This window comes from Cololabis saira, chromosome 10, assembly GCF_033807715.1.
Source record: "Cololabis saira isolate AMF1-May2022 chromosome 10, fColSai1.1, whole genome shotgun sequence".
In the NCBI taxonomy this organism is placed as follows: domain Eukaryota; kingdom Metazoa; phylum Chordata; class Actinopteri; order Beloniformes; family Belonidae; genus Cololabis; species Cololabis saira.
This window is the reverse complement of record NC_084596.1, coordinates 17,310,865-17,521,113: the sequence shown is the minus strand read 5'-3', so window position 1 is coordinate 17,521,113 and position 210,249 is coordinate 17,310,865. Positions and strand designations below refer to the sequence as shown.

General features: G+C 40.4%; 1 protein-coding gene and 1 non-coding gene across 4 annotated transcripts; one reads left to right on the top strand and one right to left on the bottom strand.

Annotated features, from left to right (window-relative positions):
• Positions 1–6,013: 6,013 nt before the first annotated feature.
• LOC133452497 (contactin-associated protein-like 4) lies at positions 6,014–144,032 on the bottom strand. Of its 3 annotated transcripts, XM_061731842.1 has the most exons (24): positions 143,913–144,032; positions 97,735–97,845; positions 76,546–76,739; positions 71,302–71,449; positions 70,578–70,790; positions 65,099–65,274; positions 64,810–64,956; positions 62,142–62,409; positions 57,198–57,347; positions 56,443–56,614; positions 48,566–48,672; positions 44,996–45,115; positions 43,119–43,319; positions 40,623–40,785; positions 36,150–36,277; positions 35,456–35,626; positions 31,422–31,640; positions 25,242–25,481; positions 22,063–22,287; positions 19,305–19,438; positions 14,979–15,066; positions 8,737–8,955; positions 7,501–7,572; positions 6,014–6,861 (listed from the first exon to the last, which is right to left on the bottom strand). In XM_061731842.1, exons 1-24 carry the CDS (start codon positions 143,995–143,997, stop codon positions 6,665–6,667), a joined length of 3,948 nt encoding a protein of 1,315 aa, XP_061587826.1. In that variant the 5' UTR covers positions 143,998–144,032; the 3' UTR covers positions 6,014–6,664. The 3 variants fall into 3 exon arrangements, with proteins under 3 accessions (XP_061587826.1, XP_061587827.1, XP_061587828.1); XM_061731843.1 differs by lacking the exon at positions 7,501–7,572; XM_061731844.1 differs by lacking the exons at positions 6,014–6,861; positions 7,501–7,572; positions 8,737–8,955; positions 14,979–15,066; positions 19,305–19,438 and adding an exon at positions 20,267–20,370.
• On the top strand, positions 54,076–54,158 carry trnal-uaa (transfer RNA leucine (anticodon UAA)). Its single transcript has one exon. It is a non-coding gene; the product is annotated as a tRNA-Leu (tRNA).
• Positions 144,033–210,249: the final 66,217 nt, after the last annotated feature.

The following is a 210,249-nucleotide window of genomic DNA, read 5'->3' as shown; positions in this document are numbered from 1 at the left end:
CTCACACAAACTCATACTTAGGAGTTTATATTATATATATTTACAAATATTATGGAAGACAACACAAATAAGCAGGCTATTAATTAATGACATCAATAACCATTTACCCGATTTTTGTTATCTGTGACTGTGATTGTGGGAAAGTATGACTATTGCGGAATCCATGAGCGCATTTAAACATGAATCATTAACACAAAATGATGCTAAACAGAACGTGACACGGAATGAGAATATAATTTTTGTCATTGTGTGTACGTTGTCATTTGTAGTAAATGAAACATGAGCATTTAGTCCTTTTTGACATTTACTCGTGAATAAGAGATCTGTGGGTATATGTTGACGAGGGGGTGCTTTTCACGGCAGGGGTGCTGAATACGGCACAACAATCTCTAACTCCAACTCGTCAAATTTCATTTTGCGCTTGCGAATATCCTGCTTTCCATCCAAACTCTCCATGGCGCAAACCGTAAGACACGCAACACCTCATTTAAATACTGCGGTTTGCACCTGTTATCAATTGCGCAAGCATTCTTAGTTGATCACCCGCAAAACACGCAACAACAGCACGTGCAAACTTTTTCAGTGCACACGCAATTTAGTACTCTTTATTTAGGATCTTAGTAAATCAGGCCCTTAGTGTTTCACATACCTGAGGATCAGTGGGAACAAGGTTGCTCTATGTAGCTTTGTCAGCAATTACATCACTCGTACTGGGCAACAGATAATCTTTTCAGAGAACACAGTCATATTGGTAGGTGGCTTTGAAAATGGTGAGGAGGTCAAGAGGGTTAGCAAATCAGGTGTTGACTGCTTGACAGATCTTTACATTGACCAGGAGGTTGTGTGATACCACAAGCAGCTTGTACAGAATTGGAAAGATCACTGCCTTCACAAGACTGAAGACCCATCTGACTGAATTAAAGGAAATGGCCAAGTTTGGACTGTCTGGAAGCCTAGAGGAAGCTTTGCCTTTGGCAAGAAAGTATGCCCTCCTACTGTATGGCCAAAAGAAAAAGGAGAATGGCCGTCCTTGCACCAACCTAGATGAGCTGAGGTACATACTGGCATTTACCTCAGATTCTTCAGCAGCAAATCTACCCACAACAGAAGATGCCTTCCAGCAACATGTATTAAGAGCCTTATATCAAACAGCAGTGTGGCGTAACAGCCACTTGGCCAAGCCTCATCTCTGGAACCCAGTTGGTAGAGAATGGAGGCTCAGACAAGATGGGTCCATTGAACACGTCATGTGCCAGAATGCACCAGCACCTAAAGAGGTTTGAGACATCACCCACCTGTAGTGTAAAGATGGAAACTGCAATAATACCAGCAAATGCCAGTGTCTTTCAGTGGGCTTGACTTGCACTGAGTTTTGCTCTTGCTCTTTCCAAGACTGCCCAAATATGACCCACTTTGTCACTGATGATAATGTGGATGAGTGACAGTGATGGCTACCAATAGCAGCCAATGAAAAACACCAGCCAAAGAGCTGGGGAGTTCAGCGTGAGGAGAGGGCTCATTCCTCCTCAGAGTGTTTTGTTTGATGAACATTTGTTTAATTTTAGATGGTAATTTTATTTGTACTGTGTGAAGTTTAGTTAGTTTTATTAAAATGATCATCAAGGCCAAACTACAATCCTGTCACCTTGTCTCCTGTGTGTTTTATTGCTGAGCCGTAAGCCTTAGCCGGACCCATCCCCCGGTGATGTCACACAGTACAGTACAGTGTAGTACAGTACAGAATATGTTGCATTGCTATTTAATGCAACATATTCCTTTTATTTGGGACAGTTTTATATTTAGTGATTGATGATTATGCATGCTATTTACATATTTGGTATTGCTGGATTCAGCATAACCACATATTCCAACAAGCCATCATATATGACAGTACATGTATCCATAATTAAAGTGTTATCTCAAGTATGGATAAAAAGGTGTCATATGACTGTATAATTAATTTAATGCATCATATATATCCGCAAGTTACCTGCTTAGTTTGCAGCAATATTGAATTGGTCAGCTGTGGAGGCTTGATTATTTCAATCTTTCACTTTCTTTAATTTGGGACACCTCATACATTGATTGATGTACCACATTGCCTATGCATGGTATCTTTACATATTTGGTATCACTGGATTCAGCACAACCCCATCTTTCCAACAAGCCATGATATGTGTTTCTATGACAATTCCTGGCCAGGCAACTAAAAAGTAAATGAGGACATTCTGCATAGATATTCTTTTTTTGCATGTTCGCTTATTTTGGAAAAGTGTTCAAAGGTCTTTATATGTAACACACATCAAGATATTCACATCCAGGTTTTTCTAATAGGTAAAGCAACTTCCTGACCACAATTATGTCAAGTTTCAAAGCTGTCAGAGCTTCTGTTATTAATCTACATGAGTTTATATATCTTAACTCCCATACGGCCAGACTGTATTTTGGTTCTTTTTTAGGTTTGGGGTGCATAACAATATGTATCAATTTAACAATGTTTGCAGTAAAATATTTTAACCTAAGAATCCATTTCATATATGGGACACCTTAGAGATCAGGAAAAACATTGTTAGGTTTTGTTCTACCCCCGGTAGGGGTATCTCGAAAACTAAAGCCCTTTTTGAAAGTTTGTCACTAGCCTATTAGGCTTCCATAGAGATATTGTGGGTCATGAACTTAATTAGGGCCCGAGCACTGACAGTGCGAAGGCCCTATTGTATCTGTAGGAATTTTTTTTTTCTCGTTTTTATTTTTCCGACGAAATGAGGGCCTTTTTGCCCCCCATAAACGTGCCCCAAAAGTCACCAAATTTTGCATGCAAGCCAGGCCTGGCGAAAAATGTGATATTTAATGGTTTGCATTAATGGGCGTGGCCTAATGGCTCAACAGTGCCCCCTAGAAAACTTTGTGCCTCAAGCCCCCAAAATACGGTTTGACGTACATGCACGGAAATCAGTAGAAACCTGTATCATGTCGCAACTTAAAGAAAGGTCTCTTGGTGCCATGGCCGAAACCGGACAGGAAGTCGGCCATTTTGAATTAATGGTGTAATTTTGGCGGTGTGTTATACATCAAAATGTGCGTCTCGATCCTGCGACGATACGCATTACTTTTCTCAGTCAAAAGCGTTACTGTGGCGACGATATACGCCAAAGAGAGCGTCCCCCCTTCATCTGATTGGTCCATATTTGATAGTCCCTACTTTCTGCCATTACTTTTGAATGGTTTGACATAGAGAGTCGTGGGTGGTGTCATCCGCTAAATGTCCAGGCCTGAATACATCTACATGCAAATCATACAAGCGCTTCCACTGCAGCACGCCTGAACGTGAACAAGGGTGCAAGGACCAGTTCATTGCTGCTTGCAGCTTTAATTTATCTTTACGGGCATGCCAAGTAATGGCATGACCATATTGCAATCGTCCAGAATGGCCCAAAGGGCAATGTTGCTAGCATTTTGCTAACAAGCTAAAGTCGCAAAAAGTCAGTACAGCATGACCCTGCTCAGATATGGAAAAAAAAAATCCCCAAAAAATAAAACATGTCCGAAAAAAAAAGGGAAAAACATGAAAATGAAGGCGATATAATGGTATACAGAAAAGGTTTCCCTTTTCTTATTATTATTATTCCGCACGCTTTTTTCAAAACTCGCCTCGCGTTGGACTACAACATATTCAAATTTCAAGCTGTGATTTACATACATTTTAAGTCAAAATGCCTGCCAAATGGCCCCATCCCCAAAGGTTTATCAACAACATTTAACGGTTTATTGACAACCCTAAACTTCTTCTTGGCCATTATTAATCACCCTAAACCACACAATCCCGAAGCAGGGCTGTGGTTTATTAAAGGTATTGTGACATCATTTTTAACATGCTTTTAACACTATTAAAAGTCTTGGCCAACATCCCTCAAATGTGTCTAAAAGAGTGTAAAACTTCAAGAAAAACTTCACTCTAGTACTCTTTTTCCTGGCTTTTTATTACAGTGTTTTTTTGCGCCGTGAAAAATGCTTCCTTTCCCCCCTTTCCTGTCAATCATTGCTCCGCTCCTCCTCCAAACCTCCTCCTCCTCCAGCCATACGCTCACAGCGGCGTCGGAGAGTTAAGCCGGGAGCGACAGGCGAAGCATGCACGGAAAAGCAGCAGGGCGAACCACAGCAAACAATCATAAAAATAAAGGCATGCAAGCAGCACTGTCCCCTTATCTTAAGTCCAGTCAGTGGCCGCGGGTCTTCTTAGCAGTTTTCCTCCGGTGATTAGAACAAAAGACGCTCTAAACAGCTCCGTGTTAAGCCTCATTTATGGTTCCGCGTTAAATCGAGGCAGAGCCTACGCCGTAGGGTTCAGCGTACGGTGCGCGTCGCCGCGTAACCCTACGCCGTAGGCTCTGCGTCGGTGTAACGCGGAACCATAAATCAGCCTTTATTGTGCGCTGGAGAGGAGAGGAGGCAGGGAGCTGGGTGGAGGGGGCGGTGATTTAGCGGGCCGTTACATAACGGCCCGCCACCAAACCAGGTGCGCCGTTTTTGCACAGTTATGCGGAAAATCCCAGAAAGCACACAATACACTGAATGTTAAAAGTTCGTTGTTTTTTGGGTGTAATTGATGTCAAGACACCCAGCAAAACACAAAAAATCAAGAAAAATGTGTTTTTCATGTCACAATCCCTTTAACAACCCTAAACCACACCCCCTTTGGGGAGCACAGGAATGAATGCAATACAACCATAAACACCTCAAACTGACATAGAACCCCCCCGAACACAACCACTACAGCCCCAAACCAAAGCAGCAAGAGGGGACGAATGGGCGGTAGGGCATGCCCATATCAAAATTTACTGAAATTTTCTAGTTATTATTACACTTTTCTATGTTTAGTGCTGTTGCCTGCTCCAGATTTAGGTACAGAAATAAGTCAAATCTGGCAAGCAGCTGCTTCAATACTTAAAGCTGAAGAAGTCCGTCTATGTTGTTGAGTCAGAGTGCTGCGATGTCTCTAAATAAACTACATCCATGTGTTTTGTAGTTTTACGTCTTTGGGAAAGACATGAAGATTTACTGAATCGGATTTGATGCTTTCTCAGCCGTAAAGAGAACATCTCAGGTCTGCCATCTTTGCAAAACAGTGTAAAACTCACCCCATCACTTCTCCTCCTTCTAACTTCTTGTTTTAGCTTGCTTGCATGAGCAATTAAGTTGTAAAATCCCAACCAACCAATGGACTGTACAGATTCTTCCAGTCGTCTACACAGAACACAAGGGCTGTCTGACCTCACTCTTCGGAGACTCTGCAGATTTAATCAAAGCAGGAATCCAGAGTTGTAGCCTTCATGGCTGATTTTTGTACTTATGAGGGAAGAAATTTAAGATGAAATCACAGACCGTGAAAGTGTTTAAAGGTTATACCGTCTGTAGTAGCAGAAATAATTCAGCCCATTTGTGGATTCAGATTGTTTACCTTCTGCAAAGACATACCAAAGATCTCTTTTCTGTTGCATTCCTAATGAAGAAGTATCCTGAGTAACATTTTACTGCCTCTAACCGTGTGCGGTACCCGAGTCACCCAGCCGTGCAGTCAGAACGGCAAATCTTATTTACACATCCAGCAGTTATGGTGCGGCATTATCATTCTCCTGGTGTCGTGTTTGCGTTCCCCTGGCGGCGGTAAAACCGCTATCACGCCTTGTTCAGCCCTGGTTTTGGTCTCAACCAACTCCTGAGGGAAATATCTGGTTCTTAAGCTGCTAAATGCTCAACTCAGCCCACCAGCAGCATGTCGATACTGCTCGCCATCTGATGTGCTCAGTGGGCTTCTTGTCTAAACAGAAATGCCAGCAAGTACCAAGAAGACTATGAAAGTGGAGAGCGTGTAAAACAATACAGCTGCGCATCTCACCGCGAAATGATGAGCTTCAGCTTGCAACAACACTTTTTCAAAAGATCTTTGTCCTTTTTTCTTTTCTTTTACAATGTAATTTAATACAATTATTATTGACATTATCATTTATAGCTTTAAAACATAATAAATTCATTCTCAGAATCATTTTGTAATGACTTTATGATGGAAGAAAATACCTCGACAGAAAACACTTGTGCAAATGGAACCCAACTGAGGGAAGTGGATAGAAAGGTTAAAAAAAGAGAGAGAGAGAGAAATAAACCTCACAGTTAAAGAGAAAATACCTATCGATGGTTTGGAAAATCTTGAAAAACGTGGTAAAAACCTCCCAAAGGAATACAATAACATCCTGTCGGGCTGTAAATGATGCTTCACTTTTCCTCTGCCCACACACAACAAGACTTTCCAAAGCTCTATCGCTTTCTATAAAACATTACAGTGTGACAAAGAGACTTTTTGTAAAGACACAAATCCAACATTTGAATTTCTGAATATTCACAGTTGCTGAAACACGAGTATCATCACTTTGAAGTTCAACACCGTTGCTTGTTCGTATCAGTATATTCACAATTTACAGTAAAGCAACAAAAACACAACGTCATGTGAATTGTTCCTCTTTGCGTTCAACTTGTTGTCGAGCCGCTTCAGCTAAAGAAGCGTCTGAATGGCCAACTAAGCGCTCTGCAAAGGTCCCGAGGGCTGGACTCCCAGCTGCACCCTCGGGCTCAAAAACATCTGCAGCACATCGACTCATCAGGCTCCCTGTTAGATGAAATACTCCTTCGTGTTTTCCGTGGGGGGATTCTGGGAGTCGGCCTGGTCGTTGAAAGGAAAATCTGGGCTGTCCTCCCGTTTGACTCCCTTCCCTTCCTGGTTTTGATACGTGTCTTTCCTCCGGTAGAGGAATCTGGCGGTGATGGCCAGGCCGGTCACCATCACAAAGATGACAACTGCGATGACGCCTGAAACACAGAGGGATCTCATGGGTGGATTTCATTCCCTAAAGTTGTCATTGTCTTGCTAATCCAACTCTGAAAAATATTGAGCATCACGTGAAATCTTTCGGATGAATCAGGTTCATCTGTTCTGTTTTCACACGTTTGGGAATACTGCAGCCATTTTCATGTAATTGAATTTTAAAATTCCACCTGATATCAATTTGTGATGATAATGGTTTAAATAAATAAATAAGTTTCTATCAGCAAATCATTCCAGTAAAAGTTTAATTAGGTGAGCTGCCCCTTTGTGTCCTGGAAAGTTTAATGGACAGTTTTAAATGACTTTTCTGTGGATTTTACCTTTTTCTATCTACACGATTATAGATTGAACCTTTTCAGTCTCCGCTTTGAATCAATTTGTGCTGGCAGAGCAACAAAGTTTAATTAGTTTTAAATGAACTCCTGCCTCTCACATAACTCCTGTAATGTTTGGAGTTCCATTCCGGCCTGAAACTTTGTTCAACCTGCTTTCTTTAAACAACATGAAGTGTTTTGCTGTGGCTGATGAAATGTTATGTGGTTGATTTGACAGGAAAAACACAGGACTGCCCCTCCCCAAAGAAGGTGAAACATGTTCAGCATTAAAACAAAACAGTTCAGTACCTCCAATCAGCGCAGAGTCGGTCCTGATGGCATTGACTAAAGGTTGACCTGAACCCACAGAACCAGACTGGTCTACAGCGGAGAGAAAGAGAAAGGCGGTGGAGGAGGAGACGAGGAGCACAAGAGAAATTGGAAAGACCAACACAAAAAAGCAAGACAGAAAAAGAGAATGAGATAAATAGTAGATACAAGGAACCAAACAAGAGGAATACATTGGATAATAGAATCAGAAAGATGTAAATCATCCAGAATATCAGAAGTCTACATCAGCGACCCAAGTGGCAGGAATCACGCTTCACAGAAAATTATCAGAACCAGTTCAGAGGAAGAAAATCACAGCGTGATCTCCTGTTCGTTCCTCATTAACGGAACGATCCTAATTACACTGGTCATGTTCTACATCCCGCATGATTGATGAGCCTCTCCAAAACGCAGCATCATCAAGTTTTGACACTAAGAAAGAAACCCAACAGGAGATGCATGCAGCTATAATTAAAGAATAACTAATTAAAGAAAAACAAGCATGCACGCTCAAGGTCACATCAAGTTAGAGAGACCGGTCCACATATGGGGGGAAACGTGCAAACTGCAAAAGACCACCAGCCGGGATTCAGTTCGGATCTTTGCTGCGGCCACACCACCATGCAGCCGCAGACAGGCACATGAGGTGAAAACATTAAGTTGTTTAATGACTTTGAAAACCTTATTTTCCCCCATATTTCCTCCCCAACAACCTGCAGGCTAGAAAATATGCTCCAGAACGTATCACTCTTGTCTCGATGTTCTTGGCTTACATTTTCAACCAACAACTCCACTGTAGTTTAATTAGAAGTGAAAACGATGGTACGTCTGAATGTGCGGAGCAGTTCTCCACTGTTCTGTTTTGTGGCAGCGCTCGTCGTGCTACATATTGAAAAAGGCCCTCAGGCTTGACAAGTTTAAGCGATGAAGCGTAAAAGAATGACATTTAGCTTCATTTCTGTTGTGTTGCTGCAAGCTCCACAGACTGGGGCTTCATCTTTAATACTTGACTGTATTTTTACGAAGTCTGTCATTCTGAGCTTAGCTAAAGAAAGGGAGGGAAATGGGAAACATGTTAGTAGGCTGGGAATTGGTCCTTTTTTTCTTCTTTTACAAAATCTGGCCTTAGTTTACTATTTGTGTGTGTGTGATATCCAATATCTAAAGCATGACAACAAACCAGAGGCTCCTCAGAGCTGAGCGATGGTTACGGACCTGACAGGAGGTGTGTGTTCTCGGCTTCGTAGGGATTGCCTGAAGCGGCAGAACCGCAGTTTGACCGGGTCAAAGGTCCAGTGATGATGACGGGGCTGGTGTCCGGATGGAGCAGAGCCGCTTTCAGAGGGCTGATGGAGTTGAACTGAACCACTGACAGACAGCCGGCGAAACCGAGAGACGCTAACCTGGCCAGGTGTGGATCCAAGTCATCAGACTCTGAAAGACAAAACGAAACTGCTTTACTGATGTGAACATCAATAACGTTCCACATATGAAAGAATAACCTTTTATAAATACTATCTATACTTTCATTATATTCAAAAGGCCTTTTTCCACCTCGAGTTTCATCTCAGGATGTTTGGAAAAAGTAAGAAAATCACCAACTTGGTCATATTTATTGCTCTAGATTGACTTTAAAGTGGTTGCTTTAGATATGTTGTTGCCATATCTAAAGCATCATTACTAATTTACTTTCACACGCTACTGATATGAATACAATTTTTGTAGAAACTGAGAGCCACCATTTGTCGTTTTGACCGTTCTTACTTTAAAACCACTCTATGTAGCAACACTGTCTCTGACCACATGAGGGCAGCATATTGCCTGTGGCAGATCTAAATGTGATCAGAAGGGGTTTTACTACATAGGAAAACTCTTACCTTGTGACATAATAAGGCCCATTTATGCTTCTCTGTTGAATTGACAATGATGCAACTTTGGCAAAAAAAAGCATTTGCTATTCCAGGTCGATTAGCTCCAACTCCTTTGGTCATTGTGACCAGGTAACTGTGCAACGCTGTGACCTTGACACAGAACCTGAAGATGGCGATGGAGAACCATAAATCATGTTTTATCCCTATTGGTCTTTTGAAACGGTGTCTTGGGGAAAACTTGGGGACTCAAAAGGACATGTGGGTGTTCAGATCATCATACACTCCTTTCTGTTAATCTGATGGCACCTCTGACTTTGGCTGCTGTGACAGCCGTTTCACCTTGTTACACTGAATTAACTTTAAAGTAAGAGTATATATAAGGTTGGCTATCAGGTGATATTCTGTCTTAATTTGCAGTTCAAGGTGATAAAAATATTCCATTTGTTTTTGACCAGGGCTTTTCATTGTCCTTTAATGTTTGCACAACTCATTACTCCCCTAACCTAATACATGTACTTGGATTCTTTTGTCACCCGTCCCTGGGAGAGCAATGGTGACCATACATTAACTTAAAGCACCCACAGACATCAAATTTACTACCTTTGCATACTGTAGTGCTATTTATCTGTAGTAGTTTGGGGTATTTTATTAATAGTAACGGCGGGACTAAAAGTGACACCGTGATTTCAAGATCCATGATGTTCAACATCGTTCATTCATAAAAAAATCCCAAACTGACAAGCATCCATGACAGCAAAATGACTCAGTAACTCTGCTTTCACACTGCATCTATCACTCCACAAGACATATGTGCTCTCTGCTCCTAAATCTATTCATTTTATTGACTTGAATCCCTTCATCATTCATCAGCACTTCTTCACGGCAGCGTAAACAGCAGCTGTGAAAGCGACATTACCGCCTGAAGCAGCTGCATCAGTGTCTCAGCAGATGACTGAGAGGTGACTGGTTTTACCGGGACACATCTGCATGTTGATGGGAGCAGCAGGAGACATTACCGCAGCCAGTAAACTCCTCTCAGCGGATGCTCTCCTCACTACATCACCCCTCTCTCCCCCTCTGAGTCTCTGTATTCCTTCTGGGTCCATTAGTTAGACTGATGGATGATGAGGCTAGGAGGAAGTGACAGAAAATCCACTTTACTGCTGCTTTTCTGATCCTGATCTGGCTCTCTGCCTCCTCTGGTTTGACATGGTGGACGGCAGGCCACATGTTGACATGACAGGGTTGAAACACTCCATTGAACTGTTACGGTGTACTGGAGCTTTAAGCCAGAGGGACATGAAATGTAGATCTGACTTAACTCGGGGGTAGTAGCTATAATTCCCCTTTAAAATGAACTGACAATGGAAATTTGAAGGGCATTAAATATATAATAAATACACACAATGATACATTGCATTAATTTCGTTTACTCAACATTGATAGGAGTTTTACACTCAAAGTGAAAGAACATGACCAGGATATAAAAACACACAATAGCTCTCTGTTTTTTTACTGACATACAGCATATAAGTAGATGACACATATTTTCCTCTTAAGAGCCAAGTGATTCTCTTAAAACTAACGGCACGGCCGTGAGCCGTGACTGTACCCTGTGGCTTTTCAGTCCCTTGTGTTGTCCAAAGCTAATATCTCAGACCCTCTTTGACGGAGCCTCGTAGGGAGAACATGAATAAATCATGACACAGCCAATTACTGTCGTCTCCCCAACACTTTTACAAGTCCCAGTCCAGAGATGAGCGTTTAAATGGATGAAGCGTGGCGCCAGAATACTGGACTTTTTTTCTATCTCTTTGGAAAGTCGACTCTTCATTATATGCTTTTTTGCTTTTCTTTTTTTTTTAAGCAGAGGTGATGTGGTCAAAAAGCATGAGATACCAGTGGCAGCTAATCTAAAAACAACATGAATCCTAAATTTCAGTCAGGCAGATAGTTTTAGCAAATAGCACAGATTTGTTTTTACTTAGTAAGGATGAGAAAATCCAGTGATGAATAAGATGCACAACTCAAATCCACCAACTGCATGTTTAATACAATTTCATATATTCAAACTACAGAATTAAAACATTTGAAATCATGAGATTGATTTTGGCGGGAATATATACACTATGCTAACATTCAGTCCAAACTGGCATGGGTGTTTGGTTGGAACAACAGTTGTCTGTATATTACGTGACTGGCAAATCTCTGCTGCGTTGCAAAGTGGTTGTCTGAAAACTTCAGAGCAGTGCCCTCTGTCACGTGAATGAAATGCTACGAATACACAAAATCCACATCTATTTGCAGTTTAACACCTCCGGGTGAGATTTGACGGCTTACAGGTTGTTGTTGGCATACAGGAACATGCCAACAATGAAGTTCCTTCGTCTTGTGTCTGTTGACGCCTTCACCTTGGTTGTTGAGCTTTTCACTGGTTTCTCACAAGGTATTCAAACTAGTTTTAAAACCCCACTCAGCAAGTATTTTACTGTTTTAGATGGTGAATTTATGACCTTGTCTCTCTAGGAATGTATGTGGTACCCTGAAGTTTCAAAGTAGAAATCATCATCCTGATTTTGCTCAATTCATAACTTGTGACAACAGAAAAGAACCTTATGAACATGCTAACAAAGTGTGTGTGTGTCTTTTTTTTCACTTCCTGAAAGAAGTCTTGGAAACTGTATCAGGAAAGACTTCAACACCGAGCACACGGGAATATACTGACAGACAACATAACATTGTGAAAGGTGCTATTCAAGAAAGGAGAAGGGCCACCATCGTGTGGCAGCACCAATCAACTATTAAAGCATCATTAAGTTCTGTGCAACCATTAAAATGTTTGTTTAACGCACCATTTGCCTGAAGTACTGCCCCAGTCACATTCTCCACCTGTCACTACTGTTACCCAGAGTTAAATCTGTGTATTCAGGGTGCTTTGCATTGGAGGGAACAACCTGCTCCTCATCCTTTCCACCAGACCAGAGTTTTACCTGGAAAAAAAAAGCCAAGCAAAATTCTTAGCTTCCACTTTATGGGGACTGTAAATGAGGGCATATAGCAGCCTTATAGCAATTTAAAAGGTTCCAATTGCTGCAACCGTGCTGTTTGTGATGCATGAGCAATAAAGCACAACAATTTGATCTTGCAGCAGATGTAAGTTTTCCTACACCATGCCCTCTTGACTTTCTCACAAACTTTATTAGGACCTGAGACACATTCTGTCAAAGAGGACTAAAATTACAGACAGTGCAGTAAAGAAAGACAGACAAACACAGGTATAGTGGTGGATGTTGTGTTTGTGTTATTGATAACACTGTTGTTCTTATGTAATCATGTATGTATGTTGTTGTCCTAGAGCTGTCTGTTTTTTAGAGATGTTTGTTTTTTGGTGAGCCAAAGACAATTTTCCACCCCTGGTGGACAATAAAGATGTATTCTATTCTATTCTATTCTATAATGCATTGGTGTTTGTGTTGTGTGGTGTGGTGTAGATGAGTGAGTATGATTTTTTGTGGTTATGTTGGCTGTAATCCCCTGATTTGTGCATGAGCTGAAACAGTCATAAAGCAATAATGCTGACCTCCAACACTAATTCAGCAACAACTCGTGGTCGCAACCAAAACTTTGGGCTGAATCACAGTTGGTACTGGTGTGTTGGGTCAGTGTCAGCACAGTAAAAGCCCTTTTTATTGGATGGATTTGCAGAATTGGATTATATAATGGGGCAAATTTTAGCAGTGAACAGAAATATCAACATGCCTGCTTCAACCTCTCTCTGCACCAAACAAATGTGAGTTGAACACGTCGGCAGTGATCCCCCGTGGTCTCAGAATCCTAAACCTTAACCAAGCATCATGGAGTTTTTATTTCATTTGTTAAGCACTTTTAAAACAACCACACTTGACCAAAGTGCTGTACAGAAGAATAAATAATAACATCATAGATAAAAGACCAGACAGCTCAAAAAGATATAAAATGTTAAATAAAATAAGGTAATAAGCATAAAATGAGTAAAAGTAACATTCATACAATCAAAGCAATAAAATGGGATAAAATAATATAATAAAGAATAAAAGGAGGTCAAGGAGGGATTTAAAAACAGACAGAGAGGAGGCCTGTCCGATGCACTGAGGCAGGTCATCCCAGAACTAAAGCCATTTCCCTTGTAGTTTAGACTGAACGATTCTGACAGCCGAGGGGAAACATTAACACCTGAATATTTAATATTACTGGAATTGAGCGGTAGAAAGTTACTTTGAAGCGCAGAATCCCAAGCATTTTCTGAAAGCAGTAGTATAGTTTATTTTGGTCAATTAATATTATAGTTAGAAATTTTTGAAAGAAACTAATGATATCAAAAGTCTGCTGTATAGATTTGTACAGATCTTTTAGATATAGCTGTACATCATCTGCATAAAAAATAATTTTGTTAGGACCTAGTGTCTTGAATTCCTTTAATGTGGGGGTTTTGTCGTACTGCAGCTGCAAGGGGTTCAATAAAAATAGCAACCAGTGAAGGACAGACTGAGCATCCTTGTCTGATTCCCCGATTAAATATTAAACTTTGTGATGAAATCCCTTTAGTGATTACTGTGGAGAAGTTTACAGTGTTTTAATCCAGTGAAAACCAAAGATGTGTAGTGTACTGAACCAAAATGTTTTTTCTGCATCTAATACTACTATTAAATACTACCACTAGATTCTATTATTGATTTAGTTTGTTTTTGTTGAGCGATATGAATTGAGATGAATAGCCTGCAGGTGCTATCTGTTATATTTCTGTTTTTAATTAAGCTTGTTTGATCTGCATGGATGAATATTGGAGCTACAGTTTTTTTATTCTTGTGGGCAGGGCTTTAGGGATTATTTTCAAGTCAGTATTGATTAATGAAAATGGTCGATAGCCTGCACGCAGGAGATGGATCCTCATTTGGATTTAGAATAACTGTCATAACTGCGGTATTGTGGAGGATTTGTAGAGGTGGTATGAATTTCAGCTACGACTTTGTAGAAAAGTGGTAATAATATTTGTCAAAAATAATTTATAAGATTCTGGTGGAAATCCATCTGGACCCAGTGATTTATTATTAGGCATTTTCTCCAGAGCTTCATGAAGTTCTTTGAGGGTGAGGGGGCTGTCTAACATCTTTGGTTGATTTTTGGATAGTTTTGGAAGTTCGAAATCTGGAAAAAACATCTTTTTTGCTGACTTCTTTGGGTTATGGTCTTGCCTGTATAGCAGACTGTAAATACAGTAATAAATAAATGGATGAAATAGTTGGGTTTTTTTTTTGGTTGTAATGCTGCAAATGATTTGCTTAGAATTTCGGCTTGACAGATGTAGAGGAGTCCAGCCTGCTGAGGTTGATGAGGAAGCAGCTGTGGGTCTGTCAACATCAGCATCAGGTCTGCAGGTTTCCACTCTGAAACTCTGTTTCCGCATTTTTCTGCTTATATCTTGGCTTTTCCGTGGACTCCCTAACATAAAGTAATACATAATTTTTCATTGCTGTACTAAGAGCTTCAGCAGTGTCAAAGGAGTGTGAGTCTGAGTGCTCTCGAATTATAAAAGATCCCATCACTTACCATACACTCTGCCCAACACCAGCGATTTGATGGAATTAAACTCAACATCAGATGTCAGACTGAAGTCTTCTCTGGCGTTTTCATCAACCTGAAAAAGAGAAGCTATATTTCACGAGTTCTGACTGTTCCTTTTTTTCAGTTGTATTTTTCAGCGTCAAAAACTCATTGCTCAAAACTCATCAACTCATTGCATTTAGAGCAAAAAATAGTTGATCGATTTCAAACTTTTCCCTCCAGTGGTCATTTTGCCAGCTCAGTGGGAGAAACAGACTTGTAAAGAAAAACATTCAGTCATGCGAGGTGAAATTCTCCACTGGAGATCATCCTAATGAGGGTTGCTCCACAGAGGGTCTCCCCATGTGGCTGTGAAGGAGGATGCTGGTCTGAGCCAAAACTGTTGGTGTCTGGATAAATGTCCCAATTGATAGGCTAATTAAAACTAAAGCTTGTTTTACCTTTAAGTCTGTTTTCACTTCATAAATGTTGGTTAGTTTATTCACTTGATTTGACACAACATTTATTTAGTAGGGTCAAACTAGTTTTGTCTGAAGTGGTATAAATATATAATGTGGCTTTAAAGCTTTTGGGCTAGCTGAAAGGTGTATTTCAACCTTTCAAAGATTATAAACAAACGTGAATAGCTGCAGTTGATGCATGTTGCTATCAAGCTGTATCTTGTGTTCATCCAGTATTTACACTTCTTTCCAAAAAGTTGAAATAAAACATTTTTATACAACATTCTTCTAATTAAATTATTGTAAATGGAGTGAAGACTAAAAAAAGGCTATTTCTGAAAACAAAATGATTCAAGTTTTATAAAGAACAGTGTAGATTTTATGCAAATTGGAGACATGTTTGTGTGGGTGAAAATCAAAAACAGAGGATGTTAAATTTCTTTCATGCTGATTCTAATCACAAATCAAATCATAAAAGAGTTAAATTTCAACGTAAAGTAAAAGGAGAATGGACTTCTTCTCTTGACTTTTGATGATGATTTTTGTCTGACCTCACAGCCAAAAAGCAAATGGTTGTCAAATTCCCCCCCAAAATGTCCTGGTCAGGTAGATAAAAAGCCCACCGTGAATCATATTACCTCAGTAATTTACAAGGTGTGAATGTCCAAAAAACTGCGTAAAAGCCTGAAACTACTCAGCAGGCAGCTATAACTGCAGAACATTTTAGATGAGAGCTGAAATGTCTTTAAGAACCATAAAAAGAATATCCAGAGCCCTCTATTCAAGCGTTTTACGATTGCCGTGACCTGGATGACAGATTCTCCACTGACAGTGTTTGCAAAGCTGGTCAGATGATCTACGTTAAAACCAGCTCAGAGCAGATTGCCACTGGCAGCTTGTTTGGTTTGTTTAGGTATCAGTTTTTTGGGAAAGAGATGCAACATTGCATATTTACCTGCAATCATTTCACCAACCAAAGACTTTTATACATTAAAAAAAGAAAGAAATATAAAAAAAAAGACTAAATACATTTCCTGACATCTGAAAGAAAAGTCTGTGACATTTGTTGGTTTAAATAACAAAGACATACAGTCCCACATGTTAGTTCTGTTCATTACATCCACATTTTTTCTAAAAGGTGTCATAGCTTTGAGCTAAACTATTATAAAGCAGCATTGTCTGAAGTTGGAATGAGATGAACAAGGTGAAGCTTCTCCTCAGAGCTGGGTCTGATGTCACAGAGGCCCACAAAAGTCCACAGGTCACTGAATAATTCATATTCAGAAATAATATTTTCAGACTCAAGCTGACTCAAGCTGAAAGGGCTGTTATGCTGGAGGTTTTAATTTGTTAGAAACTCAACTACAAGCTGTCAAGTGCTGAATAATTAATTATTTTTCATTAATGTCCTTAAAAGAGTGCATGGTTGTCTGTATATGTGGCCCTGCAATAAACTGGCGACCTGTCCAGGGTGTAATGAGCTGGGATCGGCTCCAGCAGACCCCCGTGACCCTGACCAGGATTAAGCGGATATAGAAAATGGATGGATGTACTTTTAAATAAAGTAGTTGCAAAAATGCGATTTAATCATTTGTGCAGGAGAGAGAGCTAATTTTGAGTTAACATAACAATGACCTCCATGTAAAATTTGCATAACTTTAATTTATCGCTATATATCATATTCACGAAAGCAGATGTAGTTAAAGTGCTGGAGTCTGAACAGAATAGTTTTAAAGTCTGCGGGCAACAGTGGAAATAAGGTCATCTTTTGTTGTTTTTTTTGTTTCCAGTCCCTGATTAAGTCTGATATGCTGTTTTTATTCAAACTAGTGCTGCCAGTAAACCTAGAAGATCTTAATACCTTTCTGACAACAGCAATGAAAGAGAGCACACAGCATACTAGTACTTGAGAGTGGCCGAGGCTTCAGAGGGTCATCTTTTATCTGGACATTTAAAAAGGTGTGACACCGTCCACGTATGACACCAGTGTTGACCTCCTTGTGCATCCTGATAACGATGTGATGATTCACAGAGATGAAAACAGGCACAATGAAACGCCCCTCATATTTGCCTGCAGCTTTAACACAGCAAATCAAGACGAGGTCACCTTGTATTTCATCTCAGTGTCTATAATTAAACTGGCTCCTGTCCTGCTTAGAAGAACGCACATATACTTTCAGGCTGATGTTAACAAGGTAAGAGATTTGGTGGATCAAGAGAAGATTAAGGTGCCTCGTATTTCTTCTGATGTGTGGTTTGTTCCAGCCCGCTCTTCTAACCCGTTTTAACCAAAACAATAGTTCTGAGTTTAATCTGCTGTCAGTTCCACACTGATTTAGCTTCTGAACCTTAAAAGAACAACTTTGGTTTTTAGCAGGTAAACATTTGATGGATAAGACTTTTCTTTAACTCTTTTAATTTGGATCTCTGTTTTGAATTATATTGGAAATGCTTTATTATTACAAATATAAAGTGTTCATTCTTGAGAAATTATTGAGAAATATAAAATATGTAAGCAGAGAGCAAACTGAAATTTGGATGTGTAGAGTATTGAAATCAGTAGAGACCATCATGAGTTTATCGGTGTGTTTGTAGCCTGCAGCAGCTGAGCTGTTGAAGTCACATGTAGCATCGTAGGTGTCACAGGTGACCTCCAAACTCAAAGCTGGTAGCTCAATATCCAGGGTTCAGAGACCCTCCTACACAGCAACATGTCCAGGATTACAGAAACCAGTACAATGTTTGTAGTCGAGATTGTGTCTCACTACTGCATTCCTGACATTCTCCTTATCAGTTCTCCAACTATATCCATTATATTTGCTAGTAATCTCACAATAAACATGATGCTTACATTTAAAGTGGCTTCTCCTTGCTGCACATCCTCAAAAAACTATCTTTAACTTGTGGGTTTCAGATTTGATCTTGGGCATAACTGGCTTTGGAAAGCTCAATCAGCTGCTGCCACATACATTAAATAAAAGGTTGTAATGGCTACTCATAATTAAGGATGTTAAAGAGCCCAAATGACCAGCAGGAAATGCTTAGGCAGCCCCAAATCATGGTTTTGATGGAAAAATCTTGCATGTGTTTTTATTTATTTGCTTTTTTAGATTATCTTGGACACCTGTTGAGAGAAACAGTGAAAGGAAATAATTTCTCTGCTTGCACCATATTGTTGGCACCGTGAGCCTGGCATGAGACGTTCTAACACCTCCAGTTTTGTGGTCACAAACACCTGTTGCATGCACAGCAGGAGGGACTTGAATGTGTGGCATTTACAATTGCTTTTACAGACATTTCACAGACATTCATCAGAGTTTGTGCCAGATGGAACTCTGACATTAAGTTGCAGAAGTGATTTGCTTGTTTTGCCTTCCTTTTTTTCTCTTTCATAGAGGTGGACGTTCACAGATTAAGTATAAGCAGCCTTCTCAGAGTAGTTGCTGTAGCTATTATTATGAAGGAGCTGACTCTTAGCAGCAAAGCAGCAAAATATCTTGAACATGAGAGCATGTCGAGTGGCCTTCAGTGTGCAGAAAGCCTTTGACACTTTTTCCGACTGGCGCATCGTTAAAGAAATCGTCTGCGTGATCTTGAAGGCCATTTAAAGGGATGCAAATAAAAGACCTTTATCACCGAAATAAGTCTTGTGGAATCAATAAAATGATTTGTCACCGCTTTTCTTAATACTTTCTACTCATTTCTTTCACACAAAGAAACACCACTTTTTCCACAAATCCAATATGCTTCTGTATTGGTTCATAATACACGTCTCTCTAATGTGATCCAGGCCAGTTTGTCTATTTATTTATGTCTTTGTGGGAAAAGCTACATGTCCAGGGTGATGCTGGATACTTGCATGTTTTCTTACCTGCACAGACACCACGTGTGCGTGTCTCCTGACGGTAACCGAGTGCAGCTGTCCGTTGGCGAGGCCCCGCGCGCTGCTTCGCAGCACTTCAGCATCTCCACCCTGCTCCAGTTTATATCTCACCTCCAGCTTTTCTACACAGACACAAAGTCGTTTTTCTTTTTCAAACGTTCAATTCATTAAAATGTCTCCTTTTTTCTATAATCTCTATTTCTGGTCCATTTTTCACCCTAATGAATCAGAACGATGTATCAGAGTTAATAATCTCTTTCAAGATAAGAGGATTAAAAAGGTAATTCTCCATCAATAACAATCTAATCTATTTTCCTATTATTAGGAACATTAAGTAGAGTTTCAAGGAAAAAATCAGTTTTACAAGTTTTAAAGAGAATAAACACATTGTCCTTCGCACACATTCATGTTTATATCATCATAATTAATCCTGTTAGGAATATTTTATTACTATAATTTGGTGTGATCTTTCTCTTAATTACAAAAGTTGTTTTTGCTGAAGAGAAGTTTATCAAATTAGCAGCTAATTTTGCTTATATAGACAAATTATTGAGAACAAAACTTATTCTTAGGAGTTTAAAACGCAGCACACGATCAAGGGCAAAAGAAATGGGTGAAACAAGAAAAAGACCTCAGGGAATTAAATGGACACTTGATTTTAAGAGAGTTGAGCGGATGGCTCCTGCTCTGCCTGAGACCTGAATACTCGGCTTTCCATTAACTTTCATTGTGTCATTAAAAGCAGAAAAAAGAAAATCGATTTACAGCTAATCTAGCAGCAAACTTTGTGGGATTCCAGGATGCTGAAAATGTGTGTTAATTTACTGCTTTTACAAGCCACAATATATAACGATTGCAGAAAACAGGTTTCAGTCGTCTTGTTCAACAGTGCACTGCACCGCCCCTTCTTAGCAGCCCGACGGAGGCAGCCATCACGTCTCACTGATGAGGCCAAATCGGCTGGCAAAGCTGCACAGATTAAAACGCTATAGTGGCTGATGAGATGAATCCAGTAAGAGAGAAGATGCGACAGATCCTGGCACATCCGTTACGGCTGCAGGCCGGAGACCGAGGGAGAAGAGAGAGTTTTCAAGATGACATGACAGGAAATGGAAGTGAGGATGAGAGGAGGTGAAGAGGTGGGATGAGAAGCTGAGAGGAAACAAAATGAGAGCCAAGTGATCATAAAAAGTTGCTGAAGGAAGAGACCAGAAAGTGAGACTAAAGTCAGGTAACCTGGACACTTTCCAATCAAACTCTTTCAAAATAGAGTTCACAGCGTTAAACCCATTTCTTGTGAACTGTTTCCATGGACATGATCATGGGAAGGGTAATCCATTAAACTAGATTAATATATTTTACTGAGAGCATTAAACTGAAATAACATTTTAATAAAGATCAGAATTATTCGGTGTCTGACATTTGATTATCAATAGTGTTGTCATGTGACTTAGAAGAGACATAAATTATCCCTCCGAATGTCCATGTAATCTTCATTTTACATGACCCCACGCCCCTGAACGGCCACATAGCATCAAATTGTCATGCACTTCCTCTTGGACAAAGGACCAGCACAAGAATCATCCTTGCAAACTTCAGGGGATTGTTTTTGACATATCACTATCTTGCTTTAGAAAGTCTTGCACTTTTGATGCAGTGAAGCAACATCCAGCAGCTGTGGACACAGTGAACGGCTTGTAAATAGTGGGACAACCTTCCCACTTCAGATGAGCTATTTTCTGTTCGAGTCCCAGGCTGATTTTTCTCTCTCTTTTTTCACCATGATACAATCACTTAATAAACAGAATTTAACAAACATCTCTATAAATCAACACTAAAGCAACAAAAGCCCTGTTCATTGAAAGTGAAAGTTCAAATGTTAATTACTTGGTGACATTACTAAGGTGATATTTGAAAGGAAAAATCAATTAGGAGTTAATCATTTTGACCACCTCAATTTTTAGTACATTTTTTAAAGATATAATTATTTTACATTGAAAAAGGAACCTAATCGGGGCTTTAACACTGAAGAATGTTGCTACTTTACCTGTCATGTGATCATCGGCCAGTATTTTGGGGAAAGTTTCTTGGGGGCTAAAGATTTTGTCGTTAACTGTGCAAGGCTGTGATGATTGATTTGTATTTTATTTTGTTAATCTATGTCATACAAAATATTATGTATGGAAAAAGACTATTATGGTTATCGGTTTTCAACTACTAAATGTTACATACACAAATAAAATAATTAATTACAAAAAAAAAACAAGCAGCGGCAGGCATTTGATAAGCCTGGAAATAAAGGAATTATTTAGTTTCTGTCGTGTTTAGATTTTGATATAGTGAACTATTCATTATACATAATTTCTATGTCCTTAGTGTGATAAAGGAAAACTAAGTATACCATGTTAAAAGCTATATTATAAACACATTGATGTGATTTAAAGCTGCTAGGATCCAGGGGGTGGGTGGGTAATTTCTGGGGTTATGATTTTATTTTCATTTATTTATTTATTTATTTTTGCTCTTAATTTATGTGTTAATTTTGCATTGTTATACTTAATAATATGGTCATTACTTTTTTTTTTTTTTTGTATTTGTTTTTTTTGTTGTTACATTTATCTATTCATTTTTTGTTGTTATGTATTGGTGTTTTTTTTGCACCATGTTGTTTTTTCAGAAAAAGGAAAAAAAAAGAAATAAAAATTTGATCACAAAAAAAACTGTGCAAGGCTGGCGTGGTCCTCACCGTGCTTGTTGATGAGCAGGGCCAGGTACTCTCTGGAGAGGGAGCTGACGGAGAGCAGCAGAGCCGGACTCTGGTTGGTCCTGAAGCTCAGGGAGACGTTCTCTCCTCTCAGCGTTGCGTCAGAGTAGATGGACGAGGGCAGAGCGCTGCCGTTCCTGCTCTGCTCTGACGGCTCCCTGAAGGTGTAGCTGACGGAGGTTTCTGGCCTGAAGCTGGCCGACACCTCTGGAAGACGACCAAAGCAACACGCTTGAGAATTAGACTCTTCTGGAGACTACTGTAACAATACTTGAAGTGGCTTTTCCTTTGTCTGCAAAGCAACAAGTTACGGCATGCAGTGTTGGGATAGTGGATACGGTCCCAGATCACATATACGTAGGGTTGCCACCCGTCCCGTAAAATACGGAATTGTCCTTTATTTGAGAAAAAAATGTTGCGTCCCGTATTGAACTAATACGGGACACGATTTGTACCGTATTTTCCTTAACTTTTACACCATATTCTAGTTGAATTATTGAAATAAATTAACTTTTACACCATATTCTAGTTGAATTATTGAAATAAATTAACCTTTACACCATATTCTAGTTGAATTATTGAAATAAGTTAACTTTTACACCATATTCTATTTGAATTATTGAAATAAATTAACCTTTACACCATATTCTAGTTGAATTATTGAAATAAATTAACTTTTACACCATATTCTAGTTGAATTATTGAAATAAGTTAACTTTTACACCATATTCTAGTTGAATTATTGAAATAAATGAACTTTTACACCATATTCTATTTGAATTATTGAAATAAATTAACCTTTACAACATATTCTAGTTGAATTATTGAAATAAATTAACTTTTACACCATATTCTAGTTGAATTATTGAAATAAATTAACTTTTACACCATATTCTTCACCTGTAGGCTATATTACATCTGGGCTGATATGGACATACGTAGCATAGGAGGATATTTCAGTTGCTAGTATGGTTGTCTGTCTGTACAGTCATGCAAGTTCAATGCTATTAAAGCACTTTAAACTTTAAATCAAAGTATTTTGTTTTTTCATATAAAATAAACACATTTTTATTCAGTTTAGAAGTTTTGGGGATTTTTTTTTGGCTCCTGCACTGCTGAAATCAGGGCGTCCCTTATTTCTATTTCTGAAAGGTGGCAACCCTACATATACGCATCAGGTCAAAGACCGTGATGGTCCTGAGATGGGGAACAGAACAAAACTTTAGAAAAAAAAGAAACAAAACCCAGCAACAAAACTCACCTCATAAAATGTATATTTCCTGTTGTTATATTTGTATATTGCAGAGAAATGGACAGTTAAAGCGATTCATCAACAGTGTTTCCATGCTGTTTTTTGACCTTGTTCTATTTCGTTTAGTACAATCCACATAAAAAAACTAAAATATGTAGCTTTCTTTTTTTCCTAAGTGGGACAAAAACAGCAAAAATGCTGCAGATTCTGGTCGATGATTATATAAAAAAAGAGCTACATGGTTTTTTCCACTCAGAAAAATCTGCATCTCTCCGGGGGTCTTAAAAAAAAGAGCCCTGAACAATTCATATGAGGATTTTTCAAGCAGGGCTTTTAATCAGACTGTGTTCATCGCTTTGAAGAGCAAGAAGTGAAATGCAGCAGAACCTTAATCTTTCAGTGATTCATGGGTCTATCAGCAACAACGTTGTTACATAATGATATTGTTTGAGTTTTTATTTCACTGCATGAAATCCACTTAATTCACATTGCAGCGTCTGCTTTTCTTTTTTCTTTTTTTCCTCTGGTACGATTCCTCGTCAGTGTTACCGGGAAGGAAATAATTGTTTTCCTTGCAAAGTGTGATTCACATATATTCAAAGTAACGTTTCACTTTCAATATTGTTTCAAATTGCTCACTTTACTCATCTTAGCTTAGTACGATATTTTCAGCCTCTGAATAACTTTAGATTCATTGTCTTCAAATTACCAGAATACAAAAAAAGAGCAGCGCTAATTATTGTTTAACATATTCCACTGTTTCACTGCAAGCTGAAACAGTTTTTTCACGAAAGCATCAGGGTAATTAAAATTCACTTTCTGTGCGTCTTCCTGCCTTAGATGTAGAAAAGATGAGTGGATGTACAGTAAACAACTGGAGGGATGAGTTCTCAAAACTGCTGAACTGAGAACCCAGACTGAACGTCAATGTCGTGGCATGTTTTTAACGCATCCTGCAGACTCCGAACTCTTCATTGAGTCTTGCCATGTTCTGTAGATTATATAGTTAGACATCTATACTGTGACTGATGTAGGGCTCATACTTGGCCTGAAGGGCCCTGATTGCACATGGCAACATATATAACTGCAGCGTTAAAGCAGAAGGGATATGCGGAGGCATGAAGTGTGCACTGTGCAGGGTGTTACGTGGGCAGATGGATATAGAGACAGGTCAAAGCAGGGGGGACGTCGAGAAGACATATTAATGGCTCACGCTTTGTAAAGTGTATAATAATGTTGCTTTCAAGATGTTAGACAAAAGGTTATGGCATCTTTTGGTCCATGGTGATCAGCGAGAGGGACCGAGAGTGAGAGACGGAGACAGAAAGAGCTGGAGGAGCAGCATCAATGTGTCGCACAAATGGCTCTGAGTATATACTTTCTTCCCTTTCACCACTTCCTATCTCTGAGAGATTTACTTTTCAGCGGTTCCTTCTCTGAAAACACAAAGCTTTCTAGGTTGAACGCGGAGCATAAATTGAGAGAGCTGGAAGCAAGATGAAGCTCCACTTTGAAAAGTTTGAAAAGCAGTAGAAAACAGACGTATTGTATTGATTGATTGATGTACTGTAGCCTATACATTTTTATTGTTCTAAAAAGGTCATTGCACAATTTAATTCACCAAATTTGATAGCCCCGAGTTAAACTTGAAATGTTTTGTTATAGTCCTGGAAATTTTTCTTCCTCAAAAGTGGACCATAGCAAAGAAAGTATTTTCTCAACGTCCACGACGAATATTTTTATCCATCTGATTAACCAATCCCTTGTATCGTATTTAGCTCTATGCATTTAGTGTATCTCATCAATATTTCCCCCGATAGGAGGACCAGATGATGTGTCTACCATACTACTGGTTCTCTTCCCTTGCAGCGTGGAGGCAGCGTGGGATGTGCTGCATCGCTGAGTGCACCTGTGTGGCAGAAGACGCCGGCGTAGGCAGACGGGCTGCAGTCGCAGCGGAAGCCGTTGCTCTTCTCCACGCAGCGGCCGCGGTTGTGGCAGAGCGAGCCGTAGCTGCTGCAGTGACCCGGGCAGCCGGGTTGGACCCCGGGCGTGATCTTCGCCCTCTCCTCCAGGTCCAGAGGGACGCCGTTCATCTGCAGAGAGCGGATGCAGCCCCGGAAGCCCTTCTGCCTGGACGCCGTGCCTCCTGGAAACAAAGAAGATGCTCTCTTAACATTCCTGTGTAAGGATTGTAACACATTTAGCTTTCGGTGTGGTGACACTGAGGCTTTGTTGTTGCAAGGGACCAGGAAGACGTCACATCACGACTGTGTCTGTTGTCTCTGTTATTGCCATGCGGGTTGATGAATCTGCTCTTCTTGCTCTGTGGTTTTCTGTGCATCGTGGATGACAGATCCACATGGTGCCCCGGCTCCCCCAGAAGCTCTAAACTTCCAACAGTCTTAGGAGATAAACAGTAATGAGACTATAATTTATAACCTTCAACAGCTCTCTTCAAGTGTATCCAGCTCCAGACTGGTTTTCTTGGTGTTTGGGAGTCTTGATCAATTATTGCTCAAGTGACTTGTCCCATGTCTCCCTGTGTGAAGCACATTTCCCAGTTCAAATCCCTCCATTACCTTTTGTCAGGTTTATTCTTTTTTTAAACTGACTGCAAATCTGAAGGAGCAGCATTTACAATACAGAACAACATTATAAAAAATGCATTTTGACTTTTTCTCGCACACACACACAACCGTCACGTCTTTGCACGTGTGATGATGACACAGCCAGGGTTCAAAGCTGCAGTCTGTCACATTGACAGGTTGAACTTGACACTGTCTTCACCTTTAAGAGACAACTTCCTGCTGTTCAGGAATATCTTAACTCCATGAAATCACAGATCTGTAACATTCCTCTCTCTCTGCTCTCATAAAAGATGCAAACTACTAAACGACTGAGGAGGAAGGGAAACAGCAACGACTCTCCAAAACAAGAGTCAGGAACAATCCTGGTTTGCCTCTGGCAAACAAAACAAATGGTACCAAACTAAACTTGACCCAGATGTAGCACATTGACACAGGATCAAGTCTAAAATCCACGTTTATTTTCAGACCAAATGGCGATGCTTCTCCATTTTTAGAACTGATCATGTAAGAAAGTGTACACAATTAGATTTTCAAAAGATCCTCAACAAGGGGAAACAAAATTAAAAATAAAATCATGTGGTTAGTTTTACTAGAAGGTGGTTGTGAGGAAGAAGTGACGCATTACAATTACAAACTGCCACAGAAAAGAGTTTAACTAAACCTTTTTTTTTAAGATTTCAAACCACACGAGCAGCAGTTCAGCTTCACTTCAAACAAGGACAACAGTTCTCAGCATCAGTAGAGGAAAGGTACCTGAAGTAGCCTCCTCTGGGGCTGAAGAACATTTAGAAGAAGCATAATGAAGTGTTTATGCAGGTAGGATCAAAGCAAAGATCAAAAAGAGCAGAATGCAGATTATCCCTCTCTGACCGGAGAAGCATCAGTGAAGCCTTCAACATCAGTGAGAATTTCGGCCTCACGTGCAACACTGGCTCTAACAAGGCGATCGCAGTTTCCCTACGCGAGATTGCGATAAAGGCGCGTCCTCTGTATCTGAACCGTGAGACCACAGGGGAGCAAATGGAAAAACAATTAGTGAAATGGAGATCAAAGCACTCATCAAAGGCCCCGCACGTGGCTTCCAATACAAAGAACCTCAACCTGCAGGTTGGGCTAGTAATGAAATGTGAACTGAAAACAAGATGTGCTCCAAGCAAAAAATAAATAAAAAAAATCATAAAATCAAAAGATCATACAGGATCACGCGCTGGACGGAGCCACAGACTTTAAACCAGTTATGTACTTTTGTCCCAGGTAAACCATCATAAAGCAAACATTGCTCTTTGCACAGTTTGGAAGCCTCATGGGGCTCATCAAGTCCTGATTTGTGGCTTGTGTGACAACTGCTAAATAAATGCTAGAAATAAAGACATAAATATTAAAAGCAGCTATTCCATCAAAACACAAAACTGAAGCAGGTTTGCAGCAGCCACATGTACAAACGTGGACCTATCACTGTGTGAAAAGGCTGCTCCTCTCCCTTTCCACTAAGCCCTGTTCTCCACATTATCATGATTTTGTGTGTTATATCATTCAAATGTTTGCATTAATTTGTTGGGTTTTGGATGAGTGAATACATTGGTTGTTTTTGGGGGGGTATCTTAGTTTACAGGTATCTGTTAAAAGGGTTTTCAGTTGTCCTGGCTGGGTTGTTGGGGGCCGATCAGCTGCTCTATCAGGGAGAGTGGAAGCAGGTTTGCATCATTAGGTTTTCTTAGCAGTGAGGACCTGGGCGTGGTGAGGATGTGGGGAGATGAGTAAAACTGTTCAGTTGTAAATGACATTTGGTTGAACTGTGTGTACTTTGGAATCATTTGTGTGCTTATAGTAGATGGCGAATGTCAGCACTAACGTAAGAATCCTGTGTTTATAATTGTGGGGTGTTCGGTGTACTTTGAGAGCCTAATAGCTGGGTAGCTCACCCCCATACTTACCTGAGTAGGTGGTTTGTACCAGTTGGGTAAGGAGGAGCAGGTCAAATTCAGCAAGAGACTAGGTAGCAGCTTGCTGTGAGGCTGCAGGTTTTATTTGTTTGATGTTATGACTGGTTATTTTTGTTTAATTTCCCGTGATTTTCTTTTTTACCTTAATTTTTGCCTTTGTTTCATTCATTTTTTGTTAATAAACATCACTTTTTGAGCACATACTCCAGCCTGCCGACCTGCTTTTTGGCACCATCCCTGTAAAGGTTTCCAGTGCCGAATATCACCTTTAGCCCTCTGTATGGGGTGGCGGCGCTACACACTGGCTGCTCCTAACCCTAACCTACTCACACCAGTAGTCACACAGGTTTAGCAGCCTTTACAGGAACATGGGAATAATTTGAGGTAATTGGAATATTTTGCATTTTTCTAGCAATTCATTTTAAATAAACTGACAATAAACTTAAACTTAGTTGCTAGAAAAATTGCAAAATATGCCAAAGTGGAACCGCAACACTGTGGAAAGCAAACGGTTATTGCAGTATTACATGGTAAGATGTAGATGATCAAAATGAATTACTTTCAAATGAAAGAACAAAAACAAAGTGGATTACAGAAATTAACCAGGTTAAAGTCAAATGCATTAATGTTTCTGAATCTACAATATAAGCTTGTTCTATGTCTCATTATGATTGTTGCATCAGTTATGAAGGTTGTAAAATGTTGAGTAAGATTTGATTAATGTTCGCATGGCATCCTTTTTTATTTGGAAGTAACTCTGTTGATGTTTTCATGTCAGAAATATGGCTCTCATGAAAAAACAAAACAACAATACTTAAGCTATCAATTTAGCCACACTGGCCGAAGGGCTGCGTGAATGACATCAGTCTGCTGGTTGGGCCAACTTATAAACCATATAACTCAAGCGAAGCTGAGGAAGCATCGGCACCACCATTCAAATGCAGGTAGAAAACAGAGATGCATCATAGCAGTTGGTGGTTGATTAGAAGCGAAAGTGGAAATGCACTCGGTTACCTTTTTTGAGTGACAGCTGGCTATGGTTAATGCCTCACTGCCATCACTTTAGCTAATTAGCTCTTAGCACTTTGTGAACTTGACTTTCTGAGCTGTGACTACAGGCCTCGTTCTTCTGTTTGAGCGTGGAGCTGCATCCGCAAGTGACAGGAGAGGAGCAATCAAGGAGCCAGCTGGGCCCAAAGCCCCTGTGGTGCCGGCCCTAGACCTGCCATGTATGAAACTAACATCTGCAGAATAAACCTACGGATTTATGAAGTGACTCAAAAAGTTAAATGCGCAAGATGATTTCTTTTAATTCTTGTTTTGCCAGACCAACGTATCTCAAAAGTTGTTCAGTTCACAATTATATACAATAAGAATAAGTGGCAAATCCTCAGAAGGAGTCAAATGTCTGACACTGTCCATTTATGATATGGATGAAGAAAAAAAAAGAGTGGATACTACTTCAGTAACTCTGCAAATGCAATGTTTTCTGCAGGTAGGACATGAATGAATAAGTATATGATTAACAGATATAATCAATATACGAGTCGGAGGTAACATTGAGCATCTTATCACACCAAACTAAACATATTATACCAGCTTTTCTGTGGAAAAAAAGGTAAATGACAGTGTAAAACTTTCACAAACCCAAGCTGACGCCAGCACAGAAACATTATGCAACAGCTTATCTATCCGAACCAGGCGATACAACAAACAACATGCAACGAATGCAAAAGTCTTTCACTTGAAACTGCTGTGTGGACATTTCCCACCTACAAAAGGCAATAAGAAACCACAAAATAACAATAAACTGGAAAAGGTCTGCGACGCTGGCTTATTAAACATACCGATGTAAAGTGGTGCTCTATTAATCTGGACCATGAATAATTAAAGCTGTTTATGTAATTATGCTGAAGGAATTTAAGGAAGCAAACTGTATGCAGTAATATTGTTTAGTTATTCAAGAGGAACACAAGGATTATAAATCCAGACAAAAGCAAACATGTTAGCTTGTGAATACAACCTGTCTTAATCTGCTTGAAATGTGCTATATAAATGCAGGCTGCTATTATTAATATTATGAATTTGCTGTAGGCAGGATTATGGTTCATGAATAAGATGTAAATTGTTTGCATGAATGCTAAGCTTACACAAACGTCTATTTATACGTATATTATGCAATTTGCATTTATGTGTCAGCCATACAGCCAATGCAATCAAACTCTTTATCCAGATGAGGAATAAGAACGATCTGTTGTGTATTTTAAGTCCGGAACAGCAAAAACGTGAATATGTTACTCAATTGTTCTATAAAATTTCCATTAAAACATGGTGTACCAGACTGATAATTGAGAGATAAAAATATATTATCTCAGGCTGCTGGCTGTGACCTTTCTGCTATCCAGAGTGAATTACAGACTTAACACTGTAAGAAAATCAATATTTATCACAATTTCATTGCTGCTGTCTTGTCCGATTTATGTGTGCTGGTTGGATTTCTTCTAGTTTATGTTTACTGATGCAAAGCAACATGCATAAGATCAAAAGACTGTTAAGACTTGACAATGACTGAATTATTTTTTAAATTTCTTTTACCTACAAATCTACCAATCTACCAACATCTTAGTTCTGATCACTGAAAAGTGAACATAAGACTGGAAATTGGAGAGCCAGAGAGGAACCAAGAGAGGATAGACAGCACTTGAAATCTGTTATTTTGTTTTTATTCTGTTTCTCGTAGACCTTCACAATTATTTCCCTTTTGTTTTATTTTTGGCTTTATATAAAACCAACACAACACAAAACAGACACATTAATTTTGGATTTTATTCTTTTTCACTATCCATATATCTGTGATACGTGTAACTGTTTTCAGTTTTAAACTGAGACTATATTGACTGCAGCGGTGAAATAATCACCACTCGGCTCCAAATACTCACACTTGCATCTGAACAGCAAATAAAATTCACTTTTAACAGCCCGACTCTGATTTCAGTCTGACCTTTGGTGTTTCTCTATAATGAACAATATTCTGGAGCAAAGCTCAACACAGTGAGACCTCACCCTTTAGTCACATGTTCCCTCAATTGCCACGCGCAAAAGAAATGTCTTTTTTTTTTAAGTTCTCAGACATTGAGCTTGTTTCAGTGACAATGACAGCACCGTTTTTTTAATCTCCTTGCCTACAACACAGGTCGTGAGCACTAATCCATAAGTGGAATGCCCACAATTGTGGGAAGTACTGCCTGATTTGCGGAAAGGGCAATACATCTATTCTCTTGGCCTGGGTAAAGAAGTTGCGTGTTTTGTTTGTTTTTGTTTTGTTCCTTCTTTCAATTACCGAGCCTACACAGATGACAGATGCTTTCACAACCAAATCATTTTTGCCAAGAAAAAGAAAAAAATGCTTCCTGAATTGATCACCTACTCCAATATTTCATTTAAGTAGAAGCAGATGTTTTGAAAGAACCTGGAAAGAGGCCTAAGGGGCGGAATCGATGAAACTGCTCAACTCTAGATTGATAAAAATAATTTAAATAAAATTCTGATTCTCACCTATAAAGAGCTGACTGTTGAGCTGCAGGTGAAAGTGGCCTTCAGCAGGAGCCTCCTTTGTGGCAACAGGCAGATCGTCCAGGCGGAGCGAGGCCTCCTTGATGTTCCGCTCAGCTCGGACTCTGTGCCACCGGTTGTCGTTCAAAGGTGCACTTGACTCCACGTGAACCTCCAGTGGGCCGTTACCCACATCGAAGGAGAAAACCACCTGAGTGGAGGCTTGGTGGGAAGAACCAGAGGATGGAAATAGATCATGTAGACAAAGGAGAAGACAACTTACTTTGCATTCTTTATCCAAAATCAAACAATTTTGATGAAAATGAAGTGTTTCTATTATTATAGCATCTTATTTTGCAATTAATTTCCAACAGTATTTTGGACAAAATACTCCATCATTGTTGTGGTTTAAAAGACAAATAATTTTAGTTTTCACTGGTTATTTCCAATCGAAACAGATGCACATTATTATGATTATTATTATTATGATTATTTCACTGAGGTAAACAACACACATTCTCTGCATCTCGATAAGAATTAGACATCTCAGTGATTTTGGTCTAGGAGAATAGTGTTTGTTGCCAGATGCAGCTGGAATAAATCATCACTCATGTCTCCATTCGGCTCCCACACCAATACTGAAATGTGCCAATGCCAGGGATGGGAATAGAAACAAGAGCTTTAACAAACAGACTGGTTTGATTTCAAGTGTATGCAGACAAAATGGGCAGACTGGGGCTCCATGGGATGAAATTTAATTACTCTCTCATGACAAAACAACAAACATTAAAGCCAAAAGTGCTTCTAAATAAGCAGAACATTTCCCACAGGATAAAAAAAAAAAACCCAAAAAACAAAAAAAAAACAAAAATTGAGTCAAAGCGCTGATTACAGGGAAAATTCCAAACAGCCTCTTTCTTTCCAGACTGCTATAATGGTTTTTTTTTCCAGATGACCAAGCTTCTTAAAGTTCACTTTTTCAAGGACCCAAATGCAGCGAAAAAAAAGAAAATTCAAAGCAGTCTGGCAGGTAGCAAAGCTTTAATGTGGAGTTGATTAAATGTCCAGGAAAACATAAAGTCAGCAGAGTGTAACATCCAAGAAAAGAAAGTGAAACAAATAAAAAACAATAACAAGAAAGTAAACTGGCATTGAGAAAGGTTAGAGCTCGTGGGAGCCAAACAGGCAAGCTGGTAAATGAGAGAAGGTGAAACAGACAGGAACTGAAAGGATGAGGAAGCAAACATTCACATGAAAAGTGATGTTTCCCATGTTTTATGAGGACATAAAAATATACATTGGTCCTTAACAGATTAGGTAAATGTTGTAATGGCTATTTCAATGTCCAGAACCTGACTGAAATGCTGTGGCAAGAGCATAAGAGAGCATTTCCTAAACGTGAAGAAATATTGTGTGGAAGGGTGTGCCAAAAATTCCTCCACAATCATGCAAAAGACTGATAACATAATAGAGATGACACCTGCTTCAGGTTATTTTAGCTAAAGGTGATTGTAGAAGTTTTTGAATCATGAGGTGTTTTTGAATTTTTACACACCGCCTCTGCATTTTGGCTTTTTTATTTTTTAGGATGCAAGTCTCAAAATTTGCTGAATTTATTGCAATAATTAACTATAGCTGAGATGACTGTAGCTGTCCTAACTTCCAACTGGTGTAAATAACCCAGGAATAGATGGTGCGTGGAAGAAATTCACTTCCAGGTTTATCTGCAGCACTATACTGGATAATGTGGTTATTTATTGCATATTTGTAGATTTGCTCAAACCTTAAAATATCTGGATATAATTTACTATGTCTGTGGATTTCTTGACTTTTACTAGTTTGCCTGAGTTTTTAATGTATTACTATGATAAACAAGAGTAATTCTTATGTGCAAATACTATCCTACTGCACTGAAAGTGTAGCTGTGTTTGTTTTTGTTTGACATTGTATTTCAAGGCTACAAATGTTGTCACTTTGGAGTATACATTTCTCATATTTTCTACTATTCCTCATGAATCTTTATGAACCCATAAACTAAAGCACTGCATCTGTGAAACCTGGGTGAAGTGAAATTTTGTCGCAGGAAAGCACATCCCGATTCCTGAAGGAAAAGGTGATGCAGTCTGCAAGAAATCTTTCACTTGAGACAACCTGTTCTCCTATGAGAGAGTGTGCTCATGCACCAAGTCAAAACTACAAAGACTTTTCGTGAAAACAACAATGTAATGCCCTGGTGAGGTAGAGTCAGATCCACCCGTTATTGCGTCACAATCTTCAAGAAATCTGAGAGAGCTTGAGCAGCTTAGTGCCGAGGAATCAGGGAAACAGCAGCTTCCAAAATGTGCAGATCGATGACTGATAAAGGTGTATCCAGTAAACAGAAAATCAACTTTTTGATTTTTTTTTTGATGTTATTTTTAGTTTATTTGCACACAGTTTTAAAAAGTACAGATGAACAGTATGTAGAAAAAAAGGAAAATTAATTCAAAAATATTATGTCCCTGTATTGTCAGATGGTCAAACCAGATTCAGCTGAGTTCATTTCTAGTTGTTATGGCTGTAAATATATCAAAACTACTTCTTGTATATATGTATGGTTAAATAAATATTTCACTTTGGTAATGTGCTGTATGTGATCCAGATCACCATCTCAAGTAATTTAAAACCCTTCAAAGATGAAGCCTGAGAAGAATTTGTAATAAAGAACGTATATATATATATATATATATATATATATATATATATATATATATATATATATATATATATACATATATATATATATATATATATATACATATATATATATATACATATATATACATATATATTATCATAAACAGCTGCAGTGCATAAAGGTATGGCAATACAAAGAGACAGAATATGGGGCTAATAGACCTTGCAAATGCAAAAACATACCAAAAAAAAAAAAGAAATACAAATACTATAAATGACAGTTTTTCAGTGCACTTCAGCTTTACTTTTAAGAAAAATCTAATCCTTTCTCTGCAGCACTCATGATTCAGGACCCTGGTCAGCTCCAGATCTAGGTCTCGACCCTCTGTTTCAGCACCATGGACAACTCCATAGTCCTGAATGTCTTTATTTGCTTCCTCCAGGCTGTCTGCTCTGCTCTACTTTTTTTCCCATTAGTGAGGAAAAAATTTAAGAGAGAATGGACAAAGCAAACCACCATCCTTTGTGTTTGGTTCGTTTAAAGTCAGGATGCATTGCACTGGAAGCACAGAATAAGGTTAAAAAAATACCCCAGCCTCTTCCGGTAACTTAATTCTCTAAAATGTATTTTCCAGCTACAATGTTACAGAGCACTCTGAAGCTGATGGAAACGCAGCAGCGGTATACAGAGCTGCTGCAGCCACACAGACAATGATTTCCCAGAGGAGACACAGCATGGGTTACTATTGTTGCTCAAGATTCTCTGCGTGCCCCTTTAAAACACACAGCCAGCATAACTTCCTCCAAAATGCAACACAAAACAACCAACAAAACTAACCTATACTAAAAAGGGACATGAAAATGATATGAAAAGGTTTTAAAATGCAACCACCCGTGACTGATAACAGATTTAAAGTATCCATATAAGCTCGTCAAAATGACAACACTACTGCCCATAATTGTCAGCAGTGTGATATGCTGCAATACTATCATAAGTTTACAGATAAAGGGACTCTTTGTTGGTTAATATAGGTGTAGTCTGAATCTATGGCAGACTATGAACTATGAAATATCCAGTCAGTCTTCAATGACACTCAAAAAACTACATGACCCTGGCTTTTATTGAAAAAGCCGAAATAACTTGCTATTAAAACAATAAATTAGAGTAAAAAGGCTCCAGAGTGTTTATAATAATGATAATAAAAAAATGTAGAGCTCCTGTAATTACAAGTTCCCTTTTTATGGTTTCAATAAGATCACAAATTGGTGTTTTGCAGCCATTGCAGGTCTTTAGGTTAACACTTTATTAGTGGAAGATATTTCAGAATAGTGTTAGCATTAATCCTCCAGGTCCAACTCACAGCTCAGTTCGATGCGGATGAAGTCTTTGATGCCCAGGTTTTCCAGGAACACCCCAGAGGAGGCGGTGGTTTTAAACAGGAAGGAGATGTCGGCGCTCAGCTCGCCGTGGAAGGTTGGGAAGTGGAGGTACGACGTCTCCTTGTCGAAAAACGCTGCATTCCAAAATTTTGCTAAAAACAAAATTAAGGATTTGTTAATTGAGATACTAATTATATTTGAAGAAAAGTGAAAAGCTTTTCTGATTGCAAAATTAAAAATTAAAAAATGTAATTTATGAAACCAAAAGAACTGAGTACATCACAGATGTGCTAGCCTTGTTGCATTCACTCCCAACATATTTTACAGCAGATTCCAAGATCATTCATACTACTTAATACTATTATATATCTTTTTATACTTTATTCTCATCTCACAGTTTTCACACAGCTTTGTTTTTACTTTAATTGTAACAAATGAGCTGTGCCATTTTGTCCTGTGTTTACCCCTGCCTGTTGCCCAAAGAGAGCCGGGATAGGCTCCAGCAGAACTATGTAACCCTGAACAGGAATAGGTAATGGAAGGGTGCCTAAAACAATGTTCCTAATCAAAAAGCAAATACATATAGTTCCAACAGATATTCTTTGCCAAGAAGTGGATGTTTGACAAGACCTGGTAACTGATAACCAGGCAACTGAAACATTCAGAGAAACTTACTGTCTCCATGACATCGGAGTGGTCCCACCCTGTAGGCCGCCTCTGATCCCGGCCTCTGGATGTCCCCCAGCACCATGAGCCGGACTGGGAGGCTGTCCTTATGGGTGAGAACACCTGAGTCTTCAGTCCTGCAGGGTACAAAAAAAGAAATAAAGAAAAAATAAGATGAAAGGGAAGTCAAAGCAAAAAAATGCTCAAGAGAATTTAATTGGCATAATTTAATAAAAAAAACAACAACTGTAAAATTTACTCATCCTACACCTACACTGGTTGTTATGCAGTTTAAAGCTGAAATATTCTGTGGTTATTGTTAAATGCTTATAGCTGATGCAAATATTGCAGTTTGGAGGTGAAATTTCTTGGGTGACTTGTTTGTTTCAAATTAGATTATAACCACACTGCCACTCGAAATTCCTAGCATTTTTTTTCCTTTAAAAGGAGCATGAGGCAGGATTGAGGCAGGATTTATGAAAAAAATTCATATACGTTTTAAGTTTTCCAGTAATAATGTCAGATGAAGCGTTCCAAACCAAAAAGAATGAGCCCTCTAGTGTATCTCTCCGTTGCCTTGAACAGGCTGTGTGCTGCAAAATGTGCTGCAATTCCGGACCGGAATTTCCCGCGCTGTCCTGCGGATGTGACGTCAGATGACGCTGCATGCGCGTTCTCCCCGTTCTCCCGGGCCGTGCCCCCCCCAAAAAAGAAAAAAAAAACACTGACTGCCCATTTACACCCACATTAAGCTTCATGCCTGTTATCCCACTGCCTAGGAAAGTTGAGCATAAAAATACATCCGGGAGTGGAGGCAAGAAGTAAGTTCAGGACCTTGTGAGTCTGATGAAAGCAGAAGTGGCTTTGGTTTGTAAAAATAGTGCAGGTGGTGCGTAAACGGACTGGACTGGTAAATGATTGCAGGAAGTCAGGCATGGTTGGATTGCTTTCAACATGAGTAAAGTTTTTTTTTCCTGTGCTTTAATTTGTCCAAGCTGATATGGTGCTTGCTAAACTGCTTAAGTAACAGTTCAAACGGCGTGTGTAACTCAGTCAGTCATGTGTGATATCCTGGAGTGAGAGGTTCAGGTTGGTATATTTTCTGAATTTTAACTCTAGTTATGGGTTACTGGCATTTATGTCAGACAATTTTATTATGACATGTTTTACCATTTAAAAACAAGGCCACATTGTTTGGGGCCATCAGAGTCTGAAAACATGTTATCTAAGTGTCTCAGTTTGGCAGGGTATTATGACATCACTGACCGAAACTGGACAAGAATGATCCACCTTCATATTTATCTCCACCCAATTTCACATTTTGCTGCATTTACCACTGAAGTGGGAAGCGCAAAGCTGTAACACTGATTTCAGAAAAGGCACTCTGCAGAGAAGGGGGTAGAGTGTAGTTGAGAGGCTAACCCCATCCCTAAAGTATCTCCTATGAACAGAGCCCTACAGACATGGTTTATAAAGGGCTTTCGCACTGTACCCTTGTAGTATTTTAACCAAGACATTTCACCAAAATTTCAATAAAGCCTTAGGGAATTGTGCCATCATCTGAAAAAAATTACAAAAGTAGTTTTATTTATAATTCCTTACTGAGTTTTTACACAACACAGATACTGTTCTACAGAAAAGTCGCCTTTAACAATGTAGTGTACCTGAATGTTTAAATTGTTTTATTTCCTAAAAGAATCTGGAAAAAACAAATGTCCAAATCCCACTGCATCACTGCTGGGGTTCCCCAAGTTCCAGTACTAGGACTCCTTCTCTTTGCGATATACACCTGTCATGGTTAGTCCTCCATACATACCTGCCTTCAGTATTTTCTACTCACTCCATTCACCTGCTCACTCAGCTGCAGCTCTTCAGCAATCAAGCCAGGTTAAAAGCTCCACCCTGTTCCACACTCACTGCCAGATTGTTCTTTGTACTCATGCAAGACTTTCCAGTGTTCACCCTTCGTCTGATCTCACGGTTTCGACCCTGCTTGCTCACGACCTACCTTCCTCCTCTTTGCCCTGGTAAAGGCCTCAGCCCTTCTGTCCTCCACCTCCACTGCTGCAGGGTGTGATTTCTCTCATGGTTTTTGCAGATTATGCAGACGATGCCCAACTGCAACTATCATTACTACCAGATGACCCTACTGTTTCAGCTCAAATCTCAGCTTCCATATGGGTGAAGGAAACGCCACCTTAAACTAAACTTCTCTGAGACAGATATCTCAAACATCCCTGCCCATCTATCCATCCAACACTAGAAAAATAAATAAAAAAAGTCTCTTCAACTATGTACCTAACAATGGCTATAAGAAACCTGGGTATCATGAGTGATGACCAGCTCTTCTCATACCATGTTGCATCTGTCTCTCTTGGTCATGTGGCTTTGCAATACAACACTGGTAAATCAGTTTGTATCTGACTCAGTTTGCTACATAACACCTCATAAAGAGCAGTTATTGTTTGCCTTAAATACAGCAATATTTTTATACCTTCATGTACTGTGAAACCCTGGCAGATGGTGTTCACTTAACCAAAAGAAAACACATGTCACTGCATCACTCACTGAACTGCACTGGCTTCCCACGGCTGCTTGACTCTAAATCAAGTCACTTATGCTGCCTACAGAGTGACAGCTGGGTCTCCAGCTAACTATGTAAACTTTGTCACACAGGGTCATGGTCACATGGCAATGTGAATCCAGACTCTTCCCATTCACTATTCCACAATGGTAAAATTACCTGTAAAATGCTTTCAAAGCAGGCGTTTTCCAGTCTACTTTCAAGAATCACACCTTTCCTGACACCACCACAACCATAACACCCTTAAATCACACTTATGGCGCTTTTACACTAGTACCTACTCAGCGCGTCTCGACTCGCCACGCCCCCGTTTTGCGCTTTTCCACTACGGGTGGAGGCGTGTCGAGTAGATACTTTTTCTGTATCTACTCTGCCGAGGTTCTAAGTGTGCTGAGTCGGCCCTGGATCTGACGTCATCACACTACAGGCCACCGATTGGTCGGGGGGCGGGGCCGTCAGACGTTTGAGTCAGGAAGCGGGAATCAGCGAAAGAGCGGCTTGCGGCTTCCTCATTTTATTCAACAGGCAATGGCAGCGCAAAAGTCTGTTTGGTGATCCAACTCTGAGGTGCAGATGTTCATAAACCTGGTGGCTGAGGAGATAATTTAAAAGGGATCTAGACGGCCGATAAGGAACGACCAGATCTACCAGGAGCTCTGTCACTTCTCAGCCGCTCGTGGCTCCCAGCTGATTTCTCATCAGCGCCGACACAAACAAAATTAAAAAAAAAAAAAAATGTCGCCGCTTGAAGCTTCTTTCACTCTCATTTTTAACTTGATATTGAACACAAGTCACAGACCCAGCAGCACATATATATCATCTCCTCCATGTTCTACATCTTTAGTGTTGTTGTCTTCTCCGTTTAGATCACACAATCAAATACGTCACAGCAGCTTCACTCCAACTCGCCCACTTCTCACCTGGGTGTCTAAAAGGCAAGTGGAGGCCAGACGAGACAAGACGAGGCCTGCCGAGTCGAGTCGCGCTGAGTAGGTACTAGTATAAAAGCACCGTTAGTTTGCATTTCTGTACCTGCTGTGTTTTAATTTTTTTATTGGAAAAGATTTAAGTAGATCTGTAAGTCTGGATCAGAGTGTCTACTAAATGACTAAATGTAAAAAATTCTGAATGTTAGGTTTCATATTTTAGTACATCATTAAATCCTTTTCTTACCTCTTGAAATGGTTTCAGGGCATTAACGGTCCTGTTTAGAACTGGTGTTAACATCTGTCTTGCGTGTTGCGGTCACAAGTGGACGGTTCTCTAAGAGCATCTCTTCACACCTCCAAATGCGTCTCTAGTGACATCTTGTGATCTCACCCCTCTGGCCTATATGCCAATCAGAAAGTACATGATTTCGGCTTGCAAGGACCAAATGTCTTCTTTTTTTACCTGTAGGTAGCGCTGATGCACTAAACCACACCTAGCTGCCCCGGAAAAAAAGACCAGGCCAATCCTGCCTGCTGGAAATTCAAAGGTTTAAAACAAAGGAGCGCAAACAAAAAGAAGTTGTTGTTTTGTAGTTGGTTGTTATGGCTCCTGCTTGTTGTTTCATTATTTAATATGATGCCATTGAATGAGTAAGTTCTTCCACCTATGCAGAATGGGACAGTTATGTAGGCAGTTCTTTAGTGTGCACCAGGATGCATTTCATTTACACTGCTAAATGAAAGAGGTTGCATGTCCCAAACCACCTCCAAACGTGGTTTGAATGATGCGTCCTCGAATACATCCTGAGTGTTTTTAAGCCTGTACTAGGTTTAAGATGTAAAATCTGGTCTAAACAGGGCCGAAAAGCTTATACTCAGGCCTTTAAAATCCATCATGTTCTGACATTTATTTGAAAACCTTCATTTGCCACTTAGTGGTGCAAGGAAAAGGGAAAAAATGGCTGGTACCACTCCATGCGGTCGGCGTCACAGTTGCAGTAGTGCTGTGGATCAACACAGTCGCCCCGCAGACCACAGGCGCACTGCTGGCTGCCGGGGTGAGCTCCTCCCCAGTAGGTCTGGACCCGGCCGGAGCCTGGACCACCGAACCACCAGCTGAACGGAGAGCCCTCTGAACAAAACACACACACACCAAACACACTTTCACTTTAACTTGTTTATATTACTTCACTCTCCAAAACTGGCTGCCTTGTGTCTCACAAAGAGACGAGTCAAAGAATATTTATTACATTTATTTATTATTCCTGGCTGAATGTGACTTTTCTTTCTGCCCCACATTGGTTTTCTGAAAGATTTGTTCTTCAAAATGAGGTTTCAGGAACTGCTGTGGTTACCAGAGCCTTTATTTATTTTCAGTAAATGTGTGTGTTGTGTGTATGAAAGGAGGGTCAAAACAATGTCATGTAAGATTTAACACTTAAATTGTGTCTGTTTAAAATATTAAATAAAATTATGAAATGTTTTCTGCTGGCTTTAACTGTAACAACAAACATTTGGGTCAATGCATGAAAAACAAAAAGTAATTGGAGTTACTTGTCTGGTACAACAGATCAAGACATTTGAACAAATTGCACATAAACAATTAGTCTGTCTCAGTGGTAAACAGAAAATCCTTTGAAGCAGATTAAATCAGTATGCTGTGTAAGTCATTTTGTTTTCACTGCTGGAGCAAGAAAGTGTGGGAATTAAGTGTCTTAGATGTTTTCTCCATCATTTTTGTACAAAACACTTTTAGTTAAAATTTTCATGTAAGAGAAAATAATAATGTTGATGAGGATGATGATGATAATATTAATTAGGGCTTGATTTTTTAAAAATAATCTAATTGCAATTTTTTTCCTCAATATTGCGATTGCGATTTAATATGCGATTATTTTTTCAAGGTCCTGTTCTCATGTATTTTTCAACTACACAAGCAATAAATCAGTCCTTTTTATAATAAACAATGCCAGATTTATTTAAAGCACAGATTACAACAATAAAGAAAACAAATCTGTGGCTTTAGCTCTTTAACACGTCTACACACGTCTGTACACACGAGTGTTATGGGTCATCTCTCTGAACCCAATCGCACGACACCAAACCGGGTTAAACTTTAGCCAAAACGAGGCGTAGTTTAATAGAAAAACACAGAAAAACTCCCACAGGGAGCAAAAAAAAACCTTCCTCACGGGGAACTCAGAATTTCTTCATAAATAACTAAAAAATCACAAAGAGAAAAAAAACCACCAGCAAACTAACAAACAAACTAACAAAGTGAACCAGCAATGAACAACTCGCAGCCCCGCTCTTTAAGTTCTCCTGATGAGCTGTCGGGCTGCAGGTGTGGTTTAAGGCTGATTTATGGTTCCGCGTTACACCAACGCAGAGCCTACGCCGTAAGGTACGCGGTACACGCACCGTACGGCGCGTCGCTGCGTGACCTACGGCGTAGGCTCTGCGTCGATTTAACGCGGAACCATAAATCTGGCTTCACAGCGCGACTCCACTGTCCACCAGCGCGCGCCCCGGCTCGTGCTCGGCGCTGCGCACAGCTCCTCGCCGACTCCGCGGCCATATATTTAATACATTTATAAAGCCCATATATTTATAAAGCCCTGCCTGGCCGAGCCCTAACACTGAGGCCACGGTAAATAGGTTACAGGCGGTTACTTTTTTCCGCTGCCGGCAACGTGACCAGATCACGTGACCAGATCACGTGATTGGTCAAATCGCAGCCTTTGCGATTAGAAAATCTAATTTTATCACATCGCGATATTATCGCAAATGCAATTAATCGTTCAGCCCTAATATTAATAATATCTCGTAGGGGTGGGTTAAAAATATCGATATATCGATATTTTATCGATATGCATGTGTAGGAACGATTATCGATACATAAATCCAAGTATCGATTTAAATTTTTTTTTTTTTTTTTTTTTTTTTTTTTTTTTTAAATCCCGATTTTTTCCCCCATTTTATCACCCAGTGCTCCTACCTAAGTCAGTCCTGGGCATTGCTCCATCTACCAACCCCGGGAGGCCCTGCAATGAGCTCAAGTCTCCTCCTTACTTGAGGAGTGAGCAGGCTGCTTCTTTTCACCAGGCAGGGTGGGGTTTCTCTGGCCGGACGTGGCGCGTGGAAGGATCATGTTATTCCCTTATTGTTACCAGAATATCGATATCGAATCGTATCGTATCGTATCGGAAATCGTATCGTCTGGGACCTAGTGTATCGGAATCGTATCGTATCGGGAGGTCAGTGATGATACCAAGCTCTAATATCTCGTTCTTACCAGATAACCAAAACAATTGCCATAACATTGTTAAATGCAATTTCAAATGAACAACAGCACAAAACCATATCACAATGTTTCATTCTTTATTAAAAAAGAAAAAACAGCAGCCAGGTATTGTCAACAAGTGTGAGCACATCTTTGTTTTTATAAAAAAAAAAAAATCTTACCAGGAGTATTGAGAAGGCGAGACTTCCTGCAGTGGTACGATAGCTCCTGTTCACAGTGCTGCGATTGGCTGATCAGCGCCAACAGCTGCTTTTCTCCGGCGTTGTAGGCGAAGTGGACTGAAAACTGGTCCACGCCAAGAGAAGGTTGAAGTCTGGTCAGCTCTGTGTTGTTGTGCTGGATCACCATCCATGTATTCTGCTCTGTAAACAGATTACAAATATTGGAAAAAATTACAATATTGTCAAGATGCTGATCATAACAGCTGACTTGTCTGCTGGTTTCTGCTAAGAGAGCTCAGAGTCAGTCCTTTAACTTTGAAAAGTTATCTTTGTACGCCTTTAAGTCTGAAATAAATTTGTATCTTCAAAACACCATTCATTCCTTCAAGTGCACTGGAACACAGTCATATATTTTTGAGGATTATAGTCCACTTTAGTTAGCCACTTAACAGTTGCTAATGAACATCAATATCACAAGCAGACTAAAACGAACAGGGACAGACACATAACAGCAAAGTGCGTTTCATGTCCCAGATTTCATGCAAGACTGGCCAAGGCAATAATGCACAAGGCAATTATAATGCACCATTAAGGGGTCTCGTAGGCAAAGGTCTTAAATCAGATGGAGGTTTCAAGAGGAGCTGTTAAAGCTTTGAAAAACCACGAACAACACTGACGACTAAAGATGTAATGATTGGCCGAGGAAACTTGAAAGAGATGGGGGGGGGGGTCCCCCTCAGAAATTGAAAGATGTCCAGCAGTACCATCATCTCAGAAACCAGAAACCACATCCACCAACTGATGGTCAGCAGTGGTCCTAATGGGAGAACAAACAACCCCCCGCTGAGGTGGACACAAGGCCAAGAGACTCAACTATCCACAAAAACATATCTGCGGTGCAGAAAACTAACAGCAGATGCTCTGGACTGATGAGTTAAAATTTGAAAAATTTGGCTGCAGCAAAATGGAGATTGTTTGCCAAAGGGCTCGAGAGCAGTACAATGATGAGTGTCTGCAGGCACCTGTGAGGCATGATGGCAGTTCCTTGCAACTTTAGGTCTGCATTTCTGTAAATAGAATTGTGGCTTCTAAATTAGTGGATTCCTCAGGACTGAGAGATATGGATACTTATCCAGCCTGTAATACAATCAAGGAGGCATCGCAGTTGCTCCAATCTCCACGACCCCAAATATACAAGCAATGTCATCAGGAACTATCTTCAAAAATCAAGCTACACGTGATGGTATGGCCCACATAGAGCTCTGATCTCAACATCATCAACTCTATCTGGCTCTCTGCTCCTTTAAAAGTTGTATATAAGTGTACATAGAATAAGAGCCAAAAGTGTCTGTATGTTGCTAAACTGGTTGCCATAGGTTACCATTGTAGCTACCAAGATATACTAGATTTGAGGAAACACTTATCTACTACAGTTTCCAGAAAAAGGTACGAGAGTAACGTAAATGCCCAAGCAAAGGTTAGAAAAGATTTGAATTTGATGCTTTACAGGTCAACTGTAGAGTTCTGTCCTCCACGTACTTTTGAGCGTTACTGCACTTTATCAACAAACAGAAAAAAGCAACAGCAGAAGAATCAGGGCTATTCATATTTACATATTTACATGACATGAGTGAGTAAGAAGCTGATACAGGCTGACAGAATGATGCATATTATACAGAACACAACGTTCAACATCATCGTGATGAAGCTGAGATAAAGCCCCAGGAAAGAGTGAGGCTTTCTAAAAAGGGTGATGGATGATGAAGTGGATCAGAGTGTGATGAGAGAAGCATCATCATTTGCAATTATGTAAATTTTAACCATCCAAGACACTGAGTGATGACTGGGGGGGGGGGGGGGGGGTGTCTCTGTGTCACCTGTCATGTTGCAGTAGACCAGCTGTGGCCTGATCGGTCCGCTGCCGTCCACATCGATATGAAAATATCCCGACATGTTGCCGTTGTGTTTGTACGCTTCACAGGACTGTTCGTACACAGCTGGGAGGAAAATAATGAGATCAACATCAGCATGCCGCCACGCAGACGCTGTGAGGGGATGAAGATCACACACTGGGGAGGATTATGGGTGCTGCTTCTTATGTATGTATCAGAGCTGAATCAATGTGTCATGATCAGAAAAAACCAAACTGGGATTTTCTGCAGCAGAATCCATTGACAAAAGCCCAACTTAATAGGATGTGACAATAATAACTGATGTGAGTCAATAAATAAGATTTTATCAGGCCTTTATCCCCCCTGCCTCCATAAGTCTGCCTCCCTTCTGCTTGAGCCCATAAACTCAAATTTGTATATTAAAGTTGACACTTTGCAGGGCTGTTTCTTACTGCTCTTTAACTGAGAAAAATGCCTGACATTCATTACAGATCTTAAATGTGATAGCTAAAAGTAGAAAGTATCCACTTTTCAGCCTGAGGGAGTTGTATTATGAAGAATGCACCTCATCATCACCACACTTGTGTTTATTTATTTCACATTTGGGAGTTTAGTTCCAATAATCTCTTTTATATAACTCTTATTCCAACACAAAAGGTTGACGTCTTCGGCAGGCATTTTAGACATTTCACAAAATAATAAAATAATCTAAAATCATCTATTTGTAAGGTGTTTCTGTCTTGGCAAAATGAAAAACTAAGTTTAATCAGAGTTTTCAACTTGCGGCATGTCAGTGGAAAAAAAAACACTTTAATTACTAATCAGTCTGATAAATGCAGTTACGATTGGCAGCCTCAGAATTACAGGTTCTCCTGTATTAACGCTGAAACTGTCACCTACGACAAGCCTTTAAAAGCTGCTTTAAACATAAATGATGGAGAGATGGATGGAAGTAACATTTAATTTAAAGCAGAACAGGACAAATTGTGGCACTTCTGCTTTTATGGAAATCAAATTTTGCATTATTGGCTTTTACCGTTCTTTTATGTTCACATTTTATCCTCCTTTTTGAAACTTTGATTATAGTCCCCTACCTGTCTCTATTTATGTCTCCACTGTATTCTCATAATTAACGTTTCAACTGAACTTTTAACTTAAAAACAAACACCTGAACTTAAAAAAAAAAAATAAACTAAAAGAAGTCCAACCTAAACTATTCAGATGTACATACTGATTATAACTAGGGGTGGGTATTGCCAAGGACCTCACGATACGATACACATCACGATACTTGAGTCACGATACGATATTGCGTTATCCAAATTTATGTATAATTTAATTTATTTACAATATACACAGTTCCCGGAAAATTGTACTGGAAAAGGCATTACACATCTTAAAATCTGAGCTGCACGTATATCAGATTATAGTGATAATTCATGGGACAAACTGAGTCAAAACAATGTAATTCAAATTATCAATACCATTTTATTGTAACTATACAAGCTAAAGTTGGAACATATTTGCTTATTATATGTTTTTCATATTATTTACAAAATATGAAATTAACATTAACAATATTATTTAAGCCCATGTATACAATAAAGTCATACTGGAGTTGACAACCCGTCTGAAACATAATTTATTATTTGGAAAAATGAATAAATAAATAAAAAAAATAGATATTCAAATTATGAATAGCGATATTGAATCGGACGATATTGCGATATATTGCCATAGCGATAATTTTTCCCACCCCTAATTATAACTACTTTTGTATCAACATTAACCTTATCAGCATTGTTGATATGAAAATGACACATTAAAACACATTAAAATGATACGAGTATGACATTTTCATTCTTTAGTTTTCTTTACCGCACTATTCCTGTATATAAACAGTTACTGTCACACTGTACGTAATAATGTAAGACACTCACATAAACTAGGAAAATGAACAATAAGTGCCAAATAAACTTTTATTCTGAGCTAACAATCCAAAACCTAAGGTTCTGCAGTTGCACAGAAATTCCAAAACATGAAAAATTGAGGAGCATTAATAACTAAGAGGAAACTTCGGGTTTAACTCAGGGCTGACTTACTTTATTTCGAGGTCTAGTTTGCCACCATCTCAAATTATACTGGGAACCAACAAGCTCAGGAGCAGGCTCATTTTAGAAATGAAAGTTCAACACAGGTAAGAGCAATGCTGCTTGTCCAATCACTTCCCTCAGAGAACAAAAAAAAGGATGAAGCCATTCTGTTTGACCTTTACTTTAAAAATCAATCGAGAAACATCTCAGACTTGTACACTCTATTGCTCCGAATCTTGTTGCTGCTGACTCAATGGTTAGGAAATTGTGTTTATTTTTTGTCTTTATAATATCTAATTATGTTTCCTCAAACATTGTAGCGGTCTGTGGGATATCATATTCTCCAAACTGCATTCAAGTTGATCTTTGCACTCATTCATAACCACACCCATCTTATAAAATTCTTTAAAACCACCTTGCCAATTGCACATGGTCACGTTTCCAAAATCGACAGGAACCAAACCTGTGGGTTTGGTTACATTTCACAGGAACCCTGTTCTTACACTGGTGTCCACAGAGTGGGTTGCAGCCAGTTTATATGAAGTTAATAGCTAATGCATAGGGATTTGAATAAACGTACACATGACAACAAAGGCCAAAACAAGATCTAGTAAAAAAAAGAAAAAAATACAGGAAAGAAAAAATCCAAAATGAGTTGGAAATAACTCTAACGAGTGAACGAAGGGAATAAAGGATAAGGATGACATAAACGGACAAGGAAATAAACATAAAGGAAGAACCTGACAAAAATGAAAAAGAGGGAAAAACACAAGACTAATAGTGCATTTTAGGCAACTGGGAATTTTCACCTGCAGAAACGACAGCCTTGCATGGACTATGCTGCTAACAACAGCCCCCGTTTCCAACATGACGGAGGTTAGAATCAAAGTACAACAGCATAAAAGTTGGGCTTTTTTTGTTAGGTTTTCTTGCAACAAACATTTCTCCTCTCCAACATCAGCATTCTAGTTAATTTCCCACTGGCCTCTTTTGCTCAGCTGTTTCTGTTGATAAGCATTTGTTGTCAGGTCAAAAGCAACAACGCAAACCTGGAGGCAGTTTGGTTTTTCTTCTTTTTTTGTCACTATGTTTCAAACAGGGGGACGTTGAAATCAATGTGGTTTTGACTTCATACATCGGGGCACACAGGAGAGGTGGCATGAGAACACCAAAGTAAATGGGAACAGGTGGAACTAATCACAGAGGAGGGGTGGAAAGAAAACAAACACATAAAATAGAACAAACTCAAACAGATGGCGAAAGACAGGTCCATGATAGAGGTGGATTACCCAATGATTACTGTTTAAAATCAGCTGGCGGTTGGGAATCTGAGGCTTTTACACACTTACACACACACACAGATCTCTGGTATTATGTGAATTTCTCATGCTAATGTGCAGCAGCTTCATGGTTCTGTGCAGATCATAGACCTAGGCAGATGTTTGTGGGTCATGTGACTCACAGCTGTGGCAGGTCGCTCCGCTGTAGCCGCTGTCAGAGCAGTTGCACTGGAAGACCGTCCAGGACTGACTGCAGAGACCGCCGTGTTCACAGCGGCTGGGAGAACACCTATGAGACAGGGACGAGAGAAAACACCTTAAAGACTCTGATCCTTTTTATTTTCTTTCAGCAACTTCAAGGGCTTGTGTGGGATTTGCTTTAATGTATTATTTTTGCTGTCAAGTAACAAAAAAATGACAACATAAGTAACTGTACATTTCATAGTATAATATAGAGGAAGAGAGAATAGAGGAAGAAGATAAGTAAAAAAAGAAAAAGGTAACTTTGGTTGTTTTTTGCATAGCATTAAGTGTTTTTTCTCAGTATTATTTTTTTGTGGTTTTAATTGAAATAGAATATTATGCATGTGTCTTGTTCATTCACAGCTCAAAGTTAAGTCTGGTCAAATTAAGATCGTTATGTCAAAAGTTAAGATGAAACACTCTTCAAACTTATCCTTGTTGCCAGGAAAAGATGTTCCCAATTAGTGTTTCTGAGGGCTACAACCACACCGTCAGATATTTCACTTTCCTAAGTAATTTAGTTTTTCTCATACACACTCATTATATCTACATGCCTTATTTACCTATTAGCTTCTTTTTTTGCATCAGGGATACATCCGTGAATAAAGTGCAACCTTGCAAGTATAAGTTAGCCATGGGAGGTAAATGTATGGACATACGGCAACTCAAAATCAGGAAGTGTGTGTTTTGATAATAGGTGAACAATGTGTTTACTGAAACCCAATGATGAAGAGCGAACAGATGACTAAACAGAACCACCTGTTCATTGTCTTTTGCATCCAAACTGCTGTTTACTCTCAAGCGAGTAAGGTCACAGAATTGAGCTATTTTATATGTGAAATGTTTGATTTTGAGGTTTTAAGCAGTGACTTCTCTCTAATAAACCTCTCTAATAAGTTGGGCAGTACTTTTTATTTTTTTTACTGTCTGCGTTTAGTGGTGAGGTGTTGTTGATGATAAAATGTTAACAACTGTGGCTATGTTAAATTCTGCATTTGAGTCCATTCACATTCGTTTATCACTTATTTGGTTCAAAAGAGGATGGTCGTCAATCTTTAGCAGGACATTAACAACTCGTAGAAATTGGGTTGGGGTGTGCTGGGGGTTTAGACAGATCTAAAGAAAAATCTTTTAATTTTGTTTGGAATTTACAATCACCGATCAGGGAAACATGTCAGCATCTTGAGTGAAGAAAGTTTGATGTTGATATTTCCAGTAAGTGCATTTCCTCTCAAAGGGAATTCCATCTTAAAGTCCACGGTCTACTGACATAGACATTTTTGAACACGCTTCATACCTGCACGCTGTCCTTTGATGGTGACCACCCACCAAACGTTGTAACGCAAAAATACACAAACCCAATAAAATATGAGCAAACAGAGGAAGTAACAGCGGGGAACTTTGTCCTTGCTCAAACATTCACCCCCACAAGGGGTATATTATATGTACATGCATACACGAAAAAACCCTGTGCATATATTCCAAAAACCCGAAACACTGTGATTGTGGCAAATACTACCAGAGAAATATGCCGTTTCACATACTGATAGAAACACATGAATGATTGGTCTGACTGCAAACAGCCTTATCTAAGAAACACATCTGTCTATAATATTTATTGTAAGCCCTCATGCACCAAGGAAACAACTCCGCATACACTAAATCAGACCCGCAGTGCCTTGTGAGCCAAATGGCCAATTTAGCCAAACAAAAACCGCACTAACCGAGCTCAGTCAACCCTGCACAGAAACCCAATTGTATCCTTAGTTTGTACTAAAATTTTTTAGCCCAACATGTGTGAAACAGAAGCATCCCTCACAGTCTCTGAAGGTCCAGTGAAAGAAGAGAGAAAAGAATAAAAGTAATAACAAAGGAAGAAGCAATAAGCTGAGGGGCAGAAATAAAACATAAATAACAGCAAGAGATAAGATGAACAAAAGGATGACAGAAGATGAAGCAAGGCTGTTGAGAGGACAAGATGATGAAGAAATAAGTTGAGATGAAAAACAAGATAAAGAAGAGGCCAGCTGTGGAGTCAAAAGAAAAGACAAAGGAGAACAGTTTTTTTTAAGACGAAAAAAGAAAAGGACCCGCATACAGTCAGATAAACAATGCAGTAAACAATGTTAGTCATTTCTGTATTCTATATATACATACTGATATGAAAATAACTAAAATGATGACGGCAATAATGTTGATAGAAATGAAAAACATAACCACCCTGATGGGGATCTTTCCATTATTTTTCATATAAGTAGGAGGTATAGGAGTGTAAGAGAGAGTGCTGAGCTGACATCAAGCTCGCTTTGGACCTGCTTTCATTCATGCCATTAATGGAGTGTTTGTGTTGGCAAATAATAGTCTTCGCTATTTGCAGCCATAAAACACAGAAATGCACACAGCCGTACATACAGCGTAGCAATAACCTGCTCTGAAATATGACCACCCCACTGAAGCAGTGTCTGTGAGTCCATTTTCCACCTGACTTTACTGCGTAATCCATCCCACGAGCCCAAAATTCAATCAGCAGGATTACAGTGAGGGAGTACAAGGTGTGTGTATTTGCTGGAAAACAGGTTTTTCTGATTTGTTCCACTGAGATGTCATATCTTTTGAGGAACTGTAGTCTGCTGAATAATCATGCATAAGCAGAGGGACATTTAATTAAAATCATTCAAGCAGTGTCTCCATATTTGGCAAAGATATCTGTTCATCTTTACATTCAATTACTGCCTATGTGGTGTGTGTGTGTGTGTGTGTGTGTGTGTGTGTGTGTGTGTGTGTGTGTGTGTGTGTGTGTGTGTGTGTGTGTGTGTGTGTGTGTGTGTGTGTGTGTGTGTGTGTGTGTGTGTGTGTGTGTGTGTGTGTGTGTGTGTGTAAAAGCCTCAGATTCCCATCCGCCAGCTGATTTAAAATAAGAATCATTGTGTGTGTGTGTGTGTGTGTGTGTGTGTGTGTAGGTGTGTAGGTGTGTAGGTGTGTGTGTGTGTGTGTGTGTGTGTGTGTGTGTGTGTGTGTGTAGGTGTGTGTGTGTGTTCCAGTTGGTCTCCGGAGGCAGGTTTATAATTGCTGTAATTGTCTCATTAATTGTGCTTCTATTTGCAGAGACAAGAAAACAGCAAACATTAGTTCTGCTCCCCCTCCTTCCACCCTCTCCGGAAATTCTGAGCTGTGACAGATTAGACAAAGTATTATACTTTATTATTTTAAAGAGGAGTTACTATATCCTTCAATATTCATTTTCAAGTCAAAATATTGTATAATTAAATAAATACTAATTTGTATCCCTTCATAATAATCTGCGACAATTAATATTTTGTGTTATATTACACATGCATATATTACATCCTCACGTATTACATAATATGCCCGTGAGACAATCCATCACATAATAGCAGGATGTAAGATGTAGGCAGAAGCAAGCAGCTGCAGTAGTGCACAGGAGCATATGTACTGAAAAGTCCCAAAGTCGAGATGGGAGATACTTCCAGCGATGATGAAGAATAAAAGAGCAAAGATCTTGTGGGACTTTCAGATCCAGACTGATAAAGAGGTGACGGCTAACCCGTCAGACACTGATGTGGTCGACAAACTCCAGAAGACAGCAGTAATGACGGATGCAGCAATTCCAAGGAACCACAACATCAAGAACAGGAAACACGAGAAGCTGGAAAAAGAGTTGAAGGAAGAAACAGAAAACATGTGGAAGGTGAAGACTACAGCGGTGGCTGTACTTGGAGCTGTGACCTCCACGCTGGGAGAGGGGTTCCTGGAGATCCTGGGAGCAACATTTAAGATTTCTGTCCTAGGAACAGGACAAATACTGTGTAGAACCCTCAAGCTCTCAGGTCCTCTAGTACATGGATGGATGGATGGATGGATGGATGGATGGATGGATGGTGTGAGGTTAATCAACCTTTGAACTTGTTTTGTCATTGTGAAACTGTCACATGCTTGGCTAACAGAAGCCACATCAGCCACTTCCTGATCTACTCAGGTTTTGGACTGTCCTGGTGACAGGTGACCACTGTAATGTCAGGACTCAATCATACATTATCACTTCCACCCATTCTCCACTACCCATTGTCTACTGTCTATTGTTTACTATGCATTGACCTTATATGATAATTTCCTGTCAAAGTTTCTTAATAAAAGCATCTTCTAGAGGGAGGATCTTGGGGGAAGCTCAGGAGTTCTCAATGAGGGCCATACGTTGCCCTGCACTCCTGTTGCTCTCCCCCTCCTGCAGGACTGCGCTAAAAACCCATTCCAAGGTAGTCTCTGTGTCTTTTCTCGTTATGAATTTATGTAATGTTGATTTGGACCCAACAATGGATGGATGGATAGACAGAGTGGACTGCTGACATGCTGGCAAATGTCTTAACCCTATAAGTTCCTGTGTTTAGTTCCATCTTTTCATCTTCGGTTTTTCAATTCCACTGGTTTCCAGTGTCTGCATCTGCTTTAGAAACTCGCCTTGATTTTTTTTTTTTGATAATTCCTCATTTATACTTCTTTATCAAAGGTACTCTTCATTTCTGTGACCTTTAAATGTATGAAACCGAGTCACAAATTACAATTTATTTTTTTGACATAGCTTCCACTACTCTTTCCCAGGTCTTCATTATGTGACTCTATATTGTCCACATGTTTGTGTAATATTTATATCTTAGTGGAATGATGTAATGTGTATAGTCATACTGTTACATAACATCAAAGATGTTCCCACTGGTTTCCACAGTACGCTCACCACCTGTTTGTTATAAGTAGCAACGTCTCCGTGCTTGCTTATTAATTTTGGTTCAGATTATCGCTCTCTAACATGTTAGTCAGCAACGTTCAACAAATAAATTGCTCTGCCAAGTGAGAAAAATGCATCTATCCATTTTCATCCGCTTATCCGGTACTGGGTCAGCAGCCTGAGCAGAGATGCCCAGACTTCCCTCACCCTAAACACTTGCGATGGGTCAGACGGGTCATTCTACATTATCTCGCGTGGAGGATGCTTCAGCATAACAAAAGATTTTAATCAATGAAATTTCAGCTTTGTGGCTCCAGTTTCGGGAAGGCCCGCCCTTTTGGATTCCAACATGGCCGTGCCTAGTGCACAAAGTACGTAGTGACCAGAGGCGGATCTACAGTTAGGTACATAAATATTTGGACATTGACACAATTTTCAGTATTCCAGCTCTGTACAACACCACAATGGATTTGAAATGAAACAATCAAGATGTGCTCCCCCCCTGGGGCTAAGCCCCGGATCTCCTGACATCCTAGATCCGCCCCTGGTAGTGACTATAAAGTCTGACAAGACTGGTGGGGAAGAACATAATGGGCCCTGACTTGAACCCACTGAGCACATTTAGGATGAACTGGAAGAGATTTTTCTTAATAAAAACCCAGATATCATGCGTAATATCAACTATAGTATTTGTATCAAGCCCTGTACATCAGGATGCCAGAGTGGTTAAGGTGTTGGGCTTAAGATCCAATGGGCGAAAGCCCTCGTGGGTTCGAACCCCACTCCTGGTAGGCAATATAGATATTTTGGAAACTTGAAGACATCTGTTAATATCACTCCCAAGGGAGAAAAGACTCAACAGTTTATGAAAGCTTCAGAGAGAATCATCTCTACATAAGTAAAGATAAAGTGTTCCATCTACTTTTCAACAAATTGTTATAATCTCTGAATTTGGCATGAAAATACTCTGGTTAAGATGGTTAAGGTTTCTCAACGCCCACTTCGGGTAAGACTGTGGGCTTGTGAGTAAAAGTGAAAAAGTTTGTTGACACAGTTGTATCAATTTGTATCCCCCTCTATTCTTTCAAGACACTTTTTATATAACTTCTGCAACACAAAGAGCTTTACAGTTTAACAGAAGCAACATAAAACATTAAAATAATAAAAAAAGAACAACTCACTACATCTCCCACTAAAAGACATCCAAAAAAACATGAAATACATGTCACACACCAACACACGACTACACAAATACAAATAATTTGAAGGAACAGAGCAGATATGGGGAAAACATCTCCCTTAGTCTATAGCAAAGTAAGCAAATAAATAACTAAACAGCTAAGTACTTAACACAGGGTATGAATAAATCAACCAATGAATAAATGATTAAAAATAAGTAATTCAAGAACAATGTCAAAATAAAACTTAAATCCTAAAACTGTTCTTTATAGGCTAATTGGAGCATTTTATTTATTTCTCTCTGATGAGCACAGTTCATCATAACAAGAAGACAGCAGTAACAGCTCATATCAAGAATCCATCAATGGCCAAAAGCAAAAATAGAACCTGTTTGGGTGAAAGCAGATTCAGAATGGTAATGGTTCTCTTTCCTTGCTCTTGTACAGCAGACATGAAAACCCACAATTTGTACATACAAGACAACACAGCACGCAACCAATATGACTGAGAGATTAAAGTGATTTAAACTCACAAACCCTTAAAGATATCCAGATTATTACAATTCAAATAAATGCCATTTATATATATATATATATATATATATATATATATATATATATATATATATATATATATATATATATATACATATACGTAAAAAAATGTTCTCACCGTTTTGTTATTGAGTTGTGACTGTGTCTCGTCAAGCCTTATGTGTATATCTTGTCTTGTCTTTCCCTTGCTCCCTGCTGGTCTGTACTGGTTCCACCCTCCATGTACCAGGCCAGGTTTTTGGGTTTTTCTTGTTTAAGCTCTTGTGTTTTGTTTTTGTCGTTGGTAATTCCTGCTCTGCAGCGTTTTTGTTATTTCAAGTTAATGGATCACGTTTGTTTGGAATTCCTGCCTCCTCGTCTCTCCCGCATTTGGGTCCTACTCATCCACATTATGCCATTTTTTTGCAAAAGGGTCAGAACATACATCAGACATCTCGTTTCAGCAATGACAAATTACAAAGGGAAGCATAATGATTTTAAGGCATAAATGATGATTCATCCTTACAATTCAGATAAAAAGAGCTAATCTTTTACGGACAAAGTATAAATCTGGACACACAGCCTAAATGGCCCTCACAGGAGTTTTAATTTAATCCAAGTGACCAAGGCTATATCTATTTCCTCTCAAGTTCATACATCCTTACAGGTTCAAAGAAGACTAATTGTGGATAATGTATATATTTGACTATCTGTATTTACAAACTACACACCCCACGTTTTATGTCAGCATCTGTTAATCTTGCTCCAATCTTGCTCTGTGTCACAGGCTTTAAAGCTAATAAAATAGCCATAAATTCAGTTCTGATCTTGCCTCCTCATGTTTAGTATACCTTACTGCAAGGTGGACGGTGTGAGGTGCACATGGAAATAACACAAGCTGCTGTAGATTTGAGTCTTTAGTTAGATGGTTTTTGTCGATTATTTGAGTTCATAAGGAATCATGACACACCACTGGTTCCCATGCTGACCAGAAAATGGAACAGCTGGACAATTCAGCCTCACAGAGCACGACTGGAAGCTGTTTCTATAAATTTACACCCTTACATTCTGGCAAGGGCAGATCTGAGAAAACAGCCCCAACATACACTACCATTCAAAAGGTTTTGGGGGGTTTCAGTGAATATGTGCATGTAGACTTGAAGTCTTAACCACCATTGAGTTATAATTTATCCTTTTGTTTGACATCAGTGGTGAACATTTTGGATGATTTTACCTGATCACAGTGCAGTTACCTTTAACTGTGTATCTCCCCCCGCCGACCAATTCATTTGAACGAAAAGAAAAGTGATTCCATATGTTTGACTGGTTGAATATCTCATCAAATGGTTTTTGTTTTACTGACCTGTCGATGATTCCACACATGTCAATCTGGAGGTTGCTGTAACTTCCCAGCTGCTTTTGTTGCACTTTGATCAGGTCTATGTTTTGGCTGTTTAGAGTCAGTAAACGCATGCAACCCTGGAAGACACTAAACGGGTTTCTGCATCCCTGACTGTCGTCTTCAGCAGGACAACCTTAGGGGAAGAGAATCAGAGCCGAGTGTTATCCAATGACTGAAAAAAAATGAAATAAACAACATATAGATCAGATGCAGTAACATTATACAAACAAACAGGTTCAAACAGTGCTGGTTTCATCTTGGAAGTATTAGACTGTAGTAGAGTAGTAGACTTAGCGATATCCAAATATAGAGTGAGGGACAGCAACATCAGGCTGCAGACATTGACTTCTTCTGCAATACTGGTAGATAGTTGCACCGTGCCACCCTGATTTTTGGACTTTTTGGACTAAACATATTCACTAAACTCCTTTTTTTTAAATTCTAAAGAACATTGCATTTTCATTCGTTTTCTCAATGCTGTTTTATGGTTAAAGACAATCTTTGGAGCAATACCACTTGTGACCACAAGGAGCGCTGACAAAAACGCCACTGCCAGTAGTGTGCTAACAAATGGGGATGGTCAGGCCCCACTTGACTTGTAATACCAGTTTGTCCCACTAAATGTGCACTTTATTGTCTTCAGTTAGAGTATACCGTCCCCATATTTTACGACTTTTTTTTTTTGTTAGGAGGGAATTGCCTGGTTATTTTCTTACCACCAAAGAAGAGGTGGCCTTCCACAGCGACATGAAACGATGGGCTGGCCTGAGCACTGCCTCCTTCCTCTTTATCCACAGCAATGGTCAGACGACCTCGTCTGGAGCTCAGTTCAACTGAATGCCACTGACCATCATTGAGAGAGGAACCTGGACACCAGATATACATCACAAACTCTGCTTTACATTTATTCAAGGGTGATAGGGACAAATCAAATGAAATTATAATATATATCTGAGGATCTAATTATTTTTCTTTGTCAGTCATTTTAAACTAAATCTAAACATGGGCAATCCAAGTAGTATGGAGCAAATCGGATATCTTTTAAAGCTGGAGCCACCAACACGTGCATTAAATTGCGATTTGGAAGCAGCTTTAATCAAGTCTTTTTTTTTTCTTTTCCACAGTGTCAACAGCATTTACAGGGACACAATAACAGTACAAATTGATTGCAAAAATAGCAGTAGCAGGCAAGTTTCCCATTTCCTACATCCTGTGTGTGTGATTGACTTGTACCAAATACATGCAGGGTGGTGTCAGCCTTGTGTATCTGTATTTTGTTAGAAGATAAGGGGATAGATCAATATCTCATTATCTCCACCTCCATTTTTTTTTCTTATTGGTAATGCTTTTCTTAAGAACACTGTCATCTTAAAGTAACATCTGCAGCCCAGGTGTAATAGTAGATACACCGCCACAGCTGATGAAGTGAATATTCCAGTTAAATTTGGTCTAAATTTGTCAGAAAGTAAAGTGCTTCTGACCTTGGTAGTTCAAACCTCTGAGTTGCAAAATAAATCTATACAGCTGACCGTTCACTAAACCCCTTTCCAAACTGTGATTGTCCACGTCTACAACTCTCAATATAGTGTGTTGAGCTGTAGTTAGCAAGCTGTAAATCTTAATTGCTCTTTCAAGATCGAATCTGGTATTAACATGCATATTTCATTATGTGATTGCGCAACAGTGAATGCCACCCAGCTTTTTGAGTGATCCTTTGCAATCATATGCCCCCACATTTATGTAAACAAATGCAAATCCTACATCACCATGTAGGACACAAATAGATCAATTTATAGTTCTGCAAAATACTGACGCATATACTGTAACATTAACATGCTTCACATTTGTCTGGGTTGCATTAATATCGGAATACGCTTTCCAAAAATGCCTTTTTATATAATCAATTTGATATGACAGATGGGTAAAAATCAAAAAAAGACACAGGGGCACAGAATTTCTATTTTTCTTCAGCCTTCTTCAGTCTTCAGCTTTTATGCACAATGAGTTTATGTGCAAAACGTTAATGAAAATGCCAGAAAAATGAAGCTAAGAGCTCTGCACACAGGAAAAAGGTGTGTTTTTATGCCTGCAATATATGGTAGTGCATGTGCTGAAATATTTAAGTCACAATAACATATTCCACATTCCACCAGTTTCAGAAATATGTGTAGCTTCGCTCTAAACATTCAGAGTATGTGGTGGTTCCCAAGAAGCACCAAAGGCTTTGTAGCTACTGTATACCGAGCTGTTTGGTTTGATGTCATTAGACTTTCTGTGACTGATACATCAGTGTTATGTTACAAGTATGTTATGAAAATAATAAAGAAGTGTTATATATGATTCACAACATAAAACATTAACATTTCAAATGTTAAAGTTGATGATTTTCCTCTTTTGAGAACAATATTAGGTCATTTTGAAATTGATGGCAGGGACATGTCTAAAAGGTTAGTACTTGGGCAACAAAAGGCTAAAAAGGTACTAAAAGCAGAAACATCTGGAGAAACATCTTGCATCTGCTTAGGTTAACTGGCAACACGTCAGTAACATAATTTGAGGCAGAGCCTTGCAGAAGTAATGACAGGCAGAGATTCACTAATCTGTGAAAAACAGAAACGTCAAACAATTTCAGAATAATGTTTCTCAGCACAAAGTTGTGAAGGCTGTGAATATCACACCATCTATATCTGTAGATAACGTCATAGGAAGAGTCAGATAATCTGGAGGAATCTCTGTGTGCACAGGAAAAGGCTGCTAATCAATATTGAATGCCCTGATACTGAAAATCAATGTTGTTGGGGGTTTTTTTTCAATGTAAAATCAATACTTAGTTTTAATGTAGTGCTGCAAGAAAGTGAAAAGCTCTGTCATAAAGAAGAAAAAACATTTGCAACAAAATGCAACAAAATGCCACACTCTCCTCTGGCCCAAACCTCGTTCAAAATGAACTGAGGCAAGGTAGAAAACTGGCCTGTGGTCAGATGAATCAAAATGTGAAATTCCTCATGGAACCCATAGAGTCTATGCCCTCCAGACTAAAGATTCAGGGACCACCCAGCTTGTTATCAGTGCTCAATTCAGCAGCCTGCATCTCCTGATGGTAAGGGGGTTCATTAGGGCCTATGAAACGGGGCGCCTGCACATCTGAAAAGGAAACATCAATGCTGAAATATAGATACAGGTTTTAAAGCAACACATATTCCCAGCAAGACAATGTCTTTCTTAAAGAAAAAACCTTATAACTTTGAGCAAGATCATAATAAACAACATACTGTAACAAAAACATGGTTTTGTATTAGAGTCCATGAACTAAATTAGTCTGAATGACTGCAGTCCAGACCTTTTACCACCTGGCAACATTTGTTACGGCATGGAGAGAAAAAAAAAATACAACAAAGACCCATGATTGTCGAGCGGTTTGAATTGGAAAACATTTTTGTCCCATTTGTGTCCAATCTCCTCATCTGCCAAATACACGAGGACTGTTATTAAAAGAAGAGTGGATCCTGCAGGACAGCAAACATAACCCATCATTTATTACAGTGTTGCTTGTAAGTCCTCACAATGATGCCGTGTCTGGAGACCATCTCTTGACCCCTTAAAGAGGACCTATTATGGCATCTAATACCTATTTTAAACAGGCCTTGAATGTCTTAAAAACAATCTTTTTGATTGTTTTTGCTAAATAAATTAGAAATTCAGCCTCTGAGCCATGTCTTTATCTTTCCATTCTCTAACCTCATTATCTATGAAGCATTCTGAGTGGGCGGGGCTATGATAATGAGGCACTGTGCTGATTGGCTGTCTGAATGACGCGATACACCGCTATGAAAAAATGGCGGAAGCTCCGGCCTGCAGAGTTAGTTGTGGGCGTGGTTTCACGCATCGGAGGCCAACCTATGTAAAACGCATTTTCGTTACGTAACGACGGGAGCAGAATCTCAACAGCTCGTAGAAGCCACATCACACTAGATGTATCATCCGGGCGGCTGTACAGACACTGCAGAATTTGGTTGCTTTCCTCCTTCTCTGAGTTGGCAGGCTGAGGAGAGACCACTTTATATATATGTTAAAGCAAGAGAAAACGTGTTTTTCATAATAGGTCTCCTTTAAGCTTCAAGTCCTTCATCATCATCACCACCTTGTCATTGTGAATTGTCATCCAGATCTACATCCAATGCATACACTGCCAGATGATCAGGACTGTATTGACATATAGTCCCCATCTATCTGTAGATAAGCTTCATAAATAATGCACCTTGCCAAGACCTAGGTTTGGCTCGCCTCCCAGGCACACTGTAGGTGTTTGCAAGCTCATCGTTTATGAACATACCATTAAAAAAAAAATAGAAAATTCTATAAGAGCAGGTAGTGGAGCATACTTTTAGCTGACTTGTTTGACCTTGGCTGAGTTGTTTAAACACAACTCAAAGGAAGCAGTGCATCAGATGAGCTCTGATTCTTGTTCTCTTACCAGCATCGTTGGTGCAATGGCTGTAGGCGGAGTTCAGTTACCTTTTTTCAACTTCTGGGACTCATTCTTTTTTAAACCATTACAAGGAAATTCCTCTTCTGTAAAACTGTCACTTTACCTACTGAAAATTAATACATTTGAAGGCCAGAACAAATTGGTTATTGATGGAAGATATCAGAAACAACAGTTTATTTTCTACTACAGCCTTTTACACTGTTTGCAGCTCTGCACTGCTTCGTCAAGTATTGAGCCCCCATGGATATTAATCTTTTCTATCTGCTTCCTACTTTTGCATCTCAGCTGCATTTTCCTTGCTGCGTTTATAGCAGCTTCGCCTTGTATTTGTTAAACTGGAAAAGAGCAGATTAATTGTTTAAAGGGGACCTCTTATGGCATCTAATACTTATTTTAAACAGGCCTTGAATGTCTTAAAAACAAGCTTTTGATTGTTTTTGCTAAATAAATTAGAAATTCAGCCTCTGAGCCATGTCTGCAGCTTCCCAGTGTCTAACCTCATTATCTATGCAGCATTCTGAGTGGGCGGGGAGGCTATGATAATGAGGCACTGTGCTGATTGGCTGTACAGACACTGCAGAATTTGGTTGCTTTCCTCCTTCTCTGAGTTGGCAGGCTGAGGGGAGACCACTTTATATATGTTAAAGCAAGAAAATCGTGTTTTTCATAATAGGTCCCCTTTAAGTTGTAAACTGTTGACCCACAATCACATAGGTTGAAATAAAACAGAAAGTAAGGCATATCCTGGCAGTGCATTGATTAGAAGTTTGTTTTTTAGATGAGAAAATAAATTGAGGTAATGGAGATCCACCCAAAAGTTTAAACCATCACCTGTATGCCGTCATATGTAGCATCTTGCTTCTGCTCTGTCTTTGTTTTAAAAGCTACAAACTTTCTGAAACCAGAACGTTTTGAATAGACTGGCCTATAAAAAGTATACTTATCCTGAAATGATCAGATGGTCATTTCATGCTTGTAACTAGCATTTCTTATTGATTAAATTAATAAAGATAAGTTTAGGTTGATTCAGGGAATTCCCGAGAGTTCACTCACATTAGTGTGTGACAAGACAATAAATCAATATCCATGCAAATGTGACCACTAACTGACTTGTTAGAGGTTAGAAGTGGATCAGAAGTTGCAGGGTTATGATAAGCGAGATTGGACTGACCTGCAGCGAGCTCGAGCAGGGCCCTGCCACCTTTATGGATCTGAAGGCGGAGCCTGGCCTCACTCAGGGACAGCCAGACCACACCCTCTTGCTGGGGGAGGTCAAAAGTGAGCAGAAGCCCGGCTTTGTTCCATGTCCTGAACTGAAACACTACAGTCACACCCCCTGAAAATGATGCCATCGCCCCCGGCAACTGGAGGAAGCTTCGGGGTCCGAGGAATGTCGCGGCAATGGAAACTGACTCGGCACAAGAGAAGGTCACATTGCCCTAAGAGAGAAACATGCAGAGTGAAGAGAGATTAAAGAGAGAAAACGTAACACAGAAGATAATTACAGCAAGATAAGACAACAGAGATCATGAATATTAATCAGCTGCAGAAGGCGTGTCGGTGTGACCTCATGTCACAGTGATCTCATCAGCAAGTCTCCTTAAGGAGGACATCGGTATTACCATAATGATAACAGCAAAGCTTGGGATAAGATTAGGAAAGCAAACTGAAAATACCAAGGTCACTTCGCCTGGAGGTAAATGATAAAGAATGAAAATGTAATGAGAGTTTACCACAGTATCACGACTTCTGTGCTACAGTCCATTGTTTTGGGTTGGTGTGGTGACAGTGGGTCCATTCTCTAGCTGCTGCAGTTATATATGATAGTACTGACTCCGCTGGGAATTTCAGTCTGCACAGATGACATCTTAAATCCCTTTGTGGTGCACTTAAAGTCATGTGCAATAATTCATGGAGGAGTAGGCTATGATTTTTTCTTTTATGAATTTAAAAAAGTTACCTTAAGAACTCCAAGCATTAGCATGACAAGCCTGTATCCTCCACATCCTGCATTTTCCTGCATTCTTAAGTTTTTTTTTTTTTTTTTTTTTACATTAATGCATGCTAGCAAAGCCACAAGAGATGCAATCTAGTCTCTGTCGTGAATGAGACCGTGACCTTTTGGCAAAAACCTTCGGAGCTGCAACAAAGTAAAACAACCAGGCCTTAGGCCAAAATGTCCCTTTTCATCTTTGGTGTCTAAACCTATACTGTTATAACAGGGTTTCTATTAGAAGAACAGTTCTGAATAATTCTGAATGTGCTTGCTCCACTGCAGATGTGGAAACATCTGAAATTCATTGAGGAGGAGGAATTAGTAATAACATCCAACAACACTATTTAGCCCTGTCTTGCCTTAATAAACCAGTCCTGGCGACAAAGGTCAAGGTGCACGAGGTCATAGTCCTCATCACATGGTCCAAAAGCTGGAACCACTTCCAAGCCACAACACCTGTCTCTGAAAATGTCTTGGCATTAAGTGGCAAATTGAAAACTCCTGGCACTGAGATGGTCGCACATGCCAACTCCCAAGCATTTACACAATCCTGATGCAGTCCCAGCTGTGCCGGGCAGGATGTTGCTTGCTTTTCAGACCATTGGCTCAAAAAGCAAATCTTGTACGGTGAACTACTCCACATTGGTAGCACTCCCATGGAGGAGAGGAAAATAAATACATTTTAAACACACAAAGCTTTACTTAAGGTCTTGAACATTCACCATGAATTATGGTGGCACAGAGCAAAGTGGTGTTCAAATGTGTGCAGTGGTGTGAGATTCTTTTCAGGGCAACAAGTTTGCTGCAGACAGGATGGGAAAATCCGTGCTACAAGTCCCTGACAGCTGCCACCATCCCATGTCCACACTGCCACAGAACCTTCTGGGCCTGGATCAATCTGACATCCATCCTTGTGTCCGCTAAGCCAGACTTTCCCGACCTTGAGGGGACTTAGGTCAGTGGTTCTCAACCTTGATCCTCAGGAAGCACTGCTCTGCATGTTTTAGATGTCGCTGTGCTCTAACTCACCTAGTTCAAATTAGTGGGATATTAACACATTTGTGTAGACCTTGGTAGGAAGCTGATGGCGATCCAATGCTTTGAATGCATTGTTTGAGTAGAGCAACATCTAAAACATGGAGAACAGCACGTCCTGAGGACAAAGGTTTAAAAACGCTGGACTAGATCAGCCTCGCCGTTGCGACAGACGGACAACAACAAACCAGTCCAGCAGCTAATGAAAATGAAAAATTGGCAGCTGCACTATCTGTCTTACTTACCTACCAAGACTGGATTCCAGTGAAGAGAAAAAGGATATAAGACGCAACATGGGAACCATAGTAACTAATCAAAAAACACAAAACTCACAATACATAAATCTCTCACAAAACTCACAATACATAAATCTCTCACATTAATTATACATTCTGTTTTGTTACATATGCATTGCGCTGAATAATTGTCAAATATTTCATAAAAATGTCACAAAAAGCATAAGAAGAGTTCTGTTTGACTTAACTGCCCTCCTTTTTTGATGTATTATGGTATTATGGATTGTAAGGCGCTTGAGATAAAGCATTAGCTAAATGTGACGTACTGAAAGGAATTACACCAAAGGGCAGAATCTGAGGCAGATTTTGATATCTCCAATCACTGACAGTCTGAGATGAAAACTAAAGAGCCCAAAGCTTAGCTTTTAAACTTTTAAACTTTATTGTAAATACAAAGCTGTTTTTCTTCAAATGAAAGGCATTTGCAAATGTGGATACCTCCTCTTTTAATCCCAAAAATCGTTTGAAATGGCTTCAAAAACACACATGCAAGCGTATGTGAATCGACTTACCACAACAGTGACTTTGTGGTTGTTGTGCTTAGCCACGTCTATCAGGTTGAGGCCGTTGTACAGCAGGTTTTCTACGCAGCCATGGAAGTTCCTCTGAGAGATGAACGGTTTCTGAGAACTGAGACCCTGAACTGTCCCCACACTGAGCTGTATGGAAACAACATACACATGTTTACATGAGGCAGAATAGAAACACAATATCTGCACTTTATCATTCATTCCCTGATGCACTTCTCTTGTTTCCACCAAAGTGCTTTATGCCTTTTGGACTGAGCTTATTTCATCAGACCTGTTTTATGTCCAGATGGCTGAGCTCTGCAGGGATTTGAACCGTCTCCGTGTGCTTGTCCACAGTGAGATTAAGGTGAAAGCCGTAGCGCTCCATTTCCACATAGTGCCAGTGCTGATCGTCTAACAGGCTGCCGAGGGAAACAAGACGTCGGGGTTCAGAGGACGATGTCCTACCTGGAGAACAGTAGGAGAAGGAGACAAAACACTAGTCTGTAGGCGAAAAGTGTAGTTATTTGATCTTGAGCCAAACAAAACTTTCTTAGCTGCTTTGCATAGTTTAATTTTCCCCTATATCCTGCCGGGAGGATCACTGCGCGGTTAGCCTCGCTCGTCTCACTCGGGAGCGAACGCATCTACATACTATCAATGGAAAATATGTGATATCGCTTAATCCGAAAAACTACAGAGGAAAAACAGCGATACATCATTAATGATAGATGAGCATCAGCAGGCCAAAATTAGTTGATACATTTCTGTATGCCCCAAAGAAGTATGAAAGAAACGCAGAGAACACAAAACAATATTGTATTCTCAATAACAATTTTAACTTCAGAAAGAAAAACAAAGTTTGGAGGAAGACTGACAATCGTGTCTTTGATATTTTGTCAGGTCATATAAAGTCTTACTGCAGATTGAAAGAGAAAAACAATTTCACTCAAAGAAAGTTTGGGTGTTTTGTTAGAGGCCGGATGAATTGAAGGAGACAGAGAAATAAATATTAAGAAAAAAATAGCACATATTGAAAGCAAATAAGATTTCTGTTAACGGTTATGTTGCAGCAAATGTTGAGAACAACAAGGAAGCTTTATTATAAAGTGCAAAGTAAAACGATGAAGCAGAAATCAATGCATGAGATCAAGGAGCAAACAAAGAAAATGAATTGATATTAATAAAGAGCTCTCCTTTGTGCCACGCTGATTCCAAGTCCCTCGGTGCCCCTACCCTGTTTTAAACTGAGCTCTCCTGGAGGCCAAAGGATTATTTCTTAGAAGAAACAGCACATGCAAATACAAGTTCAGTTGGTTTTATGGATAGTCTTAAGCGGTGGGGTTTTAACCCACATCAGCGTTTGGCCATTCAAGTCCAACGCCTTAAAAGGAACCCTGCATATTAAGACATGTAGGTCTTAAAAGATAAATGTTGGTATCAATTATAACAATGTGATATAAAAAACCTTTTTGATGTCTTCGTTTTTATAAAATTTGAAAATATAATTTAACATGTAGGTCGCCATTGTTGTAGTGATTCTGGGTAGTGACGTCACACGGTGGCACCTGCTAGCCCCCGTCCACTGTTCTGACACCCAGAAACAGATGAAAACACAGCTAAACAGGTGACGGCGCACCAGAAACACAGATCAAAACACAGCCAAACATTAAAGTGACGGCGCACCTACAAAAAAGTTAAAAAAAAAAAAAAAAAAAGTGCCGCACCATAAAGCATGAACTATAAAAACACCATAAAACTCAGATAGACTAACCGACCACACGTTTAAACCAGCAGATAGCCGATGCTACAATAAAAACCCCAGCCAGATCTGCCGTTATTAAATTAAATAAAGATGTTCTTGCCTATTTGTAGCGAAGTCTGCGCCTCCCGTTTCGTCAAAGTCCCAGGCCAGTCCCCTTAGCCTCTGGTCTGTCATCACCCAGCACCGAGGCCAGTTTTAGGGGGGAGAGGGGTGGGCTATGCCCACTCAAACGTGCATATTGCCCACTGGCGTCTCCATCCCGGCGGCCGCAGCGAGAGCGCAGAGCGGAGAGCGGAGAGCGGGTGGCGGAGCGCTGCGGGCTGTAGAGCCCCGGCTACGCCGTCTACGCCGTAGGCTACGCAGGCTACGGCGTAGGCTACGCAGGCTACGGCGTAGGCTACGCCGTCTACGCCGTAGGCTACGCCGTCTACGCAGGAGCCTAATGCACTGGTAAGATGCGCACGACTTTTATCATTTTTGCAGATCTCCCGTGCATCACAGAACCTTGATCCAGTTTGCCTGAACCGAGGCGTCTTATGGGCTCCCTCGTCAGCCTCCACGGCCGGGAGATGCTGCTCATCTATGTTTTAGATACCTGTCCCAGTTAAACTAACGGGGCTCATCTTCCCAGAGCCACCGTTGTACGTCATCGCCCCCAGAATGCATTACGCAGGTAAAACATGGCGCCTCCCACAGGTCAAAATATGTGATAAACATTGTAGATTTTTAAAGCAATTAGATTATTTTATGTGTTTCTAACAACATATTTTAGTATAAGAGAACAATTGTGGCTAATTAGGGACTACATGTCTTAATATGCAGGGTTCCTTTTAATAACTCGTTGCTGTATAAAAATGTACCTACGTTTTCAAAAAACATTGAATTTCTTCGTACATGACGTGCTACAAATAAACTTGCCTTGCCTTACTGAGAGACGTAATAATATGATAAAGGTATATAGTGACATTTCAACTGCAAATTTATGTAAATCTGAACCCAAAATCTGAGAACAAAAAAACAGAATTTGTAACCGTGAAAGAAAAATCTATTGTTTTTTTTTATAAAAGGTTTTATATATCAAACTCTAAAATTGAACAACATGCCAACCTAAAAAAAACAGAACAGAAATTCACACCACGAAAATCCATTAGTCTTTTTATAAAGCGGTGGTGATGCACTTCTATTACTTTTCTCTTGGGTGAGTGTTACTTTGCTGTGTTCAGGATGTCTTAGAGACCACTTAGTTTTTTTTGTAATCACTGGCAACTAACAGCTCAGAATTTTGGATCTGAGAAATGCTAATTTCCTGGTCTGTAACTTGAGTACGGTTTCAGCATAATAACTGTATCTTAATGTGACATTAACGTTGGGTTTCGCCCATTTGTGAGGTACACTGAATTCAGCAATGCTGTACAGGAAGAGAGGAGGGCTTTGAAACATTATCATTTACCAACAATGTTCATTGAAAATCTAAACACAGCAAAAAAATAAAAACACCTGTTTGTTTGAGGAAGTTCGACCATCGCAGAAAACTGAGTCACACTTCTTGTGTGTGTGAGAGTTGTAATCTGAGCTTCTGTGTTTTATGTTGAGGCAGCTGATCTGATGACCTGTGAATGTTACCTCCACTGCACTACACATTTCATCTACTTATAAAGGCTCCAACTTTGACTTAAATAATGCCTTAGTTTGTTTTTCCCCAATAATATTGTTAACATAATATTGTACAGTTGCTGGTTTAAGAATGTACATATGTGATCTGGAGTATTTCCAACTAAAACTGAAGGATAGGGAGGGGGTTTAATATTTGTCTTTATGTTTTATAGCGAAGGATACAAATATGAGGAGAACTCAAAGAATACATTAACAACATGTGGAGATTCAGTGAAAAAAGTTAAAAAGTTAAATAATGGGATTAAAAGTCACACTTCACTTTGTTCTTGGGGAATTTTCAAGATTCAGGTTTTTTTTTCTTATTACTTTAGCTCAACTTTGCCTTATTTCACGTTTTATTTTGAGTATCTGCCTTCCATTTCATTTCACCTTCTCACTCATCTTCTACTGATTGCGTCCACCTCCAGGACTGAGTGTACATGTCGCTCCTTCCAGTCGTTTAGCCATTTATTTATCAGCACATCCTGTTACCAGATTATTTATTTCTCGCTTTCGCACATTACTATTATAATTTTTCACTTTCTCCCATCCTGATGTTTTGCATTTTCCGTTCTTTCCCTGCAGTTCTGACAAAATTATATTTGACAGTAAAACCATCATGTTAAGATGAGTGATAGAACTGTTCCAGTCTTTTAAAGCTTTTAAAGAGAGGGTATTTAAACTCAACATGACTAAGTGACAAGAACAAATACTACAAACAATGTATTGCTAAATGTTTTACACCCAGAAATCTAGTAAAAGGAATGAAATGTTGTAAAGCAGTTGAAAGGAGACTAGTGATGACCGTAAAGAGCTTCCCTTGGCTTTTAAGGTAACTTTTTTCTTTTTCCTTTCACTCTCTTAATACTCCCATGTTCCCTCAACAAACAGGGAAAGTTAGAAACAGGCTAGCAAACATACTCTTCCAAGTCAGGGTTGGTGAAGACTGCAAACAGAGAGGTAGACAGAAGGAAAAAGGAGAACAAGAAGAAATGAAGGAAGGAGTATTCTCAGAGGTGGAGAAAGAAGGCAAAGATGGATGGGTGGATGAAATTCATCTATGGTCAGAGGGGCTTCCTCGTGTCGAGTTTGCCAGATGGCTCAGTATGGAAACCTGACATCCCCTGGTTTAACCCCATTTACCCACACAAACACAGCATGGATCTCGCGCTGCTGCCCAGCCCTAACACATGCTACAGCAAATGGGTGCCATCCATCATGGCCGTAAGTGGAATAGGATTCAGCAGCGGAGGGGGCACCAAGATTTAAACTAATCAATGGTTAAAGGAGCATGAGGCAGGATTGAGGCAGGATTTATGAAAAAAATTTGTATACGTTTTAAGTTTTCTAGTAATAAAGTCAGATGAAGCGTTCCAAACCAAAAAGAATGAGCCCTCTAGTGTATCTCTCCGTTGCCTTGAACAGGCTGTGTGCTGCAAAATGTGCTGCAATTCTGGGCCGGAATTTCCCGCGCTGGGCTGCGGATGTGACGTCACATGACGCTGCATGCGCGTTCTCCCCGTTCTCCCGTGCCGGCTTCACTGTTGGCTGCAGTACCCCCGAAGTCCGTCATGGCGAAGGGTGGCGCTAGAGAGTCTCATTTCTTAAAAGGAGCCTCATGCTCCTTTAAGGTGGGTGTTGGCCTACTCAGTCATTTCAAAACCGATATCTATCTGATTAAGCTCTTGTTACTGAAACTATTGTGTTCCCTGTCAATGAAAAGAAACATTTTCAACAAATGTAGGAGGTGAAGGAAGAGGACTCCAACGCATGAGACAGGCTACAGGCATGTAAGGAACTCAAAAGTTTTAATTACCGAAAGGCAATTCAGATATTAAGTCGGGGAACCCAAAAATCTGGCGTCAAAGAAAATCAACAAGAATCCAAACAAGAACAGGCAAAGCAAACAGAGAGCTGTTGGAAGGCAGGCAGACTGACAAAAGGGAGACAGAGAAACAGAGACAGACTCGGGATTTAGCAAAATAAAGGTGGGAACAATCAGAAAAAAAACAAAGACTGTAAAACCAAACATGACAGAATAGGGAAGTACAATTTCAAAACAAAGCAAACAGGTGACAGACAAAACAAGAGTGAAATTAGGCAACGGAGAAAAAGTGTGAAGCAAAACTGAACGAAACAGAGAAAATAAACAAGACTAAAATAAAATCCCCAAAACCAGGGCACACATCTTTCTATGAAACTTCTAAGTTTTGATGTCACAAAGTCATGCTTAAAAGTACCAGACCCCTGCAGCAAACATCTATGTTCATACGAACCTCTACAGAATTTAGTACGGTGTATGTTGGGACTCTGAAAAGATGTCATTACCTCCCAGGATCAGTCTGAGTTGTACCTTGTCTAAGTAGCAGCAGTAGTTGTCCTTTCTCTAAATCCAGACGAAGGCTGACTCCGTCCCGTCCCTCTGCCTCGAGCAGTGTCCCACAATTCCTCAGGGTTTTAAACTTCAGAGTGACAACTTCATTAGACGTCCGCCTCAAGCCTGGACTCAGTCTGTACACCAGACCGCTGCTGCCGCCGCTGCCATCAAAACTCACCACATCCGAAGCTGAAACGCAGAAAAGTGACACAACGGTTAGGGCTTTGTGAACGTATATCAGTATGTTAGGAAGCAGAATTTGAGAATATACTTTTATCTGTTGCATCAATCATGATACTTTTCTATACCTTCAATATAAAAGCCCAAAACATATTTTTATGACTGAAACACAAAAAAATAAGGCATTTCTGTTTGTTTCTGGATGTTTTGCAGTGAGCTATCAAAATCTCTTGACTGTGAATGCTAAAATAGAAGCTCCTTAGATACCTTCAAACCCAAACATATTCACTATTTGGCAGAAATCCAATGATTTGTTTACCACTAGCAGTTTGTGATCCATAAAATTGCTTGCAGAAATTGGCAGTTAGGGTCTGGTAAACATTGGAAAAGGGAAAGGAAAAGCATGTAGACATGTGCATAATGAATCTGGGGGTTAAAGGTTCAGCTTGAGGCTTCAGGGGGATGCTTCTTTTCAAAAGCCAGAGTTAATGCCAGCGCCATTAAAGAGGAAAACACTCACTGTAGGGACATCCGTAAGTCTCCAGCCGGAGTCCGATCCGCCCGCTGGGATTCCAGTCCAGAGGAATGAGGCGCAGGAAGCGAGCGATGGCTGGCTGCTGCAGCTTGTACTGAACCACATTGTCTGCATTGCTGTTACCTGGAAAGGACTGAACACACACGTAAACGATCATGTGAACAGACTGCTTTCATGTCTCATCAAATAACCATCAGACAAGAATGGAGTTGCTTCATTTATGTATTTTAGAAGTAGCCAGGCCACTTTCTTTTTACCTCATCCTCATACTGTTGACTGAATCAAGTTACAAATGAGACGTGTGCAGTGTGTGATAGAGCACCGCTTTGTTTTCTTAATGATAAAGTACCCAAGTTTAGGCGTCTGGTCTGATCTAATCAGTCCTCTCTCATTCAGCGTACACAGCGATGATGAACATCACTTAACCCAAAGTCACAGAATCAGAGCCTGCAGGAGGAAGCTGAGGAGGAAGCGGGATTTTAAGAGCGGTGGCATGATTAAGGGGTGAGAAACATCTGAAGGCATGTGAGAGACAAGTACCTCCTGCCCTTTAAATACACTCATGAAAGAGAAGAAGTTATTAGAATGAACCACGCAGAGGGGGGAAAGCAAGCATAAGACGCTGCTCCTGAGGAGTTCCCTCAATTTCTTTTTCTTTTTTTAATACCATCTACTTACTTGACCTTCAAAACACGGCATTTTGTAGCTAAAGTGCAAGAGTTTTTTCTTTTCACTTCTTTTTATTGTTTTGGAGTTTTAGCTCTTTTAGAATACAACACGGGAACTGATCAAATATTCACATCTAGTGGTTAAAGCGTGAAACGAGTGGGAGAGAAAGTGGTCCATGTACATTTCATGTAGTATACCTCTTAACCAGCAAGCATACTCCATATTCAAGCACGATTGAAAGAAATTCTGGGAATCAATCAAAGGTTCATCTTCAGCACAACTGTGAATGTCTATGAGCAACATTTTAACAGCAATCACTTCAACAATGGCAGCAATTTTTATGGCAAAACTAGTAGTAATCATAATTTGCTATAATACCGTCTATTTTCACATCTCCTAACAAAACCTGAAATACGAGTGTAAAATTGTCTCTTTTCAACACCGAGCTGAATGCATGATTGCGTCCTTTATTATCTCTGATCTCTTACAAGCAACCCTTACAGGTACTATGTGATATGTCTCTCCTACAGCTGAACACACACACACACACATATATAAATTATTCTGTAACAAAAACTAAAAGGATCTGTGTGAAAAAGAAAGCTATAGGTATTCGTGTCTCGATTTTTCTTTGCATTAAAAGCTTCTCCATTCAACCAAACCGCAGAAATGTCTCTGTTAGTCTCACGTTACCACACATGACACATTAATATGATGTCGCTGCAGAAAATGATATTTAGTGGAGTGATAAGTCCATATGATCTGTAGCCTCACTTTCCTCTCCGTAGCTCACTTAACAGGCATTGGATATGGTGTTTTGAAACTGTAGTGTATCTTGTTCAAGGTTTAAAAGTATGTTGTGTTTGGAGATGGCCCTCTGCACACCTCGGTTGCTGTTCAGACCATCATCTGTAAGTCTGGACATGCTTACGCATTAATATCCAAATACATTATCAGTTTCTGAAATACTCTAACCAGCCCTCTGGAATCAACAACCATTTCAAAGTCACTTTCATTGCTTTTTTTTTTTTACTTCTCACTATTCTGAGTCTAAACTGCAGTGAGCTGCCTTGACCATATCAGCTTGAGTGCATGAAGCTGCTGCTATTTGATTGGCTGATTAGAGTGTCTGTGTATATGTACTATGCAGACAGCAGGAATAATTTATGTAGATGGGAGTTTTGGTTTCAAAGAGGGCTGTGGGAACAATCAAATTTAAGAACAAAGCTGAATTGAATATTCTCCTCTCAGCTGTTAAAAGAAAAAAAAAACAATCATCTCTGCAAACGTCTTTGACTGAAAATTATCCCAGTTAAATGTTCCCAAAAATTTGAAATATAGCATGAATTAAAAGCCTCTGATCGATGTTTATACTTAATTAGAGTGCAAACACATTATTATCTTAGTAAGTGAGACCTTTCCGCATTTTTCATGTTGATATAAATGTCCATTCTTTCCTACACTCAAGAAAACTCAAGAAAAGGAGCTGAACACTCCTTTGTTTTAGAGCAGGGGTCGGCAACCCGCGGCTCTAGAGCCGCATGTGGCTCTTTAGTGCTGCCCTAGTGGCTCCTGGAGCTTTTTCAAAAATGTTTGACCTTTTTTTTCCTTTTTTTCTTCTTTTTTCCTTTTTTCTCTTTTTTTCTTCCTTTTTCCATTCCTTTTTGATCTCGACATTTAGAAATTTTGACTTTTTTCTCGACATTTCGACTTTTTTCTCGACATTTCGACATTTTTCTCAACATTTCCACTTTTTTCTCGACATTTCCACTTTTTTCTTGACATTTTGACTATTTCCTCAACATTTCGACTTTTTTCTCAACATTTCCACTTTTTTCTCGACATTTTGACTTTTTTCTCAACATTTCTCCTTTCCCCATTTGCCTTCATTCTAAGGATTATACAAGACTTTTCATTCTTTGCGGCTCCAGACATATTTGTTTTTTGTGTTTTTGCTCCAATATGGCTCTTTCAACATTTTGGGTTGCCGACCCCTGTTTTAGAGGAACTTCGTGCATACAAAATTCTAAGATTGAAAGACAATAAGAAATGAAGCTATACTATCTCTGAGTCTTCAAAAGTGAGAGAAGAGTGTCTAGAAAAAGAAGAAAAAAGATGAGGGGGAAAACGGTAAAAAACGAACACGCAGCGGCTGATCCAGCAGGTTCTCCACCAACTCTCTTCTCTGACAGACTCCAGGCCTCTTAACTGACACGCAGAAGTTCAGAAACACTCTCAAATGTGGGTAGATCTGTGCGGTGCATGCAGAGTGTCAGGTAAAAACGCTTTTAATCCTCAACAAGCCCGTCTCTGCTCCTGACAGAAGATCCTCAGCGCTGAGATTAGCTAAATTCCCCTCAGCACCACATCCAAACAAAGCCTCTCTCTGCAGTTATAAATCTGCCATAATCCTGGACAAATAAATGTTCAGGTCTGAACTGGAGTATTCACCATGTTTTATTCATGCTTATCGTATTATTTGTTTTAGCATAAAAACCATGGAATTATTTTGAGATCTGGCTCCTGACAGGACTCATCACCGTTTACTTCCTACACAGGAAGTCCTGGAACCAGATTCCTGGAGAACTGCAGCCAGGAATCACCTCAGCGGGGCGGACCAAACAATTACAATGCCATAAGTACATGCAGTACTTTACTGATTTATATTTCATGAATATCCATATATAATTAAAAGTAATGCACATTAATTTAAACGAGTGCAGCTTTAGCTTTTTTAAAACGGATTGCCCATAAATAATGTATATAAATAGGACTTTCTAAAAGAGCATAGTTAAACCTTCTGATGTCATTTTAGCTGCTTTATGCAGTACTGCTACTTCGGTATGAGCACCGTGCCCTGGGGTTTAAAGCAAAGGAAAAAAGGAATATTTGCTTGTAAAATCAGAAGAGTCACAAACAGAGATGACTCAGATCAGTCAGATAACTCCTGTTAAATTGAGCTCATTTTGGCTGCTTGCATGGCGGCCTTCTCTGCCAGCAGGAGTTCTGCCTCTCTCCTCACAGCCAGACAGAAGTGATCTGTGGACGTCTTCATCATCTGTCTTAAGTGTCCCTGCTCTCCAGCAGAGAAATCAGCACACAGAGCATCTCTGCATCCTTCCCTTTTTCTGTGAGACCAAACACAGAGGAGGGCGTACAGACAGTTGTTAAGTGGTCCTGTGAATTTCAGCTGTGTTCTGCTGCTCGCAACAGCACACACAGAAAGGGCTGGAGGAGGAAATGGCTCACTTCTGGGGAACGCAGATAAACTACCAGGCCCTCAGGTTGAGACTGGAGGGCATCCTTCCACCGTTTGGTGTTGAAGTGAATTCTATAGCATATATACTGTACTAAAACAAAATAAAAGTTTCAGTATTTTTTTGTGCTTATATCAAGGTAGACATTCCAAACTATCATCATACAACAGTTATATCTTTTCAAATATTTTCCAAATGAAAAAAGAGATTAAAAAAAAAAAAAACAGAATATAAGTATACCATTTTCATTTTTTTCCTGTATATTTAGTGCTTTTTAGCATAAAGAAAACCCTGAAGAGAGGTTCTTTAGTGAGGAGTTGGACATAAATAGGAAATACATTTAGGAGTTAGAAGGTGACGTCTTGCTGTCTCCAGTTTGACTTATTTCGCGATCAATAAGCTTTAAAAACACCAGCCTAGTTTCTGAAATATCATTATTAAGCCACACTTGGGATGTGAAAGCACCTCCTCCAATGATGCATCCTCTCTTCAATATTCCATTAATGACATGTTATGAAAGTTTTATTCATAAATGGATCGATAATCTGTTTTGTAACTTTCATACTGAGGATTTGGCATACAGATAACTTATCCACCTACCAGCAACTTTTTGATCCTGAAAAAATGTCAAATAACCTTCATGGAAGAGAAAATTGACATTTTCACACTTAACTTTTTTATAGATTAACTTTGCAAAAGTTCTAACAATGCTCAACAATGTAAAACACAATGAATGAGGTATCTTTTTTCCTCCGTGAACGTTACAACAACACCTTTTCAAGCCACTCCGTTTGTGCTCCTGTCAGACTGAACATGCGCACAAAGCACAGAGGCTTTAAAATTTAATCAAACAAACACAATATGGCCGTGCTCCAGATTCTTTGTCCCTTTCTGCGTCCATCAACAGCAGCTTCAAGGGTTTTGGCAACAGGTCGGCGGAGTCAGCAGAGCTCTTTCATCGCTTCATCCATTATTAATGAGGAGTCAAAGGCTTCTGATGCCTATGATTACGTGTGCAGGATGTGCTGATCCCTGCAGACTAGCACTGTTAAACACTGGGTTCAACGTGAATATAACTGCCGTGCAGTGATCAAGGTATTTTAGCTGCAATTAACCTAAGCGTTGCTGATTTACTTGATATTTGCAGTGCAACAGTTTTTGCCCTTTGTGTGGTTTTTCACGGTGCCATTTTTCCATTAGCGTTCTATCAGTTGAGACAGTTAACACTTCTATCTCATCCTGGACCTTTCTACATTATTATAATAAGCATATATGGCTCCGTATTTTCCAGAAAGGGACTCACCCCTAGACTGTCCTCTCGTCTGTACTGTTTCCAGTTGTGTCCGGTGTCGCTGAACATGAGCAGGTAGGACGTCAGCCAATCAGAGCTGCCGTAGCGACCCTGCGTGGCGACAGCCGTGATCTTGGTCCGCTCTCCCAAGTCGACCTCCAGCCACTGATACTGGTCTGAGATGAGGGGAGACCAACCTCCGGCTCCTACGGAAAGAGAGAGTTTTACAATCATTTCATTTCATCCTATGAGGTGAAAAAAAGCTTCCAAGTCACCCGCTTGTGTCTGTGGGGGAGGAATGGATGTCTTTGTTGATCCGGAGAGTTTTCAATATCTTTTCGTTCAGTGTTCAATTACTTAAAGGAGCTTGAGGCTCCTTTTAAGAAATTAGACTCTCTAGCGCCACCATTCACCACGACGGCCGTTGGGGGTACTGCAGCCAACAGCGAAGCGGGCACGGGAGAACGGGGAGAACGCACATGCAGCGTCATGTGACGTCACATCCGCAGGACAGCGCGGGAAATTCGGGACCGAATTGCAGCACATTTTGCAGCACACAGCCTGTTCAAGGCAAAGGAGAGATACACTAGAGGGCTCATTCTTTTGGGTTTGGAACGCTTCATCTGACATTATTACTAGAAAACTTAAAATGTATACGGATTTTTTTCATAAATCCTGCCACAATCCGGCCTCAAGCTCCTTTAACATATTTCTGCCCAGTAATTCAACACTGTCTTTTGGGTGTTTTTTCTTGTTTCAGCAACTGATGATTTACTTCATTCCAAGAAGCTGCCAGCTGCCAAAGCGCTGAGATTGAAGACCTTTATTGCATGGTTTAATATTTTTAATTTGGAGTCCATTTGTCTTCGTGAACTAAAAGAAATGAAAACAGCTACTAATTCTAACAATATCCCATTTTACAAACCAGTGGCTACCACAGCTTTTCATGACGCAGAAAAAGGTTTATTTTTGCATGAGAAGTTTTTCTTTTCACTTTGGTAAACTATTCAGGATGAGAGGTTTTCTCAACATCTTAGTCACTTTCTCAGCACATATATGTATATTGATTTATATACATCATAGTATATGATTTGCATGGAAAAAGGCACTGTATCTATATGAATGTTATTTATGTCAGTGGACAAATAAGAAGAAAATTGCAAACTACTTTGTTTAGCTTACCGGTACTGTATTGTGTAAGAAAAGTTTTAAGACCTGAAAACTCTGGAACATTGTTGCTTTTGTAAGTATCTAGTTTAACATGTCAGGAAAGTTAAAATTAAATAAATGAACTGGTTTCAGTTTGTCTTAGGATGAACAATGTCTGAACAAAGTATAATATATTTATGTTTAAATAAAATCTTTTAATACTAGTCTCAAACTATTGCAGTGAAATGTTCTAAACCAGTTTTGTTTTTTCATGAGTTTATTTTAATTTTGTCGGGTTTCACTGAAATGTCTATGAAAACGGCAAAGAGATTCCCTACAAAAGCTCCCTTTTCAACAACGTTGTCCCCCCTATGTTCATAGCGGTTGGTTTTAGGGGGTGGAATCCGCTGCTCCACTCTGTGTCTCCAGGTCTGTGAGGGATACTTTTTAGATCCTGACTGCCCCCAATGAAGTAACATGATGGTTGTGCCAGAGTTCAAATAAATGCTTTTCATCCATAGAAAATTATGTTTTAAATGTTTCTTTTAACCTCAAACAAACTTAATTTCTATGCACCCATCAATACAGAATGGAAAAGTAGTGACATTTGGATGTCATCAGTAGTAGATTTGGTGTCAATTTTGACTTAGTTTCATGTAATGGGCAGCTCGTTCAGTGACCGGATCATCCCACCCCGGTGCAAAACCGAGCGTTTCAGGCGCTCGTTGCTGCCATCAGACTGCAGAACAGCAGTGGGGACCACAGACTGTCACCACGCTGAGTCCCCCTCATCCCCCCTGACACTCACATTACTCTCCCCCACCTCACCGTTTTTCATTGTCTCTGCTGGACTTGGACTCCATTCTATTTATAATAAGAAACAACTGCACACTACTCCTTTATACTATATTAGTATAACAAACTATTTATTATATTTTACTCACTTAATGTATAGTACACTCATTCAGTTTATATGACACATTCAGTTTCTATTTTACTGTATTTTTTTTTCATAGTTATAATTTATCTTTATCATTTATTTAGTCTGAGTTCCTGTTGCCCAGAACATGTATCTGACTTTGAGCTGCTGTAACACCAGAATTTCCCCTCTGGGCATCAATAAAGGACTATCTTATCTTATCTTATTTAACATTTGTAAATTTTATTTGTTATCTGCAGGATTTACAGTTAAAACATTAAAAAAAAAATCAACCCTATGCATCCAAGTATAAAAAGGAGCCTTTTAATATCACTTTTTGGCAAATCAATGTGACATCCTGTCTATCTTCTTATACTGAAATGAAGAGATAGTTACGCTGGCTGAAGGCTCATTCTACAGGCATGTCAATCATGTCTGTGTGCACAACAAAGAGGAAACAAACATGCTCGCCATGCCATCTCTGACTGTTGAAAGTTATCTACGATGCCACATGTCTGAAACCGTCTTAGCAATCCTTGTTTGAGCTATAACCAATGTAACAGTAAGGAATGGACTGGCGTCACCCAAAGGAATGGAAACCTGGGCAGTAAGGAGGAGATGCAAACCTTCAACGAAACACAACCACAAATAGAGTAGGTAAATACTACTTTCTTAATCTTTTTTTTAAGTCTCCCTTTGCTCCCTGTATCACAGACAAATCCTGCTGCTGCATGCGCTGGTACAGAACGTTCCCTTAACCATGTTCATCGTCCTCGTTTTTTCTGTTCAACATGAAAGATTAAAGATGAAAAGAAAAAAATGTTGTGAATAGTTAAATTTTAATGCACATAAGGTTTGCCGCAACTTGTTCAATAAAAATATAGAGATGACAGTTAAATGATAACGAATGAAACAAAAAAAGCATCTGTATTTGTATGTGTTTGTTTGCTAGGGGGAGAGTAGAGGGTCCTCTCTTGACCCTCTCTATTTCCTCCACAGGATCAGCGGCTAAACAGAGTTCCCAATGGAGAAATTATACCTCAAAGATATTACCAACACCAACACTGCACATGACCTTGACATTTTAGTATAAAACAGGAGTTCCTCCATAGCTCTCCTTTTAGATTGCATGTCCCTGGGTTGCTAAGGTCAGGGCTCCTGGAAACCTGCATTAGAATTCGACCGCCAGCCTTTTGCTGCATGCATTACCCACTAGGGCTACACAATATATCAGAAATGTATTGTCATTGCCCTATGAACATAAATAATATCCATATTCCAAAAACAAAGAAAATATTGCAATAAATGGGTAGTTATTTTTAAAATGCCATGCATTTAAAGGGGACCTATTATGAAAAACACGTTTTTTCTTGTTTTAACATATATAAAGTGGTCTCCCCTCACCCTGCCAGCACAGGGGAGACAAAATACCATGAATTTCTGCAAGGTGTCTGACCCCCGCCGGACAGAGTCCCCCAGTGTCACGTGTTTTTTTTTTAGCTGATTAGAATCTGCTCCTGTCGTTACGTAACGACGGGAGCAGATTTCCATATGTTCAGCCTCCGCTGCTGAAACCACGCCCACAACCAGCTCTCTCCGCTGCTGGAGCGGTTCATCCTTGAGCCAGTCGGACGCGGCGCCGCGGCGGAGCGGATCCTGGTTAAATCATCCAGGTTCCCGGGTGGTTTGGGAGCTGGGTCCTTGGGGGTCTGTCCCAGGCAGGACCAGCTTCACCCTACGAGATTTTCAGGCAAATCTGTCGGTTTGATCACCGGTAACGGGCGATGCGCACAGGATGCGCTCCGCAGCCGATCTGTGCGCCCGTCGCGGGGTTGCGGCGCCCGTCGCGCAGCATCCGTCGCGCAGCATCCGCCGGGTAGATCCGGCTGAAATTCCGCTGGTCGGTCCCCGGGAGTCCCTGCTATCAGTCCAGGCCGGTTCCTGCGGTCCCGGCCGGTCGGAACCGGTCAGATTCCCCCGTTAAAGCCGCAGTGATGCGCGCTGCTCCAGCAGCGCTGCTCCCGGGCGCCCGGCGTGGCTCCGGGGCCAGCGTTCAGCATCCGCCGGCTTAAATAGTGCATACATTTTATTTATATATAACTCATATTTTATTTTTTAAACAATAAAGTTTCCATTTGTGAAAATTCAGTGTTGTGATCATTTACAGGCTCGGGCTGCTCTGGCGGAGCGAGGTTTATGCTCCTCCCCTGCTACACGTCATTCAGGGAGCCAATCAGCACAGAGCCTCATTATCATACCCCCCCCCCCCTTCCCTTAGAATGGAGCACAGAAAAAGAGGTTAGAAGCGGTAAAACTAGTGACAGGGCCCACAGGCTGGATTTATGATTTATGTAGAAAAAACAAGCTTTAGATTGTTTTTAAGACATTCAAGGCCTGTTTAAAATATACATTAAATGCCATAATAGGTCACCTTTAAGCACTAAAAGTCAATGTTATATTTGACCACCCAGATGAAAACTCACTTTCCAAGATGCCAAGTTAAATCATTTACATGGAGAGTGTTGTGATGGAGAAGACATTTTAAAGTATTTGTTTATATAATACAAATCATATCACAATTTCCAGCCATGACATCATATATAGCATGTTTTCCTAATGTTATGCAGCCCTAATTTCAACTATCAAAATACAAAAGCATCCCAATGATTTAAAGCGAAAAAACAAACATTTGCAATACAGATTCAATTACATGGTCCACCGTGTCAGAGTGGAGGTAATGTGGTGTGCAGATCTGTTTTCCTGGAAAAACATCTATGTTGGTCATTTTGTTATTAGATCTTATCGCATGCTGACATTGTGTATATAGAACCTCTCCCATCACTTTCAGAGGAATGGAAGCCATTTCACCAGACACACAGATACTGCTCTACAGCCGTATATTGGAAGTTATGCTTCTGCGGCAGGAACGGACACACCGGCGGAGCCAACAGTAAATCCTGACAGAAAACATCACGTTTCAACACTGGCTTATCAACAACTAACACAGACCGTATGAAGACATGGGCAGAGAGAGATATCATCCCATGACTCCCAAGCAGGAGTCTCATGTTCAACATTGAGGCAGCAGAGTTTCTGCTTCCTTCTTTTTAGTTGGGTAAGTCCTTATTTTTAATTTACATCATTCTATGGTTAAATATTAAAAGCGTTGGTTTTAATAATAGAAATTAAGAAGAGAAAAAGGTAAAAAAAAAAATTTTTATACAATAACACTTCAATGAAATTTGTATGTGTTGCCATGGTAACATGTAATGGTGATTGTTAAAAGCTTGTAAAATCCTCCTCAACCAAAAATGATGCGTCGTAAAACCTGAGGCAAATTTATTTCTTGTTACCCCATTAAGAAATTAGGGTTAAGGGCTACCCTGCATGTTGGAAACCGACATCAGCTATTTAGACTGAATTTATATCACTTATTTATACATATATTGTGCTTGATCAGTACAAAAGGATAATTTCATTCCTTTCTTTAGTTTGTTAACAATCAGCAAGCAACCTGAACATTATGTGGCGGCAAGCTGAGCATGAAAGCTAACAGTGAAAATGAATCATTGCCGGTCTGGTGGCACTCCAGGTTGATCTTTTCAGAGCTAAAGGCCAAAGCTAATAAGCTCTTGACTTCCAGACATGTCCACTGAAAGGGGGAAAGGAAAGAGCAGACACTCTGACCTTAACTCATGTCAATTAGACTGTGGAGAAAAGGAGAACGAGCTCAAAGGCAAGCGGCTCAGGGACTAAGAAGCGTTACGAAGATTTACACTGCCCACCCTGTCAGATATAATTGAAGCAGAGGTGAAGTGATGGCTGTTGCTCTGATCATTTTCTGTCACGGTTGTCCCTTTAAATCAAAGATAGAGCCATGTCGTCTGCTTTTCAGTGTCCGTAAAGGAAGCAAATCTGGACTTCACTGTAGTCATAGGAGTGACACCACTATTTTTACCTGGTCGTCTGAGCTACTTTCCCTTTTTTCTGCCACACTCACTCCCTCCTTCCCCAGTCTGCAGACACTTTGACGCACACACACAAAGTCAACACCAGGTGCAATGCTGTCTGAGATCAAATATGATCTGCTTGGGACATATTATTGCTCCACGTGTCTCACGTCTAGAGGATGTGACTCTGATTTGCAGGTTTGCATTGCACATAATGGGTTTGGAGGTTGTGACACGGTACCTATATTCGACTAAGCACTAGCAAGGAACAGTCGTGCAATTAAACGCAATTCAATACAAGCAACAGTCTTTGTATGTTCTATTGACCTAATGTTCTCTGAATAAAAGACCCCTGAGGCTATGTTTACTATTCATTTGACTTCATTAAATGGAATTGAACTAATTGAGCACTCTGTCTATTTTTGCTGATTGGTTCCAAATTACAAAGAAAATTGGCTTCCAGGAAACTTCCCATTGGAGTTCATTTAACCCTCATACCATTCATCATATGATAATACAGTACTTAGCGCAGTGAGAGCAGTAATTTCAAATTATATTATAAGTCTGAAGGCAAATTCTTTTACACAAACAAAAAACTAATTATAAACTAATCTGAGGTGACTTTGTTTTGCTACATCATCCCTAATCCACTTGCACTGTGAGGATTTTGACAACTGAAGCCAACTCTGTGTCTCTCTTTTCTTACCGGAGCAGTGCAGACAGTGTAGCAGGTAAAAAGAAAAACCAGTCAGCCTGCTCTTCTCTCTTTGAAGAGCACTGAAGTCTGACGCGAAGCTGCTGGGGTCAGCAGCGTTGCTATAAGAGGCAGATGCATAGATAAGTAAATAAAGACTTGCTGAATCATTAATTATGCACTGATATTCCATCTGACAGGAGCAGAAGAGAGACAGTATTGTACCATACAAAAGAAAAAGACGCACGTCAAATGAAGAGTTCAGCAGAAAGGACAAAGGCCAGGCAGAGGAGACAGTGAGTTTTTGAGGCGGGCAGAAAAGTGAACTGGCAGCGATACAGACAGACGAGTAGCTGAAATGGAAAGACAGCCCCAGAATGAGAGCTCATCATTTGCATATGAATGGCAACCAAATGGTAATTTCAGCAGACTGATAACATGTCAGACAGACTCCAAGCCTAATGGGCTCATTGCAGCAGTGGACTGACCACGTCAGTCGGCTCCTGCGTGACATTTCCATCCGTGCTTCACATTCAATGCTCCAACGTTAAGCACTGAACAAACACAGAGATGGGAATCAATGCTACTTGAAAAGAAGTCACATTCTGCTTATAAATCAAATTCATTTAGAAAGTGATTACAGTTGGACAATGGTTTGTTTTAAAAGGCTATTCCATCACAATTATAGCAGCAAAGGTGATAACTGTCATTTCTACTTGAGGAGAGAAACCATTTACACAATCAGACACCTATTATAATTTGGAAAGCTGACTAAATTAGTTCTTACTGGAGAAAATGTGACTACAGACAGTGAAACTAATGACTACAATGAGAAAAAGACTGAGAGGAAGAGGCAATTTAAAATACTATCTTTAACAGGGTAGAAAAATGGTGGAGAGGGGAAAATCTGTAAGATGATAAAAAAGCTGGAGAGGTAAACTGAACAAAATTGTCTTTGGCTTTGGGTTTGATCTTCTTCCTCTGTCGGAACTCCCTGTTTGGTTATGTTTCAGGTTTGTGTCCTGACCTTTGTACTTCTGTTTTCCTGTCTTTGTGGTTCGCCTGTTTGCGTGACTTCCTGCCTTATTTTAGCTCATCTTCACACAGCCAGTTTGTTCCACCTCTGTGGCGGCTGTAATCCTCCCCGCCGCGCTGTGTGAATGGCGCAGGTGGTGGAACGGCGTAACATTTTCGAGATTAATGCAGTGCGAATTGGCATTGTGCAGCGGTGCTGCGAGGACGGCTGCAAACTCCTGCAGAGGATAAGATCAGTACGTCCACTGGGACAGGTGAGACCCGACCTGGTGGGACATCTGACAGTGATCTTCAGGCGCAAAAATTAAATAAATATATTAAAATGAAGGAAAAAAAAGGTGAAGCACACAATTGCAATGGCATTTAAATTCATGGATTTAGTGGAATACAAAATAGCAATGATAATGTACAAAGTGTTCAACAGATTGTTACCTAGTAAAATTGTAAGCATGTTTAAAAGAAGGGTAAGTAGATATGAGCTTCGAGGGAAACATATGATTGAAAAACCAAAGTCTAGGACTAAAATTAAAGATCAATGTATTACTGTAAGGGGTGTAAATATATGGAATGCACTTGATGAAAAATTGAAGATGTGCCAGTCGATTCATGCATTCAAACGTTTGTTTAAGTTTAATGTGTTTGAAAAATATGAGGGATCCAGTAGATGATACTATTACGGAATTATGTTCGGGATTGTGTAAACAATATGATTTTTTTGTATGATGTTTTGTATGTTGCGATCTGAATAAGTTGATCATGTGAGAAGGGTAGGCGTTTTCGGTTAGGTCTCTTTATTATGTGAAATAATGCTTTCTGTTGGTGTCTAAATTCTGAATGACCTGGCCGAAATAAATATATTTTCATTCATTCATCATTCATTCATTCATTCATTCATTCATTCATTCATTCATTCATTCATTCATTCATTCATTCATTCATTCAAAAAAATAGGTGAAAAAAATAAAACCACCAGGTTTTCAACCACAGCAGAAACAAACTGGACAGTCCAGTGCGAACTTTGTCTCTCAACTTGGGGCACGAGCTACCAGATAAATCTGCATCCGGGCTTAGAAACCTGCAGAAGTCATGTCAGCATGTGTCCTGCTGAAGCTCCCACCTCTGGCTGCGGGAACACTGTGAGCTCCATCAGCGATGGGAATTCTGGTGACATGGAAAAAACCAGAAGCTTTATTTTTTTATTGCTGTTTTTTTTTTTACAGCACTGTGTTTTATTTGGCACCAACTAAATAAAGCAGCCAGTGATGAGAGAGATTAGGGACCTGTTGCTGACAGTGGGCCGCACCATAGAGGAAAGGGACGCGTTTTAGATTGCAGACAAAAATCCTGCATGAAACCACACTGGGGAGGGAATATTGCTCCGTCACTGGGATCACTGAGAATGCAAACGCAGACAGTGAAAACAGGGCTTTTCACCCTCCAAGGCTCTGTAGGTAATTGTTTATAGCACAATTGCTAAGTGAACATGGATTTAGAAAACATTATTCTTTTATGTTTGACTTCCCCTCCACTGTCACATCTGTATCTACTCAGCTCTCGTATATATTGTGCCCATATAGTCCTACTTTTATTTATATATATATATATATATATATATGTATATATATATATATATATATATATATATATATATATATATATATATATATATATATATGTGCAGCACTTTGTTGAAGGCTTCTTCAAATAAAGAACTTTTTTTTACTTTTCCTCACGGTCTTATGGATTTAGGTCCTGAAACTCTGACAAAAGTGAAGCAGAACATAAACATCCAGGCACGGGAGCCTGAAGTGGTGTGATTCATCCAGCATGTTTGTTAGTACAAAAAAAAAACGTTGGTCTCCAGTCGACATCTTATCCGAGTTTTTTAACCATTCCTGGACAAAGATGCACTAAATTATTTCCTGGCACACAATATTCAGTGTTTCATCTTTCCCAGCTTCGTCTTGTGTGTAACAAAATGTAGAAGTCCATGAATACATTGCTCCAGACGTAAATACATTTATTACTGCAACGATAAATGTGTTTCAAACAATGCAGGAAAGAAAAACATCAAAGAAGCTCAAATTGGCTTAACACACTATAATCCGTATCACCTCACTATGTGCGATGACAAAGGCTGCTCTGCTTCTGTTGGAGGCTGTTGGGGCCAGATAAAGGAAACAACATCTTTGGCTTGAAAGAGGAAAAATAAAGTGTGAATATGCTTGCAAGGGTTTATATATAAGGTTTTATGACTGGTGTATATGGATGCTTCTTGAACTGTCCTCGTCCTCCTCTCCTTTAAGTCTATGGGTCCAAACTTAGTTTAGTAAGTAACTATACAGAGATTTTCTTTTTTATCCTCACAGAACTTTTTTCATTTTGCCTTAATCTTGTTGCCGATCGATGTAATATTGATAATCTCTTTACAGTGCAATCTGTGACATGTACCACCCTCATAGCAGCGAAGCCGCACGATGGAGGTAGATTTCCCAAGCAGGGTATTTCGTCCCAACACATTGAAAAGGAAAGGACTCCATAGATTATCCAGTATCGATGTTCCAAGCCCCAGAACTCAATCCGATCCAGGAATCTAACAGCCCCACTGCATTATGCACCAACTGGATCTATTGATAATATCTCAGTCACAGACACCACAAGACACTCTGAAGGTTCTGCATCCAGACCAAATCCAAAACAACTGTTTTCTGGAATAATAGACAATCTATTTCTTTCCTAATCCTGGTGCAAAAGGGAAAATATTTGCTCAGTTTGAACAAATAGACAATCATAATCCTGAAACAACACCATCTGAATAGAAAACAAGGTGAAAATGCGATGTGTGCTTCTAAACATGCATGTCTGTTTGGGCAAATCCAGTCATTATGATACAAAGTCTTGGACTGTAAAGCCCACATTTAGTTACACATGCAAGTATCATGTGGGTGGCATTAGAAGGCTTTCATAAACTCTGTGCACTTAGGAAGAAAATTGAGCTCAAAGCATACTTGCTCCTCTGAGAGTTAGCGGAGGCAGAGTAGCAGCAGCAGAAGCACTGAGAAATAAGATGGATGCGTTCATTTATTCATTGATTTCCTCTGCAAACCTGCACACCAAATACAGGTTGGGTGGAAATGTGGCACAAACGGCTCAAGCGACAGAGCCAGATTTGAAATACGCAGAAGTGGAATGAGAGCTCAACGTGTCTGATGATGCTGTCGGCAAAACAGCGGTCAGTCATAGCACTCCCAATCAAAATTACTGTATTTCATCATCTTAACATGATTATTAGTGATTACTGATACAATGTAGGATTAACAACACACAGAAAAGGTGTTTTTCTACCTTATCACTATAGCAGTTATGTCTAAGATGTTAGACAGGTGTTCCATGATCCACAGATGTGAAGGCCCTTCAGAGATTATTATTATTATTACAGTGTGTACTGTATATATGTCACCTATGTCCTTAGATTTTACCTTCATTTTGATCCTTTGATTTCTTTTTACTGTGACATTATGTTCCTTTATGTTGCCATTTTGCCTTTTGCCTCTCCTTTTGCAGTAGTCCTTGTTTCTTTTCTCTTTTTTTTTCAATTGTGATCTGGGATTTTCAAAATAGAAATGTTGCTATTTTCAAGAGACCCGAACTTAGACACCTCCCGCTGGCCCCTTGGACCCAAAATAGTCTTTAGCTGAAAAACCAAAGCAAGAAAGAACAAAAAAACAAGCTGAAAGAATTTTAAATGTGTCATGGAGCTGGAGACAACTCCTGAGCTAGATACTGTAAGAATCATCTGATCCTTTTCTGTGTGAGAAACACATTGTAAAGGAATTTTTAGGCATTAAATAATTGTGGATCATTAACTCTTCATCTAAATATATAAAATAGTTACTTAGCTAAAAGACATTTTTTTTAAAACATAAGCTACCATTGAACATACTAACTTTTCTCTGACATTTCTACATGCCAACAGTAAAATAGCATGTAGTATTAAAAAAGCTGTTTAGCTCTATTTAAGTATCCCAGTGAGTTATGAGTGTAACAGGGTCAAATCACAACACTGTGACCCTGAAAAATGGAGGTCGTTAATTTTTTCCATCTCAGTTTCACCATTGGCCAAACTCATCAAACAAAAAGATATCAATCATCTAATAACTTTTCAGGGCATGGCGATTCAAATGTGGAATCAGTCAGACTCGCTTCTGCACCTCTTCATGCTCAGCTTCCTTTGCTTCCCAGGTGGTGAAACTCATCCAGATCCAGATTAACCCCCCTCCCACCCCCCCAGCTGTTTCTGGGCTTTGATATCAGAGATAAAGCAGTGGAGCCACAATCTTGGTTTTGTCAAAGCCTCACATCAGCTTCCAGCGCAGGACTCCCAGCTGGCTGGACAGAAACCATTCACAGATCGGACTTCGGTTATAGCCCTCAAATACAAAACGCTTTGAGCCTCCAGCTGTGCCTTAAATATGTTCACACGCTCGGTGTTTATGTTCACTGATCATTCACGGCATATTTGTCTACATTTATGTAACTTTCCACTAGGGGTGTAACGATACAGTAATCTCACGATACGGTACGATACACGATATTGAGGTCACGATAACGATACGATATTATAGCAGTATTTTTTTAACAACCTTGCATGAGGAACATATGACTGGAAAAAATGGTCTTTTATTTGAAAGACACAAAATACAAAACAATGCTGTGCATTTGCCCTATTGTTACAGTTTGTAATGCTTTATAACTGTTTAAGTTTTAAAGAGAAAGCCAGGCCAACCATTTTCCACAAACTGAACTAAAAGTTGTAACGGGCTGGTCTAAGGGGTGCCAGTCAGAGTCACGTCTGACAAATAAAAATAACTTTCAACTCAAAAATAAACAGACCTTCAACCCGTACAACAATGTGATAGTGCTCCAAAATAACCAACATACAATAAAGAAACAATTATTCAGACAAGACACAACACAAGTTTCCGTTTGTTTCTTTGTATTTCAGTCCATTCCATATAATCCCGGAATTCCGGTCATTCCACTCCCGATCCCCGACTGTGTATTCCAGTATACAAAAATTAGATCCGGTCCGGGTTTTACCGCGGATCCCCACCCTACGGGCAACCAGGAAACAGTGTCAGGTAAACACACCACACGGTGAAAATGATTTTAAAGACAAAATAAAACAAGACACTGTACCTCCCGTCAGCAAAGTCTGGTCAGTCTGGGGGACAAAGCAGTCATGGAGCTAGGAACTCTGTGGATTCAGTAAGGCTTATTTTTACCAAGGGTTATAAATGAAATATGCTCGTAACTGCTAGATGCTCAGGAGGTTCTTACCGTGGGCTTCAATGCACAATGGCTTTAAGAACAAGGACTTCCCGTAGCAGGTAAGATTAATCAATATTGGTTGTGTCAACTCTAGTTGTGTCTTTGGCTGTGTTTTACCGCAGGTCTGACAAGAGTGGATGGGTGTGTTTTGAAGTAATTTGCAGGGGTGTTGGCGTGTTCTCATTGGTTGCATGGAAAGGGGCGTGAACGGCTGGATTATTTAATGACGTCAGATCAGCTGGGTCGCTACACTCCTCCCCCCTTAATGAAAGCCGACCAAGGGTAAGGCTGCTGCAGTCATCCTCTTGTCGTCCTCCAGATCCATCCCATTCACCCCGGGAAGCAGAGAAGGTGGTGTCCGGGAACCCCAGGAAGTCCTCTTCCTCTGAGTCTTCGAGAAAGATGTCCAACAGGCGCTTACGCTCTTGCTCCTCCAACTCTTGCGCAGAGGGGTAGCAGGGCTTCAGCCGGGAAACATGGACAACCTTCAGGTCCTGCCCTGAATCCTCCAGAACCACCTGGTAATTAACCGGTCCAACTTGCTGCACCACTCTATAAGGGCCTTGCCATTTAGGGGCCAGCTTCGCAGTGAAGGATTTTTCGGCTTTGGAGAGTGGATGGGCTCGGGTCCAAACTCTGTCTGATGGCTGAAACTCAATGTCTCGCCGAGTTTTGTCGTAGTTTCTTTTCTGCCGACGTCGCGCAGAGTCTAGGTTCTTTGTGACAAAGGCACTCAGATCTTCCAGCTGGACAACCTTAGCATAAGCAGGGGTGTCTGGCGCAGACTCTCTGGGTTGTAGCACAACATCCAGGGGTCCTCTCAAGGGGCGACAGAGATTCAGCTCTGCAGGCGAGACCCCAGTGGACTCCTGGACGGCGGAATTGATGGCGAAGCGGAACTCTGCGAGGTATTTGTCCCAGTGCTTGTGCTGGTTCCCGACATAGGAAGCAATCATGGCTTTTAAGGTACGGTTCACTCTCTCAGTAAGGTTGGTCTGGGGATGATAAGCTGAGGTTAATTTGTGTCCCACATTCCAGGTCCTGCACACTGTTTGGAAGACTGAAGAGATGAACTGTGAACCACGATCAGACAGAAGGAAATCTGGGAGGCCCCATCTGGTTAAGATGTCTTTCACCAGCACCTGAGATATGGTTTCTGCCGTGGCCTTTCGCAAGGGGAATAATTCCACCCATTTGGAATAATAGTCCACAAAAACCAGGAGGTACATATTTTGTTTTGAGCTCTTGGGAAATGGCCCCATCAAGTCCATGCCCAGCATCTCCCAGGGACGTTGGACCAGAGTTTGCTGCAGCTTGCCAGCCAGTCTGCGGTTTTCAGGTTTGTAGGCTTGACAAACTTGGCAGTTCTGCACATGATGCCGTACATCCAGGCTCAGCTGCGGCCAGTAGACCAGATGTTGCAGTCTCCGGTAGGTTTTATGCCTCCCAAGATGACCAGAGAGGGGGTCCTGGTGGAAATAGTCCAGAAGCTGCTCTCTGAAGCTGGGAGGTATGTAGAGCTGGTAGATGGTTTTGTAGGGGAGGGTGACCACACGATAGATGAGATCCTCCATTATGCAAAGAGTAGTATTGGAGTTAATGGTGACCTTGTCATTTTCCACAATCTTTCGATATAGGGCCTGGCATTCAGAGTCCTCCTGCTGTGCCTTCCATAAGGCCTCGATGGAGAGAGGAAGCTCTTTCGACGGTCCTGAGGAGGCAGATATGACAGAAGCACACACAGGTAGAGAGGGCTGATCTCCTGTTGGAGCTCGAGAAAGGGCATCGGGCACGGTGTTATATTTCCCTTTCCTGTATTCCACTGTGAAGGTGAATTCTTGCAGCCGGAGGGCCCACCTGATGAGCCGAGTGCTGGGTTTGGTGGTTTTAAACACCCACAAGAGAGAGGCATGATCAGTGACCACTGTGAAGAGTCGTCCTTCCAGGTAAGTCCTCCACTTCTCCAGAGCCCACACCACAGCCAAGCATTCCAGTTCGGTGGCAGAGTAATTCCTCTCAGCTGGATTCAGGTTGCGGCTGGCAAAAGCGAGGACTTCCTCTGTTCCCAAATCTGACTTCTGGACCATCACGGCTCCAAGCCCTACCTCGCTGGCATCCGTGTACACCACAAAAGGAGCCTTGAAGTTTGGGTGTCCAAGGACAGGTGGGTTGACCAGATGTTCTTTAAGTGTGTCAAATGCCGCTTGGCAGGCAGGTGACCAGATGAACCTGGCTCCTTTTTTCTTCAGGGCATTGAGTGGCTCCGCGATCCGTGAAAAATTGGGAACGAACCGATGATACCACCCCGCCATTCCCAGGAACCTCTGTACCGCTTTCAGGTTAGTAGGAACGGGGAAGCTGCGCACTGCTTCTGTCTTGTCCGGGTCAACGTGTACTCCATTAGCTGATACGATGTGCCCCAAGAATTTCAGAGATGTCCTAAACAGTTTGCTTTTTTTCATATTTACAGAGAGGCCAGCTCTTCGCAGCTTGTCAAGGACAGATTGTACATCACCAAAATGCTGCTCCCAGGAGGGGGAGAAAATGATGATGTCGTCCAGATAGACGAAGCAGATCAAGCCTTTCAGTTCTCCTAGGGCTCTCTCCATAAGTCTTTGGAAGGTTGCAGGTGCGTTCTTCAGTCCAAATGGCATGACTTTAAATTGAAACAGACCCAGAGGGCAGGTGAAAGCTGTGATTTCTCGCACCTCAGGATCCATTTCCACCTGCCAGTACCCACTATTCAGATCCAGTGAGGAGAAAACTGCAGCACCTGCGAGGTTATCCAGGATTTCCTGGATGGTGGGAATGGGGTAGGCATCAGTGATGGTGTTTTCATTCACTTTCCGGTAATCCACACAAAACCTTGGTTTTCCAATCTTCCGGGGAATCAACACCACCGGAGAAGCCCAAGCCGAGCAAGAAGGTTCAATGACATCCTCCCGTAGCATGTCATCGAGGAGCTCCTTCATCACCTTCAGCTTCGGAGGGGAGACACGATAAGGTTTCTGTTGAATGGGAATGGGATGAGTGAGGAATATTGGATGTTTCAACAGGTCAGTGCGTCCCACTTTAGTTGTGCAAACATCAGTGTTATTATACAACAAAGTCTCCAACTGGATTTTTCCCTGTTCCTGCAGATGAGCCTCCTGGATGGCCTGCTGGAACAATTGTGAGTCTTCCCCATAGGTCTGTGGAGGGAATAGTGCATAGGCCGATGGAGCTTCCACGGAAAATAAAGCAACAGTGTTGCCAGACTCCCCCTCCCCCAGCGGAGAGGCCGCTGCACAGAAGAAAAACCTCCTCTTGTCATCTTCCCGGAACCAGTACGTCCCTCCTGCCACATCAATCTGCATTCCCGTGAAAAACACGAAATCCAACCCCAGCAGAGCAGGAAATGCCAAACCAGTTGAATCCAGAACCACCACCGTCACCAACCAAGTCTTTTCCAGCAAGGTCACCTCCAATTCCACCCAACCAAGGGGCCTCCTGGGCTCTCCATCTGCCAAATAGAGCGGGTCACCCGTCCAAGGGCAAAGCCTGTCGCCCGGAGCCTTGATGCTCTCCCATACCTGTTCGCTGAGCAGAGTATAGGTAGACCCAGTATCCACCACTGCTTTGCCACTCCAGTTCCTCACAGTCACCAGCACCGTTAACAAACGCGGCAGGGCAGTGCCGTAGCTCCCTCCAGGGCTGCTGAACTCCTTCAGCCCTCTCACAAAAGAATGAGAGGGAACACACGACGATGGCTGTGCTGCCTGTTGCGTCAAGGTATTGACTGAAGGGCGGTTCTGCTCGTCTGAAGGGCGGGAGGCCGGTGTATGTGGCTGCTGAGTGCATGCGGGTGGGCGGGGTTGCTGAGAGTTAGAGGGCTGCTGTTGTCGCTGAGGGTGGGGTTGATGAGGGTGGGGTTGATGAGGGTGGGGTTGGGAGGGCGGCTGATGCTGTTGCGAGCGGGACTTAGTCTTCTGAGACTGATTGTAAGCGGGACATGAGAATGGAGCGTGACTGCCTTTACACCTCCAACAGTAAGGATGAGCAGGTTCTGGAGCCACAGGAGGGGAAAAAGCATGTGGGGTGGCGGTGGGATTTACCCCAGTTGGAACCCTGGTGTTGGCAGAAGTGTACCGCCGGGGTGCCTCCTTCTGTACTTCCTTCTCCCTGTCCTTTTCCAGCTGTCGTCCCAGCCTCACCAGAGCATCCACAGTTTTAACCCCACTGCTCCGCAGCTGGCTCGCCAAATGTGGACGGATGTTCTTCAGGATGAGCTGGATGATTTTCTCCTCCGAGATATCTGCTTTCCACCGACGGCAGAGGGCACGGTACATATAAGCAAAATCTCTGATGCTCTCCTCATCCCCTTGCACCCGCGTCCTGATTCGCTCTTCCAGCTCATCCATATAATCCTCTGAGAGGAAAGCTGACAGAAACCCATGCTCAAAGTCCTTCCAGGTGAATGTCTCCAGCCTCACCACATCCCACCAGTCGCGAGCTGTTCCAAACAGGACGTTGCGCAGGGCAGCGAGAAGTTCCTCATTAGTAAGGGGATTTAATGCCAGATAGTCTCGACATTGCTCCAGGTAAGTGAGAGGGTCACTACAATCTCCCATTCTGCCAAAACAAGGAAACTGTAATTTAATGGGGCTTTTCATCCCCATTCTCCCTCTCAGATCTCCCAGGATATGGCTGCCAACCGGAGATGGACCGACTGGTGATGGCAACGTCTCAAGACAGCCAGGTTGCATGGTGGAGTGCAGCCGCACACGAGCTTCACCCTCTGGCCGTCTTGCTGGTAGGAAGACAGAGGGTGGTGGAGATGAAATGGGGGTGGTCTGTACAGCAATTGACTGGGACGAGGGTAGTAGAGGGTGGAGGGTTTGATGTTTTATAGTGCTGACCTCCCCACTCATACTAACCAATTGCTCATGACATGCTGTCATTTCCTCCTGCAGGTGTGTGACGGTGGCCACCATTGGAGCCAAAACATCTCTGATGTCCTTCAGCACCTCTGTATGATGATGTTTAAATCTCCATTTAAGTGAGGCCGTGAACTGAGTCTGGAGATACTCAGTGTGCCGTTGTAAAGAGCTCTTTATTTCCTGCTGTCCATGCTCCTGAATCCCACTGAATGCCTGTTTCAGATCAGACAGGACCTCCAGTATTTTATTATTATGAGCTCGTTGCTCCACTTTAAATTGCATGAACATGCCATCCATTCCTACTTGGTTCCTTTGCAGCTCATCCAACGTCCGCCGAACGTTATTGTCCATGTTATCGTCGACTTTAGGCTGTATCAGTGGAAACTCTCCTGTCAGGTCCATGTCCAAGAGTGACATATTTGACTGAGCTCCTACATGTCCAGGACCTGTATCCTCCCGTTGGGCAGCAGGGGGTGGTGTTCCAAAGCCAACAGAGGGGGGGAGTTGCCATTGATCCTCCTGTCCAGTAGATGGCAGTGTCACCAGAGAAGAATCCTGCAGCTGATCCAACCCAGTATCTTCCATCTTGACTGTGTTCTGCAGGTTGTTCTCAAACAATCCTTTTCTTTATTATTTTTTTTTTATTTACTTATTATTCTTTTTTTTCTATTTATTTTTCTCTTTTTTTTTGTGAAAACCAGGGTGTGGGTGTCTTTTAAACGTGGGGTGCCACTTTGTAACGGGCTGGTCTAAGGGGTGCCAGTCAGAGTCACGTCTGACAAATAAAAATAACTTTCAACTCAAAAATAAACAGACCTTCAACCCGTACAACAATGTGATAGTGCTCCAAAATAACCAACATACAATAAAGAAACAATTATTCAGACAAGACACAACACAAGTTTCCGTTTGTTTCTTTGTATTTCAGTCCATTCCATATAATCCCGGAATTCCGGTCATTCCACTCCCGATCCCCGACTGTGTATTCCAGTATACAAAAATTAGATCCGGTCCGGGTTTTACCGCGGATCCCCACCCTACGGGCAACCAGGAAACAGTGTCAGGTAAACACACCACACGGTGAAAATGATTTTAAAGACAAAATAAAACAAGACACTGTACCTCCCGTCAGCAAAGTCTGGTCAGTCTGGGGGACAAAGCAGTCATGGAGCTAGGAACTCTGTGGATTCAGTAAGGCTTATTTTTACCAAGGGTTATAAATGAAATATGCTCGTAACTGCTAGATGCTCAGGAGGTTCTTACCGTGGGCTTCAATGCACAATGGCTTTAAGAACAAGGACTTCCCGTAGCAGGTAAGATTAATCAATATTGGTTGTGTCAACTCTAGTTGTGTCTTTGGCTGTGTTTTACCGCAGGTCTGACAAGAGTGGATGGGTGTGTTTTGAAGTAATTTGCAGGGGTGTTGGCGTGTTCTCATTGGTTGCATGGAAAGGGGCGTGAACGGCTGGATTATTTAATGACGTCAGATCAGCTGGGTCGCTACAAAGTAAATGTCAGGTTTGCATTATGCATCTTCAGTTTCATACAAGTACAAATATTTTGCCACAAACTGAATAGTTTCTTTCATGTATGATTTGACTTTTTTCTTTCTAATTTAACAACTAAAATTAAATAAATAAATAAAAGTAAATAAAAAAAATTTTACATCATAAAAAAGATTGATTCATGCTCACCTTATAAGTGTAAGAGATTTATTTTTGTTAAGAAGTTTATTTTGGTAATTCAGGGTTCATTATTTTATAAATATATTCTTTATATTCTGATGTAAATCAGGGACTATAATGACACTAGTCAGTTTATCTGTAGTTGTTAATATGTTTTAGATTGGGCGGAGTGATTCGCCACAGTACGGCACTAGGGGCTGTGTTGATGTTCTAAAATCCTACGCTGTTGAGCGGACATTAAAGTAGACTGGAACTCAGCAGAAGTTGCCTGCATGTTTATCGTACTCACGACCAGAAAAAGGTTTAATTTAATAAGGTAAGGCTTAACTCTACACCAGCCTTACATAATTAAAAGTTCAGAGCTCAAAACGGGACCGTAAAACGGGACTAGTTTCTTCTGAGCGGAGTAAGATTTTGGTCCGCGGGTCGAGGTGCGGTCGCGGCCGCGGTCGCGCTCGGATGCGCGTTTCTAGTCAACACAATAGATTAATATTAATAACCCAATATCGCGATACACTTTGTCACCTCCACGACACGTATTGTGACGTTTTTGTATCGCAAAATTTCGTGGCACGATATATTGTTACACCCCTACTTTTCACAGAACTTTAGTTGTGACATAGCTCTTCCTGTCCACGTAGATTTCTGACGCATAGATCACTTGCGTCTACTCAGCTTTGGTTTCTACTTCTGTAATTTCCTGGCACTCTGTTGTCGTCCTGATGTGTCGGTCTAATGCGCTTATTATTCTGTCGTGTCCTCATTCGTTTCCAGTGAAAAGTCGTATAACAGTTGACACGTTGTCTTCGACTACTGAATTACACTGTAAGAAGATTATCCAGGCGTAGCGTGTGGAAAACAGTTTATACTAAGAGCTTCAGACATAATAATCATGGGAGAGTCACACTCATAAGAGACAGACAGTATAGTGTGATGTCTAATGTGGGTGTTTTAACCAATGAACGCAAAACAATACAAAGATGCATCTGATGGACACTTCCAGAGCGACGAAGTGAGTGCACGGAGTTTACAGCAATATAGACTGAAAAGACGCTGTCAGATTAGCGAAGTACACACAGACAGAGCTGTTAAAAGAGCTTTGTCACAACATCTTGTGAGTGATTAGTGAATGTAGAACATAGAACCTCATTAAAGAAAAAAACTACTGTAGCTGCAATTAAGAAAGAGGATAAAGCAACTATTTTATTCATGGATGTATCGTGTCCAGCCTCATAGAAATTATTCTTTTTTTTTGTTTTCTTCTAAGAGAGTCACTGCAGCTTTGGTTTTTTTAATTAAAATCTTTTATGTTTGTGATATTTTGTGCATTGTATCATGAGTGCAATCCTGTGTTGTAAGGCACTGTTTTACACTGTTTTATGCACGTTCAAAAATACAAGACACGTATCATTGAGGGATAGACATTCTGAGCAACCGTGTAGTGGATGGACATCACTCTCCACACATGCATGTGGCAGTCACAGCTCCACCACAGCTCATGCATCGACTCGTTTCTTACCGTCTCTCCTGTTGAGTTTGGCGAAGCCTGGTGCATGGCTGCTGGACAGCTGGGAGGAGCTTCTGAAGGACGATGGCGGCAGATTGGACACCAGCGGGCCTTCACACACCTCTATCAATAAAAAAAACAAAGCAGAACAGGTTCAAATCTTGCATAAATTGCTTTGACTGAGCATGCAGGTTTGTAAACATGCAGTACTGCTGAATGCAGTCAGTCTGGGTCTGGTCCTGCCCTGTTCCAGTTAGTTTAGTCAATTGTTCTGGACAGAGCAAAATCCAGCAAACCCTGGATGTGATCAAACAGAGGATGAAGTTCGTTAGTTTATATATGATAGAGTCTGAATATTTACTGTGTAGTAACTGGCCCTTGTGGGTTGTTGTTGTTCTTGTTTGTTTAGATTTGTCTGAACAGAAGAGCTCAAATTGACTTATTAGACTAATATGAAACGAGCAAACTCATTGTGCATTATAATCGTGTTCCAGCGACACTGCAGCTGTTAGTTTCTCTTTACATACGCAGGATATTTTTCTTCTAGCCATGCTAAGATGAATGTGTTTGAAAATCTCAGGTAGATTTCATATTGCTTATGTCTGGGATCATAATAATAAGTCCTGTCACCGTATATTTTGATCAATTTACTATTCCTTATAAACACTCGTCGATCCTCAAATTGAAAGGTTTTTTTGTGGCTTTTAAGACAACAATGCGGTCTTTAAGTGAACCAAAATCTTAAATTGAATCAAAGGTTCTCTGCAGAGATAAAAACCCAGATGAGTGTTTGAGAGAGCAGCAGCCAACAGCAGAAATCACACTGAGGACTTCACAATTTCCGACGCGGTTGGAGATGGATTACTCTCCAGCTCTTGAGCAGAAAAAAAAAAAATAAAAATCTGTTGAAATGATAAAACCAGCATGAGAGGAGCTCCCTTCTATCTCCAAATTATTACCTTTTTCTGGTTCAAAGAAACGTAGTTTAGCATTTTAGCTTTGATCCAGGGACACCAAAGGAGGCTCGATGCCATCAGATAACACTGAGAAACAAACAGCTCTTAAATTGAAACCACTTACAACTGTGAAATGACAGTTTAACATGATAATGTCCCCCAGAGGAAGCAGGTCTTCAAGATGTAATGGCTCCATATTAGATGAATGAACAGTGTAATGATGTCCAATTGGATCAGTGAATGAGGTACGTATGTTTTGATGGATAAATGAGTTCTGCAGTCACGTCAAGCTGTGGAGATAAACAGCATCCTGACTGACTCTGCAGGTTGATGGAGATGAATCAGTGTTGTCATTGGACTGTTGGATCGTCTATTAAAGTCTTTCTTCAGTGAATATGCGTATTGTGTTTGGGTGCTATGGAGGTGTGGCTTTGGAGATGAAGAAGGGGCTCAGACTTGTTGATTGTTTTTAAAATCTCGCTGACTCATAATGGTATTTCCATCATGTCCAGCCTAAACTTTAACTGAGGCACTGCACTGATCACCTTTGGACCGTGACACAAAATAGAGATGCACCAATTTACTTTTACTTTTTAAGCTCCAATAATATCCCCATAACTGATACCAATTCCAATGTAAAGGTGGGTTTGTTTTGGATGTTGTCAGTGTTTGCTATTTTTTTACTTTGAAATATTGGAATATATTGGAATTGGAAAATTGGAACAACAATTATAGACAAATCTACATTATCCATCCCTTCAAACAAAAAAGTTTTAAAAAGTAAAGCTATTTCAACAGTTAAAACTTAACCCCTTGTTGACAATTGTCACAAATTCACCTCGATCTGCTTCCAGTCTGATTGCAGCCGGGGTGGCGTCTGCTTGACAGAAAACCCCCAAATAATAAATTTTTTCATATAAATGTATATATATTGGGGCAATAATGGATTAAAGTTCTGACTTCCAATGGAATATTTTGATCAGTGAGGTCATTCTGATAACCAATGAGTGAATTAGAAGACATAAAGAAAAAGAGAGACCGTTATCACAAATGTTCAAACATTGAGAAATCCATCCATCCATTTTCTATACCCGCTTTATCCTTTCCAGGGTCACGGGGGTCTGCTGGAGCCTATCCCAGCTAATTTCCGGCGAGAGGAACGGACACACCCTGGACAGGTCGCCAGTCCATCGCAGGGCCACATATAGAGACAAACAACCAGACACACTCACACTCACACCTACAGTCAATTTATAATCATCAGTTAACCTTAGGGTTGCCACCTTTCAGAAATAAAAATAAGGGACGTCCTGATTTCAGCCGCGCAAGCGCCAAAAAAAGGGACTTCCCCAAAACGTGTAAAATGCATAGAAATGTATATGAAAAAACAAAATGCTTTGATTTAAAGTTTAAAGTGATTTAATAGCATTGAACTTTCATGACTGCACAGACAGCCTGAACCTGAGCATTATCATAGTAAATTAAACAAAGTCTGCCTGCATTGGGCAGTTAAACAGAACTGCATCTAAATTAAATGACAACACAACATTAGAATATTCTGTAAATGTAACACGTATAAACACTTTCAAGAAGGAAAACAATTACATTTAACACACTTATAGACTGAACATGCTAGTCTAAAATATAAATAATGAAGTGCTGTAAGAGCTGTAACAACGCCTGACTTAGAATCTTTTGCTTAGAAAACTAAATAAAACTAATAACATTAAAAAAAAAAGTGAAAAGTAATTTTTTTGGTCAGGCCAGGTTTAAACAGTTCACTCTCTATCTCACTTCTTCCAGGAGTACTTCTTGTTACTTCTTGCAGCACTGAGCAGTTCACTCTTCATGAGCTCCACTGAGCAAAGCATGATATTTTAAGCCTTTATTTGTTATAATTTTGATGATTTAATTCTTTATTGATCTAACTTAACCTACTATGCATGTTTTGGGACTGTGGGAGGAAGCCGGAGTAACCGGAGGGAACCCACGCAAGCACGGGGAGAACATGCAAACTCCACACAGAAAGACCCCGCCAGGCCAGGGAGTCGAACCGGGAACCTTCACATTGAGAAATATTTGTTGTTAAAAAAAAAAAATTAAAAGGTGAGAAAAATAAGAGCGTTTATGCGTCATCTCCTTAGTGTATTTCTATCTCACATATACACACAGATTCAGGACCACCAGTTTCATAAATATTAATTTTTCCCATCATCACTCCAAACCAGCGCTGCTTCCATCAAACACTGCTCTCTTAAAGGTATTGTGACATGAAAAACAAATTTTTCTTGATTTTTTGTGTTTTGTTGGGTGTCTTGACATCAATTACACCCAAAAAACAACGAACTTTTAACATTCAGTGTGTTGTGTGCTTTCTGGGATTTTCCGCATAACTGTGCAAAAACGGCGCATCTGGTTTGGTGGCGGATCGTTACGTAACGATCCGCTAAATCACCGCCCCCTCCACCCAGCTCTTGCCTCCTCTCCTCTCCAGCAACCCATAAAGGCTGATTTATGGTTCCGCGTTACACCGACGCAGAGCCTACGGCGCAAGGTTACGCGGCGACGCGCACCGTACGCTGAACCCTACGGCGTAGGATCTGCGTCGATTTAACGCGGAACCATAAATCAGGCTTAACACGGAGCTGTTTAGAGCCTCTTTTGTTCTCGTCACCGGAGGAAAACTGCTAAGAAGACCCGCGGCCACTGACTGGACTTAAGATAAGGAGACACTGCTGCTTGCATGCCTTTATTTTTTGTGATTGTTTGCTGTGGACTGCTGCTTTTCCGTGCATGCTTCGCCTGTCGCTTCCGGCTTAACTCTCCGACGCCGCTGTGAGCGTATGCCTGGAGGAGGAGGAGGTTGGGAGGAGGAGCGGAGCAATGATTGACAGGAAAGGGGGAAATGGAAGCGTTTTTCACGGCGCAAAAAAACACTGTAATAAAAAGCCAGGAATGGAGTACTAGAGTGAAGTTTTTCTTGTTACACTCTTTTAGACACATTTGAGGGATGTTGGCCAAGACTTTTAATAGTGTTAAAAGCATGTTAAAAATGATGTCACAATACCTTTAATGGATGTTCTGAACCAGTATGACAAGAACTAATTTCTGTGAATCACACTGTAGTCTGACCGGGGCCCACAACTCTTACTGCAAGGCTTTACCTTTGATTATATTTGCCATCCTTATCTCAAAATTACTTGGAATGAAGTGCACTTGGGAATACTTTGGGGGTCATGCATCATACATCCCACTACTTCCTCCTTTGCTTTTAATGAAAGACGAAAAATGCCCGAATGGAACAGATGTTTTTCCTGGAGAACACCCACCAGCTAACTGCTAACTTCACTGTTTATAGCTGCAGTAAAAAGTTAATAATTCATGGAGGAGCCACGTATTCCAGCTTCCTTCTACAGTCCAAAGATATGGATGTTCGGCTGATTCTTAACTGAGCGTAGGTGTGAGTGCCCCGGTATGTTCCTCTCCTGGCCCTGGGATGGCTTTGTGATGCGTCCAACTGTGTTTCCCTTTTCAGCTTAAGAAAAAATGTGATGGACTTCAGGAATTTAGCACACAGACGGCAGGACATAGATGAATAGGTGGAATTCAGACAGCATTATGTACAAAAATGTCATCAACAAGCATTTTTGCTAAATGAACAGTATTCTTTTGATCTATGTTGTAAGTCGGTCTGACATTCTGCGTTGTCGTCTTTCTGAATCCAGTATCAGTAATGACGTCAACAAGAAAATGTCAGTCTGTCTTCTTCAAGTTGGGCTCTTTCAAGCAGCCATTACATTCAAAGAAAACACCCTTCCTATTATTCATGTCTAGACATAGTAGTGATAATAGGTTCTTCTACAATTTCTGTGCTTATTTCCCCCTTTCTTTTTTATAATTATCGTTTTAGTCAGCATTAAGGTGACATGGTGGTGGGGTATTTGGTGACCTGTCCACAGTCTACCCTGCGGGCAGTGTTGTGCATGAACAAGTTCAAAAGTACGCGTTCATTGAACACGTTCATTTCTGTGAGAACATTGAACTGAACGCAACATATTTGCAAATAAAGAACTTGAACGTGAACTTGTTCATTCTGCAGATCACGAACTGGAATTTGAACTCTTCAGATTATGTGAGTTTCAGCTTCACTGTTTAGGTCCAATTATTACGGAATACATTTCACCAGCGAGCAGCGCGCACATTTAAAATACTCAACGAGACGACTTCACACTACATTACCCACAATGCAGTGCACACACTAGCATAGCAACGGGCACCAGCCCCATGGCAACGGTGGGCGGAGCCCGGTGCAGGCTTTACAATAAACAGTGAAGAGAGAGATGCGGCGTGAGATGATGCCTCTGCTTATCATTATTTGCGGGAATTTTACACATTGTCTCCTAAAGAGTCCGATGGTAAAAATCTAACCTTTCTGTGCAAATTATGTCCACCTGCGCTGAGAAAACAAGTCAGAACATCAGCCTCGTCAACTTCAAATTTGAAACGTCATGTGGAGTTAAAGCATCAGTCCAGTGTGAGAAAATATCTGCAAGTCCTTGTCAATCAAAAAATGTGATCAGGAAAGACCAAGAAGACCCAACAGCCCCAAACGACCCCAGTCACACTGCTGCACCTTCAGGGGGTTGATTTCCCAGCAACAGGTAGACACATTGATAATGGACTACATTGTTGGAGATTTACAGCCTCTGAGGAAAGTTGAAAAGCCACTAGGATAATACATGATTGTACACAGTGAACAGTTTTAGTATAAGGTGGCATTTCATTCATACTTCTCACCTAAAAATATTGAAATTAACTAAATTTGAGTAGTTCAAAGGGAAAATGGTGAACTATGAACATGAACTATTCATTTTTAAACCATGTGAAATGAACTTTGAACTAGTTCATGAGAACTATGAACTTGCACAACACTGCCTGGGGCTCACCCCATAACAACTGGGACAATTGGGCTCCAGCTCCCCATGACCCTGAACAGGCTGACGCAGGAATAGAAAATGAACACGAGGATGGAAACCAGTGGTTTGGTCATAAAGCCATCAGCTTTGCATCAGTGGCATTGTAACTCCAAGAAGTTTCTGCTTAAAGGAGCTGTATGTAAGAGCAATAATAAAACGAATCATAAAATGACCCCGATATGTCAACAGACATTTAAAAATCATGTTCATTTCAAATACTTATGTCACTGACAACAGCACTCAAGCCAGGATATTCCAGTTTAAAAAGAGGAGTTGCAGCCCTCAACTGATGTTTATGTTGTCATTTTTTGTTTTGGCCTGAAGCTCCACCCTCCACCTATCTCCCAATCACAAAGTCAGTATTGTTTCGGCATCTGGGTTGCCAGCTCGGCTCTAATTATCGCAGCCATGGCAGCCTACGTTCCTGCTGCATTCTGCAGCCTACCTGGCAACCTCTGGTCGGGGGGAGGAGGGGGAGGGTACACGCCGCTCAACAATATTTTGAAAGTGACTGCAGTACCAGTTTTGGCCATTTCTTACAGACGGCTCCTTTAAGACTTCGTCCAATACCTGTATTAACTTAGGTGGTTGTCTGTTTGGACAGATTGTTAGAGCAGCTAAAAACCATGTCGGAAATTCATTACTTCTAAGATGCACTGCAATGCAGATGTCAATGATGTAAACAAGGATGCAGTGGTGCAACATCATCAAACGTTGTTGGTGCAGATAAAATTATTGATCATCAATGGTTTTAAGCCATAAGCAGATCAATAAAGATACACAGTAAGGTTGTTTTATTACATTCAAAAGCCATAAATTCCTGAAAAGAGCAGGATAAACAGAAAAAACAGTAGATAACTTATGTCGTTCAAGCTTTTATGCTAATGTTAGTACTGTATATTATGTTTGGTGGAGAAAAATGCTAGTGTCTTAAAAGTGAACATCTGGTATCACTTTAGATTTTATGAACTTACTGGCAAGCACAAGCATGTGTTGTGTGAATTTAATACTTTGGTTATAGAAAAGTCATCATGGGAGCCTTGTTCACCATATCCTAACATCTGCAAGCTCAAGCAAGACAGTTGGCCTGCCAACCCAGCCAAGAATTAACAAGGCACTGTCAGCGTTTCCATCCAATTCTGAGGATTTGCTCGACAGAGTTATTCAGCTGTGGAGAAACTTGTGTTTCACCAGCTGCTGAAGATCTTAGAGCTGTGGTGTGAGCAGATTAGCACCATCATCTGAAACTTCATTTTGCCGGTAGCCAAATTAAAGACCTCAGTGAGTAAAACTGAGCAAATGGCAATTACTTTTGTTTCTTGGACTTCCGAAGTTCAGAGAAAATCTTCAACCACTAAATGGAGGTCCATACTTAGATGCACTGAATATTAAATGAGAGAATTATAACCACACAGACTTGTGAGGCCACTGAAGATTCAAAGCTCTGCATTTGAATTTTATTGAGAACTACTTTCTGGAGCTGGAACTAAAATAATGTTGAAAAAAAAAATTGTTTTTACTTTAATTACACTTTTTTTCTACTCTTGGGGCATAAATACACACCACTTAGGAATCACCAGCAAACAGCAGTATTTATTGTTTAAAGCCACTTATTTGAGCTCAGAAAATTAAATAGCTTGTTAAGTTCAGAACATAAAATTTACTGGTTAATGAAAATAAACAATAACAGTGTTTAATTTGTACAGAAATGCAGCTAGACACTCTGCAGGCTTTTAGAATTTCAAAATGTAGAAAATGTTCACATTGCAGGTTTTCTACTCTCAGCAAACATTGCAACAGAAGCTTTTCAAGGAAATTGAGCTGAGAATTCACCAGAATAATTTACATTTTATTTTTCTGCCAATGATGGCAACTTATCTTGACCCAGATGCAGCAAAATAGACCCAGACTATGACACAACTACCAACATATTTCATGGGATTACGTTTGAATGTCTAAGAACACTAAAGGTTTCTTTTTTGAGACCTAGCATTTCTTAGTTAAACCAAAAAATAACAAAAACCTTCTTCTACAGTCCTTTTAGTTTATCTAATCTGTATTTATTAAACTGCAGATGATAAGACTTTTTGCTTTTAGAGAGCAGCAGCTTGCACCGATTGGTTACTTAATTATTTTCTTAAGTAAATCAATGACCAATATATTCATTAAATTAACATTTAACAATGTTTAAATATTTCTGTTTTTATTTACACAGAAATTGGCGATTCAAGGAATTTTATAAACTTTGAAACAGCACTGCATCCAGGACTTTACTGACACGGGGGTCCGAAGGTTCACATATTTCTACTTGCACTATTTTAAATGCCATCGGGTTTTTGTGTGTAGGCATTGCCCTGATGACTGCTACTGCGGGGGGTGAGGGAGCTGTCAGGCTAAAAAGCAGGTAAATTACAGTATTCTGAAGGGGTGGAATGAGAGGGCTGGCTCTCCAACGTGCAATAATCTCTGAGGAGATCTGCAGGGTGACACCCTCGCTCAAGTAATAACCAGCATCCGTTCAGTTTACAGCGGGTGGCTTTTCCTCAGCAGAGCTTTGGCATTTAAGAGCCCATGTCCCTGATGGTGTAACCAGTGGAGCACAAACACAGACAGCTCAGAGGAAAATGGAGTTAAATGTTGAATACCTGCTGGCTTCCGGAGCCAGTGAACCTCAACACTGACCCTGTGTGGGATGAAAAGCCTTCCTGAATATTAAGAAACTGGACCCTCTTCCAAAAAAAAAAAAGCACTAATTTCTAGGTGTCAGCTTCAATATCAAACAACAGTCAGGCTCACAAGATTAACCATTCTGACATTTACAGTAAGTTTAAAGGTATTGTGACATAATTTTTAACATGCTTTTAACACTATTAAAAGTCTTGGCCAATATCCCTCAAATGTGTCTAAAAGGGTGTAACAAGAAAAACTTCACTCCAGTACTCCATGCCTGGCTTTTTTTATGACAGTGTTTTTTGCCTGTGAAAAACGCTTCCTTTTCCCCCTTTCCTGTCAATCATTGCCCCGCTCCTGGTGGAGGGGGCGGTGATTTAGCGGGCCGTGACGTCACGGCCCGCCACCAAACCAGATGCGCCTTTTTTGCATAATTATGCGGAAAATCCCAGAAAGCACACAATACACTGAATGTTAAAAGTTCGGGTTTTTTTGGGTGTAATTGATGTCAAGACACCCAACAAAACACAAAAAATCAAGAAAAATGTGTTTTTCATGTCACAATACCTTTAAGGCATCCAGCAATATGCAGTGCAAGGTTTCTCGGCACTAAAACATTTCACAGTAGTTGAAAGAACACAGTTTTGTGATTTTAAAGATTTGATATTGAGAATCACATTAAGGAAAACAAAAGCTTGTTAGGCGCCAGGATAAGAACTCTTGATGTGATCATGGATACGGGACTTCTTCACCCATAAACTTAACAGAGGAGATCTATTAATACAAATAAATAAATACATTTTCTAATTTAATATTTAGCGAGAAAGGCGGGGCCTATTTGTCTTACCAGAGGAGGTGTTAACAAAAGAAGTAAAGTCCCATTGCATTGCAGAAATCCACTGACAGTAAGCGGCCATCCTTATGTTGAGATACAAGTGATTGGACAGAACTTTTCATCTCATTAAAATATCCTCCCATCAAATAAAAGTTTAATAGCTTCTATTGCCTGAGGAGGATTTTAAAAAAAAAACCCAGGTCTTTCCTAGAGCCCACCCATCCACAGTGTCAATTTCATGATTCAGGGTGAACAAACTGCCATTCTGACATTGGTAAAAGGTCTCCAATGATTTAATAAAAAAATAAAAAATAAATAAATCTCTATAGAGTGCAGAGGCCTTGGCATCGTCAAGCACAATTAATCATCACTGGCATGACGAGGCACGCTAATACTTGGCACAGAAGAGACACGGAAGGAGACCAAAGCTCATTCACGTGCATTCTCTACTTCTTTACTGTTTCACTGAATAACAAAGTGCTCACGGAGTCCATGACAGAGCGGGAGACCCTGAATACAGATAAGCTCCATCCATCAGCCCAGAAAACATCAGTGAACTGAAGGTCCTGCTCTCCAGGGCTCTATGAGCCCCACAAACACAGAGTTCAGTGCGTACCAATAGAAGACGATCTGACTTATTTAGCGATTCTGAGCACATAGCAGTTAGCAGGATAATGAGGCTCCGGCAGTGGCTGTTTTTTGCTGCCGAGCACTAACAATCATCCTCAAGGAAAAAAACGTCAAATTTCATTTTAGTAATGCTCAAACTCCCACCGACAGTTTGAGCCACAGGGGCTGAGTCTGGGTGAACGGTGTACATTTTCATCTTCAGAGTGCAGCTTGCATTAAGCGAGATTAGATCAAAACAGAAACTGTTATAAATCATAAGGTGAATCTGTGCAGAGAGGAACAGCGGCCATTAACGAAACAACATATTTCAGCTGCTAAACCAAGAGCCAGCGTTCCAACATCTACACTGAAAGTGTTTGCAGTTGCAGTTCTTTGAGTGGCCACTAGGGACAGGTTACCAGGTAGGCTTGCGTGACTGACCCTCGTGCTGAGCGACGGAGCCGGGGTTCCCACCACAACTCTGCTAGTCCTCATTTCAGCTCTGGCTGACATCAATCTTTTTGCTAGGCCTGTTTGTTCCACTACACACATAAAGTGAATTGTATCAAAATATAAAAACATACAGCAGGAAAGCAAGTTTCTTTGCTGTCCACCCTGATGCTGGCATATAGGTACAAAAATAGAACAAACAAAGAATGCAATAACAAAAAGATAGAAATAAATGCAATAAAAAATGCAAATATTTTATAAAAATTCAATAAAATAAATTTGTAGATTAAACTAAAACATTGAAATGCAAAAAAAACAATGATCCAATGCTGATGTATAAAGTTTTGGTGTGCAGTGAATATGCTGAAATGTTCAAGAACACATTTAACAGTAAGTGGTACACGGTAAACAGTAGTGCAGTTTAGGGTGACGACGTGGCACATGAATGTGACTCCTGTCAGCTGTTCAGGAGTCTGATCGCAGAGGGGAATTTTTTAATTGAGTTCTGCATTTGAAACTTTTGTACCTCCGGTCTGAGGATAGAAGAACAGCCTGTGTTGTGGATGGGTGGGGTCTTTGAGCATGGAGGCAGCTCTCCTGTGATGCAGCTGGTTACAGTGCTCTCTACTACACACCTGTAGAAGTTGCTGAGGATCCTGGGCGACAAACTTCCTCAGTTTCCTTCCTTCCTTCCTTCTTCAGGAAATACAGCCGTGGTTGGGACCTCTTAACCAGCTGTGTGGTATTCAGTGTCCAGGTGAGGTCTTTATCGATGTGGACACCCAGATGTCTAAAACTGCTCACCCTCTCTACTTCAAGCTCCCGGATAGACAAAGGTTGACAAGATCTCCTGTCCACCATCATCTCCTTCGTCCTTATGTCGCAAATCAACCATGAAGCTAGCTCACAGAGCAACAGCGGACAACATGGAAGAGGTGAATAGCCCCTGGATCTCTCCGTGCATGGAAGTGCTCTGGTCCGTGGTTTTGTCCTGTCCTAGCCCTGTCCTTGGTGCAACCTCCGCTACAACTCTGAGCGTTTCAGAAGAGGAGCGTATCCAAACACTGCCTGTACATCAGGTGTCACACACGTCCATTATCTCACAGTAAGCTTGCAGACATTCAACCAATCAGAAGACACTTAACGCAACATAACCTTGTTTAAAGAATAAGCATTACTCGTAGTAATTTTCTTTATCATTCTTTAAACACTGTCTGACGATATGATGGGTGCAAAGCTGATGTAGAAGCAACCCAAACAAGACAAGAATGGCTGAAAATGATCTTTAGATGTCCACTTTAGATATGCATAAAATCTGACAGCATCACCTTCAATATTTGCTGTGAGCAGATCTGAGCCAAAATAGAATCTCTCCAGTGCTCAATTATTTATCAAATTGTTTAAATAATCCATTCGGCATGTATTTGTTTCAGAAAAGAATATCATAAATATTCGAAAAATAATGTGCAAATGTCATTGGAATAACAATGTTTTGAGCTTTACTTTCTGCCTTATGTTATCACCGCAGAAATCAAACAGAACATGTTATTTTAGGTTTAGATTTAATGATTTAGTGTTAACACGCCTCTAAAACTTTTATTTTCAACTTTTATCATTTTCAAAAAGGGACATTTAACACATTCTGGGCTGAGCTTAAAAAAAACAACAACTTAAAACAATAAAAATGATACTCAGCAGTGATGTTTCACCTAACCACATATAAGACAAACTAAACTACTGCCACCGATTTACTTCTTCCTTTACACACTATTTGCTTAATATTCTGGCCTTGATAGATCGCGAAAGCTGATTAAAGTTGCTGAATTATTCAAAAGGAGTCGGTGTCTACTCTAAAGCTGCCTGTGGCCCGACTTGTTAATTGATTAATTGAAATGCAAAGCAGTGTACTGTGTTAACTAATACCCTGAAGGTAAGGACATGGCAGGAGCGCCCCTCTCATGGTTTAATTAGCATAGCTTTGACACATAATTAATAGTGCAAGATTAGAAAATCTGATCAGACTTCAGACTAACATATGGCTGCGACTGAGCCATCCGACGAGCACCCTTACTGGCTCAAAAGACCTCAGTCAGTTATCTACAGCAATTTTAATCAAATGGGTTTTACAAGCTGACACTTAGAATTATTTAACATATTTTAGAAATGTACATGTGAAAGACAAGCCATGACATCCCACATACGAATTAACCTCTATACCAATTTGGGCCATCTGGGTTTGGGTGACCCGCAGAAAGACAACTTGGCACGTGACGGGCATCAATCTGAACCCTCAAGTTGGAGGGCAGGGCATTCAGATGATGGGATTTCCACAGGAGAGGCAAGAAACAACGCAATATATAGAACGGATGGTTGATGGAAATGATGGGAAACCAAAGCAGAGAGGGTTCAGGTGACTCTAAAGGCTCAGTTATGCTTCTGCGTCAAAATGGCGCCGTGCCTACGGCGTGTGGTTTGGATCGACGCAGAGGACACGCCGTCACCTGCGCCGTCACTGACGTGCACCTCCCGAAAATTGTAACTACGCGTCGAGGAGACGCCGTCCACTCGCAGACCAAGAGGGCTGTGATTGGTTCGTTTGAAAGCGAAGCATTTCCGGTTTCCGGTTTGAATCAGTAGTGAACTTCCAGGGCTCTTTTCTTCGTTTATGTGTGATTTTTTTTGTTTTTGTTTTTTGCACAATAGTTGTCCTTATTTCTTTGATTTACTGTGACCGGAAAAAGTCGGATAAACCATTCAGAAAAAGATCGCTAACTAGTGGCCGCGGGGGGTACTGCACCGCGACCAAACGGAGAGACGGAGAAGTCAGAAGGGTTCAGCACGGCGTCACGGCTGCGGCGTGTGCTCTGCGTGTGTGTGACGCAGAACCATACCTCAGCCTTAAGGAAATGAGCCACAGTCACAACTGAACCCGACCTGTCATGTTGAGAAGTCTTCCTCTGTATACAATCTGTGTTTTTACCAGAGTTCTCTCTCTGCAAAGACTTCTCAGAGCAGTATTTTTAATGTCCGGTGCTCCAATTTGAACAGCAAACCATAAAACATTTTGGTACATCCCAGTTCAAATTGCAAATGTATAAAATGTTTATTTTTTATTTTTTATTATATACACCAAAAAAGATGGAGGCAATTCTTGTAATTAAAAAATAAAAATAAAAAAATTGGCATTATTTCTTAAAAACGTTATTGCTGCAGTTTTATGATAAAATGTGAAATAATCAACAAATGAAATGTGCAGACAGGCTTTTTCTTCATTCTTCATTCTTCTTCATCTTATATCACTATATAAGATGGTACTTTCTCTTTAGAATACACAGTATGCTCCAGGGATACAGAATGTCATATACCTTTTCCAGATTGATGGCAAAAGATCTATCAGCATCGCTTGGTTCATAAATGCAGAAGGAAAAGCCCACACAAGTCTCATTCCAGTGCACGCACTACTTTCCGCTAATCTACCATTGACTTTGAGTGCATAAAATAATCATCTTCCGTAAGGCGTGTCATATTGAGCAGTGATGTGGGTGGCTGTGTGGGAAAAAGAAATGATCTTAACAGTGGTAAGGCAGCATTTAAAATCTTTTTTATCTTCAAGCTCCCGGGTCTAACTAGCTTACACAGCGACAAAGTGTTTGGAAAAAAAAAAAGGGAAAAAAAAGTAGCTGAGAGACATGACTTGCATCAGGGTTCATTTCAAGCACTGCTAAAGCCCAAACATTGCCTGTGAATCATAATGCCAGAATTATGTAGATTTAGAGGAAATGCTGCAGGCAACATCACTCGTGCTAATTGCTTCAGCGGGAGATGTTTATAGTAAAACATCTACTAACCCTCCAGCAGCAGTAAGTAAATGATTTGAATATATTTGCCTTTTTAATGAATACATCAACAGATATTCATAGAAAAAAAAAGAATTCCGCTGCCAGTCAGGCATATAACACACAAATAGACACATCATGATGCTATGTAACACTGAAAAAAACTGCTTAAATATGTTGCGACATCATCATCTCTATCAGGTTAGACAATTAGGGTTTTTTAATTGCATCTTATAGATTCCCATTCCTATTGTAATTGAATGTCGAATTACTCCGACAATTCTGAATTGTACCCTTTAAGGAAATCAATAGGCAATAAGAGCTACTATGAAACAGGGGATTAAATTGTTACAATTATTGTTCTTATCATTAAAATATTTTGCAGGTAAAAATGATGCAAATTCGTCTTCAGATGTCAGAGTCTAGAGAGTCATACATTACATTTTAGACCTTATTTTTCTTAGAGATCCTTATTTCAATAACTGACCGTTTCCAAAATGATACGACCTCCACGATTTATTTCAGGTTTATTTCATGGTTCATTCCAATTACTCAATCGGTTCTTTGACCTACTTAAAGGGGACCTATTATGAAAAACACGTTTTCTCTTGCTTTTACATATATAAAGTGGTCTCCCCTCAGCCTGCCAACTCAGAGAAGGAGGAAAGCAACCAAACTCTGCAGTGTCCATCCAGTGTTATGTGATTTCTACGAGCCGTTCAGATTCTGCTCCTATCGTGACGTCACGACAGGAGCGATGCGTGAAACCACGCCCACAACTAACTCTGCCGGCCGGCGCTTCCGCCATTTTTTCGTAGCGGTGTATCGCGTCTTTCAGGCAGCCAATCAGCACAGTGCCTCATTATCATAGCCTCCCCGCCCACTCAGAATCCTGCATAGATAATGAGGTTAGAAACTGGGAAGATAACAACATGGCTCAGAGGCTGAATTTCTAATTTATTTAGCAAAAACAATCAAAAGCTTGTTTTTAAGACATTCAACGCCTGTTTAAAATAGGTATTAGATGCCATAATAGGTCCCATTTAAGGACCAAGGAGTAATGTTTCTTAGACGCCTTCGGATGTCTCACCTACCCAGCTCTCTGTCGATTACACTTCCACCTGTAGGCTTCGATTCAAAAGATGGGGGGGCTCAATGGTGAAATGATGTTCCTGCTTTTTTTTCATTTGTTTTGAAAATGTAGTTTTCTGAGATGACAACACAGCAAGGAAGTCTGCTAACAGGGAAACAACGGTTGCTTACATATGGACCAGGTTTGGGGTCCCTCAATGTTTGCAGTTTACCAGCACAGCCGCACATTTTCCCTAATCTGAATTTTTCCACAACCTGATGGGGTACAAGGAAAAAAAAGAAAGAGAAAAACAACAACTTTCAAGTCATGTCGTCTGTATTTAACACGTGTAAGAACAAAAGAGTTTAAAGGAAGGTAGAAAGGTTTAATAAGCCACCCAATGGTGTCTTATTCAGATCAACAACAGAAAAGATAGTCCTGAATAAGCAGATATCCATTCACCGTAATAATTTTGTGAAGCATTACAATTCAACCAAAAGTAACACAAAGGTGACAAGGAACTGAAGAAAATCTAACTGACAAAACTGCTTGACTTTGATTCCGAACTCAGGTTTCACATAATTTTGTAACTTTACTTTTACGCAGTCACAATAAAAACCATTAGAAATATTTTGCATCCAAAGAAATAAATCTGATTCATTTGCCTCAAGTAATGAAGCAGGTGTTGAGTCTCCAGCCAATGTATCATACGTATGTGTCTGTTTGGCAGAATGGTCACTTGAAGTAACAGAGACAGGCAAAAAAGAAACATCTGGTCAATTTACAGCGCATCCAGACACCAAGTATATAGAATATCAGCAAAAATAAGAAGCAGCTTGAGGAAAATCATCATGAAAAATGAGTGAAGCGCTGAAGTGCCGACTGAAAGATTTTAGCATAATGGTCTCATTAGAAAAAAGCAACATGGAAAGCAAAGCTTATTTCACAGTCAGGACCAAGCAGAGAGACAAAAACTGTATTTATACCACAGATCTCAATGGTCAATTCCAATTTATTCCATATAGCCAACATTATTGACAATTTGGCCTCATTATCTTTTGCATGTGACTTATATCTGATATCCGCATTTTACGCTGGGGACAGATGAGGAAATAACAAGGTAGATGGGCTTTGCTAATGACCTGGAAAAAGCAAACAAGGAAGAAAATTGGTGCTATTTTTAATCAAAGCAGGTTAAATGAATGCAGGCAATACAAAGGATATCTAAGCCATTGCTTTCCAAAGCAGTCTTGAAGAAAAGGATTAGGCATATTTTCAGGCAACGAATCAATGACTGATGGTGGAAACCTGTGTGAATGTCATGCACCACTGTCACATTTTCAAAGACATAGCCATCCATTTTCTTATAACATCTAAATCATATACAGGGTTACAGGGTCTGCTGGAGGTTAACTCAACTCATCTCAGGCGTAAGGGATCAGAACACCCAGGACAGGTTTTCAGTCCATGGTAGGGCCACATATATAGACACACAACAATACAGACTATAAGGGCCAATGCCAATACCCCTACTTTCTACCACTAGCCCTCACCCACTACCACTAGCCCTAAAAATGAAGCCACAAGCGGTAGGGCCCTTGTAATCTTCCCTAGGGATTGGGACACCACTTGCTACGTCACTGCGTGGTTTACGTTCGGGTACGTAAGCGACTGCGTAGTTACGTTTGCACATACGTCACACCATATCAGGAAGCCGAGAGCTAAAAGCTGTTTTAATTTCCGCTGTAGCGCTGTTAATATGCCACTTTATTACGTTTTTATATTTTTTAAGGCGTAAAAGTAACCATTAAGATCCCCAACCTGGACTCAGTTTACCCAAATAACGCCTGTTGAAACATTTGCTCCAATGTTTTTGGGATGAGAAGAGCCGCCAGGTCGGGAGCTGATTTATGGTTCCACATTAAAGGAGCATGAGGCAGGATTGAGGCAGGATTTATGAAAAAAATTTGTATACGTTTTAAGTTTTCTAGTAATAATGTCAGATGAAGCGTTCCAAACCAAAAAGAATGAGCCCTCTAGCGTATCTCTCCGTTGCCTTGAACAGGCTGTGTGCTGCAAAATGTGCTACAATTGTGGGGCCGAATTTCCCGCGCTGGGCTGCGGATGTGACGTCACATGACGCTGCATGCGCGTTCTCCCCGTTCTCCCGTGCCGGCTTCGCTGTTGGCTGCAGTACCCCCAACGGCCATCGTGGCGAAGGGTGGCGCTAATGAGTCTCATTTCTTAAAAGGAGTCTCATGCTCCTTCAAATCGACGCAGGGCCTACGCCGTAGGCTCTGGGAATTTTTCCTGGCCCTCAGTCGCGAAGTCAGCATCTGAAATCCCTCGCTGTGAAGGGCTAGATTCATACCCACTAGCTCCCAGCAGGAGTGTTTCCGTGTGGAGTTTGCATGTTCTGCTCGTGCCTGCGTGGGTTTTCGACAGTACTCCAGCTTCCTCCCACAGTCCAAAAAAGTCCTTGACCTTGTTTGTTCAGTCCAGGACATATCAGTTGCATCTGTGTCCATCTGTGTGCTTAAAGCTTAAAGCTGTCTGCTTGCTTAGATGTAAGTGTACATAATCTCCACATAGTATGAATCAGAGCTGAAAGCAATGTGAGAATATTTGAACCCATATGCTTTTTCACTGCTTATATGTCCACTGGCCAAATCCGATTTGTGCCACATGGGCGAAGAAAATCAGAATTAGGTCACTTGAGCCATGTAGTGTAAGCACACATAAAGAGTCTCAGGTGATGTTTGAATCTTTTATTTATTTATATGCGTAATATATATATATATATATATATATATATATATATATATATATATATATATATATATATATATATATATATATATATATATATATATATACAATCTGTCATTACTGCTATGAATGATAGGGCCCTTCCACATTTATAATTGTGCAGTAAAAACATTACAGACATTAGTCCTGAATTAGCTGAATAGTGTAGTTCTGAATACCGAAAACATCAACTCATACTTTCAGACAAACAAATATGTTTGAAGGAGTAGAGAGTCAGAGTCAATGAAACAGACTGAAATCTCAACTGACAGCACAACGGAGGGAGCCACATTGAATTATCACAAGTCTGCAAGTTTCCTCCTCAGCATCCTGCTGTTTAAAAATGTTGAAATTAAATTTCTGTCTTTGGTTTCCAGGCAGTTAAAAAATGTTATGTCAAAACGATGGTATTACCTGAAGCTGCGGTTCATTTGTTTTGGTCGAGAAACAAGAATGACAAAAAAACCTACATGTGCTTACAACAATATCTAAGTTTTACCTATAAAACATAATAAACTCCTTAAGTTTATTACGCTCCAGGAGAGGAGATCCAATCACAGCATCTGCTTGGGATTTATTTAGAACAGTCCTCCCCAGGGAACCGTTAAGTCCTCTGAAGTATCTGCAAACGAAGGATTTCGGTAGATAACTATATGTTCGCCATCTCCTTGCTTCTCAAGCAATCAACTTTCCTGAGGCCTGATACACAAAGGCTCTTCACAGTAGATTTCATGGATAAGCGCAGGAAAGATGTTCATTCCCTTTGATACAAGCGTTGATACATAAGTCTTCCGTCTTCACAGGGCAGTGAGTTGGAAGTTGCTGGAGATGCTGCAGTTGCAATTTCACAACTGCTCAGATATAAATTGTAGGGAACATGTTTTATCAAAGCTCAAGTGATTGATCTTCAAAGGTCTGATTGCTTCAGTTTGAGAAATCATAAACCGCACGCAAAATGTTCACTTCAGGTTCTGCCCTGAAAAGTTTGTGTCCTTGTGATGATTACGATGTTCATTAAGAAGCTGCATGTGTGGTGTTACCCCCAGATCAGCTCTTTTTATACTTTCTTTCATGCTTTAGTAAGAGTATGAGGATTGGCAGGAGAGATCATAATTTCCCAATCTTTCCTTTCATTAGCTTCCTACTAAATTCAGGATATCATTTAAAATGATTCTCTTCACATATAAATCCCTTAAAGGCATGGCTTCCTCTTATCTTAATGAACTTAAAGTTCCATATCACCCCAAAAGAGCCCTTTGCTCTTAAACTGCAGGCTAACTTGTGGTTCAGTAACAGTCACTGTGGTTACATGCACATCTAAATCCAGCTATTGGCAACAATCTAGCTAAGGATTAAATTGGAGTTTCCGAGAAATCCAAGTTTAAATGCACGAGAAGAAAATCGATTATTGAGTGAGGTGTGTTCGACTCCGCTACACTAGGTGGCACCACTCGCACTTTCCGGTTAGTTCTTTGTTGTTCGTCTTCTTCTACTGTGTTGATATTCTGTCTTTCGCGGTGTCGTCACTTCCGGTAAGGGGAATCCCAGGGCAGTTACTAGCTCGGCTAATACGTGCCTGAATAACTCGGAATGGGACCGCATTATCTGACACTAATAGCTCGATCTCAAGAGCTCCAGTTCGGTTCGACTACAGCCCGGCTAAGGTGTACACATGGCTTTTAAACATTCAATATCGGTCAGATTAAGGCAACAATTCAACTTTCTGTGCAGGTAAACGTACTGAATGAGAAGCAGAGTCTTTGGATACCTGGCTCTTCTCTAGTGTTTGACAAGCAGACACCACCTCTACTTTACAACAGGGCTTAAAACTTTCCTTTTTGGTAAATCTGGCAGTTATGGATAGCTTAATTGTTGGCATAGGCTAAGCATATATCTTCTTGTATGTATAAATCATTATTCATGTCTCTCTTTCCTTTCATCTCAGACTCCAACCAGTCAAGACAGATGGCTCTCGCCCTGAACCTGGTCCTGATGGAGGACTTTTATTTTACTTTTATGATACTTTCCTGTTGACCAGGATGGAAGATTACATTGAAGTGAAGATTCAATGCAGTCTGTTGGGTTCCTTAGCTAAGCTGTTTTTCTGTTCTCTGCTTGGCTTAAATTTAATCTTTTGCTAATGCCTGTAGTGTTTTGTCTTTGTGCTGATAATGTGCTTCAAAAAAATTGATTTATTTTCTTGCTGTGTACACCAGGATATAATTAATCACAAAGCTTTGACCTGACAGATCAGGATTGTGAACTTCTTGGAGCTCCACTGCTAAACCGAGCAGAAATATAATAGACTGCTATGGAAGTCCAGAGATCTGAGCATAATCTCATTTTTTCTTTATTATTATAAGTGAAGCATAAACGTATAATTTGAAATGTTAAAATGATGCAAAAAAATCATCATTGGATAAATAAGTGAAATGTCATTAATCCAACTGGGGATTAATGAAGCATTATTGAATTTAATTGAATTGGATTATATTGGATTGAAGTGAAGTGAAAGTGGGCAGCATGGTGGCTTTGTGGTTAGTGCTTTTGCCCCAGCAGCAATAAGGTTCTTTGTTCAATCCCAGCTGGGGTCTTTCTGTGTCGAGTTTGCACTTTCACCCTGTGGTTGTAGGGGTTTGCTCTGGGTACTCTGGCTTGTTCCCACACTCCAAAAGCATGGCCATAGGAGTAAACATGAGCATTGTGTGTCTACATGTGGCTCTGCACCCCTGCCTTGAATGCTTGGATAGGGTCCAGCAGACCCCTGTGACTGAATTGGAAGTGCCAAATATGGATGATGGATGAATGGAGTCAATTGAGTCAGTCCTTGCGTGAATCTCTTCGTGTACTTTCACAAGATGAGATGTATAGGGTCCAGCAGAAAATGTAGTTCAAAGGGATTTAGTGACATTGCAGACAAAACATGTCATGGGTGAGCTTTCAAATGACCACACTGTTGCTCTCTCTTTAGATGTCTTAGAAAAGTGGAAGCTCAAACCAGGAAAAGTTGAAAATATGTGTGATGAAAACATCTACATTCTTGCATTTACTTATGCTGACTCTCAAGACCCATTTTTGCATTTCAGGACTGCAACATATTCAAATTAAAAAAAGGAGGGGGTCCTAGGCTCTGTTTTGACAATCTTCCTGAATGATCAAATCACAAGTTGACAGCTCTAACCGTGTCTGTTCACCCCTGGCACAAACGTGGCTCCACAGGTATCTAGAGTGACAATGTGATGGAATCTCACCGCCCTGCCCTGACCCGTCCAAGTACACGACTATTACTTTCAAAGACCAGTTGCATTGTTGTTTTTGTGGTGTTACCTGCAGGAGGCAGCAATGCACTAAACTGCACCTCGTAGCCCACCCTTCCTGTCAGCCAGAAAATAAGAAAAGAGGAAGAAGAGCTTAAAGGGCAAAGGTGGTTACAGCCTTGCTATAGCTCCTACGTCTTGATTAGGACCTTAGAAATGGTTGCATTGCTGCATGAACAATCACATCCTTCTGCCCTACGCAGTGATGGACTTTAACAGTGCTTGTTTAGTTATTAAAGGTTGTGAAGAAGTGTCTGATGACACCTTTTCTGTCTGATATAATTCATTATTTAATAGTTCTTGTTATAAGCGTGCCAGCTTGTGATCAGGTGTGGTGATGTAGAGCAACAGAGGATTAAGTCCAAGCACAGCCCTTTGCAACATGCAGGTGAAGCATCTCAGTCACACAAGTCATGGTAACTTTCAAAGGCTTGAAAAAAGGACACTAGACCAGGATAGCGGAGAAAGCCATGATCTTCTGCATATCCTGGCTGAATTAAGCCTGGATTCGGTTTCACAAAAGCCAGCTAGCCTGCTCCAGACCAGGCTAACAGCCAGGCTTAGTTAAACCTGGCTCCTCATCTGTTCAGTCTGTTCAGCTGTCACGCCAATCAGAAACCAATGTGTTTTGTCTATGATTCCGTTTTGTTATCTGTCTGTTTTGGACTTCTTTTTTTTTTTAAATCAGCATGCAATAATATACCACTGATTCATTTAGATATTCAGTCAAGTACTATTATTATTTTGATATTATCCATGTGGGCATTGTTACTGTTCGATCGAGTTTTGGAAGACGCTGTTGTCAGAAAAGTCTTTAATAGACTATCACATGTGTTGAGTGGATTAGAGAAATTACTGATAGAGAAGCAAAAGTATTTTCATCAAGTCAAGCCATATAAGTAGCTCCCAACAAATGTCATCCTTCTCAATGGCGTACCCATGTTTGAAAGACGTTTTCGATGATGAAGCACATATACTGCGAAAGGCTTTCAGATGAGAAGGTGTGTCTCGGGACAAGTCCGACCCGTTGGCTTTTCCTGACATTTACCTTCAGGAGCGCTACAGTTTTTCTGGCGATGCCATCCGCTACCTGTCCAGACTATTGGGTCCAAAAATTCATTACCACGAGCGAGGCCACGCCCACACGTTACACAGATGATCTGTGTTGGGCTCAGATATTTCGCAAGGGGTCCTACATGCAGTCGGGGATGCTGAAAATCTTAGCAAAGCCACTATTTGCACCATCAGAACAGTGTATTTGGCATTAAAAGAATACATGCACATCTTCATAACCTTCCACATTGAATTTTTGGGAATTAATGGATTTATTTCAGTCATTCCACCATCAAGCAAACTCATATTAACCTAGTGTGGACAGGTGCGGATAGTCTATCTGTCTTTGAATAATACTTACTGGGTCCATGTTAGCCAGTCAGTCCTTATCATAATATAGATATGTGTGATTGTGTTGCATATTCAGTAGTGGAATGATGTACGATGTATGAAGGGGGCAGTTTCTATGGCTGGAACACAGTCAGTGTCCGCCCCCCCACCCCCCCCAGGCATTATAAGACAGGCATCCCTTTATTTATATCCAGGGCGAGCTCTTCTGCTGGCGTGAATCCTGGGGATGGTGGGCCGGCCCCAGTGCCAGAGACATTTTAACAGCTAAAATAAATACGGGGATGAAAAATGTGAGCAGGCACCTAGTCAGCATTTTTTCCAGATACAATCTGCAATCTGCTTATATTTAATCTTGAGTTGTTGCCAAGTCCTCTTTGGTCCAGTCATGTTCATACTGTATAAATATTGATAAGATTTTTTTTTTATGGTGGTAATGTAGGTGCACAGGAAATGGGTGTAGAGACACAGGCAGGGATTTAAACCTGCGCTGCCTGCACAAGGGCAATAGGCTCTATAATTGATGCCCGCTCTACTCACTCAGCTATCCAGGGTCCAAAGCAACATGAATTAATCCGCTGTCAGATTCACACATTACATTATAGACTTCCACTTTCATTTAAAAGTTTAAAGTTGTGAATTTGAGAAAATGTCAGGTAAATCCTTGAATGATATGACTATAAGGTTTTCCGTTAAGAGTAGTGGTTAGAAAATGTGTATTTTAGGCTGTTTACTCATTCAGGCGATCTGCTATTGTTTGTCATGCCCTTTCTCACTCCTTTGAAATAGCAACAGTGTTTCCTTTCTTTAGTGTGCTTTATTTCTTCATAAGCCTTCATCACAAGATGTTGTCTGGTGCACGCAGTTTATCCGTTGTAAAATCAGTGAATCTGTGATCAATCTCATGGTTGTTTGAAGAAATATGTGGATGCGCATCTACTTGGATTACTTACTTCTGACTTGACAAAGCCGCACCTCCTGAGCCTGGTTTGGCCTTTGTGAGACGGATGAAGCCAGGATGAACTATGTCAAGCCTTGATTTATCGCTTATCCTGGATTTCTGAATTCTACTTTTGTCTAACAGCCCTCTGGTTATAGTTTATGTCTTATACGAGTCTTAAAATACATTTTGTCAATATGAAATTCTTCTATGAATTTACAAGTAAAAATAAAGAAGATGCTTACATGAAAAGCATTATTTTATTTAAAGTTAACATAAAGTAAGAGATTAGTCTTGAAGCTCCTGGGGTGATTCCTTCAAAAGTACTATTACTCAGGTGGGAAACAGACTGTGATGAGAACATTAAGGGAGCAATAATAAGGATACCTTTTGGCCTATGATAATCGTTTATGTGCTGTATAACGAGCACAACCCAAAGGAGATGCTTTCAACAAGCTTGTATTGATTGATTCAATAAGTGAAAAAGAGGAAATATCCTCCTTCCATGTGTAATGACTGAGCACCACTTGAGAGAAACACAATAATTCCCACCTTCAAACATGGCCAGAATAATTTTTCTGAGGTACACTTAAAGATTCATACCAGTGCAGTCTTTCAAAACACCACAAGCTGCAGGAATCTGCAGAACTGAGAACTGAGGATGAAAGCAGACGCACACTCCTGGAAGGCAGGAGGTGGTGAAATTAGAGAAGTAGCTGAAAATGTCACAGCGGGAAATGGAGACGGAAACGGCAACATTCTTGAAGCAAGACTGTCAACCCAACTCCAATAGCTTTTATCAGAGTATTTAATATTTAGTTTCTTTCACCTCTAACATTTCTTCCAGGGTTTTCAATACTTGTCTCCCTGTTCAACCCTGAGCTTTCAGTCTCACTTTTCATCCATGCTCCTCCATGTCATCGTCCTCCTCCTCCCTGGTTTCATGGAAACCACTCACCTCGAAAGGTGTGAAGCGGGGCTGCAGAGAACAGATGGTGGCCCACACACATGCAACAGAGTCAGTGAGGGATAAAATGGGAAATGCCACTGCAGATGTGAGAAACACAGAGGAAATACTACTATCAGCTTGTGTGCAGACACTGACCCCTAAAATTTCATTTTTTTACACTCTCTCTCTCCTTCCTTCTTTCCTCAATCCTACTTATTTAATGCTGTCTTGATGTATTGAAATTCCAGCCTTAATTCCCCCTTGTTATACGGCTACGGACTTGGCTCTGTCTCCCTCTCTCATGCAAACTGAATAGCTGCATTTGTTCTCATCCAGTTGCTACAGAATGTCAGACCAGCAGCCTGCAGGAGCTGTGGTCACTTAGTGCTGACCTCATAAAAAATACACAGCGGTGACAGATTTAAGCTGTGTTTAGCATCTATTTTTGTAATGAGGGCACATTAGAGCCCAGAATGTGGGGTGTGAATTTATATAGATGTACTGAAGTTGGCATATTAAATTCATACAGTCATAAGTAGCATATTAATGGGGCATTTTTCATATTTTCAAGGTTAAACCTGTTATTGTAATGAGGGGAAGACTTATAAAATGTGACATTAAAATTCCCACAGCAGTCTGTGTCTAAGACACAACATCAGCTTTTGTCTGTGGATTGATGCAGAGCCAATACTCTTTACTTTACTGGACTCGGTGGACTGTAACAGATGATTTCTTCTGTATTTTACCTCAGTACTTGTGAAGGTTTGTCATAAATTATGATAATGCCCCCACTGACGTCACTTCCCACAGATGCTAAAAGCAAAAAAAATAAAATATAGAGCTGAGAAGCAGCGATTTCACTCAGTCTCTGGACTGATTGTTGCTTAGTCACCGCAGTCTAATGTGTTTTTGAATATAGAGGAGTTGTTTTTCTCCCATGATCCACAGGAGCACAGGCCGATTGTTTTATCAGCAACACTTGAGAAGATGTGAGACAAAAATGGAAATGACGACTGATTACAGTGGATATGTTTCCATAAGTTGGAGTGACGGATGTTCATGTTTTCAGGATACTGTGGTTTCTGCTGCAGGCAGGACTTGTCGCCCTGGCAAATCAGTTATGTGTAGACACAAAAATGTCCTATCTAATGGGTATCTGAAGTTGAGTAAGTAATCTTATTTTCCAGCCTTCACCACATTATGTTTCACCTCTGTAAACCAAAAGCCATGCAGACTTTTGGAACTGTCCAGTCATTTTGTAAAATGTAGACCTTGCATTTATGTGCATTCATTTTATCCCTAGCTGCACTTTTAATTCCTAATCCTAATCATATGTGGGTTAAAGTGCTGATGCTTATTTGCTAAAAGAAAAGAAAAAAAGAAGGGAAGTGCAATTATATAGGAAACATTGTGCAGTGCAACTTTGGAATTAAAATTCTCTTGCATGAAGGTCCATGCAGCCTTGACAAGTTTTTGTCATCTCTCTTTCCCTTCCTTCCTCTGTATAAGCATCTATGTCCAAATGAGCACCATCAAGATATAGTAAGTGTATCAGAGTATGTCCATGTGTGCAGAAACACGGGCAGAATGTTGATGTCAGGGTAAATAAAAAAGTATGCTTATCTATGTAAGAAACACTCTGAGTTCTGCCAGTTTTTTTGTCCCTTAGACACTAACTAGGGCCCGAGCACTTACAGTGTGAAGGCCCTATTGTATCTGTAGGAATTTTTTTCTTTTTTTTTTTTATTTTCCTCGACGAAATGAGGGGCTTTTTGCCCCCCTAAACGTGCCCCAAATTTTGAACGCAAGCCAGGTCTGGTGAAAAATTTGATATTTAATGCATTGCATTAAAGGGGCGTGGCCTAATGGCTCAACAGCTCCCCCTAGAAAACTTTGTGCCTCAAGCCCCACAATACGGTTTGACGTAGATGCACAAAAATCGGTACACACCTGTATCATGTCGCAACTTAAAGAAAAGTCTCTTAGCGCCATGGCGGAAACTGAACAGGAAGTCGGCCATTTTTAATGAATCGTGTAATTTTGGCGCAATTTATGCCATTTCTTCGGCCGTTAATGCCGCCCAAACCGTAACGTGCACCCAGGTGTGTTATACATCAAAATGTACGTCTCCATCCTGCGACAACGCGCATTACTTCTCAGTCAAAAGCGTTACAGTGGTGACGATAGATGCCAAAAAGTGCGCCCCTCCCCCTTCATCTGATTGGTCCATATTTGATAGTTCCTACTTTCTGTAGGAACTATCTCTGTCTCTGTCTGCGTCATCGGACATGGTTTTCAGTCCTTGAACACAATTGGTGCAAATTTCCTCTGATCGGTCGATATCTGATAGTTCCTGATAGTTCCTACTTTCTGCCATAACTTTTGAATGGTTTGACATAGAGAGTCGTGGCTGGTGTCATCCTAAATGTCCAGGCCTGAAGAATCTACATGCAAGTCATACAAGCGCTTCCACTGCAGCACGCCTGAACGTGCACAAGGGTGCGAGGGCCCGTTCATCTCTGCTTGCAACTTTAATTCTAAAGGTGTTTGTACATAACAAAGTAGCTGAACAGCTAAACATAAAAATGAATAAGAAACATCTGAAAATGCTTGGTTTAAACTAAAGGAAGCACAATCTTTTGGGCTGGTGACAGTTTTCATAGGTGGGATTATACTCATTCACATATGAGACATCTACTTATTGTTGGACAGCTGCATTACACAAAGTCTTCAAAGTCATCTCCTAGACACTAACAGGCCTATTTTCTGTACTAAGCCCATCCATTGCCCTGTTAAGTATGCCTACTTTTTCTTTTAGAGGGTTGAGAGGTGATTCAGCCTATCTCCACTCACAAGAATGGCAAGGTACATTGTGGACAAGTTCATCTTGAGTTTGCTAAATCCTGACCAACAAACCATTGTTGTAAGAGTCTTTAACAATTTCCTATTCTGCCATATAAGAATAATATCGCTGAGGACGGCTGTAAGCTGAAACGTGTCCGATTCTCTGCTGCTGTGCAGTGATTTAACCATGCATTAAAGTTTTGTACTTACAGTGAGTGCTGTCGGATTTAGATTTTTTGACATATAAGAATAACGACATGTTTGATGATTCAAATAACTATCTAATTAGTAGCATCTTTTATGGCTCGAGGACAATGTAGCTGATAAAGATGAATCACCCAACAACAAACTCCCGCATAACCTATTAATGAACCAATATTTAATGATGAACTCCTTGTCTGAATATGACACTCTTATCAGTTGGTAAGTGGTGATTCTTCACATGCACTCCTCATTAACACAAGAGCACCTTGCTGTTGATGACCACTCCAGGTAATCAGTAATGCATCATCAGCTCATGAATAAGAAGAACGCCGCTACTGTCAATAGACCTTTAAAACATGAGTGAGTATTATCAGAAATTGTGTTGTCATGATAAAATAAAAATAAATGGCTTGGTCATGTGAGCTGGGCTTTTCTTAGGACGACCTTGAACAAACATACCTGTCCAGAAGGACAGAAAACAAAATGCCTTGAGTTAACAAACATGTTTGAAGGATCTTGTGGAATAATGGGTATACATGTAAACTAATAGGAGTAGGCCTATCCAGACAAAGGGCTCCATATTAGCCCATAACAAGGAACTGTAGTTCAGCATTTTTTCTTGTTTGTAATGATCAGATTTAATGCAATGGGTTGGTTTTAGAGACGTTGCATGAGTTTGTATAGATGTCTGCAGAACCAGTAAAATGATTATATTTATGATTGTAAGTAATGAATTATCAAAAGTTTTTAGTTACTACATTCACAGGAATTGCCATATGAATTAATGCTAATTCCCATTATAACTTTTCAAATTGGAATATTTACAAGATATATCAGCCTAATATAGATATAGTCGTGTCCACATATGTGATTGATGGTTTCTGATTTGTCCTGTAATCCCAATCATGGCTTCATGTTGCCTGCACACATTTCCATAAATTACACAGAAGAAGAAGTTTGATTTTAGTTATTCTAAGCTTTGTTTCTTTGACTTCATTTTACTCCACTCTGATGCCGCCCTAACAGTAATCACAAAAACTTGGCTGACTTTCAGGGATTCTTAACAAATAACAGCCAAGGGTTTTTAATCAAATCCTTGTTCTTTATTGAAAAGCTGTAAATTAATTCTCTTTAGACCCAAGTTCGCACCATCTGCAGGGTTTCCTGCTTTAAATTAATCCTTGAAAAGATAAGATTCTTCATGAGCATTGAGACTTACTCAAGAACCCCTAATATAAGCCCAGAACTCCCACAGTCTACAGCCTGCAATGTTTTTGAAAAGCCTCTAATAACATCCTGGAACTTACCATTGAGCTTCCAGCCCTTTAATAATTCTGTTTGCGAACAAACAACTAAAGCTGCTTTCAATTTGATGAAACTGGCAGAAACGCTTGCAAAAAAGATCTCGATAAAGAAACAATTTTCAGCCCCTTGTCATGCCTGAATGGCTTTCTCTTGCACTTTGGCAGTCTGATTCTACTGTCAGAACCACTGACTCACAAATTGTGTATAGTTTTCTTTCTTTTTTTCACCATCTAAAAGGGATGTCAACTGTACCAAAACTGTCAATAATTGTGATAAAAGCAAGGCATTCAGAAACAACAAAAAATGTTGAAAACATCAAACTTTATTGAACACTTAAAACTTAAATCTACTGCCTAATGTCAGACTAAAGCGCTAAAACAAAAGTTGGCAGAGCATAGCTTTCAGTTTCTGCCATCTATTACAGGTATCAGCCTTTAAAAGAAAAAAAAAATCAAAGCCATAACAGGGAAAATGATGGAATGGCACTAGACGATCAGTCATTTTTGGACAGAGGCTTCAGAAATCTGAAACACCACCTGAGCCCAAAGTGCACAATACCAAGCAAGAAATAGTTCTGACATTGCATTCACTGAACTTTGAAATATAGTTTAATGGGATAAGAATTTTAAAACCAGACATTTGGATATCTGGTGATAAAATGGGAGAAAACCAGTAAAATTGTACGCACAGGGGAGGGAATTTTTTGAATTTTCAGTGACAGAAAGCAAAGGCCTTGTAACATGCAGTTCTAATACGTTACTTATGGACAATGCTTTTATGTTTAAAGAAAACTAAAATAATAAACAACAGTTTCGTTTGCAGCTCAATATAGCTCTAAAAAATAAACTTAGAATCAGCAGGTGATGGAAGAAATTGGAAATCAGTATAGTCCACAAAATAAAAAGATAAAAATCCAACCACTTTAAATAAAATATTTTCTCCAAAAGGCCAAAGTAAGGTGACTCCGAACCCTGTGAGTCACAGTCATTTAATGCCCATGAGTCAAATCAGTATACACGTGCACACCAACAGCGTATCTGTCATTAAAGTAGGATTAAAGTGATTCAGTGTTCTGCAGATTATCTGTTATTAGGCTATAATAACTGCAACTCCCCAGTGGTTGAAAATTGGCTCTTAGAAGGGAAATAAAAAACCTTAAAGATGACTGAGAAAAAAAGGGAAAGATTTGAGACTGAGAACAAATATGAAGTTTGCAGCAGAGAAAACGAATCCAACGATCAGTCATTTGCATGCAGTTGATGTGATTAATGATGCACAGATGAAAACTGTCATTCCATCTTAGCAGAGCCTGCTGGAGAAGATAGCTTTGTATAAATAAATAATGATCCATCCATTAATCGTAATTTGAATCATTTTTGCTATTATTTTGTTTCCCACTAAAAGTGACCACCATGATCTAGTTGAACACAGAAGTGAGATACAAACTAGAGCATTTTAATTCACAATTCTTAAACAAACTAACGCTTATCAGATCTTAATATCCCTAGTTGAGCTCACCAAAACAGCAGATCCTAACATGAGTTAAAGGGGACCTATTATGATGTTTTTTCTTGCTTTAACATATATAAAGTGGTCTCCCCTCAGCCTGCCAACACAGAGAAGTAGGAAAGCAACCAAATTCTGCGGTGTCTGTACAGCTGCCCGGATGATCCTTCCAGTGTCATGTGACTTTTACGAGCCGTTCAGATTCTGCTCCTGTCGTTACGTAACGACAGGAGCAGAATCCATAGGTCGGCCTCCGCTGCGTGAAACCACCCCCACAACTAACTCCGCCAGGCCAGAGCTTCCCCCATTGTTCCGAAGCGGTGGCTGTTTCAACAACGAGGGACAGTAAAAATTAGGTTTTGCATCGACACTTACCCATGTTATTTTTTTATGTTATTTATATTTGTCTACAAGTATGATCTTTGCATGGGCTAAGTATTTAGCTCAGCTCCGGAGCACCGAAGCCACTCACCGGGCTCCAGTGTTCCCTAACGGAGTGTTACGTAACACCGGAGCTCTATTAGTAATACATAATTTTCTGTCTGTTTCAGATCTTCCAAGCAATGCACCTGAAGCTGTTCAACGACACCTTCAGAAGATGCACGGCCCTTCCTTGAGCCAGCAATAGTGCATACATGTTATTTATATACAACTTATGTTATTTTTTTTTTTTTAACAATAAAGTTGCCGTTTTGTGAACATTCAGTGTTGTGATTTATTTACAGTTAACATGATTCATTTGTCTTGTACCATAAGAAATGAAATGACGAGGAATCGGAGTAAAGAACTGTGGTGTACCTGTTTAGAATTAAATTAAATCTTCCTGTGTGAATTAGTGTGAAGACGAGGTGACCCGTTCCCTCTTTAGGTAACTAAAGGCTGATTTATGGTTCCGCGTTACACCAACGCAGAGCCTACGGTGAAGGGTACGCGTCGATTTAACGCAGAACCGTAATTCAGGCTTAAGATCCGTTTACACCGTGTCATAACTGCATGCAAGCGTCCGACTATTGCATCGAGCTGCGTGACATCGGACGCTCTCTGTCCACACTGAAACCGTTAAACTCGCGGCCAGTTAGGACACTCCAATACAAAAAAATAAAGCAATGGAATTGATTTTGTCGCCAAAGCTCGCTTGCATAGGGCACACTTTGTGTCCCATGCTGCTCTTCTGCCCAGAGAGAGGCTTTGTGCCTCCCCTATTACACGTCATTCAGGCAGCCAATCAGCACAGAGCCTCATTATCATAGCCCCGCCCCTCAGAATCCCTCATAGAGAAGGAGGCTAGAAGCGGTAAAAATAAAGACATGGCCCAGAGGCTGAATTTGTGATTTATGTAGAAAAAACAAGCTTTTGAAGACATTCAAGGCCTGTTTAAAATATACATTAAATACCATAATAGGTTCCTTTAAGTTTAAAAATATAACAATGTACCAGACTATAATAGCTCTATTCTTCTTTTTGAAATAGTTTTTCATTCCCTTTCATCCTCTGTGCAGCGTTGTAAGATAAAGACTTAAACAAGCTCCTGAGCTGGCTCATTTGAAGTCCTGACTGTTACAGTACTTTCCTACAATCACCATGAAAAATACTTGCACAACTGGTGTCCAGTAGCTTGCTAGTGATGAAGCATTTTGACCATTTGGCCCCCCTGCAGGGACACAACGACGCCTTGCAGATTGCTCAAGCCTCATATACCCCCCTTATGACATAGACATGCGGGTTCCAGTTCCTGGGGACCCCTGCCGGGACATTGTCACGCAAGGTCCGGCGTCTTGCATCCCTGCCGAGACTTCCAGCCCCCACAGAGACAAAGAACATATACGGACTTCCTGATCCCTCAGGGGTGGTCCCAAAGCTAAAGGGTCCCACCTCTCTCACTGGGCTGGTTTATTCCTGTAACTTTTGTATAAAAACCCTTTGAACAAACCAATTTGGGTCGACACACCAAATACAGACTCGATCTGTGATGGTCATGTCGAACGCCGGCTTAACTGATTAAAACCTCTCTATACCACGAGCGGACTTCTGAACTGGTTTTTGATAAATTCCACAACACTAGTCAGCTTCAGACAAGGAACAAACTGCTGTCTTGTACTTAAAACATCTCAGTTGGCAAATCAGAACATACTGGATCTTTAAAGAGGGGACCCTTAAAGGAGCTGTATGTAAGAGCAATAATAAAACGAATCATAAAATGACCCCGATATGTCAACAGACATTTAAAAATCATGTTCATTTCAAATACTTATGTCACTGACAACAGCACTCATGCCAGGATATTCCAGTTTAAAAAGAGGAGTTGCAGCCCTCAACTGATGTTTATGTTGTCATTTTTTGTTTTGGCCTGAAGCTCCACCCTCCACCTATCTCCCAATCACCAAGTCAGTATTGTTTCTGAAGCTCCACCCTCCACCTATCTCCCAATCACCAAGTCAGTATTGTTTCGGCATCCGGGTTGCCAGCTCGGCTCTAATGATCGCAGCCATGGCAGCCTACGTTCCTGCTGCATTCTGCAGCCTACCTGGCAACCTCTGGTCGGGGGGAGGAGGGGGAGGGTACACGCTGCTCAACAATATTTTGAAAGTGACTGCAGTACCAGTTTTGGCCATTTCTTACAGACGGCTCCTTTAAAGTTTGGGCAGAAGATGCTGGAAAACACCAGTAAAAAAATGCATAATTTTGAACACACAAAATAGCTTTTTCCCTCCCCACTATCAAGTCAGGCTGGGCTGAAGAACCATTCCTTGCTTTCAATCGACATGGAGAAAAATCAGTTCCCAGAGTTGGACTAATAGCACCTCTGTGTTTCCTGTACAATGTGACGTTGCCACCTCCACCATGTTGCATTGTGGTCGTCCCATTGTCCATTTCTTTAACAAAGTATGATATCTGTAATGTGTGGGTCACAAATGATGAAAAAAGCTTTTGGGGGAGAGAACGTGACTGGATCACCTACTGATATGATGCATTCACTTCACAGTCTAGCTGAGCCCAGTTGTGCCTACGGCAGTAGAGACTTCATGAGACTGAATGAACATGATTGTTTCCCTGCAAGGGAATGACTTTAGTGAATCAATATCCCTTTACCCCCGAGCTAACAGCTAAAATAGTTGAGGGACAGAACATCACACAAAATGATTACACTTACATAATCAGAAACACAAACGCATCCTCCTGGTGCCTATTGTTTGGGACATTCTCATTCTACGCTAAATTAAATAGTCTGGCCTGCATTGCAAAGTGGAGTGTAATTGTTGAAGCTGCAACAGGATTATTACTCTATACACTAAACATTCTAAAACAGCTTTCACAGAACATAACGGTGATAATAAGCAACATGACACAGCCAGAATTAGGCTCAACCAAAACTGTAGACCAATCAGAAAATTTTTTAAAACTATTTAAAACCATTATATAGAGATTAAAGTTCTAAAATGTGAACATTTACAATAGAAATCGGGTGTGTTTGTCAAACAAATAGTTCTCCTGGAGGCAGTGAATCATGAGCCAAGTCAGGAACCATTCAACCATATTCCAGATCAAGAGGGCGAGTTTGAGATGGACCATAAGGTTTGTGCAATGAAACAAAGGAAGAAATTATTGAAGCACAACGAAAAGAGAGGCATTAAATTATGACAAGCATAAGAAGTGAGGGCTATACAAGCACAAGCAGCATGAAGGGAGTGAGACACAGTGAGATGATACGAAGGGTAAGTTGATCTAAAACTGAATCGGTCTTATCTGTGACAAATGTTAATGACAGTTGCAAGCACAGAAAGAGTGCTATAAACATAATTCATAATAAAAGAAAAGCTTGTTATCAATATCAATTGTGTGTCTGTGTGGGGGGGGGCATTATTAAATTTTATGTTTTATGTAAAGCGCTTTGCGTTGCATTTTTTATTTTGTATGAAAAGCGCTTAGCAAATAAAGTTTGATTTGATTTGATTTGATTTGAATAGATACCATGTGGAGAATTTTTAAACCCACACATCCATACTGTTGTACATGGCACCGCTGCTTAAAGTCTTCAATTCTAAAACGTAATTATTTTATAAAAACAAAGATGGCATTAGGTAGTGGTAAAAGGAAGCAGGCGTAAAATGCTCAAATTAATGTATAGTCACTAATAAAATGAGGTTGAAGATATGAAACGTGAAATATTGCCAAAGAAATTAAAGACAAAGAAAACATGTCTTTTTTTATGTCTATTTAGCTTCATTTCATATTCTATCCTTATAAAGATGGGATAGACCGGAGTAGTCAACTAACCATTGTTTTTAGTTTGACTAAAATCTAACTTTCAAAAGACATGTAAACTTGTTAGCCTACATAAAGGCATACTAATCGGTTAAATAGCAACTTCATTCAGCTTTTTCTTTTTCAAGGAAAATTGATTAGGAATAAGTTTTAGGTCGGATGCCTTTCCTTACTCTACCCTCTCATGTCTCCAGACTTTGGACCAGCAGTGAGAACAATTTCATGTGTGATTTTCGGCACCTGACAGAGAACAATCCGATGACCTTATAATCGTAAGACAACCAAGATTGCTAGAAATAACAGAAGCAGCTGGTATAGAGAAGAAAAACAAGCTTGGATCTATACCCACTTCTTCCTATTCAGTCACGAGGTTCTGCTGGAGTCTATCCCTGTGTGCTATGTAATGAATGAACCAGAGAAAGTCAGATACTAACAAGCTAAAAGAGACCAAATTCACACTTCTGTTGTAGAGTCAGACATACTCGAGTAATGAATCAATTAATTATCCTCCCACGTTTCAATACCGAGGCATGGTCAGGCTATAAGTGCACATTAACAAGTACAACAATTAAAGAGAGTGAAACAACAGCTGCAACATAAACATAGAAAAACAACAAATAACCATGTCTGGGACATTTATTGATCATCTTTATTGGTTAGTACCTCTACCAATCATAATTAGCAACACCCAGTCCGGTTTCTGATCACTTTGAATCTGGGCTGTACAACCTCCAGAGCAGCAAGACAGGTCAGAAGTAAATGGTACGGGACTGTGAGACAAAAACAGTTTCTTGTATTGTCAATTTAAGTCTCTTCCGGCTAATCAGTTGACATCTCAGAGTAAGTACTTTGCACATCGTGAGATGTGCCATGTGATTGTTTCAGCAAATTTGCAGCTGGTGTTTAGAGCTAAGTTAAGTCTGCTCTGTGGCTTGAATTATGGTGATGAAGGTGTTTGTGAAGACACAGTAGCATGACAGATTTATGAAGTTAAAGAACTTAAGAAAGTGCTGAATTGGATGCATGATACATACTTGTAGCTACTTCAGATGATACATGCATGATACCTTTTACATCTGATATTGCTCTCACAAGAAAATCAAAGATGTTGAAGACAATCAAGCTTGACAATCTAGTTAAAGTAAAAGTCGTGACAATGTTTCTGAGGGGACCGTGTGGAAGGAACTGATTGAACCTAGTCCAATGAACTCAAATTAAAATGTCTCTTGTGCAGTGTGATGGCCATGTTGCGTTAATCTGTTGAATCTGCGTTCATAACAACAAAATGGTTACAGGAAATAATCAACCCACATACAACTCATACCAGGTCGAGGTTTGTTCCTCGGGATTGTTTTAGAGAATTCCTTTACAAAGTACATTATTTCACTAAGACGCTCATACAAGGATAGAAAGAATATTAATCAGAATAAAACTGTTTCAAGCAATAACGAATTACACATTGAAGAGGGTTTTGTATATATTAAATATACATAATTTTGTATTTAAAGGTCAGTTGTTCACTTATTCTCTGCATCTGCTGAATACAACCACACCTTTCAAAAACAGGCTTTTCTTTTATTATTATTGTACGGCAGCCATAGGGCACTCTCGCCCTCACGATTAATAACATGCATCTTATAATGCCATATAATTATACACCACATTTGTTTGACCTCCCTGAAGGTGATATTAAAGTTTAGAAATAAGAGCAAAGCTGGCTTTCATGTTTAACTACTTGGTACAGTTAATAAAAATATTAGGTGTCAGGACTGACAAGACACAGATGGTCACAATCAAAAAAAAAGATAGGACAAGGCAGGGATGGAAGGTCAACCAAACCCTTTTATAATGAACTGCTAAAAAATAAAATAAAAAGAACAGTAAAAAAAAGGTACAGACAAAATGTATTTACCATAATTACCCTGCTCTGTTAGATTTTATACTCTTTATTAAGGCAAAGTTATTCAAGCTCACGGCATCGTGCAAACAGGGTGGTCCTAGATATCAGTTACAGGGCCAGCTTTTTAACAACTAAAGTTCAAACATCTCAAAAGCTTTTGGAAACACATTCTTGACATTTTAGATAACTCTGTTCTTGGGAAGGATTTATTCTGAATCAAAAGTATAATGGACAGATTTTGGTGATTCTCTGAGTGATCTACAACAACCATGACATTGAAATTGGCCGTTCCAAGTCAAATATTGAGTATTTGAAGATCGAATGATCAAAATCTTAAAGTTGATGAACACGTATATATCTGACTCTGCAATGAATGTCATTAGTTTCAAAGTCCGGCTAATCACAGCCCACCAAGACACATTTTTCACCTGGCGGAATCACCAAATGTTCTAAAACTGACAGATACACACTCATTTTCAAACCACTTACGCCTGCAAATGCCAAAAAAAAAAATCCTTTTCAAACAGTAGGGAAAAATGAGTAAGAAGTGCCATCATTTTGTGAATTCTACTGGGCTGAGTGCATCTGTAAGTCTCCCAGAATAATTTTTTAGTATCTACAGGATTACACAGCGGGAAGCATCTTCTTTGTCACATTCTGCTTCCAGACTTTGAAGAGGATCTTTTTAAAACTCAGCAGGTGTAAAACCTCAAACACACTCCTAGTCTTTTTTATTGTCTATACTGTATGTTTCTGCACTCTACAGTCACACGCAGATGAGCATATCAGGAACAATGTGAGGGATCATTGGAGTCGCTGTGGCTTGACCAACTTTCTTCGGACTGGAAGATGACGACTCCACCAGTCTACACATATATTAGGATACGCTTAAGCATATTTGACAACCCATTTCAGGCTATTCTACACATGAGAGGTTTAGCAGTTTAAAATCAGGACGATTATATGACACCAGACATCATCTTTGAAGACGACACCAGCTACAGTAGGACAAGAAACAGAAATCCACTGTAAGGGTTTTAGTAACAAACCCCACGTTTGCTGCGCCAAATGCAACTTTTATGAACATTTTTGAAAAGTTAATTGCTTTTTGGTTTGTTTAATGGGGTAATTCTCAAACCCAAGATACAAGATGTGGTATTGATGCATTTAACACAAACTTTACAACACCGGTGCACACTAAATTCCTTTGCAGTGAAGTCGTGGCTTGATCATTTCCTGGAGCAGCTTACCTGCTTCTAAGGCTACGTTCACACTGCAGCTCCCAAGTGACCCAAATCCGATTTTTTGCTCATATGTGACTCAGATCTGATTTGTTTATGACAGTGTGAACAGCACAAGTCACATGGAATCTGATCTTTTCAAATCAGATTCAGGTCGCTTCCATATGTGGTTCTAAATCGGATACAGGTCTGATGTTTTGCAATGCGACCTCAGTGTGAACAGCCAGGTCGGAATTAATGCGACTTTGACGTCACACGCAGAGCCCCGAGCCACGGGGAGAGACACGGGAGACGGCGGGGGTCCCTCCGGGCCGCCTCCGCCTCTCCTCCTCCCCTCCCCCGCGCTCACCTCTTTTTCACCTACGACCTCAGATCAGACGAGACAACCCGCTGAATTTAAGCATATTACTCAATAAAGAAGCTAAGGATTCAAATCAGCGAAGCGGTCGTGGTCGCATAACCTGCCCGTTTTACAACGAGCTGGACCGTGTGTTAGGTGATAAACCCAGCTGAACGCCGGAGAGCAGAGCTGACACTCCGGGGAGCGGAGCTAGAGCACTGCTATAGCGGGACTGTTTCTTCATCCCGCTCCCGCTGCATTTCTGACCATTACCCGCACCCGCAACGTGTGTTACACTCCCGCCCGCTCCCGCAGTGTTTACATCCGCTCCCGCCCTCTCCCGCAAAACTCTGAGAATTCATGCCTGCATAATGATAGAGATGCAAGAGAAACGTCCTTGACAAATCTATCTGATTTAATGTTAACATGATAATTGTGGAGCTTGATGGATAATTGGCAGTTCAGGCACCTGTTGGATGCAAATCCATCATTGTCATCATCACACGCCTCTGCGCATGCGGGTCAGTTCAGGCCGCGATGCGTTCACACTCGAGTCGGATATAGGACACATTTTAAAAGATAATGTGAACAGCCACACAAAAAAATCGGATATGGGAAAAAATCGGAATTGAGCATTAAGGACTGCAGTGTGAACGTAGCCTAAGTGTTCCGGCCTATTTGGGTCTTTTCTGGACAAATTAAAACTAAACAATATTGATTTCTATTAATGTCATGTCTGTGCTGTCTGTCTATATAACAGGTGGCAAATATACATCCATCTGTGTGCTATCACCTAATAAAAGATCATTTAATATTAATAAAGTACCACATATTCAACATGAATTGTCTCGTGATTAACGCTTGTGATGGAAAACCATTCAGACTCACAACATTGGACAGAATTTATGTTAGAATTATGAACCTTTACACAAAGTGATGTCTTAAACAGTGTTTGCACTTTTCAGCGTTTATAAAAGTTATTTTAGATTTATAGAGATTGTTCTGAATGAACCAAATGATGCCCTAAGAGACTTTTGTTTTGGTTTATGTATAAATTCTTTTTTTTTTTTTCACATTTAAAAGTTAAAAATTGTGAGAATGGTCAGATGTATTATTTGTTGCCATTTAGCAGCAAGATGTAACAAAAAGTGGAAAAAAATTTGATTCATTGAATTATCGAAAAAAAAAGATCGATTGATTAAGAGACAATAAAATAATCGTAGTCTGGCTGAGTTGTTTAAGCATCTGTGAAGACAGCTACATGCATTTAGAGCAACACACCCCGAGGCAGTGTTGGATCCTGATCTGTTCTTGCTGCTCCGATTGGAAAAAATTAGCCCCTCTTGCTCAGTTGGATGATTTTCTACAGTGTGAAGATGTCACGAATGACAGGAGCTTTTGTGTTTTGATGTTGAAACTTTCTTCTGAAATTGACCTTTTCATTCTTTTCAAAGCAATAAATGAGCTACATACCACAAGCTGCTGATCATGTTAACTGTCCCAGTCCTGTTTCTGCCCAGTCTTCAGTGTTCGGCAGATATTCTGGGATTCCCCTGCCTGTTAAAGTCAGCTGATTCCTTCTTACTCACCTGTGAGCCCTATCCTGTAGCACATCCTTCAGTATAAATGGGCTATCTTTATTTTATATCTTTTTCAGCTTTGCCATCGTGTTTCAGTCACATGGACCTGATCCTCCTACCTGCACTTGAGGCCCACCTTGTAGCAGAATGTGCTAATTGTTAAATTAATTGTCTAATTTTTAAGTTTTCTGCACCAATGTTCTTGAGGGTGAAGATTTTGATGCTGATATTGTTTCTTTGTAAAGAAAAGCATGAGGATTAACAACAGATACATGTATCTATAGCCATACATTCCAGTTTTTTTCTTAATTTTTCAGTAGCCACAAATTCATCAGGTTATCAACATGATTTAAAAGTTGATATGATGAATTGTTTAAAAATAGTTTATTATCCTGCTCCCACTTGTGTGAGTAAAGACATTTCCCGTTAGGATTTACCAGTGTCACTGGATGTATTGACTGATCTCATATTCCCATCTAAGCTCCTTGAGGGATTTTCCTGTTGGAGTCATCTGAAATGTTTTTTAAAACAACTGAGTCTGTTACATTTGAGTAACCTGTCTGAAATATGTTTTATACATCATCCTCAACTGCTTCTGCATTCTTTTTTCCCTCTCAAGGTTCCACCCACATGACAGTGAATACAGAGAACAACGTAAACTGATCACAAAAAGTTAGGAAATTTGTGTTTGGTAGATTATTTCTTCGTTGTAACAATGCTTCTTGGCAATACGTCTTGTACCGTTGGAAAGCCTGTTTATTTCCATTTTTAAATGATAAGACATTTATAAGGAACATGCTTTTGTGGGAGGAGCAGCTGAGCTGAGTATTTGGGTTGTGCCCATAAAAAAATGCTAAATCTTCTCTGCCAATGCCAAACAGCCTTTTTTGCTTTTGCTCTTGACCCTTGTTTTGAGTTGTTGGTATCGTCAGTGGCCTGATAGGCAACACCGGTGCACATGGGCGCTACTACAGTGGTCAGTGTCTGCTCCAAGAATCGGCATGCCACATTGGACTGATCTGGACAGAGTCCTTGTCATAGTTCTTGTCATAGGGCAACCCCAAATTGCTTTTGAATCGTGTTGTTAGCAGTGACCCGAAGTACCATCTCCAAACTGAAGGCTAAGTTCTATATTACGGGGGATTTCAGAGACAGGCCCTGAAGTGGGTTTCCCAAGAAGACGACATACCGTTTCCTTACTCTGTCAGCACTTAGGTACTGTAGGCTGTCTTCTACAGATTTACGGTCAAGGTTTGCAGGACGTTAATCTGCCCAGACAATCGGAACAGACTGCATGCAGTAAATCACAAGTCTCATAAGGCTGCCATGAGTCCTGACTGCCCTTCACCGTCAGGCTAGTGTCTCCAACACATGCACTTGAACCTGAACATGTGGAGGAACGCTATGTTCAGCGTTGAGTCCAGATTCCGTCTATGGCAGCTGGATCATAGGGTCAAAGTGTGGAGAAGATGCAGAGTACGCTATGCTGACTGCTGCACCAATAGAAGAACAATCTTTTGGTGGTGGCAGTGTGAAGGTGTGGGACAGCATCTCTTTTACTGTAAAAAACAAGGCTCATAATGACTGGAGGCAATCTCATTGCAGAGAGATACATAGGCGCCGGAAGTGGGGGTGCGGCAGGGGCTGCAGCACCCCCTGGAAAAATTGAAATGACAATAAAAGATTATAAATATTTGTGGTTGCTGTTTCTGTTCCACAACATTGTAAGCCACATTTGAGATGAAGGCTGAATATAGGGGTAATTTTAATAAAAAAAATGAAAAGTAGCCAGTCACACCCCCCTGGTCTGCGGACCGCTCAGGTGATCAGAACCGCAAATGTTGTTTTTAAACATCCGCATTTTTGTCCGCCAATTACAAATGCACAGCCAGCAGCGCTCCTTTCAAAACACAACACAAAGCTCCAAGTCAAGACCAAGATGGATATACGTTCATTTTTTAAACCAAAAGAGAAACAGACACAAAACATTGCCGAAGCTGCTGCCAATGTGACAGTGAGTCGGAGGAGAGTGACTGCACCTGGAGCCACCGCGTCAGCGACCCCCCCCAGTGTCTAACACCGGCTCACCTGATGGTGCAGCCGGCCATATGAGCAGCGATGACCCGGGAGGAGGAGGAGACTGCACTGCCGGTAATACGGGCGCGAGGATTCCTCCATATAGCTTCACCAAATATTTTCTGTCACCCGCCGCCTATGTGACTATGATAATAATTATAGTCATGTTCCTTTTTTACTGTAGATGGTTGGTTCGCTATGTTTTGGTAAAGCTTGTGCGCACTGTCAGCTGTTCTTCATGCAGGGGAGGGGCAAGTGATTTCTTAAGGGAGAACCCCCGCACCCCCTGGCAAAAACGTCTTCCTGCGCGCCTGGAGAGATATCAAGATGAGATTCTGCAACCAGTGGCATCCCATATTTGCACAGTCTGAAATCGAACTCTGGGATGCCATTCCAGTAGTGTGTGACCAGGCTGGTGACCAGCATGAGGAGGAGGTGCCAGGAGGTGCCAGGCTTGGGGTTGTGTATGGTTCTGTCACACACTACTGAGGCTCCTATTTGTTAAATGGATAAATTGTTAAATCGCCAATATGTGTTGTTTCTTCGAACTTTACTAATCCAACACACCAAACAAGAGTCAATGGCAATGCCCTTCACTGCAGCAGAAGTGTTGCATTTTTGTCTCAATATGTACTTAGATTCATTATAAGATTGCCCTCATATGCCCAGTTCTAGCAAACTAAAACAGGAAGATTGCTCACTATGCGTTGTCATGGTGAATCACGGTATCGGAGCTCCACTGATAATAGTTTTTTTTATATTCACGGTAACTCAAGGTCGTACATGTTTTTACAAGTAGGTACAAGTGGTCCGCGCCCCCTTTTTTGATTTTTCAGCAGTGTGCAGTCTTTTATGTTGAATTAAAAAACGTTTTTTTGTCCACGAGAATTGTTTGGTTCCTTTTCTCAAACCTACCTTTGTGAGAGAACAAAAGAAAAGAAAATTTAAAAAAAATCTGTTTCACAGATAAACACAAAGTGTTGAAAATATTAAATCCCACTTAAAGAAAATGTAATAAAAATTTTAAAAAAAACTATGGGAATATGGCTACGAAGACGATGACCCTGCAAAGGATAAAGCGGGTATAGAAAATGGATGGATGGATGGATGGATGGATGGATAGATGGATGGATGGATGGATGGATGGATGGATGGATGGATGGATGGATGGATGGGAGCATGGAACTAAAGATAACTGAAGATCAACCCTCACCCAGTAAAAGATGGAGATGATTGAGAGTTTTTTTGTCGAGACCCATCTTATTGTCATTTGAGGCTTTGAGAAGAAGATTTTAAGTGGAGTGAAGTCTGTCAAATCTGACTGAAATGTATCACAGTGGTTGTGCTGCTCCAGAAAAGAAATACGCTGCACAGAGAACCTTTTCCAAAATCGTAAAAATGAAAAGTTATTTAGAAATTGGCTTATAGTATTTCGGGTTGAGAGGGATCAAAATTTGACTGCTTGAGTATCGGCTCCAAGGTGACCTGATTGAAAAACAAAAGCTAGGGACAGAGCCTGTTGAGAGAGACTGAGTTATAATCGCTAGGACTGGAGCCTGTTAAATCCAAAGCTTTCGACAGTGGAGCGGTGGGAAGTAGATTGATACGGCAACGCCTATAAGAATGCTTGTGTTGTGGTCATTGCAATTTACAGTAGGCTATATTATACAATGATTTACAACTGATGGCAAATTTTACTCAGAGAATCAAATGCGTTGTTGGAAATGAAACTTCTCAATTGCAGGTATACCTCTGCATGTGGTTACACTGACCTTAAACATTTCTCTCCTTGCAGGACAGAAGCTGTTTGAAAACAGCTTGACTCCATCTTGCTGTCAGCATCAAAAGGCGATTAAATGCACAGTGACTTTGCAGCAGCTGTCTCATGCGCAAACTTTCCTGTAACTCATTACGTATACAGTGCTGTAGTCCTCCGGCTACCAGGCCATCGTAACACCATCTGTGGCTGTTAAAATATGTATTTCTACTTTGTTGCCATTTAGTAATACTGCCATAATGAACAGCGAACTGTCTTCAGGGGGGATGGAAATGTGAGGGTAATCCTAAAACCTGCAGCTTGGCTCTCTGCACTAGTGGAGACTTATCTTGTTACGCTGCTGTGATTTATGGTCCATGCATGATGGCTGTGCTGCTGTGTGAGGCTCTGTGACATGAACACAGGTTTGAAAAAGGTCCTACGACAATTTAAAACAGGACCAGTGAGAAGGGGATTAACTCGTATCTGCTGTTAGTTAAGACCATACAACTTGACAGAATAGGAGAAACAACGTACGAGCTCTGACTTCAGTCTTTACAACCACCTCATTGTGCAAGCCTGAGCAAAAATGCGGCCAGCGGTGAGAGAATCGGGGAAAAAAACAACTACAGAGAATGAAAGGAACAGCAAGACGCCGTGGTCATGAAACATTGAGAAAACGTGCGGGAGAGGGAAGATTAAGAGGAAGAGTTGTGAAGAAAATGGGAAGCAAAGAGAGGCTGTATCTGATACGGATACAGCAGGGGTGCAGAAATCCAGCAGGATGGGGAGCACAAAGACACGCCAAACGTTAGGAGCGGACAGGAAGAGAAGATGAGAAAGAGGAAATCCACTGCCAAGCGAAAAGGAGCCGACAGCCGGACCAGCAGGACAGAGAGGAGAGAGAAAACGAGTAGAAAGATGAGTCGTGCAGGAGAGGACGGAGTTGGGGCTGATCTGAGTCAGAAAGAGCAGCAAGGAGGAGAAATAGCTGAATGAAAGGAACAGCAGGAGGAAGACACAAAGCCGGGCGAAATAAACTCACATTTTGTGGAAAAACTATAGTTTCTTGAAGAGGAAGAGGATGCCTCCTCCTCACTTTTTATGTTTTTTAGTTGACTTTATTTCAGCCAAAGTGCAGATTTATCCTCAATTCAAGCAAAATGTTTTAAGAGGAAAGATAAGATAAGATAAGATATCCTTTATTTTCTCCCTCAGTGGGGAAACTTATTTTGTTGTCAGCAGTACATTTAGCACACACATGTAGGGGAGGGGTAAAAGGACTGAAAAGTCAGAAATAAAAAAATATATAAAGAATACAAAAAGATACGTATAAAATATGTATAAACACAGGATATGAACAGTATATACAGTTAAGAAACAGTGCAGAAAAGCAGGTGGAGTGTTGTGAGGTAGACTGGCAGATTGGCAGATAGGCTATTGCACATCTTATATTATTGCACATGTGATATTATTGCACATATTATTGTCCACTGGCTACTGAGAGAAAAGAAGGGTCAGCTCAGAGGCTTGAAGATATTGAAACAACAGGGAACAAATTAGTTGTGAAATAAAATAATCCGATCTGTTTCGCATGTCTTAAGAATAGCCCAGACATCAAGATTCATCCCATTTCTTCTCAGTTTCGCTCCTTCAGGCTGGAGTTCTGCCCCTTTAATGCGGGTCAGCTCACCGGCAACGGGCATTACACTCACAGCAAAAGCATGTGTTGCTTTTAGAATTGGATGAAGAGGATCAAACAGCCTCTCCAGCCGGCATTAAACGATTTTCACTCTCCCACACACTTGTGCTCTCAGGAGTTTGAGAGCACGAGCCTCAGCCTAAGTCCCGCGACGCTCATCGCGCAGCTGAGCAGCAAAAACCAAAACTCCCTCATACTGGCTCAGCCTAATGTCATAAAGCTACATTTAAAGCCGTCTTGTGCAGTTGAACGGAAATGCATATGAATATAAACTCGAAAGCTTCCCTGTTTAAATTCTTTAGGAGGTAATAAGTCATAAAATGGAAGAAAAAAAAGCGTTGATCGCATCGAATTGGTAGTAAACACGCGAAATAGTGCTGCAGGAAACTTTTGTGTAAGAGTAAATTGTCATGCATCGTGGTAATAATGAAGTAATTAACACCATCCTCGGCTCTCAGAAAAAAAGGACCCGTATTTTCCAAAAATAACGGATAAACTTTAAAAAATAAATCCATGTATTTGCACCACACACACACGCGCACAAGTTGCAATTTCCTGCAATTATTTCGGAGGGAGAAGATGCTCAGACTTATTTCTTTATCTTCCAAAAATAGAAAAAGAAAGGAAAAAGTAGAAGCCGGGCAGCGTGCTCACCTTCCCCGGTCGTCCCGTCCAGGCAGCAGAGAAGCAGGAGCACCCGGATAATCCCAGCGCCGCTTTTAGTCCCCATATCCAGCATGAAGAGCAGGAAGCTGCAGGTAAAAACTGCTGCTGCTGCTGGAGGAGAGAGACGGACGACCTCTCTTCTCCAGCTCCGAGAGAGATCTCCTCAAACCAGACCGAGGGAGGGAGGAGGGACGGGGGGACGGAGGGATGGAGGGATGGAGAGATGGGGAGAGGAGCAGCCAGCAGCTCATCTGTGCTGGAGTCAAACACAGACAAGAAGCCTGGTCTACAATCTTTATGATCTACTCGGACCTCCAGCTTGTTGGTCATCAAAACCCAATCTGAAAGATTACTGATTTGTTCTGACATTTCTTTAGTGTGAGATGAGAGAATATCTCCAAAGAAGAACAGTATCACCCCATTTCACTAACTATCCAGATTAAAGGGGACCTATTATGGCATCTAATACCTATTTTAAACAGGCCTTGAATGTCTTAAAAACAAGCTTTTGATTGTTTTTGCTAAATAAATTAGAAATTCAGCCTCTGAGCCATGTCTTTATCTTCCCATTCTCTAACCTTATTCTCTATGTGGGATTCTGAGTGGGCGGGGCTATGATAATGAGGCTCTGTGCTGATTGGCTGCCTGAATGACGCGATACACCGCTACGAAAAAATGGCGGAAGCTCCGGCCGGTGGAGTTAGTTGTGGGCGTGGTTTCACACATCGGAGGCCAACCGATGTAAATCGCGCCCATCGTTACGTAACGACGGGAGCAGAATCTGAACGGCTCGTAGATCCACATCACACTGGACGGCTCATCCGGGCGGCTGTACCGACACTGCAGAATTTGTTTGCTTTCCTCCTTCTTTGAGTTGGCAGGCTGAGGGGAGACCACATAAAGCAAGAAAAAACATGTTTTTCATAATAGGTCTCCTTTAAGGTTGTTAAGGTTAGGCAGGAAGAAAGATTAAGGCTGCACAAGGAAAGGCAAAGGCTTAAAAGGTGAAAATCAAAAAGAGAATTGCATGAAAATATTTATTTGGGTGTTTTAAAGTCAGAAACCCGAATGCTGCACTGGTCTGAAAACATGTAATTGAGCCATTCAGACTTGGCAGGGGTCTGTGAGATGCACGCCCAGATCACATCACATCATGCTACTCTTATTTTACCTCTGAAGGGGTTAGGACAAAGCTGTAACATTAATCTCAAAAGAGGCACGCCCTGTGGAGAAGGAAGGAGGAGTCAGCCCCCCTGAAACCAGCTGCTATGAAGGGTGTAGTAATGACGAGTCACGTGGTTGAAAAAGGAGCTGCCGTACAGTATCACTGTGGTATTTTGACAGGAGCATGGCACAAATGTTCCATTAAGACCAAAGATCTTCAATTTTTGATTTTAAAAAAGAGGGAAAAAAGGTCATGTGTTGCATTATTTATGATTATACATGACAAATGTGGTTAACATTAGAAAAGCATTGTCACTTGTGTTAAAACAAACAATGTAGTAAGTACCGCACATGCGTTAAACACATGAATCATGATCATGCCTACTAACATTTTTTTTTATTTCTAACCTTTGAATGCTCTGTTAAAGTTAGCCTTATAGTATGGCTCTTGTCTTTTAAACACCCAGATCTTTATATCCACAACAGTTGGTTACACTGGGCCACCAACCCAAATGTGTCATGAGGGAGATGTGGAGGACCCAAATGCAGGACACTGAGAGGCGGGAGTAGCAAACGCAGTCCTTCAATGATTAAACCAAAAACAGGAAGTAAGGTAACAAGGAATATAAGACAAGGCAAGGGAAAACAATCAGAACTATGAAAGAACTCAAGGATCACAAGAAAACCAAGACCAAAGCAGAGCATCAGAGCTTCAAGATAAGATAAGCTAATCCTTTAATGTATACCCAGAGAGGAAATTCAAGCGCCACAGCTACATAGAAAGTATCAAAAATAGCAAAAAATATGTCAAATAAATACACGAATAAGATCATGACTTTATGAGGTATTATGTTCTTCACAAATTCAGATATGAAGCAAAGTGTTTGTTTAGGACTGGTGGGTTTCTGTTTATATGAGGACAGTTTGAAGTGACGACGAGGGAAGTCAGATGAAGTTAAAATTGTGCTAATTGAACGTTTCTGTTTTAGCTCAGAACAGACTATCTGTACGGTGGTAGCAGCCGGCACAAAAGAGAATGTAAGAGGTTTATTTTTGTACCTGTGTGGAAGGAGGTGTTGGCTACATGAACTCCCCACCTGCCAGATGTCATTATAGAGAGGGTGGGAGGGTTTCTGGTCTTGTTCTCCAGCCTTCTCTCAGCCTGTCTTCAGACTGTCCAGTCTGAGATCAGCCATTAGAAATGCCTTCATTATGAAGTCTGTTGGCTTCACAAACTGTCACAGTTTGGTTATTCAGTTCCTGTTTTATTTTGAAACCTGTGTCTTTGTGTTTCAGTTCTGTTTTGACTTCCCTTGTTCCCATCTGCCCTGATTGTTTGCACCTGTGTCTCATTAACACTTCCGTGTATATCTGGTCTTGTTTTTCCCCTTGCTCCCTGCTGGTCCGTACTGTTTTCCACCCTACTTGTGTCCTGTCAGGTTTTTTGATTTCTTGCTCTCGTATTTTTGTCACCCCTGCTCTGCAGCGCTTTTGTTTTGTTTCTACATAATAAATCAGAGTTTTTTTTTAACTCCTGCCTCCAGCGTCTCTCCTGCGCTTGGGTCCTAATTTACCAACGTGTGACACAAACCTTGATTGCACCCAAACCCACATTACGGCAAACATGACATAACAGTTCCAGAGGTTTGATGGTGACGTCCTGAAAAAGGCGCTTTGGGCTGCAGACTTGTCAAATAACTGACAAACAAAAAATGTCTCATACATGTAGTGTACAGAGATGGTGAGTCCAAAGAGACTCCCTTAAAAACTAGGCATGCTTCCATTAGCTGAGTGTGACAAACAACAACTGCCCATCACTTGAGCCAACACTGAGAACCTTGGGACTCACCAGACAGTGGAACACACCTTCCACTAAGTTTAAAGCCGTCCTCGGCTGGTGCACTCCATTGTTGCAGTGTAGTGGACAGACTGTGATGCAGGAGAGGTCTCAGTGCTTGCCTTCAAGCTTTGGAGAGAAGCCATTGTTTTTTCCAGTGCTATGAAATTAATTTATGTGAAAAGAACTCATACCTGGATAAAAAAGAAGAAAAAATATCTCTACTAAGACAAGACAAGATTTAGGACTAAAAGTGTGTTATTGGACTAATTTAGATCGTGCCTTAAGCAGGGTCGTCTTATTCACCGGATAATAGGATACTTTGAAACTGTGCATGGTGAATCCAAAAAAACGAATTTGTGCCTTATCAGCTTGTCAGGTTTCTGTTTCATAAATATTTCATAGACTGTGCCCAAAGCTTCGGACCCCATTCACACAGCCAAGTTATTCTGCTGGCGCCTTATCAGAACACCTTGCCAAAAAAACATCAAGAATATGGCTATAAGAGATAAAGCCCAAGTGACCAACAAGCGAAAGACTTTACAGGAGAAAAAAAAAAAAATACCACCAAGTCTGCAACAACACCGCTCACAGCCCAGTTGGACATGCCGTATAACAAACTTTCTTATTTAATGCTGCCATCTGCTCAGGGCAGCCCAGCCCCCCCTTCCACCTACGGCAGCAGAAACACAGAAAAGACAGCAGAACTGAACCAGCATCGCTGTGCCCAACTGGAATTAGCCGGTAGAAACTTTACTTTTTTGTTTGAAATGTTTCAGTGCTTATTCAGCTCAAACTGAATTAAAATTACCAAAACATTGTGGACGAAGACAAAGATCAATATTGAGTCCCTCTGGGATAAATTTTATTGCACAGCTGCATAGTAGCAGAAAAATAAATCTTTTCACCACAATCTTCATGTGAAAGTAGCTTTTGCTGTTTTTTATGAATTAAGGACAGCTCCTGAGGTAGCAGCTCTGACGAGACAGTTAAACAAACTGCCAGATAAAACATAAAAGGCATAATCTGCTAAGCAGAACATCTATAAAAAGATGCAAAACAAAACAAGAAATAAATGTCATCCCTCACAATATGATAAATTAGAAATGCGTGTGTTAATGTGTTTCTTTATGAGAAAAACTGAGGGCGGTCTGGTGAAATTATGTTTACACAAAGACTTAGTCGCAATTTGATGTTTCACTCCATGAAAATAACACATTCATGTCCTCGAAAATTAAGTAGATAGCTTTACCCTTTTCCCTCATTTAGTATTCTAGGATCTGTATGTAAATCTTCCCTCTGCTCTTCTGCTTCCCTTAACAGAAAGTTCCCAAAGGATCCTCCTTTTCACAGTAAATTGACAAGCTGTTGACTCAGCTCCAGTAAGTTGTGCTGTTTTGCGTCTCTCACTTCTGGTCATTACATAGCATTTTTTTCTTATTCTTTTTTTTTTTAACTTTAATGTGGGAAAATTGACCCTTTTAACTTTTAATTTTTCTTTCAATTTATGACTGATAGACTCCCTACTGGTTTTTGCCGAAGAAAGGGGGACAGAATGAGCAGATCAACCAGGGGTGATGCATCAGGAGTGCAGCCAACGGCTGAGGAGTGCAGCGACACGTGCACACAAATCCAAAAGAGAAATGAACCAGAGAAGAACAAAACAGCCATAGAGATGTTGCCACAATTAAATCTGTGCGACTCCAACATAACAATCCATTTGCCGGATTTTCAAAATTCTTTGTTCTGATGAAAGACATCAAAAATTGCTGTTACACAGAGGTCTCCTGGTTGTCACAGAGACAAGCAAAAAAATGGCTGGATGGAATTGAAGTAGACAAAAGAGTCCCTGTATGTAACAACTCTTTACAAATGCCTAACTGATTCTTTCTGGACAAAAAATGGCAAATGCTGCAGATGCATTCACTCTCTACAATAAGACCAAGAAGCAGATGCAACATCTTGAATTAAAGAGTCAAAAGATTGGGTTGGAAAAATGCCAAACGTGGAGCTGCAACAGTTTCCCCTGCAGGGAAACAGTCTGGTAGTCCTGTGTACACTCAGTGCCATCAGCGCATGAACATACTTTGTTCTGCCAGTGATGAAACATGAATTAAATCATATGTGTTAGACTTATCCATTTCCAGCCTCAAAGTAGGACACAGGTGCCAAGATAAAAATGTTAGTGCTCAGACTGGTTCAGTCAGCTTTAAATTTCCCAAAACATCAAATGATCTTCAAATATTCAAAAAGAATAGTTGCAAATAAAGCATACCGTATTAATGTAGAGTTGTGCTGCAATTTTGATGCCCCTGAAAGGGAATAATATCCAGCACAGGCAAGGGAAATACAGAATAAGATAGATGCTGTGAACAGCAGATATGAATGGCAGTTTAATATATAATTTTATAAGCAGAAGAATGTGGTGTTTCCAAATTTATAGCAGAGAAAATGCATGACTGTATTGCCCCGAGGTAAAAGTAACATGGAGAGAACGTATTATGGATTGGCAGGCAATAGACAAAAATAGCTGAGAGGAAGGAATTTAATACTGTCTTTACTGAATATTTTAAACTCACAAAACAAACAGAAAAAGACTCTAATATCCACGTCATGAGACAAGAGAGTACTTACTTACAGTACTTACACTTACTTATAAAGGGGTAAATAAAAATGTTGGAAATCTATATAAAATAGACAGATTAATTCAAAAGAAATATTCAAATTTAAGGTTTTGACATTCAGCAGAATGAGGAAAAATCCAAGCAGAATATAATTACACGTTTAGCACAAAAGGATTAGATTAGTTTAGATTTGATTAGATTCAACTTTATTGTCATCCATCCATCCATCCATCCATCCATCCATCCATCCATCCATCCATCCATCCATCCATCCATCCATCCATCCATAACAACTTTTTTTCATCTGGGTTTGGATCACCAGGGTAGCAACCAAAGCAGAGAGATCCAGGATAAGTGCAGGATTGGACACATGGGAGAGCTCAATAATACTAACAGGACCACCAAATGAATTTTACCATGTTAATAAAGAATACAGTATTAAACATTAATACATTCTAAACAGTTCATTACCCCTAAACCTTTTAACGGGCCATTAACTGACGTTTTAAACGAGCACATTCGATTCCTCCTGTGTGTTATGTACCAGGACTACACGGTCAAAGGTCTGGTTTGGTCAAAGGTCTCATCCGGATGACTAGAATCCTGTTGCGTAGTACATAGTGAGGTAAGCTCAATTCATGCATATTGGAAGTCTTGTGAACATTATTTCTTTGTCTTTCATTATGAGAAGTAAATCAAACTCTTATTCTGATGCTTTTTGTGTCAAAGCTACCGTTCCACCTTGTTTATCCTCACTGTAGGGAAGCGAAACAGTGCAGTCTGTAACATCTGTGTTAACAACACCTGTGCACCCGACCTGCATTCACAGGAATACAAGTTTGCATCTCCAGTTGCTCATTTTCATTCCATCTATGGTTTTAAGAAAATAACAGATGGAATCCCTATATTTTGTATACCCTGCAGACTTGTGTATTTGTCTGACACACAAAATACATTTGAGACTGTTGAACACTATGATTTGCAAAAATGAAATAAAATATCATGAAAACTGTCATATTTTCTGTTTTAATAAGCATGCACAGGATACATGAGAATGCGTCTTGCAGATTCTGTTATAAAGATATCATTGTCACACTTGACAGAAGAAAACCCAAAAGAAAACACAGTTCTGCTTTGTATTTCATACAAAGAATTATTGTCGTCCATGGGACGACTTATCCATGCATATTTTCTGGTAATGTAAGTACTCAAATTCCCATGAAAATACTGTTTCATGCTTAATAAAAAAAAAAAGTAAATCTTCAAACAACGATCTCATAGAGTTGTAGATTTCTTTCAGAAAAACTGAGAACTGCAGGTTACATGCATGAGGAAAAAATGCAAATGGATGGACAATTCGGTGTTAAAACAGAGAGGAATGGCAAGAGAAGGAAAAAACAAAGTACGGACCGGTTCTCATGCAGCTCACGCAGTTGGCCATGAAAATGCAGAATAAAAACAGCTCTGTGTTAGCTCAGATTCACACCCCTTTCAGTGGACAGGACTGAACCCACACGGGAGAGGAGCTCTTGGTAGCATTCAGGAGGATTTTTACACTGAAAGAAAAAGCCATGCAAACAAAGGCAAGAGGGAAAGGCATGCAAAGAGAGTCAGCAGGGGGATCTGATCATGAAAACCCTCTAAGAGTACAGAAAGCGGGGGAATCAGCTGAGAACCAAATTGGGAATCAGATATCACTGATGGCAGTCTGCGGGAAACAAGGGCTCACTTATTGCACGTAGCCCCCCATGCACACACTCTTGTTGGTTTGAAGAAACACATCCCAAAGAGAAAGCATGCTTAATGTGCAATAAATTCTGATTTGACTGAAGAGCGACAACCAGAATTTCAATGTTTGTCAGCGTAGTCTGCTGTAAGCTGTAAAGTTCTGAACAAAACTTTCCCTCTGTTCATTCTATTTTGCCATTTACTGTCAAATTTTAAATCACAAACCCCATGAAAAAGTGGAAGATCTCTCTTTTTTTGCTGAAATGAAAGTGGTTTTTGCAGCGACTTCAAGGTTTGATTAAAAATCACTTGGCAGCTTTAAATCAGGTAATGGTGAAAAGAGCAGTTCATTTCTTTTCAAAGAAAATAACCTTAACCTTTTTAGGTTAAGGAGGTGAGCTTTCACAGAAACATGTGTAAAATGGCATGATTAGATGTTTTGTTTGATAAGACCTTTGAATGATGACTTTTTGAATGAACTTCTCTTTTCATTGTAAGACACCACTCTAAGTGGGGCTGCAGGTCTCAGCAGAGAGAAAAGCACTGCAGTAACTACTCACATGATCGACAAGACTATAATGATGGAGAAAGAATAAGCAGCACCTAGGATACTTGCTTTGATTTATAAAAAAAAAAGCAGTCAAGCCAGTCAAGTATAATCGGTGTTGTTTAACACATCCGAGGTTTTGGCCCTCAACTTTCCAGAGTTGCCCCTTGTCTAACATGAGAACCATTTAGAAAAGAAGACGTATTTTAAACACATTTCTTGGCAAGTATATAGTATCTGTCCACACCCACTTTGTAAAACAACCAGGACAATCTTTTGTCTGGCTGCTATTGGACCGTCTCAGCGCTGCTGTCTGACTCTTTAGACAAAGACCATCAACCATCAACGTGCCTCCCACCATCTTTATCAAGCAGGTCTGCTTTTCTTGGATCAATGCCCAAAGTGGCACAGAAAAGGTAAAAGGAGAGGCTAAATCACGACGATTACCTTCTCAAATGCCTGAATAGAAAAAAATATTCAACAATGACTTTGCAAGTTCAGTTATTTACGTTTTTGTAGAAAATATATTTTCAAATACAATTTTTTTTAAATTTCATTTTATATATTGTTCATTTTCATTATTCATTAATTAATTGTTAAATACACAAGTCATTTTCTTAAATGCTCATAAAATTTTCAATAAAGAATGTTCGATACTATAAATTCATAATGTATTAATTTGCACCGCAGTTTTGTAAACTTTATTTTCAAATAAATTACTAATAGTCAAAATGTTAAATGTTTATGCTCAGCAGTTTAGGAATGTATACATCAACCAGTAAGATGATTCTAATCACCATACAGCGATGTCATTAGAGATAATGCACATGTTGTACATGTATATTAAACATGTGCAATAATAATTTTCCAACGCTGCTTACCCAGACAATAGATTTATCAGTGACTTTCTGTTCAGAATTTATAGGACAAATCTGAGATCATGGCTTCATAACACGATGACTCGAGACTCTGAAATATTATAAATAGGCTTACTTCAATGAGTTTAGCCTTGATGGAGCCAGTGTTGCCATTTAGTTGTTTGTCTAAAGACAACAAACTGTTTTGTCTTCACTTAAAATAAAATTGAAAAAGGAAAAAAAAATCTTAAATGCCACTTTGAGAACACCAAGTTCCATCATTAAGTAGATGCTCAAAAGATTGACTTTAGGCATTAAAAATAACCACCTGCTGCACATTTCACCAGCTAGTTTTACAAACTTTCATCACAAACAACAGAAATTAACTGCTGCCATAGTTTATCATGGCCACAACAATCTGGTTTAGTTGGTCTGTTTTACTCAGTGCAGTTAATTAGGGCCCGAGCACTTGCAGTGCGAAGGCCCTATTGTAATTGCAGGAATTATTCTTCTTCTTCTTCTTCTTATTGTTCTGACAAAAGGAAGGCCTTTTTGCCCCCCTAAACGTGCCCAAAAAGTCACCAAATTTTGCATGCAAGTCAGGCCTGGCGAAAAATTTGATATTTAATGGTTTGCATTAATGGGCGTGGCAAAATGGCTCAACAGCGCCCCCTTGAAAACTTTGTGCCTCAAGCCCCACAATGCGGTTTGTCGTACATGCACGAAAATCGGTACAGACCTGTATCATGGCGCAACTTAAAGAAAAGTCTCTGGGCGTCATGTCGAGAAACCGAACAGGAAGTCGGCCATTTTGAATTAATCGTGTCATTTTGGCAAAATGTATGCCTTCCTTCGGCAGTTAATACGGCCCGAACCGTAACGTGCCCCCAAGTGTGTTATACATCAAAATGTGCGTCTCCGTCCTCCAACACCACGCATTACTTTTCTCTTTCAAAAGCGTTACCGTGGCGACGCTAGACACCAAAAAGCGTGCCCACCCTTCATCTGATTGGTTCAGACAGAAAAAACTTTGCGCCTCAAGCCCCATAATACGCTTTGACGTACATGAACGAAAATCGCTACACACTTGTATCAGTACACAACTTAAAGAAAAGTCTCTTGGCGCCGTGGCCGAAACCGAACAGGAAGTCGGCCATTTTGAACATTCTGAATTAATCGCGTAATTTTGGAGCAATTTATGCCATTCCTTCGAGAATTAATACGGCCCGAACCGTATCGTGGACCCAGATGTGTTATACATCAAAATGTGCGTCTCCATCCTGCGACTACACGCATTACTTTTCTCTTTCAAAAGTGTTACCGTGGCGACGCTAGACGCCAACAAGCGTACCCCCCCTTCATCTGATTGGTCCATATTTGATAGTTCCCCAAAAGGCACCAAATTTGGCACGCAAGCCAGGCCTGGTGATAAATTTGATATTTCATGGTTTGCATTAATGGGCGTGGCAAAATGGCTCAACAGCGCCCCCCGGAAAACTTTGTGCCTCAAGCCCCACAATACGGTTTGATGTACATGCACGAAAATCGCTACACACCTGTATCATGGCACAACTTAAAGAAAAGTCTCTTGGAGCCATGGCCGAAACCGAACAGGAAGTCGGCCATTTTGAAATCTGATTGGTCCATATTTGATAGTTCTCCAAAAGTCACCAAATTTGGCATGCAAGACAGACTTGGCGATAAATTTGATATTTCATGGTTTGCATTAATGGGCGTGGCCTAACGGCTCAACAGCGCCCCCTAGAATACTTTTCTCTGCCATAACTTTTGAATGGTTTGACATAGGAAGTTGTGGGTGGTGTCATGGGACTCTGTATGGAGTCCTTGAGCTTCGTTGGCCTTAATTAGCCCCGCCCCTTCTTCTGATTGGTTGTCCCGATTTTCTGCTATAACTTTTGAATGGTTTGACATAGAGAGTCGTGGGTGGTGTCATCAGATTCGTTATGGAGTCCTTGACCTTCATTGGCCTGAATTAGCCCCGCCCCTTTTTCTGATTGGTTGTCCCTTTTTTCTGCTATAACTTTTGAATGGTTTGACATAGGAAGTCGTGGGTGGTGTCATGGGACTCTGTAATGAGTCCTTAAGCTTCGTTGGCCTTAATTAGCCCCGCCCCTTCTTCTGATTGGTTGTCCCTTTTTTCTGCTATAACTTTTCAATGGTTTGACATAGGAAGTCGTGGGTGGTGTCATTTCTGATACTTATGGGGGGCGGTGGCCGTGAGTGCGAGGGCCCGTTCATTGCTGCTTGCAGCTTTAATTTAATCTTGGCTCAGCAAACTTTCCCCTAGTGTCCAAAAGCAGAAAAGACTGCCCATTTTTGAGGACTAATCTACATTCTCTGCAATTGTTTTGTGAAATCATGATTGGTTAAGAGGTGAACAAAACATTTTAATATGATGTAACTAACTCAGAGCTCATAATTCATTCTTCTTCAAACCTGGAACAAACCTGTAATATATAATGCACGCACTTTGACTTGACATCACTATATTGGCATGAGAAACATATGTAAAGAAAAAAAAAAGACGAAATGCTGTCAGTTTAACAGACTGATAAAGGCAACAGTATAATGTACAGCATGTGTGAAAAGAGCTTTTTTCTGCATGCTGCTCCTGGGAGCTGATTAGTTTCAGCCTGACAGTCACAGGTTAAAGGCCAGCATCCTCCAGCTCCTCTGGGGTTTTCTGTCAACTTCCAGACACCCAGCATGCTGCGGTGTGCACCTTTTTGTAAAATACTCTAAAACAGAAACATTATGACCAAGTGGTTTTGTACCAACTAGTATCGTATGGTTTTGAAATATAACTGCGTACGCAGCTCCAGAAGCACAGGCTGTGTGGGTTTGATAATGGGTGTTTTGGCTGAAGTGCCAAGTTGGACATATCGTATATAGACACAATAACTCTGATGTGACATTACAGCAGTCCCATCAAGGTAATTACCCAGCCAGCATGTCAATGTGGATTATCTGGATTAAAAGTGGGCTAATTACGTACAGAGTGGGCTTAAGTTTGAAATTTCACAGCCCACATTAGTTCATATTCAGCCCCATATGCTGGCTGGGTAGCGACATCAACAGTGAAGATAATGCTGTTATATAAGTTTAATGTTCATGGTTCACTAAATAAAAAGTGCAGGTAAAAGTTATGTGAAAGCCTGTTGATTTGAAATATCAGAACTTTTGAAAACAATTTTTTTTAAATGTTTTCCTGAACTGATGTTTTCTTTCGTGTTGAGGCATTTTATCGAAAACCACAAATGCAAAAAATGCCACATGATCAATAACGCCTTGAGGCCTTATCGTCTCTGCACCGTATCGATATCTGCTCAAAATCTAACACAGATCCTGTAGATGTGGATATGATTTTCTTCATGAATTAAGGTCTTTCCGTCCCTGATGGCACGTCATTTAAAGTCCGATGATCCCCCGTCATGTATGCTCCGGGGACCATCACAAATGACTAACTAATTTAAACAGTTTATCATCCAGTAGTCAAGATATTGCAATTAGGGCGAAAGCGGTGACTGACCTTTTTTATAGCGTGAATTTAGAGCTGCAAGGGTCACTCCTGACAAACACCATTTGCAGTTATCTTATAAAAGGAAATGAACTTCAATTAGCAGGTCTAGGTGTCCATCTGTGGATTGATGCCCTGGAGTCGTTCACTCTCATTAAGAGCGAGAGTGAAGGCGTTTGGACTAAATGAACAAAACTCATTGAATACACGATTCAAAGACTAAGAAAACCATTAAAGAAACTATTTGATCACTCCTTTTATCTTTTTAAGTAACAGACACGCTCCATTAAGGCTTATCCAGGATAGAGATGCACAAGTACAGTAAAACTTTATGTACACGTAGGGTTAGGTCCTCAGGTATTTGGACAGACTAGTGTTTTTATGATTTTGCCTTTGCGCACCACCACAATTTATTTGAGATGAAACAAACAAACAGGATTCACAAACGTATAACTCTTCCCTAATCACTGAAACATTAGCAGGAACAATACAGCAAACTAAAAGGAACCCAAACACATGTTCACCACAGGATCAGTGTGTCTGCTTTACCTTCAGAGCCATCGCGGTCGCTAACACAAGCTAATAATCTCATCCATTCTTTTGCTAAAATCTCCAAGAGCCACAATAATAGATCCTCAACCCCAAACCTGGTCACTTTGTTTAAATACGTTTGAGCCCATATAAATGATTAAAATATCTGTAATTTGTGAAACCTCTTGAACTTGAATAAAAAATCTACATATATTGATTAGTTTATTTCAAATAGATTGTGTTGGTGTAAGGAGGCAAAATCATCAGTCATTCACTTTTGTTTTTTAATTTTTCAAGAAATTGCTAAAAAAAAAACCTTTAAATTCATGATTTTTCCATTCAGTAGAAATTCTTTAGATTCTATATTTTAAGTAACTTGAAGCCTTTATGGTATCATATGTCTGAGCGAGCTTGCTGCTGTTTTGTGGGAGTTGTTCCTGAGCCGCTGCCTCGTTAGTTTGCCCACACTTGTGATTATGTTGAAAAGCAGATGGATCAATGCGCTCCGGCTCTGTTTTATAGTCGCAGCTTTAGCTGCAGGCTGCTGGAGGCCTGCTGCCTGACCGGCTGGCCAGTTGGCCGAAGCAGAAATGACACTCCAAACTTTCTTTCAAAGTGGTGCGGTGGCAACAGAAGGACAGACAAAAGCAGCAACATCAGTCAGATTTTGGAAAGAAGTCAGGACATGTGGGCTATGACCTAATGCATGATTGGCAAAGGACGTTGCAGAGTCACTTTAAACCAGGCTCAACGGGACTGTAGAATGTGAAGGAACGGGGTTTTTGTGGTAAAGCAGTTTTTATCCAGAAGGTTAATCTGTTTTGTATTTTATTTATTTTAGAACTGCCTCAAACTGACTGTGTTCCCAGTGGCCTCCTTGACTCCCTCTTACCCAGATAATAGCAAGTGCAAGGCTCTGACAAACACACTGTTTAAAAAGGCTTTAAGAAAAGGAATTGCCAACAGCAACAGTGCTGAAAGTTAATCAAATGACAGAATCAAGACTTGGGAATCAGAGGAGAAAATACCTTTTATATTAATGCAACAAAACATAGAAAACGTACCAAAGGGACATGTCAGGTAGTTAAACATATAAACACACAGAAAGCAGCTTTGATGAGTATTTGAACTAATTTATTATTTTCTTAAGCATTTCAGTTAGGAAATATAAATCGGTGAGCGTCTCAACAGAACTATTGTGGATTGGTGGTTGCTGCAAAAACAAAAGTTTCAGCTGAACCAACTGCTTGTGGTGACAGAAAATCATCTTGGATTTTCTAAAAGGAGGTTTCTTTAATCAGTCTCGGCCTCATGTTAAATTATTTTATCGAAGCAGATGGCATTTGTAGGTGACGCTCAGCAGGATCTGATGTAGGTTTCTTTCATGACAAAAGCTGTTCTTCTGGGTGTAGGAGGGGAACTTGTCACCTGATGATTTCTAACATGCAGTGCTCTTTGTAGAAAGGTTTTCCTTTTCACTGTTGCCTACCACTTTGCACACACTCACGAATATGAATATGATGCTATTTTTAGGTTTCCTCAACTACGCTGATTTTATTTGAATGAATTAGAGTTAATTAAAATGAATTGAATAATTATGATAAATGGGATTAAACTCTATCATACTGGGATTATGACGGATTTGAAGTGGATTGGATTTAATACAACTTCTCTTTTTTATTTTTCCTTCTCTGCTGAAGTGCCCTACAGGCTAAACTTTGCTGATAACTAGCTCTTTACAACAGCTTGAAATGAACTTAAGTCCACCAAATGAAATCGTATATTCCTAACAAGCAACAATGTTTTTATTTTCCTATACATGCAAGGCTTCTACAAGAAGATGAATTGGCTGCTAAAAACAACCAGTGTTAAATCTGAATTGCCTGGGCTGCTCTAGAGGCAAAATAGTTGGCTCAGTAAAAAAAATACCACTTTAGATAGTTGTGGAAAAAACAAAGAAAATGGAAGAAAATGTATTCTCACTCAAGTGAGTTTAAGGTAGGCCCACAATACAAGATAATCAAGGCCCATTTTGGTCCCAATTCTCCTTTTTTCCAAATAGAGACAGTTCTATACATTTTATACATTATATATTATACATTTTTTAAGTTCTGACTAGTAGAATCTGTTCAGAAAAACACCTTGGCTGTAACTTATCTGAAATGATGTCAAAAACATGTTGGTCGCGAGTTAAAACCCAGAAGATGCTGCTTTGATGCATCATCAGTGTTGTCCCAGGGGTGACTGGGGGGTCCAGGTCTTTCAGCGTCAACCATATGGGATTGTCTACGTCCTGGATTGCATCTCAGCAGAATTCAATTCTCAGCCACGAGAGTTTCTTTTTCTGCAGTTCATATGGGCTCGGTTGCAGCTCCAGCAATCCCCAGCCCGGTCAAGCACCCTTCAAGCCCTAGATAGGCTACTTCAGTGGCCTCAAAGAGTCTCCCGAAAGCATTTGTGGATATTTATGAATATTTATTGAATATATATGATTGTAAATCTTGTTGAAGGAAGGGAACCCTGACAAGAAATACTCATATGCTATGAATTGCTTCATGCAGAGTAATGACACCCAATCAGAGTGAGCTGGCAAAAGATGGAAGCATAAAACTAGCAGCTGTCTTAAACTGAACATTTTGAAAGCCTACTATGATTTTCATATAATGTGGAACACGCTTTTACATTAATGCATGCATAATCATGAACCATTCATTCCATTTCTGCTGAAAAAGGACCCCTAAGTCTAAAGATGTGATGAATTCAATCATCGTCCATCAAGTTTGAGAATTTGATGGACTGTTTTGGTGGGGTTTTTTTTTTTTTTTTTTACAATCTCTAGACAGAAATCTGATAAAATGCTTTAACTAAAATAACTTGTTAGGTGAGAAAAAACAAACCTCTAGAGCCAGTTCCACATCTTTTTTTGAGGTTAAAGATGAGGCCACAAGCATTTCACAGCTGAGGCGACTTAATGGCTGTTGGTTCAGCTGCATTATTGGCAACGGTATAGGCGCCAGGTTTTGAGTGGGTGTGAGAAGGCTTTCCTGCTCCTGATAAAATATTAACAGTCAGTGGAGACCTGTAAATGCACACTTGGCTGTCTGAGATGTTGCAGGTGCAAAGGGATGCTAAGTATAGGCTGTCAAGCACCCAGACGTACCCACACAGCACTGACATTTTAAACTTTCAAGGGAGATGAGGAACAGCAAGAGGCTGCCACGTTTCCTGGAAAGGGACAGACGATGACATATTGTCCATCTATTTAAGGCGATGTAAGTAAAGTGTACAGGCTGATTGCCTGGTTGTGGTTTTTGCCATGGTAGTGCTGCATGTTAGAAATCATCAGTGATGGGCAGGCATGTGTATACAAACCTGAGATACAGCAACAGCTCAGCCTCCCATGGTAATCATTGCTTAATGCCTCCGCTACATAGTCGTGTAGATGGATGGGAATTATACTTTATTCTGTAACAATTACTGAAACGTTGAAAAATAAAATGCTGTATTTGATTTTGAGCTGTCCTTTGAGTCTGCAATAGTCTTTTGAGTCTTGTGCCGATAACGAGGTAACACAGTCAGCAAGACAACTGATTTTTATGCAATATGTGTTTTAAGGCAAGCTATAATGTTTTACTAACACTAGCAAACTCAGTCTTCATGCCTTAATGAAGCATAGCACAGAGAAAAATGACTGAAACAAAAGTTAAAAATGAGTGAAAAGAGAAATTATAGGATGGAGGATGGACACATGGCTATATACTGTCTATGTGAATCCCGGTATAAAGCATCCTTTTTTACTGTGCCTGGTAATAATGATAAACACTCTACTGAGACAGCTTTGCAAAATGCTACTTCATACAGTATTACAGTATATGTAATAATTATTGTTACCATGTACAGAGATCCATGGAGAAAGTGCTGTATTTTTACTTCTTTACATGTAAACCAAGAGAAGGTCATGTTATAGATCAACTGCTTACTCAATAACTCGTTAAAATGTAGTCCCATGTTTTATGTCTTGATGTTATAAATAGACATCTCTAGTGTGTTTACTTGTGCTTCTCACAAAGTAAGACATTGAACTAAAAGCATGTCCCTGATAGGTTTTTATCTGATTATGTTTTTTTCTTTTTAAATAGTGAAAAAAAATGAACCCTTGAATAGTTGCAAAGTATGTGAACTGTATGTGAGGGTTGATGCCTGTGATTAAACCAATTGTGTCCAAATTTAAAGTCTAACATTTTAGAGAGCATTTTCAGTTTTCTCCCGCGATGATACAAAAGCTGCAAGTGCCCTCAGATGGCACAATGCACTTATGCTTTGTGAAAGCACACATTGGCGAGGTAATATTGTGGGATCGCTGCGAATGCACAGCTGGAGAGTGGAGGCAGGTTTTTTTTTTACCTGATTTCTATGTAAAAGTGGATATAAAAATGTAAGAAAAATACCGGAGTGATTTTTTCTTTGTGTGTTACATTACTTCTAGCTGCTTCCGGCCACTCCTGTAAATGATTACTACTATTTTATTTTCTATATAAGATGTGAGGTCAGTGTGAGTTCCTTTAGCCCTTCAGTCCTACCAAACCTGTTGCTTTCTTTTCCAGTGCACTTTAGCTAGTTCCTTTTTTCAGGAAAGGTAATGGTTGTGTTCTTCTTGACGCTTCCCACGGTGAAGGTTACGCACCAGCCCGGCTTCAGCTATCCTGCTGCTCGACTGCTGTGTGACAGAATGCTGCTCTCACATGAACACCATAAGGAAACCTGTCACAAATTTTTAAATACCAATCAGTGCAAAGTACAATCCTCCTGTTTGTACACACAAATGAAACATGAAAGCATCAAAGATGCGAGAAAGAGTGAAGCAGAAATAATTATCTCAGATGCTGACATTTAGAAGGACAATGATATGATATTGTTAATCCATCTGAATCTGACGATAAAGATAGGAAAATGTGCAATTATTCTACTCTGCTTGTCTTCCAAAACACCAACTGAATGTCACATAATAGTGTACTTAACCCCTACAAAACTTTAAAAATCTAGCTGGATTCCAAAATAACATTTATTGTCGTAATATCCTGTAAATGTGCAATAAAATATCACAATAATAGGGTGTGAGAATATGGCATGAAACTGAAACACATAAACAAAATACCTTTTTCATGATTTGGGTTTTGATTTATTTTGAAACTTTTTTCTTTGTCTTGTTCAAAGAAATGCATATTTTTTTTCCTTTCTGGCATTAATTACACTGCTTGTTTTAAATGATCAGGCAGACATGTGAATTTGGATTAAATGAAATTCCCTGATTTATCAGCAAATCTTGATGGAAAAACAAATTTCCAAAAACGAAATATCATCCATATTTCTTTGAAGATATTGTATTATTCTTTTACTTTCTTTTACTCACATAAAGTGCATGATTTTTAAATGACCAAAAACCAAACAGCAATGTTTCTAATAACATTTCAAGTTTCACCATTTTATCCACAAGTGACTATGAGAAAAAGAGGGAAATCAGTTTTCATTAATTCTGGAAATAGTATTTCGGTTCATCATCATTCATTTCAAATATTTTTTAAGGAAAATTCGCCAGGGAAAAACATCAGCCCTTACTGGAGAGCAGCAGATCAACTTGGTTGAAATCAATCATGTAGATTATAATTACCACCCTCAATTCTGCCTGCATCCATCCGTCTCCACGAATTTCAGTCCAGAGGAAGCGAGGAGTGATACTTTTGTTATGTATTTTAATGCCGGACCAAGTATTTTATTTTCAAAGATTAGCAAACCTTCATTGTGTCACAAAATAGTAGTTGAGTGAAGGAAATGAAAGTACAGGGTGGATAACTGCTGGTGCGGCTGGTGTGCCGGCTGTTAGTGCAGAAGGATATCTGCTTATATGGAGCAAAAGTTGAAGCTGCCTGAAAGAGCTTCAGACCAAAAGGACAACATATCGTGTTTTCTAAAGAGGAATGCATTATAAAATTCTGATTCTGATGGAAATTGATTAGCTTGGCCAGCCGTCCTAATGGTAACCCGGTGACTACAAAAAGGATAGAAGAACTTGCTTTTTATAGATTTTTTTTTGTTGAATAAGTAATCAATAATTAGCCAGAACAAAGAGTTGATTTTATTCCCGCCTTAAACTGCATGTGATTGGTTGATCACAACGTACCTTCATGATCAGATGTGTGGAAGAGAGGAGATGTGCTCGTAGTGACAGAGATATGAAGACTGGTGAGCAGTATTAACAATAGTTACCAGCAGATAAAACTTGATGTTCCTGGATGCTGCGTAATCGCCAGCGAAGATCAGGAAACTATTTAGTAGCAGGCCGGAGTGGGACAGTCCTGTTCTTTTCCTCCATCGACCCCGGTCAGGTCTTATGGGCAGAGTGAGTGATGCATTTCTCACAACAACCTCTGTGATTTTTGGGGATTGATAAGACATTCAACTGTGTTAGTGATCACAGGACCCCCAGACTTCGAGTGTTGACAAACTGGACTCAAGGGCGCACTTTTATTTCATTTTTATTCTGTTATTCATGTTGTGCACATTTTCATTTACAAGTTTAAATTGCGAAAAAGTACAGTTGCTGCTTACTTTGTTGTCCTTGTCCTTGTTCTGTACTAGTGGAAATGGCTGTGAATAGGGAGAAAAAAGAAAGAAACAAGTAAGAGATGGCGCGTGTACCATTGCCCATGATAATAGCTTCATGTGAAATCAAATCATAAGATTGGTTTTTGGTGAGATTTCCCACCTTCAGGCTTTTGTCCACTTCCACACATGTTTCTTTTCCCGCCTTGATGCTGTCTACAGTGAACACCGTAATCAAATCAGCTGACCAAAAGAATGGAACTAAGATTGAACTAAGACCCCAAAACGTCTCGATTCAACTAAAAGGGTCAAATGACACAACAGCGTTAACCATGGTTTACTGGGTACAGTCAGTGTCCATCCAACCAGAAGGTTGCTTAATCAATCCTCAGCCCTGTCATGTCCCCAAGTATTCTAAGGCAGGACAATTAACCTGCCAATGCCCATTACCAAACCATTTATGGAGCTTTTACACTCGTACCTACTCAGCCCGACTCGACTCGACTCGCCTCGTCTTGCCCTCGTTTCTTTTCAATACCCAGATCAGAAGTAGGCGGAGTTGGAGCAAAGCTGCTATGACGTACTCGAGTGTGCGATTGGGCCAACCCCTTGACCAATCGGTGGCGTGTAGTGTGATGACGTCAGATGCAACCTGGCCCAACTCAGCCGCTTAGAACCTCGGTAGAGTAGTTACAGAAAAAGTATCTACTCGGCACGTTAGACCCCTAGTGGAAAGGCGCCAAACCGAGTGGAGGCGAGGTGAGTCGAGTCGGGCTGAGTAGGTACTAGTGGAAAAGTGCCATTATAGTCAGTGGAGGGTAGAGGGAGTGCAGGGTAAACGCACGTACATGTATACCCAGTATACCAACTTATGTTTCAGTCAGCATTGGGTACACCCACTTCTCAACCCCCTGTGATGTTTATCCATCAGTGGTATCTTCAGGCCAAATTGCCCAATTTTCTTTCATAGGATGGGAGGGCATGACAACAACAATCCTTATTCCCTGATGTCAAGCAGCAGAAATGATGTGACAATGTGCAATACTGCTTTTTTTGAGTGAATTAAATAGCACAGTCTTGCGTGTCATTGTTTGTAAAACAGGATTTTCTCCCTTTCTCCTGGGCTGTTTCGAAAAGGAGATTAATTAAGAATATCCCCCCATCTCAAGGGACCACTATACACCACTGTGCATAGTGCTGGTCCCGAGCCTGGATCAATGGGGAGGGCTGCATGAGCCGAAACACTGCTACTTTTATAGATGCTGTATGTTTATGATATGATATGATATAAAGAAAATCACAGAAGAAAACCTTTGCTTAAAAAGAAACTCTGACTTATGAAATCACACCCATCGACTCACACATGCAGTGAAAATCACCTCAGCTGTGATTCCTGCACAAATTCATTTTTTAGGATGAAATAAGTGACAGCTGCTTGTTCCACCACCTCCAGGTCATCAAAAAATGAAATGTTTTTTTCTTTTTTTTGGTGCAATTTTACCTGAGTTCAAATGGCATGTAAAGTTGTGCAAATTTACATTAAGTGTTTTTGCGAAAAATAATAAATGCATGGATCAACACACTTTCTCTGTGTGGAAATAGGCCTCTCGTTAAAATGATGTATATAAGTGGTTGCTAAGTGACTGTAACATGATTCAAGGTGGTTGCTATGGCATCACCAAGTCCCAGGTAGTATTTTCTGCTTCTCTGAGACTGTGGTTCACAGTTCTCTCGTAAACCAGTGCTCTTGAAATAACTTTCAAGTGACATAACCAACTGTATCACTTAACTAGTTTTGTGTTTGGTCGATTCTGATAACTTTAAAACTCTCTTATGGTTGTTCTGAAGTTTTAAAATACAGGTTGTAATGTTTTATTTAGTTTCTTAACACCGGTGCTGAAAAAAGCGAAGCAGAGTGAGTTCATGATTCATGAAATACAATAATGTATAATCAAACTCTTCAAGCAGGTAACCTTTCATTTGTGAAAAACACAAATTTCTTTTGACTGCATTCAGACGCTACACAAGGAAAAATGTTCAAATAAAGTGTTAAAAATGTCTGCAACTTTACAATCATATCTGATTTGGGTTGAACGGCTTCAGAGATTCTCTTTCTTTGCTGCGATTGCGCTTAAGACATTCCCGAGATTAGATTTATTCACAAAATGTCTGATAGGAGCAAAAATATAGAGGAAAATGGTGAGAAAAGTCTGCACATACAAAGCAGTGCTCTGTTTATCTCACATGACACACTAACAGCCTTAGAAGTGGAAACATCTCTTTTTTAGATAAGACATGACAGCAGACATTAAGCTTTCCCACACAATGTGAAGGATTTGCAATTCCCTTTTTTTTATCTCTGAGGGGGCAGCGGGGTGATGTGACAATCTGTCTGCTGTTTGTTTGAAATGTCATGTTGATCCAAAGATTATATCTCTGTGTGTAGGTTCCTTTCATTTGTCCCGATATGAAGGCATGTGGAATTCTGTTTTGAACTGAGATGTGCAGTAAAGTGACCAAAAAAAGTATATTAGACTTTGCCTGTTTTTTTTATTTCATTGATTTGCTTTCATAAGTTGTCGTAATTACGTTATCCCCTCTTTTCAACAAATGTCAATATTTTCTTTCAATATACTTACATTGTTTATAATAGTCATGTTGCTTTTTGACAGTTAATTCTCTCTTTTAAACTAAATACAAGCTCCAGCAGCTGTGTCCTTCATTCTGACACACAGAAAACGTGTAACTCTGCAGAAAGTGAAGCACTCCAGTGTTTGCGCGTTGCTTCTGCAGAAAGAAAAACAAGATGTTGCAACAGTTAAACAAAATGTTTCATGACAATCAATAGTTGGATGCTCACTAACTGTTGAATCTGTGAGTGATGTAAACAGAAACTTCACAAGTTTTATTAAGTTTAACCACACAGTCTCTCGCACACACAGGGACACGGCAAGGGCAGTCTGCTGATGGAGCAGGGATAGAAAGTGTAAGGAAGGGTGGGTTGATGCTTAAATATTGTGATAATCTCTTAGACCTCTGACTACATAACAAAAAGAGCTCAGTTTGTGAGACTTAATGGCTGTGTGTCTGACAAAAAGGTCAACAGTACAGGAGCACCCCAGGGAACTGAACTCTCACCACTCCTCTTCATTCTGTACACTACAGACTTCCAGAACCAGTCTGCGAGTACAGAGAACTGGTGGACCACACCGGGGCATAGCGTAGGAACAATCAACTCATCATGAGCAGGAGCAAGACAAAGGAGATGATTGTAAATTTTAGGAGAATGGGGAATGCGTTAAACACTATTCCCATCATGGCAGATGAAGAAGAGGACAACAAAATGTTCACCTGGACTGGAGATGTACCATTGATGCCGTCCACAAGAAGGAACGGAGCAGACTAGACGGCTGAAGGAAGATTAGGTCCTTAAGTGCCTGCAGCAAGATGTTGCATACTTCTACATGTTTGTTGTGGAGAGTTAATCTCATCTGCAGTCATCTGTTGGGGGGCCGCTCGGTGGCGCAGTGGGTTAAGCAGTGGCTCATATACTGAGGCTACAGTCCTCCTCCTGCAGCGGTCGCAGGTTCGAATCCCGACCTGCGCACCTTTGCTGCGTGTCTTCCCCGTTCTCTCTCTACCCCTTTCCAGTCTGCATTCTCAATAAAGGGCCACTAGAGCCCAAAAAATCTTAAAAAAAAAAAAAAAAAAAAATCTGAACAAACTGAGAAAGAAGGCTGGCTCTGTTCTGAGGACTGTTCTGGAGCAGAGAAAGATGACAACACTGAACATCCTCTTCACAAGACAGTCAACAACAGTGTCTTCAGTCAGAAGTCTTCAGGTCCACTACAACACAGACCACAATAGGAGATACCACAATCTTAATCATTTATAATTACTCTTACTGACAGGGGCTGCATAATGTGTATCTCTCGTTTCTTCTCTCTACCTGCTTAAACAGGAAATTATAAACCACCTGTGGTTAATGGCCAAAGCCATCATTACCACGTCTTTTGCTTAACTTACTCTTGGTCTCTTTGTCTCACATTCAGCAGCAGCAGCGTGTGTGTGATATAATTCTCTTCAGTTATTTATCTTTAACAATGAACATCAATGTTGTAAACTCAAATCTTGGTCTGTATTATTATGACTGGTGTTTGAGCAAGCAGTAACACAGTAATGGAGACTCAAAGGGGTATGTGTTTAGATTGAGATTCTTCAAAAATGTGTCAACTTTTCAAATAATCTGACCAGTTTCTTGTTTTCCCCATTTTATTTATTTATTGCACCATTCAACCTTGATGTTGTTACCACTCATGATACAGGTACTGGATTCCACAGGCCAATACAGGCATTGACCACCCGATGTGATATTTAAAAAAAAAAACGTTCTCATGGTCTCAGATACTACAGAGAAATTGCATCACTGCTGAGAAAGAGGCCCTGGGCGTGCTGTAGGTGTTTTAGTTCTTTAAAGGGGTTGTCAGTTCCTATTTGCAGCCTGTCGTTGTTTAAACTGACCATAATCCTTGGGGAGGGGGTTCTTCATTGCATGTACAACAGCAAGCAAAGGCTAGTGTTTTCGGGCCAACATTGTACCAAAACTACAATCTGGACATTTGTCCTGAGGATGGGGGAGAGTGTTAGGTCAGAACCCACCATTACAAAGACAAATTGTACCATGAAAACCCAACTGAACCATATTCCATGGACCACAGGGTTGTGGTTCTGGCTCAGGGACCGGAGGATTGATGACTAACTTAGCTGCTCTGGTCTACATGTGAGAGCCCTCGAGCAATACATCAAATCCTCGTTCCCTGTCATTGTTTCAGCTTTTTCCTTGATGAATATCCTTAAGTCACTGGTTATACAACAAGCTAATTGTAAAAGCATGAATCTAAAATGTCACATAAAAGCAGCTGTGTTGAGAATTTCAGCACTCAGTGATGTCTACCTGGAGTGAAACAGATCTCCGCATCATTGCTTTATGCCTGCAAAACATTATCGAAATCAGTGTCGGCGTCATGGGGGGGCACCAGGGGGCAGTGCCCGCTTACTTCAGTCACTGTGCCCCCTCACTTTTCGTCTTTGGCGGTAAACAAATTTCCCGAAAGCTAACTATTCCGAAGGAGAGATTGCGAACGAAAGAGAGATTGCGAACCTGAGCTGAGTGTGTCCTGTGTGTTTTCCTCTAAAGCCTTTTTCACATAGAAGGCGCACAGCGGCCGCCGCCGCCGGCTTTCCCATTCATTGTGTACCGTGTATGTGCTGCCTCCTCGCAAGGGCGCAGGGTCTGCAGCCGAGGTCGGCGCAGCGCATCAGGGCGTCTCTGTGAGTCTGTGAGGAGCTGTGGGATGAAACTCTTTTAACAATAAAATGTTAATTTAAAATAAAATATAGCATTTCCATGCCTCATATCAGTCAATCAATTGAATCATTTATCAATATGTGGTTATGAAACTTTTTTTTGGTCGCCAAGCAACTTGCAACAAATATGTTCAGGGGTGACACAGTTCCTTGTATCATGGTGTGCTGAAGTAGGGAAAGATCTCAAACATGCAGGACCAGAGTTGGAGACCCAGGCGCGCCCTGCTTTGCGCCGAGTCTGCGCCACCCCGTTCTATGTGAAAAAGGCTAAACTCAAAGGGGGAACACTGAGTCTTTTTTACACATTTTGTTCACATTTTCACTGTCAACTGCGGATTCTGCAGAATCCATGGTGTTTTCCTCTTTGCAGCAAGTTTAAACAAATCCTCCTCCATTACACTATCCTCCTCTCCATCCAACACAGACTCTGCCATCTCGCTCTGTAGCCTACACCGGTCGCTTCGCTCTGCACAAAAACCTGCGCCCCACTTTGCGCTTCGCCCGGCGCAGCAGAGCCGGCTGTCAGCTCTGACAGCCGGCTCTGCTGCCTGTCGTTCCCCCGCTCTGTCGGGGCATGAACGGATCAACTTGATATTGAAAACATGTATGTGACCGCGTTGTGTGTTACGAGTAAAACGTTTTCAGTCAAAGTAAAATGTCCTTGCATTATTTACATCTAAGTGATTTGATTTCTCCACATGTTTTAGACAGATTATTAATAGGAAAGCAGTGAGAATGCACTTTTTTCCTTAAAATGCTGTCCTACAGGACTGATTTTGTGCCCGCCCTAATAAGCCTCGTGCCCCCTCTGAATATTTGCTCTGGCGCCGACCCTGATCGAAATGCATGCATTCATAGCATCCTGATGACCTGTTAAAGCAGAGCAATACTGTCTTTGGAAGGACAGCCAGCTTATTTGAAGCCATCTTTCCAAGCATCCGGTTGATAGTTTCTATATCTGAACAATTTGAGTTTCGCCTGCCGATGAACTAAGTGGCTATTTTGATTGTAGTGGTCTGCTGGGAGCGTTGTAGAGCATGACATTAGCCTGTAGCTTCACTGCAGAGCTGAATGAAACCATGTGGTTGATGATTTGACGGGCTGATTTTTGAGGTTTGGATGCAGCAGTGGAGCCCCTGAGGAGGGCTGCGAAGCGTGATATTAGACCCTGAGGTGCACAGCGGGAGTCCTAACAGCCTCTCAGCTCCTCTGCCCCGTCAGCTGTGACCGGCGGCTGCTCTCACCTGGAACAAAACGCTGTGAAAAGAGAGAAGCTGCCTCAGTGGTGTGAAATGATGAGAAGCTGGTCAGAAGACTAAACCTGCAATTAGGAGGGAGTGACTGACGACAGATAACAGCACACTTTGAAAATACTGATGGGGTTGGCCTGAGACTGAGATCTGTGAACGGCACACTTGTCACCCATCATTGGACATCATGTCAAAACTGACGGTCGAGGTTGATTGCTGTGTTTTATAGCGCTATCACTTCTTTCAAGTCACACAGCATCTATGGTTAAGAACACGTGCTGTAAGACGTTTATTATCAGGTATAAAGGGGCTGCAGTCCTTTGAAGGAGCTCTGATGCTTTCCCATCACTAGTATTGATGACACCACAGAAAGCATCAAGCATGAATAAATATCAACACTGTTGAAAAAAGGACTTAACCCCACTCCTATAAGAGTCCCTCTGAGCTAAAAATGGAAAACATCAAGCCATGCAAAGATCCACGTTTACCTCGAGTTCATCTTAGCTGAGATATAATTCTATTTATGGCACTGCACTTTTTATTATTAATTTTATTTATTTATTTATTTTTCTTATCTTTCTTTTTATCTTTATATGGGAGTTTGTTTTTTTGGGGTGCTTGATTTGTATATGACAGTGCTGTTTGAGTGAGATGTAGATGTCAATTTCCCAGAGGGAACCTCAAAGGGATCAATAAAGTCGTCTGAATCTGAATCTGTATCTGATCATCAAATTGTGCCGGTTGCACATCTTTTTTTTTTTGTCCATGAGAACTGAAAATCACAGGAAGCAACTGAACTGATTTTCTTCAGATAAACTTTGTGTAAATGTTTGGAGCAATTTTGTTTTAATTGCAGCCTGCAAATGTTCGCATTTGTGTTCTCCGGGGGCTTTATATGTGAGCATTGCAGAGTGCAGCGTATATTTGACCAGTCACACCTGTTGTGGTGCACGTGCTTTGAGTAGTGAAAGGGAAGTTGTGACATAAGGTTGTTTTTGGGTCAGTCTGAAGCATTAACCCACTTTAAGTGGTCTGAAGTTTTTACAGTGGAATGTTGAGGTACTAGTTTCTGGCATTTAAGCTGTAAATAGCTAATTGCCCACAAATGCATGTGAACAAAGTTGTTAATTTCTATCAACTTGGAAAACAGACTGTGGTATTAAAATATTTCCCTGCTCTTCACCAACTCTTAATCCATTTAGTACTGCCCCAGGCTACATGTTCCATCCACATAAAGTCTCTGCTTCATATTTTAATTTCCCCTCAGCCTCTCCTCTTGTCCCACTGGGTCTGTACCATCTTTTTAAATTTTTTATTAAAGGCTCCCTCTTTTTCTCCTTTCCCTCTTTCAGTCACTCTCTCAGATGAAGCGTGTTTCTGTTTTATCTAGCCTCCTGCTGACAGCAGCAGAGCCAATCTTTTCTTCCGAATGTAAACCTCCATTACCTCCGGCAGAGAGGGAGGAGAGGTGAGGAGGAGGTGTAAGATACCAGACTATTACTGATACCGATTCTGCTAAAATGTAGTTTGCAGTATGAAAACAATTAGACAATCTGCAGTATCTGCAGTATGTGAAAGATACACAGATGGTGTGATCAAATGATCAGAAACAAAACGGAAGTAATTGTCTTCAAAGCTGAAGAGAAATGATCACAGTTCACCACAGAGCTTCAATCTATATACCCAAAAACCTCCAACCAGACCAGAAATCTGGGTGGAGTGATTTTGAAAAACACATTAAGGCAATTACAAAGTCAGCCTACTATCACCTTGAGAACATATCAAGGTTAAAAGATCTGATGTCTCATCAGGACCTGGGAAAACTTGTCCATGCATTCATCTTTAGTAGCTTGATTATTATAACAGCATCTTTCCAAGTCTGCCTACAAAGTCAGTTAGACAACTGCAGCTCATTCAGAACTCTCCAGTCCTCACTAAAACCAAAAAAGTGGACCACATCAGTCCAGATCTGAGGTCTTTACACTGGCTGCCTGTTCGTCAGAGAAAAGACTTTCCAGGGGACATATTATGAAAAACACGTTTTTTCTTGTTTTAACATATATAAAGTGGTCTCCCCTCACCCTGCCAGCACAGGGGAGACAAAATCCCATGAATTTCTGCAAGGTCTGTGACCCCCCCCGACAGAATCCCCCAGTGTCACGTGATTTTTTTTGAGCCGATTAGAATCTGGCACTGCACAGAGGTTCGGCCTCGGCTGCTGAAACCACGCCCACAACCAGCTCTCTCCGCCGGCTAGAGCTCCGCCGTTGTTTAGAAGCGGTGGCTGTTTGAACAGCGAGGGAGAGTAGAAATGAGATTTTGCATCGACATTTACCCTCATAAAAGGATCAGTTCCCACAGCACGGACCCAGCAACTGCACACGAGTCAGCGGTAAGTTCCTTTTTTTTATGTTATTTATATTTGTATGATCTTTGCATGGGCTAAGTATTTAGCTTAGCTCCGGAGCCCCGGCGCCGCATACGGAGCTGCGGGGGCTGCTCACGGACCGGCTCACGGTGAAAATTCAGTGTTGTGATTTATTTACAGTTAACATGATTCATCTGTCTTGTAACATAAATGATGAGAAATCTCCCTCTGTGAAGACGAGGTGACTAAAGGCTGATTTATGGTTCTGCTTTACACCAACGCAGAGCCTACGGTGTAGGGTATGCGTCGATTTAACGCAGAACCGTAAATCAGGCTTTAAGATCCGTTTACAGCGTGTAACTGAATGAGAGCGTCCTGACTATCAGGTCGAGCTGCGTGACATCGGACGCTCTCTGTCCACACTGAAACTGTTAAACTCGCGGCCAGTTAGGACAGTCTAATACAAATAGAATAAAGCCATGGAATTGATTTTGTCGCAGAAGCTTCTCGCATGGGACACGTTTTGTTTACGACGCAGCCGGCTGCTCTGGCCGGAGCGAGGCTTAAGGCTGATTTATGGTTCCGCGTCACACCAACGCAGAGCCTACGCCGTAGGTTACGCGGAGACGCGCACCGTACGGTGAGCGTCGCTGCGCAAATATGGCGTAGGCTCTGCGTCGATTTAATGCAGAACCATAATTCAGGCTTTATTGTCCTCCCCTGCTACACGTCATTCAAGCAGCCAAGCAGCGCAGAGCCTCATTATCATAGCCCCCCCCGCCCTGAAAATGAATCACAGAAAAAGGCTTTAGAAGTGGAAAAAATAAAAACATGGCCCAGAGACTGAATTTCTGATTTATGTAGAAAAAACAAGCTTTAGATTGTTTTTAAGACATTCAAGGCCTGTTTAAAATATACATTAAATGCCATAATATGTCCCCTTTAAAGTTCTGATGCTGGTCTATAAACCTCTGACTGGTCCAGGACCAAAATACATCACTAACCTTCTGACCCAGTATGAACCTTCCAGACCCCTGGAAGATAATACAGAACAGAGAGAGAAGAGACACAAACACACTGTCAATGGTACAAAGGACAAGATATATGAGTATTAACTATCTGTAAGCAGGAGAACTAAGAGTTCCAGGTAAGTATTGATACGTGGTTACTTGGTGCACTACAGAGACGACTACAGCAGACACTGAGGTGGTCAGAGGGTGGGACTGCAGGTCAGGATGTCAGTAGGTGAAGCTCTGGCCTGTAAACATGTACAGAAGAGAAAAAGTGGAGGCTGACCAGCACCACAACAGTACATTACATGTGCAGTGCACAGTATGTAGTTTCAAAAATTGCCTTTTTCTTGTTGTTGCACTATAGTACACAGCCCATGTAAGATCTTATGAAACAACACATTCAACTCTGTCCTCTAAAAGAGCTGCAAAGGGTATCTATCTATCTATCTTGCAGTTGTTGTTTTGTTTTGTAGAGTGCTTTAATTATTACTTCGTCCTCCACAGCTGGTTCCATCAAGACCAACCAAGTTCAATATTAGCTTGGGAATTAGTGTTTCTTTCGGACTAAAGCTTTGTTTTCACTCCCTCTGGTTTCTGATACCTCTTGGCACCAAAAGTATCCAGTTGTCACGGTTTGGGCTCAGTGGCTTCTCACTTTTTAAAATATCATGTCATCATTGGAGATAGTGAGATTTTCATATGCTCTACATTTTTGGTTCAAGGTCAGTGTCATTCTTTCAGTTTTGGTTTGTCATCTTCAACTCCAAGTTCGTTGAGAAAGTTAAACGGGTCAATAAAACCGCTTTGATGATAACTGATGTTCGTGGGCACTGAATCCTGTCCTACACCAGAAACAGACAGGCAAGTGAATTAACAGTGACGGAAAACTGTTAAGAAGTTGGGAAGCTGCAGCTGCTTTCCTTGTTCCCTGCTTCTAATGCAGGTTCAACTTTGATATTCCCTGTCAGGGAAGACATTTTACGTCCTGCCTGTCCTCCATCATTATTTATGTGACATCAAACCATTTCAACCATTAAAGTACTGGCTCATACAAACTTGCACGGCACTTTCACTGAAAAAGAGCAGGATGCTTTTGAAACAGAAAAAAGAAAATTTGACAAGTGTCTTTTTTTTGGCTTTGTTTCATATTCCTGCTCATGCCCGTCAAAAAGGTCAGACTCGATCTGCGCCGACACTAATGCTCATGCTGACAGAGAACTAGTTAAACATCTCATTTCCCTTCAACACCCTTCCACTAAAGGTCAAGCAATCTTTGAACAATTCAGCATTTCTTGTCGTAAGGCAGCGCCGATCCTCAGAGCTCCTGACTGTCCCAGCAGTCGCCATCAAAATGTCACCAGTCGTGTTGATTCAGTCCCTCGATGTTTGACTTCCATCACTATATTTGAATTGTGGCTTTTATTATAAGCTGAATGTTTTGGAGGGAGTGAATTAATCCGCTGTAATGATCCCTTTCAGTAAGTACAAACCGGGTTATTTAGCCTCCGGGGTTATTTTGAAAAGTTAAAGGAGTCACGAGTCAGAATGAAGCTGTTTGTTCTTCTGCAGCTTCTGGTTCAAATAATTCAAGATTGAATCATTCTTTAACCCTTAGACCGCAGAGCATTTAGCTGTTTTTCTTCCATTACTATGTTAAAATATACAGAGACTTTAAGAATATGTGATACAGGTTGTCATATATCTTTTTTTCCATCACAAGCAAGACAATCGTGTTTTTCTTTTACACCAACTATATGATCACACCTGAACAAAACGTATTTTCAAAATCGGATGGAATTTTTCCAAAAGCATCATCAGTGAGATACTCCACACTTCATTTGTTTTTATGAACAAAAATAAAAGAAAAACGGTCTTTTTTGTGAATTCTGCGCTATCATTACTACTTTCAATTTACAAAAGATAATTCAGTATAAAATTGTTCATAACACGCTCTACAAAATGCCAAAAAAGGCATTTTGTAGGGCGTGAAGATGTGACCTCTAACCTTGGCATGGGACCGTGCTGCTTGAGCTCCAAGGGTTATAGCCAGAAAGGTAAAAATTTAGTTAAAATAATGAGCTAAAGAGAAGATTTACAGATTCAACAAGACTATAGTGGCTTTTTAAATCTATTCAAAAAGTGTGCTTAGCGGCAGGGATGCAGGAGGTCATTTATTCATAGTGACTCTCATTTGTGCCCTGCTACATCTAATCAGCGGCTACATATTACCTTTTTGCCACAGGAGAAATAATTACTTTCCCGAGCTTTAACAGAGAGACAAAAAAACTCCATCTTTTGTTTCGTCTCTCGTAGAGAACAGATATTAAAATGAAACGTTCTACATTGAAATTAGGCAGATGTGGATCTAATTGATGTTCCTGTTGAGAGCCCTAATGGGCACTAATGGGTCGTTTCTCCTAAACAACAGAAAACTGTCACTGGCCTCAGGCTAGCGGCCACGCTGTACAACTGCAGGATCACAGACACTGGGGTTTGTCTTGGACTCACTCCAAAAAACCAAGATCAGAGTTTCCATTGAAAATAAAATATTAGCATGAAGTCATTCCTTTAGTCTGCACAGGAGAAACGTTTTGCACCACTGCTAAAGTGCTAACTCCATCAGCTTCCCTTTTGTTTTTAAACTTCCAGTCTGAGCTTATACTCAGTCCTCCTGCTTCTACTTTCCCTTTGATGTGGACCCTTTTTTTTTTTAACTTTTTTTATGCTTGCATCAGATTTAATTGAATAATTAAAGCTGCCTTCTTCAGACAGACTTCTGAATCCTACATCCTGGATCATATACCGGATCTCCCACACGGCAATTTCCTTCTTAATTGAGCAGCACTTTTTTTTTTCCGTTAAAAAAAAAACAAAAAAAATATCCACCAATGTCATACTTCTGTTAACGCAGACTGGACCACAGAGGTGCAGATCTTTTAGTCTGCTTCGTGCTATCCAAAAAGCAGAAGAAACCCAGCCAGGAACCTGTGAATCCATCTGGATTAAAAGTTTGTTGCAGACCACCCTTGGCCGGAGGACAGAGCCATTGAACGTTAACCTCATTTACCAGTGTACAGCTGAAGCAACGATACATTACTGGGACGTCTGTAGTTGTCCCCGGCTGGTCTATCATCTGTAATCACCACTCGTCAGGATCAAATTTGATTTGGATCACTGCAGCCTCACCAACTGTTTCTATGAGAGAGCAAAACAAATCTGTCTCAAGAAGAAATAAAGGTATGTCGCCATTCATGTCGCACATTTTAAATGATCCATAGAGATAATAAACGACTGCATTAATGACATGTCTTTCATCAGGAAATTGAATGGTTCAAAGAGTTTTTAGCACTTTTTTTCGTTTACAGTTAAAAATGCAGTTTACTCAGCAAGTAAACTGCATTCAGCTGAACATGCACTCGTCAATTCTCTGGACTTAATCTCATTAACGGAAGAAGAAAGACAGTCAAAGTTAGGCATGAACGAAAGCTTTTTGAGCAGATTTTTTCTGTGTTTTACAAGAATTAAACATCATTAATCTTATGATGTGTTGTCAAGGTCTTACGTTGCATAATATCTGCTGCTGTAGATGACTTACACTGAAAGTTGTGTGTGTCTTACATCTCATTCTTGCTCCTGTCTGCAAATTGAGACAGTTTGTTATTGTCGCAAGTGCGGTGTCGTGAAATTATTCAAAAATGATTCTAAAGAGCAAAAGCTTTAATGAACGAATTTAACTGAATCACTTTGATTCAATCACATTGATTGAATGTATGGTTCAGCTCAGATGAGCTCATACGTGGGGGACAGTGAACGTATTAGTGCATCGTGAACGAGTGCGAGCACCTTCAGCTGCCTCCATGAGGTTAAACAAGTCCAAGACCAATGCTGAACTGTTGACCATAGAAACCGAATTATATACATCCGTGGTGTTTCAGTTAAATGAGTCGGAAATGCAGTCAGAGATCTGATCACACACTGGACGATCAGTGAACAGCTAATCCTCTTCATGAACTAATTCTAGTGATTTGGTACTCTGAAAAGAATGAAGGTGCCCAATCTAAAGGTTTAACAACAACAAAAATATCATCACAATGGTTAAGTGTGGTGGAGAAAGCAGGATGTATTTAATTAGCGTAGGGCCTGGACAACTGGCAATCATCAAATGGACCATCAGTTATTAAGATTAGCAAACTATCCTCCAGGATAATATCATATTGGCTGTCTGCCAGCTGAAGCTTTGTAGAATTGTGATGATGCAACAGGACAATAACCCGAAGCATCAAAGTAAATCAAACACAAAATGGATTTACTTGGATGCTTTTTCTTTTCCAGAAAAAGAAATTCTTCTCTTTACAGTCAGAGCACAGACTCAGACCCCACATAGAGATGCTGTGGAGTGACCTCATCTGAGCCATTAACGCCGGACGTCCTGCATGTGTCCATGGTGAGCCAATTCTCTACAGAGGAATTTTCAAAATTCAGAATTGACTCATAAATGTTCACAATTTACCCATAAATGTTGCAGAAGTCTGATCCAGAGCTACTGAAAGGGTTCGCTTAAAGTCATTGTTTCTATAGGAGGTTGATGCAACTCCAAGGGTTAACTTTGCTTTTTCCTTTAACAGTTTGAAAGTTTTATGTTTGTGATGTGAAAAATTATGTCTGTTATTGATTTAATTACATCGTGACTGACCATTTTTTGTGATTCAGATGAAAATTAGATAACTTTTTTGTGGCAAATCATCCAGAAAACCAGCCAATTCCAAGGGGTTCACATACTTATTCTTGCTAGTTCCAGACTCAGCAGCTTCTGATTGCATCTCCGTTGTCTTCCAGTAAAAGGTCTAACGGTTTGTTTGGCTGATCATCAGGTTGACACAAGCTGAAAGCTGCTACGCTACACTATGTTGTACTTTATTGAAGAAAAAAACTAATTAAATCACAAATATGGGCAATTCCTGACTTCATCTGAAATAAGCCAGCGGCTGTCTGCTGTTGCAGTGAAGCAGGGTAGCGGATTGCAAGTCCCACCATTTCTCCCATTATCAGCGCTCGAGTGGTCTCAACGGCCGTCTAAGTGGGACTCTCGGCTCTGTAATTATCGCCCATTTGACACAGTCTGAGTGTCTCCCCCTCGAATATGAATGAGGGCATAAAAATACAGCGATCACACCAGACCTGAGCCTTGTACCTTAAGGAATTAGCAACGCTCCGTGTCCCATCAGCGTCCTCACTGAGCCACACTAACACACAACAATTACCTCATTTGTGGCCACTTAGCCCTCCTCTATTCTTCAAGCTCGCAATTTACTTCCTTTGAAAGGTGAATTCCTGCAATAAATCCTAAATATCAGCAGGTGCCTCAGGTTTGTAAGGCTGAATATACAAAGCCCAGTCTGGCAACTAATGGGTGCAGCTTTCAACGCGTGATTTCCATGTAATGATTTCCATGGGAATCTTTTCCCAGATACCAGAACGCGGCTTGTTAGGGATCCTGTTTACTGACCTTTGTCGAACCGAAGTACGAATCAAACCTTTCAAGTCCCTCTATAGTTTTGACCTTCTTAAAATATGCAAATCCAAAACACACAAAGACACCGTTGTTAATTAAATCCTTTGGTTTCAGTTCCTTCAAAGAGGCTGACATGTGACGAAAGACATAGATTTGCTTTTGAGGTGACAGGAGAAGCGTGCTAATTGCCGAGCGTGTCGCGGCAGTGAAAGTAGAAAGACGTGTTTACAGAATAGCTCATATCCTCTGTACTGGAGACCTGAGTTGACCCTGTCAAAAGGGAGAAAAAATATTTATGATTTGATTAAACAAAAGATATCTCTGCATGACAATAAACAAAAAGAAATAGGAATATTTGATTGATGGATGGAGTGATAGAAAATACAAATACTTTTTTTTTTAAATCTCCTGTGATAAGAGTTAAATATGTTTTGAATGTTTTTTTTTCCTTTCTCTAATTGGCTTTTCCATCTCCGCTGTGCTGCTCTCATCTCTGACAAATGTCCTGCAATGAAAAACAGCCTCCTCGAGGCCCGACTGGCAGGCTAATGGCCTGGCTGGTTAATTCATAAGGATCTACCTCAGAGACTGAAATCCTTTAATAATGATGTGACAGTCGTGTCACACGAGTCGTGTCAACTCAGGGCTTTAAAAGCTGGACTTGTTTGGGGAAAGTAAATGTTCAAAGCACATGTCCAGCTCTGAGCTGAGGACCCAGAAAGAGACAGGACATTAGCGATAAATGTTGGACGGCAGGGAACAGGCCAATGCTTGGGATGATGATCGGCGAAGACGCTGGCCGTTTCTCAATGTGCGTTCTTGTGAAATGTCGTCACTCTTCCTTAAAATCTTAAAAAGTACAGAAGAAATACTCAGATGTCTTCTTGCTCCTCTCACTTTATCGAGAATACATGCAGCGGAGGCTTGTGTAGACTTGAGATGTCAAGGTATCCCAGAATGCATTTCCACACGGGCGTAAACCAATTAAAAACACATTGTGTAAAGCAGAGGTTTTCAAATTCAGTCCTCGGCCCCCCCGCCCTGCATGTTTTAGATGCTACCCTGCTTCAGCACCTCATGATACTAGTAACTGTGTCTGCAACAGAATTGTGCAGGTTAAAAAAAGCTACTGTAAAAGCACATAGCTGGTCCATGCCAGCCTTTGGGAGTGTGAATTTGAAACCGTTGGGAACTGTGAAGTTTAAGATATTTGACATTATATATTTTAATATTTTAATACTTTAAATATTTCATGAAACTATCACCACAGCTTTCTTGGTTTTGGCCTTGGTTGTGTCCGTACTCCAACATGTGCACATTAACAATGCATACGCTACATAATTACCTGAATAGGTAATGTAGTATGTGCAGTATGTTTTATTATAGAAATGATAAAGCATTTCAAATCCCTTTTTCTCATCTTTCTAAATAACAAGACCCATCCAAATGATTAGACTAATTCAACTTTTTTTTTGTTCTCTCCTGCATTTCTGTTTCTGTGTTTCCATTTTCAGATGCTTCTGGTGTCTGATTTACCCTCTCTTTCCACTTTCACATGCAAATGGACACGAATAAACAATGCTGTGCAGACAGGAGCTTGTTGCATAAAGGTCATGGTTGAAAAGAAGAATTAATGTTTTTGTTGTGCTGTGCCACATTCTGCTTGTCAGAGTGTTTCATTTCAGTTCCTCAGAGAAGGTCGTTGTTCTTGTCAGTGTCATTGCAAACCCTTCATGAACTTAATTCTTAAAAGAAAGACACTTTAAAAAAGTCTCAGTCTGTTGAATCCTGTGATAAAATATGATTATACTAGGGGCCCCAGTGTCCTGCATGTTTTAGATGTTAACCTGCTTCAACCCACCATGGTACAAGTGGTTGCATCATTAACAGAATTGTACAGACCTTGATGACAAGCTGGTGATGACTATTAACTTGAATCAGGTGTTTTGCTGCAGGGAAACATCTAAATCATGCAGGACAGTGGACCCTGAGGACCAGGGTTAAAAAACCCTGATATAGTGTCCATATTGTGTGCGTGCGTGCGTGCGTGCGTGCGTGCGTGCGTGCGTGCGTGCGTGCGTGCGTGCGTGCGTGCGTGCGTGCGTGCGTGCGTGCGTGCGTGCGTGCGTGCGTGCGTGCGTGCGTGCGTGCGTGCGTGCGTTGCATCATCCTAATCAGTGTTTGCCATATCACCTTCAACTTTAATGTCGAAGGTTATTTAGACTGTGTGTGAACTGTAACTCATTTGTCAAGCTTAAGTCACTCTGCATGTGGACTGTAAGATGATGATTTGTTTTGGTCAGTTTGAAGCAAAATATGAATTTGAAATCGAACAGGTATTTGAAACGTTAGTGTGTATTAATAGGAAATAACTTTACCTCATTGCACCCAACCACCATACTGGGTGCTGTTAAAGAACGTGTGTCCTATATTTAGTAATTTATTGTACTGTATTTGACCCAGTCTTTGTACGTTTTGACCGTATAGAAACGTAATTCTCATCAGTTGTGTGAAATAAGACCTGGAAACAGGCATTGTGGCAAAGCATTGTCAAATTGGTTTAATTCACCGTTTGAATTGTTACAGATTACTTTTGTAATACAGTACTGTATTTGACCTGGTCTTTGTACGTTTTGACCGTATAGAAACGTAATTCTTGCCATTGTAAGAATGAGATGTACCTGCTGTACTCTACTGCCCTTACTTTTTAACAACTTGTGCTTTTTATTATTTTACCTCCTTTTTTATCATTTAATTTCATTGTATTTGTTATTTACTGTTTAATGTGTGTGTCTTACCGCTTTTAATGTTGATGTAAAGCACTTTGAATTACTTTGTGTTGAATTGGGCTATACAAATAAACTTGCCTCTCCTTGCCTATAACACCTTTTTTGAGATTATTTTGGTAAAGAGTGCAGGAACTGAAGAAAGGTGCATCCACATTGTTTTTTTCATGTGTTTTGAGTGTGTTCATATTATTTAATAAAAAAATAATTAAATAGCCATATAGTTCCATTTTAAGAACTAATTATTATTAAAATATTCTTTCAGCTGTTGTCATCTCATCCTGCTCAGCTGTCACTAGAGATATTTTCCTTTTGTCTTATTTCATGAGAACAAATGGGGAGACAGAGGATGTCACTTTTGAATATGTGTGCGTCAGCTTCTCTTGTGGGGTAATTACAACTCCATCTGTGCTACAACAATCTCAGAGAGATGACAAAGACTTTCAGGGCATTCAAACTGCCGTCAGGTACAATAATGGCTTGCAAGAGTGTCTGAGGGAGGCGGAGAAGGAAAAAGATAAAAGACAGATTGCAGGTAATAAGAAAGGGAGAGGTGGACACAGTGCAGCAATATTCAGCCAACTTTCCTGAAATGTATTACAAAATGAACAGAATGAGGGAGCAACAACATCGAAGGAGCAGAGATAGAGGGAGAAGAGTCTGATAGATCAGCCTTCAAGGTGCCACCGTGGAAATAAAAGACAAGGCAGATTTCATCTGTTAGCAGGAGGTCAATGAACTGAGACAAGACACAGAGGCTGTGTGTTCAGCTGGTGAGAGGAGCTCCTCAGGGAGCAAACACACACACACACACACACACACACACACCTACATTTATTCTTGCAACTCTCTCACGCATATCAAGGTCAAATCTCGGTCATTCAATCTGCTGATGAGATCCTTACAAACCCAGGAGCAAGGCAGGCATTGTGTCAGTGTGAAAGACGGAGTCTAGACAGTCTGCAGCCATAAAGACTTCTACTGTAAACGCATGGCTGACTGACGTTATAGGAGATGTTTTCACAGGAAATCTGATCCAGGATGAAAGAAGTGACCTGACAAACAAGCAGCAAAAGATACACCTGTTGTGTTTGAAGAATGATGGAGGTTGTATAACCACTAACTGGTTAACAAACGTGCCACCTGTGAGCACATGGACATCAGAACTGGAGCATGGAGTATTAGGCCTTTTTTTCTTGAACATAATCTGGTTCACCAGGTGTGTGCGGGCGCTTTGTTTACATGGAGCGGAGATGACAGCAATATGGAAATAAGGCGAGTGAAACGGTGTGATGCTCTGGGCAATGTTCTGGTTCCAGCTCCCCAAACATAGTTTCATTATCCCTGCTGGAAAGTCTGCTCCCTGATGCCACTGATCTTTGTCAGCAGATTAACGCTTCATCCTGTTACACTGCAAAAAAAAAAAAAAAAGTGTTCGGAGCAGTTTGAGAAATATTTGTCGATTCGATACAAAGCCCAGAGATCTTAAGCGAACTGATCATCATGATGTGGTGGAAAAAAATGTTCCTCTAACAGTTTTGGTCATATAGAAGAGAAAAGGCTCAGCTCAGCCACAGCCAGAGACCTCTGAGTAATTCTTTGCAGCTGACAGAGAAGAGCTCTGAGAAATTTGATGGAAACTTGAAGTATATTGGAGGATTTTAAGATTTGGTCATGATGAAAAGTTTTGTTACCCCTCTTCATCATCTCCTGGCAGAATAAAGGGGCACTTCACTGAGTGCAAAATGAAGATCAGTCTGTTACTGGCATGAATATTCAATTTGAATGACAAAAATACCCTTGACAATGTCATCTGGGCCCATTTGAGTCAAATTTCTGTGCCTACCAAATTTTAATAAGAATTCTAAAGGCATTCACCACACAGGGAACATTTGACAGTAGTCCCTGCTGAGATGCATAATTGGAAATGTTGAATGACCAGCATTACAAAACTTGGTACTTAAAGTCAAGCTTTTAAAGCCCCCGCTGCCATAATCATGCCTTTTCTTGCTCACCTCTGAGTACCATGAACTTTTAGTCCGGCTCCTTTTATAGAGGTGCGTCATCAAGTTAAAGAGCAGTCCAGTGTTTGATGTGATAATGGATACATGTGATGTTTGAAAGCTGCTTAAAATCCAGTGTGAAAGTTTCATTAAACTAAATCCACAAAGAAACGTAGGGTCCTTGAGTGCAGGTTTCCTTTTTTGTCTCTAAAAGTATGGTAAGTCCTGCAAAAGGACATCCACTAAACGTTTTAGGCCAAATTATTATTCACCGACTGTTCTTTGAAAATAAGGTTGAAGAAACATCTTAATTATGTAATGTCTTATCAATATTATATATTTTTTTATATTTGAGGTGCCAGTAAATCTGAAGAGTTACACTGTGAAAAGTGGATTTTTCTCTTACATAATCACATTAAGAAAACACACATATACACAACGTACTTTGCCTGGGTGATGGATGTTGGGTGATGTGGTCCTAATGAGGCCATCAAGCAGGGATGTTCAGCCCTCACTGAAGCGGTTCACAGCCGAGGTGGCGGGAAAACCTGCATCTCTAAATCTGAGACATCGGTTGGAAAAGGGTGGAATGCCCTCCCTGGATTGGGAATGAGGATCTGCCTCGTGCGGGAGAGTTCGGGAGAGTTTGGGGTCTGGTTCATGAGTGACGGAAGTATGGAGACCGTCAGATGGATCAGTGCAGCGTCTGAGATTATGCAATCAGAGACCACTGAACCAAAAGACAACATTGTCTGTTTAGCGGTTGATCTATGCTCCTACATTCACATCTGTTGCTGAACTGTGGTTAAGTTTGTGTTACTTTTGTTTTTAAACTTGTAAATTACTTTGTATTGCACAAGGTGTCTGAAAAGTGCTATAAAAAGACTGATTGATTGACCATGCTGAGCCGGAGAGTTCAGGTCCCCCAATTTTACCTCTTTTCTTATAATTTTATTTCATTTTATTTGTTATTTACTGTTTAATTGTGTTTTGCTGCTTTTAATGTTGATGTAAAGTACTTTGAATTACCTTGTGTTGAATTGTGCTGTACAAATAAACTTGCCTTCCCTTGCCTTGCCATAAGCCAAGCGGGTTCCCCAGAAAGGAGACTCCTCTTCTGTCCAACACGACATTGTTTTTGCCACCTAGCGGAAGTACTCTGTGGCCGGGTGGAGAGGTTGACGGGACACGCACCTGTGTCCCATCCACCTGAGTGGCTGCCACGCCTCCACCCGGCCTGCCTTTATAACGCAGAGCTGGAGAGCAGAAAAGGGTCGGAGGAGCTGCTGTCATGCTGTGTGCTTCTGCACTGTGTTGGGGTGTTGGTGATTTAACATAATAAAAAAGGGTCTGCACGTAAGCTCTGTGTCTCTCCATCCTTCGGGCGGGCCCCCGTGGCACGCACCCTGCCACATACTCCAAAAGAGTAATTCTGTCTCCTGCTGGGTTCATGCCAGCCCCCGAATCTCACGCTCAGAAGGCACGCCGATTTTTTCCCAGTGGTCAGCCGCGGTACTGCAACAAAAAATCCCATGGGGCCCAGAAAGCTTTTTTCCCATAGACCGCAATAGTAAAAGAGAAGCCTCTAAAACTGTTCACAGGACACCTCCAGCTGTAATCACCGGCAATTACTAATCTTTGTATTCTATATTTTTAAGTCATGGACTTTATATCCGTCAAAAATGTTTTATAACGGCCAGAAAAGTCAAAGAAAAGTCTCTTTCTGGGCGTGACGTCACAGCCGTGTCCGTGCATTCCACGGATGTATTATATTAATATATATTATGTAATTATATTATATTAATACATTAATAATATACGTGAAACTATAAATGTAATAATATACATTAATTAATATATTATATTAATATTTGCGTCATTGCCCCGGGGCATGATGGGAGGCCCCAGAGCATCATGGGAGGTGACTGAACTGTGCATGCCATAGACATCATATAGAACACAGTGTTCTAGTGTGTTCTATATGATGTCTATGGTGCATGCTCTATGGGCCGCACAACGCGGAAGTAAACCCGGAAGTCCGGAACTTTTTCAGCGTATGCGCTGAGTGAGCAAATTGCATTGAAAATGAATGGGCGGCCATTTTCGATCTCCCATCCAGTTCTATAATACATCCATGGTTCATGCTGGCGGATCTGTTTATTAATTCCTGCTGAGCAGGAATCACAAAAAAATAAGAGCCTAAACCTAAAGCACCTTGAATTGCCTTGTTGCTGAAATGTGGTATACAAATAAACTTGCCTTGCATAAACTTGTCAAAGACCAAAAACATGACATGAGACCTGGAGGAAATAACAGTAAAGATCCAAAGGAACCAAGGGAAAGTCAAAACAATATATACACAGAGGGCTTGATGAAACACAGGTGCAAACAACCAGGGAAGATGGAAACAGGAGAAGTCAAGACAAAACTTAAAAACAAGCACATGGGGTTTCAAAATAAAACAGGAACCTAAATACAAAAACTGTGACAAAACCCAAAAACCATGACAAAAACCCAAAACCGTGACAACATGAATATTATTTCACATAAATGGGTTAAACTCTTTATGTCTTGAGTGTGGTCTACTGAGAGCACTGCTGATTGGGAAGTTTGACAGCTGCAGGATAGAAGGCCCTTCGATAGCGAGTTTAGTAATATTAATTAATTAGTCGTAATCGATATTTGGTCATATGTACACTGTGCAGATCTAAATTTTTAAAACTCAGTCCCTGGATCCTCCACATTTCTGGCGAAGGATCTTCCACAATGTACTAAATGAAAATTAAAGCTGCAAGCAGCGATGCACGGGTCCTCGCACCCTTGTGCACATTCAGGCGTGCTGCAGTGCAAGCGATTGTATGACTTGCATGTAGATTCTTCATTCCTGGACATTTAGCTGATGACACCAGCCACGACTTTCTATGTCAAACCATTCCAAAGTTATGGCAGAAAATAGGGACTATCAAATATCGACCAGTCAGAAGAAGGGGCGGGGCTAATTTGCACCAATTATGTTCAAGGACTCAAAACCATGTCCGATGACACCACCCACGAGTCTTTACGTCAAACAATTCCAAAGTTATGGCAGAGAATAGGAACTATCAAATATGGACCAACCAGATGAAGGGGGGCGCGCTTTTTGGCGTCTAGCGTCGCCACAGTAACGCTTTTGACTGAGAAAAGTAAGGCACGTCGTTGCAGGATGGAGACGCACATTTTGATGTATAACACACCTGGGTGCACGTTACGGTTCGGGCCGTATTAACTGCTGAAGGAATGGCATAAATTGCGCCAAAATTACACGATTAATTGAAAATGGCCGACTTCCTGTTCGGTTTCGGCCATGGTTCCAAGAGACTTTTCTTTAAGTTGCGACATGATACAGGTGTTTACCGATTTTCGTGCATGTACGTCAAACCGTATTGTGGGGCTTGAGGCACAACGTTTTCTAGGGGGCGCTGTTGAGCCATTAGACCACGCCCATTAATGCAAACCATTAAATATCAAATTTTTTGCCAGGCCTGGCTTGCGTGCAAAATTTGGTGACTTTTGGGGCACGTTTAGGGGGGCAAAAAGGCCCTCCTTTCGTCAGAAAAAGAAAGAAAGAAAAAGAAAGAAGGAAAATTCCTACAGATACAATAGGGCCTTCACACTGTAAGTGCTCGGGCCCTAATAAATGTTGAATTGGTGGGTGAAGAGATACAGAACTAGGACTGGTGCAGTTACTGTGGATATAGTTTATACCTGAGTTGTACACCATGTGAAACGGCCTAGTTTATAGGCATTGCTGTTACAAATGTGCAGTTTGTGGATTTCTCTAATCTCTCTAATCTCTAATGCAAATTATCCACAGTTTTCTGCCTCTGTTGACAAGGAGGATGACTCTCTGCATCCCCTGTGTGCACAGCCAGCAAGTGATATTTGAGAGTCGATGTACTGTGGTAATAAAAGTTTTCAGTCAAAAAGCTGCTCTCTTCTTCCCTCATTCTGCTTGATACCCAAAGCACTGCTGCTTCTCCGTCTGTTTTCACAAACCACTGGGGCAGACAGAGGATGGGTGGATTAATCACATGAAAAAATGAATAAGTAGCATCATTAAAATTATTTGCTCTTGTCTTTATTGTTATTAAGTTAACTCTGACAGTGCTAATTGAAAGGCATAAAAGTTTGCAAGAAAGTTTATAAACTCTCTCCTAGATGACAGTTCCGTACTGAGACAAATCTCAGTTTGATTTTCTGTAGATTTTTTTATTTTTGTATATTTCTAAATGGATGCCCTGTCATGTTTGCTTCAGCAAGCAATGAAAAGTCATTCAGTTTTCTCCAAAGAGATGAAGAGAGCTTTTTTTTTTGCACACACGCACGCACACACGCACACACACACACACACACACACACACACACACACACACACACACACACACACACACACACAGCTTTGCAGGAGTAAATTTGATGGAGGCTTAATGAATGATTTAATAACTGTTGAGGCACAGAGAAAGACGAGAGTTCCCGGTGGGGAGCTGAACTCTGAGATTAATATGATGTAAAAGGTTTCTCTGCAGCACAAGTTGTTTGCCTGATTCTCGTCTCTAACGGTTTAATACAGTCACATGTCAGAGCTTTTTAACACCCAACATTTGTGAACAGTACAGCACTCCAGCTAACTTTCAGGAATATAATAATCAGCAAGAAGGAGGTTGTTAGTGAAATAACATTTTACTTCCAGAAAGTCACAAAAGTGGCGTCAAAGCACTTTATGTTGAGTGATATTGCCTTTACTTCTACGGGGACGGAGAAATACAGCAGTACAAAAGCAAAAATGTTTTCAAATGTTAACACTTCTTAGCTTCTCTCTCTATCACAGCTTTGAATTTGTGTAGTAAATTCTCATTCCTGCCACGTCACACACATCAGTATGGGACGTGGCTTGGTCAATAGCTCTTTACGTTGGTTTTCAGCACCTTCACACCACTTTCAGATACACAGGGAAGTGTTATACGGCTGAAGATTGTCTTTTTTGTTTTTTTACCTGCAGCAGTAACATTGGCTGCACCGCTAATGAGCAGCAACAGGAAAACTTCATTCTGACTCACTCACATATATTCAGAAGTTCAGAAGAAGAAGAAGAGTGATAAACACCCAAATATGAGACTTGTTTGCATTCAAACTCAAAACTACTTTTTTTTTTAGTTTTTATTTAATCTTTGTTTACTCAAGCACTGTTGCACAGTTTTTGTTACACATTAATAGTACTTGGGATCGGTTATCCATTAGAAGTACTGAGTTTAGCTCAGGAAAACGCTGGACTTGCCCGGTTTGTCATGACTGATTTGAAAGTTTGAGCTAACTCTATGTGTTATTGCCTATTGCACAGTCAGCATTGAGTCATGCCATGAGTGGCCCCGCCCCCTTTCTGGGGCAATTTCAGTCGGGTACAAAATCACACAAGATCTCCTCCACAGTATTATCAGATATTTTCACATCTCAGGTGCTTCAATACAATCTTCTTGAGTTTCAGGAGGTCTCACACAAACATGCTTGTGTCATTGGACCAGCAGAGCAGCGATGGCGATGTTAATGTCACTTCGGCAGAGAAGATTCTGCAAAGTTTTCACGGGCGCAAACCGCATATTCAGGTCTGCTGCTCATCCCACAAATGCATGTTCTCATGTGGTGCAAATTAAAAGGGAAAAAAATAGGCTTTTGGTACAAGATTAAATGCCAAGAAGCAATGTTACAACAAAGAAATCTTCTACCAAACACAAATGTCCTTCTTTTTCGGGCTAAGTTTATACAGAAGATGACATTTCTGCCAACATTGCCAACAGTAGCACCCTCTGACATTCGTTCAGGAGCACGTGACAAGCAACATCGAGAAAACAGGATGGGATCGTACAACAGAGATGGACTAGTAGGGGGAGACACAGGCCTATATAGATATGTAGAATCAGGGGCCAACAAGGAACAGGTGGGGGCAAATAATGCTGGATACGGACAAACTGGATGCACACAAGGAAAATGCTCCTTCAAAATTAAACTACAAATAACACAAAACAGGAGTTTAAATCCAGCACAATAGAACTGCTATAAACTAAAACTAAATGAAAGCGACATCGGTCTCATTTGCCTGCTGACTGCCCACATAAGGACTATTTCCATTACATAAGGCCAACCCTTTTTATGTAGACCGGGGGTCGGCAACCCGCGGCTCTAGAGCCGCATGCAGCTCTTTAGCGCCGCTCTAGTGGCTCCTGGAGCTTTTTCGAAAATGTTTGAAAATGGAAATAGATGGGGGAGGAAAATGTATTTTTTGTTTTAACATGGTTTCTGTAGGAGGACAAACATGACACAAACATTCTGAACGTTTTCCAATGCTGTAAAAATGTGTAGAATAGATATTACAGTACATTTCAACATTTCCGTTAACGAAGATTTGTACGGAAGAGTATCAGGGCCATGCAGGAGAAAAATATTTGAGAGGGGAAGATTTTTTTTTATTGTGCACTTTGAGAAAAAAGTCGAAATGTCGAGAAAAAAGTTTAAATGTCGAGAAAAAAGTCGAAATGTCGAGAAGAAAATTTAATTTTGAGAAAAAAGTCGAAATGAGAAGAAAAAAGTTGAAATGTCGAGAAAAAAGTTGAAATTTCGAGATTAATGTTGAAATACAATTTCGAGAAAAAGTCGAAATGTTGAGAAAAAAGTCAAATTTCGTGAATAAAGTTGAAATGTTGAGAAAAAAGGCGAAATGTCGACTTTATTCTTAAAATTGTATTTCGACTTTTTTCTCAATATTTCAACTTTTTTCTCGATATATCTCTCTCGCTCATACAAGACTTTTCATTTTTTGCGGCTCCAGACATATTTTTTTTTTGTCTTTTTGGTCCAATATGGCTCTTTCAACATTTTGGGTTGCCGACCCCTGATGTAGACCATTTTGTTTAAAGCTTCACTTTTAAACCTGATTGCTTTCAAAATCTTAACCTTCCCTGTTTGGTTGGGTTTAGGCATACAAAGGTTCCCGGTTAGACTTAGGACAAGGTAATGGCTCACTTTAAAACCTGTGCCTCATTTCCACTCATGGACAAGTCACTGCTCTGGAGTGTAGGAGATTTAGTTGACGTAAAAGACAGACAATGGGAATAAAAGTCCAAAATGCATCAGGTGTCCAAAACGAACAATATACTAAAACATTTGGGTCTAGTTTGGTTCATCGCCTCAGAGAGCAAGCAAGCAGCATTTTGTCAGGGAATCTTGTAAACGTTCAGTCTAATTCGATGGCTTTTCTCAAAACTCTCATTAACAACCTGCCTGCAGCTCTGTTCTGCTCTCTGAGCCGCAGGCAAAGTCAGCCAATAAAGAAACAGGACAATTACACACATAATGAACGCTGCCGAGAGGAGAAATTAAAATTTAAACTGAGCCAGGTGTACAACTGAATGAGAGAAAGTCATGTGTGCTGCCAGGTTTATGAAATCAGACAAAGTATGTGGGGGAAAAGTTGGAAATTATTGAATAATAAAACTGAGAATTAGTCTAACATTTTATGGATATATATACTTCCTTTCACCAGCTGCTGGTTTCAGATCAGATGGCAAAGTAAAGACTTTTCCGCTGCGTTTAATAGACACTATCTGTTATCTTCCAACATTTGCATGATTAGTTTTTAAGATTCACTTTTTTTTTAAATATATATATATACAGTTTTCACAATGGCTATCACTGATTAAATACGATCATCCAAACCTTTGTAAATCTGACTGCTTTTATCCAGAATTTTTGTTTACTGCAGTAAGAGAGATGCCTCAGACCTGCCTGCCTCTTTCTGCTGACCTTATTTTCTCTAAAGTAAAGCTCTCAGCTCTTGAGTTATGCAGCCTTTTGATCCAAATGATGTTAATAATCAGCACCTGCAGGAGAGGTACCACAAATGACCTTTATAATTAGAGAGCTGGAGTCAACATGCTGCCTGTTCTTTTCCTTGTCACCTCCTGCCGTGCAACTCGTCCTCCTCGGCTGTTGCTCTTTTGTCCTTTCTTCTACCCCTTCACTATTTTCTTCCTCCTGTACTGTCAGTCGTGGCATCATGGAAGAGAGTTTAGGAACTAATTAGGCTTGTAGGTGTGCAGGTCTTGTCTTCTTAAGTCTGTGGAACTGAAAGTGCCCTTTTACATGTCAGTTGATATCAATCATTTTGATTTTAAGACAAACTGGATGCCAGACAGTTTAATTAGGTAGTTCAGATAAAAGCATCACCAGACCCCTTTTGAACACGTTAAATGATAACAGAGTAAGTTATTACAATGAATCAAAAGTATTTTTTAGTGGGTGTGAGTTTAATTTGGTTTGCTTGTGCTGTGGCTGGAGGGTTCATGTTGACGCGAGAACTCAGGTCCAGTTTACACCCAGTTCAACCATGAATCACCTGAAACTGTGCTTGTTGGGACACTGCAACCACCTTTAACTTCAAACATGGTTCGGGGTTAAACCGAAAAAACAGAGACATGCTAAAAGACAGCACAATTGGCCCTTTTTGGTTTGAATGAATAACAGTCACTGCTGAAGTTTAGGCATTAACCATCATTAATTGGCACTTTGAAATCAGCTTTTCCATTCGCTATATGGATGTCATATTGAATCCTTTTGTTGTCTTGGTGTCTTTGGTTTTATAATATTAGTGAAAAGGATGATTTATTCTCCTGATTCATAAAAAGATTCATAAGATTCTTAAATTCTCATTTGTAATATTCATTCCTGTTTCAGAACTTTGACTAACTCTGACTAACAAAACTTTGGCTCATGACTAAGGTTAAAAAAACATTATTAAGGAAAGAAAAAAAGGAAAACAGGGAAACAGACTCTGTCAAAGAATTCGAGAGGAAGCCACTCTAAAACCTGTCATCTGAGTGAGCAGCAGCCCTGAACTTCATCCAGATAATGAGAGGCTGAGGCTTCTTCATGATCGGTGAATATCCATAGAAACTATTCCTGATGATTCCTGATGAGACTGGTGTGAAGGCAACCTAAACGTCTGCTCACAATATCACTGTGCTTCTGGTGTTTTTGTCCCTTCATGCAATAAAAAAGACTGTGGTCATCCCCATTAATTTGCAGCTTTTTAAGTTCTGCCTCCCACAACACCACAATTTTTTCATATTCAGTATTTTCAAGGTGAATCATGGAAATCACAATACATACTTAAATCACAATACATACTTAACTATTAGAAAAATCCTTAGAAAACATTGTAAGGAGACCAACAATGTTTTTTTTTTTCCTGGCATGAGTGTTCTTCACTGACTTCTCAACTCAAATGTAAATCAGATCTGAGACTGAAATGACTGAAATTTAAACTGATATAAAGAAACATTTTGTCCAACTTTAATCAGATCAACAACTCAGTGCCCTATTTTAGTTAGTTTGGCCATAGGTTATGTTTGGCAGCAATATTGACCAATATATTAACATTACATTTAAATTTTATGAACCTCAGTTTTACTCACCCAGAGTGCATTGCAGGAGGCTGTTTTTGTGCCACCTTCCTGCTTCTTGCTGATGCCAGATGAAAGAGAGTTCATCTCCAGTGGGAGAACGTGATTAAGAAAATCTCAGCGTGGGAGGAAAACTCTGCCTGGAGGCTGAAAATTAAAATACAGGCATATCTAAGGACAAAACCAATGCAATCAGCCCGATGGGGTTGGTTCTTTCTTTTTTTCTTTCTTTTTTTTTGTTTTGGAGTTTAGAACAGAAGAAAGAGAAGTTGGTGTTGCAGCCTTTAAAAGCATATGAAATACAAATCTTTATTTATGTGTTGTTTGCATCCTCCACCAGAAATAAAATAAATAAATAAAAGAAACAGGAGACTAGGAGGTCTTGTTTCTCCTCTGGCCTTGTTCCTATCCCTTTTCGGTTTCCATGGAAACAGAGCAGGTAGGTGACTGACTAAAAGAGACCAGTGTGACCCACCCAAAATCTCTGAACACAAAAACCGTAGATAAGATAAAACGCTGGCCAAAGCTGTAGGGAGGGATTGAAATGAGAAGTTACCAGGGGTGAAATGGCCGCACCTCACGCTGGAACATCGTGATCGTATCTCTCCACTGGGTGGAAGTTCAGTATCACCAAACATCCAGCAGCAGAACTAAATCTGTTTACAGTCTGCCGATGCAGGCAGCAAAATAACACTGGATTCAATTCAGAGTTGAAACGTTACGCTGAGAGGAAATAATGAGCGGATCGACTTCAGGATGGGATGCTGAATTTCTGCATGAATCCAGAGCAATTAATCAAACTGTATTTTATATGACTCATTCTGAATCAGATGTGTTGCTAGAAACGCAGAGACTGTTGTTATTCGCCTAAAATCAGGAGAGCACTGCTGGTTTGTGCAAAAACCGAGAAAAAAACTTTTCCAAAATCACATAATTCCGTTGCATAAACGTAAGTTTAATTAAAAACTGTCCTCTGTGCTTTACGCCACCACACTTTCCATTATGAATGTTAATTTATTCACAGTTTATATGCATTTGTTTGAGGTTTGACTTGCATTTGATCACATGAATTTGGATGCAGCTTCCTTTTTTCAGGTTGGACTGAACAATTTGCTGTTGCCTGCTGCCTACTTTAACATAAAAAAAGCCTTCATTTCGTAAAACAAATGCTCATTTCCATCCAGTAATGGATGGAAATACTTAGCAACTCAGGGAAGAACGATTGAGAACGTAATGATGCGGTTTGTCTTTGTTGGACTCCCCCATGGAGACTACGTTTGGTCTTACACTGCTGCTAGACAACAAAAAAAGCACATTCCTGGAGACAGGATGGTTTTGTATTTAGTCTTCTGATTGGTTGAATTTCTGAAAACTTTCCGTGAGCAGCAGGAGCTCCAGACCAAATTCTGTTGAACAAAACCTTGAGAGATTTCCCACTTTTTCAAGAATGACAAGTTCAAAAACCCAGCTATATACTGTATATTTATATAAAAATACAATTAAACTGTTATCTCTCTCTTTTTGTTGAGTAAACGAAGTCGAAGGTAAGATTTCATAGTTAAACATAGGTCCAAAAATATAGACAGAACAGAAGTCCATTTCACATTCAATTTAATAAATGAATAATTCCCAAATCACTGTGGCTGCACACATTACCACAGATTTATCCCATTTCAACCCAGATGTACTTTACTTTTCGGTGACAAATGGATCTACAAACTACAGCGATTCTAGGAATCACCTGCTTTTAACCTGCATGAGACGGATAATTAAAAAAAGTGTCAATATCTTTTGATCCACTGCTAATAGGTACTGTATGTAAGGTCTCTGCACAGGCTACCTGTTTCCTTCAGGATTGAGTTTAAGATCCTTTTACTTTTAAAGTCTTAATGGTTTGTCCTTTCCATCTGTCAGAGGTGCTTACATTTTCTGACCCTCCTTGGATTCTCAGGTCTTCTGGTGAGAAATCAAACAAAATCCTACAGCGACGCCTCCATCTACCATCACGGCCCACGTTTGTGGAACGATCTACCGGAGGACCTGAGTGAGAGCTCATCCTTTTAGCTTTTATTAAGCTTTGATGATACTTAATTTATGATTTAACAATATTTTATAATTCTATTGTGATACAATTGATTTATATATACATATGTATGTGTGTATAAATATATAAATATACATATCATTTTGTCTGCGTCCACATTTCTACTTTTATCAATTCATTTATATATTTATTCTAAATTATTATTCACTTTTTGTATTTAGTTGTCTGAGTTGTGTTTTTTTCTCAAAAGAGTAAAGGTAGTATTTCCTCCATTCCTGCTCTATTTTTAATATTATTGTCTATGTGTTGTTTTTACATGTGTGGTAATGTGTTTTGGTGGTTGAAGCTTACATTTTTTTTATTTATTTTACTTTCGTTTTATTTATGTAAATCACTTTGTTCTATAAAGTTCTATAAAGAGTGAAATACAAATAAAATCTGATTGAATGATTGTCTGCTATAACAGATTTAGTGTCTAATCTTCACCTGATAAAACTGATATTGGCACACCAGAATATAAACCCTCCCAGCCAGTATTAATCTAGGGAATAAATTTCCTCATTACCTATCTGCCATGTGGAAAATAAATCGCTTAGAGATTAAAATAAGGAGATAAAAGAAAACATCTTAATCTCTCCACTGACAGACTCAGATGTCCGTTGGAAGCCCAACTGTCCAGAGCTTTGAATATGCTTATTTCCCTGCATGTTCTGTGTATTTGGCCTGTTTGTGTGTTGGTCTGGCTGACCGTGTGAGTTCTGGTTTGGAGCTGTTTTCATACTTTCAGTGGACTGTCTTAGCTCTTTATTAAAATGTTGTGTGCAGAGGTCTAAAAGCACCCTGAAATATTGCAAGCATACATGGAAACAGTTATTCAAAATATGAGGAATTTACTAACCATACTCTACCATGGCAATTAAGCTGTTGTTATATTCACAGGTGGTAATTAGGACTTGACAGTTGCAAGATGATAAAAAATGCAAATGTTCTGTTGCATCAGAAACGCATTTTTGCAAACCTAATCGCCTTCCTTTTCTTTGTTCTTCAAGACGTTTCACCTTCCATCCAGAAGGCATCATCAGTCCGAATCGTCCAGTGGGGAATTTTGAGCTTGTAAATTATGTTGAAGTCATTTGCCAATCATCGACCCTCCTCTGGGTTGTTGGTGGGTTGCTCTCTCAGTCATCTAGGTCAGTGGTCTCAACCTTTTGGGGGTCTTCCTGGAGCCCCTGCAAATTTGTAATCAACTCTTAGGACCTGCCCCCCTGCAAAGTTCAAGTTAGCGACCCCTGGTGGAGAATCACTGATCCAGGTCATGGTGACCGTCAAAGCCTTTGACTCAAAGGCTTTAATCAAGGCAACTGGACTTCCTTCTCTTTTGTTCATGAAGATGTTTGACCTTCCGACTGAAGGTATCCTCAGTTCAAACAGAAAGGTGTGGAATTCAAAGCTTTTAAAATGATGACGTTATAAGAAACTCAACTCTGACCACCTCTGTGGGTCGTCAGCTGTTTACCTGGTTTTGGTCACGAGGTCCCAGTTGTTGTGAAACCAAGGCTGCAGTGCATAGGAGACATCTGAGTCCACTTCCACTCCTGAGCTACTACAACAGAGTTGCTTGATGAACCGACAGCAAGACTCAGACATGTGGATGACACCTTGTTCAAAATGCAAACCCAAGACATAGAGACCTTCACTGAAAACAACAACTCAGTAGATCAAGTTCACAAACTGCTTGAATGCTCAAAACCCCCAATAGTCAATTCAAATTGGTAATGCCTGCTGGATGGAGGGTAGAACAACATCCAGTAACCCATGACAACTTTTGGATATAAATAGCTTACTGTAGTTATCACAATAAGAGAAATGGTCTTACTCTATAGTTTTTAAAGTCAGGTTCTCCTGGCTGTTTTGTTTAGTTCACATGTACTTGTGTTTTTTTTGTAAAACCCCTCCTTCATGTTTTCATTTTTGCTTCCAGTTCTACTTTTATAGCTTGTATGTTCTATTTAGCATCCCTTTCCATTCTTGTCTGATGCCAGTTCTCAGTTGTTAACTGTGTCAGGACTTTAGTGACAGTTCACCTCTTAGCACCACGATAACCTTAAACAAACGGGCAAGACAGCGCCACCGTGGCTTTGGGACGAGTCTCTGGCTGCCTTCGCGCAGCTCGGCCAAAGCCCAGAGTTAAAGCCAGCACACCATCTGTGGCGAGACCTGGAGATGGCAGTTCAGTAATTCCAAATATGCAGTCTGATCATGTGTGCCAGGAGGAGCCGGGAGGAATAGATGCCACAATCCAAATGGACAAAGCCTGCAGACACTCACATAAGATCGATTCAAGTTTTATTTGTTGCCAAAGAGCTGAATGATTTTATAAATACCAAAGTGCATTATGAAAAAAAAATATGAAAAGATTTTGTAATTTGTCATCAATGATCATTGGCAATTTTTCATCAATTTAAAGCTGAGAACAAATGTTACAAAAACACAGGACCACATTTTGAAACAAATAATTTTAATAGATTAGATGACCAGATCATATGATGGAAAAGAAAGTCAGGACCTTCACAGTTCCTCCTAGATGGATTTCATGTTTTGTATGGCTTGTTTTTTGGTAATAATTTGAATAACTACGAATTGTCACGGTTTTGTTAGTTCTAGTTTTATTTTTGAAAACCGTGTCTTTGTGTTTGAGTTGTTGTTTGACTTTCCTGTTTCCCATCGGTCCTGATTGTCTGCACCTGTGTCTCGTTAACCCTTGTGTATATCTGGTCTTGTCTTTCCCTTGATCCCTGCTGGTCTGTGCTGTTTTCTTCCTCCATGTGCCAGGTCACGTTGTTGTACTTTTTGATCATGTTTTAGCTCTGTTTTTTTTGTACTTTTTGATTCTTGTTGAAGCTCTGGTTTTTGTATCCTGCTTAGCAGCGTTTTGTTTTAGTTAAATACATTTTTTGGAACTCCTACCTTCTGGTCTCCTGCATCTGGGTCCTACTCCAACTGAACCCTGACACGAATATGTATTTTGAATAATATGAAAAACTTCTGTCACATTGGAAGACTGTGTGGCATTGTCAAAAACCTGTCTGAGGGAAATTGCCCTGTCTGTCAGTTGTCTGTGATTGTGTTCGTTTGTGTCGTGTCATACTTGGTGCATGTGGCGGATGTTTAGGGAGAGAACAAGATTGCAAGAAGCTACTAGTCAATGGCAACGCTAGCAAGTTGCAATCACCTAATGAGCTCACTGGCCTAGTGTGCACCAAAAACCAGTGGGATTAAAGGAAAACGTTATTGGAGACTAATAAAAAATACTAAAAAAACTACTAAAAAAAATCCCTTCCCTATCGTAAAGCCGCAAACTGTATCACAAAGTACGATGCACTGTATCAGAACTGTAGCCTGTAGTATTTAGCTGGAAGTGTGCAGATGTGTTTCTGCTGCTGGATTCTGGAGGTCTGATTTGATGAATACTACAAAGAGGCTAACCCTTTTGATTGTATAATTTCAAACTTCCTTGCTGCGCATTCTCCAGGCATCACTTTTAAATAATGTGATAACAGTTTTGCTTTACAGTAAACCATAAATGCCTCATGATTACTTCAGACGTATGAATCTCTGGAACATTTTTCCATTTTCCTTTTCTTGTTGAGAGTTTAAACAGTCCCTGTTTCATTTAAAGGCAACATTAAAAAAATACGTAAACGTAGATTACAGGGTTTTTTTTCACGAATGCTAAGTGACTTTAAATCAATTTTTATCACAGCTCATGCTGTCTTCTCAGACACCTAAACCAAAGTTTAGTCAAGGACACGCGCTCACTTCCCGGTCGCAGAACAAGTCCAACTCCCACTGGACAAAAACACCTCCTGCTGTTGTTGTTGTTTTTCTTGTTGCTGGTGTGAATTGACCTTGGACTTCCTGCGCTGGGAGAATTGGATACAAAGCTGTTTGATGCTTGCTTCCAACATTCAGGCATTCTGGCAGATAAAGACTCCTCAGAGAGCCTGACATCCATTATTTTTGTGGCTTTTGTTTTCTGGTGTAAAGCTGCAGGTCTTTTTTTAATATTTGGGTAAAATGTTTGTTTTCTTCATCACCAATAATTCCTGCTTATGACAGCGTTGTCTGGATTGTGCGTGACAGCTAATAATCGTATCGACCGTGTCGCTGTCTGTGGTGCTGAACAATCTCTGACATGAAATCCCTTTTAACCTTTTTGAATCAACTCCCAGAAGTTTTTGTAAATGATCAGTTCATGAGTTGATGCAGATTTTTGTAGCTAATTCAAAGGTTAGAAGTTCAGATAATTATATATTTATATTATATACTGCATTGATCAGATCCGATCTATATATCCTGATTTTAATTAATCTAGGTGGTCAATTAAGTATCTGACATGCATAGAACTGATGTAAACAAATCAAATATTGGGTCGCAAACTGGCTTTCCTACTGTCATAAATAGTTTTGTCGATGCCCAATGCAAATTTTCAACTAGCTTTTAATTTTTCCCCTCTGTTTTGTTTATTTATTAAATACTAATTTGGTTATTTGTGTGATGAAACAGTTTCAGCTAAAATGAAAGGAAAGGTGTACAAAACTGTGGTGAGACCAGCGATGTTGTTTGGTCTAGAGACGATGTCACTGAGGAAAAGACAGGAGGCAGAGCTGGAGGTGGCAGAGATGAAGATGCTGAGGTTCTCTATGGGAGTGACCAGACTGGATAGGATCAGGAATGAGTACATCAGAGGGACAGCACATGTTAGAGGCTTTAGAGATAAAGTCAGGGAGGCCAGACTGAGATGGTTCAGACATGTCCAGAGGAGAGATAGTGAATATATTGGTAGAAGGATGCTAAGTTTTGAACTGCTATGCAGGAAGCCCAGAGGAATACCAAAGAGGAGGTTTATAGATGTAGTAAAAGAGGACATGAAGGTAGTTGGGATAAGAGAAAAGGGATGCAGAAGACAGGCTCAGATGGAGGCAACTGATTCGCTGTGGCGACCCCTGAAGGGAAAAGCCGAAAGGAGAAGAAGTAGAAGACTAATTTGGTTACTTGAACTTGTCTGCGTTTGAGCCATCCTTCAAACACAACTACCCAAGCTACCATGCATTACACATTCATCCATCAACTTCCACTTACCTGGGTTTGGGTCGTTGGGGCGACAGCCTAATCACAGAGGCCCAGATCTCTCTCTCCTCACCCAAGTCCTCCAGCTCTTCTGGGTGGACACCAAGGCACACCAAGGCCAGCAGAGAAATGTAATCTCTGCAGTGTGCCCCGTGTCCACCTCATGACCTGCTTCTAGTAAGACATGCCTGAAGCATGTACCCTGGGAAGCATGCAGGAGTCATCTTCACCAGATACCAGAATCACCTCACCTGGCTCCTCTCAATGGGGAGAAGCAGAGACTCTACTCTGAGTTCCCCCTGAACGACCAAACAAAGGGAGAGAACAGCCACACTGTGAAAGAAGATTGTACTCATTAGTGTGTTGAGATATCTATTTTGTATTTAGTCTAGAAATGTTTATGGATCTATGGATCTTATGGATCTTTTTTCAGGGTGTTATCTTACAGAGATCTTACCGAGACCCATAAACTCTAACTTGCACATCCCCAAGCAGAAAAAAAAGATCAATGACAGAGTTGATGAATGCTGGCAACCAATGGATTCATCTTTCCCTGAACTGTCTACAACGACTATGAGATGTAGTTGGAGATGGCAGGTTACTGGGGTGGAACATAAAGTGTGCTGATTATGTAAGTTGATGTGGCACGTTAGCAGGCAGCTGCTTATTCGTGCATTCATAACGTACACAATATTACTATTTATGAGGTAAGTGTTCCCTGACCAGATTTAAGTCCCGAACCTTCTTTCAGTATCGTTCTTCCTTGAGACAAATGTTGCTGCTGCTTTTGTTTTCCAACCTGTTTTTTTATTCTAAGGAGCCAGTGGGCTGTTGGTTTTCAGGGCCTCTTCTCTTAAAATAGTAAACCAAATTTGACAGTAAAAAGCACAAAAGGCTGCATATTCATGTAGATTATTTCCAAGTTTGTCACATATTAAAATGTGCTTGTTGTTGGGTATATTTTTACACAGCTTGTAAAGCCCTTTGTTCCCCTGAAGTTCTTTCAAATGTGCTAAAGAAATAATCTTTGACTATACTTGACATGAATCTTTGCAAATGAATAACTCCAAAACTTGAAAAACTGAATCACAAATACTGTGCTTGATAATGAGCACAGCTGTACACGTTCAGCCTGCTGTCACCCTAAACACCCAAAAAATACTGCAGCTGTAGAGAGCACATAAAGCTGAAAAACAGAGTTTATGAGCTGCGATCAATTATCCACAATTACGCTGCTAATGGGTTTGTATTATCGTAGCTTTGGTGCCGCTGGAGTTATCCAATCAACCTCAACCAAGTCAGGTGTTAATAGTCGCTCCATGTTGTACTACAGCAAGTGTTTTGTCAGTCCTTTGTAATGACTCATTGACTCCCCAAGCTGAGAAGTTTCAAAGGAGCTCTTTTTGAGGTCTGAATTACATGCAGGGGGTTTTTGTAGAGGGGGAAAATGAGACTTCAAAATACAAGCAATATGTTTTTTTCAGATTAGTATACAGGGCTCTTTCAGTTTAAGAGTTATTGTGGAAAAAGCAAATTGAAATTTGTCATCCTAATGCCAGTGCCAGTGTATTTGTAGCAAAGAGCCACAGAGAAAAACAAATTAACAAATTCTTTTCAGATTGTCAGTCTTTTTTCTTTGTATTTTGAATGCCTTGGGTTTTATTTTCCTTTTCACTGCCTTTTTATATATTATGTACAACATATTAATCTGCTTCTGGGCATGAAATGTCTGATTTACTGCAATCCACTCATTCCTTCAGAGTGTGTATCATTTTATTTCATTGCAGTGCATTGCCTTTAAACACAGTGAAGTAAATCCTGTAAAATCATTATTTCTGAAAACTTTACTTCTCCACAAGATTATCCCCATTTCAGTTCCTCAGTGACTCTGCTTTTGTTCCTGCGGAGGAGTTATAAATATTTCTTCTGGATGGCTTAAAGCCCAACAATTCATCAACGCCCCAGTTGCCTTTTTTAGAGAGCAGGATTTCCCTTTACGACCACTGATTAAAGCATGTTGAATTAAAAATCACTGAAAGCTTAAAGATGAGGAGGAAACTGTGAGGATGTTTCAGTTCAGTGTTCACAGTGAATTAAATTCTGGTTAATTAACATTTTAATTAATTAACTGATAGTTTGGTTTGCAGTGGATGACACCATAGAGATCAAAGTGAATGCATAAAAGCAAAGATGCATTTTATTGTTGTTTTTATTACTTATTTTGAATAAATAAACAGAGGACAAGGTGAGCAATTAAATATACTTAAATTCTCTTTTGTCATTGATTTGTGCCATCCGTAAAGGCACACTATGTAACTATCCCACTCCAGACCAAAGGGGGCAGTATATCACAAGAAATGTTAATGTGTCAGAACCTCGTAGAAGACAAAACTATGTGCATAGTAACCCCAAAATGACATTGCTGTGCAACCCCCTAGAATTATAACCGTGGTGCAAATATTAGCATACATTAACTAAAGTAGTTTAGTTTACTTCCAGAAATGTTTCAAGTTCCGTTTCATATTTCAATCCTTTGTTTGTTAGCAGTTGACTTCTTCAGGTTTTGTTTTGCCCTTTTTTTTTTAATTGCTCCTTTTGTTCAACTCTGGATGTCTTTTGTTTTTTTTTTGTTTTTTTTTTTTACAGGAGAATATGCGGGTGGTAGTGAGGCAGTCCATTTTCTCTTGGTTTATCCAACTTGCAACTAGGAATGCAACAATTAGACTTGTAGATTTAATAAAAGCTGATAGTGAACATGTTGGTGAAGACTTTTATTTTAACATGAAACAGATATCTTCACATTTGTGTTTACCATCCTTTGTTTTGTACTGCAGCGAGTCTTGAGGAAAGTAACCAGCAGGTAATTTTGAGTAAAGAAGTCGATTACCAAACGATAAAAATTAAGTTGGCCTCAACTCGTCACTGGTCACATTGTGAGAAGCTAATGAGATGGGATGACTTTAAGTCAATGATAAGATTTATTGCCTTCAAAAATACTGAAAAAAGACAGCTCAGATGTTGAATAGCCTATGTAAAACAGAAAACTTATAGTGTTCTCTGCCACAACATCACAAATCAGCCAATTCATGCATTCATTTAGAAATACACATGCCAATGTTGGTATAAAAACAATGATCTCTTAGAAGGCTATGCTTGTACAGTAGGTGTAGTCACTGTCAACGTCCTGCTCAGTCGATCTTTTACTTTTTGAAGTTGTGTGTAAAAAAAAAAAGTGAAGGCATCTGTGTGGGCAAGATGAAGGGTTCATGTAATAATTTTCTCAGCAAGAGGGAAAATACTCTCACTTGGGGTACTGGTAGCTGGACTAACCAAATTGCATTTGCAAAGCTTGACCAAACAGGAAATCTAACCTGTCTGCAGGTCCACCACCACAGCAGGTTCTCCACGGTGAGAATAATTGTGGTGTATAAAATAATCATGGGCTACCACGGCTGCAGCGGTAGGTAGCTGCCCTCCTCTCACTTTGATAGTGCACCCCCAAAACTTGTTAAAAATATACTTTTTTCTTTTATTCGTGCCTCAGAAAACTTCAACCCGTCCTCAGATAGTGAAAATGTTGCTCATTCGAAAGCATAAGAAGTAAACCAAAGAAGCAGAGACGGGTGATGATGATCATTATCGATCATCACATTGACAACCATTGTATGCTTGACACAACTCAAATAGTTAAAAAGCAAGGAACACTTCTGCAAAAACACACCATGTAATTCACTGTCACAGAAAAAAGATTTTGATCCCACATTAGCAAGGCAAGCAAGACCGTCAGAAAACATTCTGATGTGACCATATGTATGATGTGATTGATAACATTTCTGTAAAGCTCGACGAGCAGAGCAGCTGATCCATGGTCACGGCTTTTATTCCTACCGGGACTATCTCTACTCGGAGCTTCAGTACGGCACGCTGTAGCTGATAAGAGTGTCCAGTGAGCTGCATTTACGTATGACAACAACTGAGGTGTTAATATCTGTCTTTCTGTTGCTTCTGTTTTTTTCACTTGACATGCTGTGTCATGTTGTTGCTGCAGAGACAAAGAAGACAAAGTACAGCTGCTAAGACACCCTCCTGGCTGCCTGGCTAAGCCAACATGCCGGTCTGAAAGCCTCCTGATAGAATCCAGAGGAGACCGGATTCTTCCAAATGTTTATCAGCAGCAGGCAGCAGCACAATTACACCACAAACTACAATGTAAATGATTCCTGGAAGCGTCATTTGGAAATTTACATAACTCAGAGTGAAAGATCTCAAAGTCTTAGTTTTTTCTCTGCCATCCAGGCATTATTCGGAGCTCCACAGCTAAACCAGTTAACTTGAATTACACAGAGTCAAAGGATTTCTCTGCTTTAATTCATATTGTTGTGATTTCCAGGAGTGTTGTGTTGCTCTCTGGCAGATTTCAATTAAACAGAGATTAGTGATGGAAACACGGAGAATATTCTGTCCTTTCCTTCCAAAGCACATCCGCACACACTAACAACTCTAGTCTTTGCCAACACAGCTTCTTGAATTTAAGGACGGAAAGAACATTTCTCATCTCATCTGGTTCCAGCATCTTTTTTTCTGTTCAAAGATAATAAAGGGGTTTAGGTCGTTTTTTTTTTTTTAAGTGCTTGAAAGCAGATGTGTGCAAAGGTAATACTTCATTATTTAATCCTGTGGTTTCTTTGTTATTATTATTATAGTGTGTGTGTGTGTGTGTGTGTGTGTGTGTGTGTGTGTGTGTGTGTGTGTGTGTGTGTGTGTGTGTGTGTGTGTGTGTGTGTGTGTCGGCATTAAAAAAGGAGTAACTTATTTGTAACTTGACTGTATTTATTTATTTATTAAATTAAGTCAAAAAGAAAAATTTATGTTAGATTATTTGAGCATTCCTATATCAGCGTAGTGTTTTCAAACCGTCGCCAGTATTAGATGTGATATCTGAACATGGTTTGCTGAGGGAGTTATGCCGTCTCGTACGATATAACGTGGTTGAAGGGTAATTAAGCATGAAGCTGTACATGGATCCCAGGATCACATTGCAGAAGAGATCGCTGGTGTTTTTTTTGTTGTTTTTGTTGTTTTTCTTAAATAATTATTTCAAGGTTCATTCTCATTTGTCTGACAATAACCTCTATGAGTCTGGCTTTTATCCAGCCCTGCTTAAAATTAACAGTGACCTCCTAATGGCTTCTGACTCTGGACTCCTGTCTAGAAACCTTCAAAACCATTTCACACAACATTCCCCTTGACAGACTATCATCCATCGGAGTGAGTGACACGTCCCTCAACTGGTTCCAATCATACCTTTCTGGCTGTATTCACTTCATACAGATCAAAAGTTTCAGAGCACACTCTTTCCCAGTAGCCAGAGTTGTTCCCCAGGGTTCTGTCCTGGGTCCACTTGCCTTCATCATCTGTTAACTTCCCCTTGGTCACGTCTTCCATAAATTTAACATTAATTTCCACTGCAATGCCAGTGACACTCAGCTCTGTCTGTCCACCAAACTTTCCTCATCCTTTCCACCCACATCTCTCACTGACTGCCTCACGGAAATACATTTTTGTTTTTACTGCAGTTTTCTAAAACTCAATGGTGACAAATTCTGTGGTTCTACTCATTGGTTCTAAATATACTTCCACAAAATTTGACAGCTTTTCCCTAACCATCTTCGTCAATTGCTTTCACTGACTAATCTCAGTCTATGCTGTAGCTATGTCTTGTAACAATCATTGTCACTCCTTCTTCTCTGGTCTTCCATCAAAAAACTTTAGCTGATCGAAAACTTGGCTGCCAGCATTATCAGAAGACACCTTCCACCAGTCATATAATTTCTGTCCCCCAGCAGATTCTCTGGTTTCCCATCAAATTTCATATTACTAGTATTAAACACACAGAGTGCGCGCAGGCTGAGAGAGTGCAATGTTGCTGTATTTTTCTGCTATTTATTTACACCAAAACAAGAGGCAGAGATTTCCTCTACATTCATTTTAAAGTGGTGGGCCTAGCCGCCGCTCCTTTATATTTCTTCTTTTTTTTTTTAATCGTCGCAAATACACCACAGTTACATGTCTCTGTCAGGGTTTGACACTTCCCTCCCCCAGTCTTTGAGTTTCTGTTTTGCCCCGCCTCTGTCCCATCTGCCCTGATTGTCCGCACCTGTGTCTCGTCGTGTCTCGTTATCCCCTGAGTATATCTGGTCTTGTCATTCCCTTGTTCCCTGTCGGTCCGTACTGGTTTGCCCTTCATGTTTCCTGCCACGTTTTTTAGTTTCTTGATCCCTGTTCCTGTTAGTTTTTTTATCCTGCCGAGCGGCGCTTTGTTTTTGCCTTCTTGGGAATAAATCCTTGTTTTTTGTTGCAAACTCCTGCCTACAGCTCTCGCTCTCCTGCATCTGGGTCCTCACCACACCAGCCTGACAAAGGCCCTGACAGTCTCCACCTTCACACCAGAGTCCTGCATTGGGTCGGGTACTCGGGCAGCAACGCACCAGAGGAAAGGTAGGCTTATTAGCTTAATAACTCATGATAGATTTCACAAGTTAAATAGGCTCTCAAAATATTGATGGTCCGCAAACGTTACGTAACATATCGGTAGCTTAAAGGGGACCTATTATTGCATCTAATACCTATTTTAAACAGGCCTTGAATGTCTTAAAAACAAGCTTTTGATTGTTTTTGCTAAATAAATTAGAAATTCAGCCTCTGAGCCATGTCTTTATCTTCCCAGTGTCTAACCTCATTCTCTATGCGGGATTCTGAGTGGGCGGGGAGGCTATGATAATGAGGCACTGTGCTGATTGGCTGCCTGAATGACGCAATGACGTGATACACCGCTACGAAAAAATGGCGGAAGCTCCGGCCGGCGGAGTTAGTTATTGTTGTTCCGGCCAGAGTTAGTTGTGGGCGTGGTTTCACACATTGGAGGCCAACCGATGCAAATTGCATTTTGGTTACGTAATGACGGGAGCAGAATCTTATTGGCTCGTAGAAGTCACATCACACTGGACGGCTCATCCGGGCGGCTGTACAGACACTGCAGAATTTGGTTGTTTTCCTCCTTCTCTGAGTTGGCAGGCTGAGGGGAGACCACTTTATATATGTTAAAGCATTTACATAGGAGGGTCCAGCTGGATCAGTGCTGGTCAGACTGCTGAGAGTCCAGTTGGACACAGGTGCTGCCATGCCAGTGCTAGAAATATTTTTTTTTTGTTCACCCACCACAACAGTGCCTTTATACAAGAAAGCTACGTCTAAAAAGATGATCATCTTGTAATAAGTGCATGCAGCTTACTCAATGCTGAGTCCTGCAAAGAGCTGGACAAATCTTCTAACTAACAATCTTCTTCTAACAACTTGCACAGGCCACCTATTCAAGAATTTCCAATTTTAATGTTTTATTTATTTAGTTTTTAGTTTTACATTCAGTTATGTTCAACTGGCCATCCAATAAATAGTTTGCAGCAGTAAAATCTGGAGTCATTGTCAATTCTCTACGGCGTGACGACTCCCTGGAGAGCCTGCCCCCGCTGCTGAAAAACATCCTAGAGGAAAGACTCATTAAGATCTCAGAAAAGTGTGTCAACCTGTGAAAATGGGCACGATAAGAAGTAAAAATGAAATAGTCCAATTACGTTTGAAGAGAAACTTACATTTTCTTACACAACATGGTTTCAGAATCTGTTAGAAGTCATAGAATGGAGCAGAAGAAAATACAGGTGGCCTTTATGCAAATAGGTCCAGCAATCAAAGGGTGCGATGTTTTCCAGTGGGACTTGTCAACGCCTGATAACTGGAGGAGTGGAACTTGTTGGGGGTAATTGGGCAAAACGACGAAGCTCAAAGCCGACACGACGTACAAACTCATCAGGGTGTGTAAAATCACAAAGTGTCTTCAACCGTCTCCCAAAGAGGCAGGACATTCGCTGATGTAACCATGCTGTTTTAGCCGATGCTGTACGGTGCATAGGATTCATTTATTACAAGATTTAAAATACAGGATTAGCTGCTTCTGGTGGGAGAAAAATAAAACAAACGCAAAATAACAATGCAGCCTTGAAGTGAGTTTAAGTTAACTTGGTCTTCAGTGTTTGTTTTGTGCACATTTCTCCTGCATGCAGACACAGTGGAGAAGTGTGGAGAAAAATCCTTGTACCGATTCTCGACACTTTATGCTAATCTGCTATTATTTACCTCCTTTTGTCCTTGATGGAGACAGCTGCACCCTCAGGCGTGTTGGAGAATGTTTGCACTGATCTTGTGTTGTGCCTTCCAGTACAGATCTGTATCATCATAGCCTTTAGTCAACATTCATAAGCTCAGTAATCCAAAACATTGCAATAGCACATAGCTGCAGATGCTCTGATTGATCCTTCATTGTTTATACTGCAGCTCCCCCCCCTCTCTTTCTTCCATGTTGGTGCAAGGTTGTCCCTTTAGAGAAGAAAATCCCCATCTTCTGAGCCTGATGTAATATCCACGCCCACCCGATGTGTCAAATATTCTCTGTTGGCACTGTTCTTGGAACTATCTGCTTCTTTAGTTCCTGCATGCTCCGCAGTGTTCAACAGGTGGCCTCTCACTGTGTCTGTCTGTCCGTTTGGAGTTGTGTTCAGAGATTTTACAGGACTTTTTCACCAAAACACAGCTGCCTGCTGTGGACAACAACAAGAGAACAAAACAATTTATTTTCCTCTAAACCTGGAGGCTGCAGACTTAGCCACCCACAGCTGCCCACAGCTGCCGTTCGCTCACATCTAGGCAGCAGGACCTTCTCCTTGTGAGATATGTTCTGAGTCCTGAGAATATGAAGGAGAGTTTTCTGGGAACTCAGAGGGAGGAGATGCTGGATACAAAAAGGTGTTCTTTTCAAAGGCTTGTCAAGAATGGGGGAAGATACTTCCTCTTAATCTTTGAAAACAGTTTTTGTTTTGATGTTCTATTACTACATGTGCAATTATATGCAATACTGGAAAACCAAATGCATACAGGAAGAGAAGAGCACAAAGCAGCAGCAATTATCAGCTCACACATTTCTTTCTTGTAAATATACGGTTGCAGGTGCAAAAGTGTGAATGTTATCTGATATTAGATCCCATTATTTTCCTAGTCTGAGTTTGCTGAATAAAATCATGCATGAGTGACACAAAGAATGAAACTGAACTGAAGGATACTCTATTTGTTCCCAAAGAGAAATAATTCGATTTCAATATAAAATGATGAAAACGTTATTAATCGCACCTACATAAATATACAACCATTAGTTATATCTGGGGTGCATGTCCTTCACAGTCTAACCAACCCCTCCTCCTTCACTCTTGCTCTGTCGACTGAATGTTCCTGTTTAAGGACTCTGAAATGCAAATAAATAAGCGTTAGAGTATGGAATGTAGTGTTTCTGGGGGAACATCTAACTGTGAACTGGGCAGGATACCTAATCTTCCAGTAATCCCATGTTCCCCACAACATGCCCCCCATGAAATGTTTTAAAATCCCTCCTTCTTTCCATCCATCTCTAATCATAACAGATATTTAAAACTGCCAGAATTGCTTGCAGAAATATTCTAAAGGCAGACTATGTAAGAAATTTCATGCATCAGCAATGATGAAACAGTTACCTCCCCGTACCCCGAAACGTCCCTCCACTAGGCATATTCCGTGTTCATAATAGTAAATGTAAACATATACAACGAACATAAATAAAGGCATAGATTAGCGGCAGATTGTCGCCATCCCATTCCATGCACTCTCATGGCATCTCAAGATATTTGTCATGCTACAGTAGATTCACATTGCAGTCACCGATGATGCATTGGCAATGTTTTTGATTTGTCACAGAGCTTTCCACAAAAACACTCAAGTGGCAACAGAAAATTGCCAACTGCTCTGATTTGTCCCAACCAGTCTGCAACCTCGAATTATATCTAAGGGCAGTACTT

Coding starts and splice junctions, on each gene's coding strand:
- LOC133452497 (XM_061731842.1), bottom strand. CDS start 143,997: ATGCTGGATATGGGGACTAAAAGCGGCGCTGGGATTATCCGGGTGCTC. Junction 71,450..76,545: donor GACGAGAGGACAGTCTAGGG/GTGAGTCCCTTT, acceptor GTGTGTGTTCAG/TCCTTTCCAGGTAACAGCAA. Junction 6,862..7,500: donor CGACTCTGCGCTGATTGGAG/GTACTGAACTGT, acceptor TCTGTGTTTCAG/GCGTCATCGCAGTTGTCATC.